Consider the following 203,720-nt stretch of genomic DNA (forward strand, 5'->3'; position numbering starts at 1 on the left):
AGGGGGGCAATAGAGTTTCCCTGGTGTTGGCCAGAGTGGCCACCAGGGAAAGCTGGGGAGGGCTAGCCTCCCACTAGTTCGAGTAAAGGGGCTACACACCCCTTAATTCGAACTAGTAAGTTCGAACTAGGCTTAATCCTCGTGGAATGAGGTTTACCTAGTTCGAACTAAGCGCTCCGCTAGTTCGAATTAAGTTCGAACTAGCAGAGCGCTTGTGTAGCGCCTATCAAAGTTAATTCGAACTAACGTCCGTTAGTTCGAATTAACTTTGTAGCGTAGACATACCCACAGAGACAAAATTCAGACACGGGGCCTAATCCACATGGACACTCTCCCTTTAAAACCAAGGGATTTGCCTGCCACCTGCCCACGGAGAAACAGAGGGCATTTCGGAGAGGGGAAAGAAATCTGTGAGCATCCTTCACCTTGTGTCTCAGAGCATTTCGTAATGGAAATTACCGAGCGGGTAATGAAGATAAAGCAGAAATACTGATTTGCTGCTTGGAAAACAAAAGAAACCGACAGTTGTATTCACAAATCAGGGCAAACGAGCAACATCCTTAGTAATAGTGTCCTTCCACAATCCCGGGACTGGAAGCCTCCTGCAACTAAGCAGTGGTTGGCTGATGGCAGGCAGTTTTTCTTCATCATTGCATACAAGGCTTCAGGTCAGGCCTGCAAGGGTTCTCTCTGTTTAAAATGCACCTCGAGCTGCTTCTGAAAATCCATGACAAAGAGCCCTTTGTGGAGACGTTGGCAAGTGACAAATGACTGTGGTGGCTTCTCATTCCAGTCCCGTGTGGCCCGCCTGTTGCAGAACTGCCATGTATTTGGGCTTTGGTTAAGCAGCCTCTCCTCAAGGCACTTACCCCTGCAGGTCTCAGTGCATTGGCAGAGGGATGGGAATGACCAGGATGGAAATGCTGGAGGGGATGTAGCCAAGATTTTGGTAAGTGGTCAAGGGCCACACTTTCCTATGAGGAGGTGCGAGGTCTGGAATGGAAGGTGGGTGCAGAAGGGAGCTTGGGGTAGGGGGCAGGGTGGCAGAAGGGGGTGTGGGTTCTGAGAGAGAGTGTGGGTGAAGGACTCAGTTATGACCTGGGGCAGAGGACTGGGGCGGCAGGGACAGGGAAGCGGATTCTGGTCTGGGGAGGAGCATAGGAGGTGGTGCAGGATCTGAGAGGGAGTTGTGAGCCGCGGGGGGGGAGGGGTTGCAGAATGTTTTGGTGGTGGCCTGGGGTAGGGAGTTGAGGTGTGAGAGGGGTGGGGTACCAGAGGAAGTCTCTGGAGGGGAGGTACTTACCAACATGGCTCCTGGCCAGCAGCCCAGATGGACTCTCAGGCAAGCGCCCTGCCTGCTTCAGCCCAAGGGCTCTGAGCGGGTGGCTGCTCCACATGCCTCTCTGCGGGGGGGAAGCTTCATGCACTGCCCCCATCCCTGGCACAATCTTTCAGGTCTCATTGTCCGGTTCTCATTAGCTGGCCTCTCCCTCAGCACAGTCTCTTAGCTCCCATTGTTCATTTCCCATTGGCTGCCCTCACCCTGCAGCACTATCTCAGTTCTCATTGTCCAGAACCAGCTAACGGAAACAGAGAGATTGTAATAGGGGTGGGGACAGCCAATGAGAACCAGACAATGACAGGTGAGACATTGTAATAGGGGTGTGGACAGCCAATGAGAACCAGACAACAACAGGTGAGAGATTGTAATAGGGGTGGGGACAGCCAATGAGAACCAGACAACAACAGGTGAGAGATTGTAATAGGGGTGGGGACAGCCAATAAGAACCAGACAACAACAGGTGAGAGATTGTGATGGGGGTGGGGACAGCCAATAAGAACCAGACAACAACAGGTGAGAGATTGTAATAGGGGTGGGGACAGCCAATAAGAACCAGACAACAACAGGTGAGAGATTGTAATAGGGGTGGGGACAGCCAATGAGACCCAGACAATAGGATCTGAGAGATTGTGCTCAGGATGGGGGCAGTGTGCAAACCTCCCTCCTCCCCCCCCAGTGCAGAAAGGCAGATGGAGCAGCTGACCACTCTGAGGTCTGATGCTGCTCCCTGCCTGAGGGGCTGGCAGGGCGGCCCTGGATTGGACTGAAAGGCTTAGGGTATTGTCTACACAGCAAAGTTATTTCGAAATAACAGCCCTCCTTTTGAAATAACTTTCCTAGCATCTACACAGCCAAACCACTATTTCAAAATATATTCGAAATAGCAGAGGGCTTATTTCGAATTTGGTAAACCTCGTTCTACAAGGAATAATGCCAAATTTGAAATAGCTATTTTGAAATAAATGGTGTGGAGACACTTATACTGAAATAGGGGGCCTCCAGCCCTTCCCAGGGTGCCCTGGTGGCCACTCCAGCCTCAATCAAGAACACTCAATCATTCCCCCCACCAGTTTTGTTAAATAAAGAGAATTTTTGTTTATGAAAATACATGTATTTTATTTGACATAAGGAAGGGGGTTTCAGGAGGGGTAAGGACGTGAAGGAGGAATGAGGCACAAGCCCCCAATGGGGCAGACCAGGGAGGCTGTTAGTGCTCCTCAGGGTGGAAGCTCTCCCGCAGGGCCTCCTGGATACTGACTGCTCCCCGATGGACCTCCCGGATGGCAGCCTGCAGAAAGTGCTGCCAGACTCGCAGCAACGTGTTCAAGAGAAGCACCAGAGTGCCCAGGAGTGGCTCTGCCTCCTTCTTGCAGAGTGCTGTGGTGTCTGTCCCGAGTGAGAGCGACCAGAGCACGCAGAGACAAAATGCTTTGCTGTCGCTCATCGAGATAAATAAGCAAGCAGGGAAACCTGAGAACTGGCTGTCCAGGGGGAGTCCCTTTAAGCACAGGCCTCAGATAGCCTCAGGCAGCAGCCCCACACAGTAAGTCCTGACCTGGCGCCCTGCTGGAACTGGTTCCAGCCGACCTTAAATGCGATTCAGAGTCCACTCAGTGTGGACGTGCTATTTCGGAATAGCAAAAAGCTATTTCGAAATGTGTTTTGTGTGTAGATGCATTATTTCAAAATAAGTTCTTTCAAAATAACACTGTAGTGTAGACATACCCTTAGCAGGCTGGATGCAGCTTGTGGAACGTCTTGTCCACCCCCAGGCTATCTCCTTCAATGGTCCATTACATTGCTGCATTTCAGAGCACCACACAAAAATTATTCACTGAATTATCTTTACAACCCCACAATGTAGAAGGGAAGCTTCCTCCTCCTCATTCATAGATGGGTCACTGGGGCTGCAAGAGATGAAGTGACTGGCCCAAGGCCACACAGGAAGTAGGTAGCAAAGCTGGTAAGGAATTCAATGCATCCTTGTCCAATGCCGCGGCTGCAAGAGCGTCCAAGACAAGGATAGCCACTGTTGGTGCACATCATAGCAAGGTTTCTTGGCAGACTTGGGAGAGGACGTTTGCACCTCACACTTAAGCATTCCACCTAGCTCAAGCCAGCGGGATGAACCCGAGACCTTCCTCAACACCAAACTCGTTCACATGCTGCAGGCTCCTCAAAGGACAGAGTCTTGATGGGCCAGGACCCAGGAGATCTCCCCAGGAGGTTATATCTACACAGTGAGACAGGGCAATGGGCTCCAGCCTGAGCCACGTCAACACAGCTACTGTTACTGTGGCAGTGTGAACCCAGCCACCTCCATCTGCCAACCTCAGCTCTGCGTCTCACTGTCACGGGACGTGTCGCCATACCCCACATTGCACGGTCGTCCTGCAGCCCTGCCTACAGTGCCGCTGAAATCTGAGCAGAGTTCAGAGAACGTTGCCTTCCAAACCTTGTTTGTGCTGCAAAAATGCCGAATTGGGTCGAGCGACATCTGTTACGAATTTGGGCAGAGTTCTCTGAATTGTATCCCTCCAAAGCAAACAGAATCCCCTCCCCCCGATCACAGGCGTAGCAGCGGCGAGAACTGAGTGCGGAGCTACCGGCACATTCGACAAGGCTGGAGAGGAGCAGCCTGCGGAGCTATTATACAGCTCTGGCTGGAATCTCTCATTGTAAAGACGCTTCTTTGAGCCCCTCATCCCTTCTCCCTCACCCAGCCTCATGACTCAGACAAACTTCTGGATGGCGAAGAAATCTCTTCCAGCCCAGTCGCTGGGCATTTCTCTTGAAAATGGCTCGGAGCTGGGAATTACAATGGGATGGAGCAATATCTTGTGCCTAGCAGAGCAGAAGGTAATTCAGCAGGAGGAGATGCGCTGTGGTTTTGGCTGGCTAGAAAAGAGGCTAGTTTAGGAGGAGGAGATGCATATAGATTTCTGGCTGGCAAAGAAACGGCTCATTTAGAGGGAGGTGATCCACTGAGGCTTTTGGCTGCTTGGGCACCAGGGGTATTTAGAGTAAGAACCTCACAGGCTGGTTCTCTTGTTTTCACTTCATAACAACTTTCTTTTTTAACCTCCGGGCTGCCTTCCTCAGCCAGCTCTGTCATTGCATGCTAGGGATGTCTGATTAAAGAGCAGCCCTGGGTGGGGCTCACATGGCTCAGGACAAGACCAGCAGAAGGCGCACAACACCCACATGCCAGTGGCTGAATCTAGCTCACTTTGGTGGTGACTTTTTTAGGTGCCCCACATGAAATGGCTCAGTGAGTCTCGGGCCAGCCCGTGGTGACTATACAAATCCCCAGCAGTAAGTGGCCCCCTTCCTGCTGGCAGTCTCAGTCTCAGTCTCAGTGGCTGGCCGGGCAATGGGCGATTCCATCTGGTCTCGTTGCCAAAGGTCGTCTCTCAATGTCCGCTTTGGGGCAGGGTCACTGCCACATCACTGCCGAGGAATCCATCCCTGGCTTCCTGATGGACCTATGCCCTGGGAGTCCGACAAGAGCATGCACCGGATTTCTTTGCACCACGACCAAAGGGCACAGCCTGGGCAGTGGGCTAGTAAGTCTGGATTCAGACCCACAGGTTTCAGTGTAGCTACTGGAGCACCAGGTTGGGACCAGGGTCCAACAATTCCTAACCCACGGTTGCAAGTGAGAGTAGGCACGAGGGTAGAATCATAGAACCATAGAGCTGGAAGAGATCTCAGAAGGTCAAGTCCAGCCCCCTGCTCTAGGCAGGACCAATCCCAACTAAATCAACCTGGCCAGGGCTCTGTCAAGTCGAGACTTAAACACCTCTAGGGATGGAGACTCCACTACCTCCCTAGGGAACCCATCCCAGTGCTTCACCACTCTCCTAGTGAAATAGTTTTTCCTAATATCCAACCTGGACCTCTCCCACCACAACTTGAGACCAGTAACATGCCCAGGGTGCGCTAACCGCTAACTCGCCTTCTGTTCATCCGGGTTTATGTTGCAGTGTAAGCGTTTTCTTCGGCACTATACAACAGCAAAGAAAACCCCCTGGCTGGCTTGTGCTCCGGCTGTGATGCTCCCGGACCCAGGACCCTGTCCTCGCCCAGAAGTCTGCACAGCAGTGGGACAACCCTGCAGCCTGAACACTGCAAGCCTGAGTCAGGTGGCTTGGGCAGGAGTCTAGTTGCTGTATAGACAGACCCTAGCTCACTTCAGAAAATGGGACTCGGGTGCTTTTGAAGATTTTACCCCATTGAGGGAGGCGCTGTGCCCCACCATAAGAGAGACAGCACCTGTCTGAACCCCACCCCCCATTCTGCATAAGCCAAATTCATTATACCCATAGGATGGCTGGAAACTGGGTGTAAAGATATTTAGTGAGGAACCTGTAGCCCAGCTGAAAACTGGGCCCATGTGTCCTGTGCCTTTCTTCTTATCCATCCACTGGGGTCACAGCACATGCAAGCCTCTGCATTGGGTCTAACCGAAGTGCCACGACCAGCCACTTCTTTGGTGCAATCCACCCCTGGCTTCCTTAGCATTGCTCAGGGCTAGTGCCTGCCATGCTGGCCTGCCAGGCTGTTGTCATCAGATCGCCTTCACTCGTCTGCTGCAGAGTCCAGACCTGTCAGTTCCTGGATTTTACCAGCCATGTCCCAGGCTTAACGACTTCATTGCAAAACGCTGTCTAACACCCTCCTGGTGTGTTGAATAACCGGTCGTGTTGAACCTGTCTTGTCACCACCCCCCCGCACCATGCAGCATGGGGGGCACACAGGCCCGTCTCCAGGGCCATAGATCATTCTTCCTCTTACGAACACCTGAAAATGTTGTTCATCCCTCCGATCCCTTGACCTCGCCTTCTTCAGTTCACTCCTCACATTTTCAGTTCAGTGGTAAAAATTCTCCTGCAGTTGCCGCAGAGGCACTGCACTGCCGCAGTGGTTCTCTCAAACGCAGTGAAATTAAACTAGTGCATGAGAACTCTAGGGAGGCTGATGTGATGGAGCTGGGTGCAATGCACAGAGGGAGCAGGGAGGGGAGCACCGTCTCTCTGATGATGTTTTATCATCTCAGGCCGGGATTCAGCCACTCCCATTTACACCGCACTGAAAGCTCACACCTTGCTTGGGGCCACTAGTGGCCTCACCCTCCCAGAATTAGTGAAACAAGATGAAATTAAACTCACTGCAGTGGAGCTTTCAGGGAGCAGCCTCCGGTTTGTGATTCCCTCTCTGCCACCTTAATGCGCAGACGTCTCCCTCTTCCTTCCTCTCCTCCCTCTCTGCAGAAAACCGCAGTGATTGGGTGTCCTGGCAGCAGGTTTCTAGAGTCTGCCCCATGCTGGAAAACTCTTCCTCAGGTGCATCTTTGCCCTCCTTGCAATCTCTCCTGTGCATCCCAGGGTCTGTTTCCATGACAGCTGGGAATGAGTTCACATGTTTTGTCCTGCTACATGTGGGTTAGGCAGTTGGGTGTGATGGGCGGCCGTGCCGTGTGGCTACACAGCCCAGGGGGCCTGCAGCAGCCTGTTAACGTGTCTCTAGGCGGAGTGGGAATTCTCCCTGCACATCTCCATGACGCTCTCAGATGGGAACTCTTTAATCCTTCTCACAAGGGTCTGGAGAGGCTGCCCTAGTCCATCCTCCATGGCAGGACACCTTCCCATGCCAAGCCAGCAGTAAGAGGTCGGCGTCATTGCAGCACAAGGCCCAGGTTTCTGGACACACTCAGTCAACATCTCCTCTGTGTCACTCTCCATGCTTCAGAGAAGACAGATAATCTCACGTGGCAGCCTGGATGAAGCAGGGGAAGCTCTTAGCTGATGTCTCTGTAGTCAACCTCCACGTGCTCATCCCCCGTGAAGCCTGGCTTGAGCCCCTGCCCTGCCCTGCCGCCACACTGGACCCCCTACTGCCTTCCTCCCACCCGCCTGCTCCTGTGGCAAGGGAAAGTTGCACTTTCCCGGCAAATAGGGGGAGTGCCAAATACACGGGCACCAAGCAAGCCCCTGCCCTACCACAGGCCTTTCCCACCCGCCTGTCCACTCGCTCAGTCCTGAGGCAATGGAAAGTTGCACTGTCCTGGCTGAACACACGGACACCATGTGAGCCATACCCAGACCCCTGCCCCCTCCCACCTACAGGCTCATGCCTTGGCCTGTCCCGTGCCATGCTTGCCACCAAACTGAGTCCAGCGGCACCTGTAAGAACTCTGAGGGACCTGCTGCAAAATGGCTGCCTAAAAGCATAACGGTGGCCTTGTACAGAACACATCCCTCGTGTCTTTAGACAGACCTTCTAACAGGTTAGGCTTTACACTCTGCAGTGTATCTCCTGTGAAGTCTGCCCTTCGCCTTTCGTTGCCGCGAGGACAGCGCACTCCCCTGCCCCACCAGCTGTCCGCCTGGCACAAACCTGCAGGTGAAAGCAGAGTAGGGAAGAGATGCTGAAGGAGCAAATGCAAACCAGCAGCTGGGACAGGGAGCGCATAAGTCAGTGGAGGAACACGCTGCTGGAGGAGATGTCCACGGAGCATCGGGATAGGAGAGCGTGGGCTTGTTGAGTTCGGAACAGAGAAGACTGAGAGGGGATGTGAGCGCAGCTTTCAAGTATCTACAAAGGAGAAACAATTGTTCTCCTTAACCTGATGAGAGGACAAGCAGCAATGGGCTTAAACTGCAGCAAGCGGGGGTCAGGTTGGACAACAGCAAAAACATCCTGCCTGTCGGGGGGGTTACACACTGGAATACGTTGCCTGGGGGGTTGTGGAATCGCCATCCTTGGAGACATTTAAGAGCAGGCTGGACAGACGCCTGTCAGGGAGGGTCTAAGACCATGTCTACACTGTCCAGTGGAAACCCAAGGTGCTTTTACTTACACACGCGCCCGTGCACACACAGCCTTGCCAAGCCCCTGGGCGGGGGAGGGGTGGTTTCACACTCCCAGACGGGAGAGAGCCTTGGATGGAAGGGTTGGGGCTAGGGGCAGCCAGCCCTCAGCATCGCCAAGCCTGGGGGGCGCCCCCAAGACCCAGCACTGCGGTGTGGAGCTCCAACAGCGCTGCAAAGGGCCCAGGGCTCGGGATCTGGGCACGGCCGCTGCCACAGATCGTCAGACCCCAGGGCAATTGCCCCACCCCCCTCAGCAGGCCTGCGTGCGCACTCTTCTCCCGCCCTATTGAGTGGAGAGACAAGAGGGAGGGAATATCTTTTATTAGTCCATCCTCTGCGGGCGAGAGCTGCCTCTTCAGCCCCGGGAAAACGTACGAACCAGCGAATGGTCCTGCAGCACCTCAGAGACTCACAACACGTGGCTGCGTCATGAGCTTTGCAGGCACAGCCCAAGGCGGGGCCATTGTTTCTGTAAGTCGTTAACACCCATTCCAGGGCCACTGCGGGCGCCTGGGCGGAGTGGAGAACGGGCCTGCCCTTGAGACACCCTTGCCTGTACTAGAGAAGCAAAATCCCAGTTCATCGGTTAACGGGGATCTCATGGCTCTAGCCCCCCAGCCTGTGGGGTTCCTGCTCCAAGCCCTGTGCTGTGGCTGGGGCTGGCTCTGCCGACTCCCAGCTCCCAGCCCCAGCCGCCAGCTGCACAGGGTGATGCTTACCAGGTAACCGGATCACTGGTTACCTTTTGACATCCCTAGCCTGCTCCATGGCAGAGAGACTCTCCCTCCCTCCCCCCCCCCGGGCTCTCCTGGACACATCCACAGGTACCAATGCATGACCCTCCCCAGCATGGCCAGGCAGCTTTCCTCTGCTCCACCACCAAGGCTCTGTCTGTGCGGCATGCGGAGGGGTGGCTGCTGCGGGGCTGGCCCTACGCTCACTTTAATCTACCAGGCTTGGCTCAGAACGGCAGCAAAGCCACGGCAGGGCTCAGCCTGGGCTAGTAACACAAGTACGCACCTGGCAGCCCTGGCCAGCCCTTCACAGAGTCTGACTGCAGGGTGGACACACCCGGAGAGTTTAGCAGCAGGAGTCTCCAGAGACCAGTAAGTACGTCTCAGAGGGGTCGCCCTGTTATTCCATAACTTCAAAAGCAACCGGCACCTTAGAGACTAACCAATGGATAGACAGTATCATGGTGGGCAAAACCCACTTCCTCAGATGAGCTTGAGCAGAGAAATTACGTGTCATTGTGAGCGCTCTACTCCCTGAGCCTGGGAATAAACATATTTGAGCTGCACAGCTTGGGGGATGGGTCTCTCTGATTGCCACAGGTTGCAATGGTGCATTGCACATGGTGCATTGAACAAGGGGCCGTGCAAAACAGCAAGGGATTCACTCTGCTGGTGTTTTGCAGTGCGTTCCTCTTGCTAGGCTTGAAGGCACCAGCATGCAAGTGCTCCCTGCTTCCCAGCTCAGCCTCCCCCTGCACTTCTGCCTGGGAGTCAGAGCCCCGGGTGTGACGGCGCAGCCTGTTGCTATAGAAATGTGCCGATGTCACCAATCCAGCAGGAGCCGAGGCTTGGTGCGGGTTGGAGCTCTGCGTGGGAGTGCCCAGTGTTTGTGTTTATTGGGCTTTGTGTTTTAAAAGGTTTCCAGGGAGCTCGTTAGGAGGCAGAACGAATTCAAGGAAGTTAATTATTAGTATGTGTAGTAGTCACTTATTATAATAATGATTGTTATTAAGCATTGATGTTCTGCTTGGCACTGAGGTCTGCTGAGCTCATGGCACTGCAGCTCCTGGGGAGCCAAAATACCATAAGGAGATGTGACTCCCACATAAGTTGCCCCAGGTGTGTGAGGTGGGGAAGAAAGAAGAGTCCATGAAAACCAGTCAGGGAACACAAAGGCTGAGGCCGTCCAGTGTCGTGGGTTTCCTATGCAAACCGAGCGCATGACACTATCCAACAGGACAGGGGAGGCGTGTGAAAATACAGGGTTGTTTCCTTAAATTGGTAACAGGCTGGCGGGAGGGCAGGTCTCGGTGTTAGGCAGAAATTTGATCCAGTGAAGCAAAGAGACAAAGTACTGTTAAGGGCAGTGTCAGATTTGCTCTATCAGTGCCCTCCACTGGACAGAATCGGCTCTGCTTATGTGTGTTTGCCAAGCCCGCTGATGTCTGGAGGTCGGTAGCTAGCTACTCATGCTAATTAATGGAGATTTTGCTTTAACTCAAGGGTTAAGAGGCCAGTATTTTTGGAGCACTGGTCTGCACCCTGTCAGTTGATACCAGGGGAAACTGAAACATAGTAAGTTTTAGCCAGAAAAAAAGGAAATATACTCCCCCCCACACACACATTGTTAAACTGTGGAACTCGTTGCCTCAAGGCATCATTGAGAAGGATTCCAAAAGTGACATTTCTGTAGCCAACATCCAAAAATAAAGCAGTAAATATTTAAAAAAAAAAACCTAGAGTTTTGGGAAGGACATTAGCTCTCACGCTGCAGGGCATGTTCCAACCTCTCGCTATTTGAGCTTAGGAGGAATCTTTCCTTGGGGGCAGGTTATCCCCAAACTGCACACTTTAGCGTCTACCTCTGATGCATTTGGCCATTGTCAGAAATAGGCTATTGAACTGACCCCACCGATGATCTGACCGAGACGGCCATTTCTATATTCACTTTTGGGTTTACTTTATATTTACTTTTTTATCTTAATAAAAGAATGACTTTGGACAATAGGACAATTTTCAGATCAGTTCGTATTTCTGCCCACGGCTTTGCCCAACCCTCCTACAGAGCGGTTGTGATAACTCCTGCAGGAATAAGGGCAATTGGGAAGTGTTTGCCGTACGGAGCCTGAATAAAACATTGCACACCCTCTTCAGCAGCTCATTTGGGGCTACTTTAGTTCCAGCAGTGCTTAACCGCTGAAGTACTATGAAGTCTTTACCGACAGCTGGAAGTTCTCAGCTCAGCCTCTGAAGCCCAGGGCTACATCTGGGAACTTTTGCTGTCCAAAATAATAAGGCAGGAAAACCAGCACTGGCTGTTCAGGGGCTCGGTAGACTCTCAAATTATAATTGCTGAAAGCAAACGCTTCCTGGAAAAGTTGAAGAAGATACTTGCAGCTTTTCAGCTAAAGATTGCATTTATTTATTTAGCTTGTTTTCATTTCTAACCATCTCACTGCTCTGTTGATGTACAATCCCAACAATGAATGTGGTTCAAAGTGAATGTTAAAGGGTATGGCTTGCTGTCAGGGGGTTCACACCCCAGTGCACCTCAGTGCCCCCTGACTGTCTTCATATAGCCCATCTCAGGGCAGAATACAGTCTGTATGGGTTGCTCATCATAGGCATTTGGGCTTATCTCCGTGGCCCCGCTTACCTAAGCCAGGCTGTTACCTGTCTCCACGCCCGGGCCTTTCCTCCGGCCCCTCATCAGGGTAGCCTTAGCTGGCCTTCTCCCAGCTCTAGCTGGCTAGCCCCAGCAGGTCTCCCTCCTGGGAGCTCCTGCTTCCTCCACAGCCAGCCCCTCACTGGCCTCTCTCCTCTCTTGAGCAACCTGGGCTTCTCTATATATATGAGCCAGCTGTGCTCCTACTCGCCCTAATGGGTTCAGCTGGCTTCTCCCAGCCACTCGTGCAGTCCTGGATCTTTGCCAGCTGGGCTCTCCCACGCCCTAATAGGTTCAGCTGGCTTCTACCAGCCATTCCTGCAGTCCTGGGTCTTTGCCAGCTGGGCCCTCTCTAGCCCTAACTAGCTCCCGCTGGCCTCCTGTCTGCTAGCCCCGGCTCCGGGCCGGAGTCCTGGTATTAAAGGGCCAGTGCAGGGCAGGCGCCCTGTCACACTTGCATTAAGCCACAAATGCAGCTAGAAATAAATTTTTACAAAACTTAACTTTCACAGAAACATGTGGACGTTGCTTTTCATTCTGAAGGCCATTTATTTCTCCATAAAATAAAAAATAAGGCACATTGGCTAGTGGTTAGTACTTGGCACTGGGACACAAAAGGCAGCAGTTCTGGGGTCAGCTTGCCTGTCTTTGCCTCAGTTTCTCCAACTGTCATATAAGGCTAATGATCTTTACAAGCTCTTTTGACAAGAGGCAATATTACGTGCTACATGTTATTGTTTAAACAATAGCGTTTTCCTTGCATTGTTCATAAACCAAATATTGCAGCACAATATGTGAGATGTGAGAACCTGTAAGTGCAATGCAACTAATTTAGGAAACAGTTCAAACTAGTTTCACTGACCAGGGTGAGTGAGGGGCAAAAAATAATCACACATCAACTCTTCCAAGTTTCGTTCCACTCCATGTGTGACACTATATAGAGTCATGGATCCCACAGCTAGAAAGGCTCAACTGGACGGAGTTCCTGTATCACACACTGAGGCTACAATTACACTATAGGCTTTTTGCACAAGACAGCTTTTTGTGGACGAGATCTTCCACAAAACTTCTTGCGCAAAAGCGCGTCCACAGTACAAAAGAGCATCACAAAAACGATGCACTTTTGCACAAGAGAGTGTCCACATTGCATAGCCACTCTTACGCAAGAAATCTCTGATGGCCATTCTGTGCTTTTTCTGATAGGCTCTTTCTGTGCAATAAACCCCTGTTGAGGGTCCGCACACATCTTTTTGTGCAAGAATGTTTGCGCAAAAAAGAGTTATTCCTCATAGAAGGAGGTATACCTATACCGCAAACAGCTCTCTGGTCTGGCATTCTACTGTAAATTTTCTTGCGCAAAAACAGGCTTGAGGTGTGGATGCTCCACGATTTTTTGTGCAAAACCAGTGGGTTTTGCACAAAAACCCTGTAGTGTAGACATAGCCTGAGAGAAGTTCCCCCCAAATACTCCCTGAACCAAGCTTTTAGAAACACATCCATCTGGTCGTCATTTAAAAATTGTCAGTGATGGCACATTGACAACATCCCCCTCCCCCCCGTAAATTGTTCCAATGTATAATTAACCTCACTGTTAAAAATGTATGTTTTATTTCCAATCTCATTGTGCACATCTAGATGTTAATTTACATGTTTGTAAACGCGCTGTATAGAACTGTGATGCTACAAATTGGTTAATGAACTAATCTGCAGATTTTCAAATAATTGAAAGGAGACCATGATGCGTCATAGGAGAAGTAGTTCAAGGAGGGGAGTCAGCCTACACAAGAGAATAGGACCAGGAGGCACTGGACCTACACCTCCCATGATCCTCTGTGTGCTAGCTGCTTGCCCTGCCCTGCCCAGCTGTTCCATGATAGTTGATTTCAGCCTTCAGCACTGTGAGGGCAAAGCTAATACAACCCATTATTAACCACCCCGAGTCGAGGACACGCTAAAGGCCAGTTCAGCTTCCTGCAGAAGTTTGTGAGGCTCCGTACAGAGAGAGGAGTGATAAAGTCACAGGATCATAGAACCCCAGGGCTGGAAGGGACATCAGGAGTCATTGAGTCCAGCCCCCTGCCCAAGGCAGGACCAACCCAACTCAATCATCCCAGCCAGGGCTGTGTCAAGCCAGGAATGAAAACTTCTAGGGATGGAGATTCCCCCACCTCCCTAGGGAACCAATCCCAGCACTTCACCATCCTCCTAGGGAAATAGCTTTTCCTAATATCCAACCTAGACCTCCCCCACTGCAACTTGAGACCGTTGCTCCTTGTTCTGCCATCTGTCACCACTGAGAACAGCCTCTTTCCATCCTCTTTGGAGCCCCCTTTCAGGTAGCTGAAGGCTGCTATGAAATCTCCCCCCCCCCCCCCCCCCGACACACACACTCTTCTCTTCTGCAGACTAAGGCTATGTCTACACTACAAAGAAAAGTTGGAAAAAGATACGCAACTTGCAAACTGCAATTTGTGCATCTGTTTCCGCTTTTCTTCCAAAAGAGGCTTTTCCAACATTTGGCCCATCTACATGGGGCCAAATGTCGGGGAAAAAAATCCTCTTTTGGACTATCCCTTCTTCTTCCCCACAAAACGAGGTTTACAGAGATGCTGAAAAAACGCATCTGCTTTTCTGAATTTTTTTTCATAAAAGCAGGTGCGTTCCTTGGACAAGGCAGAGCAGAGGTATCCCGGAAAAGCTCTGTAGTCTAGATGTACCCCAAATAAGTCCAGTTCCCTCAGCCTCTGCTAATAAATCCTGTGTCCCGGCCCCTCACTGCCCTCTGCTGGACCCTCTCTAACTTGTGCTCATCCTTTCTGTAATGGGGGGCCCAGAACCGGACACAATACTCCAGAAGTGACCTCACCAGAGCCAAAGAAAGGGCAATAGTCACTTCTCTAGATCTGCTGGCAATGCTCCTCCTAATGCGCCTTAATATGCCGGCTACAAGGGCACGCTGGTGACTCATCTCCAGCTTCTCATCCACTGTAACCCCCAGGTCCTTTTCTGCAGAACTACTACTTAGCTGGTTGGTCCCCAGCCTGTAACAATACTTGGGATTCTTCCGTCCCAAGTGCAGGACTCTGCATCTGTCCTTGTTGAACCTCATCAGATTTCTTTGGCCCAATCCTCCAATTTGTCTAGGTCACTCCTTGAATCTTTCAGCGTATCTACCTCTCCCCCTACCTTAGTGTCATCCGCAGACTTGCTGAGGGTGCAATCCAGCCCCTCATCCAGGTCATTAATGATGATGTTGAACAAAACCAGTTCTAGCACTGCCTCCTGCAGCACTCTGCTTGATGCAGCTGTCATCTGCCATTGACCCGTTGATCACTAGCCACTGAGGCAGACGATCTACCCAGCTTTCAACCCATTGTACAGTCCGTTCATCCAATCCAGACTTCCTTAACTTGCTGGCAAGAATTCTGTGGGAGACCATAGCAAAGCTTTGCTAAAGTCAAGGTATATCACAGCCACCGCTTTCCCCATGTCCACAGAGCCCATTACTGGCATTTAGGTTGGTCAGGCAGGACTTGCCCTTGGTGAATCCATGTTGATTTTTCCTGCTCACTTTCCTCTCCTCCAAGTGTTTCAAAATGGAATCCTTACAGACGTGCTCCATGATCTTTCCAGGTACTAAGGCGAAGCTGACCAGTCTGCTGTCATCAGGCTGCTGTTCTCTGAGTGTTACAGCAGCAGAGTATTGGAACTCTTCCATGGGAACGTGTCAAGTTGGAGAAAATTGGGTTTAGCCCTTATCTGAAGGGACTCTGAATGTTTTTGTTAGTTTCACAACAACTTACTCTTTTGAAATGTATTCTCCGTGAGCTCATAAATTATAATATAAGGTCAAAATCAGAACAAGCCACTTCAAGTTAGCTCAGTGAGATGTGTCGATTGACTCCCCTAATGAGAGTTTTCCAAAATTTCATTCTGCGAGAAATAGAGAAATGTTTGGCCCTGTTCCGATCTGGAGAGAAAAAAAAATCTGCAGAATGGCAGTTCTGTGTTTTAGCCTTGTCTGATTGGGGGGCCAGTCACCCCCCTGGGGCCCAGGCTCGGGTGTGGGGAATTGCCTTATGTGCCTAGCTTTATAGCTCAAGCTGTAGCAGCGCCTACACTAAGCTCCTGAGATCCCAGGTTCAAATCTGTCCCGTAAGCCCTGGTGGCACGTGGGCCTGCTCAAAGAGGAATACAGCGGTGCCAGGGGCTGCGCTGGGTCTCAAGTGGATGATGGGAGCCACGTGTCTGGCAGATGTTATTGCTACTTCAAGCCAGGGGTACAGCAGCATCCTGAGTTCCAGCCCCACTTGCAAAACAAACGTAAAATACACGTGGTCCTGTAGCACCGGAGGGCATGTCTATACTGCAGGCCTGTTTCGGAATAAGCTACTCCAAAACGTATACTCCGAAATAGCTTATTTCAAAATAGCGCGTCCATGCAGCAAATGCCCATTGAAATAGCGCTGAGCTACTTGGACATAGAGGCTCCGTACCCACTGGACGCTGCATCACATTTGAGGCCCTCCAGGCAGGGCATCAGGACAGCAGCAACTTCCTGGAGCTTCTGCCTGCGGCTAGCTGAGGCTCGAGCTTAAAGGAACTCTCCCTCCCCCCGCCCTCGTATGTCTCAGGTTCTTCTCCTTTGCCTACCTCCTTGAGGCACAGCAAAGCCTTCCCTTTGCCTGCTCTGGTTGCCCTTGCAGACATCTCAGCTCTCTAGCCATGGAGCCCGACCTGCCTCCGAGCAGTCAACGGCTCTTATCTGTCTTGGTGCACCTCCTGCTGCAGTTTCTGTGGGCTGCCTTCCAGGCCCTGCAGGAACAGGACCCCCAGCTCCTTGTGGGGCTTTTCCTCCCCTCCCTCCAGGCACTGCTCATGCAGTTCAACCCACCTGCCCTCCCCTGCCCACCACGCACCGCCGCTTCTGGCAACTGGACACCAGTTCCGACCGAATCGTCATGGAGCGGTGGGGTGACCAGCAGGGGCTCCAGAATTTCCGCATGCAGAAGGGCACCTTCCTGGAGCTGTGTGAGTGGCTCACCATGTCCTCTGGCAATGGGACACCCACATGCGACCCACCATCACCCTCCAGAAGCGTGATGCCATCTCCCTCTGGAAGCTCGCCACACGGCACAGCTACCGAGCCATCGGAAACAGTTTGGTGAGGGGAGATCGACCGTCGGGGCCCTGCTCATGCAGGTCTGGTGCTCTCATGTCATTGTCCTGGGGGGCAGTGAACAGAACTGCTGGAGCGGGGTTCCCTAGGGAAGGGTAGGGGCAGGCCTCTTCCCTGGGAGCTTTTTCAATCCCACCCTCACAAAGTCCTGACAGGGGATGAGGCAAGTTGGGATTGATCCTGGCATGGTAGGGAGGGGAGGGACTGAGGCACCTGCATTGGGTGATGTCACTGTGGCCAGTTCACTGTCATCTACGCCGGGTGGTGGGGGAAGGCGAACGATGCACGTGTCTTCCGAAGCTCCAGCCTGTTCCGGAAGCTGCACGCCGGCACTTTTTCCCCGGACTGCACCATCAGGGTTGGGGCTGTGGACATGCCAGTCTGTATTGTAGGGGACGCTACCCCCTGCTTGCCTGGCTGATCAAGCCCTACACCGGACACAGCTGGCCCTTTACTGCTGTGGAGGGCGCCTTCAGGCATCTCAAGGGGAGGTTCTGTTGCCTTCTCACCCGGTTGGGCCTCGGTGAGTGGAACATCCCCCAGGTGGTGGTGTCATGCTGTGTCCTTCACAACATTTGTGAAAGCAAGGGGGAGACGTTCCTGCCAGGGTGAGGGGCAAAGTCTGACTGGGTCAGCAGGGGCTTCGAGCACGCTGCTATCCGGCAGGCCTATCGGGGCAGCTACGCAAATCTGTGAGGCCCTAGGGGAGCGTTTCTCACAAAAACCCCAGTGATACTCTCCCCTGGGCCTCCCCACAAGGGACTTGTGCAGTGCCCCTCTTTTCCTTGAGGCGTGCGGGTTCTTTTGGAAAAGGGCGGGGGAAGGGGGGTTCGACTGCGGTTTCACTTTCAAATACCCTTTTTCAAAACAGCAATTGGACGCGAATATGCAAATGAAGCGTGGGATATTTAAATCCACACTCCTTTACATCTCTCTTTGGGAAGAGGGGTGTAGTCTAGACATGGCTTAGGGCTAGATTGCAGCACAAGGGTCCGCCCAGAAAAGCCAGAGGCTCCTTCGGCGAGGGGGTTTCATGGGCGCAACCCTGCTCAAGGGTTCATTGTGGCCAGAGATGCCGGTTAGCGTCAAGGGGGGAAAGGAGCCTTGGGGTTCTGTGGGATTCAAGGCCTGTGAATATCTGTGCTCAAGAAATAGTGTCACGCAGAGCGGGGGCGGCTGGTCTCGTGGCTCCTGCTGCTCCTCTCACACACGCGGTGTTGCTCTGTGCTTGTGCGAGTCCCTAATCAGGAGACAAAGGTGCAGGGTCACTACCAGGAGCAGGAGAAGGATGTTGGAGGGGGGGCACTGGTGCCTGAACCAGCCCCCCCCCCCCCACATGCTGTGCCTTCCCCTTGAGACCCTGCCTCCAGGACACTCTCTGCCCCATGCCCTCTCATCCCTCTTCTCCCCCCAGACTCGGTCCCCGGCTGCCCCCCATCCGAGTGCCCCTCTGCTGTCCTGCGCTTTGTGCAGGCGCGTCCGCCAAAGGGTGCATGTTGCCTTGGGTGTAGATGACAGCCCGAGGGGCAGGCCCGGGAGGTGGCATTTCCAGCTCAGCCCTTGGCTCAAGTGAGCAGCTCCCGCAAGGGGCCCAGTGCAATCCTGCCTGAGTCTGGGTCTGTACTCGGGCAGCGAGCCTGAGCCGCTGCCCCTGCCACTGGGCCGGGCCGCTGCGTCGGGTGCAATGCTCCTGCCCTGCCGAAAAGCGGGCAGCTCCTGGCTCCCCGTCAGAACATCAGAGCGGCCAGACTGGGTCAGGCCAGGGTCCTGTCTGCCGGCAGTGGCCAGTGCCAGGTGCCCCAGAGGGAGCGAGCGGAACAGGGAGTCATCCCGTCACCCCTCCCCTGTCGCCCATTCCCAGCCCCCGACACACAGAGGCCAGGGACCCCCTCCCTGCCCAGCCGGGCTAAGTGCCCAGCGCAACACTACACAGCGCAGGGTCTCCCGCCTCCCCCCGCCTGGCGAGCTCTCCCACCGGCCACTCCCCGCCGCGCACATGAGCCACGGGATGAGGGGAGCCCGAAGCTCCTTCTGGAGACGGGGGAGGTCCTACAGGCTGGGCTGGGGCAGCAGCCCACAGGCAGCGAAGGCCCTGCCCAGCCTGGGTGCTATTTAATCAATGGACGGTGATTCTCGCTCTCCAGTGACAGTGGGATGGGCCCATCCAGGGAAACACCCCGGGAACCTGCGAGCGTCGCCAGCACCAGCAGCCTTGAAACGCAGTTGGCATCAAATCTCAGCCAGGCCAGACGAACGCCCGGCTGGCACCGAAGCCAGACAGCGATGGGCACGTCTCCTCGGAGAACCCCAGCCTGGCCTGCTGCCCCCAAGCCAGGCCCAACACGGGCAGGCTCAGGCCAGTGAGCTCGCCAGCGGGGGAACTGTCTCTAGCCATGGGCCACATGCCAGCTCTGGGGGAAGAATGAAGGAACCATCAGCCCAACCTCCTGGCTTTTGCTGGCACGTGTCAGATGGGTCCCTGTCTACTCCCTGGCCCGGAGACCAGATCGTCTTCTCGCCAGACCCCTGCCAAGGCACCCAGGGCGGCTCCAGAAGGGCTGCACTTGCCATATTCAGCAGCCCTCCGGCCCCAGAGCACAGAGGGCCGTGGAGCCAGGCTGCTGTGGCAATCGCACAGTGACCCCAGTCTCAGTAACATGTGAGGTGCTCAGCTCCTGCGCTGATGGGCAGCGTTGTCTAGGGCATCCCCAAGGGAATCAGACCCCCTGGCCTCTCCTCCCAGCCCCATCCCTAACTCACTGTATGACCGAGAGTCCCGTTCTGCCTTGATTTCCCCGTCTGTAAGTACAGATGCTCAGGGTCAGCCTTATGACAGTGCTTTGAGCGCCCCAGATTACAATGTCTTTGGTTTGACTCAAGCCTAGGCCAGGACGTTCTCATATATTTCAGGCATAATTGTCTACGAGTGCCTGATGAGGTCATCACGGTGATACAAGCTCTGGATTCCTGTGAGCACTAAGCAGGATTAATAAAGAGCAATGGAAACACTAAACTGGTTTTGTTTGATTTTTATTTGATGGTTTTTCCAAACAGCCATAAAATACAAAGCTCTCCCATTGATTTCTGGGCACGTTAGGAGCCTGAACACCTGCGAGCAGCTGCGAAAATGTTACCCAGAGTGACCAGAGCAAGTCGCAGGGTTTCTGGGGCGGATTCATTTAGCATCCGTGTTATTATTTATATTGCTGCAGCATCCGGGAGGCAGAGCCCCACCGGGCCAGGATGTGCCGTACTATTCTGCTTCCCGTTCCTGAAGCAGGCGGCCGTTCCGGGCACACAGCGCTGCTTTCTGCAGGGAGCTCTGCCTTCCTGCTAGTGCACCTCCCAGGCTGCGGCGAGCTGGGCTGCCGAACCCGGCGCGGCTGTTGGAACGGCTCAGCCACAGAACTGCTGCTGGGGAGTTCCCCGCACCACTGCCAAAGGGAATAATTAGCGCCGGTTTCAAGGCTCCCGCCCTCAGCCCCACATCTAAGTTGTTCACTTGGCAGTTAATGGCAACAGCCCAAGTGCTGCTGCCAAGCCGCTGGGTAGCCTGCCTGCCGGCCTCTGGCACGAGGAGTGTTTGTCAGAGCACAGTCCGGAAAACTGAATGGGTGGCCCCGCTCACTGGCTTCGCCCTTTGTGCACCCAGCTAGAGCACGGCCCAGAGAGTCCAGCGCCGGCTGGGCCAATGGGCAGGGGCTGGAGCACATGACTTACGAGGCATGGCCGTGGGATTTGGGCTTGTTTAGTCTGCAGAAGAGAGGAATGAGGGGAGGGGACCGTCGACTACCAGAGAGGATGGAGAGAGGCTGTTTTCAGTGGCGGCAGATGGCAGAACAAGGAGCAATGGTCTCAAGTTACCGTGGGGGAGGTCTGGGTTGGATATTAGGAAAAACTATTTCCCTAGGAGGGTGGGGAAGCACTGGGATGGGTTCCCTAGTGTTACCTGGGGTTAAGAATACGGTATTTGATATGGGTATGGCTCACCTAATCTGACCAGACGGTTCTAGATTGCCCTCCTGCCTCAGTTACAGGGACTGAAAGCTGCGTAGCTCTGTGTCTGGAGGCAGATCCGGGAGCCTGCAGCCGTCAGCCTGAGAGCAGAGCCAAATTAAAACAATTCGTATTAGGATTGGTATCAAGATTGCAAACAAGACGAAACACGCAGCAAGGGTTACACAAATGGATTCAATCACCGTGGAGGGCAGCATAAGGCAAACCTGAGTATACACCTGTGATTTATCTAAGCATACAGGTACAATCCCCTAGTACAGTGCCGTGCTCACCTCCTCACCCTCCATGGAGGGACCAGCTCGCCTTCGCCCGGGCACCGTGGCTCTGGAGTATGAGTAGCAGTGTATGAGAGAATGAATAAAGGAAAGGGGCTGCGGCAGACAGGCCTCAAACAGAAAGTTCTTTGTGAGGAAATAAAATCCTGCCGGTCGACTACTGCCATAGGTTTTTATGTGTCCGCTTGACGTCATCAATGCCAGCACCTTAAGGCCAAAAACACCCGCAGCCTGAGATTTGGAGAGCACACGTATTTCATTGGATGAATAAACTGGGGCATCCTTTGAATACGTAGGAGTAAAACCACTTGATGCCCTTTTGGACCAGGTCTCTGAAGTGGGAAAATGGAAACCTGCGGTCAGGTTCTCATGTCTTCTGGTTCCTTGTCAGTTTGGCTGGGGCTTGCATTTCTGGGCCCTTTTTAGATCACTCGAGGTATTGACTCACATCTGCTCACGCCAGGCTGGCCGCTGCGGTGTTCTGACCCAGCTGAAAATGTCACCACAAACCCTTTCACAACTCTACAAATCTATACACAGGATTTTATATACTTAGCCCTGGATTATAGCACAACTGCCAAAGCTAACTGCTTCCAGGTCAGATCCCTGCATTCCTGCTAGACAGATGGATATCCGTGGAAAAAATATAAAGAAGCATAGGCTACAAATTATACAAACGCATAGGCTACACTGGGGGGGGGGGCTCTCCATCCCGAGGGGTTTTTAAGTCCCGGCTTGACAAGGCCCCGGCTGAGTTCGGGCTGGTCCTGATTTGAGTTGGGGGGAGGGGAGTGGCCACCTGACGTCCTGAGGGCTCTTCCAGCCGTAATGGCTGTGATTCTGGACCCCCGGGAGGCGGCGTAGGCTTAGCTAGTCCAGAGGCAGCTCCGGGCTAGGGCCAGTGTGCTGCTGCAGCAAAGGCTGGTTTGCTCAGGTGTGTGCCCAGGGTCCTGGGTGGCTTGTCCAGATCAGCGCTAGCTCAGGTGTGTCTCCAGAGGCTGCAGTCACAGCTGAGGGTTCCTGTGGGATGGGTGACTGACAGGATGACCTGGTCAACAGGCGCTCGCTGCCAGGAGAGACGCCCACGCCAGACAACTGGGCGGGGGCGGGGAGGCTCAGCACGCCCTGAAATAGCAGGCAGTGGCCACTGCTAGAGGCCGAACTGAGGTCTGGAGGCAGCAACGCTTCATCCCCAGCAGCCGCCAGGGAGGTATGGACCGAGCGGAGCCTGTGTCTGAGCCCGCGGGGCACCGGTGGGTCTATACATTTCACAGGGGAAAGGCTTTACTGCCCCTCCTCTATCACTGCAACGCCAGAGCGATTCCCAGCACCCAGCACAGCCCGGGGACACCAGGCTCCCAACACTGACACCGAGTTGGCTCCCTCCTCTGGCCGGCCCCCTGCGGCCCTCAGCAGCCAGCAGCCTCGCCTCAAGCTCCTGGTGCTGTGAACACACGGGGCCCCGGCCCTCTGAAGGCTCCACGGTGGGGGCCTGGGTCCCAGACCGGTGGGGAGCTGCCCGTCCGTCTTCTTTGCAAACTTCTTCACAGCACGTTTGCTGCCAAAGCTCGCGCCAGCATTAACCGCCAGGGATCACTCGGGGTTATTAGTGCGGCAAGTGCATGGCACCACCTCGCCCGTCCTCCCGCTGCCGTGGCAGGAATGTAGCCGGCTTGCCGCTGGCTAGCACAGGTGCTGGAGCCCTGCTGCAACTCTTTGGAAGGAGCCGGAAGGGCACCTCCCACGCTGCTGCTCTTGAGTGCACGGCTGGCTGATGAACGGCGCAAGCAGCCAAGAGGCTTTGCAAATGACAAGCAACGTGCTCCCCTTGCTCAAGACCTGTTCCCTCCCCCGCCCCACGCTGCCGCCTTTAAGCTCTCTGGATCCTTAGACAGTAGCTCAGGGTATGTCTACACTACAAAGTTAATTCGAACTAACAGACGTTAGTTCGAATTAACTTTCATAGGCGCTACACTAGCGCTCCGTTAGTTCGAATTTAAATCGAACTAGCGGAGCGCTTAGTTCGAACTAGGAAAACCTCATTTTACGAGGATTAAGCCTAGTTTGAACTAGCTAGTTCGAATTAAGGGGTGTGTAGCCCCTTAATTCGAACTAGTGGGAGGCTAGCCCTCCCCAGGTTTCCCTGGTGGCCACTCTAGCCAACACCAGGGAAACTCGTCTGCCCCCCTCCCGGCCCCAGACCCCTTAAAGGGGCACGGGCTGGCTACAGTGCCCGTGCCAGGTGCAAGCCTGCCAGCACCCAGCCAGCAGACCCTGCACCTGGCACGGCTCAAGCCAGCCACCCGATGCCCCCCAGCCCTCCCCCTCTTCCCGGGACCAGGCTGGCAGCTCCCAGGAGCTTGCCCGGGACCGCAAGAGGCGGGCACCCCCTGGGCTAGTGCGGACATCGTGGACCTCGTCCACGATCTCCGCACTAGGCACAGGAAAGTGGCCGTCTAGGGCAGGAGAGCTGCCAGCCTGGCCACCCAGGAGCAGGTGTGCATGAAAATCAAGGGGGTCCACTGAGACCCCCGACCCTGAGCCCTGAGCTTACAATGGCCGTCCTGGGTCAGACCAAAGGTCCATCTAGCCCAGTAGCCTGTCTGCCCTTTAAGCACAGCCCTCGGCTAGCCTGAGACAGCATCTCCACGCTCTAAGTCCTCCTCTGATGCCCTGCCGGCACTGCTTCCGGCCATCCTCAAGCCCGGTTCAGGGTCCATTTAATGTGGACATGCTAGTTCGAATTAGCAAAATGCTAATTCGAACTAGTTTTTCAGTCTGGATGCGTTAGTTCGAATTAGCTTAGTTCGAATTAACGTTGTAGCGTAGACGTACCCTCAGTGCTCACGGGAGGGTCCGTTAGATTCTGTAGCCCCTTCTCCCGATTGCAAGGAAGCGGCGTCCTTAGCACAGTGCATGGCCCTGAGCTGAGGCCCCCTCAGTTCTGACAAATTAGGAAGATTGTCCCGCTCCATACTGGACGGCAAAGGGGCAAGGAAATCCCAGGGCACTGCAGGAAGTGGGGCTGGCGTTGCTGGGGGCGTTTCGCTGACTACGTGCTGCTCGGTAACCGCCAGCTTCCTACTGAGTCCCAAAGCCAAGGCACCGAGCACTCGTGGTCTTCAAAATCAACTGCACTCGGACCAGCTGTCTCTCCTGCCACGCAGCAGGCCTGGCTACATTCCAACTCTGGCAACTGCATTATATTCCCACTGCACTTCCAGCAGGGGGCAGTCATCTCCACTTCCTGTTTACATGATTGTTAGTGTTACAGTGAGCCACAAAACAGCTGCCACGTTCCACCCCAGGGGTGGCCGCAGTCTGGTGGTATGTGAAGCGATCGCTATGTATGATTGTAACTGTATTGACAGCAGCCTTCAGTCCTTCCTAGACTCAGCTCCCGTAGCCAGGAGTTATGCTCTTCCCTTTTGTGCAAGATGAGCAAGGAATTGTGATGTGCTGAGCATAAAACTTAATTGGGTTACACTCTGCTAGGCCGTGTAGAGGGGAGCTGCTGTCATTCGAAGGTGGCTGAAGAGTTGCTATGGAAACCATTAATTAAACACAGCCTCTGCCTGATGCTATCTAACCAGAGCAGCTGGGATAACAAGCTCTATCTTTTTGTTTAGCCCTCCTCACATGTTGGCTCAACAAACACCCATGGACCAGAAAAAAGAAACAGAACACAAAGCGCCCAGCAATCAATGTTTAAATGATTTTATTTTTCCTTTATAAATGGGCACAGCACAGAAATTATTAAAAAAAATAGACAGTACCATTACAGTGCTAGATCCATTGGCAAAGATTATTTTTATAGTCTTTTTTATTGTTATTATTATTTTATTTTTTAAAGTTTTGGCCATTGAGTCAGAACAAAACAATTAACAAACATTTTTATTTATTTTATTTTATTTTTGTTTTTAACAGACACTATGAAGCAATTTAAGTACTAAACTCTAGAAGAGTTATGTACATACAAAAAAAGTTCGGTTTAAGATATGTTTCCTATTAAAAATATTTACATGCATTTTTCCTCCCCTAGTTGTTGAATAGTAAAACACTATAATTTCAACTGCCAAAGATTTTTCATTCTCCTAGTTGGGTTTTTTAATCAGCCCCAAAAAGGAAGTTGAAGAGGATTTATTATTTAAATCTTCTGGAAAGAGATGGGGTATTTTTGGATATATATCAATAGTTTTCTTTTTAAATGTGTACAAGTTCTTTGTCTTTATTTACAGAATAACCAATGGGTGGCATTTTATCCTGGAGATGGGGTGTTGAATGTGGTAGATAAGTATGTTGCTTCATAAGTGAGTTTTAAAAGCAGTTTTTACCAAACAGTGTGGAGAGATCTCTAGTCATCTTTTTTTGTTTTCATCTGGTTTGATTGTCAACTGGACTTTTTATGACTTAGACCTCTGGGAGCCAAAACAGACGTGGTTTATGCTCAGAAAGTCACTGGTATCCTTGAGTGAGACCTGGTAGCAGGTTCTTAAAAATTGTGGGCAACTCCCGCCAATCTTCTGTGTTGAGTTTTCCTAATGCAAAACTTCCAAACGGGGCCAATCCAGACTTTTCGGTAGATATTTAGGATATCGTCTGACCTGAAGGTTCAAGATGCTTGGGCTCAGAAGGGAATAACTGAGAGGAGAGGCCAATGAAAGCTCTCTCTACATTTATCTGACTGGTCTTCCACTATGTCTGCACTGGGGAAAGGGCATGGAGAAAAGGAGAAGCCAACAAAAGCAAAGCCCCTGAAAATGGCTCTGAATGGCCAAACACAGTCACTGGGCATTAGGTGTTGGGTTGCCTCTGGGTCCCTGGTACAAAACCCGCCCAAGTCAATGGGAGTCTTTCCACCAAGTCTCCAGGCTTTGGCTCCGGCCCTTGCTGAGAGAGACAAGACAGGAACCAGGGGCCAGACCCTCAGGTGATATGAACTGATTCCCGCAGATGAGGAGATGGTCCAAAGTCTCTACAGAATTTAGCATCTTCAATCTATGAAGCCACCCACAGCTGCCTCACTCTTAATTTACACAGAGAGCTTGGATTACAGCTGTGGGGCACCCAGACACACGTTGAATTGACATACACAGTTATCCCCACATACATATCTATGCATGGAGGGTAGGGCCAGTGTCCCTCCATGCTGCCGGGCAGCCCAGCTTCCCGGACGATTCATCAGCCCTGCCCAGTCAGTCAGCGCCTGCAGGGAGCCCTCAGCCTCTGACTGGCCAGTGCTGGTGGCCAGGGTGCAGGGACACTGGGCAGGTCCCTCAGTGGCCATGAGCCAGGGTGGGCAGGAATGGTGCCCCAGCCTCTGCTTGTCAGAATGGGCAAGAGGGGGGGTTGTTCGATGACTTCATGCTGCTCCCTCCCTCTGGGGCGCCTGGCATGGCCAGTCGGCAGACAGGAGCCTGGGCTAGCTGGACCTTTGGCCTGACCCAGCCTGGCCGCTCTTATGCACTTCCAAGAGTGTGGCCCTCCCGCCTGCTTGCTCTTCCCTCCACACAGTGGGACGGATTTTTATCTGCTCAGGACTGCAGAGCCGCTGGCTCTGTGCCTAACAAGACCCGGCTATTCTGATCAATGTTTCAGAGCCAAAAGCCTTGCAATGCCTGGCAGCCCAGAACGCGCTGCCGCCGATGGACCTTTATAATAATAGGAGGAAAAAATCCCTTTTCATTCTTACCCGTTCCATGTGACTGACCACTTGAAGTGGCGCAGAGGCTCCGTGTGCGAGGGGAGATTCCGGCTCGAGATTAGCTACCTTTGAATTATGCATCTTAGGAGCAAAAGCTCCCGGCTCACACTGAGCAAGGCTGGGAGAGACGGGGCCTTTGTCGTTCAGCAGAAGAGCAGAGCGTGGTGCTGTCAATGGCAAGGAAACTGCAGTTGGCAGCAGGGCCCATTAACAACTCTGGTCCAGATTCTGCTCGTTTACGCTGGTGTAAATCGCTTCAGACACGGGGGTCACTGAGATCAGTCTGCCCAGAGGGCGAGGCCAGCAAGACTAGTGAACACTGGACCGATCTCCATCACTTCCCGGCTGTCTCGGGGCTAGCGAAGGCTCAGACATTTGGGCCAAGCTCTCAGCTCACCTGAGCCCCGGTTCTCCCCGTGTTTCCCATGGGGCTTTGCCACCGCGTGAGGGAAGGGATGGGGAGGGGAGTGCAGGCAACATTTCCAAAGGAACGGGACCGTGCCAGACGCCCAGCCAGAGGCGGCGCAGAGGGTGCAACCGCAATGGAGCTGGGCCCACTGTCACCAGCGGCGCAGCTGGCCCCAGATGCTGCGGTGCCATCATCGGACGTTGCCTCCCTAGCTCGCGGCTCGTTACCAAAGCAGCGTGGGAAGGGCGGCCGATTCGGAGTGTCCCCAAGCCCAGGTGCGCGCCCTCGACTTGGGGCACTCACGGGCTCATCTGCTCAAGCGGATCCAGAATCAAAACCCCTGCAAAGTGGAGGGGTGTGAGTTGAGCCTGTCTCTGTATCAGCCCTTCTGCCCAGTCACCTCAGGCTCTGCTCACAGCCAGGCAGCAGACGGTCGGTGTGGAAAGTTACTCTGACGTACTAGATCAGGGCCACGTGATCGTCCGACGTGCTGCCCGCCTCGCGCGCCAGCAGGAGGCGAGGGGAGCTAGTGACACCGGCTCTGAGGGAGCCTTGGCTGAGCCAATACAGCTGCGGGGCAGGGAGAAGGATTCCTCTGTGGCTGGCGCCTTGTCAGCTCAGCTCCGATTCCAGCAGTTAAAGATTGAGCATCCCCTTAGCCTGTGGGCTCCCCAAAAAGGGATCCCTACCAGCCACTGCTCCTGCACCTGGGAAACGATTCTATGTCCCACCTGGCGGCCCATTGGTTAGCTGGAGTTAAGCCAAAAGCCAGAACAAATACCTGCACTGCCACCATGCACCAGCAGCAACCAGCCTTTGACTGACACCTGACAGAAGAAAATCCCCCAGGCAGGGTTCCTCTCAAACAGGATGACAGACAGGGGAAAGTGACCAGGAACAGTCAGCATGGATTCACCAAGGGCAAGTGCTGCCTGACTAACCTGATTGCCTCCTATGACGCGGTACCTGGCTCTGTGCACACGGGGAAGTCAGTGGCTTGGCTTTGGCAAAGTTACAATATAGTCTCGCATAGAATTCTTGCCAGCAAGTTACAGAAGGATGGATTAGATAAGTGGACTGTAGGGTGGATAGAAAGCTGGCTAGACTGTCCGGCCCAACGGGTAGTGATCAACAGCTGGATATCGGGTTCGCAGTCGGTGCCTCAAAGATCGGTCCTGGGGCCAGTTTAGTTCAACATCTTTATTAATGACCTGGGTGATGGGATGGATTGCACCCTCAGCAAGTTCGCAGATGACATTAACAGTACGTCTACACTGCAGAGCTATTTTGGGATACTGGAAGTATCTTGAAATAGCTATTCCACATCTATTGAAGCAGCTTATTCCTACATCCTGGTAACCCCCATTACACGAGGGTTAAGGGGAATTTTGGATTGGTGAGGTATTTCAAAATTTGGCATTGTGTAGACAGCATCAAATTCTGAAATAAGCTATTTCGAAATAGCATTGAAATAAGCTACTCCATTTGCATAGCACAAATTGTGTAGCTTATTTTGAATTAAGGGTGCTGTGTAGATGCACCCTAAGCTAGGGAGAGAGGTTGATATGTTGGAAGGTAGAAAGAGGGTCCAGAGTGAGCTAGACAAATTAGAGGATTGAGCCAAAAGGAATCTGATGAGGTTGAACAAGGACAAGTGCAGAGTCCTGCCCTTGGGAGGGAAGAATCCCAAGGATTGTTACAGGCTGGGGACCGACTGGCTAAGCAGCAGTTTGGCAGAGAAGGACCTGGGGTCACAGTGGATGAGAAGCTGGATATGAGTCACCAGTGTGCCCTGGTAGCCAAGAAGGCGAATGGCATATTGTGGTGCATTAGGAGGAGCATTGCCAGCAGATCTAGGGAAGTGATTATTCCCCTTGATTTGGCTCTGGTAAGGCCACAGCAGGAGTATTGGGTCAAGTTCTGGGTCCCCTACTACAGAAAGGATGTGGACGCATTGGAGAGGGTCCAGCAGAGGGCGACCAAAATGATGAGGGGGCTGGAGCGCATGACCTACGAGGAGAGGCTGAGGGATTTGGGTTTGTTTAGTCTGCAGAAGAGCGAGGGGGGATTTGAGAGCAGCCTTCAACTTCCTGAAGGGAGGTTCCAAAGAGGATGGAGAGAGGCTGCTCTCAGTGGCGGCAGACGAGAGACCCAGGAGCAATGGTCTCAAGTTACAGTGCGGGAGTCTAGGTTGAATATTAGGAAAAAACTATTTCCCAAGGAGGGGGGGGAGCACTGGGATGGGTCCTCTACGGAGGGGATGGAGTCTCCATCCCTAGAGGTTTTATGTCTCGGCTTGACACAGCCCTGGCTGGGATGGTTTAGTTGGGGTTTGGGCAGGGGCTGGACTCGACGACTCCTGAGGTCTCCTCCAGCCCTAGGGTCCCGTGACTCTCTGAATGAGCAAGGTTCACACCAGGAGTCCCAGCAAAGCCTGGGGAGCCCCAGGAAAAACTCTTGTTTCTTCGTGTGTTGAGAGCCGGGTTTTCAAAAGCACCAACAGAGTCAACTCCCCAGTTCTCCCTGACTTCCAATGGGGTTTGAGTCCACAAGCCTCCCCCCTCCCCCACTGAAATCAGCAGGAGTCGTTCCCGGGACTCTGACGGGCTGAGGGAGTATTTGATCATTGGCAGCGCTCTCCTCCAACAGGGAGCCCCAGTCAGGTATTGCTGTTTGCAGTCCTCTGGCCTATGCACAGAAGACAAGACAGCAGAGATCTGGGATGCGTCTTCCTGGCTGCTGATTGTCCCATCTAGCCTTTCGCTGCTGGGTCGCTGAGAGCTGGAGGGTGATCGGGGAATGGCTGGCTAAGAAACGGGGTGCTACAAAGCAAGATATAAAATCTCCTTGAGTTCCCATCTGCTTTCCAGTCCCGGAGCGACACAGAGCGCGGGGGCAGCGGCCACCGGACAATAAATCGAGACTCTGCGTTTTTTTCCTTTTTTCCTTTCCACTATTTTAGATTTCTCAGCCTGCTCCAACCGTCACATTTAGAGATTGCTACTCACTTCCGACCTGGACAAGATTTAAGTATTGGGATTACAACTTAATACCAGCGGAGGGCTCTAATCTTAAGTGGATAATAAGAAAAAAAAAGTTGTATTACAGCACTTCAGACTATTAAGGAAAACCAGAACGGAGCAGATTAATGAGGAAGCTGAGAAAAGCAAAATTTAAAAGACTAAGCGTGGAGGCTCCAATATAGACTCAAAAGCTTAGGACCGTGTCTTTCAAAGGGACTGATGCTGGTTGGTTGCCTCAGGTTTTGGGATGCCTGAAATTGAAACACTTTAAGGGCTTGGTTTTCAGACAGTGCTGCACGTCCACCCCTGAGAATCAGACCCCCTCGAAGGTCTCGATACTGCACCTGTAAATAAAGACACTCAAAGTCCAAGTCCCTTTGGAAATGGCTCAGCCTGAGACTGATGGGGGAAAACGGGCCTCCATCCAGACTGGCACCAAACTTTCAAACATTTGGCTGTGAGCTCCCAGCAGCCCTCGACGGGCCCTTTCCGGACTGGCAGCCTGGTTCTGCCATCAGTCGTGCCAGGACCCCTCAGGAGTAATTCTGCGGCCAGCCGTGCAAATGCGCTGGTGTGACATCACCACAGGCTCCTTCTTGTGCCTTTCACCAGACACCCACTGGTACTGCCGGACCTTCTCCTCTCCCACCTGCCCACAGAGCCGCTTTGCTCTCCGGGCTGGGCCGAAAGCTTTGCTGGCTCCATGAGCCGAACGCCCCCAGCGTTGCCCGCAGGTCCTTGGCCTCAGCCAGCTGTGAATGCCGGGCGCACCCTCTTCCCGATCACGTGTGTGCCCTCGCTGACCCCTGGGCGACACACCTTTGGGTTAGTTATTTACAGGGCTGACCTAAGCACGTCAGTGCCAATGCCCGTGTGAGCACAGAGCCACAAGCATCCTGGTACCCCCCACTCCCACGAGCCAGCCACTGGAAGGGCTGACGGCAGACGATGAGCCGGGGCAATGGCACAGGCACATCGACTGCTTTAAACTCACACAAGCAAAATCAGGGCCTCAGAGACGTGGCCAGGATCAAAACCAGCTTTTTACAAATCTCATTAGCAGCCTTCTCGATTCCCCAAGCCAGCCAGCTCAGTGTCTGGCCAAAGACACTGCCCGATCGGGCCCTCGTGCCACTAACTCCCTTCCCAGCTTAACCGCACCTCCGAGGATTACAAACCCGTGAGTCAGTTTCATGGCTGCTTTCAGTCCGTTTTCCTTTCTGGCTCCCACGCAAACCGGGTCCAAAACTCATTGGGAGTCCACCAGGCCCAGCACAGGGCTGCAAGGGCCAGACAGGAGTTTTAAAACGAAAAGATGGAAACACATCAATCGTGGATTGAACAAACGATGTGTCTTGGAGCAAGACTGACCTGCTGCAGCTCTCGAAAGCTACCATTGCTTCCTAGTGTTTCTTAATTTCCCAGGGACCCTGCAATTTGACAGGAGCCATCACCAACCAGCTTCTGAGGAGAAGGGCTATCACTCCTCCGGGAGCTTCAATTCTTCATTTTCACTTGATGAGGTTTGTGAAATATTATCACATTCAAAGGAACCCAGAAGAGCTCTTAGCCTTTTGTTCTTGGTTTTGTCAATCCCCCGCCCCCCCAAAAAAGGTCCCAATTCCCTTTAAAACATCAGTGTGGTTGTCTGCAAAGAGCAAGGAATACTGCGCAGGCCGAGTTTTATTTGTCACAGTGAAAACCCAGCAAAAGCGAGGTCCCTTTGAACCCAGCCCCTTGCTAGCCCCAGAACATGGTTACTAGACATTGCAGGTCTCTGGCTGTGCACAGCAATGCGATGACGTGAAGCGGTGTCAGAAGGGGAGCGCCACACGACTGCAAAACGCGGCTCCCCGCAGCGGCGAGGTGATCTCAAAGCTCAGCCCAGCCCTCCGGCCATTTTTCATTCCGAGAGCAAACTGGAGCATTGGATGGTTCAGCTCATTGTGCTTTTTCAAGGCTTGAAATTGTATTTGACAGTCACAACCTCTCCACACAGAGCGACGGAGCAGCAATTCCTGGTACGAAACCAACCCCCCACCCTGCCAACAGAGAAACTCATCCCGCCCCCCGCCCCCCATTCTGGTAACAGGTGTTTAGATCTCAGTCAGTCCTGTTGTTTGGTAAACCCAGGAAACTCCAGCCATCGTCAGCAGAATGACCACCCAAGCATCACACAGGCACTGAAAGGTGGCTGCCCATTGGCTCCTCACACTCGCTGTCCCCTGCAAACTCCATGTCCGCTGGAGAACGGTGACAGTCTTTGTTTCAAGTCGGTGACACTCTGATTTGTCTTTTTTTAACTGAAGATTTTGTTTCTTATTATCGTATTTGCTTGTTCGACTCCCAGTGCCTTGAGAAAGGGAGCGAGCGAGACTGGATGGGGAGGGGGAGGAGGAGGGATTGAACCAGAAACGGAGTGACACTGAGAGAGAGAGGCACTCTGGGCTCGTTTTATGCATAGAACTCCTCCTGCTTGTCGGGCTTTTGGTACGTGACGTTCGCCTGCTTTGGCTCCTCCAGCGTGTAGCTCCCCTCGTCCTTCTTCTTCATCCGGTAGATGAGCAGCATGACCAGAAAGGCGGCAAAGAGAGCCCCGACCACGCCACCCACGATGACGGCTGCAGCGGAGAGCACAGGAAGGCACCGTCAGAGACAGGGAGGGAATCGTGCAGTCGATTAACCGGGTACCCGATAAGCACAAGCCTGTAGGTTAATGCTCTAGACCACACGCATTTCCCTCCCCCTCCCCTGCCAGGGAATTTTTCAGCCCAGCTCGGTCCTGGCTCGCAACAGGTCCAGGACCTGGCCCCGCTATGGCTCTGCATTTGAAGTGTATTAGGAGCCGGGCGGGCAGGCAGCCCTCACCAGTTCCAGCCCTAGACAGGGGCTGCTGCCTCCCCGCGCGGCTGCTTCTTTATCAGAGGCAGCAGCGCCGGGTGACAGGCGGCTGGTCCGTGAGGGGAGCTGGTTTTTAAACTGGCTCCCCTCGTGGCCCAGCTCCCGCCTGGCGCCCCGCGCTGTACAGAGGCAGCAGGGCAGCTCGCTGGCTGCCGGCCCCCTCCCCGGGGACTATAGAACAGTCGACTAACCCATAAGAATTCATGGGATTCATCGCCTGTTTAATTAACTGATAGTTAACATCCCTGGTCAGAGAGCAGGACTGAATCCAGCAGGGGGGCCCACAGCACTGCGGCCCCCGGCCTCCAGCAATCACCCAGGAAACTCCCATCAGAGATGTAACAATAATAATTTGGCCTACCTCCCTTTGGGCCCCCCTCCTCCCAGTCACCTGCCTGGAGCTCATGGCGGGGAGGTGTCACTCGGGGAATTCTACAACTTCCACACTCCCAGGAGACTGCCCTGCAAGTCCCAGTGCCTTTCATTGCACCAGGGCCTCAAGGCCAGGAGCGCGGACAGGCGGGGGCGGGGGGCAGCTCCCTCGGAGCCTGGGGGGTTAAAAGAGCCTGGGGTTCCCAGCGGCTACGGGAGCCTCAGGCCCTTTGGGTCACCTCAGGGACCCGGCCACGCAGGCAAGCAGCACTGAATGGCTGACCGTGGAGACTAGCTACAGTCCCGCCCCTTCTGCCTCAGGGCCCGCCCTGTCCGCGGCCCCCCTCCACCCGGCTGGAGAAGTCCGTCCCCAGCCAGTTCAGGCCTCACCTATTAGCACTTCTTTCCTCTCCAGGATGTTTTTCTGGGGGAGCTGCGCAGCCGAGTTCCCGGAGTCTATCGTATTGTCTATGAGGCCGGGCTCGGCGTTCTTCCCCAGCCCCGGCCCTGCTGCCGGCGTGGCCGCGGGGATCACTTCGTTATTGAGCTCCGGCCGCGTCGTGTCTCCCTCCTCGCGGATTTCAAAGTCCCCGCTGGGCCCTCCGCTGACGGGAACCTCCAGCTCGTTGTCGAGGGCGGTGGGCATGATCCCGTCCAGCGGCTCTGTCTGGGGAGGGAACGAGGCAGAGGAGAAGAGAAGCCAGTCATCCAAAGGCCTGGGGAGAAGCAGTGAGGCAGGCCTGCTCTGAGCCTCCCTCTGTCTTCCCCAGCCAGAGCTCGAGTCCAACCCCATCCACGGCGGCGAGAGACCTGGGGCAGCCTGAGATGGGAGGGCTGGGGCTACAGGTGGGTAGCTTGGTCAGTCTGGCCCATCGTACAGCGCCCTGGAAACGTCCCGCCAGATCACAGGGAGCATTAGAACAACACGCACCCAGCCCTTCAAACCAGAGGGGCCTGAATCCAACCTCGCCCCTTGGAGCCCCCAGGCCCTGGACCGTTTTAGAGCTGCTCGAACCCCGGCCGACATCGGGCCCTGGATCCTGCCAACAGCTCATGGACCAGACTGAAATCTTGGCCCCGGCTCCTCCAGAACACTTGGAATTTCAGCACCTGACTTCCTGGCCTCTCCCCACTGAGGCCAAGAGCTGATCAAAAATGGAAAGACAATTTGGTGCAAAAGATCCGAAAGTGTTTCCTTATCCCGGGCTTCCAAATCAGCCATTTTTCTGGGTTAAACACAAAATATTTTTTTCTGAAACCCCCTATTTTCCTTGCTGCCACTGAGTACAACACAATGATTAATGCCCCTGGTTCCTTCCCTCCCCCTTTTTTTCCCCTGTAATTTTTTGCAGTTTCTCCAACTTGCCAAAGTAACTGAGTAACAAGGAGGAAAAAACGCTGAAACGCAGACACTGAGGGCAGGGCTGCACTATGGAACCACGTCAACCTAATTTACACAACTCCAGCGACGCGTCACTGTCCCTGGAGCTGACATACCTCACGCCGGGTTACCATGGGGTCTCCACTGCGGGAGAAACTCTCCCTTTGAATTCCCTTACGCGTCTCGTTCAGTGGAGATTCGGTGTTGACAAGGGAATGATAGGCAGGCCAGCCTGCCCGCCAGCTCCCTGTGGGCCCGATCCCTGCAGGCCAGCCTGCCCGCCAGCTCCCTGTGGGCCCGATCCCTGCAGGCCAGCCTGCCCGCCAGCTCCCTGTGGGCCCGATCCCTGCAGGCCAGCCTGCCCGCCAGCTCCCTGTGGGCCCGATCCCTGCAGGCCAGCCTGCCCGCCAGCTCCCCGTGGGCCCGATCCCTGCAGGCCAGCCTGCCCGCCAGCTCCCTGTGGGCCCGATCCCTGCAGGCCAGCCTGCCCGCCAGCTCCCTGTGGGCCTGATCCCTGCAGGCCAGCCTGCCCGCCAGCTCCCTGTGGGCCTGATCCCTGCAGGCCAGCCTGCCCGCCAGCTCCCGGGAGCAACTCCCTGTGATTGGAAGAGATCCCGCCCCCGCTCGGCGCTGGTTGGCTGAGAGGCGGGGCAGGCCGTGGCGAGAGCGGTGTACTCCAGCTCCCCGAACCACGGTGGCCCGGCAGCCAGGGGAAAGTTTGTGAATGGGTTTGCTGGTCCCTGGGGTTGAAAAGGTTGGGAACCACTGATCTAGGTGACGACTTGCACCCCCCTCCCACCCTATCCCCACCCTTGCTGCCTCTTCCACAGAGGGGAGGCAGGAGTCGGTGCTGGGGGGGAGCCAGCTTAAAAGCCAGTTCCCCCCAGAACTGGCTCTGTGGTGCCGCCTGCCCCCCCTCGCCCCGTCTCCCACCCGCAGGCCCTGCCGCCGGGGCCCCAGGAGCTCTGCACCCCCCGCCTGTGGCCCAGCCTGGCCCCACTCAGGGGTCTCTTGCATCCTGACCTTTGACCCTCCTGGTGTTTTGTGGCTCTTCTCCAAGCGGGAAATGAGCGGGACGAGTTCCCGAAGGAAGGGCCATCGGTGGCTAGTAGCCAGGCTGGGCAGGGATGGGGTCCCAGGCCTCTGGGACTGGGCAAGAGGGGAGGGAGCATGTGACGATTCCCTGCTGTGTTCACTCCCCCTGGCAGTGGCCCCTGTGGGCAGAGGGGACACTGGGCCGGATGGGCCTTTGGGCTGACCCTGTCTGGCTGTTCAGATGTTCGTAGGTTTCACCCTCCCCATCTGCTCCGCGCCCCCCCGCTTGCCTGGTGCTCAGAGCTGTGCGGACGCAGCCTGGGCTCCCCGGCCGGGGCAGGGCAGAGGGGCTCAGCCTGTCACTGACCCAGGCTAGAGAAGCCCCTGTCCATACCTGGAGTATGTCTGTGGGTGCCCTGGTAGCAACAGGCGGCAGCAGGATGGTGCTTTTCTCCGGCACATCCGCAGGCCTGGAGGTGCTCAACGTTGGCCTGGCTCTGGGCCTGGCAGTGCTGGGGGGGATGAGCCGGGTGGTGGCTGCCTCCGTGATGGTGCTGGCTTCCGTGGCGGCTGGGATGGGCACTTGCAGCGTGGTGGCCCGCGTGGTGGCCATCGTGGTGGCGGGGGAGGGCAGGCCCCTCCGGACGGTTGTTGGCGAGGCAGTGGGAGCCGTGGGGCTTGCAGCAGCCATGGAAGGGGGCGGCGTGTCGCTGGCCGTGGCCCGGCTGGTAGTTGCTTTCCAGTTGGGAATGGCTGGTGCCCCTGTCACCCTGGGCATAGGCAGGGCGCTGGTCACCAGCTCTGGCGTGGTTTCCTCTGCAGGCAACACTTCAAAGGGCGTGGCCACGGGCTGCACGGATGTGACGGGCAGCACGGCCGGGGTGCTGGGGAGCGTGACCGAGGCGTCCGTGCGGAGCCGCACCGCCGTCTCAATCCCGGACTCCTGCTCGAAATCTACAGCGGAGGCAAAAGCGAGGCCGTGAGCAGGCTGCTGCCGGGGGAGCGGGCAGGAGCGACAGACGTGGGCCAGGGGCGCGGCAGGCTCAGGCTTTGGGGCGGAGGGGCTGTGCGCAGAGAGGAGGGGGGAGCGCACTGTGACGCTGGCAGCCGGGTGTGGCCTGTGCCAAGGCTCCTAGGCCCGGCTGGCTCCTAAGCCAGGCTGCCCCCGCCCCCAGGCTGCTGCGATGGAGATTAGCTGGAGAGAGGTGCGGTGCTTCCTGTCTGGACTCGAGGACGGGCTTTAAGATTGTCGCCTGCCCTGTGCTCCGGGTCCCAGGCCACCAGGGAACGTCTGAGTGTTGAGCAAAGGAAAGTGACACCGTGTGCGACGGCAATGCACACGGAAGGTGTCACGTCCTGCCCATGGGAACCCAATGAGCCTTGTGGAACATCAGAGGACAAACGACTGTGCACGGCCCCCCCCCCCCCCATGAAGAGGAGGCAGCGGAGCCCTCGTCCCACCAGGGAGGACTCGGGGAAGGAATACGACTCCCAGAGGGGGAGGAACTGCACCCGTGTGCTGCTTGGACTCTGCCGCAAGGCGACTGGGTTAGCTCTTCGGGGGTATGTCTACACTACCCTCCTAGTTCGAACTAGCAGGGTAATGTATGCATACCGCACTTGCAAATGAAGCCCGGGATTTGAATTTCCCGGGCTTCATTTGCATAAGCGGGGAGCCGCCATTTTTAAAACCCCGCTGGTTCGAACCCCGTGCAGCGCGGCTACACGGGGCATGAACTAGGTAGTTCGAACTAGGCTTCCTAGTTCGAACTACCGTTACTCCTCATTCCACGAGGAGTAACGGTAGTTCGAACTAGGAGGGTAGTGAAGACATACCCGGGGGCACTTAGCTCTTGCTTATACCCCTCCCCCCCTTCTCGTCCTTTGAGACGCTCAGACTGGAGCCGTCTGTGTGCCGGTGTCCTGCTCAGCCCAGTTAGTAATGCTCATGTCATTTCTCAGGGTTGGCAGCAAGTGTTGCCTTGGTTTGAGATCGGAGGCACCAGGGACATGTGGTGAACGATGGGTCCTTTGGGACTGGGAGTAACCGGACAAAGGATGTAAAATGCCGTGTCGCTGGTTAACTGGTTAAAGGGGGAGCGGCTGGAGTGGCCCTACCACCGTGGGCAGGGCTGCTTCGGATGTTGAGAGCAGCCCCTGCCTGCGACGTGCCCGGGCCCGCCATGGGCAGGGGCTGTTCCAGCCAGGCTGGAGTGCCCCGTATCTATGGCAGGCCCTGCGGGACTGGAGCAGCCCTCTGCCCGCGCAACCAGGGAGCTGCTCCCGCCCCTGCTGGCTAACCAGAACTGGCAAGCAGCCCCCAGTGAGGATGGTGCTCACTAGTTAACCATTTACATCCCTTTTGGGAGAGGGCACGTGCCCCGCCGATGGGGGCTGGAGGCCAGGTATTCTCCACTGGGGGAAGGGAGGGCATGATTTAGGGGGGACTCTTGATTCTCTAGGCACTTTACAGGCAAATGGCAGAGCTTCCAGGATTCAGCCAGGCAGCTCCGGTCTGATCCCCTCCCTGGGGGGTTATACTTACACCCCGAGCCGGACCCCGAGTAGAGATCGTCGATTTCATCATCTGCAAAGGGGTCGTCATCCCCTGACCCTTCCAGGTCCACAGGCCTCTCGTAGTTTTCGTTACGCCAGCGCTGTGCCTGGAAGCGAGCGGAGAAGAGAGCCACGCAAGGAAATTAGTAATGACAGCCTCCTACTGGCTGAGACCAGGGCCCCACTGTGCCAGGTGCTGCACAAACCCAGAGTCACAGACAGGCCCCATGCCAAAAAGCGATGCGCCGCAACCAGCGATGGGTGGGAGGAGGAGCAGAATGAGCTGGAAATAGAGTCCAGGACTCCTGAGGCCATGTCCAGTGCCCTACCCATTGGGCTACACTGCCACTCTCCCATTCCCCCTATGTTCTGGGCACACACAACTCCTGAGATCCTTAGGAGCTGCTGGCTGCTGCCCGTAGGGGGCAGGGCTTGTAACGAGCTGTAAACATTTCCAAAGTATCCGACAATAGCATAAGCCCAGTCTTCAATTTGACATGTAGGATCCCAAATATTATTGAGAGTCAAGGGGATTTAGGCTCTTAAATGCCCAAGTCACGTAGACTCCAAAGTCACTTTTGAAAATGTGCCCCAAGGTCTCTGTTTGGGGCTAGACTCTCTGTCTCTGGCTATAGCAATACTTTGCATTGTTCTTATCTCAGTAGCCTCCAAAACCTGCCAGGCGCTTTCCAAGCGCAGAGGGAGACGCAGCCCTTGCTCCACAAATAACGGTGTTTAAACGCTGTGCTATTTTCCAAGAGGACTCGGTATTAGTCACTAAGCTTCGCCGCAGACCAGACTGAATTGCACAGATCCCTTGGGAAATGCCCCGGGAAAAGGAGCGTGAGGGTTTGCAGGGGAGGGAGCAGACGTGCTCTGCAATGTATTAACTGGGATTATTAGAGGCTCAGAGGTCAAGGTCCCAGGCCCCTCCCTCTTCCTGCCAGTGTAGGCAAGGGGGGGTGGGCACAGCAAAGGGAAACTCACCACAGCTGGTCAGTTCCCCTGTGAATCTGCCCTGGAGCTGCAGACGCAGAGCATGGGGGCGCCGAGGGGCCTTGCGACAGCCAAGTGAGGGCCGCAGGGCTTGCTGGCAGACAGGAGACCTGGTGGGGGACGCGGAGCCTGGCTGCTCCACTGAACAAGGCCCCTTCCGAGGGCTCAGGGGAGCAGAGCCACACAGGCATCATCCCCCAGGAAGGGCCCCTGAGCGAGAGGCAGCACCGGGGCCTCCCGAGCTCTTCTCTGCAGAGGCACAACCCAAAGGTCGGGTGGGAGGCCATGAGAGCGCAGCCCCCGCCCCCGAGCACAGCGCGGGCAGGGGGCTGTTCCGCGAGGCCTCTCCTTGACTGGGAACAGGAGCGCCCCGGGGCGCAGCGGCACATCCTTGGCCCAAGGACAGGGACCGGCGCAGCCCCTGCACACCTCCGCGCCTCTCGCTGGGCACCACTCTGAGCCCAGGCCTGGAGGAGCCGAGACCTGAGCCCCAGCAGCCAGGGGGCGACTCTCCCTCCGCACCTGGGGGCCAGGCGGGTCAGGTTTCCCGGCACGACGCACGGGAACCAGAAGCAGAGTTTAGTTTCCAGGAGCCAGCGGGGCTTTGCCCACAATGGGCTCATCGACTGACATGCCCCATCGCCATGGGCACCGGGTGAAAGGCCAGCTGGGGAAGACACGTCCCCACCCCGCCCCCTTCCACCCGAGGCCACGCCCACTCCCAGCCCAATTATTCCGGGCCATGTGGCGAGCTGCAGCGGCCATGCTGCTGCGCGGTGGCTCATTGCTCCCTGGCGGGCGGGTTGGGCCCCAGCCTTAGGCAGTCGGGCGAGGAGCAGTTTGGGGAAGGCTGTGCCTTCTCTTGCCTGCATTCCCGCCCGCCCGTGCCCGTCTCCGTTCCTGGCACTGGCTGTACCTGTCTGCCATGGTGCCAGGCCTAGTGGCATCCATCCTGCTGCGCACTGCAGGGGAAGGGGGAATGTGGCTAATGATCTCTGCAAGGGAATGGCCTGTCCGAATACAATGCCTGTTTTCTCCCACTGCCAGCATCCTTGTGCGGGAGCTAGAAACTCTCCTGTCCCTGGGCCCCAGCACATTCAAGCTGCTCACAATTGCCCTTGTCGTCGGAGGGTGTCCCACAGAGCCTGTGTGAATGGATCCCCTGAGGGCAGGGAAATGGGGCTGCAAGCAAGCACCCTGGGACATGGGTTGTCTGGCTGCTATTTGGAGCAGGGGGTGGCATGCTAGAACTGCTGGACTCTGTACCCCTTTGGACACTGACATGCCATGTGTCCTTGGGAAAGTCACTTAGCTTCTCCATGCCTCCGTTTCTCCCTTTGTATCATGCAAATAATATTTTAATGAACTGATAGTTCTCAAGAAATGCCTCTTAAAGCTCCCATGGGGATTGTAGGAATACAATTCAGTCAGCCTACTCTGTAAATACAGGCCCGATAGTTGGACTAAACAAGAATTGCCATCTGTTTGTAGCAGTACAGGGCTTATGGCACATAGCAGAGCCGCTCTACTTCCACCCAGTAGAGGGCAGTAGCACATACACTCACTAGTCGTGTGCTACAGGAGAAACCCGTTTCATGGTGTGTTGTAAGTCTTCATTACTTTAAACTAGGTTCGACGGGGGCAGGTGAGCAAAGCCCACAGGTAAGTGCTGCATGTGCGGGACTGGGAGATGGGTTGGAAATGGGGGGGACTATGGCCTATAATGGCAAGGAGAAAGGAAGGTCAGGGCACAACAGGGAGGCAAGATCAAATCAGTATCTTAGATGCCTATATACAAATGCGAGAAGTATGGGTAATAAGCAGGAAGAACTGGAATTGCTAACCAATAAATACAACTATGATATCATTGGTATTACAGAAACCTGGTGGGATGGGACGCATGATTGGAATGTTGGTATGGAAGGGTACGGCTTGCTCAGGAAGTACAGACAGGGAAAAAAGGGAGGAGGGGTTGCCTTGTATATTAAAAATGTACACACTTGGACTGAAGTGGAGATGAACGTAGGAGATAGCCGTGTAGAGAGTCTTTGGGTTAAGCTAAAAGGAGTAAAAAACGAGGGTGATATCATGCTAGGAGTCTACTACAGGCCACCTAGCCAGGTGGAAGAGGTGGATGAGGCCTTTTTTAAACAATTAACAAAACTATCCAAAGCCCAAGATTTGGTGGTGATGGGGGACTTCAACTATCCAGACATATGTTGGGAAACTAACACAGCAGGGCACAGGCTATCCAATAAGTTTCTGGACTGCATTGGAGACAACTTTCTGTTTCAGAAGGTTGAAAAAGCTACCAGAGGAGAAGCTGTTCTGGATTTGGTTTTAAGAAATAGGGAGGAACTAGTTGAGAACTTGAAAGTGGAAGACAGTATAGGGGACAGTGATCACGAAATAATAGAGTTCATGATCTTAAGGAAAGGTAGAAGGGAGACCAGCACAATTGAGCTAATGGATTTCAGGAAGGCAGATTTTGATAAGCTCAGAGAACTTGTAGGTAAGGTCCCATGGGAAGCAAGACTGAAGGGAAAAACAACTGAGGAGAGTTGGAAGTATTTCAAAGGGACGTTGTTAAGGGCCCAAAAGCAAACAATTCCGCTGTGTAGGAAAGATAGAAAATATGGCAAAAGACCAGCTTGGCTTAACAAGGAGATCTTGCATGATCTCAAAATAAAAAAGGAGTCATATAAAAAATGGAAACTAGAACAACTAACAAAGGATGAATATAAGCAAGCAACACGGGAATGCAGGGGCAAGATTAGAAAGGCAAAGGCACAAAATGAGATCAAACTAGCTACAGGCATAAAGGGAAACAAGAAGACCTTTTATAAATACATTAAAAGCAAGAGGAAGACCAAGGACAGGGTAGGCCCACTGCTTAGTGAGGAGGGAGAAACAGTAACAGGAAACTTGGAAATGGCGGAGATGCTCAATGACTTCTTTGTTTCGGTCTTTACCGAGAAGTCTGGAGGTGTGCCTAACGTAGTGAATACAAGCAGAGAGAGGGTAAGTTTAGAAGACAGGATACACAAAGAACAAGTTAAAAATCACTTAGGAAAGTTAGATGTCAGCAAGTCACCAGGTCCTGATGAAATGCATCCCAGGATACTCAAGGAGCTGATAGAGGAGGTATCTGAGCCTTTAGCTATGATCTTTGAAAAATCATGGCAGACAGGGGAGATTCCAGAAGACTGGAAAAGGGCAAATATTGTACCCATCTATAAAAAGGGGAATAAGAACAACCCAGGAAACTACAGACCGGTCAGTTTAACGTCTGTCCCAGGGAAGATAATGGAGCAGGTAATTAAGGAAATCATATGCAAACACTTGGAAGGTAATAAAGTGATAGGGAATAGCCAGCATGGGTTTATGAAGAACAAGTCATGCCAAACTAATTTGATAGCTTTCTTTGATAAGATAACGAGCCTTGTGGATAAGGGAGAAGCGGTGGATGTCATATACCTAGACTTTAGTAAGGCATTTGATACGGTCTCGCATGATATTCTTATTGATAAACTAGGCAAGTATAACTTAGATAGGGCCACAATAAGGTGGGTGCATAATTGGCTGGATAACCGTAGTCAGAGAGTTGTTGTTAACGGTTCTAAATCCTGCTGGAAAGGGATAACAAGTGGAGTTCCTCAAGGGTCTGTTTTGGGACCCGTACTGTTCAATATCTTCATCAATGATGTAGATATTGGGATAGAGAGTACGCTTATTAAGTTTGCAGATGATACCAAACTGGGTGGGGTTGCGACTTCTTTGGAGGATAGGGACATAATTCAAAATGACCTTAGCAAGTTAGAGAAATGGTCAGAGGTAAACAGGATGAGGTTTAATAAAGAGAAATGCAAAGTGCTCCACTTAGGAAGGAACAATCAGTTCCATACATACAAGATGGGAAGCGACTGTCTAGGAAGGAGCATGGCGGAAAGGGATCTAGGGGTCATAGTGGACCACAAGTTGAATATGAGTCAACAGTGTGATGCTGTTGCAAAAAAAGCAAATATGATTCTAGGTTGTATCAACAGGTGTGTTGTAAGCAAAACTCGTGAAGTCATTCTGCCGCTCTACTCTGCACTAGTTAGGCCTCAGCTGGAGTACTGTGTCCAGTTCTGGGCGCCACATTTCAAGAAAGAGGTGGAGAAATTGGAAAGGGTACAGAGAAGAGCGACAAGAATGATTAAAGGTTTAGAGAACATGACCTATGAAGCCAGGCTTCATGAACTGGGCTTGTTTAGTTTGGAAAAAAGAAGATTAAGGGGGGACATGATAGCGGTTTTCAAATATCTAAAAGGGTGTCACAAGGAGGAAGGAGAAAATTTGTTCCTCTTGGTTTCTGAGGACAGGACAAGGAGTAATGGGCTTAAAGTGCAGCAGGGGAGGTTTAGATTGGACATTAGGAAAAAATTCCTAACTGTCCGGGTGGTCAAATATTGGAATAAATTGCCAAGGGAGGTGGTGGAATCTCCCTCTCTGGAGATATTTAAGAACAGGTTAGATAGACATCTGTCAGGGATGGTGTAGACGGAGCTTGGTCCTGCCTTGAGGGCGGGGGGCTGGACTCGATGACCTCTCGAGGTCCCTTCCAGTCCTATTATTCTATGATTCTATGATTCTATGATTAATGTTGGACATCCTTTGAGCTCCAAGGATGGGAGATGCTCTGGAAATGACCACTAGTGCGGTGTCTACTGCTGCCCTCTAAGGGTGCGTCTACCCTGCACCCGGAGCTTGAAAAAACGCTGCAATTTGAGCTACACACTCTGCATCACTTATTTCGAGTCAATTTTGAAAAGGCTTATTTCGTAATTTGGCGGCGTCTACACAGCACTTATTTCAAACTAACCCGCCACTCCGAAACCTCCCTGCCGCCTCGTGGAACGTCGGAATAGCGAGCCCGGGATATTTCGAAGTGACGGGCTTGCTGTGACGAGGCGGGATGGTGACCTCGGGATACTCCGGGGCCCGAAATAGCGCTGCAGGGTAGACGGAGCCTCACGGTGAAAAGCCACAAGCCCAGCTGTGGCTTCCAGAACCTTTTGTTTCACTAGGCCGATTTCCCAGGCTTCCCTGGGCATGACTACAAGTGGACGGGTGAGATTCGGCCCTGTACGAAGGGCCAAGAGCAAGGTCCAGACACCAGCTCCCTCAGCGCCGGCCACTGCCCACTGCGCGCAGTTAAAGCTCCCACGCAGGCCCACAAACTTCAAGAGCTGAGCTGAAAGCCCCTGAGATTTGGATTTTTTCAGTGCTGCCTTGGGGGGTCTTTCCATGCTTCTGGTGCCCTCAGTCTCCAGGTGCAATCGGGTCACACGCCCAAGCGCCAGACCCCACCCTGACCGCCAGACACTTGCTGTCGTTTTTGAACGGAAAACTGGGATTCTTACCTCATCACAGGCCTCCCTGCGCAGGGACTATGGGAAACCGCAAGAGCTGCTGCAGGTGCCCGGCACGGAGGTGACTCCTGGCCTGGCTGGCTGGCTGGCAGAAGATCCGTTATTAGAGACTCTAGAGTTCCATAAGGCCTCGTTCTCTCTATTTGACCCTCCAGCCTCCTGATAACGATGGGCAGGCTCTTTGGGAATCTCATTCCCTGATCGCTGGAGCCAGCCCAGGCAACACCAGGCCTTGGCTCACTGGCTGCTTGTGCTTGGGATGGGGAAGCATGGCGGGGAGAGCGCAGTCCAGGCATTCCTGAGTGGCCCCGCAAAGGACAGGTGGGTGCCAACTGCCCCTTGTGTCCAGGATCCATTTCACTGGCAGAACAGAACCAATCCAGCCCCACAGCCTCAGCGTAGCAATGAGAGCGGCAGCAATCGCTCAGTGACACTTGTGCACTGTTATGTCTGATCTTTGTAAGCAAGTCGTTTTAAAGCGAGGCGAATTTTGGGGGACACAACACCCCCAAACAGCTGCCTCAAAAGGCGCCTCAAAAGTCTGGAAAGGCTGAGAGCCACTGACCTAGACCGTCCCTGACAGGTGTTTGTGAATAAGATCCTGCGGCCATGGTTTCCTCGCCCACACGTGGCTCGGAAGGATGAGATTTCCATCAGTAGCTGTCAGTAAACGTCAGATTCACTGGGTATCCACAAAGTGATGAAAAAATATTTCCACCCATAATAATCAAAATGTACAGACAGGGAAAGTCAGACAAGTGTGTCTTGAGAACACAGCACAGCAGGTTTATTTTGAGGAGATTTACAGTGTGTATTTGACATGAAATGCTGCCCATTGGTGTTTTCACAGTTATAAAGTTTTAACTTTTGGATTCTCATCTGTCATTAAACACAGTGTGGCCACCCCCGCATAATTTCCTGCAACTGTGAAAACTGAGAATCGATAAAAGTAATTTGAAAAAAGCTTAGAAATAAACATCGTTATCCGTCAAAATGATACCAACATAAAAATCACGTTCCGCCAAGCCTGCTTGTATGGCTGCCATCCCACCCCTCCCGCCTGTCCATGCAGCCAACAGCTCCTCAGAATCTGCACCACAGGGTTCAAAGAGCCTCTCTCATGAGACTTCAAGAGCTACCCCTTCTGGGGGAGTGCTACCGAAACAGCCTGGTGGAGATTGTCCTGCCTCTGGCCTGGCGCAGAACTTGGAGTGCAGAGACTGTGACAAGCAGGCCCACGGGTCATGGCCACTTTCAAGCCTGGCAGCGCATTGCTTTTAGGGTCAATTTCAGGTATGGACACACTCCCCTGCAAGCACCCCTTCCCAGACGCCCGAAGTCACAAGGACGTAAAGCAGAATTAGGAACCAAGGTGCTTTCCCAGTGGCAGCTTATGTCCACGTGAGAGCCAGCAGCGCTGCCCGGGTGAGGAGTCTGCCTGGCAGCTGAGACTCTGGCTGTGAAAGGTGGACGCCAACATTTTAACCGCTGGAACACGCTGGCAGCAGGAGGCTCGGGGTCTGGAAGGATTCGCTCTTTAGTGTGTGTATCCTCAACTTAGTCTGAGACAAAGAGCTGGCGCTGGGACGAGGCGCCTCAGGAACCCAGGCACGGTTACTAAGCAAATCACAGCAGCCCCGGGACGAGAAGCCAGGCTCTCCAGTGCTAACAACTCAGGCCTCTGCGCTCACATCTTGCGTGGCTTTAGGAAGGAGAAGCACAGGCTACAGGCGGAAGATTTGGAGGAGGCACTAGGAAGCCAGTCCGTGCACACGGCTGCAATTGCAACGTCCCTGCAATCAGTTCTAAGAAGCGGCCAGTTCTGTTTTCCAAGTGTGGATTCTTCTCACCTTATTATCCAGCACATGATCAATGGAACTTCTACCTCTTGGACGAAAGGAATAGCCGGCAGCAGCGGCGAGTCCTTTACCTCCTCTGCGGTTCTAGCAAACTAGTGTGGTTCCCAGAAATGGAGGGGTCTACAGGCTAGGCAGCAGCTCAACAGGGGTTCTCAGGCGTAGGCACCTAAAGTGGCAGTTGGGCACCTAAATCAAGAAGAGGCAGCCACAAAGCACAAGGAGCTCCTAGTTATTCACAGAGCACATGGCTGCAGCCTGTGCAGGGACACGGAAGGCAGGGAGGCTGATTCAGGAATGGGCTGCTGGCTGGTAAGTCTCCTGGCCAGAACCTGCCTCTGGCACCCCAGCCCCTCCCTTCCCCAACCCTTTGCCCCCCACTCCACATACCCAAATCCTCTGCCCCCTCCTGTACCCATACCCCCTCCCAGATCTGGCACCCCAATTCCCTGCCCCAGATCACAGTCCCCTCCTGCCCTAGCTCACAACCCAAACTCCTGCACCCCTTCTGTACCCCAATTCCCTGCCCTGGGTCGCAATCCAACCCCTGAACTCCAGTCCAGTGCCCCAGGTCACAACTGCCTCCTTCACCCAATCCCCTCTCTTACCCCAAACTCCCTTCTGCACCTCCTTGCTCCATTCCAGACCCCGCACTTCATCCATTAATATCATGGAAGAGTGCGGCCCTCAACCACTTTCCAAATTCTTGGAGTGGCCCCCCATCAAAAATTATTGCCCACCCCTGCTATAAACCTCATTGCATGAGAGTTAAGGGACATTTCTTAACAGGCCTTATTTCAAAATTTGGAAATGTGTAGACAGCACCACATTTCAAAAGAAGCTATTTCAAAATTAGCGATGCCATTTTTGTAGACACACCCATTCGGCCCTGAACTTAACCAGCCCAGAACCCACCTCAGGAATGTTTCTAATCCTCGCCCTCAGACTGCCGACCAAGAACTGCTCTTGTGTCTGCAGCTCCTTCTTGTCCCTGCACACTTGGCTTCAATTTACCCCCACGTTTGCTTAACCTCTTTTAACAGGACAGAGTCGATTAGACAGATAGGCAGATAATCCCAGCAGCCTGCTTGTGTTTGCAGTGACATTTTTTGATGAGCAAGGAAAATATAGTTTCTTTTCCCATTACCAGCTTTGCAAAGGTAAAGGGGGGACGGGACAGTATATTTTATACCTGTGTAATATTCAACCCTGGAAGCTAGCTGTTCACCATGTCGTCAGTGATATAGCGCAAAACCTAATGATACTTTACTTGATCAAAAAATAAACTCAATGTCTCCTCCCTGCGGGAGCCTGGGCTGAGCTGGTAGAGTTTGTGAGACATATGCTCTCGTACGTATCGAAATGCACACCCACTGAGTCCCGCAGCCTTGAAATTCCACTGGTCCTTGAGTGTTTTCCTGCCATGTCGGATAAATCCCAGGGCTCTGAGTTCATGCTGAAAATAAATAACCGCAGCCCCACCCCACTGGAGAGCAGGACTGTTCAAGCTCCGCTTTTCCCAGAAAGATAATGTAAAGACAGCAGGTAAATATATGGGTGTTGCTATCTCCAGGAGCCCTCGCTGCTAAAAACAGAGGTGTTAATTAAAACCGGCAGCAGTAATAAGTTCACAGAGGTGCGTAGATGTGATCTGCCAGGCGGAATAACGCTGTAGCCTCACGTTGGTTGGGCTGCTGTGAGCCCGTTGCGAAGACGGTAACCCTTTGAGCGCCGCGTTGTGGGAGACCCGTCCAGCGGTTCTACACAGGCTCACAGGCCCTACCGGAGACAATGCTGCTCACGGGAATGCAAGTCAGGGCTCCCTCGGCTCTTTGCGGTGTGACAGATCCCTGCTTCCACAAGAGACAAGCGACCACCTCTCCAGCCAACGTCCGTGGGTGGCGGCTCAGTGTCCTCCGGGCGTGCTGCCAGAGAGGGAGTCAGGGAGGAGGCTTGCTGGTGGCTCGGCTCAGTACACTGATGTTGGGCGGGTGCGTTGCGGTATTTGAATGGAAAGACAAAGCGTTTTCAGTGACTGCTGCATGAGGGGGAGAAGAAGGGAGGTCGAGCTTGGGGGAGAGGGGGCGGGAAGGCAGGAGGCTGGGTAAGAAGTGGGGGGACAGAGGGGAGGAGTCAAGGAGGTGTTCCCTGTTAGATGTGGCCACCCCAAGACCAAGCTGAGCCCCGCACTGAAGGGCCCCGTGTGAGACAGCCCTTGGTGCCCGGGGAAGGCGGGGAATGCCCACGGCTGTTGTGCAGACCACCTGGCAAGAAACCAGTCCTGCCCAAAGTCACTTCCCCCGCCCCACAGCTGCCAGGGTGCCGGCCGGCCGGGGGCAGCCGGTCTCTGAAGGATGGCACTTGGGTCTCTCTGTGTCTGGAGCTAACAAGAAATATCCCCCAAGAGCAGGGATGTGAATGGTTCACCGGTTACCAGATCTAATGCTCCAGCCCTGTGGGTCCATCACAGGCAGGGCTGCTCCGACCGGCCAGCCCTTAGCAACCCCTGTCTGTATCGGGGGGCAGGAGGGGCTGCTCCAGCTTGGCCATAGCTGGCGGGGGGCTGCTCCAGCACCACCCACCCTCCCTTTAATTGGTTAACTGGTTTATCAATTAAATGGGATTTGACTTCCTGTAAGGGGACTGTTAGCCCCTTACTTAAACTCTGTGGGAGTTTTTTGGCTTGCCAGCTCCCAGTATCAAAAGGGGAAGGGTCCATGAGCCTGACAGACCCCAGAGACAATGGAAAGCAGCCCACACTCCAGCTCTGCCTCATTGACAAGTTGGACAGGCCAGTGAGAAAAGCAAGAGGCCAGGACCCGTCCTCCCTGTGAGCTGGGATTGTTCAGGGTCTCTCTGAGCAAGGAGAGAGCTGAGAGACTGCTAAGAGGAGCAAGCTGTGCTGAGGGGCAGCTTTTGCAGCAGCAGAGCCAGACACACACAGCTCAAGGAGCGCAGACCCTGTGTTGAGCAGCAGACTGGCAGCGCTCAGAGAGCCGAAAGGAACAGAGAAGCAACGCAAGGAGCTAGAGACTGGCCAAGCAGCAGCCTGCAGCTGGATGTGGTGAGCAGCTGGGAACTGCAAAGTGTGGGGAGAGGCTCTGGACTGGGAGAGGGGTCTGGCCACTTAGAGCTTGAGGCGGTGTGGTCACTGCCAGAGCAAGTGTGTCCAGACTGCAGCACCCCCCCCCCCCCCCGCAGCACATCCAGGGCTCTAAGGAAGAGACTGTGAACTGTCCTTACACTCTGCAGACTGCTGTTTTGATGTCCCTGTGCTACAGAGCAGAGCTGTGTGTTCTCATTTAACCATTCTCATTTTTTTCTTATTCTTTTCTCTTTAATCAGTTGATGTTTAATAAATTGTATTTGCTTTGAACCTTATGAAGTGATCACTGGGCCAAGAAGGCCTGCAGTGTAAAGAGAGCACCTCGGAGTGGGGACACCCTAACTCCTGCCCCTAGTGACCACAAGGTCGGGGATTAAGCCCCAGGAAACCTGGGCCCAGCCTTGTTGGGGTTTCGAGGACTCTGCTACTCAGGAGAGTGGAGGGGGAGCCCTCAGGATCAGGGAGCCGTGGGGTAAAGGACGTGAGAGCGGGGACTCAGATCCTTTCGCTGGTCCATTTCTCCGGGGTGTATAGAAGCCAGGAAAGTTCCCCACAATAGCGGGACCATTCCCCCGCTTACATTCCCTACCCAAGAGCCATCTGGGAGGGACCACGGCGTGACCAGGCAAGCGCCCAGCCCGGCGTGTCACTATGCCCACCCCGGCACGCTGCTGGCATGGCCTCTATGGCCGGCTGCAGGGGGAGCTGAGGCTGAAGTGATCTGGCCTGGCAAGCTGGCAAAGCAATTCAGGGGACAGGTCCATAGCCTGGTGCTATCCCTGGCGGGGCTGTGAATGCTTAGCAGGTCACTTGCTGGTTCAGGGTCTCCCCCTAGCCTGCTGCAAAAGCCCGTCCCCCAGTCTCAGGCTGCCTGCTACCATCACGGGCCCTGTTCACAGAGGGGCTGGCAGGCACCGGAGCCGCTCTGAGACCAGATGCCCAGGGTTGAGGGGCTTAGCCGCCGTGGCACATCAGAGCACACACTCGGCACACCCGGGTCTCGCCCTGCGGTCGCTGGTAAGTAAGGCGAGCAAGGGGGCAAGCGGAGCGCAGAGGGGCTATTGCATTGCACCCTCTCAGCCTCCGAGGTTCTCAAGCTCTGGTCCCTGGCAGGGAAACAGCAACACAAGAGCTGGACGTAGGCTCTAGCCCTCGTCCTGCCCAGTGACAGCTGCCTTGCACATTTAACTGCACCACGCACCCCGGCTGCCTCTGAGCTGCCCCACTAGTCCTGTGCCATGGGGTGAGGCGCGCCCCGGCCCCCAGCTCTCCCGTGGTGCTGGCAGGCCGAAGGGAGAGCCGAGTGGCACAGGGGAGCCAATTAACCAGCTGGAGCTGTGGAGTCGAGGAAAAGCGACTCCCATTCATAAAACTGCATGTCACCCGCGAATGCCTCCTGGCAGAGGGTTTCATTAATGAGCATCGAGCTGCACAGGCAAGGGGTTTGTGAGACACACTGAATGCGGGGTCAATACAGTCGCAGGAGGGAGGGTTTCCGGGGGCTAGCTGGGCTGTAATGAAGGCTTGGAGATCATGCGAGTGGGCACCACAGGACCACTGCATGCTGAGCCAGCCTGCCAGGTGGGGGCCAGGGGTCGGGCTGCGTAGGGCATCATGATTCGTAAGGTCGCCTGTGTGGGGTACCTCATCCATTGCACCAAATGCTTCCACAACCAAGTGGGTGAAACCAGACAGCCACCCCTCTGCGATGAGCTCCTCCAGAAAAGCCAGCCAGCAGGAAATGGGATTTCAATTCCCGGGGCTTGCAAGGGGGCGCAGCGGGGAGCTGGTCACTGGTCTCCAGGGCAGCGGAGTTCAAAGCCTGACCAGAGCGATTGGCTGGGCATCGTGGGCCACTTCCTGGAGGCGGAGCCAGCGACAAAACGCCCCGAGGTGTTTACGCCGCGTTTGTCGACAACACGGGGACTGGGGCGGAAGGTTTTAGCCAATGAAAATGGCTGTTTTCCCCACCAAAAGTCATGCTGCAGTGTGAACACTCGTACGCTTTGCGGCCAAAAGGCACCGATCCGTGACACCACTTGCCGGTGCAGAGAAAGGTGAACAACGTCCTCCTGATCAAACCAGGAGTCCCCGGCAGAGCTGCAAAGAGAAGCCAGGCACGCTGAGTCCTGCTCTCATCACTGGGGCAGGGCTGGGGAACTTCTTTGGGTCGGGGGCCGCTGACCCACAGAAAATCGGCAAGGAGAAGGAGAAAGACCCTCCGCACATTCCCCTCGCACCCAGAGCCTGGGCTAGTAGATTTTGGGTGCTCCGGCCTGCAGGTGGATGGCCAGGGAGCTGGAGCACCAGCGCGAGCTCCCCAATGCTCAGCCTTGGGGGCTAGATCCAGGCAAGCCGGGGGCCACATCCAGCCGCCAGACCTGAGGTTCCCCACCCCTGCACTAGACAATGACTTCTCCCTGCCAAAGAGGCTGGGATTGAGAAAAGACTGCGAGTACGGAGCTAGCAGCCCAGCGAAAGCATCCTAGTGTCCTTCACGCCTTCTCCCCACAGCCACACTGGACACACACTCCCACGTCCGACACCCACACTCCGACAAAATCGTCCCAGTCCAACATCCTCCACACCGAGTCCTCCCCATTCCCACTGTTCCCCCACCCCTCACCTCCCATGGTCCCATCGCCGCAGCACAGAGACCCAGACCAACCCCACTCCACTTGCCCACCTCCATCGCGGGAAGAGCCATGTGAAAGGAAAAACGATTTTTGACCCATCCTACAGAACGTAACAGAGTTCTAGCCCTGCCCTCGAATCCTATGGGATGATTAAAAAAGGAGCATCCACCTACATGTGGAGGCAGGAAAAGGGAATAAGGGAATTATTCATACAGAAATATCCCCTTCTCTAAAAAACCCTATTGGTGACCCCAATACACTTAATAGGACTTTTCCATGCACTTTTCATTATAGTTACACGCACACACTCTGCACCCAGCCACTGGGACATTTAAGGGTCAGCTCTTTGGTTGGCGTAACAGCACGGATTTCCGTGGCCCGACGCTGACACATGGCTCAGGATCTGCCCAGACACTAGCAGCTCTCTGAAGCGGATGGAAGAGTTGGAGGGGGTATATTTTTTTGGCATCTCATTGGTCTGGTTCATCCCAGAGCTATTTCTTGATCATTCACCATCCTTTATTTTCCCCTTCAGAGTTTCTCAGTGCATTCAAAGAATGAAACCAGCCAATTCCCACCCCCCGGGGTTGGGTTAGGAATGAAATTTACTGCTGTTGCAAAGAGAATTTAAGCGCTGAGTATGTCAATTTAATACAGCGCTGTAAGCTAGGGGCAAAGAGAGACTTACAAATCAATCACTCAGTCTTTAAACACAGGTAGATGGGGGATGAATCATGCCTGAATGCTACTCGGCCCTCTTCCAGTAGCCATTGACATGACAACAGTAACCATGGTAACTACCTCTTCCATCCTAAAGACTGAGATGTGTAACTCTCCCCTACGCGCTGGGAAAGAGCGAATGTATCACGTTGATGTCAAGAGGTTTCCTCCAGCAGTTTCGTGTTCCCTTTCTCTTCTGCCTCCCAACAGTCACCAGACGTTTGGGCTTCGATTTCCCCTTTGTCAGCCCTTTCAGCCAGCCCTCCTGCCCCTCTTGCTGCTCTGGGTGGAATACGGATCACCTAAGCCAGGGCTATTCAACTGTGGAAGCCCCAGGGGCCACAATGATACTCACAGCACATGCTGAGGGCTGCAACTTAGGTGTGGTTGCCTGTACATGCAAATATAGATGCAATTAGTTTCTTTCACACTGACGGGCATGAATACAAAGATTAAGGCAAGACAACACAACATGCAGGCCCCATTTAAGTCAGTTCTGCTGATATTAATAAAATGCAACATTTACCCGATTTCCACTCATAGGACAGCACTTTTAATGAGCAATGACAGTCCAGGAATTTAACTTCTAAAACGCATCTCAACAGAAGACCATTCTAGTGACTGCTTTTTTGCTTTGGCTTCACAACAGTCCAGGAATTTAACTACATATCAACCCGAGCTGCACCGTAAACCCAAACTGCACCACAGGCCGCAAACAAATAGGCAGCCCAGGGCCGGACAGAGGGGTGGGCATGCCAGGCAGCTGCCCGGGACGCCAACCGATGGGGGGTGCCTGATGGCAGCTGTAAGGGGCGTGCAGCGCCTGCCAGCAGTGCCCGTGCCCCCACGGCCACAGGGCCCTGCACGGTAGCCCTGACCTAAGACAGCCTAATCAGCCAGGTCTGCTAAGGAATTGCTCCAGCCCAACCCAGCGGTATGGCACCAATGAGCAGAAAACACCTTTGGATTCCAAGCAGGCTGCTGAATCTAAACAGTTCGCTGTCCCATGGATGCCATAAGGAAGAGAGGGGAGTGGTTCTCCAGTTAAGCCACTGGCCTAGGGTTCAAGAGATCTAAGCTGATTTCCTGCCTCTACCACACTCACTGAGGTACCCCGGAAAAAATCCGCCGCATCCAGGGAATGCGTCTGCTCTTCCACTTTTTTTCATTCTACAAGGAATAAGGGCTCTGCCGAAAGAAGAGGCTTTTCCGCCATTTGGCCCCGTCTAGATGGGGCCAAATGGCAGAAAAGCCTCTTCCGGAAAAGCAATCGGAAAAAGCTACACAAATTGCCTTGCTTTTTCTGAGAAACGAGTGTGGTCTAGACCTAGCCTGAGTGACTTTGGACAAGTCAGCTGGAGTTGGTCTGGAGAGTGGGTACCTCAGGGTATGTCTACACTACCCCGCTAGTTCGAACTAGGAGGGTAATGTAGGCATACCGCACTTGCAAATGAAGCCCGGGATTTGAATTTCCCGGGCTTCATTTGCATAAGCAGGGAGCAGCCATTTTTAAAACCCCACGAGGTGTACCGGTAGTTCGGAATAGGAAGCCTAGTCCGAACTACCTAGTTCGAGCCCCGTGTAGCCGCGCTGCACGGGGTTCGAACCAGCGGGGTTTTAAAAATGGCGGCTCCCCGCTTATGCAAATGAAGCCCAGGAAATTCAAATCCCGGGCTTCATTTGCAAGTGCGGTATGCATACATTACCCCGCTAGTTCGAACTAGGAGGGTAGTGTAGACATACCCTCACACAGGTAACAATGGCCACATGGGTAGCAATCAGGCCCTGCAAGCTTGCATTGCCTTGCTGGTCCACAGGACTACAATTTTACCTGCAGACAGACTGACGGCAGACATGTGCGATCTCTATTGCGAGCCAGTTCCTAACTGACCACCATAAATCTCTCTACAGATAATATTTAAGGGATTCTGTATTTATACTGAAAGATATGCTCGTAACATCTTGCAATTAAGGCAGGTCACCAGGAGGTGACAAACCTGGGAGTCATTCCTTTCCAGCAGTAGGTAACTAATCTCCGTGTCTGGCCATGTGTGCACTGAGGGCCTCTGCACAGTCTGCCTCTTTGCATGCTGAGCCAGGTGTGACTGGAGAGATGAGGAAATGCACAAGTCAGGAAAGCTGGGGGGGGGAGCAAGCAGCAGGGGGTGCCCTACTTATGAATAAAGACAAAGAATCCTTGTGGCTTGGCTTGGAATGCAGAGACACTGAATCCTTTGTCTAGAAGGCAAACTGACAGCTGCTTGTCTCAGGACAAAAGAGTCACACCTAGGCTGGCTGTACAGTGCTGCAAAGAGGAGGGCTAGCAATACTTTCTGATTCAAATGTTTCAGAGGGGTAACACAGAAACCGGTTGGGGAAGATTTGAACTTGCCTGGGCACTCACTAATGGCTCTCCAAGTCAGATAGTTTCCCCAATTATCACCTCTAATACCATTAACTCACAAACATCCCACTCTCCCTACCTCTAATATCATCAATTCACAGACACTTACCTTCCTTCCTCCCCCCCCCCCCCCCGCATCCCCCTCCTGTTCTGCAATGTGATTTGTCCTTTTCATATTTGTTCATTTTTTTAAATTGTATCCTTTGGTATATATGGTTGTGACTACTTTCTTCCACTATTTGATCTGAGGAAGTGGGTCCTGTTAGTCTTTAAAGTGCTACATTGTCCTGCATTTTGCTTCAACTACCCCAGACTAACACGGCTACATTTCTATCACAAGTCAGCCTGTTAGTTCCAACCAATTTCGAAAGCCAGCGACAGGGAAACTACAGAACTTAGTTTCATTTACAAGTCTGATTCCTACAACAGACGTTGGCTGGATGGCCCGCTGCATTCCACATCCTAATGCTTGTGTTGCCCGTGGCCAGTAGAATTGGGGAGCTGACCCATAGCAGGCACAAGACTCCTCCCAGCCCTGGGTGTCCTGAGAAGCATCCCGCCCGATCTTTGTTGGGACATCCCGCTGCTGTGCTTGAGGGTGGCTGGTCTGGGCTGTAGACGAGAAGGAGCAATAAAAGCCAGGATGGAGTAGTGGCTGCCTGTCACCCCCAATAGGAAAAGCTGCTGCAGTGTTCACCAGAAGTGTCCTGACCCTGCAGCCTGCATGGAGCCCCCTGAGTCTAACTGCACGTGCACAGAGACAGAAGAGCTGACCACTGTCAGCCACACGTGGGAGCTGTGGCACTAGGGGCTCTTGCCCATTCAGGTGAGGATGGCTCCCTGCCCTAGAATGGCCCAGTGCTTCATTCACGCCAGGGCTTGCCCGGGCCCCTCTGCCTTGGCAGGTCACAGCTCTGGGCTCGCTGCATCCATTATTAATGCAAAACAATTGCTTGAGCCTCCCCACTTCTTCCCTTACAAAGAAAGCAGCGGCAAGGCAGCCAGGGCGGGGTAGCACAGGCCTTGTGCACATGGAGCACTGACGCTGCCCCACTCAGACGCTAGCAGGTGAGGAGAAATTATGGGGGGGGGGGTGAAATCAACAAGGAGCATCAAATAGATGGTGGGCCCTTTAATAACAAGAACAGGAGCTCCATGGGCTCTTCAGGGGGTACCATGGGCCTTGGCCATGGGATTCTCCACTCCCACTCCCTTCGTTGCCATGGGAGTTAACGAGGGACAAATTATTCATCAGCCCCTGAGATCCTGCACGGAACTCCCTGCCTCAGGTTGGAAATTCCAGAGGGGAGTTTCACTGTCAGCACATTCCTTGGGGGTTGCACCACAAAGAACAAGCCGGGGATGTTGCCCCAAGCCCCAACCACTCCCTCCCACAGGCCTGGCATAGGCCCCCTGTCTCCCCAGGGGCTCTCCCCCGGCCCACAGCTCCCAGCAGGACCCAGGCAAAGGGAGATGTGATGCCAGCAGGAGGGTGAACATCCCCCTAAGCAGCACCCAGCAGGGAATGACTCGGGGTTTGTCCCCTCAGCCAGCAGAGGCCTGGATGGATCATCTGACCGAAGAACCGAGCAAAGTTGGCCCAAGATTTAGGGTTTATCAAGTTTTTGCTAAAATGTTTCCTGGCAACTCCGCTGGAAAGGAATTGGGTCCCTTAAATGAACAAAGATGCCTCCGTCATTTATTCGCAACCCAAAGGCCATGGCCTTGTGCTAGGGCGTGAGAACTGGAGAGCAAAAGCATCACAAAGAGAGTGTGAACTGACCAGCGACTCAACTAGCTCCCCCACCCCGCTTGTTGCTTCTATCAGAGGCAGTGGGAGGGGGAGGGGGATAGGAGAGGTTGCGGCAAAGCAGCCCCTGTCCGCAGGAGTCCCAGTGGGGAGCTGGGCCCCCCTGCAGACAGAAGCTGCTGCTGCCAAGCCCCTGTTTGTGGCGACCAGGGCTGGACAGGCTGCTGGACTCAGCATAAGCCGTTCCGAGCTCGCCTCTTGGCTCGGGCTCCTGCTGGCCCGGCAGCTCTTCCTACATTTCAAATGCAGAGCCATGGTGCTCAGTCCTGGCTCCTGGAGCGGCTCCCTATCGACTGTACGACTAGCTAGTGCAAGGGGGTGTTTTTCTCACTGGAGGGTACTTGCGAGGGGAGAAGGTTTTGAATCCTGCTAAACAGGCTGGGAGGGCTGAGCCGACAGGAACCTGGTTTGCATCATCTGGGAAGATTCTGCAGCAGAGACACCTTCCCGTGGCCCGTCCCAGCACCCAGTGCCAGCCTGGGACGTATTGGGGCCCCTCTGCTAACCACCGCGCAAACAAGCGACTGGCTACAAGGCAGCCACCCCTGCTGGACCCTCCTCCCCCGGCAGCTGTGTGGGTGGATGGGCCCTCGCCAGCCACCCCGCTGTGCGCCGGAATGTAAACACCACAAGGACGTGGGAATGGGACACAGGGAGGCCCTGGGCAGCAGCAGTTAGGACAGTGATCCTGTAACTCAGGGCTAGATGAGACTGGACAGATGTTCCAAACAAGCCTGGGATTTAAACTCGGGGGAGGGAGGCATGCAGGTTCTTAAACCTTGCTGGGCGCAAACGTGGAGCTCAGCTTCACTCCCTGTTTCCCTGGCACAAATCCAGGGTCACTAACCCAGGCCTGGTCACTATATTACAAGCCATTCACTGCCACATAATTATCACAAGGCCATGGCTTTCAAACCGAAGGCCTTACACGATCTGTTTAAACCAGCACGGAAGCGGAGCAACCTCTGGGGTGAAGCTGTCTGCCAAAGCACAGCAACACCCAGCAAACCGCGAGTCCTGTGGCCTGTTAGAACTGCAGGAGAAATGCCAGACGGCAGCAGGCAGGAGGCGTCCAGAAAGTGGAAAGTGCAAGGTGATATTGGTTCATTGACTTTTGTCAGAAACTCAGTTTCATCTGTTATGGTCCAAGTTGCAAAGATCCAAAATTTCCCCAAACTGAGCTCAGGTTTGACTTCCCTTTTCATAGCAGCAGCACCTCACGCAGCCAGCTAATTAACACCCGGTGAGCACCCTGAGAGCCAGATGAAAACACCCAACAGGTTTCATGCAGGACTTGAGAAATGCAACACAAATTCAGGCAGATTCAGAATCAAATCTCTGAAAAAACAAGCCCTTTCTGGCATAAGTCCCTTGTTACTGCTCTAGTTACATTATCGTACAGAGTCCATCTCCACAGTATCTAAGTGCCAGTCACTGAAGTCCACAGAGATACCCCCAGGATGAATTTAGCCCAAGTTTGGGTCCTTTAAGTCTGTCACCCTGAAGGATCCAGTTTGCATGCTCCATACGTTCAGGTAACACCCTGGGTGTGGCTCAGATGCAGCCATCTCTGGGGTGGAACCCTGCTTTTATTGAACAGCACACAGGAGCACGTCACAACTGCTCAGGGCAGGAAGGGAAGAATATCACACGCAACTGAAAAAATAATTGTTGGGACTGGCATCAGGTCACAATACCCTTCCCCTCGTGAAAACTGCCACAGGACCCCTACTGACCGGGCGTGCTCACAAGCCATGTGTCGTCTCTGCTAAGCAGAGCTGTGGCATGCTCCCTGACTGACTTTGGAGAGGGCAGCTGACAGCACTGACCCCCTCCCCCTTCAAGGGTCTCTGGTCCAAGCACCCAGGTGTGTTTGGCTCAGCTGAGTCGCACAACCTGCCCAGGCCCCAGACTGGTGTATGGGAGCTGTGCCGACCCAGGCACACAATGGCTAACCGTGCAGGAGAAGAGGACACAAGCTTAGTGCCGGAGGGGGACGCGACACCCCGAGAGGGACAGGCTGAGCTGGACTCAGGTGAGAACAGGGTGAGCTGGGGGCAGGCGGGAGGCAGGGCTGACTCAGGACAGTGTGATGCCAAGAGGGGGGGTGGCAGGGTGAAGCTGTTCCCACGGACCCCCCCCACGTACAAGAGCGGGAAGTGGCGCGAGGGGGGGAGATGGACCTTGCAGGGGTAGGGCACAGTAAGCCAGTATGAAGGAGCTGGCCTGGGCAGGGGAATTGCAGCTAAGGCCAGGGCCCCAGGTTCATGCACAGGAGGGAGAGCTGGCAGGGGGAGTGGGAGGAGAGGGCACTGGTGCCAGGAGCCAGAGGTGAGGCTGGAATGGGCGGGGGTAGCGGGACTGGGAAGGGCAGGGATGCGCCAGAGGCAGCCTTTGGTGCAGTGGGGCAGCGGGCAGAGCTGCCCCCTTGGCGCTCGTTCAGGCTGTGGCAGAAAGATCCCCCTGGATCCCTCCACTCCGTTCACACTCCGGCCTCCAGCCCTTCCCTGGGGGCAGGGAGTGCGTTTACAAGGCAGCTTGAAACAGCCCTGTCCCCCTGTCATCCCTACTTACAATCCAGGCTCACCAAGGCCAGCGGCCAGGAGGCAGGTGCATGGGCAGCCGCTGCCAATCTGGCTCCCGAGAGCTGGAGGAGGAGGCTGTGGTTGGTCGAGGCTGCAGGCTGGATTCTGCCCAGAGCTCCAGCAGTGGGTATCCCCACAGGGCAGCCCAGCTTTGCTTCTGGAGCTTCCCACCTGCAGCAAGTGATATTCTCAGCCGGGATGGGGCCTCGCAGGTGGGCAGCCGATGGCGGGTGTCTGCCCCCGGAGGGTGGCAGGGTAGGCCGCACGGACCTGTCTGTTATACAGGGCTGTGAGCTGGGACTGATCTTGCCTTCCCCTCCAGAGAGAAAGCTCCCGGCACGTTACCCCCTCCTGCTGGGCATGCTGAAGGGTTAAATGGTGGGATTGTGGGGGGATGGACATGCCCACTACCAAGTGGGCTGACACCCAGGAGGGGAGTTGGAACAGTCGGTACCATGGAGGTGCTGAGAGCCACTGAGCAACTGTTAACCCTGAATGGGATGGAAATCACGTCAAAACAGGGGTGCAGCAGGCCCCTTGCTCCCCATAGCCCTGCACCTCTGCACCCCTGCAGCTAACTGCCTCTTTCAGCCAACAGGCCGGTGTGTAACGTGGTGAAAGGCTCCGTATCTCCGTGAGACACTTCTGGACACGGGCTCTGATTTGGGGTGCCCCACTGCAGCGGTTACATGGTTACTAAAATACTCCTAGGGCGGCAGCCAGTGCGCTCCCGGCTCCACGCCGCAGAGGCAGCAGTGCAGGGCAGCAGCAGCCCCCGTTCACAGACAGAGGCTGCACCGGCATCCTCTGTGGGAGGAATGGGGACGAGGGGGAAGCTTCACGTGCACCAGCTCCTGCCTCCCCACCCCTCTTGCTGCCTCTGTGGAGTGGAGCCGGTTGCGTGTAGTCATTTGGATTAACCGATAAGCCCAGGTTTCCCGGTTAATCGTTTAAAGGGCTATTCATGAATATCCCTAGTACTGACTGCGCTCTCTCGCAGGCCTGCTAGGACCCTGTGGGTGAAGCTGGGACGCCGGGGTGGCCTGCTCCGTCGGGGGCCGTGGGCCTGGACACTGCGCACCCCGCGGAGCAGCAGCTGGACCCTCCCGGGAGAGCTCAGTAGGACTCATGTTCTGATTGCTAAACTGGGGAGGGGGAGCAGGGCCCACGAGGTGCTTGTGCAGCCGGGAGGTGGGGGGGGGGGGGGGAGGAGCTGACCTCTACTGGCTTCCTCATGCTCAGGACCAGCCTCACGGCCCTGGGTACCCCCATTTCCAGCACTTCCTGCTGTCCTGCTCAACCAAACCCTGACCTTGCTTTAAATTAGGACGAGAAAGCCCCTACCAAATTTGCTGGCTCCAGCTCTTACCACTTAGGAGCGTTCTTGAACAAACAGACTCGCAGACAGACGGACGGGCTCCCACACAGACAGACACACTCCAGCATTGGCACAGCCGGCGGAGGAGGCAGCTATGACAAGACAGTAGTGCACAGACAGTGCTGGGGTCAGAGATCAGTCAGCAATGAGGCGCACTGGCCGAGCCAGGTGGGGGAAGTGTCTTGAACACGAGCTGAGTCGTTTAATCTAAATCTAGCTCATGCCAGCACCAGCAGCATCTTGTTGGGGTATTTTTTGACTGCACTGAAAAAACATAATCAATCACAGGAACAACAAGGCTCCATTTTGGCTTAATAGGCCAGTATTACGCAAGTGAAATAATTAACATTTGCTGAGTAACAGCAATTATGCTGCACTTGTATTTATTCCATAGCTGTTACTGCTCACAGAGACAGAGTGTGTGTGTGCGTCTGTGCTTTCTAACCCCTCTCCATGTAACTTTAACAATCAGAGCCAGGGCTTTACAAAAGGTTAAGGAAACAGTCCCAGGATATCTTCTTGCAGGCAGAGCTGGCTGGAAAGTTTTGACAGCCATTGTTTTGTCAAAAGTGCCATTTCATAAAAAAAAAATAAACGAAATGTAGGAAAATTGTTGATAAAATATTATTTTGAACAAAAAATGGAAAAAACACGTGGATTTGCCACTTCCAAACTACTTTTTTTAAATGTATTTTGAATAAAAAACAAATGAGGTCCCAATGAGAACATTAAGCTTTGGTTTTATCAAATTGGTTTGTTTCCATTGACCTCACTGATTTGGGGGGGGGGGGGGGGGTTGATTTGACATCACACTTCCAATTCTATATTTTCCCCCCATGCACTTCAAAATGGAACATTTCAAACCAACAAGATATCCCTCGACATGGAAAATGTGGTTCGGGCCTGGCTCTGCTCGTGGGGCTGTGAGCCTTGGTCTCAGGTCCCCATGCCCACACAAAGCACTGCCTGGCTCCAGGGAGCTGGACACATTATTAGAAGGGAAGCCCAGCAAACTCCAAAGCCTGCGAATGCCACTGTATGGCCGGCGATGGGAGTGAGGTGGGGAGAAACGTCAACGGCACAGTAAGATCAGACAGAGATGGACAGAAGATGCTCTAGCTGGATATTCATTTCACCTTCTCAGAGGATGATCTGAGAGATCTGCGAGGTGGCCACAACCCTCTGGGTTTTGCCATGGTGAGGGACCACTTGTTACAAAGGCGTGACTGTTAAATAGCAGCAATAGTAGGCTCTTATCCTCTGCTTGGGCCGTTCGCAAGCAAGGAAGAGAGAAACACCACATAAGGGTGTCACGTAGACAAGCAAACACACAATACATTGGTGCACATGCACACACACAGATTGTGAATGCTCCCACAGACACCCTCCCACCCCCCATGCTCAGGGATGTATGGTCAGACCCACACATAACTCAGTTAAGGCAGGAGAGAGGGGCCCACCTTTCCCCGAGTACTGCACCCCTTTCAGGAGGCTGATTTGTTTCACGTACCCCCAGATTCCACCTCTCACAAACCACTCGCTTTCGGACTCCAACATGAAATACAAAAGCGTCTGGTGGAGAGGCAGCAGCATGGGGCGGGGAGGCAGTACACAGTTGTCAAGCCAGCTCCCTGTATGTACTGGCTCCATGGACCTGCCTGCCCTTTCCCAACCCCCTGAACTGCTGCCTCTGTATCAGTGGCAGCAGGGGTTGGCAGGCGGGAGCCGGTTGGAAGACGGTTTAAAAGCCAGTTCCTCATGATCACTGGCTCCTGTCTCTCCCTCCCACCCCCCACATGTAAACATGAAACCGTGAAATAATTCAGCGGTTACACATTTATAAACATAAACATTTGCTAACATCCCTAGTCCTAACCCATAGCTTGAGAACCACTGATCAAACCTATGCCTCAATTTCCCCTCTTTAAAATGGGAGTGACAATTCCTTGGCTCACCACATGCCCATATAGACACAGGTGAGACAGGTTAATTCCACAGTATGTACCGTGGTTCCTTCTTGCAGCCTATACACATACAGTGTGGCAGGAAGAGAAGAGGCTCTCGCCTGGGACTGCCTGTCACCGTCGTCATATTTTACTCAGCTCCTTCAGTGGATTGGCGCCAGCATTTACCTGCTGCACAGTAACTATCACAAAACAAGGCTGCGTTGAGAAATAACAAGCCAACTGCCAAATACTGTTGATAACACCTTATCTGCAGTGCTGCTTGGTTTGCTACCTGAGGGGAACGGGAAAGAATGAGACGAACCCACTGCTGTACATAGAACACACAATAAAGAGTTACAAATGAGCACAGCACGGCAGCACTGATCATTGGCACAAATTGCATCAGACGCGCTCACAGATTTATTTTCAGCTCTGGAGCCGGAATGGAGGCTTGCCCCAAGCGCCAGGCCTCCCTGAGGAATTGCGTCTCTTTTTCCTTCCCCTTTTACTGTACTGACACCATTTTCCAAACACCCCCTCTTCCATCCACTGGGGCTTGTTTAATGGGGGATAATTGATTCGCTCAACTGCTTTGTCTGCAGCACAAAAAGCAGAAGCTGGATAGAGTTTTCCCACCAGCCTTTTGAGATCCCAAGTTCCTCAGAAACCTCGCATGTATGTCTATGACACAGCCCAGCCAACCCCTTCATCATTCTGGATACTCCACCTGATGGCAGAAAATCCACATGCAAATCACAATTAACCAATCAACACATTCTTGCTGCGACTCCATGGTGTGAGAACACCCAACGTTTAGTGCTTTGTATCCAAAGGCCTTGACAACGGTGGGGGTGTAGCATTAACTCTATTTCACAGGTGAAGAAATGGAGAAGCTCTGTTTTCCAGGTGGAGAAATGGATGGATCTAGCCATGGTCACACAATGAGTCACCAGCAAAAAATAGGACCCAACTTCCTGCCCGAATCCATCTGGCCATGCTCCCTCATAATCCATTGGCTTGGTTCGAGTGATTCCTAGTCAAACTCAGTTAGTTGAGATGGATCACATTGCAAAGTTCCCACTAATTTTTTCCATCCATGCATGGAATAAATTTTATGTGCACCAAAGCACATGCAGATGTGCACCACCAACACAAACACTTGCTGCAAGCTGCTGTGGGTGCTCTGCCAATCCACTGGACTGCACCTGAATCTCTCCTGGGCAGCCGCCCAAGCGCTCAGCTTACAGGGAACACTGACCACAAGGTACCGTTTCTACTCTCCGACTGGAGAAGCATGGATGCACGTCAGTGTGAGTCACTGGAAAGGAATAGCTGATGCTCTTCTCCCTGGAGGCGGGTGGAGGAATTGCAAAGGTGCTGTCTAGCTAGTCTCCCGCATCCCAGCCCGCAGCAGGCCTGGCAAGGGAGGTGTCCCAATCGCGGGACACGCTTAAGAGCCTGGGTCCACTGCCAGGCCCAGGAATGTGCTCCTGACACATGACTCTGCCCTTGCTATTGGAAGTCAGTCCAAGGACTTCGGGGGCAGCAGGCAGGATGTGGGGAGTGTGAGATGCTGGAGGGGATGGGGTCACTGGCGAAGTGCTCCACAGACGGGGACCCCCTTTGATTCTCTTCTCTCCACTCACCTGCTCTGCTCCTTCCCTACCCCCTGTCCTGTGCCCATCCCCGTCACACCCATCCATGTTCTGCAGGGGCGTTAGCTAGCGTGGAACCAAATAGTTGTGTAACCGCATGAAATCTCAGGGTTACACGACTATTCTATAGTCCGCAGGGGCGGGGGTGGGGCTGGCAGCCAGTGTGCTCCCAGGCCCACCCGGGGAGCCCCTGCCACCCCACGCTGCACACGGAGGCGGTGGAGCAGAGGGACAGGTGGATCCGGTGCTCGTGGGGAGCCTTCTTACAGGCAGCTCATCAGGGGCACAGGCAGCAAGAGGCGCAAGGGGTGAGCGTGCGTGGAGTCAACCAGATTAACCGATAAGCCAAGGCGCATGGGTTCATCGTGTAGCCGTCCACACACTGACATCCCTGCTGTTCTCCTTGCTCTCCTCCATCCCTCCCACTTCTCCACTCGGCCCCCCGCCTCTCAGCCCGTCCCTCTTCTCTTGCTCTTTCCCTCACTTGGTCCACGTCTTTCATTCCTAAGCCCCTCTTGCTCCACCTCCCCCTTTCCAGTCTCTTCTGCCTTTCCCACAGTCACTCCTTTGCCCTCTTCCCTCACGCTCCCTCGCTCCACCTGTCCTGTCCAATTGCTTTTCCGCTCCAAAGATTTACCGCTCGCTCCTGACTTTATTCATTCCCGTGGGACCATGCAGAGTGTATCACCATGGCAACGCAGACAGGCCTTGGAAAAACCTCTCCCCTCAGCTCCTGCAGCAAGTTCCCCCGGCCCAGCTCCCTGGGCATGCTGCCCACGCTGGCCTCATGCAGCCCCACAGCCGAGGGAGGACTCTTAGCAGCCAGCAGGTAGGCGGGACTGCACCCAGGGTCCTGGGATCTCTCTACACCCCCTCCCCAGACAGACCTAGCAGGGCCACAGGGAAATAACAGGGGTTGGAGGCTTTAATGACACAAACCCAAGCTACACAAGTCAAGGATCATCAACCCAAGAACGAGGCGCATTGGGTACCCCCCCAGCTCTGCACTGAGGGGCCAGGAGCACACAAAATGTGCTCTTCCCGCAGCACAATCCCACAGCCACAGTGAACACCCCCCCGCCCACACACACACACACACACACACACACACACACCACTGCAAAGCCATGGCAGAGCCATTTCTGTGACGTTGCCACCCAAGCCTTTCATTCCCGAGCTTTCTTCAGGCTCCAGGCCAGAGTCAGGTCTCAGGGGGGCAGAAGTCAATTGACGCTAGATCTACATTGGCACGTGCATACACCCCTCCTCTAGCTGCACGTACTATGACAGTGGAGATGCAGCCAGCCCAGGATGGATCAGGGTGCTGTCGAACAGTGCACAGCACCACCACCAGGAACTTACTTCCAAATGATATACACGGGCAGAGAGGCCACGAGCCAGAACTCGAACCCGGAACTGACCCAGATCATGTGACTAAATAGAACTCGGATCAGGCGTTTCTCGTCCCCCCTCTGCCCTCAGACCAGGTTGCTCTGCCGAGAGTTTGAGACAGGAAGTGGAAAACAGACTACAGAGGAGACCAGGACATCATTAGCAATGGCAACATGACATCGGGAACCTCTACTTTGCATCTCATTGGGCAAACAGCACCGCCTGCCTTCCGGCCCGGGATTCATTGGCTACTTGGCTAGAGCAGCGCCCCCTGCTGAGCTGCCGTGAGCACTTCCTGGACCACCCTCCATTTGGCAGTTTCTCTCAGCCGAGGGTTGGCTATTCCCAGCCCTGCTTGGCTTGTGAGTCCAGCAAGATCACAGCCCAGTCCCTGGCATACGACTATTTGCTTGCCCAGGAGGGCTCATTTTTGGAACCAGGCTTCCCTTCCTAGCTAGACATTGGCATGGCCTGGGTCTCTTACGCTGATTCAAGAGTAGGAGTCAGCTTCGGCCAGTTTTCCCCCCATTTGAATTTGCACAGGAACTCTCCAGGAGGAAAGGCAAAAACCAGGGCCTGAGCCCCACAGTCTGGATTCAGCATTTGCCAGAGGGAGGGCTCAGACTTGAGGGGACTGGGGGAGAGTAATGCTGTGACTAATTCAGGCCCATGACCAAGCGAGACCATTTGTATTCCTGTCTGCAAGGCCACCCTATGGAGATTTGCTTCTGTCTTTCCCAGCAATGAGGTCACTGGGCTTGGAATCCCTGATGCCAGCTCCTCAGCTGGTGTAAATCAGTGTCCGTCACTGACCAGTGCTGATTTACCCCAGCAGGGGAGCTGGCCTGTGGCAAATCAGTTTTGCTTCACTGGTTACATAGATTAAGACATTAAAATAAAGCCAACAATCAGCTCCTTCTCCCCACCCCCTGCTGCTGTAGCTGAACGAGGAGTGAGTCTCTTGCAAACCAAAGAGCAGTTCCCAAATGAGACCGCTGCTTTTGATATAGGACATGCCAAACCAAAACCTGAACCAGCTGTGCACCCTAAAAATTCCCACACGAGAGTGACGATACAATCTCTCAAGCTATAATGGAACCAATCAACTGACTAGTTTGCTAGAATGTTTTAGGTGCCTGGTTGTCCTCTAGACAATAGAATTGCTCACCTGTGTCATAAACCCTATACTACTACTAACAGTTAAGGTGATTCTCCTAAATTCTCTAAATGTAACTTTAGCCATCAGAGCTGGACCAGGAGACCATGAGTTCTATCCCTGCTGTTAGCCTCAAGTTCCTAGCAATTGCAAACCCCAAACTGGCCAGGGATTTGTTATCGGATAATGGAGCAGACCTGGGTTCTCACACAGGGAGTAGAGAGTGATGGAGGTATATACCAAGAGGTTGTGTTCTTATTTGGGTAGCCACAAGACTGAACCTCAAGCCATTTATGTGAGCTCTTAGGTGTCTACCTGGTGCTTTCCCTTAACATTTCTCACTGCTGATTTAGCAGTGGGGCTGGTTTAATGAAGCAACAGAATGAAGCATTATTGGGAATGGAACGTGGGACCAACAGCAGGAGCTAAAGGTTCAACTCCATCAGTGCTTCATAAAGCGCCCTTTTCGCTTTATAAACCTGGAGTCCACTGGTGTTACTACCTAGCAAGGCGAACATGAAACACAGTGGAGTGAAACCTAGCACCCAGGCACCCCACCCACGCTGCCGTCCTGTGGGTGCAGACCCCGTTCCCCTGCCAGGGGAGCAGATTTTATCAGCAGCTTAGTCATCCTGCTCTCCCCGGCTGAAGATTAGTAGGTGGCAGCCTGAGAGCAGAAGCTGGCTCCTGGGTTTCAGTTGCACAGCTGTGAAAGGCTCATGGCCTGGGGAGGGGAAGAGGGTCTGATGCACTTGTACAGTGTAACCCTATTGCAGCTCAAAGTGCAAAACTGGCCTGGGCTTTTCTCACCTTCCACAAAGGAATAAATACTTCATGGCTCTGGGTTCGGCGCCGCGCACCAGCTCTCCAGGCAGCCCAAAACAAAAGGCCCTTTTGGAGCAAGCTGCACGCGCCATGGGATCGTTGCTGTACCAGCATCCCCATTCCAGTGGGACCCGGCTGAGCTCAGCCTTTATAAATCGCACCATCTGCCTCTCCCTGCTCCCCAGTTTAAATAGCAGAGACAATTCCCTGGCCTGGGCTCTGGCAGGCTGGACTTGGGCTTTCCTACACTGGCTTGAACTGGTTCTTTATTAGGATTGTTGCTGGGGGTGGACTGGGGACTGGGGACTGGGGGGGGGGGGGGGGATAGTCCAGAGGTGCTATGAGAAACCATCTCATATACCTGGTTGCACCGTGCTGCTTTAAACAGGGATCCTTTCTGCGGTGCCTGTGGTCTAGCATGGCACCTGCTCTGCCATATGGCTTGGGTCAAGGAATTCAGAACCGTTTACTCTGCTTAAACATACTGTTCTTTCTATTCTCCTAGCACCTCGAGGCTCCAATTGCAACCCTCCTTCAACCAACATGCTGCAGCCAGGTACAGTAGATGGTTTCTTACAGGTCTCTGAACAGATCCCAACACCTGCTCACCCCCCAGCAACCAGCCTTCCCCGCAGAGCTAGCCCACTGTCAGCACACAAACGCCCTGCACTCAAGGGGCATGGTGCTTTGAACTCACTGGCGGCCCTCGGGGTACAGGCTCCAGCTCCAGTGAGCTCAGCTTGGCCGCAGTTAGCACAACACCCTGTGGAGATGCAGGCTAGCACCACCTGAGAACTGCTCGTCCTTCAGTCCCCGCCCCCTTCCCCGAAAGAACAGACAAGATCCCCACAGCTACCCGGGGAACAAACCCGCAGTGCTCAGAACACTGGGATGCCCCGGACGTTTTAGGGTAACTTGCCAGTCCGGGTGGGGGCGCAATGCCAGTGGGCACTGCAGGTCCAATGGTATTTCCCCATCTGCCCACTCCCACCGAGCGTGGTTCACTGCAGAGGTGGCACAGGGGTTAACTGTGGGGTGAAGCCAGATGCAAAGTGAGAGCCCCTCTCTGCCCCCAGTAGGCAAGGCAAGGGGGAGGAGACAAGTGCCATTGTCCCCATGGACCATGCAGCGCTGGGAGCCAGAGATCTGATCTGCCCAAGGCTATCACTGAAGCTTACAGCAAAGCCAGGAATGAAACCCAACTCCCCTGTATCCAGGCCCAGCTCCATGACACTGCCCTTCCCCACTATCCAGTGCCCGTGTGGAATGCAGCCACCTCTGGAGCAGAGCACAGCCACTATTTAACCTGCAGCAGCAATTTAGCACAGGAAGTAAAAAGAAGTACAGGTTAACCCTCTACACTCCGGGACTCTGGTCCAGCCGGACCACGGATATTGCTGGACCAGAGAGCCCTCGCTGGCCAGGTACAGGGGCTGGGCTGGCCGTGGGGAGTGCAGCCCCAGCAGCAGCGAGGCGGGCTTGGTGAGGAGCACAGCCCTGACTGGGGCTGGCGGCCAGCAGTGCAGACCCACTGGGACAAAAGCAGCAGGGCTGGGGCCCAGGAGCGCACCAGCCGGCAGGAGCTAGGAGCACAGGCCTAGCCAGGCAGGCACAGGGGGAAGTGCAGCCCCACCCAGGCTGAAAGCAATGGGGCCAGCACCCAGGAGTGCAGCACTGGCCAACCGGGGCAGGGAGCACAGCCCCACCTGGGCCAGCCCGGCTGGAGGCAGCAAGCCCAGAGGCCGGGAGAGCAGCTGGACGGTGCCCCCAATGGTGAGGAGTGGGAGCAGCTGGGCCAGCAGCAGGGAGCAGGGCCAGCGGGGAGCCTTGACCTCCCCTGGTCTGGCAAACTCTGGTTTGGGGTTCAGGCCACTCAGGTCCTGAGGGTGCTGGACCAGGGAGGTCCCAGCTACACGCTAGCCAACTGAAACTGCCTGGTGAGCGTCCAGGAAGGTAATTAATGCTCTGCCCAGGAATGTAGCCGGGACAGCGTCTGCCGCCTCATGAACAGACCTGAACCATGAGGCAGCAAGAGCCACGCGCCCTGGGAAAAGGTGCCCTTGCATGACAAAGGAGCCGTCGATGCTGGGCCTGCTCATGCTGTGGGAAGGTGAGGCCGAGATGAGGCACCGTAGTGTGCTCCAGAGGCAAGTGGGGCCAGCTGGGAAGAGACAAACCCGAGCCGGGAGGATCAAGAGCCCTGAGTTCCCCTGCAGTACAGAGAGCCACAGAGGCAGGGAGGGGAGGGGAGGCAGCTGCTGGCCACGGGGGCCCAGGCTGCACTGGGCCAGGTAGACAGGAGCCTCCCTGGCGAGCCTGTATGGACGCGGTCACTGCAGAGCGGGTCAATGCAGGGCGCTCTGACCTCAGGCTGAGGGAGTGGCCTGGCTCGGAGCTATGGGGCTGGCCCGAACTGAACCCGCTTCTCTGGGCGAGTCTGTGTCACCAGGGCTCCTGGGACAAGTTGCTAAATCTCTCCAGGTCCTTGCCTGCAGGTATGGCCCATTGCCTGCCTTGGAAATCCGGCTGCCAGCTGCATAGCCAAGACTTGGACCACTCCTGTTTCATCTCTGCAGCTGCCGCGGCCCTCCTTTCCCCAGGCTGCCAGCCCAGGCTCCGCGCATGGGGGGGGGGACTAGAGCCCCAGCTCCATGGGGGCTCTCCGGCAGAGACACCGACTTCTCAGGCCACAGCCGGTTCGCACTGGATTTATGTTCTGCCCGCAGGGCTGTTCCCAGGGCCAGGCTTCCCGTGAAGAGACAACCCCGAGAGAGGGGCCGAAGCGTCCTCAGGCAGACAGGAGGCCCCGCTGAGCTGTTCCTTTCAGGGAGTTTTGTTCCTTTCCTTGGCAAGGCAGAAGCAAGGACGCTCCGGTCAGACTTGGGTCTGGCTTGGACCCTTGTGCAGAGAGCAAACAGCACGCAGGGAGGCTGGTCCCAGGCCTGACTCTTGGATGGGAAGCATGCCTAGTGGTAGGAGCACCAGACTGACCTTCAGGACTCCTGGACTCTGCTCCTAGCACGACCGTTAACTTGCTTTGTGAGGCCCATAACACGGTTCGCCCTCGTTTCTCTGGGCCTGAGCGCTGGGACAACAGACGCTGGAGCGTTGGGTTAGGCTCTTGGCTCCATGTTGCGGGAAAGTTCTTCAGCCAAGGGATCTGGACCCGGAGTCCCTGAGTGACCTGGGGCAAGTCACTTCCCCTCCCTACTCTGGTTCCTCCGTCTGGGACTAGGCATGTGAACGGGTAACCGGTTAACTGGTTACCAGGCAAGCGTCCCCCTCAACGGGCAATGCTTCCTGGGCAAGGTTAGCAGTTACCCGGGAGGAGGGCTGCTCCAGCATCTTGCATGGGGGGAAAGGGGACGGAAGCCGCGGGGGGGCTGCCGACTCCCAGCCCACGAGCCCACCCAGGCTGGGAACTGGCAGCTCTTCCCCCAATGCTGCTTCCGCCCAGCGCAAGGCTGCTGACTCCCGGCCCGCAGGCTGGAGCAGCCCCTGGCATTTAATCAGCCGTCCCGTTTAACCAGTTAGCCGGCCAAACGTAACGTTTACCTGGTGAACTAACGAAACAGGGTTTGGCATCCCCGCCGGGCCCGGGCGCTAGGGGTCCTGAGCTCCACTTCTAAGCCATTTGAGCTCCTCCAGGAGCAGGGCAGTAGGGCAGGTTGGGGGAGCCCAGGCCAGGGTAGCAGACGGGTATGTCTGAGGACAGAGGGGCACTGCAGGGCTGGGTGGGGCTGGGCGCTGTAGCTCAGGCCTGGGGGCCCGGAGCTGAGCCAACGACCCGCACTCGGCCCTTCCAGTGAGAGCACAGAGGGTTCGCTTTGAAGAGCGCCCCAGAGTTGGGGCGGGGCGCAGCACACACCCACCAGCCCAAGCAGAGCCCCTTCCCTTGCCAGCCTCCGCCTCCGTGGGTCTGTCGGACGGAGCAACGGCCCTTCCCAGCCTGTCCTCGCTCTGACGCCACGAGCAGGATTACTCTGCCCACCGGCCCCCTGGCTGAGGGGGCAATTCAGGCCAAGAGGTGGGGGGTCCCTCAGGCCCCTCTCTCCCCTGTGGCCAGGCTGGACCTGTTCTTAAAGACCCCCCTTCCTGCACAAGCAGCGGTGGGGGGGGGGGCGTGTAGGGGAGGCTGCCGCAATCACAGGAGGGATTAGCCGGCCCAGTAAGAGCCACCGTGGCACCGCGCCCAGAGAACGCCCGTGGCCCTGCCCAACGCCGCGCCAACAGACAGCTCGGCAGGCCAGCTGCCAGCGCCCCCGCCTCACCGACGGACAGCAAACGGGAGAGAGAGCCAAGGGCCCACGGAGCAGAGACCCCAGACAGCCCCTGCTCCTCACAGCTCTCCAGGGGGACTCGGCCTGCCACGCGGCTGAAGGGAGGAGTGGAAATAGCCCCCTCCCCGAGGCAGAGCGTGGCCCAGTGGTCGAAGGCTTAGTGGAGACCTGGGTCCCCTGCCCTGCTCCTCCACAGACGCCTTTGGGTCCCCCTGGGCAAGCCATGGGGGTGGCGGCAGCACGTGCGACACATCGGAGCTCACTTTAACCCCACCGGCCTGGCCACTGCAGCAGGGGCAGCCCACCCGGCCACGGGCTGCTGCTCGTACTGTGACGTAGTGGGGGGCTGTCTGCTCTGTATCCCGGGGAAAGTGCCTTGCAACTCTAGGGCTTCCCGGGGAGTCCCGGCATTGATTGTACAGTGTGTCCCATCCAAACGGCGGCAACTGGCAGCCAGGTGAGGCGTGGGCCCAGAACTCAGAGACGGCTCCTGGGCAGTCCCTGATCCTGCTTTGTGAGGCAGACATGGGGACCCCCATCCCAGGCCTGACCTTAGCGCCAGGGACAGTAGCACTAATTGCAGCAGGAGGCTTTGGGCATGTGGTGAAGACCTCTCCGTGCACCCTGATTGTTCTCCACCCCACCCCTCTGGGCAGACACAGCCCGGCCGAGCAGGCTCCTTCCTCTGCACTGAAGAATGTAGCTGCCAGGAAGGAAACACGCCGACTTCCAGGCCCCGGGCCAGCCTCAGCCCTCTCCCCTGTGGCCAAGCTCTCCATCCTGGAGGGGCAGAGCGCTCCGGAACTCCACAGCCTGGTGTTGGCCTTCTGGGTCAGCGGGATGTTCCAGTGCCTCTGGGGCCATCTTTGACCTTGGGCAGGAGAAGCAGCTGGGCTCAGCAAGGCAAGAAGCAAAGCTTCCAAACAAGAGAGAGCAGAGGAGGTCAGAGAGGGGCCATGACATTGCTCCGAGACCTGCCGCCATGCACAGCTGGGCGAGACACGGCCAAGCCCTTCTCTACCCCCAATCCCAGCAAGAAAAAGCAGCACCAGGACATCTTGCAAATGTGTCTCTACCGACACCGCAGGCGTCAAAGCGCGGTGCTGGCAGCGTCCGGGCGATGTTCGGTGGTGGGCTGCTCAGCCCGGGCTTTGCTTAGATGTTGCCTGAAAGGTTTTTTAAAATGCAAAAGCCTAAAGAGAAGCTGCTCAACGTGAAACGTTCCCGTCGCGTTGGGACCCAAAGAAATGGGTTGGGGTTTGACAAAAATGCAGAAAAAATCATTTTCGGGCCAGTGAACCGACAGTGCCAGTTCTTCACCCCGTGGCAGGAGTCAAAGCACCCGCTGGCCAAGCTCCCCTGCATGAAGCCAGTGCACGGTAACCCACCACCCGGCCTGCTGTCTGAAGCCAGCCTGGGCCAGCCCTGCCCAGCGATGGGATAGGAACATGCCAGGCACAGCCACCATTGGGTTACCACTCACGCCCTGATTCCAGACTCCTGCCATCCAAAGGTGATGGTGCAGCTGGCAAGAGAGGACCGCTGGGTTCTCGATCCCAGGGAAGCCCGAGCTGTGGGCAGACACTGAGATCTCAGTCTGAGTGTGTGGCCCACGGAAGACGTGCCGAGAAAATAACTGTTGTCACGGGTGAACTGGCTAGAGCAGCAGCTCTCACAGAGCCGGGCGGGACAGTGAATCCCGCCTAGTGAGGGCTGGGAGGACAGGAAAGATCCTGGGGAGAGAGAGGAAGAATCCGATAAACAGCTGGAGAAGCACTGGGTGACAACTGGGATGGCGCGACGGGGTCCCTTCCATCCTGCAGCCCCGTAGCAGCAAGAACAGACTCCACCAGCCAGTAGAAGAGAGAGGGTTTATTGCTTCTCCAGGATACAGCACAGCATAGACGTGATGGCTGCGTCTAGGCTGGAAAGTTTTTCCGCAAAAGCAGCTGCAAGCTCTGGCCACTTGAATTTCCGCAAGAACACTGACTTCCTACTGTAAGAAATCAGAGCTTCTTGCGGAAATACTATGCTGCTCCCGTTCGGGCAAAAGCCCCTTTCCGGAAATGCTTTTGCGCAAAAGGGCCAGTGTAGACAGCTCACATTTGTTTTACGCAAAAAAGCCCCGATCGCGAAAATGGCAATCAGGGCTTTTTTGCGCAAAAGCGCGTCTAGATTGGCACGGACGCTTTTCCGCAAAACGTGCCAATCTAGACGCTCTTTTCCGCAAATGCTTTTAACGGAAAAACTTTTCCGTTAAAAGCATTTGCGGAAAATCCTGCCAGTCTAGACGCAGCCGATGTGTTACAGGAGACTGGGCCAGGATGACCCCTTGAGATGGGTCCCTGGGCCCCTAGATTCCAGCCCCCTCCTTAGTCTGTTTCCTTCATGGTTCCAGCCCAAGACTCCTCGCTCCCAGACCCTGCCCCCCAGCCAGTGTTCGTCTCCACCTCCCTTCCTTTGTCTCTCCCCTGGGGAAAGAGCCTTGTTATCTGGTCAGGCTGGTCCCAGTGTCTGGGCTAATACACATGTGGGTGAGTCAGTAGGAATCACACAGCCCAGCGCAGGGGGACCCCGGGTTACAGAGCAGACAGCCCCCCCACTACATCACACAGAGAATGCACCACTGCCCTCTGCTGGACAGAGTCACTATGCTCACCTGTGTCAGAAGCCCCATACAGCTAACAGAGATTTTCCTAATGTGATCCAGGGCAGCCTAAAGCGGGAAGTCTGGAGCAGCAGCAGAGCGGTTATCTTCCTTCTGTATTTGGCACTGGTGCAATGGCCGCTGGGATACTGTGTCCAGTTCTGCCATCCACAACTCAGGCAGGATGGTGATGAGTGGCAGAGGGTCAGAGAAGAGCCACGAGAATGATTAAAGCTCCTTGGGTCTATGATCTGAACACAGGGAAGGGGATCGCAGTATTTACACACCTGCCCAGGGAACAAATGTTTAATCATGGCTCTTCTGTCCAGCAGAGGAAGGTCTCACTACAAACTAGACAAATGCAGACTGGACACAAGTCATAAAGTTCTGACAGGGGGTGTCATTAGCCACTGGAACAATCTACCGAGGGCTCGGGCGGATTCTCCATCACTCGCTCACCATTTCAGAATTGACGGCCTTCCCTAGGCTCTGGGGGGACCAGGTGGGCTCGTCCTCTGGCCTGTGCAGTACGGGTGGGCCAACAAGATGATTGCGCTGCTCCTGCCTGGCCTAGGAATCGAAGAATCCTTCAGTGCCCAGGGCCTGTGCTGCAGAGCAGGCGGGTCCCAGCCCTGCTCCCCCAACGCTCTCGCTAGCCAGGAGTTCACTGCAGCCTCAGAACCCCAGATACGGTCCTCAACCGTGAACCACATCCAGACATTACCAGCCTCCCCCCTCTCAAGGGCTGCGGGGAGATTCATTCCTATTGCCTGTAAGACCCTGCTGGGCTGATCGGATTCGGGAGATGCAGCCGCTCTGCTCAGCCATTCTGGTCCCTGGTAAGTGTAGGCAGGTGCCCCGAGCACTGGGTAGGAGTTTCCTTGGTGCCACTAGTAGAAACCCGAGTAGCTCAGGGTATGTCTACACTACCCTCCTAGTTCGAACTAGGAGGGTAATGTAGGCATACCGCACTTGCAAATGAAGCCTGGGATTTGAATTTCCTGGGCTTCATTTGCATAAGCGGGGAGCCGCCATTTTTAAATCCCCGCTGGTTCGAACCCTGTGTAGCGCGGCTACACGGGGCTCGAACTAGGTAATTCGGACTAGGTTCCTATTCCGAACTACCGGTACACCTCGTGGAAATTCAAATCCCGGGCTTCATTTGCAAGTGCGGTATGCCTACATTACCCTCCTAGTTCGAACTAGGAGGGTAGTGTAGACATACCCTCAGTGACTAGCCCATAGCCCCCAGCCAAGCAACACAATCCAACTGAAAAGCAACAGCATCTGACCAAAGCCCCCCTGGATTCTGAACGCTGACAGAGCTTGGCAAGGGCACGAGATTTGTGTCTCCTCTTTGCGCCCCACCCCACCAGGAGAGAGCAGCCTCACCTCTGCTCCATGAAAGATGGGCCCAGCTCTGAGAGTTCGGATCCAGTCGTGTGCAGAGTTCAGTGGGGCTGGCGCAATGTCTAGTCTGTGTTGCTCTCTTGCGGGCCAGCATTAGTATGTGTGTGTGAGAGAGAAAGAGAGAGTGTGTGTGTGAGAGAGAGAGTGTGTGTGTGAGAGTGTGTGTGAGTGTGTGTGAGAGAAAGTGAGTGTGTGTGTGTGTGAGAGAGAGAGCGTGTGTGAGAAAGAGTGTGTGTGTGAGAGTGTGTGTGTGAGAAAGAGTGTGCGTGTGAGAGAGAGAGAGTGTGTGTGAGAGAGAGAGAGTGTGTGTGAGAGAAAGAGAGTGCGTGTGTGTGAGGCTATGTCTACACTACAGAGGTTTTTTTCGGAAAAGTGGCCGTTTTTCTGAAAAAACTTCAATTACGTCCACACTGCAATCACACTATTTCGAAAGAAAATCGAAAGACTAGAGCGGTTTTCCAGCATTGGTAATCCTCTTTCTATGAGGGAAAAGCCTTTTTCTGAAAGAGCTCTTTCTGAAAAAGGTGTTTGTGGACGAGGAAGAGGGAGTTCTTTTGGAGAGGAAAGAGAAAAAAGCACAGGTGCCCTGGGGACCACTCGGTCCATAGTAATCTCAGTTTAAATGTGAGATGGCTTTTTCGACGCACTTTGGCAGTGCGGACGCTCTCTTTCGGAAGAAGTTTTTGCAGAAGATCTCTTCCAGAAAAGCTTCTGCTGAAAGCAGCCTGCCGTCTAGACATAGCCTGAGAGAGAGAGAGACTGTCTGGGAGGACAATACATGGGTCATGGCCCTTTCAAGGGAGAATGCCAAAGCACATCCCTCAGGTCAGTGGCGTCTGGCAAAGATGGCGGGTAGTGTCCTGGTTCCGGGATGGTCCCTGGGCAAGGTGGCCAGCAACACCCCGGGGACAGCCAGCCTGGATGCAGGACTCCCAGGGAATCTCTCCAGGCGGGGTGAGCAAAGAGTTATTTCTGCTGCAAATTCCCCTTTCCGCTCCCCTCCCAGGGGACGGCAGTGCCAGGAAGGCGAAGGTAGAGCTGCACTGGGAGTCCGCACGAGCTCCAGGTGTGGCCTATGGTGCCACGTGGAACCAATGGCACCTCTCCCCACAGGCTGTGGCTGCTATGGAAACCACAGCCCAGGTGAGGCAAACAAGGCCTCTGCAGAGACCCCGTGGGGCCCAGCTGCCACAGGCTGGCTTGTTTCGGGAAGGGGAGTCTCACCTTCGATCAGGAGCCCTCGGGCGAGGCCGGCTCTGTCTCCCTGCTCTGCGGCTCGCGCACCCCTCCCTGTCTTTGGCCCACGGAGCAAAGGCAGCGAGAAGCCGGTTCCTTGGGCTGACGGCAGATCCCAACTCCCGGGGCGCTGGGAGGGTGCTCGGAGTTGAAGGGGACACGGGAATAAGAGCAGGGGGATCGAAGCGACCTTTTGCCAGGCCAATGTTGTCCTGGAGTCGGAGAAGGGGATGAACTGCCGGGACCAGCCCGGATGGGACCACGTGTGTGATGCTGCCTTTCCCGCCCGGCCAGAGCTGTCTGGGGCGCTCTCCATTCCTCTGGGCCCGGGCTGCCAACCAGGCATCCAACAGGAGGAGGAGTTCCCGGTCTCTGGCCCCTTAGCCAGCCCAGCTCCCAGGGTCTCCTCTTGCTCCACCAAGGGGATAGGAGCGAATCTCTGGAGCCCGGCTGTGCACCGGGGCCTGCAGAGCCCTGTACACGGAAGCTACCAGCGCCTCACCTAGCCTCCTGCACAGGCTCCGTGTGCCGGAGGGGAGCCAGGGGAGGGAAGGAGAAGCATTCCCTGCTCGGGGGAGGGGGTAACATGGAGCTGGGGTTGCCAGATGGTTTCAACAAAAATACCGGACACACTTGACATTCCATCACCATCCACATTCCATCGCATGTCGAAAATACCGGGCACTGATATTTTCTCATTTCTATTTTCTCAATTTGTTTCCTGAACATACTGGACTGTCCAGTTCAACACCGGACACCTGGCAACCCTACATGGAGACAAGGGAGGGGTACGATCAGCTAGTAAAATTCACAGATGCCTCCTCACAGCAGGCCCATCAAGGAGGCCCCTCCAGGGACCGCTGGGCAACAGGCCACACCTGCCCCCCACCCTTACTGAAAAAGGGTGAATGAGCAGTGGGTGGAGAGCCAGTTCGGTCCTTAACCACGCCTCTGTGCCTCAGTTTCCCCAGGCAGCAATGGGGATAATGATGCTGACCTGCCCTCAGTGGGTCTGGAGGGGAGGCCATGCCTGTCTGGAAAGCATTTTGAATGTGCACAGCCTACCGGTCACTAGCACAGCACTGCCAACGGGCAGGTCACTGCCGCACCATCTGCCCTGGCAATGGGGGTGCCGTTTCCCTGAGCCTGGGGTGCCATCGACACCAGCCCGCACTGCCCTGGGGCCAGTGGCACATGCAGAGCAGGGCAGTGGGGAATTCACCCAGGCTCAGCACAACCCAGACCTCCCACAGGCACCGAGTACACCCCACTGCAAGACTTGGCCCCCCCCACAGGCACCAAGTACACCCCGCCCCTGCACAACCCAGACCTCCCACAGGCACCAAGTACACCCCACCCCCGCACAACCCAAACCTCCCACAGGCACCAAGTACACCCCACCCCCGCACAACCCAAACCTCCCACAGGCACCAAGTACACCCCGCCCCTGCACAACCCAGACCTCCCACAGGCACCAAGTACACCCCACCCCCGCACAACCCAAACCTCCCACAGGCACCAAGTACACCCCACCCCCGCACAACCCAAACCTCCCACAGGCACCAAGTACACTCCACCCCTGCACAACCCAGACCTCCCACAGGCACCAAGTACACCCCCCTGCACGACTTGGCCCCCCCCACAGGCACCAAGTACACCCCACCCCTGCACAACCCAGGCCTTCACACCCCTCCCCCCAGGCACTTAGACCAACTCCTCCCATTCACTCCACCCCCACACACTGACTACAGCCTGCCACACACCCAGGCCTGTTCAACCTGCCCCAGACACAGCCCCCATCACAATTCAAGACAGCGGCACATGCACACTCCTCACCCCACTTCTGGCATCCCTACCCCATCGCACCAATGCCCAAGCAAACCCCTCTCCCACCCCACGTCTGCACAGACCCTAACAAAGGGTTTACCCCAGCCAATGGCTTCTGTAGAACTGAGCAGGATTTTCAGGAGTGCAGGGGAGTGTATTTATAGCTCAGCTGTAAAAATTCCCACCCATGAGGAGCTGAGACACAGCAGAGCCCAGCCTGGAGCCCCCCTCCCCATCGGTTTATTTGCTTTCAATTGGGGTGGGATGCTTTTAATGGGGAGCCCTTGGAAGAAAGCGAGTTGCCAGGAGGGCTGAGGGTCCCTGGCGTTCTACAAACGCGCCCTCGCTGCAGACGCCAGCCCAGGCGCTGGGCTTGGTATCCCTCTTAAAATAAGGGATAAGGGATCTTTCGGAAAAGGCTTTATTTTCCGAAAGATCCGCGTCTAGACTGGCGCTTTTTTCCGGTAAAGCGCCGAGCCGGAAAAAAAGCGGCAGCCATTTTTATGCTAATGAAGCAGGGGAGATTTAAATCCCCGCTTCATTTGCAATTGCGATAGGTCTAATTTGCATCCCTTTTGCGAAAAAGGGATGCAGTCTAGACACAGCCAGAGAGTAAACGCCAAAGAAAGGGACTGGTGAGCATAATGCAAGGAAGTATAAAGTAAGCCCACTGAGTGGAGGAGAACATAGGCAGTATTGCCTAGGGGATAGAGCACTGGGACACAGGAACCCTGGAGATCTATGCCTGGCTCTGCCACTGGCCTGCTGGGTAACCTTGGTCAAGTCACTTCTCTGCATGGAGCCACTCCGTCAGCTCAAATGGAAGAGACCCATGCTTTCAGCCCTGGGTTCAATCTCAGGGCATGAGGTGGTAGGTACAAAGAACCTCAGTCAGTTCCCCATTCCAGGCCGAAGCCGGCAGCTCGACAGAATATTCTCCGGTGCTTTGCCTTGTCTGCTTCCCAGTGTTCTAGGCCAGGGGCTTCCCCAGTACTGAAGAAACGGCCTGCAACTGCCTTCTGCTCCATCAGCAGCCGAGACCTGGGTGGGGCAGAGCACCCCCTGCTGGAGAGACGTGCCGAGAGCAGGAACCACGCCAGCTGCCAGCCTGGCCCAAAGCGAAAGGGGCTGCTGCTGCGTCCTGCACTTGCCCTTGGTGGGGAGGCGGGTCCTGCCGATGGGGAGGGGGGGACGCTAATGAGGGCTGCTCTGGGAAGTGGAGTGCGCAGGGAGAGCAGACTCCCTTACAGGGTGCCCAGAGGCAGGGGCGGCCCGTGAGCCTAGGCAAACTAGGCAGTTTCCTAGGGCGCCGCCAGTCCGGGCGCCTGATGATGACGTCACGGCCATTGACAGCCATGCAGGCGGGGGCGCCAATCGAGCCGTCCACCTAGGGCGCCAGCTGCCGCAGCCGGCCTCAAGCCACTCCTGCCCAGAGGAGCTGCTGCCCTGCAAGCTGGGTGTGGGATGGGAGGCTTTTTGCATTTCCCCAGAGTCTCTCTCCCTCCAGGCACAGAGCGGAGGAAATGGGCCTCTGCCATGCGCAGCACAAAGGCCTCCCTTGGCTGGGGGGCAGTCGGAGCTAGCTGGGGAGGAGCCTCCCCTCGCCGGCTTCATTCCCTCTGCCAGGCTTTTGGAGCAGCTAAACCAGGTGTTGGTTCTTCGCCGGCTGACGTGCCCGTTCCCCCATCCAGTGCAGCGTGTGACGATGAAGGGGGCTCCCGTGATCCCTACAGGCCTCGGGCTACAGTAGACCCTCTGCTGGCCCAGCCGACTGACCACAGTCGAGCTTCACCCATTCACACCTGCTCAGCACCCGGCCCAATGTCTGCAGCAGCACAGGGCTCGCTGACGCACCGTCCCCGCTAGGGGACACGTGGACAGTGAGCTGCAACTCCATAGAGAAAGCGCACGGACGCTCGCACTCTTGTCTGTTTCACGCCGGCAGTAAATCCAGCGCATCAAGGGAGGATCTCAGACTGCTGGATCCCTCAGACAGTCCCTGAGAAAGACTGAACTGGTCCACGGACGAGAGAAATCCTGGCTCAGGATTGCATCAGGCAAAGAACTAGTGTCTTGCATTGGTCAGGTGGATTTGCAACAGCGTTAACCCGTCAGATTGTATATGCAAATATCTGCATCCTGATTGGCACAGCAGAGGTCGGTTATGGTTTTTTGCTGAATCCTTAACTTCATCTCCCCTTTGGAGTTGTAGGGTCCTTGCACAGTCTTGAATAACGCCAGGGTCTGCCTCTGCTTCTGCAGTCACACCTGGCTCAGGGAGCCGTGGAGCAAACCAGATGGGATCCTTGTAGCTTTCAGCGCTGTCCTCAGGACCCTGGGCAGCAGCCCATTCGGCAGCAGCGTGAGCAGCACCAAGCACTCCGGAGCCATCCCTCCGCAGACTCGGGGAGGCAGCCCTACTGCTCCACGTCACGTTCACAAGCTGCCAGGCCAGACTTGGTTTGGTTTGTTCCTTACTGATGGGTTAGATGCCCACGGTCCTCCTGGCCCCAGATTTCCAACCCCCTTTCTAGAGCAAGGTTTTGCTGCTAGCAATTTAGATCCGGTGTAAATTCAAACCCCGCAAGTCAGAGGCTTTGCAGTTACATTCCCCTGGCCCCAAGCCACCACACAACTGCCCCATGACCATCTACAAGGATGGAGAAAACATTTACTCTCCAGCCACAGCTGTGAAGACTCTTCCTCCACACCCTCTTCAGGTAGCAAAGCAGCCGTTCGCGGTGCACTGCGCAGGCCTGGGGAGGAGCCCCCGTCAGCCTCTCTCGCACGTTAGACGGGTCACAGGCCTGGCATCCTTTGAGACCTTCCTCCAGACAGAGCGGAGGAGCTCAATGGCAGGCAAGCTTCCAGGAAGTGGCACCGAGCCCAGGCCCCGTAATCTGCAAACACGGACAAGCCGAAATTCACACATCCATGAAACAACCCAAACATTCTTCTCCGCGGCCGGCAGCAAGGCAAGTCCAGGACGCAGGAGGTGCAGCAGCAGAGACGAGGCCACGCTGTGTATCAAATGACAATGAGCCCAATTGAGGAAGCCCAATTCTGGTGGCTCCAAGAGGCAGTTTCTCTGTAGGTCTCCGAGGGCTGAAAGGGAAAGAAGAGCTGCTGGACGCAGCGAGACACTGGTGCTCTTGTTCCCAGCTGGGCGGGACAGCGGGTCTGAACAGACATGATCCAGCCCCTCCCCCGTGCCGCTGGGCCCTTCATTTAATTATTAATTAAAGCACCAGCAATGCCTCTGGCAGCTGATCAGAGCCAGCATGCCAGCCCCTGCCCCTGAGAGTGGGCCATCTAGGAGAGACATGGCAGCTCAGATGGAGGCGGGGTTCCTGGAAGTGGAGAATGGGGCAGGGTCTATCACAGGCAGCAATGGGTTTCTTCGGCAGTCAGGAGCAGACCTGGTTTGCTAGGCCAGGGCTACGCAGCCGGCTGCTCCTGGTGTCGCAGTGTCAGTCGAGGGCCCGCTTGGTTTGGCAACATTTCTGCACCAGCAAAAGCCCCAGGGTCACGTCTCACAGCAGGGGAGTGTCTGCCAGTGCAGATTGCTTTGCTTGCCGCACCCAGCTAAGCTAGAATGGCCAAACCCTGGGTCACTGAGAGCTGATTCTCTGCTGGGGCAGAGGAATCCCGCAAACCGTCGCTAGCCCAGCCCCGGCGGTGGTTTGGGCTCTCACTCACATCCGCTCCGTGCACTCAACATCACCCATCCACTTCAGCTAAGCTCTTGCATCCTGGTGAGCAAGGAGGAAAGTGACCAGGGAAGTGAAGGGCGTTTGCTCAGCAGCCGGTTGCCTTTTACGTGGGATTCCAGGGAGCGCGGCAGACACAAAGTATGTCTCCGCCTCATCCAAAACCGGAAAGGGGCGTGTGTGCTCTGTCCCTGGCTGCTTTCACCCTGTTTCCTACAGCTGTTCCGTACCGGCCCATTCAAAGCCTGGGGTTCGCCTGCTTGAGGACCGCGTTTTCCTTCCCTGTGACTATGGTGCTGACAAAGTCCTTTGTGCCACAAGGGATCTGGGCCTCATCCCCTGAGGCTGTGTGTGGGGCGTGCGTGGCCACACGCTGCGGCGGAAAGCAGGCTGCAGCCACACTGAGGAGATTTTCACAGCAGCGGGGAAAGGCTTCTGCAGCAGGACACGATGATGCTAAAAATACCAGCCCAGCTGTGGGAGGCGTTGTTGGGCGTGCTGAGCCGCACGGGGTCCACGCCCTAAGGGATCAGACCCTTCCTAACACGCCTAAGCCATGTCTCACCCTCTACACGGCGCTTTGTGCCTGTTGTACGCAGCAGATGTACTCGACATTCCACGGGAGGCGTGTGCAGTGATGTTTCCACAGCGGCTTTGCAAGGGTGGATAGATGTCAGCCTCACACCATGGCAAAGAGATGTGCCAGAGGCCACACAATGTGTCAGTGGCAGAAACAGGAATACACCCATGGAGTCCTGTCTCCGAGTGAAGGCCCCAGCTTACCCACAGAGGGGATAGCATCAGCACAGACAGCAGCTGGGCAAGCTTCTCCCACCGTGCAGTAAACCCCAAAGGGGGTGGTCTCTCGGGGCGAGGGCAGAGTTCAGCCATCCCAGCTCCTGCCAAAACCACCCAGTGCCAACCGCCAGGATGAACCCGTCCATCAGCAGCCATCTCATTTCATGTGCCACCGAACTAACATCAGAAAGGATCCTCCCCACCCCCACCCCCAGGCTCAGACTCAGCACAGCCCCAGCTCTGCCAGAACAGATGCGAGACCTGCAGCCACGTCTCCACTGCTACCGTGTCCAGCGCCCCCACCCCCACCCCCACCCCCACCCCCACCGCACCTTTCAGGGCTCCTGAGTCCCACACAAGGGTACCGCGACACGGTGGACTTCATGCCCCGGGGCAGGCGGGGGAACCAGGCAGTCCCCACCCTCGCAAATGAGCTCCCCAAAAACCTGAAAGGCAAAACCCTCGTGGCGTCTGGTGCACTTGAAAGACTGACAGGTCCATGCGGGTATTGGGCGACAAGCTCTCCTGAGCTGCACTCGCTTCCAGCTGTAGCTTAGGCCCTAATACCTGCATCAATTTGCTAGGCCAGGTCTATTCCAGACGGTGGACGTGCCTGAGCCAAATTCCTCCGGCGGCTCCACAGCAGGAGGTCGGCAGGAGAACGCTCCCGACTGACTTCCCTTGCTCTCCATGACCGCCAGGAGGAGTTCAGGAGTCCCTGGGGGCTCCCTCAGCATTCGATTTAGCGGGTCCTTCCTAGACCCACTAAATCGAACTCCGGGAGATCGACCTCTGCAGCATGGATCCTCCTGTTAGTACAGACATGGCCTTAAAAGTGCCACTGGGCTCCCATAGACTAACACGGCTACCCCTCTGAAACCCGACAGAGCAAAACTTCCCGTCACCTGTGGGAAAACAGGTGTTCTTCACAAAGCGACCAGCCCAGATCGGATCTCTCAGGGCTCGGCTGGAGTGGAAACCTGCCCCGCATCTTCACAAGGCAAGTCAATGGCCACCCTCATCGCTACATCCCTCGGCCACCCGCAGCCTTCTACAGCATAAGGGTTACAAAGCCCCTTCTCACCACGACGGAACTCGTGTGCTGCCTCAGAGAACACGGTACCCAGAGATCATTTTTCCCACCCCTGAAATGCAGCTGCCTCTTGGGAGCAACAAGGCGACTCTTGAACACAGTTACCTTGTATCACAGAGGTTGCCATTTCCTGCTGGCCTACTATGGTCTGACAGGCCACAGCCATAACTAACCTATCTCGGGGCAGGCCTCAGCAGTTAAACATGGGCTTTGTCTAGACTGCAGGCTGCTTTTGGAAGAAACTTTTCCGGAAGAGAGTTTCCAGAAAAAACTTCTTCCAAAAGAGAGCGTCCACACTGCCAAAGCGCATCGAAAAAGCCATCTGTTTTCTCAAAAGATAGCGTTCACACTGAATGGACACTGTCTCCCATGTCAGCTGTGATTGCTATGGGCGGAGTGGCCATCAGGGCACCTGTGATTTCTCCTGGAGGCCTCTTCTTTCGGAGGTAAGCGGTCTCTGCTTTCACTCCCGATAGTTCTTTCTTTGTCCTTCCTCTCTTGAAAGAAACTTTTTTTTTTTTTACTTTATGGGGAAAAGAGGGGGGAGAGGGAGGAAAAGGAAATTTTATATATAAAGGGAGAACTAGAAGCGGTCTAGTTCTGTGGAGTGAGGAACGCGGTTACAAGCGTCTGCAGCCTGAGGCGGTGAAGAGGAACTGGCGGAGGGGCCGGACCGCGCGACAGAAAGAGTGCGAAAGCCGCGAGCCCGCGGCACATGCGTGGTCCGGCCAGACACTGCTAACAACAAGTCTCCGTTTGCGGCGCCGGGGCAAGCCCAGCACCCATAGTGGAGCACCCGCGGGGACATCCCCGAAGAAGAACTCCCTCTTCCCCGTCCACACACGCCTTTTCCCGAAAGAGCTCTTCCGGAAAAAGGCTTCTTCCTCGTAGAAAGAGCTTTACCAATGTCGGAAAAACCCTCTGCGCTTTCGATTTTCTTTCAAAAGAATGCGATTGCAGTGTGGACGTAATTGACGTTTTTTCAGGAAAAATGGCTGTTTTTCCGAAAAAAACCTCTGTAGTGTAGACATACCTATGTCTACACTACACAATCACAATCACAACATATTGAAAATCATTCCTCCCTGCTTCTTGGAGCAAACTCTACACTACACAATCACAATCACAACATATTGAAAATCATTCCTCCCTGCTTCTTGGAGCAAACCTTAATGGCGCGACTCAACGGCCAGAGGCAACTGCCTCGTCTGCAGGCCAGCCGCTCCAAGCACGCCTCCCGCTGCCGGGCACGGCTCCCCATGGTTCCCCAGAGATGAAAGTCACGTGAACTGACCTCCTCCCAGACCAGGGTCACCCCAACGTCTCACGTGCCAGATCTGCCGCGCCCCCTCCCCCTCCCCCTCCCTTCAGTCCGGGGGGGGGGGGGTCAAGTCGCTTCCTAGGCTCCCAGCCATTCACTTCCTGGCCCCACCGCAGGGCGACCATCACAGGGGGCCACCTCCCCCCCTGCAGCTCTTTCCCCAGGGCTCCTCCGCCAGGGCTGAGGCTCCCTTCCACAGATGCTTCTCTCTGGTCCCCCCCTTTGCAGCCCCACTCTTAGACTCGCCCGCAGGGGCTGCCCCACCTGCTTAGTCACCAGAGGGGCTGGAATGACGTCACTTGCAGGCCGGGCAGCCGGCACACCGGGCCACCTGGCAAGAGACGAATGCCGGCCCCAGCTGTCCCCGCAAGGCAGAACGTAATTACCCCCTTTGGAATCTGGCCACGACGCAGGCCATGCCACTCACGTCCAGGGACTCCATGCCACACCCCACCCCCAAATGGCTCCCAGCCCCTCCTGCCAGGTCTAGGCCTAGGCCCCACCAGCATTTCCGCCCTGGGAGGAGGGGCTTGCAAGTGCCTCCCTTGAGCTCTAGTGCGGGGGCAGCAGACCCAACACAAGCCACGGACACCAGGGGCCTGAGTTCTGTCTCTGCCACTGATTTGCTCGTGGTGTTGGACATGTCCCTTTGCTTCCTGGCTCCCTGCTTGGCTGAATGCAGAAGGCGCCCCTCCTAGGATTGTTGTGCGAGCTAATTAGTCAGTAATGGAGCAGCACGTTGAATACATGCAAATGTGGAGTGTTGTTTGGTTGGCATCTAGATACCGGAGCCATTAGCACTTTAAAAATAGAGAGCTGGCTGGTTAGGGGGTAGCAGCGAGGTGCTAGGACTGCCAAGGAAGCGTAAAAACCAGTGGCTTCCCGTGAGAACGGCTGCGCTTTCTCTCCAGAAACTCACCAATGCCCTGTGCCTCCCTTGCTGCACCAGTTCTGAGTGCGGGGAGCAGGGGCCCCAGGGGCTGCTCGAATAGCGGCCCCCAGAGCTTCAGCCTAAACAGGCCAAGGGAGGGTCTCGCTTGCCCACAGCGGGTCAATAGCAGAGCTGGGCACAGAACGAGGGGCTGCTGCATGAGGGCCCCGTGCCTGGCCCCCTGGCCCATGCTGCCCTGAATCAGAGACACGACCCTGGGAATGGATTATTGTCCTTCCCCAGTTCTCCGCCCCATGCGCCGCCAAGATCCAGCCCCTCTCAGGCCTCGCTCCCCTGCGACCAATGGCCGATAGCGCCCCCAGACCCTGGGCGATCTGGACTGTGCCGAATGCACAGGGCAGGCACTGCGAATGGCGGGGGAGCCGTGGGAATGGGTTGGGTGCGGCGCCTGGCTCACTGACGAAGGGTTCAGGAATTCCTCCCTGCCTGACACTGGAGTGCCCAGCAGAATCCAGCGCAGGCCCATCACTGTTTGCATTTCCTCGTTCGACTTCTGGCGCAGAGACTCGTTAGTCTGGATTTCTCTGCCCTGGTTACCCCTTGGGAAACCGCAACCAAACCGAGTTTGGACCGTGCTGGACAAGCCAGAGCCGCGTTCTCATCGTCCCCCTCTTCTCTGTGCCATGCAGCTTATGTTGTTTGTGATGAAAGGAAGAAGGTCGGAAGTGCGGATAAAAACTGCCTAGAACTGCTGAGCCAGAAGTGGGAAGCGCCGTCCCAGAAGGAGCACACGGAATTCGGGCCTGCTCCATCCAAGCAGTGGGCGGATGAAGCATATTGCTACTTTTGCAGAAACAGCCGGCAAACTCTACCCTCTGCAGCCTCTGCTGGCCCGTCCCTGCGGGGGTCACACGAGAGCCTGGCTCCAAGCGAAGGGAGTGCACAACACTTTCACCACCTACAAGGGTGACTTGAAAAGCCGCCACCTGTGGGGTGGAACGCAGCCGCTGGCTAACAGCACAGAAGAACTTGGAGTGAGGGTTTAGGATCAGAAGCCCTGGAGACTGTATTTCCAAGGGATCGGTGCATTAGCCACGGCAGCAGTCGTACAGCTCCGGTGGCAATAAAGGAACTGTTGTGAGAGGACAAGAAAAACCAAGAATTCTCTAAAATCTGCCTGAGCCACAAGAGGTTAAGGGTGCACATCTGGCAGGAGGCAGTCACATATCTGGTTCCTGGTAGCTCAGAACGGCTTGGATGCCCACAGGGCTTACTTCATCAGTAAGCTGAAAGGGACTTTTGAAAAAGTTATAATCAAATAAACTTGGCATGAGAAAAATATCCAATATCCTCCCCCGATCTCAGCAGAATCCGCCCCGTTCATCAGGAGTTGTCACAAGCGCTTTAGTGTAGGATCACCAGAGCCCAGTATCCGGCCTTCTGACAAGGCTGAGAGCTTCGGCGGGAATGGATCAAACAGGGCAGTTAGCGAGTGACCTACCCCTTGGTGTCCAGTCGCAGCCTCCAGCAGTTGGAGGTTGGGGAACACTCAGAGAATAGGGGTGCATCCCTCACCACACTGGCCATTGATGGACGTGTCCTCCAGAAACTTACTGAACTCCTTTTTTAAACCCGGTTATACTTTTGGCCTTCACAACATCCCCAGGCAAGGAGTTCCACAGGTTGACTTGTGCACAATGTGAAGAAAAACTTCCTTGATTATTTTAAACCTGTTGCCTATTAATTTCATTGACTACACTCTGGGTCTAGCATTGCATGAAGGGGTAAATAGTCCCCTTTTCTGCACCACTCATGGCTTTATAGCCTCCATCACATCCCTCCTTAGGCATCTTTGCCAAGCTGAACGGTCCCAGTCTGTTTCATCTCTGCTCATATGGAAGCTACTCCAAACCCCGCATCATTTGTGTGTCTCTTCTCAGTACCTTTCCCATTTCTAAAATGCCTTTTTTGAGACGGGGAGACCAGAGGGAGCAAGTGAGAGGAGGGAAGTGTTTTATGGGGGAGGGCAGCGGTAAGGAACGCTGGAAAATTCTCTCCAAGTATTTACAGAGCAGTTCTGAGTATTTCCTGCCCCAGAATGACGTGACCCCTAATCAAATGTAACTAAACAAGCCATCAGCATCCTGCCTTTGCAGCCCCAATTACGGCTGCGAGCCAGACAACCAGGGTTCGGCTACTCTGGCAAACGGAGAAATACCCAGTGTCCTCAGGGCAACGTCTCGTCCTAATTGCCGGCTGGGCTCCAGGAGCTCGGGACTGGGGGCTGCAGGGAAGTGGCCCATTCAGGGGCAGGCGGAGAGGCTGCCGTGTGCCCTGTGTTACTGGGTCCGCTGCCCCCAGGCTCTCCGAGCAGCTAAGGTCTGGCCTGCAAAGCGGTGGCACCTCTCGCCTCGGCCCCGTCGGCATCCTGCTGACACTGCTAGCAGCCCAGACCCCGCTCCCTCAGCCGAGCGCTGGAGGGTTTGGGATCCCGTCCCAGCAACGCAGGCCTGGCCCTTTGGCCTCTGAGCGGAGAGCGGAGGGATCAACTGGCAGAGGGATCTGTGCAGACTCTGGGCCGGCTTGCGGCTCGCCTGAGCGAGTGCCCCAAGCCCCTAAGAAACACAAACCGGCCTGAGCCCTCGCAAAGGGAAAGCTGCACACTCGGCCTGGTCTAGGCTAGGCCACTGCAAGGAGGCGGAGGAGGGCACAGGACCCGAGGAGAGCACCAGGACTGCCACAGTCACCCCCACAGGCCCAGCGTCTACCTCTGCTTGCAGCCGTCCTCCCCCTCCCGTCCAGCCCCCTACCTGCCGGACCAGCCTTCATCTTCGGCAGCTCCTACGGCTTCCACCAGTCAGTGGAAGGGGAACAGCCTGGCCCCGGGGCCGGGGGAAGCCGAGCAGCAGATCCGGGAGGTGACTCGGAGCAGAAAGCAGAGCGCAGGTCAGGCGCCCGCTCTCCTGGCTCCCTGCTCCAACCACTAGATCCTCCTGCCACCTAGATTTGATATTTACAATCGTCTCTCCCTTTGCGCTGGGGTTCCCACGACCCCGGGAGCCGGACGCTGGGGCACCAGGGCCCTCTCTCCAGGAGAGCGCGGGAAATTCTGCTCAGGTTCAGAAGTGCTTCCACCGAGCGGCACACTCCTGCCGCAAGCCTCAGGCCTGAGCCGCCCACCCTCGAAAAGCTGCCAGGCCGCTGCAGCAGGGTCCCCGACGTGGCTTTTTCCAAAGGGGAAAGAGGACATATGGGTCATTGCAGCTCCATTACCCAGCCCCCTCAGCGTGGTATCTGACTGGGTAGGGCAGGCCTGTTATCTCCACTGCACAGGCAGGGAGCAGAGGAACAGGGAGATTAAGGGACTTGCCCAAGGTCACCCATGGAGCCGGTAGCAGAGGGAACTGAAGCCGGGCTAATGCCTTGACTTTTCCTTCTCTCTTCCGCCCGCCCGCAGCCCCCTGGAGAGGCAGGGCTCAGTGTGGGCACAGGACCGTGAGAGTGCAGCTTCTGAAATCTACTAGACACTCGCATCGCACATGACGGGCATGAGGGAGGTTCGCACAGGGCTTCGAAGCTGCGCAGCACCAAGCACTTTCGCTGGGCTCTCCCCAAACTGGAGTCCAGCCCATGTGGTGTTTGGATAACGCAGCGATCCCGGGTGCTGCTGGTGGAGGGTCAGGGGGGAGGTGCCCAAACACGGGGAGTCTGATTGCAAGAAAGGGGGCGGCCGATTCCACAGGGGTGCTCGGTGCTGACTCAGCAGATGCCGGGGGCAAATGACGGCCCTGGTCTCCATGGCCAAGAGGGATCCCCCCGTAGAGCAGGGACGTGAACGCAGGAGCCCAGCCCAAGTCCCGTCCTTGGGGGCAAAGGCCACTTTCCAAAGTCACTCAGCAGCCGCCCGCGCCCCCTGCTGGCCTGCCCCCTCCTAGCACGGCCCAGTGTGGCGGGAATACGCCCCTCATGCCTCACCCGCGCTCTGGGGCTAATAAATGAGCCCGTTTCGGTCTTGCATTAAAGAGCCCGCGCCCTCTGGCCTGGCCCCGACAAGAGCTCGCTGGACACCCCGGGGCCCCCCTTTTCCTGCCGCTGCACGGAGGAGCAGCACGCGCTCGGCGGGGCTTTCACTTCGCGGCGGGGTAAAGAGCTGGCGCAGAACAGCAGGGACCTCGCGGAGGAAGCAGGCTGGAGCTGTGTGGATTTCATATCGATCTGTGCGTGAGCACGAGCCGCACGGCGGCTGAAACAAGGCGCAGACTGACAGCCCAGCGGCCCGGAACCCCGTCTTTAGCCACACAAGGGAGGCAGAACTGGCAGCCGCAGAACAAGACGCACACTCACACACCGACACATGCACACACACACACCACACACCCACGCACATGCACACACACGCATGCGCACACACAAATGCACGCCTACATGCACACAACATGCCCCCACACTTACACACACACACACACCCATACATGCACGCGTGCACACACACACCCTGCACACCCACGCACACACATACATGCACACGCATGCACACACACAAATGCACACCTGCATGCACACAACATGCCCCCCCACACACACCCATACATGCACGCGTGCACACACACACACGCACACACCCACACATGCACACCCATGTGCACACACACCCACGCATGCCCACGCGCACACACCCATCTACACACACCCCTTTCTATGCCTCGTCTGTTGTTTTTTCTGGTTCTCCATTTCTACTTTTGCCCCCTGTGCGACAGCCGAAGCACGGCCTGCCTCCCGAGCGCTCAGACTGCACTTTCCACCCACTTGAGGAACAGGGTAACTGCCCCTTCCCGCCTCGCAGAGGGAGGCAGTGCGGCACGGAGAGCCTGCTCCACTAGCTGGATTTGATGTTTTCTCAGCCTAGACGTCCCAGCAGCGGCCTCCCCCAGAGGGCTGAGGGAAAGGGGGCCAGGGGCCCTCTCCTGCTACAAACGTCTTGGGTGATCTTGTGCAAATCCCTTTGCCGTCTCGGCCTGGGCTCCCCATCAGAGACCAGGGCTAACCCCAAGTCCCTAGCCCCCGGGGGGGCTGCGAGCCGAGTCCATTGCAGGCTGTCGAGTGCTCAGCCTGGCGATACGGAGACATGAGAGCCCCTGGGCTATGGGGGGGCCCCCGGCCGGAGCCCCCATCTTTCTGCGAGGGAAGTGGGGGCGTGGGGGTGCGGGGGCACGTTCCCTGCAGCAGGCCGCGGTTTCTTAGACACGGCTGCAGCCTTGTGAGACAAGGCCAGGGGGAAACTCCCCCCCCCCGCCGCCGCCTCTGGAGCCAGGAGATGGAACATGCAAAGCATGTCCAATGGGTCAGCTTGGTGCCAAGGAGGATTTACATTCATTTCACCCTCTAAAGAGCCTCCAAATTGTTTTGTGCGCTTGGCTGATCGGCGCGGGACCCGGGGCCATTGTGCTGCGGCGACCAGCCAGCGGGCAGGGCCGGGAGCTGCGGTTCCAACCTCAGAGCCAACTGGTCCCGGCAGCCGAGGGGTAACGGCCCAAGCCTGGCAGGGAGCGAATGCTGCAGAGACCAGGAGGAGGCAAAAACGCCACTTTCATTTCCCACCCAGACGCCTTTCCGGCTGGGGCTGCAGAAGCTGCCATTGGGAGCCTGCACTGCTCATTCAAGGTGCTGTCCTGTGGGTGGGAACCGGGTCAATGTCGCATTTAGTCACAGCAGCAGAACTGACTTAAACGGGGCCTGCGTGTTGAGTCGTCTCGCCTTAATCTTTGTATCCATGCCCGTCAGCTTCCCCAGCAGCACAGGGCTATAGGCCCGTCGGCGCCATGCTGCAGAGCCTGGGGTGGCAGGCGCGAGGGGGCGGCAGTCAGTCTGTGGCAGGGCCGGAGCATGCACCATGGACCAGGCGGGGCTCACGAACATGCCTTGCCCCCAGCTGGAAGAAGAGGCGCCGGCAGGAGCTGCCCGGCTCTCGGCCTGCACGCGTGGCCGTCCCAGGCTCGCCCGCGGCAGCTCTGCCTGCTGCAGGACACTGCTGCCCTGGGCAGCCTGCGCGCGACGTGCTGCAGCCAGGCATCCTCTGCCCCGGCTCTGCTGCACGTGCCCGAGGGTGCCGAGCCCGGCCAGGCTGCCTCGCCCACGTCGGCCGGGGCAGGGGAGGGGCTTGAGCTGCCCTGCGCAGGTACAGACCCCCATCACCCCCTCCCGTCTGAAGCGTTGGGCATGCCCCTTGGCATGGCAACGGCAGCAGCGCAGTCATGTGCACACACCAGCACGTGCACAGCCATGTGTCCAACCACATGCACACACAACCCATACACACTATCACAATTGTGCACACACGAGCATGTACACACACAGTTATGTGTCCAGCCACACAGTCAAGTGCACACACCAGGTTGCGCACAGCCATGTGTCCAACCACATGCACACACAAATCACACACGCTATCACGTATACACACAACCGTGCACACATACAGCCACACAGTCATAGGCTTACATCCATGCTATGTGCTTACACACGCAGAGGCTACTCTGTCACACACGCAGTGCAAGCACTCACACGCGCACATGCCCACATGTGCACACACACGTGCTCCGTCCCACGCACAGTGGCCACGTTTCCAGTTACCCCACGTGGCTTCCGTGCTTCCTGACCTGGCTTTGCAGAACTGATGCCCCCTCAGCCCAGTCTCCCAATGGGCCCCACCCTAAGCTCCCCCGACTTGCTGCACACGAGGGGGCCGGCACTTGCACGGGTGGCTGCGGAAGCCCCTCCCCGGGAGGGTTTCTAGAGCTGCCTGCCGTGGGCGGTTAGGCCACGGCTGGCCCAGATGTTTCCATCCCTAGTGTAGAATGTGCCGTTCCCCCCAGGCAGCGCCTTCCTAGCATCAGCTGCCTCTGCCCCAGCCAGGCCCCGGGCCACGCGGTGGGCACCACGGGCCGTGCCCTGCCTGGCAGCACCAGAGAGACCGGGGTGACTGTCTGCCTCATAACGGACTCCCTGTCTGTTCACCCGCGCCCGGTCCCGTCCCTCCCCTACCTGCAGGCCTCCTGGGTCCTAGCCTGGCTCCTGACTTCTGGGGGAGCTGTAACGTCTCCGTGCCTCGGTTTCCCCTCCACAGCACAGAAACACCGGCACTGGCAGGCTTCACCCACAGAGGGCCCAGGGCTGGGACCCTAGAGGGGACTGCTCTGCGCCTGGGCAGCCGCTTCCCCACCCAGCCTGTGCTGGAAGAAGCCGGGAGGGAGGCTGCCCCCGGACTTCCCAAAGGACGGAGCGACGTGCCAGCATCTCGTGGCTGCTTCGCCCATCGTCTGCTGTCACCCAGCAGGAACAGGAACGTGGCTGGTTCCCCGCCCCCTTGGCCAGCCCAGGGCCTTTGGGGCGTTACCCTCCCTGGCCCACGCCCAGGGTAAGGACACTGCCGGGAGGCTCCTCCCACAGCTGGGGAGCTGAGGGGCCCAGGAGGTTTGGGGGCGATGAATCACTCGGCTGCCTGGGCAAGCTGGACCCAGAGGAGGCCGGGCAGAGGGGGCGCTGGGAGGCGGCTCGGCGTAATTACGGATACTGGAAAGTGGCACACAGCAGAGCAGAGGCTGCTCCAGGCTTTCATACAAATACAGGCAGATACACAGACTGCTGCACCGTGCACACGCCGGCACGCACACCGCACAGGCATTGTGTGCACAGACACACCTACACAGCACACACCCGCACGCACAGCGCACAGGCATTGTGTGCACAGACACACCTACACAGCACACGCCGGCACGCACACCGCACAGGCATTGTGTGCACAGACACACCTACACAGCACACGCCGGCACGCACACCGCACAGGCATTGTGTGCACAGACACACCTACACAGCACACACCCACACGCACAGCGCACAGGCATTGTGTGCACAGACACACCTACACAGCACACGCCCGCACGCACAGCACACAGGCATTGTGTGCACAGACACACCTACACAGCACACGCCCGCACGCACAGCGCACAGGCATTGTGTGCACAGACACACCTACACAGCACACGCCCGCACGCACAGCACACAGGCATTGTGTGCACAGACACACCTACACAGCACACGCCCGCACGCACAGCGCACAGGCATTGTGTGCACAGACACACCTACACAGCACACGCCCGCACGCACAGCGCACAGGCATTGTGTGCACAGACACACCTACACAGCACACGCCCGCACGCACAGCGCACAGGCATTGTGTGCACAGACACACCTACACAGCACATGCCAGCACACACAGCGCACAGGCATTGTGTGCACAGACACACCTACACAGCACACGCCAGCACGCACAGCGCACAGGCATTGTGTGCACAGACACACCTACACAGCACACGCCAGCACGCACAGCGCACAGGCATTGTGTGCACAGCGCACAGGCATTGTGTGCACAGACACACCTACACAGCACACGCCAGCACGCACAGCGCACAGGCATTGTGTGCACAGACACACCTACACAGCACACACCAGCACGCACAGCGCACAGGCATTATGTGCACAGACACACACACACAGTACACATCCACACACACACCGCACAGGCATTATGTGCACAGACACACCTACACAGCACACACCAGCACGCACAGCGCACAGGCATTATGTGCACAGACACACCTACACAGCACAGGCACACAGCACACACCCACACACACACCGCACAGGCATTATGCGCACAGACACACATACACAGCAAACATCACCACGCACACCATACAGGCATTATGTACTCAGACACAGCAAACACCAGCACACACACTGCACAGGTATTATGTACACAAACACACATACACAGCACACACTGGCACATACACAGCACAGGCATAATGTACACAAACATACACACAGCATAGGCATTCTGTACCTCAACACACATACACAGCACACACCAGCCTGGCCTGTTTGGGACGCTGGGGACACTGTGTAGCTAGCCTGCCTTGAAGCTGGACTGAGCGAGCTGGTCCATGGCCACCCTGGGAGCGTTTACACGAGCCGCAGCGGCAGGCTAGGACTGCAGTGCAGACACCCACTGCTTACAAGTGGGTGGCCACGGCTCTGTCTGCCACTGTTGGTCTCGTGGCAGAAGAAGGGGCTTGCCGGCACGCTGTTTGTGAACACCTCTGTGCCAGGACTGGTGCAGGGTCAATACAGCCTATCGCCTAAGAAAACACCCAGACTCCATTGCAATGATTTCCCCTCCTGCCGGGCCCCCGATGTGCTGCTGCTCAGCTCTCACCCAGCTCTGCTTTGCCCTGAATAAATAAATACCCGCCCCCCGACCCACCTGATGGGTCTGCTTGGCTGGGTCAGTTCTTATGCCGAGCTGGTCGCTACCCATCACTGGGCACAGCACATGGCTCAGCCCAGAGGCAGGGCGACCCCCCTCCTGCCTCTACTGGCAGCAGACAGAAGCACGTTAATTAGCTCTCAGGTGTGGGCAGCCAAGGGAAATCTAGGCCACGTCCCAGAACTGGAAGGGACGGCGTAATCCGGATGGGGAGGAATCGCACACGTGGGCTGGCCCACGCTGCTAGGGGCAATGTGTCACTTGAAACTGACTCACAGCGCAGCTGCCAAGCCAGAACGTGATGGCATTAAGCAATACTGCCAGGTATCAATCCCATTAAGGAGGCTGAGCTTAACTATATCATCATGAATGGAGATTTCAGCTCCGCTGGGCCCGGCGCACGCCACACGCCTGACCCCCCCACGTCAATCCTCGGCGCTTTATAAATACCGATCCAGAGCGGCTTTCCTGCCCACAAGCTCGTTAATGAATATTACTTACAAGCTGCCTGGAGGCTCAGAGTCCCTCAAAGGCACCGATGTGCTGACGGGGCTTAAGAAGGTGAGTTAAAAGAAAAAGGGCCAGGAGAGCAGAGCTGGGCTGCGCGGGGGAGACCCTCTGGGGGTGTCACGGCAAAGGGCTGCTCTTCCTTCCCCCGGCCAGGCAAAATAAAGCAGATCAAAGGAGAGATGCAGAACCTGGGCCAGGGAGGCTTTCATGGGCAATGGGACTTAGTAGCCAGAGCACCAGTCAGGCACTAGGATTCCTGGGTTCAGGGGGCGTGTGGCTGAATGGTTAGAGCAGCAGACTCTTGTGTTCTGGGTTCTAGTCACTGCCGGGGAGGTGAGGCATCTCTCCTGCTCTCTCTGTGCCTCTGTTTAATGGGGCAGTGACACAGGTTTAATTGCTCCGGGGCTTTGCGACACTCCCGCACAGAAGCACGAACTGGCAGAGCTTGGGTGACAAGCAGATTCCTAGACAGCCAGAGCAGAGAGGGCAGAAAAGCGACTCTCGCGCTTTGCCAGCAGCTAGCGGCTGGTGCAGTCTGAGCAGCCCTGGGCTAATCCATGTAGGCAGGGAACAGCTGAGCCTGGAGCCTCAGCTACAGGGCAGGCCAATTCAGTCCAGCATCGCTGGCAGCGCCCAGTCCCGACCAGGAACCTGGAGAGGGAGGCCCAGGGGCCACGTGACACCGGCGAGGAGCGACTGCAGCTGACATGCCGGGATACAGCCGCAGTCGAGGTTGCCAAACTGGGCCCTAGGAAACCCACGGAGCCAGAGCCAGCTTGAGAGGGCTCAGACAGGGCTCTGCGGCATGTCTCCACGGAGCTAGGGGCTGGGCTAGAGCCCAGACTCCAGGACCCTGTGAGGTGTGGGGGGTCCCCGAGCCCAGGCTGCTGCCTGCAGGTAAACAGCCGGGTTGCCTGAGCCCCTTAGCTGGAGCGGGTGGGCCTAGGCCAGCCAGGGGGTCCAACCGCACTGTAGACCGGCCCTAAACGCTCTTCTGGGTGCGTGTGGAGGAAACAACCACAACTGGCAACAGCGCAGCCCCAGGGGCACGTGACAGGCCAAAGCAGCCGCCCAGTGGAACCCCGAGCTCCGGGCCGGACAGGACCAAGTGGGGGCAGGGTGGATGCCCCTCCCGGAGCCCCTGGAGAGGCGGCGTTCAGGCCCGGGGTGGGCGCGCGGGGGGATCCCCGAGGTACTAATGAGATTCGGATGCAGTCACCCGTCAGACACGCCGAGCCGAGCCGGAAGTCCCCCCCCACGGTGCACTGCTCCCCTCCCCTGCGCAGGACTGTCTGTTTGGCTCGCACATGCCACCCGGGTGAGTAGAGAGGCAGGGGCGGCAGCCCCCAGCGCGGGTCACCATGCCCCCATCACCAGCCTCTGCGCACCCCTAAGAGGGCTGAGAGACAGCCGCCCTCCGGCCAGCCTCCGAGCTGCATTCTTGGTGGGGAGCACTGCCGATCTGTGCCTGGCTCTGCCAGCTGGGGGATGGGCCCAGGGCCCGGCAGCTGCAGGAGTGAGGCACGCTGGGGACCTAGAGATGTAAGAGATCCTGCCAGATCCCAGGGCCGGGAGGAAACGAGCATCGCTCTGGGCACGGGGAGCTGAAAGCGCAATCCTGCCAGGAGCTGAGCACCCTCAACCCCCAGGGACTTTGACACCTGGTCCCAGAGAATTCTGATGGAGCCAGTGTCGCTCCAGGGTAATTGTCTTGACTTCTCTAGACTCGCTGTGGATTACCCCAGTGTAACTGAGCAGAGAGCCTGGCTGGCCATGGCTTTGCAGACCCGTCACCGTTTCCACCTGTGCTTTGGAAGCGCACGCATTACCAGACTGCTGTGAGTGTGCTTCACACTAGCTTGGCACGCCCAAGGAAAGGCAATGGGGAATCAGCCCCGCAGACTGAAGTGGAGTGACTCCAGAGTTTTGGTGTAACGAGGGACAGAATTGCCCCACCCCATATTAAGTAACACGACCTAGTTTTTATCATCTATAGATCTCAAAGCACCTCATAAAGGAGGCCTGCATCTTTGTTGCCCTTGAACAAATGGGGAAACTGAGGCACGGTGCTGTTACAGTGACTTGTCTATGGTCACTCAGCATGACAGAGCTGGGCCAGAGCTAAGCACTCTGGAGACCCAGTCCAGTTCCCCTACCCGTCAGGTCACACTCCCTCTCTACATACAATGCTTTTGGCCTGCTCTTTTGGAATCAAATGGAGTAAGGACAGTCTGCCGGGCATAACAGCTCCTTGCACCTGCTCTGCTGGCTACGTGGCAGCTAGGCAGGGGAAGGGAAAGATTAACGATGTTATTGAAGAGATTACACTTAGCCCTCCTAGCCACACAACGTCCAGCAGACTTTACGGGGGGGACATTAAAGGGGGGGTAACATTTTCTGGGTCTTTTGCATTTGATGGATTTTCTCGGTGCGTAATAAAGGGAGGATTTACCTGAGAAGGATTAAGTGCTACCATTCCCTCATTCTGGGGCAGCTGTGTAATACGTCTTTTATACAGCAAAATAAGCCTGCAGGATTCCAACTTGAGCAGATCGGCACATAGATAAAGGGACTAACTGTTACCCTGGGGATGGCAAAGATGGACAAGATGCTGACCAAGGACTCAGAAGATGTGGATTCAATTCCTGGCTGAGCCACTGGCCTGCTGGGGGAGTAACATGGCTCTCCGGGACCTCAGTTTCCCCATCTGTAAAATGGGCACAATGTGGGGGGACAGTGTTTTGTCAATCACTTGGTTCTCTGCTGCTAACAGTGCTGGGTGGTCTCATGATTTCTGCCTCTCACTGGGAAATGGAGGAGGGGCACTGCCACGTAACCTAGGGGCTCGTTATTCGAGGGCGCGGGAACCCCAGTCCGAGTGCACTTTTCAGTATGTGTTGCTGCCTTTTGAGCACACAAAGATGGGCCAGATTGTCAGAAGACTGGCACCCAGCCACTCCCACTGCACCACTGGGCAGCTGTGTGTCTAGGAGACCACGCCCTGGATTCTCTGTGCTTGTGACTCAGTTTTGGCTCGACCCAGCCCAAGCCAGCCCAAGCCAACCCAAACCAAGGGGGCAGAGTCATTTTCCAGCCCGGGCCAACCCCAACCCTTCTCCCAAACGCGTCAACGCCTCCGCCTCCTGCCCGTGGGGTCATCCCAGAGGCAGTTCCGTGCCCTGGCGGCTGAGCGCCCTGCACCTGCCCCTGCTGCACTGGGCCACTAGCCACATCCAAGTCAGGTTGCAGGACTCTGCTGGGCCTCAGTTGCCCCCTGCAAAATGAGGATGGGAATATTCCTGACCATTTCATATGCACAGAGACAGCTGAATGCAGAGCCAAGGGTTACTTCACACAACAGCGTAGAATCGACCTGCGGGACACCCCGCTGGGAGTAGGAGACGCCTATACTGTGTCTTCTGTGCCTGGAGGAGACTCACGTTGCAGGGGCTCACCGCTCTGGAACTGTATTTCACACTTGGAACTTCTGACACTAAGCCAGCCCCAGCCAGCCAGGGCCAGGACCGGATTAAGGCATGGACTAGCCGGGCAGCTGCCCGGGGCGCCAACCTATGAGGGGTGCCTGATGGCAGCAGTAAGGGGCACACAAAGCCCCTTATAGCTGCCATCAGGCACCATGCGCCCGGCTCCCGGATCGCGGTCTGCAGCAGCTCCCAGCAGCCACCCTGCTGTGGTCGCCCGGGGCGGGGGCTACGTTAACCCCCACAGAGCCGGCCAGCAGCACCCTTCCCCCCACAGCCGTGGGGCCCTGCACGGCCAGGCTCAGCCTGCCCCGGGCTGCGTGCCAGTGGCGGTAGCCGGGCTGGGCCAGGCTGGATACATGCGTCCTGCCACCGCCAGCTCCGTGCGCCCTCCCCCATGCGCCGGGCGGGGGCAGGGCTGCGCACGCGCCCTCCCCCAACCCAGGGCGCAATTAACCTGTCTGCCCGGGGCGCCGGAATGGCTCCTAAAAGTGCTCATCCCCGTCCCTCTCCCTGCCCTCTGTCTATTCCAGTTATAAACCGTTTGGGGCAGGGGCCGTCTCCTGGTTGGTGGCCCCCGAGATGCTACCATAATGCTAACAACAGGCTTCTGCGTTCCTCGGGGAGAAAGAACGGACGAGAACACGAGTCTATCCGGGCCCTTCCCTTCTTTTGCTAGATCCGCAGGCCAGTCGTGCTCAGCACCTCTTCCAACATGCCTTCACAGGCCTGCCATCCCAACGCATGGCCCTTGGGCCCCCCGCCCACGCCTCCCCCGCTCTCCCGGGGTGCAGTTAGCCAGACGTGCAGCCATGCTGAGAGAGGCCTTACAAGTCTGTGAGGTGGGGAATCGGGGCTATGGAGCGCAGGGAGCTCCCAGGGCAGCAGCCTGGCTGCTTTCAGAGCTTGTGTTTCATCCGGAGGCATGAGCATTAATCTACCCCACTGCCCCCGCCCTCCCCATTTACAGTGACGTGCTGCATTTCTGCAAAGCCCAAAGCTTCGACACGCGCAGCCCAGAAACAAACGGCGGCCGGGGCGAGGAAGCGCCAGGCTGCTGAATGTGCCGTCGCAGATCAAATAGAACCTCGGCTCCTAGCTGCTCCGGATCCCTGAACTCCCTGGGCTGCCCGTGGCCTAGTTCAACGGGGGGCCTGTTTGCGCCGACCTGGGCTCCCCGGGGTCTCACTGGCGAGAGTCTGCACCTGGCAAAACCAAGACGCAGAGTCCCAAGCCCGCGGCCACTGGCCGTGCCCAGGCAGGCCAGACCGAGCTGCCACCGCGCCGCCGTGCTGCTTGGCTTCTGGTGGCTTCCAGACACGGCGCAGCTCTAGCGGGCTCCCAAACGCTTTAACGGGGCACTGCCCGGTTCCTGCGCCTTCCCCTGTGCACAGCTCTGTCCCGGGCCTACCACTGCGCCCGGCTCTAGCAGCCCAGGGAGCGGGGAGAGGAAGGGGGTCTCCAGGACAAGCGGAGTGGCCTGAGCTCTCGCTGGGATCCAACGCCGTCGAGAGCAGAGTTCCATGGGAGCCCAGGACACGGGGGGGAGCAGCTTCGCCTGTGAGGGGATCCAGCTGTGGAACCATCTTCCCGAAGGGAACTGGCGAATCCAAACCCTCCCTCTTTGCACAGGCCCGCCATGACATTGCCCCCCCCCCCCGCCCAACAAACCACACAATAACACAACCGAGAACGCCCCCCAGGGTTGCCAGGTGTCCGGTATTCACCCCGACAGGCTGGTATTTTTGCCTCCTAACCGGTAAAAAAAATGCAGAGAATACCGGACACCTGAGAGGTTTGGTATTTTCGGAGTTTTTCCCCGGCCAGGAGGCGAACATGCCGGGCACCTGGCAACCCTCAGCGTCCAGCATCCCAACACCCCCAACCCTCTGACCCCAGCCCCCATGCTGACCTGGTTCTGCCAGCACAAAATAGCTCCCAGCCAAAAGACCTTGCACTAACTCTTAAAGGGGACATGCTGTTTTATTTTAATTTTTTTTTGATTACTTGGAGTTCTTTTTTTTTTTTTTCTCAACAACTTTGGTCTACCCTCCCCCTTTTTTGCCCCCTTCAACAGAATTTTTTTCCTGTTTTTTTCAGGGGGTGGGGGTCGGTAGTTTTGTTTCAACCATCTGGCAACCCTATCCCCAGCCCAGCCACCTGCCAGCGCAGGACTGTGCTTGTTTCTGATCACACACAGGCCCGGATACCACGGTGAGAGGCAGCACTATAGAGCTCTGGATGCACCCAGTGACTGCACGGCTCCAGGATGTCAGTGAGGGTCGGAGGGGGGAGATTTTATACCACGGTTGCTGCATCAGCACGTCCTTATGGTGGACACCGTTCTATTGATACTAAAGGGGCTGTAGCTTATCCCGCTTCCCTGAGGGGCTCTCTACGGTATAACTCAGCTGAGATCAATGTGCCCGTGGGTCTGGGCTTGTTTGGTGCCAAGTTTTGAGTCTTCACCAAAAATTCAAACTTTACCACAGAAAAGTTCCCACAGAAATTAATTTTATTTTCTTCATTTTTGTCAAAACCTTCTGTGAAAAGATGCCTGGAAGGGTGGGGGGAGCTGACACATTTGCCCCTTCAGGGTTTTATTACTAGTCACTGATAGCACTGGGACCCCCATCAGGACTGGGCACTTATGGCACGTCCCGCTTGACCTGCCTCTTCCCCCATATTCCCCACCCGTGGCTGCTGCATGCTGCAGGCCCAGAATTCAATCCAGACCCAGGTGGCTGTGTCCAGTCTTTGGCGCTCACCTCGAACTGTCACAAACCTGAACACCCACCCCCTGCTTGCTCCATACCTCCCTGCCCACCCTGGTCACTCACTCTCCCATAGCCTCACTTTCACCAGGCTAGAGCAGGGGGTTGGTGTGTGGGAGGGGTTGAGGGCTCCAGCTGGGGATGTGGGCTCTAGGTGCGGCCTGCAACCCCTACGTGCATGGGCAGCTGAGGGGAATCCATGTGCTGCCCCCACAGCTCCCATTGGTTGCAGTTCCTAGCCAATGGGAGCGAAGGAGTTGGGACTCAGGGCAGAGGCAGCACATGGAGTCCACCTGGAACTTAGCAGCCACTTTCATGAGCTGTGCAGGGCCAGGGTAGGTAGGGAGCCAACCTTAGCCCAGAGCCCTGCTGTGCCACCAACCAGACGTTTAAGGGCCTGGTTGGCCATGCCACCCAGAGCCACCAGGGTCCCTTTACCACTGGGCATTCTAGTCAGAAACCGGATGCCTGGCAACCCTAGGCTCACCGTAGGATGGTGAGCTTCTCCCCAGATCAAGGCAGGGAAGAGGCCCGAGTATGAGCATCTGTCCCTAGCTCAGACTCTCCTGCCCCACGGGAGTGGTATGCAAGGGCAGGGCAGAGCTCCGGACCCAGGTGATAGGGACACAGACCATCCCGCTGCGGCCATTTGGGCATGTGCAGATCTCAGGGGACTGATGTAACTCAGAGCCCCTCCAGAAGCCATTTCACCTTCTCCCACTGCGCCTCCTGGGGAGGCGTCTCATTCGAAGTGACATTCCAGGGGTGAAACAGGGCACATGTGGCAGAGCCAGGACTCAAACCCATCGCTTGTGACATCCAGGCCGATGCCGGAACTACAAGGCCCCATGAGCCCCCTAAGCAGCCTGGCCCCAGGGCTGTTAAGGTTCAGCAGCGATGGCAGGGAATGAAGCATCCTTTGCCCACTTTCAAAATTCAAGGCTCCCTGGGTCACGGAGAAGGCCTCAGACTTCAGTTCCATTTGCCAAGACACCTGAATGGCCCTGTCACCCCTTCTACCCACCCTCCTCCTCCTCAAGCCGACTCTTCCAGGGCCATTTATTCACTGTCCCATCCCCCCTACAATTGCTATTGATCCAGCGTCTGCCTGCCGGAGAGGTGCCGCAACCATTTAACCTCCTGTCCAGCTGACGGCTCGCCAACACCTAGGGGGAAGGGGCCGGCATTTTCCCAGCTGCCCCGGGAGCCTGCCTATAAGGATTAAAGGGAATTCCCACTCTCTTAACGGCCCTGTCAGCGACCAGCCAGCGCGTCGCTCCCAGGGCGGGGAGCAGGCTAAGAGTGGGCCGCGTGGCGAGGCGGGAGTTTAGCAGCGCGAGGGACTCACCCTGCCTGGCAGAAAGACTGCTGGGGAGCAGGGAGGGCTCCTTATTTCCCATCGCCCAGCTGTCTGCTGGCCCGGGCAGCTCTGCGCGCTCAAACAGGCCCGAGACGATCACTGAGGTCACATGAGTCTTTTCCACTAACTTCAATGGGCTTTGGATCAGGCCCATTCTCTGCCCCTCAAGGTTGGCGCTTGCAGCCGTTACTTAGCATCAGAATTTCCAAGTTGCCTCTGAGAAGGGTCCATCTAGCCCAGTACCCTGCCTTGGACAGCGCCACTTGAAGGCTGTGATGGGATGCCCCCCCCCCCCCACACTAGCACAGAAAGGGTTAAAGGGTAAGAGAGCAGGGGAGCCATTCCCCCCAACGTCTGAACCCCTGAATTTCATACTTCAGTTCAGCTGACAGTGCAGGCCCCAGAGGCGGCTCTGAACTGCAAGGGAGCTCGTGCTGCCTCCGCCTTTGCCTTTGGGGCAGGGAGTTTGTTCATAAACAGAGGGAGGCAGGAAAACTCCCAGAGGGGAGAGTCTGTAACTCCCCATGTGAGTCTGTAACTTCAAAAACGAGTGGTCCTGCGGCATGTCAGAGACCGACCAAAAGAGCATCACGAGCTTTCGTGGGCAAAACCCACTTCCTCAGAGGTACTGGAGCGCCACCGGACTGCTAGAGGGGGGCTGGGCGAGTGCGAGAACAAAGGGCTCGTCGTTCACGTGACTGACGGGGTCGGCATTGGCACCGCTGCTGGTCAACTTCTTTATACATGAACTTGAAAAGAGGCAAACAACGAGGTGGCAACATTTGGAGATGATATAAAATTACTGAACAGGGATCTCACAACACGGGTGACTGGGCAACACAAGGGCAGGTGGAATTCAGTGTTGACCAGTGCAAAGTAACGCACGTGGGAAAATACAATCCCGACCATCCATACAAAACGATGGAGTCTAAATTAGCTGCTACCCCTCAAGAACGAGATCTTGGAGCCATTGTGGACAGCTGCTAGCGATAGTGGCAATTCGACAAAACGAACCCAACACTGGGAATCATTAGGGAAGGAACAGAGAGCGAGACAGAAGATGTCAGCTTGTCTCTATGTAAAGTCATGGTGCCCACAGCTTGAATCCCACATGCAGATCGGGTCGCCATGTCTAAAAACAATAGATTGGGCTTGGAAACGTGGTTAAGCAGCCCGTTGGCCTGAGCCTAACACAGCAGGCCCAGCCCAGCAGTGGGTTTTCAGTGGCAGTGGAGCGGTACCCCGAGGGAGCCTGCTCTACTTAACCTCCAACACTCTGCCCTGCCCACGCGGCAGATCGAATGAGACGGGCTCCCAGCGATGGCAGGGGTGGCCATACAAGAGCTTGAGAGGCACCTGTGGCTTATCACACCAGATGGATCCTGGGTGGAGAGCTGGGGCCACGGAAGCAAAGCTGACCCCCCCCTCATCCATTCCATTCATTGGCAATTTCCCCACATTTATGCATTAAAAGCCCCCAGCTTTACCGTCCCTAATTAAGATCACAATGACGCTATTGCACCCAGGGGGCTCTGAACTCCCACGCATCATTACAACGCAGAGTGTGAAAGTACAGGCCACCTTAGCTATGATTAAGCAGCTGGCCAGCGTCCAGCAAAATGAGAGAAAACAAGGAAATGTGAAAGCATTGTCCCCAGGTGCCAGGGTCCGGAGATCCCCGAGGAAGGAGAACTTGTATAGCCACGGACCAGTGGTAAAGGCATTGCAGGCTCCCCTGCCCGCCTATAACCCGCCGGTGGTGACTCACGCCATGTTCCGCAGACCACATCAAGTGCTAACTGTGCTCATGTGGCCCATGTTTTCTGTATTTAGCCCAAGAACAAGGAACAGATGGATTCGCAAGAGACAAATGCCCCCACTTTTCACTGTGTTACATGCCCCATCTGTGCCTGGCCCACAGAAGACTCAGCTCTGCGACAGCTCCCAGCTATGGGATTTCTGTGGCAGCCAGGTATGATTTACATCGGGTAATAACAAACCAAGAAAACTAGGTAGGGGAAGGGAAGAGGAGGGTCCTTCGCATGGGGCATTAGAGGGGGACTGTACAACACGGATCCGTCCTGCGGTGGGCTGCAGGCTACAGGAAGTGTGAGACTTTCTCTAGCTACAGCACAGTGAAAAGGAAGGTGCCCATTAGAGCAGTGAGGGCTGTTCCTCACACTCTTCACAGCTGGAGCACGCTGTGAATATTCCTCGGACTGCAATAGCACATCGGCGCCCCAGTCGGAGCAGGAAGCCACTGTCCCAGGTGCCGCATGTGTTCTGAGTCCAGAAAATTCCTTCTTCAGCTTCAAATGGGCCCAGGATGCTTCTCCACTGGGTATCCAACATCAGTGAGTCCTAAACAGCTGCCACCCCCTCCCCCTGCATTGCCATGGTGAAGGAATGATCCGTGTACACAGCCTGGGACCCTACATCAGTTCTTCATAGTTCAGGCCGGGGAGTCACCTTTATATGCTCCCATTCTTCCTCAGCCGCGAGGGCACAGGACCCCTCAGCTGGCGTTCCGTATGCCTCCAAAAGAGGGTCCTCAGCTTCTGAGAGAGCTATGGGAAATGGGGCCTTAAGAAAAATGTGAAATTAAAGCTTTTGGTGGCTTTATTCTTGTACAGTTAGTGCACCTGGAGCACTAAAGTGAGACTAGAATTAACTGGTCAAACCCTGCACGTGCCAAACTCACCCGCATACACAGCCCCTCACTTCCTGAACAGGGAAAATGCGAGAGCAACAGAGATTTGCACTTTAAAAAGTAAGTCGAGCCTTTACCCCAGGGTGGGAGAGAGCGAGAGCTAAGAGCACTGGGTGTGGCACGAGATTTGAGGCCTGGGCCAGAGGCTGTGACCCAAAGTCACGTCATGCATGGAAGAAGATGCCTGCAAGTTCACTGGCCAGAGGTGTTGCTAGTGTAGCAGGCACACTAGAGACTGACCTAACTATATTCCAGCTAGTCCGGATACACCCCAATCTAGTACAAGAGAGTTTGACAAATGAATGTTTTGTCCAAGATCCCAGGAACAAGGGCAGGTGACATGAAGTACGTATGGTGGGATGCGAATCGTGCATGTTACTTATTTGTCTGTACATATCGGGCACTTCACCTTCATTCCGTGGGCCTCAGGTAAGTCAATGGAAGAAGCTACAGTAACTGGGGAGCTGCAAACTGAATCGGCCCTATTCGAACCAGTGAAACCAGCGCCTGCATCACAGGATTGGAGAGACTCTGGCAAAGTGCGTTTCGATCCCATCCCCTTCCCACCTCTCCTTAGGAAGTGGCTGGGAACTGAACAATCTCTGGCAGCCCCTGACACAGGAAAGGCCTTGTGCATTGTTCTCCCCCTCCCCGTTCCCTCCCTAACGACTTCCTTCCCCCGCCTGACACAAGAGCAGGGCACCTGGCTTTCAGCTCTCGTGCCTGCGCAGGCCGGCGCTGGGCCGGCATCTCCAAACAGGGCTCCAGGCAGGAGATGCACTGTTGGGTGGCTCTGCCTCTATGCACATTCCGCCCTCGCTGCCCGGGGACCGAGCCACAGCTGCTGGGAACCAGGCTGGCCGCAGGGAAATGACGAGGACGAGGCTCGTTCACCTCAGTGGAAGATCTGGCCCCACACACACATTCCAAACAAACACACAAGGAGAAAGGCCCGTCCCCGTCCGCTCGCCAGCCGCCTTCCTCTAACCCAGGTGAAAAACAAAAATCGCTCTGGCTTTCTCCCCACCCCCGCCCAATCACACGAGCAATCAGTTCCCAGCGATTACCGTTTCCATATTCCTCTTGCCGTCTTTTGATTGCTTTTAAATGACTGTAATTAAACCGATCCCAGAGAATGAAATGGCACGAAACCCCCACAACCTCCTATTGTGACTATTAATAGGCTTTCACTCCAGCGGTCACCTCTCCGGCAGGCCCAGCTAAGCGGCCCCTGGCAATCTGGCAGAGGGGGACTGCGGGTCCGTGCAGGCTGGCAGGCTCCTGCGGGGAGGCTGCTCTGCTTGGCTGGGCTGGGCTGGGAACCAGTGGGAGCCTTCCCCGGCTGAAAGAGCCCCAGTCCCTGGCCAGCTCCAGAGTTGGGTAATAGACGTGAGAGCTTCCGGCCGAGCACTAAGTCCAGGGGCGGGGGCTGGATGCTCAGCCAAAGGGCTGTCAGCTGCAGGGAGGGGCAGCGCTGTGTGCCAGGGGTTCTGCCCAGGGGGTGCGTTCTGATCCGCGCCAGTGCCAGTGGGGGGGAGGGAAGAGGGGGGTGAAGGCTAAAACAGGAAAGGGAGGGAGGTTCAGCTGCCAACACAGTGTGCAGCAGTGTCCTCGGCCTGGGGGGGCCCAGAGGGCTTCCATGCGCTGCCCCCTCCCCTGCTAGGCTGCAGCCACATTCCGTGGGAAGCTCGGTCCCCGTGCTGCCTTCCCCAGGAGACTCTGCCCCCCGCAGCTCCCATTGCCCCAGCCACGAGCCCCCTCCCAGACCCTGCACCCCACCCCCGTCCCAGCCACGAGCCCCCTCCCAGACCCTGCACCCCACCCCCATCCCAGCCACGAGCCCCCTCCCAGACCCTGCACCCCACCCCCGTCCCAGCCACGAGCCCCCTTCCAGACCCCGCACCCCACCCCCGTCCCAGCCACGAGCCCCCTCCCAGACCCCGCACCCCACCCCCGTCCCAGCCACGAGCCCCCTCCCAGACCCCGCACCCCACCCCCGTCCCAGCCACGAGCCCCCTCCCAGACCCCGCACCCCACCCCCGTCCCAGCCACGAGCCCCCTCCCAGACCCTGCACCCCACCCCGTCCCAGCCACGAGCCCCCTCCCAGACCCTGCACCCCACCCCCGTCCCAGCCACGAGCCCCCTTCCAGACCCTGCACCCCACCCCCGTCCCAGCCACGAGCCCCCTCCCAGACCCTGCACCCCACCCCCGTCCCAGCCACGAGCCCCCTTCCAGACCCTGCACCCCACCCCCGTCCCAGACATGAGCCCCCTCCCAGACCCTGCACCCCACCCCCGTCCCAGCCACGAGCCCCCTTCCAGACCCTGCACCCCACCACCGTCCCAGCCATGAGCCCCCTCCCACACGCTAAACACCTCATTTTGGACCCATCCCAGAGCCTAGTGGGCCCCACAAAATCCATGGAGAGTTAATATGGGGCCCTGACTGGCCAGGTGAGTTGAACGAGGTTTCTTTTGCTTTTTGCGGTTTTCCTGTGGGCCAAGGGCCCCTGACAGAAAAAGGTTTCCCCTCCTCTCCCCCCCCCCCCCCCCCCGCTGCAGCTAGACCTGCACCATTCACCAGCACTGAGGCCCCTCCCCCCTCCCAGCATCTTGGCCACCCTCCTGCTTATTCAAAAGCTACAGCCTGCTGCAGTGGCAGCAGCAAACTCCTCTCTAGCACGGGCTTTGCCAAACTGTCAAGCCCCCGCGCATCCCGGGGCAGAGGGACTGGCCGGAGGGAACCGGAAGCCTCACTGGCATGGGAAGGAGGCCAGATGCTCGTGGTCTTGCCTGGAGCCTTGGACTCCCCCGGCGAAGAATTTGCTCCAGCAGTGGATGGAGCTGTCCACCTGCCATCTCAAGGCTGAGAGGCAGCATGTGCCTGGGGCAGGAAGGAAGGTGAGGGGTAAGAACAGGGGGGCTGCTGAGGAGAGCGAGGGGCTCCTGACCCGGCTCATCCCAGGCACAGGATTGGGGTCAGGAAGCCTCCAGCGGGCTCCCCCAGGTCATGAGGCTGAAGGGACCCAGGATTCCCAAAGGACGGCGACGGCTCCCTGCCCAGCCGGCAGGGTTGGGGGAATCCAAGGGCTTCGTGTGGCACAGGGCCACAGCCTCCTGGCTAGATGCTGCTGCAACAGTTCGGCCTTCTCTTGGCATGTGCACTAACAGGTCTGTCTGTCTGCCCCTCCCCATTCCCAAGTCCGGCCCTGTTCCCCAAATCCCTCTGTGGACTCCAGAGAGAACAGACACCCCCCAAAATTGGTCACCGCCAGCCCCCACAGGAACGAATATTGTAAAACCTCAGGATTTTATGCTCTGGCTGGGCTGGGGCGTGCTCACCGTGTGTTTGTGCAGCACCTGGCACAAGTGGTGTCCATGTTGGTCAGGGCACTCATGTACGCAAGTCGTTACGAATAACGAGCCTCGTGCCTAGCTCAGGGTCCCACAGAGGTAGTCAGGGTCAAATAAGGCTGGCTGGCCTGGCTCGGCAAACCAGTGCTTTCCACGCTCCCTGGCTACAGCTCCGGCTCTACAATTCCAGCTCTAATTTAATAACAGAGGCCTTTGCCTTCCCCATGGCTATGCCCGGAGCCAAGGGCCATGTGTCCCCCCAAGGCCTGCCTGAGCCCGCAGAGATGCGAGGGTTGTGACCTGGCCCCATTCCTCTTCACAGAGTGTTCACCATGACGCCTGACGGCCACGAGGCCACCAGTGCGAGCGCCGCGGCCCGGACCCGAGTGGGAGAAGAGAGCCGGGGCTGCGTGGCGGAGAGCTGAGCCGCTTTTGTGTCAATGGGCGGAGCCTGACTTGTGGGTGGAGTCTGGGAGACTCTCTCCCTCCCCCCTGCCCGTTTGGCCTCTGATTAGCAGGGGCAGTTGCTGTTACCACATCGCAGGGCAGCAGTGGGATCTGCTCCTGGTGGCACCATGTGTTAGGGTTTTTTTTTGGGGGGGGGGGGTCAGTATTTTTGTTTCAGCCATCTGGCAACCCTAACCATGCTTCCTGTATCACACGTGTAACGCTTCCTCCTGCCCTGCCCTGCTGTGCAGCTGGCATTGGGACAGGCCGGCGCTACCAGGCAGAGCTCTGGATCTCCCTTGCTCCATGGTCAGGGCACTAGGAGACCTGGGCTGCAGAGTCCTCCCCGCCTTGTGCCTCTCTCCACTCACTCCCTAAGTGCATCTCCCTGTCTGCTGCCTCCGCCGCCACCCATCCCCTGTACATGCCCTGAGCTATTCCTGCCTCCCTCTGAAATGCATTTGGTTTCCTCCTGCAAGGAAGCTCATCGATTTGCTGTTAAAGGGACTGCAGCAAAGGTCTGGAGTCTGAAGATTAGGAATTGTTCAAGGGGGGTGGGGAAGTGTCAAAAATGCTGATTTATCAAAATGGAAATGTCATGGAACAGGGCCAGACTCAGCACATTTTCCCACTCAAAGAATACTGAGGAAAAGTTTTGAAGCTGCGGAAAGAAAGAATTCCAGGATTCTTGTTCGAAATTATTTCTATTTTTCAGAATTTAAGTGAAATAGACTGGAAAAGGCTAAAAAGGAAAACTGATCAAAAGCAAATCACAATGTTTTCACATTATCCCCGAAACAGGGAGGGGGAGGGGATCAGGTCACAACTATTTTTGAGTTTCTGAATATTTTTTTCTTTTTGGCTCAATTTGTGATGGGAAAAAATATTCAAACCCAGAAATATTCACAAGACAGAAAAACTGCCCATCCCCCACAGCACTGCTGCAATGCACTTCCCAGGAGCAATCCGGGAACACGTTCATCTGCAGGAGCATACTAGCAAAAAGACAACTGGGAATGTTCACAAAGGAAGCCATATCTCATGCACAACTGGTGTTATTGGACCTACAGAATCCAGGAACTGTGCAAATATTCTTGAGCACCATCTCCTGGCACCTTACCCTAAACACTGATCGAGAACCTTCACGGTGCATTTGTGGAAAGAAAGCCACTCAAATGACCACCAGTTGCCCTTTACCTGTCTGCTCAACTCTATTGCCAGTTCAACTGCTCCTGCCCCCAACAGCTCCTCTCTGCCACATGGTCAAGGACAATGCAAGCTACCTCTGTGTGTGGATCCCCCTCCATGGCTCATCCCCAACTTAACCTTTCTGCTGGGACTGGCACCAAAGAGTGATGGTCATTACAGCAGTCATTTCAGATGGAAACTAGGCACACACAACCCAAGTCATAGAACCATAGAGCTGGAAGAGACCTCAGGAGGTCATCAAGTCCAGCCCCCTGCTCTAGGCAGGACCAATCCCAACTAAATCAACCCAGCCAGGGCTTTGTCCAGCTGAGACTTAAACACCTCTAGGGATGGAGATTCCACCCCCTCCCTAGGTAACCCATCCCAGTGCTTCACCAACCTTCTAGATGAAACAAAAGACAGAACTATGTAGCACTTTAAAGTGTCTTTTGTTTCAGCTAGACCAGACTAATATGGCTGCATCTCTATCACCACCCTCCTAAGGAAATAGTTTTTCCTAATATCCAACCTAGACCTCTGCCACTATAACTTGAGATCATTGCTCCTTGTTCTGCCATCTGCCCCCACTGAGAACAGCCTCTCTCCATCCTCTTTGGAACCTCCCTTCAGGAAGTTGAAGGCTGCTCTCAAATCCCCCCTCACTCTTCTCTTCTGCAGACTAAACAAACCCAAATCCCTCAGTCTCTCCTCATAAGTCATATGCTCCAGCTTCCTAATCATTTTGGTTGCCCTCCGCTAGACCCTCTCCAATATCCTTTCTATAATGGGAGGCCCACTCTCCCCACTGGACACTCCGCTGGACCCTCTCTACATCCTTTCTATAGTGTGGGGCCCAGAACTGGACACAATACTCCAGGGGCTCGTCTACATTGGCCCCTTTTCCGGAAGGGGCATGGTAATTTTTGAGATCTCAATAGGGAAATGCGCGGGGGATTTAAATATCCCCCGCGGCATTTAAATAAAAATGTCCGACGTTTTTTTCCGGCTTTTAGAAAAGATGTGGCCTTACCAGAGCCGAATAAAGGGGAATAATCACTTCTCTGGATCTGCTGGCAACGCTCCTCCTAATGCACCCTAATATGCCATTAGCCCTCTTGGCTACAAGGGCGCACTGTTGACTCATATCCAGCTTCTCATCCACTGTAATCCCCAGGTTCTTTTCTGCCACACTAGAGCCACAAAGGAATACAATACAGTTGGTGGTAAGAACTTGCTGCCCTTTTATCTCAGGCCACAGAAAGCTTACACGAGAACACCCATACAGTACTGGGTCAGACCAAAGATCAATCCAGCCCTGTGTTATGTCCGCTGATAGTGGCCAATGCCAGGTGCCCCGGTAGGAATGAACAGAGCAGAGTAGGAATGAACAGAGCAGGGAATCGTAAAGTGATCCTTCCCCTGCCTCCCACTCCAGCCTCTGACAGAAGCTAGGGAGCTATCCGCCAGGAATGTATCTAGTTCTTTTTTGAACTCTGTTAGGGTACATTGACACTGTATGCTTATTTTGAAATAAACTATTCTGGAATAGTTATTCCAAAATAGTTTATTTCGAAATAGCATGTCTACACTGCAGTGCACTACATTCCTCAAAATTAGCCCAAGGCAGGCTTCCCTAATGTAGACGTGCTATCTCGATTTAGAGCCCCAGGAGGCACTAGGGAGGAATAACTTAGTATGGCCCTGGAGAAAGGCTACTTCGAAGTAGCAGAAGCACAGCATCTATACAAGCCTTATTTCAAAATAGCCATTTTGGAATAGGAGTTATTCCTTGTAGAATGAGGTTTACAGATCTCAGAATAAAACGTCGGTTATTTCAAAATTATTTCAAAATAATGGAATGGCTGTGTAGATGCTCACATTGTTATTTTGAAATAACACTAGTTATCTCAAAATAACGGTACAGTGTAGATGCACCCTTAAAGTCCTGGTCTTCACAACATCCCCTGGCAAGGAGTTCCACAGGTTGGCTATGTGTTGCACAAAGTATACTTCCTTTTGTTAGTTTTAAACCTGCGACTTATTAATTTCATGACCCCCTAGTTCTTATGTGATGGAAACAAGTAAATAACTTTTCCTTACTCCACGCCAGTCATGATTTTATAGAGCTCTATCATATCCCCCTTAGTCTCCTCCAAGATGAAAAGTCCCAGTCTTTTTAATCTCTCTTCATATAGCACCCATTACAAACCCCTAATCGCATTTCATTAACATTTGCTTATCACACACAAACCATTTATGGTGCATTGCTACTGCCACCGAAAAAAGGGGGAAAATGTACAAAATTATACGAATTAATGAGAATGAGCAAGACATAGAGGGAGGCTCAATTAGCAGCGTATTTAACAAACGTTAAAGGGAAAAGCTTTCACTCGTTTTGGCAAAAAAAGCAGCAATAACCATCTAATATCTGCTCCTAAAACTGTTGCGGTTCAATTATTTGAGGCCCTTTGCCCCTCCCAATCTGTTCTTGCACTGAGTGATAGATAATGAACCTCCTAATAATTATTAATCTGGAGTACATTAGCGGCTCCCAGATGTTTCTCTGCTGGCTGCAGATTAATACAGATTTCCCTTCCGCAGTGGCAGTTTCCCCAAAACTGCTGGTGGAAGGGGGAGCCCATTGCAGGAATGGCCTTTCCCTGCTCCTGTTGCGATTTAATTACAAGATTAGCCAAGACTGGAGCTCTGTGCACCTCTGTCCCTGACAGCCAGACACAGTTTGAAGCTCATGTATCACTGGATGGGAAAAGTTTCTTCCCCCACCCCCCCAAAGCTGTCAGGAAAATTTTAATGGATGTTGATTAAGATGCTGCACTTGCCAAATTCAAACATGTTAGCAGGCTGGAGCCTTCTGTTATTTTCAGAGGGACTCCAATATGAATTAGCTCTCTTGAATAATCCTGCTGTAATTTAAAGGGGCACCATCAACTTGAAAAACTAGTCAATTTCCAAGAATGAATTCAGATAACGCATCTGCCGCTGAGTGCCCCTGCCAAGTTCTGTGGTTTTACAACCCTGTTTTGTTTTGTTTTAAAAAGGTTTTCTCTTCCCTGTTGGCCAGGGGAGACCCACGCCAACCAAGAGGGAACCTGACTCTGGCTCTGCACCTGCCAAGAGCTCTGTGGAATCAGAATTGCCCCTCTGTGTTTCAGAGGAGAAGTCATTTGTCCGAAGTGTCACAAGTGTATTATTAGGCTATCAAGGTAGCCTGCCTAACACAAGCAGTGTGAAAATGAAGCAGCTTGTGCCCACGAAAGCTCATGCTACCATCTACAAATGTTGTTTGTCTCTAAGGTGCTGCAGGACTATTTGGTTTTTTTTTCAGTTTTTCCAGTTACAGACTAACTCAGCTACCCCTCGGAAACAGGCAGTATGAAAAGCAGAGGCAAGTTTGTCCTAATTCTTCCTGGCAGGAGGGAGATGGTGGTTGTCATGGCTCTTGGACATACTTCGAAGATGGAAAGGTTGATTGGGGCCATATAAGTATCTAAATAAGTCGGTAGAAAGTCCCATTCAGCTCAGAAAGTGGAAGTCCAGCTCTTGTAACCTCTCCCCAGCATTCCATCCCACGAGTGGTGTCTGTGGGGAGAGAAGTAGGCACCAGAGCTCCATGGTGAATCGAGAACTCAGAGCCTTCCAGCCCTCTGAAATTAGAGCCACACAAGGAATGGATTTTGTGGCTTGGGAGCAATTTTGAAAATGAAAAAAAAAATCAAAAAAGATTTTGTTGGGTGCTGTCCGGAAAAAGAAACTTTTCACCATTTTCAGCAAATAGACAAACTGAAAATAATTGTTTCAGATCAGGCGAAACTTTTTGTTTCGGCGTTGAGCTTTTTATTTCTCCATTGGATACCATGAGATGTAACCGCAAAACACAAATTCAAAACATTTCCTTTTTAAAGATATGGAGAAATTGGAGAAGGTCCAGAGAAGAGCAACATAAATGATGAAAGGTCTAGAAAACATGAGCGATGAGGGAAGACTGAAGGAACTGGGCTTGTTTAGTTTGGAAAAGAGAAGAGTGAGAGGGGACATGAGAGCACTTTTCAAGTATCTAAAAGGGTATTATAAGGAGGAGGGAGAAAAGATTGTTCTCCTTGGCCTCTGAGGATAGGACAAGCAGCAACAGGTTTAAATTGCAGCAAGGGAGGTTTGGTTGGATGTCAGGAAAAACCTCCTACTTGTGAGGGTGGTTAAACACTGGAATAAGTTGCCTGGGGGGGTTGTGGAATCTCCATCGCTGGAGATATTTAAGAGCAGGTTAGACAGACACCTGTCAGGGATGATTTAGATGGTGCTTGGTCCTGCCATGAGGGCAGGGGACTGGACTCAATGACTCTCGGGGTTCTTTCTAATTCTAGTGTTGTATGATTCTAAAATTCTAAAATGTTTAGACATTTGCAGTCGTTAGTAAGGACAGCTTTGTTTCCTCTTGTTTTTTAGACCGACACACTTTGCCAAATTGGCATATATTTGCAAATTGTTTTGTTCCCCCAAATTTGCATTTTTCTGCTAAAAAAGAATTTTCAGTCAAAACAATTTACCTGGCTCTTCTCTTCTGAGAGCTGCCTGAGATCACGCTGCGAGCAAATAGCACGACCACGCACAGTACCAGGAGTCCCAACTCCGGTCCCGAGCACTAATGATGCTTCCCAGGAACTGGTCACTAGTCAGAAGGGCTCACTTCCTTGGCTCTCCCTGCTTTACTGACAAGCGATGCGTATGTAACACCACCGCAGTGCCGTGTGTATTGCACGCCACACACACTACGCCTGGCTGCTGATGCTCTGACATGTATAACTGGGCCCTAGCAAATTGGGAGACTGATCGCACTGCACTGAAAAGCATGGGACCCACCCAGCCTGCGATGGGCAGAGAACAAGCCCCTGGCACCCGAAGATGGAACTAGGGAGCAGGCAGCATCTTGGAGAGAGACACCTGATCCTGCTCTCACACTGGTGACCATAAATAGACATGATTTACATATGTAGGACAAAGCCTGCCCACACGACCTACTTTCCCCAGCCTGCTTCACTGTGGAGCTGCAGGGGCTGCATTCACTGACCACATGCACTGTTCAAGGCTGCCCAGAGCCCCGAACAATCACTCATGGTGCTGCAGCGTCATTGCCCCATGCTGGCGGGCTGCAATTATTCCCTGTGACTGAAGCCCAGACATTCCCTACGTCAGGAGCCCATCTCCAGCCCAGGCACTAAAAGAAGGAGCTGGGCTTCCAGAGCGTCTCAGAAAGGTGGGTGCCTGGCAGGAGCTCAGCTCTGCTGGGAATCGAGCCTGCAGCGCCTGGTTCAAAGCGAATTTGATGCTCCGTTTGGAAAATACTCAAACGTCCCCAAATGCTTTCTCTGGGGTGGGAGGAAAGGGAGCTCCTTGCTGGCTAGAAATGGAACAAAATCTTGTGCAGGGGGAGGGAAAGAAATCCTTTCAACTGCAGAGAGAAGCTCCCACATTTGGCACAGTCGAGAGCTTAACGAGATCGGGACATTGAACCAAGTTCACAAACTCAAAGACATTTTATTTGCCTCTTGAAACCAAATTCCATGCAGCCAGGAGGCTGCAATCTGCAATTGACAAACATCCTCATTGTCAGATGTTAGGGTTGCCAGTTTTGGATAGATGTATTCCTGGAGGTTTCGTCATCTACTACATATCTGGGAGAATTTGTTTGTCTGCCAGTGAGCGAGTCTGTCTGTCCATCTGTTCAAGAACTACTCCTAAAGAACGACTCCTAAACCGTAAGAGCTAGGACCACAAAATGCGGGAGGCAGCTTCGTCGTATCATAGCTGAAAGCAAGGTCAGGGTTTGGTTGTGCCAGGACAATGGGATGTGCCTGGAATGGGATTGTTTTTATAACACGGAAAGGGAGGGGGCAGGGACAGTTATACTGTGGCATGACCACATGGGGGCAGCAAGGGTCAGAGATTGGGGACAGCTATAACCCCACTGGGGCAGCAGGAGCAAGAGTAGAAGATTCCCCACCAGTGTGGCCCCTGCCACAGCCAGCCCCGGGGAACCTCTGCCCAGGCAGCAAGGCTCCTTCCAGCTCCTGCATCCCCCACACCCCTAGCCACAAGCCCTCCTTACCCCCAACCCTGACTCCTGCATCCCCCACACCCCTAGCCACAAGCCCTCCTTACCCCCAACCCTGACTCCTGCACCCCACACCCCTAGCCACAAGCCCTCCTTACCCCCCAACCCTGACTCCTGCATCCCCCACACCCCTAGCCACAAGCCCTCCTTACCCCCAACCCTGACTCCTGCATCCCCCACACCCCTAGCCACAAGCCCTCCTTACCCCCAGCCCTGACTCCTGCATCCCCCACACCCCTAGCCACAAGCCCTCCTTACCCCCAACCCTGACTCCTGCACCCCACACCCCTAGCCACAAGCCCTCCTTACCCCCCAACCCTGACCCCTGCACCCCACACCCCTAGCCACAAACCCTCCTTACCCCCCAACCCTGACTCCTGCACCCCACACACCCCTAGCCACAAGCCCTCCTTACCCCCAACCCTGACTCCTGCACCCCACACACCTGCAGATCCCTGCCCTGAGTCCACCCCCAAACTCTGACTCTTGTACTCCCCACACACCCCTGAGCCCCTGCCCTGAGCCCCTCTTCACCCCCCAACCCTGACTCCCACCCCCTCCACATCCCAAGCCCCCTGCCCTGAAGGAGGCTAGCAATGCTGGGTAAATCTAGTATGATGTAATCTTTCATTAAAATTAACCTTTAATTCCTGGAGTCTCCAGGGCAATCCTGGAGGGTTGGCAACAACAGCTGCAGAGTCACCAGCCTGGGTAGAAAACTGAGGTTTCATTTCCCAATCTCTTGAGCCACTTAATGGCAACTTGAATGCCACTCACAGCCGAACCGCCCTTTCGGTCAGCCTGGAGCGGCAAATTCTGCTGCCTCTTCAGTGGAGCTGAGCTTCCATGCCGCTGGGTAAAACCTGCATCAGGCTTTGGAAAAGGCAGGTTCAGCGGGTGGATATTCTCCACCTCTGCCCCAGAGCTCCAAGGGAGCGGCTCCCGGCTTTCCTACCCACGAGGGGATGACACCCAGCCCCCTCTGCCCTCCCCTCTCCAGGCGCAAGGAGTAAATCCCCCTTTGCAAACACACACGGCTCCTCTTCCCTCTATTCCAGTTCTGGGCCGCCATAGGGCTACTCAACAGGTGGCCCACAGCCTGTTTGTTTGCAGCCCGCGGTGCGGTTTGGGTTTACATGGGGCTCAACACCTTTGAACATGGCCTCCACTGGGAACACGCTCCACAACGGCGAGGCGTCTCCCAGGGGGGTGAGCAGTGAAAGACGCAGGCGAACGGGCTGGCTGGCACAGACGGATACAGGGTGTTGGCGTTTCTAGCCCCAGGGAGGAGGTGCCGGGAGCGCAGGGGCACTGTGGGAAGGTTGCTTTGGATTCACGCCCGTCAGTGTGAAAGAAACTATTTGCATCTATATTTGCATGTACATGCAAACACACTTAAGACGCACCCTCGGCATGCGCTGTGAGTATCGTTGTGGCCCTTGAGGCTTCCAAAGTTGAGTAGCCCTGATCTAGAGCCCTGCTCTGAACCTGGCTGTCATCAGCCCCAGTGCCTAGCTGGTGGCCTGCGAGCAAAGAATCGGTACATGCCAATCCAGTCCCTCGCAGGACCTGGCCCTCATCACAAAGACGCCCGTCCAGGTCGGACATGCCCGCCTCACGCACAATAACCCCCAAGCTCACATCACCCAGACGGGCCTTCATGTCAGCAGCCTCACCAGGCCGTCCAGGACTGAATGGGCCACGGATAAGGCTACGACTCTCGCATGGAGGCCACGGATTCTGTGACTGTACGAGACCTTTGCGACTTCCTGAAAATTCCAGTCACACAATCCATGGGGTGGGGCTGGGGTGGGACGGGGGGTTCAGCCTCACATGGCAGTGCTCCAGCTGCCGTGATTTATTGGTTATTGTCCACGTCCTGCCCATCACTTAATAAAAACACCCCTGCCAAATCCTCGCCTCCCTCCAACACAGACGCGGGGCTCACTCCTGTGTGCCGGACTGTTTCTTTATGGGAAGGGCTTCCCAGACAGAAGGCCTGGGCAGGGTCCAGTGAAACTCGTTTCCAGATGCAGCCAGCCACTTAGCAGGGAAGGGAACCAGATAGAGAATTAAGCAGAGCTCTTGCAAGCTCCTTTGGCTGCGTGAACCAATGGCAGGGGCAATTTTGGCCTGCTGCTACCCAGGCTGTCTCTGTCCTGTGGCTAGAGACTGTCTGTCTCCAGGGCTGTCAGACCTTCCAACCAGTGGAAAAATTGCACAACCAATAATTAAACAGCTGTCCTCTTCCACACTCTGATCTGTGAGCATCAAGGTCCCTCCTCGGCTGGGATGAGTCTAGCGACAGCCGCCCCTTCCCCAGCTAGGTTAGGTTCGATACTTGGAAGGCTTAAAAGGACCAAAGCAAAATCTCACAGGGTGCGGTTTACAGCAGGGAAGCAGAGAGAGGAAGGATTATCTTGCTGTTAGGTACTAACTAGCCCAGCGCTCCCGACGCATCCACACTCCAAATGCCGCCCCAGTGCAGACAGAAAGCAGTGGAGCCTGGCAGCCCTGTGCGTGGGCCGCGGTAGACACAATGTCTCATGGACCACACACAGAACCCCAATGAGCCGCTTAATGGCTCACGGCCACAGGTTGGTCTAGGACAGGCCTGGGCAAAGTGCCCTCTGCAGGCTGGATCCAGACCATAGACTCCCTGCCTCCCCCGCACACTGCTGAGAAATGCAGCGGTTCCTAGCTGTATGAACAGCTGTGAGCCCCAGGAGAGGGAGGAAAGGGTTTGCGCGCTGCTCCCACCCCCAGCAAAATCCCATTGGCCAGTTTCTGCCAATAGGAGTGACCTGTTGTCAACAGGCAGCTTGCGAATCACCCTCTGCCCCCAGCTCCTAGCTGTTCACAAACCACAGCCAGTGTGTGCGTGGGGCAGGCAGGGAGTCTGCTTGAGAAGGCTGCTGGCCAGGAATCAAGCAGGTAAGTCTCCCAGCCAGAGCCTGCCTCTGGAACCCCAACCCTTTGACCCCAACCCTCTGCCCCCCTCCTGCATCCCAATTCCCTTCCCCAGGTCACAATCCCCTCCTGCCCTAGATCACAGCCCAAAACCGTGCATCCTCCTCCCCTAACCCAGGTCACAACTACCTCCTACACCCAAATTCCCTCCCAGACCCCACACCCACTCCAATACCCTAATACTTTACTGCAAGCATAACTGCCACCAGGCAGATTTGAACCTGGGATCTCTCGAGTTTAATGTAGGAGCCTCTACAGCTTGAGCTATAAAACCAGCTGGCTCGCAGCTTAGGCTGTAGAGCTCCCTTGTTCTTATCTCTTGGCAAATGGTCTAAGTGCCACTGCACGGAACAGTGAGCCACACTAGGTTTGTGGGTTACACAAGCTCCCTTCTGCACCCAAACACCATGCCAGACCCACACCTCCGCCATTAATACGGAAGAGGGCGGCCCTCAACCACTTTCCAAATTCTTGGAGTGACCCCCACATAAAAAATGATTGCCCACCTCTGGTCCAGGATAATCTGCCTTAGCATCACTTGTCTGGTTTACACTGTGACTTTACAGTGGCATAGCTACATCTCACAGGGGCAGGACAAGTCCACACTCCCAGAGCAGAAAGTGCAAGGGGGACAGGAGAATTCTTGCAGAACCCTGCTACCATCTCTTGGGGAGGTGGATTCCCTACGCTGACTGGAGAACCCCCGGTCTGGCACTGAGAGGCTGCTGCCCCATTGGGAACCTCACCGAGACCCACCAGCTCTCAGCTCACTCACAGCTGCTAGCCAGCCCATGGGGAACAAGGAAGTGGGGTCCAAGTGAGCGGCGGAGCGAGCTCCCAGCCTGCTGGGGCTGTATGTACAGAAGGAATGAAGAGCACCTCTAGCTGCCCCGGCTACATAGACCCACCAGGTTAGCCAACAGCCTAACATGGGGGAAGAGGGATGTTACCAGGGGTACATGCGGGAATGGACAGAGGTGTGTGTCATGGGGATGCTGGGCCCTCTTCCTCCGCAGGCTCCGTGGCAGGGCTGCTGGCTTCACTTGTCCCAGTAAGTAGCCTTGCCATACGAGGGCAGGGGAGGGGGACATCGCTGCACAATGGCAAGGCACGTAAGGGCCAGGATGGAAGCCGCAGTCATACGAGACCCCCCCTTGTTTCCCTCTCACCCACCGCAGTGAAATGTCTTGCAGGATTACCACAGCCTGTGGAAAATGTGTGGGCATTAGCGAGTATAGGGCCCCCCTGCAGTGCTGGCTCTCCCCAAGACACAGCTTCCCAGACTACCAGAAGGCCTTGTCCCAGTGAAATCCCCTGCCCTGGTGCTCAACTCACAATCTGGGGGTCTTGTGTCTTATGTGCACTTGCCCTGGGATAGTCAGCCAGATAGGTACGTGAACAGCGCTTATGTCTAGACTCTGTCTAGAGCACAAGGGTCCCCCTGTAAAATGTAGCATTTGGGCTTCCCTGATAGCGCCTGCCGAACGCCGGTGTCCTCGGAGAGGTACAGAAGACTTGAGTGCAGGGTCCCACCACAGGCTGGCGCTGAAAGGGAAGAACGGGAGCAGTGGAGGGACAGTGCAAGCAGGAAGGGAAGGAGGATGCTGAGCGCCGGTACGCAGTCATGCAGCGGCTCGTAAACATTATGGAGCGCTCAGCGGACACGCTGCAGGCACTGCTAGTGCTCAGAGGACTGTACTGGGAACCGGAAATACCAGACAGAGCAGCTCCATGAACACCCCTCTTCCCCAGTGTCTCAAAACTGTTTTCCATGCACCCCCCTCTCACCACCAACACATTTTGGCCACCATCCTGTCTCCAGCTGGCACACAATGCACCCTACCCCACGCGGGTTAGCCCTGCTGAATTGCAGCACACAGTACATCGGACAGCAGGGCGGCATATGCACAAATCTGTAAACGTGCTGCAGCCTCACCTCCTCCCTTCCCCTCCCCCGCAACTGCAGGCCTGTCATGCTGCTGCTGTGTGTAGTCTACCTGTGTTGCTTTTAATAAATGAAATTCTTGGGTTTGCAAGTATTCTTTATTCCAGTGCATGACTGCAAGCAAGCAAACACCAGAACAGCAACAGGCATCTTAATACAGACCAATCAGAGTCCCCCACTAGCATTTCAGCCACAGCACTCCTGAGCTTGGCAACACATATTTCAGCATCAAATTGCTACCTGCAGGCTTCCCTGATCTTTAGGGCCCCGCGCTGTGCTCCTCTAACAGCGCTGGCTGTTCACACTTAGCCTCCAGGCACTGAGCCTCATCAGTCCAGCTTTCACCCTTTCATTCACAAATATGGAGGGTACAGCATGTGACTATAAGCATAGGCATGTTGTCATCGGCCAGGTCCAGCTTCCCACACAAACATCGCCAACAAGCTTTTCAACAGCCAAAAGCACACTCCACAGTCATCCTGCACCTGCTCAGCCTGTGGTTGAACAGCTCCTGACCGCCGTCACGGTTCCCAGTATATGGCTTCATGAGAGCATCAAGGGGGAGGCAGGGTCTCCCAGAGTCATAATGGGCATTGCCACTCCCCCCCCCCCAGTGATCTTCTAGTCCAGGAAGACAGTCCCCGCTTGCATGCACCTTTCCAGACCAGCCTGTGTTAATGTCTACGAAATGCCCCCGGGGATCCACAAGCACCTGGAGAAGCATGGAGAAGTACCCTTCGGAGGCGAGGTGGGCTGGTACCAGAACTGAAATGTGCGTGCCATCTGTCGCCTCCCCTCCCGCAGTTAGGGAAGTCCATCTGTGCACAGCCAGCCACAAGCCCAGCAGGGCAGCTCTCAGTCGCTTATCTTTGCACCGCGGTGGCGGGGAGGTGAGCTCAGCTCACAGTCCCATGGCTTTCCTTGTCTGGAGGTTCTGCAGCCATTGCTTGTCATGCCAGGCTCGCAGGGCGCTGGGATCCCGCTGCTCAGAGCTTGTTCCCCAAGCCCAGGAGCAGCGTTCCGCTGTGGGCAGCAGCTGCCTGATGCCACAAGACACTTTGCATGATGTGCTCGATGCTTACGGCACAACCCGACTGCCACGCGTGGCAGGTCAGTGAGACCTCCGCACGCCCTTGGACAGTTCAGGGTCCCTTCCCGCAGGCCCAGGAGCACGAGCGCACAGCACAAAAGCCACAGAAAGATGGTGTCAAAAGCGGATGGAAGCACGGGGGTTGCTGGGATGCGAAGGGATGCACCACAGAGCACTGGGACAGGACCTAGGATGCCCCACGACTGCCCCAAGCCCCCACCTTCCCATAAGCCCCAGCAGCAGAACAGGAAGTGGTGCTCTGGAGGATTGCTGCCCAGAATGCATCACTCCGAATGCTGACACTGTGGACACACAACAGCGGTTTTACTGCTGAACTCCGTGAGCAGACAGCCCTTTCCAGCTGGAGACAAGCCCTTTAACATGCAGCTCGGGAGCAGAGACTAAACAGCGCACCCCGAACCTATCTCCCCCCTCGGCACCACCAGCATCCCCACAAGACACACGCACACCAGCTGGCTGATGCCTGAGGCCTCGTGAGGCCCTGAGGATTTTGGTAGTTTCTTGTTGGGCATCTCTTCCTGCTACCTGAGACCGGCCCCGAGCGAATCCATCCCACTGACCCCTGTGCGTGGTGGGAAGCCATGCAGATGCCCAGGCAGTGCCTATGTATTCAACGCAGATGCTAATTTATGCACCCCACTAAGGAGTTCGAAATAACATGTGTGCACACGCACACCTGGGAACACACACACGGGCACATTTGCAAAGGGAGGAGATGCTCCCAAATATTTAACTCAGCCTGAAAGCAGAGGGGCCTGGCTTTAGGGCAGGGACAGTGGGCGATCCCAAAGGAGCTAAGATTTGGAGGGGTGAGGGGGTGCATGCACACAGGGCAGGGCCTTCTCAGGCAGACTGAAAGGGGCTGACAGCAGCACGAACTGCCCCAGAGTGGAGGATCTGGGCAGTGACTGTGCTGCCCCGGCTCGCTGTCCCCGCCAGAGCCAGCATTTGACCAAGATTTACTCAAAAGCTCTCAGGCGTCTGGTCTGCCTGCAAACGCCTTCCTAAATTACAGTCCTCTGAGGCTGGCTGAGTCGGGGGCTTCTGCCGCTGCGTCCAAAGGGCACATTTCACTGCCTGCATTAGCACAATGGACAAGGAAGAAGAAAGTCTTTTCCTCCTCTGCGACGTGGCTTTGCCGTTTGAGGGGGGGCCAGATTCCTAGAGGGGGCAAACTCCAGAGCACGTGGGTGGCACCGAATTACAAGGGCTTAATACGACATCTGGCTTGTTGATGCAGCTGGAGAGCTGCATAAAATCCTGCTCTCCCTTTCTCACACAGCTCATTCCTCTGTGTCAACTGGTCCCCTCGAGCAAAGGGGCGATGCCATGGAGTGACTGGTCTTCCTTGTCTCAGAGCGTGTTAGTCTGTAACTTTAAAAAAAAAGTAGTCCTGTGGCACCTCAGGGTATGTCTACACTACAAAGTTAGTTCGAACTAACTTTAATAGGCGCTACACTAGCGCTCCGCTAGTTCGAATTTGAATCGAACTAGCGGAGCGCTTAGTTCGAACTAGGTAAACCTCATTTGATGAGGATTAAGCCTAGTTCGAACTAGCTAGTTCGAATTAAGGGGTGTGTAGACCCTTAATTCGAACTAGTGGGAGGCTAGCCCTCCCCAGGTTTCCCTGGTGGCCACTCTGGCCAACACCAGGGAAACTCTATGCCCCCCTCCCGGCCCCGGACCCCTTAAAGGGGCACAGGCTGGCTACGGTGCCCGTGCCAGGTGCAAGCCTGCCAGCACCCAGCCAGCAGACCCTGCACCTGGCACAGATCGAGCCACCCACCCGATGCCCCCCAGCCCACCCCCTCTTCCCGGGACCAGGCTGGCGGCTCCCGGGAGCTTGCCCTGGACCGCAAGAGGCAGGCACCTGCCTGAGCTAGTGCGGACATCGTGGACCTCGTCCACAATCTCCACTCTAGGCACAGGAAAGTGGCCGTCTAGGGCAGGAGAGCTGCCAGCCTGGCCACCCAGGAGCAGGTGTGCATGAAAATCAAGGGGGTCCACTGAGACCCCCGACCCTGAGCCCTGAGCTTACAATGGCCGTCCTGGGTCAGACCAAAGGTCCATCTAGCCCAGTAGCCTGTCTGCCGACAGCGGCCAACCCTAGGGACCCTGGAGGGGATGGACCGAAGACAGTGACCAAGCCATTTGTCTCGTGCCATCCCTCTCCAGCCTTCCACAAACTTTGGGCAGGGACACCACTCCTACCCCCTGGCTAAGACTACTCCATGGACCCAGCCTCCATGACTTGATCTCACTTCCCTTTCAACTCTGTTCTAGTTCCAGCCTTCACAGCCTCCTGCAGCAAGGAGTTCCGCAGGTTAACTATTTGCTTTGGGAAGAACAACAACTTTCTCTTACTAGTTTCAAGCCTGCTACCCATTCCTTTCCTTTGGTGTCCTCTAGTCCTTCTTTATGGGAAATCAGGAAGAACTTTTCTGAATGCACCCTCTCCACCCAACCCCTGCTTTTAGAGACCGCTATTCTGTCCCCGCTCCATCTCCTCTTTTCTAAGCTGAACAGTCCCAGTCTCTGTAGCCTCTCTGGGGAGGACTGGGCTGGCTCTGCGGGCTTCTGGGGGTGGAAGCTCTCCTGCAGTCCCCCGATTGCCCCCTCTCCCCAGATGGCAGTCTGCGGCAAGTGCAGCCGGGCTGATGGCCGAGTGCTGTGATGTGCCCAGTGTGGGTACTCTGGGCACTCCAAGCCAGAACTTCTTTGCAAGCGGGGCACCCCTTAGAACTGTGTGTCCGGGGTGGGGGTCGGGACCCTTTAAACGCAGCCCTCGGCTAGCCTGAGACAGCATCTCCACGCTCTAAGTCCTCCTCTGATGCCCTGCCGGCACAGCTTCCGGCCATCCTTAAGCCCTGTTCAGAGTCCACTCAATGTGGACTTGCTAGTTTGAATTAGCAAAACGCTAATTCGAACTAGTTTTTAGTTCTAGACGCATTAGTTCAAATTAGCTTAGTTCGAATTAACTAATTCAAACTAAGTTAGTTCGAACTAGCGCTGTAGTGTAGACGTACCCTCAGAGACTAACCAAAATATAGAGATAGTGTCTTGAGCTTTTGTGGGCAAAGCCCCGGGCAAGTTTTCCTTGGAAAGAATATAAAATACAGAAGTCACTCCCTTTTTTTAAAATAAGCATCTTGGTAAACAGAACAGTTAATGTCAGGGGAAGGGATTTTGGGAGCTTGATTTTCAAATTCCTCCCTGAAATCCAAAGTGGTCTCCCTGTTTTACCGTCTGTGCTGGGTTTCCAGGCAGAGTCAGGCCAAAGAGCTCTTGGTGCCACCTTCATGATTTTATGGCAAGTCTCACAATACTGTGGGGTTTTCATAAAGTCTTGCTTGCAGCATCATGGGCTGTCATGGGAGGATCTCGGCTTTCATGATATTAATGAAAGAAGTTTCTACTTCTCCAGGTTGGAGGGAAAAGCTTGAAAATGTGCCCCCTCCCCCACCTCCCTCCCCCAAAAGCTCAGAAACTAATGAGTTTTATCATTTCTTAAAGACTTTGCAGGACCTCACTGTAGACGTTTGAATGCCGCAACTTGGCAAGTCTGAAACAGTCACAAGCAAAATGGGGATAAAACTCAGGACCCTGACTTCTTTTCATTGTAACTTTGTGAAAATGGCCCAATGCGGCAAAAGCAACTGGAGTGTGTTTTCATTTGCTGGGTTCAACACCACACATTTTCAGATCAAAACATGCCCTCATAAATGGCCCTATTTTTCTAAATCTCCGTGAGACCAAGATCAATTTTCACCATAAAATTTCTCCACGTATCCCCATTACCGGTGTTCCCTGTAAGCCGAGCGCTCAGGCAGCCACCCAGGAGAAATTTAGCTGCCTCCCAGCTGATTGGCAGAGCACCCACTGCTTCTCACAGCCAGCAGCGTGTTTCTATTGGTAGTGCACTTCAGCACATGCCTTGGTGCACATAACAAAACTTATTCTGCCCATAGATGGGAAAAATTAGAGGGAACACTGTACGTTACCCATTTGTTTCAACAAAATATTAAAACTTTATTAAAACTTTACAGGTTCAAAATCTCCCTTGAAGCAAAAACTTCAAACATCACAAAAAAGTTTTCACTGTGTCACTCAGCTCTACCCATCAGTTTCCTCGCAGCTGTTTGCCTTCCCTTGCCACTTCCACTTTCAGAGCCAAGTGACATTTCATTATCTGAACCAAGCTTTCCTGCCTGGTTTACGCCAGACCAACATGTCACACATGACACTTAGAGCCCTGCAAATCCACTGACACCTGCCTTATAGCCACAGGAGTCCGCATCTGCAGATAGGGATGCAGATGTCTGCAGCTCCTTTTTATGGATATGAATGAAGATGCAGATACAAATTTTGCATCTGAGCTGGGCTCTACTCATGATGTGATCTTTTATAGAGCTAGACTTGTTCAGCATAGCTGGTCCTGAGCCTGGCCCCAACGGGAGCTCTGTTCTCCAGCTGGCTCCTGAACAAACGTGCAGGAACGTGGCATGGACAATATCATATACAGGGCTCGACAAATACTTGCCCGTGGCGAGTAGATTACACCCCGGAAGAGCCGGTGCAGAGCGATCTGCACATGCGCGAAACGATCTGTGCATGCACAGAGCGCAGAACCGAGCGACTGGCGAGTGGGGCTCACGGCTGCTTGGCGAGCCCTGATCATATATATAGTAGCCCAATGTCTGTGACTCTGTAACGCTGAAATGTTGGCTGTTCCCTCTGGGCAGTGCTGTTGCCTGAGTCACGTCCTAAGCCTCCCGCCGTGGCACTCGGCTGACTTCTGCGCCGCACAGCCTGGTCGCCACGTGGCAGCAAGCGGCACAAGCAGCCGTTTGGGCCCCGCACTCCCCATGAAGCCCTCCTGTGCTGCATCGCGAGTCCGGACCCCAAACAGCGGCTTGTGCCACTTGCTCCCATGCGGCAGCCTGGCTGAGCGGCACAGAAGTCAGCCAGGTGCCACGGCGGGAGGTGAAGGGGGGGTGGGGCGGTGACGTACACACCCAGGAAGCGGGGGCTAGATGAGCAGACAGAGAGTGAGAGGCAGGAGAGGGAGAAGAGAAAGAGAGAGACGGAGAGAGAGGCAGAAGGTGGAGGAGAGCTGAGAGAGAGAGAGAGGGAGGCAGTAGGAGGAGGGGAGAGCGAGAGAGAGAGCGAGAGACCAGAGGCTGAGGCGAGAAGACTGACGTGGAGGAGAGACCTGAAAATCCCGTCTTATGACAGGCTAAGTGGCTAGTGCAAAATATCTGGCCACCACTGGCTACCTCCAACCCCCTGAAGTCTTCAGAAAATACTGGCTTCCCCTCCAGCCACGGGGTGCCCGACCCCTCCCTCTACCCTAGGCTTCATGTCCAAATTCCCACCCCACCTCCGTCCATCCTTTTTCCGAACTCCCCGCCCCACCTCTTCCCCAGAGCCCGCCCCCCCACTTCCCAGAGCTTCCTGACTGCAGCAGATCAACTGTTCACCTTGCTCCGGAAGCACTGAGAGGGGGGGCAGGAGTAAATCAGCTGAGCTGCCAGCAGGTGGGAGGCTCTGGGCAGAGGGAGCTGGGGGGAAGTTTGGCTGCTGGAGGGGGCTCAGCACCCTGGGAGCTCCAGCCCCAGCGCAGCTGTGGAGTCAGCGCGTATGGCTGGAATCATGTTTGTTGCCTGTCCCCACCCACCCCTCATTCGCCATCCAGCTGTCAACTCCCAACTCCAGTGTCCACCAAAGCCACGTCCTTTGCCCACTTCAAACACCCCACACCCACCCGGCCTCTCCCTCGGGCTCAGGAGACTCCCTGGAAATCTCTGTAAAGCCACCTCTCTGCTCCTGCAAACGCTCCGGGCTGTGACGCCCTCCCCAAAACATGACACCAACCAGGCGGCGGCTGCACTGAGACCTGCCTGTCCTGCTGGCCAGGGTCTGTCCTCTTGGGCTCCCTGCCTGCCCATCTCCATCCACACGCATCAGGACAGGGACAGTCCCTCAGTCCAGGTACTGCATAACCTGCCAGCCCTGTGCTGCACAAGGGCCCTGGACTATTGCAGTAGCCAGGATCACAAGAGGAACCCTAAGTCGACTGGAGCTGGGGCAGAAGAGAGGAGGCATAGAATCCCAGAACCCTCAGGCAGGCAGAGACCTCAGGAGGCATCAAGTCCAACCCCCTGCCCAAAACGGAACCAGCCCCGACTCAATCACCCAAGATCAACAACGCCCTGGCTGGGATGATTGAGTCGGGGTTGGTCCTGGTTCGGGCAGGGGCTGGACTCGCTGCCTCCTAAGGTCTCTGCCAGCCCAAGGGCTTTGTGAGTCTATGATCCCAGCCAGGGCTGTGTCAAGCTGGGACTTAAAAACCTCTTGGGATGGAGATTCCACCCCCTCCCTAGGGAACCCAGCCCAGCGCTTCCCACCCGCCTAGGGGAATAGTTATTCCTAATATCCAACCAAGACCTCCCACACTGCAACTTGAGACCATTGCTCCTCATTCTGCCATCTGCCCCCACTGAGAACAGCCTCTCGCCAGCCTCTTTGGAACCTCCCTTCAGGAAGTTGAAGGCTGCTCTCAAATCCCCCCTCACTCTTCTCTTCTGCAGACTAAATAAGCCCAAATCCCTCAGCCTCTCATAGAATCATAGAGTGGAAGAGACATCAGACGGTCATCAAGTCCAGCCCCCTGCCCAAGACAGGACCAATCCCAAGTAAATCAACCCAGCCAGGGCTTTGTCAAGCTGCGACTTAAAAACCTCTAGGGATGGAGATGCCACCCCCTCCCTAGGTAACCCAGCCCAGCGCTTCCCCACCCTCCTAGTGAAATAGTTTTTCCTAATATCCAACCTGGACCTCCCCCACTGTAACTTGAGACCATTGCTCCTCATTCTGCCATCCGTCACCACTGAGAACAGCCTCTCTCCTTCCTCTTTGGAACCTCCCTTCAGGAAGTTGAAGGCTGCTCTCAAATCCCCCCTCACTCTTCTCTTCTGCAGACTAAACAAACCCAAATCCCTCAGTCTCTCCTCATAGGTCATACGCTCCAGCCCCCTAATCATTTTGGTTGCCCTCCGCTGGACCCTCTCCAATGCGTCCACATCCTTTCTATAGTGGGGGCCCAGAACTGGACACAATATTCCAGATGTGGCCTCACCAGAGTTGAATAAAGGGGAATAATCACTTCTCTGGATCTGCTGGCAACGCTCCTCCTAATGCTCCCTAATATGCCGTTAGCCCTCTTGGCTACAAGGGCGCACTGGTGACTCATCTCCAGCTTCTCCTCCACTGGAATCCCCAGGCCCTTTCCTGCAAAGTGCTGCTTAGCCAGTCACTCAGCAGGGCCACAAGCTCTGACCTTACAGAATTTGGAACAGGGACCAGACTAACCCCACTGCAGCAAACCCCACTCTCAGGTGGAGGCCTTGTTAACACCTGTGCTCCGGAGCCTGAAAGCAGAGGGGGCTTGTCACAGATCTTACGGCTGAAGAGACCATTACGATCCTCCCTCCTGAGCTCCTGCATGGCACAGCCGCTGTGCTCCACCCGCAGACGTCACATGCACGCACGTCTCCTGCAGAGCCAGACCAGCCATGCTGATCCCACTGAGCAGGTACTGGCCAGCTCCGGTTTTGCTTGCTGATCCTGGGCTTTTATGGTTTCGCAATGACCCTTCCTGGAGCCCTGTCATTTTAAACCCAGATTACATTGTGAAAGTGCTCACGCAATCCACCAAATTAATTTTCAAAGCAATTTGGGGGATTTGTAATGGCTGCTGCCTCTGGCCACAGCAGGCTTGGGTTTAGATACAGAATCCACTGTTCTCAATCATCCTGGAATTAAAAAATAAAAAAAGAATTCCGTGAATCCAGGCTGCATATGGAGAGTGCTCGTGGGGGGGTGGGCTGGGCATGTACACCAGAACAAGAGGGAAAAACCCATTTTTCTAGCTGCTCTTGCTATTTTTACAAGAGAGATCAGTGTCTCTGCTGACTCTCAACGGCTGTACATTTTTTATGTCTTTTTTTCAAACTCGTAGTAAATGTACTGATGGTGGCGAACCCAGAAGGAAAAGGCCAGGACTGAACAGCAAGAGTCTCTCCAGGTCATGCCTGAGCAGGGTTTAGATGGAGGGTTCCAACGCAGAATAGCAAGGGCAGGCCAGGACCAAGATGTGCAGATCACAAGCTTGTATGGGAGGGAGGCACAGGTCAGAATGGTGGAGGGGCTATGGCTCAGGTTGCAAGTGCAAGGTCAGACCCGTGGGCACGTGTCCAAGATCCCAGGGCCGGAATAGCAGGGGCGCTGCATGTCAGAACCTTGGTGCATTAGCAGAGACATTTGGAGCCGGCTGGGACTCGAGTGGCAGAGGGTGCTGCAGACGCTCAGCCACGTGCCGGACGCTCACATACTCAGCGTGAGTGGGCTGACAGTCACAAAGACGTGGAGCTGCAGGTGCGAGGCAGGGGTTCTCCATAATGCATCCTGCTAGCGAGATTCTGGGTGGAGTCTTGGGAGGCTGCTGTAAAGTGGAGCACCTATGGGGCTGCTCTAATTTATCCTGGAGGCTATTTCCACCCGGAGAGCAGCCCAGAATTCCACTGGTGAAGAGGGAAAACCACCTTGCTCTTCTGGGGTTTGCACAGCATCTCCACCCCATGGTGGTGCAGCCTTCCCCACACCTCTGGCCCTTCACTGAGGGGCTACCTGAGAGAGTCTTCTCCTCTGCAGCTCTGTCTGTAGGCAATGATTTTCCTGCACATCCCCCCTCCCTGCCTCTCCCGCTCTCCCCTCCTTTCTTCCTCCACCTTTTCCTTACCGGGGAAGCAGGGAGCAGCAAGACCCACCAGCAGTTCTCCGTGGCCCTCTCCATGGCCATGCCTTCATGCGGCAGAGACCTATATTTAGTGCCAAGCCCCTGGGAGATTTTGCTGCACTCCAAGATATTTATAGTTGCAGGCAGCTTCTGAAAACTGAACTTGTTCCTGTTGCCCGTGGTACCTGGCTAGGCAGACGCACCTAGGACCAGGGTTAGGGTCAGATGCTGCTGCAGGGATGAAAACCAAAGGGCGGTGCGTAAGGCGGGCTGGAGGGGCTCTACTGGCATAGACAGCACCCAGCAGCCACCCCGGCTCAGCGCAGGGAAATTAGCACAGGGCTACAGGCATCGCTCGGCCTCACACACAACGGCCACAGTCACTGCTGGGGGCACCACCGAGGCAAGAGCCTCTCACAAAGGCGACGGGCTCTTTGGGTAGCTACCAAGAGTTCAACCTCGGGAGCATTTTTAAAGGAATGAGATTCAGAGCAAGGAAACGTTCGGAAATCCCCTTTGCCGTTCTGCTCTGGAAGGAGAGGGAATGAGAAAGGCTCAAGGGTGGTGGGGGGGGTGAAATGATCAGATTAGGAGCTCTGGGAATTCACAGCCAAGCTCAGGGACCTCAGAGGTCAGAGGCCTGCCCAAACTGGCTAATACCCCCAATGATTCACTCAGACACTGGGCCTGCATCCTGTCCTTCTGCCTCATTTCTCTGTCTGGAAACCTGGCAGAAAAAGCAGGAACCTCACCAAAAGCAACCAGACATGCGAACTCAGTTTCCTGAGGGAAACAGAGCCCTGCAAATCTGTGGATATCTGCTTTATATTCCTGCGTATCCACATCCGCGGATGTGGATATCCACGGCTCATTTTGTGGATACAAGTGTGGATACAGAAATAACCACGCACACGCGCACGAATGTACACCTCTTGGCTCTGAATCAGGCTCCACAGAACTTTTCCTGGGGAAAAACACTGCGAATAACTAACCCCTTCCTCCAGGCCTACCAACCAAAACCTTGCATCATCCTCCATGTGCACCCCCTCCCACTCCTCCTCATTACCAATGACCAACTGTACCTCTCCCGCAGCCCTGGGAGAACAGAGCAGAGGTTCCGGGAGCTTGGCATTCGACTAAAAGCTGACAGCGTGTCCTCTTTACGAGACAAACGTATTATTATCCATCAGCGTCTCGGAACAGACGCTTCTGAGAGACAGGAGAGAAGGCAGGGATGGGGGAGGGGAAATGCCCATTTGCCTCAGAACCTACTTGCTTGGACAGAGCAGGCAGCCATTCTCCAGCCTTGGGGTTCAGACTCAATGGGGAGGAGCCTGGAATGACGCTCCCCGATGTGGTGACAGTCTCAGAATCATATAATGGAATCATGGAAGATTAGGGCTGGAAGAGACTTCGGGGGTTAGAGTCCAACCCCCTGCCCAAAGCAGGACCAACCCAACTCAGTCATTCTTCTTCTCTCTTCTACTAAGCCTGGTCCGCTCAGCCTCTCCTCGTAGGTCATGTGCTCCAGACCCCTGATCATTTTTCTTGCCTCCACTGGACCCTTTCCAATGTGTCCACATGGGGGGCCCAGAACTGGACACATTACTCCAGATGTGGCCTCACCAGCACCGAACAAAAGGGAATAATCACGTCTCTAGATCTGCTGGCAATGCTCCTCCTAATGCACCCTAATATGCCATTAGCCTTCGTGGCAACCAGAGCGCCCTGTTGTCTCTAGGGATGTCAAATCCCATGTTATTGGTTGATCAGTTAAACATGAAGTTTACTTCACATTTAACCAGTTAACTGGTTAAGGGGCACTGCTCTAGCCTCTCATATTCCTAGCTGACTCCTATCCAGCTTCTCATCCATTGCAATCCCCAGGTCTGTTTCTGCCGAACTGCTACCAAGCCAGTCAGTCCCAGCCTGTAACAATGCTTGGGATTCTTCCGTCCCAAGTGCAGGACTCTACACTTGTCCTTATTGAACCTCATCAGATTTCTTTTGACCCAGTCCTCTAATCTGTCTAAGTTACAGTGGACCCTATCCCTGCCCTCCAACATATCTACCTCTCCCCCTAGCTTAGCATCATCCAGGAACTTCCTGAGGGTACAAGCCATCCCCTCATCCACGTCATTAATAAATATGTCGAACAAAACCAGCCCCAGAACCCACCGTTGGGACTCCCCGCTTGATACCGACTGCCAGCCAGACATCGAGCTGTGGATCACCACCCATTGGGCTCGACTATCTAACCAGCTTTCGATCCACCTTACAGTCCACTTATCCAACCCAGACTTCCTTAACTTGCTGGCAAGAATGCTGAGGGAGACCGTATCAAAGCTTTGCTAAAGTCAGGGTATAATCCAAGCACAGGCAGTCATGGGAGGGACGGGCCACCCGTGTAAATCCAAGCACAGGCAGTCATGGGAGGGACGGGCCACCCGTGTAAATCCAAGCACAGGCAGTCATGGGAGGGACGGGCCACCCGTGTAAATCCAAGCACAGGCAGTCATGGGAGGGACGGGCCACCCGTGTAAATCCAAGCACAGGCAGTCATGGGAGGGACGGGCCACCCGTGTAAATCCAAGCACAGGCAGTCATGGGAGGGACGGGCCACCCGTGTAAATCCAAGCACAGGCAGTCATGGGAGAGACGGGCCATCCGCAGTGGGTGGCCACCTGTAGCCCCTGCTGTTTCACACCCAATCGTCTCTTCCACGGGAGAAGGCTGAGCCCACTCATTCAAATGGTGTCGTTGCCCCTCCCACCTATGGTGCTCCCAGCTCCCCTGTCACAGTAACAAGGCACGACAGCATGAAATTGGCACACACGCGTTCAGCAGCCCCTCGGATCTGTGGGGCTGCGGCACACGGATGCATGGCCCCAGGCTCCCTGTGCCAGTGCTACAGAGTCCCACCCGCCTGAGCAGACTGATTGTACAGCTGCCCACCTGCTCCCAGCTCCACCCACGCCCGGCACAGAGTTCTTGAGCTGGGGAGCGTGGGAGCCCAAAGGGAGGGCTACCATGCAGGTGTGGCCAAGAAAACAGCTGTGGTACCAGACCTACTCCTTATTCAACACTTCGGTGTGTCGGCCCTGGAGCTGTGGATGTGACCGGCACAAATATTTCTCTACGTAAGCCCCATGCATGGAGGCCACACCCCACATGCATGTCAGATAAATTGCAACTGCACAATAAAGATCATTTTAGCCCCAGAGCATCCTTTTGTCCAAGGGTTTCAATGGGGAATCATCATGGGCTGTTAGCATTATAGGGCTTCTGACACACACATGGGCTGTTAGCATTATAGGGCTTCTGACACACACACACAGTCCTGCTTCCATCGAATTGGAGGAGTTAGGGTGTATGCATGTACACCAGCTCTCGACAATGGCTCTCTGCCCGTGGGAGACAAACACCAACACAGGCTATAAAGGGCTCTCAGGAATTGGTGACAGCCAGGCTTAGAACCCTCCCTCCCCTGTAGCAGGCAGCTAAAGGGAATCAAGGCCATTCTGAGATGGGAGATGACCTGGCTCCTGGCCCAGGTTAAGTCTCCTACTGTCCCTTTAAGGGCATCTCTTCCCCTTAGTGTTAGTCCTGCACCAGGGCAGCCAACGCTCCATCTGCCTCTCAGCCACAGCTCACCCCACGCAGACGTGCTGACAGCAGCTAGTGGGCAGAGGGGGCTGCGTGGCAGCGGCCGGACATAGCCAGAAACCGAGCAAGGCGCCGCCAGGGAGTCAGGGGTGTGCGGAGGGCAGAGTCTGGAACGTCAGCCTCCACCCTAGGGGCTCCAGAGACCAGGCAGGCTCTGGAAGGATGGATCACGCTGCCTGGGACCACGTTACTGCTGCTGTGAAGCATTCGAGCAGCTAAGGCGATGGGCTGTAACAGGCACAGGACCCCAGCTGGGCAGGCGGCCGCTCCCCCCCCCCCCCCCCCGGAGGAGCACACCCGGGGTTGCCAACCTTCTAACCCCACAAAACCAAACACCGCCCCACCCGCTTGCCTCCACTGCTCACTCTGCCCCACCCCCACTCACTTTCACTGGGCTAGGCAGGGGGTTGGGGTGCGGGCGGCAGCGAGGACTGCGGCTGAGGGTGCGGGTGCTGGGCTTCGGCTGGGGATGAAGAGCTTGAGTGCAGGAAGGGGCTCGGGGCTGGAGCAGGGGGTGAGGGTTGCGGGCTCCTGGAGAGTGTTTGTGGGGGAAGTAGTCCAGGTTGGGAGGCAATGTGAGGTCCTGGCAGCACCACAGCCCCTGAGAAGCAGCCGTCAGGTCCCTGCAGCCCCTAGGTACATGGCGGGTGGCCAGGGAGGCTCCGCATCCTGCCCTTGCACCAAGGGGCACGGTCCCCTCAGCTCCCATTGGTCGTGGTTCCCAGCCAATGGGAGCTGCAGGGGCTCCGCCTGCAAGTGAGAGGGCAGTGCATGGAGCCTCCCTGGCCACTCCGAACCTAGGGGCTGCAGGGGCCTGGTGGCCCAGGATCCATGTGGATCCTGGGCAGGAGAACCTGCCTTAGCCCCAAGCCCGCACTGCGCTGCCGACCAGACTTTTAGGGCCCCTTTGGAGACATTTGAGTCAAAAACCAGATGCCTGACACCCCTAGCACAACGCGTCTGTGCAGAGAGACTCTCCTCCCCTAAACCCACACGGGCCGACACGCACGGATGCCCCAAGGTACCCTGCACCAGCCAGGGCCCACTTGGCTGTGTAGGCCAATGCAAGAGTACAGGCGGCCTCCGAGCAGCGACAAAGAGCTATCTAAACTCCCCTCCACAGCTAGGAGGGGCACCCTGAGGACACTGGGGCGCCAACCGGGAGGACAGCATGGGCTGCCCCATAGCAGCCAGCTCCTTCCCCTTCACTGTAGGTAACAAATAAAGAAAAATACCTTTGCTCTGGTTAGCTGCCATAAATGACGGTACTGCCAACCGACTCTGTCCCTGCCGAAACCTCGCTGCATAAATCCTGTTACTGCGATTCCCTCCCCCGTATCAAATTCCACCTTGTTGGGGGGCGGGGAGGACGGGGACTGCCCAGGCTTCCACACACAGGCCTTGTCTCCTTTTCTAAACGCACCGCCCTGGTCAGCCTCAGTGCCCCCTGGGCTGGGCCAGCTCTCTGCCCCAGCAACGTACACTGGAGACAGGGGTCATTAGGCCTGCTGGAAACTGGGCACATCCACGGAACCTTTCATCCCAAGGACCCCAAGCGCCTCATGAGACGTTACTGGAGGGCTATGTCTACACTGGCATGATTTTCCGGAAATGCTTTTAACGGAAAAGTTTTCCTTTAAAAGCATTTTTGGAAAAGCACGTCTAGATTGGCAGGACGCTTTTCCGCAAAAGCACTTTTTGCAGAAAAGCGTCCGTGGCCAATCTTGACGCGCTTTTCCGCAAAAAAGCCCCAATCGTTATTTTCACGATCGGGGCTTTTTTGCGGAAGACAAATCTGAGCTGTCTACACTGGCCCTTTTGCGCAAAAGTTTTTTGGAAAAAGACTTTTGCCCGAAAGGGAGCAGCATGGTATTTCCGCAAAAGCACTGATAATCTTACATGAGATTGTCAGTGCTTTTGCGGAAATTCAAGCGGCCAGTGTAGACAGCTGGCAAGTTTTTCCGCAAAAGCAGATGATTCCGCAAAAGCAGTGTAGACAGCTGCATGTTGCTCAGACTGCCTCTCTCTCAGCCCGGGAGGGGGGATCCCAGACAGGAGCTCAGCCCAGCACTGCCAGGAGGCAGCAACTTGCAGATGGCGCAGCTGAACTCAGCACTCAGAAAGGTCCAGATGAGATGGGAGCTGCTCAGCCCAGCTCCTAGCTCTGCCAGGGGGAGGGGACCCAGCTGGTACAAATAAGGCACGGAGGGAGGACAATCCTGCCTGGCCAAGCCAGCATCACTCCTATTGCTGCTGCTCCCCAAGGAAGGGGCAGACCTGCAGGTCCATACAGGCAGAGACAGACACACCCACAAGACGCAGCTGGAGCAACTCCACTCAAGTCAGCAAGAGCTGCACCTGCTTGCACCAGGGCGGAAGTGAGTCCTGGGTGTCTGCTCGGCCTGGTGACGTCCAAATGAATTTTAATGTTGATAAATGCAAAGTAATGCACATTGGAAAACATAATCCCAAGTATACATACAATAGGACGGGGACTAATTTAGCTAGAATAACCACTCAAGAGAGATCTTGGAGCCATCATGGATAGTTCTCTGAAAACATCCACTCAGTGTTCAGTGGCAGCCAAAAAAGCCAATAGCATGTTAGGAATCACTTAGAAAGGGATAGAGAATAAGACAGAAAATATCTTATTGCCTGTATATAAATCCATGCTACGTCCCCATCTTGAATACTGTGTACAGATGTGGTTGTCTCCTCTCAAAAAAGATATATTGGCTTTGGAAAAGATTTAGAAAAGAGCAACAAAAATAATTAGGGATTTGGAACAGGTCCCATATGAAGAGAGATTTAAAAGACTTGGACATTTCATCTTAGAAAAAAGGAAACTAAGGGGGGATATGATAGAGGTCTATAAAATCATGACAGGTATAGAGACAGTAAAAGTTATTTACTTGTTCCTATAACATAACTAGGGGTCACTAAATGAAATTAATAGGTAGGGGTATGTCTACACTACCACCCTAGTTCGAACTAGGGTGGTTAATGTAGGCAACCGAAGTTGCAAATGAAGCCCGGGATTTAAATATCCCGGGCTTCATTTGCATCTTGCCGGGCGCTGCCATTTTTAAAGCCCCGGTAGTTCGGACTCCGTGCCCGCGGCTACACACGGCACGGATTAGGTAGTTCGAATTAGGCTTCCTGTTCCGAACTACTGGTACACCTCGTTCCACGAGGAGTAACGGTAGTTCGGAATAGGAAGTCTAATCCGAACTACCTATTCCATGCCACGTGTAGCCGCGGGCATGGAGTCCGAACTACCGGGGCTTTAAAAATGGCGGCACCCAGCAAGATGCAAATGAAGCCCGGGATATTTAAATCCCAGGCTTCATTTGCAACTTCGGTTGCCTACATTAACCACCCTAGTTCGAACTACGGTGGTACTGTAGACATACCCTAGCAGGTTTAAAACAAATCAAAGGAAGATTTTTCTTAACGCAGTGCAACCTGTGGAACTCCTTGCCAAAGGAGGTAGGCTTGCCAGGTGTCCAGTTTTCACCCAGACAGTCCAGTAAAAAAAACAGAAAATACCGAACATGTAAAATGTCTGGTATTTTCTGTTTTTCTCGGACAGAAGGCTGGCTGGGACATTTTTCCCCTGCTACATCTTGTGGGGGTTGGAAGAGTGGGGGAATTTTTTGCGAAAGTATCTGGCAATCCTAAGAGGAGGTTGTGAAGACCAGGACTTTAACAGGGTTGAAAAAAGAGCTAGATAAATTCATGGAGGTTAGGCTGTTAGCCAGGGTGGGTAGGAATTGGTGTTCCTAGCCTCTGTTCGTCAGAAACTGGAAATAGATGACAGGAGAGGGATCACTTGATTATTCCCTGTTCTGTTCACTGCCTCTGGGGCATCTGGATTGGCCACTGTCAGCAGACAGGACAGGGGGCTAGATGGACCTTTGATCCGCTGTGGCCGTTCTTATGTTCATGCTGTGCAGGTGATCAGCCCTGTGTGGCCATTTACTGAGATGCATGGGGGGAGTTCAGGGTGACCATTTATAAATCAAGACTGGTCATCACAGTGGTGCCTTCTGGCCTTGAAGTCTGTGACTCTGGGAAGCGCCCTGGCAGCAGATGCTTCGCCGAACAGGCAGCCCTACAAGGGAACATGAGCGGCGGGGGGATGATTGCATGGGAGTCCAGTGAGAAATCTGCCTGCGAGGCTCGCAGGAAGCGTGGAGTGGGTAGGGCTGACAGATTTTTCCTTTTTGGATTAACATGGAAGCTGTGGCCCTAAATAGGCCACCAAGAAAGGGTTAATGCAGGTGGAAAAGGGGCATGGAGTACTGATCAGAGCACTGGACTGGGATCCAAGGACTCCGAGTCCTGGTCTTGAACAACAGCTGCCCCTCACAGCCCTGGGAGAAATCAATTCTTTCCTTATTTGTTTGACAATTGTGGCTACATGCCCTGACTAAACAGGGCCCCATCGTGGCAGACAATGAATCAACCTCTTGAGGGTTTTCAGTCTAAATGGGCATGTCAAAAGAAGGAGAAAGGAAGGCAAATCCCTAGTCTACAGAGGGGAAACTGAGGCACATAGCTTAAGTGACTTGCCCAAGGTCACCCCGGCAAGACTACGGATTTTTTTCCAGGCTACCGGAGGCATCCTGGAAAAACTCTGCCACGTCCAGGGAACTTTTTTTTGCGGGAGAGCAGATGAGCTCTTTCAGAAGCCCTGACTTCCTCCTTCCACGAGGAAGAAGGTCAAGAGGAGGTTTTTCAATTTGGCCCAGCGTAGACAGGCCAAATTTCAGAAAAGCCTCTTCCATCAAAACTATCGGAAAAAGGTACGCAAAGTGCAGAGTTCTAGTCCCAGTGTCCTTGCCACAAGCCTAAACTTCTATAAACATTCACACGTTCTGTGTGTCATTCCCCCCGATACCCCACCCACCTGGGAAGCTGGGTCTATGAACATACAGAGTGTAACAAGAGCTGTCACTCAGATCCAGAACAAAGCAGTTGACATGGCAACCTCAGGTTTTGCTTGCAGATTTCACACTTGTTGATTCTGACAGCCGCCACTGATTGGTCCAGCAAGCGGAAAAGCCAGAATCTCCCTCTTCCATGGCCACTGATTAGAACAGAAACACTCTATCCAAGGAACCACCCCAGCCACAAGAAACACAGGGATTTGGCACAGACCAGCAGCAGCGATATGTCTGTTGTGTAGTCCCTGGGATTATAGGGCACTGTGTCTTTAAGAGCTGGAGACATCCTTGTTGGGAGTCTGTAGGGGACCTAGCATCTCTTTGGGCCCCAGGCCAGCAATGGAAAGGAGACACTGAGGAATCTCTTGACCACTGTCATAGAGCACCCTGCACTCTTACTCCTCATGAAATGAGGTTTATCGCCGTCGGAAAATGCCCTCCATTAGTCCTGTTGAAATAACGCAATTGCAGTGTGGACGCTAGGACTGTTTTTCCAGAATAACAGCCACTATTCTGGGAAAACGGTGCAGTGTTGAGGCACCCTCAGGCTACGGCTACACTGCCACTTTTTTGCAGAAGAGGCTATGCAAATCACGCTTGCGTTTGCATACTTCTTCTGATTCTTTTTGTGGAAGAGGTTTTGCTGATAAAAAGCCCCGTGTAGATGGGGCCATTTGTTGGGAAAAACCCTCTTTCGCAAGATCCTGTAAACCTTGATATCTGAGGAATAAGGGATCTTGTGAAAGAGGGGGGTTTCTGACAAACGGCCCCGTCTACATGGGGCTTTTTATAGGCAAAACCTCTTCCGCAAAAAGAAGCGGAAGAAGATATGCAAATGCGAGTGTGATTTGCATAGCCTCTGCAAAAGCGAAGCAGCGTAGCTGTAGCCTCAGAGAGGTAACCTGGAGCTGCCAGATCTCCCAGCTAGGCCCAGCAGACAAGGGCTACCCCAGCCCAGGGCGAAGAACAGCTCATCTTTCACAGTCACTGACACATGGCCCCAAATGCTGAAAAAGGAGCGAGAAAAGCCCCATGTCGTTAAGGGGAAGTTTGTCCTCGGAGGAAGGCAGGTCAGATCCATGTGGAAGTCAAGGGGGCAAGTCATGGAGAACACTCTGAAGTACCCAGCTTACCGGGCAGCAGCGATGATTCACAATCGTTTCCCCAAAGCACACTCCAGCCTGACACTCAACCATCCCCAGGCAAACAGGTAGAGCGAGCTCCCAGCCCACCAGCAGTGCCAGGGATGGCTCACCACATGAAGCATGGGCTCAAAAGACAGTGGGTATGTCTACACTACCACCCTACTCCACGAGGAGTACCGGTAGTTCGGAATAGGAAGCCTAATCCGAACTACCTAGTCCGTGCCGCGTGTAGCCGCGGGCACGGAGTCCGTACTAGCGGACATTTAAAAATGACGGCACCCGGCAATATGCAATTGAAGCCCGGGAAATTCAAATCCTGGGCTTCATTTGCAACTCCGGTTGCCTACATTAACCACCCTAGTTCGAACTAGGGTGGTAGTGTAGACATACCCAGTGTGAAGAGTGTGAAGAGGGGAGGGGGTCCATGATGGTAAACAAAACCACACAAAATACACACGCCGTGCACAGACAGAATGCATGCAAAATATACACTATACACACGTGAGAGACCCACGTGCAACACACATGCTATATACACCCATAAGCCACACACCGAATGCACCCAAAAGACACAATGCACAGATGCATGAGACACAAAAAATGCTCATGCTGCACACTTAAAATACCCCATATACACAGGCTAGAGCCACACACGTAAGATACATCCCCCCCATAACATTTCATCCCAACGTTAGTTTTAGTCCCCGACAAAGTCCATGCATGATGGGCCCGCAGCTCCTTCAGAATATGGGAAAGGGATTCACCGAAGTGGCGTAGTGACTGAGAATGAGAGCTTGGCCGCTGAGAGCCAGGGGAGTGCACCTACAGGTATGAAGTCTGCTGCGTCCCAAAAAGGAAAAACAGCAAAGCAAGCAAAGCGTGGGCATGGGGAGGGGGGGAGGAAATAAGAGGGGGCCTAGAGCTGCCACGGTAGCAGGGCACGAGCTTTTCTCACAGCAGGGTACTGGTGGGGAACTGGTGCCTGGGACTGCTTGGTTCACATTGTGCAACCTCCCCAACTCCCGTGTCAGTGCCCTCCCGATTACTCAGGGGCGTGGTGTCAGAACCAGCCCCGCACGTGACCCAGGAGCGACTGAGAGAAAACAAGGGAACGGGGCCGAACGGAACGGAAACCGGGGCGCTGCCGGCTGGACGCAGCAAATTGTTTGCATCTCTGGACTTGGGTCTAACTGCTCTCGACTCCCACGAGAAGGCCCAGGGAAGCGGGAGGGTGAAGGGATAAGCCCTCTAACAGCCTCGTCCATGGCACAAGCTCCCCGTTTCACACCCCAGGTGCAGTGTTTCATGCTATTAGAGATGCCGGCTCCACCAGGCACCTGGGAATGTCACCAGGCATCTCTTGCATCACTGACACTGTTCCCATGGCAACAAGTGTAATTCAAAGGGGGAGCTGAGGGAGACGGAGGAAAGGCCAAGAGGCAGGGAAATGAAGGACAAGCAGGATGCACCAGGAGGAGGGGGCCGGACACACAGGGGGAACCTTACCTAGCTCCTCTACAGATGCCCCCTGGTCAGACCTGCCCCCAAACCCTCACACACAGCCACCTTGCACCCCAGCCCTTCAAGTCTCAGGCAGCAGCCTCCCCGGGAGATGGGTGGGGGCTGCCCAGTCAAGATGCTGTAGAGCGGCTTGAGATGCAATGCAGCGATCCCTCTGCAGAGCACGCTTAGCCCAGGCAGCCGCTGTGGCCCCAATCTCAACGGGGGCCTCTAGGAATTATCCCGTGTGGCTCTACTCCCCGCGGTGCCTCCTAGCCTCCCCAGGGCCGCCTTGCTGTGGCAAAGGGGACTGAGTCTTCCACTGCAGCCAGCCAGCTCTGCTGCGGGTTCAGCAGTAAGGCAAACCCGCCTCAGCTGCCCAGGGCTGGGCTCCCGTTTTCCCTTCTTCCAACACAGTGAGGCCATCGCCACCCCCGCCACTCCCCTCAAACCCCCCAGCCCGGGGGCAGTGAGCGAGCTAGGGCTGCTTACACCCCCACGGCAGCCCGTCCAGCCTGGCTCTCCTGCCTGCACGGGCGTTTGCACTGGTGGGAAATCTGGGGGAAGAATGGGTGATGTGCAGCCAGACAGAGGAGGAGTCTGCCACCAGCCTGCATGCAGCCCGCTCCCAGGCTCCTAATTGGTGCTTTGCGAGCAGCTCAACTACCGCTCTGCACCCAAACCAATTATCCTCCGATAACGGGAAGGCTCAGTTCCTTGCAGCTCCGTCACAAACAGAAACAACCAATTAAGGAGGCTGGGTGCCGAAAACAGCCTGTTGTTGTGCTTGTCAGCCCTGGGCACGGGTGCCAAATTACGCCAATAACTGGGGTTCTGAGTCTCGCTCATTCACACAAACACAGTCCCTCCCTCCCTCCCCCTGTAGCACTCCGCTGGGATTTCCCCTGGGCAGCAGAGATGTTGAATTTACTCCACTGGCTTCTCCTGGACTCAGAGGCTATGGCTACACTGCCGTTTTTTTTGCGCTCGCATTTGCATATCTTCCGATTCTTCTTGCGGAAGACGTTTTGCCGATAAAAAGCCCCATGTAGACGGGGCCATTTGTCGGGAAAAAAATCCTTCTCCACCAGACCCTGTAAAGCTCGATTTACAAGGGGCCTTGCGAAAGAGGGTTTTTTCCGACAAATGGCCCCGTCTACACCGGGCTTTTTATCGGCAAAACCTCTTCCGCAAAAAGAATCAGAAGAAGATATGCAAATGAGAGCGCAATTTACATATCCTCTCCTGCAAAAAAGCGGCAGTGTAGCCATAGCCAGAGCTCCTACCAGGATGAACGAAACAATTCAGCACCGATATGTTCCACCAGCCAATTCTCCTTCTGACCACGTGTCCTGAATTCACAGGACCTGGGCTACGTCCCAGCCTTTAAACAGTCTCCTGGGAGTAACCCGAAGCCCCAGGCTGTGTCTACACTGGCACCCTTTTCCGGAAAAGGGATGCTAATGAGACCAGTCGGAATTGCAAATGCCGCGGGGGATTTAAATATCCCCCGCGGCATTTGCATGAACATGGCTGCCGCTTTTTTCCGGCTCGGGGTTTTGCTGGAGAAAAGCGCCAGTCTAGACGGGATCTTGCAGAAAATAAGCCCTTTTCCGGAAGATCCCTTATTCCGGTTTTGCCGGAGAAAAGCGCCAGTCTAGACGGGATCTTGTGGAAAATAAGCCCTTTTCTGGAAGATCCCTTATTCCTACTTTCAAGTAGGAATAAGGGATCTTCCGGAAAAGGGCTTATTTTCCGCAAGATCCCGTCTAGACTGGCGCTTTTCTCCGGCAAAACCCCAAGCCGGAAAAAAGCGGCAGCCATTTTCATGCAAATGCCGCAGGGGATATTTAAATCCCCCACGGCATTTGCAATTCCGACTGGTCTCATTAGCATCCCTTTTCCGGAAAGGGGTGCCAATGTAGACACAGCCCCAGAGATCCACTCTGTTCCAAAAGGCAGACCCACAGCCTCAACAACCCCACAACTGGGCCTTCAAACACCAAGGACCCTGTTTCTCTCTGCAGCTCCCTGCAGTGAATCCAGCTGACGACTGATTGCTGGAAGAGACTTTCCCCTCACAGGGCACAATGCAGCTTGGTCAGCATTTGCAGCAATATGCAGCATCCTTCTCCAGGCAAGGTAACATTTATTAGTCCAAGAGCGAGTAGGTTAACGTGGGCCAGGTACTCTGGAAACATGATCTGTCTCTGTCCCTGCGTCTCCATTGTTCCAGCACCTGGCCTTAGGTACCATCTGTTCACACCTGTCTGTTTCCTTTGTTCCCTGTTCCAGCCATGTTGTGTTCACATGTTCAGCTGCCTGGGATGTTTGATATCTGCCCACTGAAGCTTCATTCAACCCTGTTGATTCCAACCCAAACAGAGCCAAATACCTTGCTTGTCCCTGACAGAGAATTAACCCTTTCCACCCAATGGGTAGTGATACCTAGTGGATATGTATAAGATCATACCTGACAAAAATCCCGCACACCACAGCCAGATCTGGCCAGCCGGGGATACAAGTCAGGCACATGCTGCATCCCAAGGGAGTGGAGCCTTCACACCCTCTGTTGACCTTCGAGCAGTCTCCGCGTGGCAGGAGCACAAGGGGTGGAACGAAAGCCAGTCAGCATCAAACAAAGTCACCCGATCTCATTTCGAGCAGCCAAGACCCTGAATGAACCTCCAGTTTCGTTTCACTAGCAGGCCAGTAAGGAAACACATGCAGATAAGACTGACCATGCGCTACAACCCCCAGCGTTCGATGCTGAGAGACAGGTGAGCATGGGAATGGATGTCAGGACTTCTGTACTCTATTCTAAGCTCTGCCACTGACTCACTTTGATTTTAACCACTCTGTGCCTCAGTTTCCCTATCAGAAATGGAGATGACATGCCCGACCTCTCTTCACATGCGGGCGCTGCAAAGGCCAGTTAATGTCTGGGGCGTGCTCTGCGCAGGTGCTAAGTGCTGTTGCTGAAGAGCTATGCACCCCGAGGATGGGTGCCACCTGCTATGAAGTGGGAACACATGAGGGAAAGAGCCAGCAGGTGGATTCTGAACAGCTGCACAGCACAGAGCAGCACCAGGAAACTCACTGGGGCATTTGGCTGCTCTCAGAAACCAGTCATCACTAATTAGGCCTCAATTAGCGCTCACCAGCGCCACCGGCAGAGAGCGATGACCCTGCTGAGGGATCGATTTTCCTGGAGGCAGCACTGCGGGTGGGTGCATGATGCACTGTGCTTCCGGTCTGTTAGGGTGCAGAGCCGATGTGATTTCATGCCCTGGACCAGTTCAGACGGACGACGGGATGGGAAGCAGAAGACACCTGGGTGCAACGGACATCCGGGGTTTCCTGCAGCCCTGGCTATGGCAGGCAAGTGGGGCTGGCTGCTCTTGCTGGAGCACTGCCAAGGTGATTCCAGACTGAAGCTAGGGTGAGGCCCTGGAACAAAAGCCGGGCTCGTCCCTCTAGAGAGCAGTTAGGCTGATGCCTGCTGGGGGCTGATGCTTTGTGCATCCGGATATTAAGGCCAGGCCCGGCACTGCCCCACCCTCCCTACTGCAGGAAGGCTCCCTGCTGGCCCTCCCACAATTTCTGCAAACAGCCTGGAACAACTTTCAGCCAGTATCAGAGGGAGGGGCCTGGCTGCTCCCACAGAGTTCCACAATGCTGCATCCTCTAAGTCAGCGGTTCCCAAACTTTTCATCATAACGCCTCCTTCTTGATTTTTGAGAAACCCTCATGCCCCCCCCCCAAAAAATAGCAGCAAAACTTGTTGAGCAAAAAAAAAAAAAAAAGGACTGACCGGGGCTGAAAAACAGTCGTGGCCCCTTTAATTCCCAGGACCAGTGTAAAAAAAGGTGCCAGTACTCGAGGGAAAACGCTGTTGATTTTAAGAGACGAGGAGGCATTGCCCTTTTAAGGTGGCCATTTTGAAGTCTGCCCAGGATGCTCCATCCTCCCCCTACCCTAGCCAGCTGGACCTGTGCCTGTTCCAGTGGATGCTCAAGCCAGGAAAAACAGAAAACACGGGACACTTCACATGCTACTTTCTGAATTTTTTTACTGGATGGACCAGGCTCTTTCTTGGGGAGGGGGGGCTGGGTCGCCTCGCACCCCCCCTGGATTTTCTTCACGCCTCCCCCCCAGTGGGGAATGGCCCCCCCCAGTTTGGGAACCTATGCAAGTCTAAGCACAGGCTGCACTGAGGGATTTTAAAAGGTGCTGGAGCGACAGCCCAAGAGACCTGTAATAACTAGTCAGTAATCTTTCATGTAGCAATTTTCCATCGGTGTCTCTCCAAGCACATTATGAAGGGGGTGTGTGGCAGGGTCATTATCTCTATTTTACAGATGGAGAAACTAAGGCACAGAGTAGCAAAGTGACTTGCTCAAGGTCATCCAAGAGGACAGTGGCAGGGCCAGGAACCCAGGCCTCAAGCATCGCATCCAGCACTCTATCTACTAGGAAACACTGCCTCGCCATACTCAGAGCAATTACAGCATGGGCAATGACAGTGGGGGTGCAGGAAGGAGCTCAGTCTTGAGTGGCTTAGCTAGCCCCAGCTACAATGGATGTGATTTCTCACAGGAACTGGTCTGAGGCCTGAGAAACTCAGTCCACGCCAGCTCCTCCCCGCTCCCGCATGCTCTGAGAGGGGTGGCACTCGCAGCCCCAGGCAACAGCCTGCACACACTGGGTTCACTCACCGTGCACAGCAGCAGCAGATGTCAGCAAACACCCCCCAACCCAGCTTGACCCCTCCCCCGTGACACAAAGCGCCTTTCATCTCCCAGCGGAGGAAATTCACAGTGCGGGGCCCGGGCCCTGGCGGCTAGACGGTTTGTGAAGCAGAGACGGCAAAAGTCCTGGGCTATGTCATCCACACCTCCTGCCCCCTTCCCTTCCTGCCCCTCCCTCTCCCTGCTTCCCCACCCCTTCCTGCCTGTGTGCATGGCCTGTGCTCACCAGCCCAGCCCCCCAACCTCCGCCAGGCTGAGGGCAGGAAGGCAAACTTCAAAGGGCGCTCCAGGGACCCAGCAAAGAAAGCCTCCCAGAGAGGCGCTGTGCCGACTGACGGCCAGGAGCCCACGTTGCCCCCTGCGACTGGCTCACGGTGCTTTGGGATCAAGGGCTGAGTCGGGGCAGTGCACTGAGACGGTCCAGAGAATCCGTAGTCTCGCATGCCCAGGGTCCCACTGACCCCCCTTTGGGGTCAGGAAGGAATTTCCCCCCAGATCAGATGGGGAGGACTCTCGAGGGGCAGTGGGGGAAGTTGCCTGCCTCTGAAGGACGGGGCATGGCTCACCACCGGGCCACAACGCACCTAACTGGCACCCAGGCGCTGCGGGCACCTGGGCTGTTGCTTGTGCAGACGGCAACTGAGTCTCTTGAGGGTGCAAAGGTCTAATGCACGTTACTGGGCTTGCACAGGGGAGTCTGGGGGATGCTGCCTGGCCTGTGCGGGGCAGGAGGCAGACTCGCCCCTTCGGGCCATAATCTCTCTGGAACCCATGGGCCAGCCCCCAGGGCTGCAGGATTGAGGGGATCCCGCAAGGATTCAGATGTGTGAACCCACACCAGGAACCCAGGCAGCACGTCTACTAGGAAACACTGCCTCGCCATACTCAGAGCAATTACAGCATGGGCAATGACAGTGGGGGTGCAGGAAGGAGCTCAGTCTAGAGTGGCTTAGCCAGCCCCACTTCAATGGATGTGATTTCCCACAGGAACTGGTCTGAGGCCTGAGAAACTCAGTCCACCCCAGCTCCTCCCCTGGAGGAAGGCGGGTGGTTCTGAGCCCCCCAGGCAGAGCAGGCCATACAGGGCCTGGGGGAGTCTTCTGAGCTGGGTCAGGAAACGGGGAGGGGTCCAGAAGCAGATGAGAACAGGGGCTGGTTTAGGGCACTCTTGGGAACTCTCTCCCAAGGCCCCTTTTCAGTGGCAGGGAGCCTGAGTGGGCAGGGCCTTGTGGGACCCTTGTCTAAGTCTCGGCTTGACAGAGCCCTGGCTGGGTTGATTTAGTTGGGATTGGTCCTGCCTAGAGCAGGGGGCTGGACTTGATGACGTCCTGAGGGCTCTTCCAGCTCTATGGTTCTATGATTCTATGACCCTCCCATCATGAGGTTGGTGGTAATGCCAAGGGAGCCCTGCCTCAGGGCGAGGTCGTGCACTGGAAACGGCCAGGAGGGTGGGGTCTTCCAGACGGAGATGCTGTGTCTAGGCAGTTCGAAGTAGCGGTTTCAGGCCAGCGGGAGGGGCGGGAGGGGGTGCCCGTGGGCTGCACTCCATTCTTCAGCTCAGGGTCAGCCCAGCAGCCTGGCTGGCGGTAATCAGCCAAGAGCACAAACCTGACGGGCCAGGCTCCGAGACCCAGCAGCTCAGAGACCCGGAGTACAACGTGCCACCCGCACTGCTGAGGCCATGCAGAGAGAGGTGGCTCCAGCAGCCGCAGAGCGGAGCTGTGAGTTCCCATCGCAGCCATAACGCCAGCTCCCCCTGGACAAGCTACTGCCGCTCCCCAGGTCTCAGCCGCCCCGTCTCGGAAACGGAGCGAACATTCAACTTCACAGTGGGCGAGAGGGTTAACGCTTGCACCATGGTTGGCCTCAGATTGCAAGGACATCACCTCTGCAATGGGCAGGCCAGCCCCCTCAGGCACAGATCATGGGCATGGACCACTCCCATTCCCATCGGACCAGACCTCTGGCTAGACACCTTCAGCAGCCGATTTCTGCCTGGAGCACAGTATTGAGCCACCCTGCCCCTCACAACCATGGCCAAGCGGCCAGTTTGGATTGAACTTGGGACCTCCAGAGCCATGAGGCTCTGCAGCGCTGGGCGACAAACCAGACACATCCCCTGCGCCTGGATTTCAAACCCTTCCATCACAAAGGATCATTTCCCAGGCCAAGGCCCCACTGCACTAGCAGCTGTACAGCCCCAAACAAAACGGCCCAAGCCCCCAAGAGCTTGCCCTCTGGTTCTAGGGCTGGGGGCCCAGCCGGCAGGCCAGGCGGGAAGAGATCTGCAAGGGGAGGAGGGAAAGCCTGGAACGTTTTCCACTGGAACATGGTTGAGACTCTGCCCTGAGTCATCTCTTTTGCCCCCAGCATGAAAATGGGCTGAGCCTTGCCCGCCCCCTGCAGAACGCCAGCCATGCCCAGGACCTGGCTGCCGGATGGGGCCGGGCGCCCGTTTTGAATGGAATATTGTTCTAAAGGGTCTCTCGCTGCAGGTTTATTTTACGACGTGTAAGGAAGGCGAGACAGAATCCTGATTGTGCCCGGGAAATTCCTCCCCTGCCCTCCCCTCACACACACCCCGCCCCCCCCCCCCCACCAGCGCCTCTGATCTGGGCTGTAGAGTGTGTTTGAATAAACATGGTTGAATTAGCTGAGCGCAGCCCAGGCAAATGCACACAACCCCCTCCCGCCCCCGGCTGTCCTGAGCAGCTAATGGTCCATGCAGCGCCCACGGGTCAGCGCCCAGACCAGAGGCACCTGGGCCGGGCAGCCTGACACCCCAAGAGTCAGGGGAAGGGTGGCCTCACATTCCAGAAGCAGCTGGTGGCTCAGAAGCACTCTTAGAAGAGACGGGGAAGGTGACGCTTGGCCAGCAAGAGAGCCACTAGTGCCCGGCGCCCTCCCAGCGGCCCCGTTGGCAAGAGCTGCAGGAGTTGGCCAAACCTGCAAGCCAGGCTCGAGCGTTTCCAATGCCCTGGGGGGGCTCACTGGAGGGGCGGCGGGCTGAGGAGGCCTGCACCACCGCTGGCCCTGCGCTCTGCTCGGCAAGGCTGTCAGCTCCCAGCAGTAACATCGCTTTTAAAGGGGCTGGGGATTGGAGACCCGTAGCCTCGCATCTCCACTCACACGCGAAGCAGGGCAAGCGGCCAACACCCTGTGCCCAGGCGGGAGCCATTTGTACCTGCCTGGGGCAAAGGGAGGGTAACACCACGTCGGGCCCAGTGGCCCTGAGCAGACAGCCATGCCCAAAGGGTGAGGCTCAGACTCAGCTGCAGCCATTCTGCCCCAGGACTGGGAAGGGCTGGAGGAGCAGGAGAGGAGACACCATGGGCCACAGAGACCCCTCCCAGAGCTTGTCATCACGGCAAAGTCAGCCTGAGTGTAAGTCAAGTGCTGCCCCTAACTCGCGTCCCGCCTGCCCCCAGAACCCTTCGCCTGAGTGTAGCCCGGCTTTTCCCTCTGCCCGCCTTGGGCACTGGCCACGGCTCCAGAGAGCCCAGCTAGCCAACTGCAGACGGGCTCACGCTGCCAGTGGACGCAGGCTAGTGCCACGTGCCCCCGGCACCCTCCCACAATTCCCCCGCGTGCCCGGAAAGACAAGTTCTCCACCTGACCCTGGGAATGAACTCAAAGAGCAGCTCAGCGAGCGGCGGCCCACGCCCCAGGCGGGCATGGGCCCCCAGGAGTCTGGGGTGGGGCGCCCAGGGGACACAGTAGCCTGAGTATTCCCTTAGGGTATGTCTACACTGCCACCCTACTTCCACGAGGAGTAATGGTCGTTCGAATTAGAAAGCCTAATCCGAACTACCTACTCTGTGCCACGTGTAGCCGCGGGCACGGAGTCCGAACTACCGGGGCTTTAAAAATGGCGGCGCCTGGCAAGATGCAAATGAAGCCCGGGAAATTCAAATCCCGGGTTTCATTTGCAACTTCGGTTGCCTACATTAACCACCCTAGTTCGAACTAGGGTGGTAGTGTAGACAGACCCTTAATCTGGCCGCTTTGGCTCAAAAGGCTCCAAACATGCAATAAAAACTCCATGGCCCCTCAACTCTCCTTCTGGGCTAGGTTGGGGGGAGCAAGCAGGCTGCTGCCTGGGCCTCCACGCCACAGGGAGCCCTGCAAAGCTAAGCTGCTCAGGCTTCAGCTTCAGCCCTGAGCCAGAGTGAGTCTAACTCCGGCCCTGCTCCCTGACCCCAGTGGGCCCCGTGCCCCGTACGGAGACCCGCAGCCCTAAGAGACTGGCCTCTGCTCTGCACGCCCAGCGGCTCCTCAGCCACGGCATCGATCACGTCTCGACAGGCCGTCAGGGGAGCGGGAAATCCTGTCCCTCAGGCTTCCAGACAGGGAAGGCACCACTCAGCCAGGCATGTGTGCAGGGAGGCCCAGTGGGCGAGTCTCTGAAACCTCCCAGCCCGGAGCGCGCCCTTCCCTCACCTGGGTCACGGCAGCTCAGGTAGACCAGAGCAGCGCCCGCCCTTGGGCCCAGGGGTGGGCAATAATTTTAGACAGGGGGCCACTTCAGAAAGGATGGGGCCGCAGGCGGAAGGGGCGGGGGCAGGACACTTCCCTGCTTCCCCACCCACAGACCCTGACTGGCTGGGGGGGGCGGGGCAGGAACACCGGAAGTCTTTGCCCCCGCCCCGCCCAGAGAGAACGTTCAGAACAGCTGGCAGTTCCCTTTAGACTCCTGCATGCTCCCCCACCCTCTGTCCCCAGGTAGGGTCTGGGGGCAGGGGGAGCACAGGAAATCTCTCGCTTCCTGCCCCCGCCCTGCACGGGGGCACTGCGCTTAGAGTCACTGTCCAGCTGAGCAGTGCAGGAGGAGACTTCACGCACTCCCCCGGGCCAACCAAGTCTCCTCCCGCCCTGCCCCCGCCCTACAAGGGGCATGTGGCGCTGGAGACTTTGCGTGCTCCCCCATCCCCAGGCCCTGATTGGCCTGGGGGCAGGGGAGCATCATAGCCTCCGCGGGCCGGATCAATCCACTTGGCCCACGGAGGCCCTTTGGCCCACCCTGCCTTAGCCCCTTGTGCTGCAGCCACAACCCTGTGCAATAAACTCCAGTCCAGCTCTACTTTAGCCAGCCTGCTTTGGCCCCACCACTAACCCCCTCAAATGTGCTACAAACAGCGCTCCCTGTACTGCCTCGCCGCGCTGCAGAGCCCCCAGCATCTGCCTCCACGACAAGGCAAATGCTAGACCAAGTCCCATTACGCTCACCCCGAGGGACCTCAGCCACCTGCTGGGCGAGGAGCTGGGCGTAGGGAGGGGTCCCTGCCCCGAAGAGCTTACAGACTGGGCAGGCCAAGAGGCAGGGTGCTGGATGAAGCATCATCTTCCCCGCGTTACAGAAACTGAAGCACGGAGCCGTTAAATGGCTTGGGCAGGGCCCCACAGGGAGTCTGTGGCAGAGCCACACATCGGGCCGTGGTCCCCAGGCCAGAGCCTCAGCCGCAAGACCTGCCTTCTTCACTGGCCAGAGATACAGAATAAACTGGGCTTGGGCATTGACTTTGCTGCAGTCCCAGCGCCCCGGCTGCCCGCTGCTTCCTGTGCTCAGCTTGGGCCCGCTCGCCTCACTCCAAAAAAGGGAACCGGTCGCTCTGATAAGACTCCCCGCAGCAGATTAAAGCTTTGCTGGAGACGTATAAAATAATCCTGTTTCATCAACAAATACCTGGCAACTCTGGATTTTTCCACTGGGCTGGAGCCAAGGCCTTGGATTCGTTTGCGCTTGGTTCAGAGGAGAGCTCCACCCGCCCTCCCTCGTCGCCAGCGAGGAACAGCAGAAAACCGAGGGAGATCCACAAGCTGCTAGTGCCTCAGTACAGCTAGCAGGCCCTGCCCAGCTCACCGGCTCCCTGGCCTGGACTCTGCCTGCCTCCCGCTCCCGGGAGGAAATGCAGCCTTCACCTCTTGGGGTACGTCTACACTAGCTCGTTAGTTCGAGCTAGGTAGGGTAATTAGGGCAACTGGAGTTGCAAATGAAGCCTGGGATTTAAATATCCCGGGCTTCATTTGCATGTTCCCGGGCGCTGCCATTTTTAAAGCCCCCTTAGTCCGAACTCTGTGCCCGCGGCTCCACGCGGCTCCACGCGGCACCGAGTAGGTAGTTGGAATTAGAGATCCTAATTCGAACGACCGTTACTCCTCGTGGAATGAGGACTCTGATTGGGGGAGCATGCGAAGTCTTTGCCCCGCCTCCCCCGAGAGCTTCTAAGCACCAACGCTCCCTGCAGGGTGGGAGGAGACTGCGCGCTCCCCCCGCCCCAAGCCCTGATTGGCCTGGGGGCGGAAGGAGCGTGCGAAGTCTCTCACTCCCTGCCCTCATGCGCGCACACTTAAGAGTCAATCGCCAGGGTCCCAATTGGCCCGGGGGTAGGGGAGCAGCAGGACCTCTGCAGGCTGGATGCGACCCACGGAGGCCTCTGTTCTAGCGCCATGGGACCTTGGTCTGCCCCAGGGCCCCTGATGCTACCACAGGGCAAACCAGTGACAGGACAAGCTCCAGGGCAGAGTGAGATCTTGCTTCTAGTCTTTCGATTTGCAACTGCCCAGTCACGCCACCCCTCCCCTCCCCCAGCCTTGCCAGCATCTGCTCTTGTAGCACACGACTCCCACTCCTGGTGGGTCTCCTTAAAGCCCCAGCTCCTGGAGTCATGTGATTATGTGAGACTCTCCGCTGCATTTAAACAAAATGGTTCCAGCCCTGGAGTTTGCAGAGAACAGCTGGAAAACATGATGGACCCTCTAAGGACTCAGCAGGAAGAGGGGAGAGAGGAGGGAGAGAGAGAGAGAGAGGATGGGGATGAAGGGAGAGAGAGAGAGGATGGGGATGGGGATGGAGGGAGAGAGAGAGAGAGAGGATGGGGATGAAGGGAGAGAGAGAGAGGATGGGGATGAAGGGAGAGAGAGAGAGGATGGGGATGGGGATGGGGATGGAGGGAGAGAGAGAGAGGATGGGGATAGGGATAGGGATGGAGGGAGAGAGAGATCTCATGATTTTTAAGCCAATGAGGATTGCTGGGGCCTGGTTCATGATGTTTGGAGGCTCAGAGTTGGCAGTGTGACTGGGCTCTCCTTCGTGCTGGAACTGTGAGCTCTCCATGTGACACTCTCTTGCCTTGGCTAGTTATCTGCCTTGGGAGCCACACAGCAGGCTGCAGATTGTTCTGATCGTTGCAGACCCCCCTGCCTCCTTCCCCCCTACCTGCCCCATTCAGCTTGTTTTGATTACTCTTTATGGCATGGAACCTGGACGGTTTCCTGTTGAGATCTCATTATAGAGCTAACAGCCTCAGGACAGACACCAGCTAAAAAGCCATCAGACGGTAATATCCCTTCAATGAGCTGGATGCAGGGACTGTCAAGTATTTATGGGCTGGCTTTAAAATGTAAAGCTATTTCCAGCTGCTGGGGGTGGGGTAGGGATGGGCTCCCCCCACTCCTGGCTGGGTGCAGCAGGGGGAGGGGACTTACAGGCCACAGCTTCTGGGATGGGATCTAGAGCGCACCCCCAGCTTCATGGCATCTGCCCCAGGACATTAACACCTCCCTGGCATCAGCCCTGGCTGCCAGAGACACCCCTCAGATCATGGCCACCCACAGCAGCTGGCCACCGATGGGGGCAGGTTTGTGTGTGAGGGAGGCAGGAGCAGACCTAGAGCATGGGCTTCGCTGCTAGACAGGAAGCCCTCGCCATTTGCAGCTGCTGGGAGCCACAGTGCGTTCCCCACGGCCCCCAGTCCCCAGCCCCCTCCCCAGGCCAGGACCCGGAACCACGAATCACAGCCCTCGCCGCACTCAGCATGCAGCTCTCTGTGTCCCTTGGCTTCCCCCCATTATTCCCTGGCACTGTCACTGCCCCTGTAAATGAACGGAGCCATTTCTCCTGCACGTTGGAAGGAGCGGCTGCAATTGTGACTTGTCTCCTTAAGCACCTGGCTCTGACACTGCGGGGACGGCCGTGATACACAGGTACAAACAGACCAAGCTGCTCTGCCAGAGGGAAAGATCTTGCATCATACAACACTGCCTTGGTGAGGGACCCCTGCAGGGCTTGTGACCCTCCACTTAGGGGTCAGAGCAGTCGTGGTCTGTTAACCAGCAGGGACAGGCAGGGGCAAGGCCGCTACACTAGGACATGGGAATCCTTGCTCTGGTGCAGGCTTCCTGTGTGATGTTGGCCCATGTGCCTCAGTTTCCCCTCAGTAAAGTGGAGATAACAGGCTTCCCCATCCTCAGATGGGGGATAAATGTAGAGAAACGTGAGACATTCAGATATAGGGTGATGGAGCCAACTAAGTACCACACCTAAGCAGGCAAAGAGAAGGCTCCTTGCTCCTTCACTGGACGTTTTTAAAGGGAGGCTGGATGAGGGTGTTTTCAATGGTTTAAACCAGGAGTGGACAAACTATGGCCCATGAGCCACATCTGGCCCATTGGACCTTTTAATCCGTCTCTCAAACTCCCACCTGGGACCAGGGTTGGGTACTTGCCCTTGCCCTGTCCAGTGCTCCAGCCAGGGAGCAGGGTCGGGGCTTGCTTTGCCCCGCTCCGCACATGCAGCAGCTCCCAGAAACAGGCCTACCAGGGAAGAATGAAAGAACTGGGTTTGCTTGGTCTGGGATAGAGACTGAGAGGGGACATGACTGCAGATTCCATGTAAAAGGGCATCACAAGGAGGAGGGAGAAAAATTGTTCTTCTTGACCTCTGATGACAGGACAAGCAGCAACGAGCTTAAATTGTGGCAAGGGAGGTTTAGGTTGGACATCAGGAAAAACTTCCTAACTGTCACTGTGGTTAAACACTGGAATAAATTGCCTGGGAGATTGTGGAATCTCCATCACTGGAGATATTTAAGAGCAAAGATCTCATCAAGATGATCTAGATGGTAGACCAGGTGAGCAATAATTTTTGGTGGGGGGGGGGGCACTCTAAGATTTTGTAAGTGGTCAAGGGCCGCACTTTTCTGTGGAGGGAGTGTGGGGTCTAGGATGGTACAGAAGGGGGCCTGGGGAACGGGACGGGGTGCAGGAGATAGTATGAGGTCTGAGAGGGAGTTTGGGTGAAGGAGGGAGTTGTGACCTGGGGCGGGGGCTGCAGGTTTGGAAGGTGACCTGGGGGAGGAAGTTGGGGTGTGGGAGGGGCAGGGTACCAGAGGTAGGCTCTGGCTGGGAGGCACTTCCCTAAGCATCTCCCAGCCAGTAGCCCTGCAGCATCCGAAGGCAGGCTGGGCTCCCTTTCTGCTGCAGCCCGAGACGCTTAAAACTGAAAGGCGGCTCCCTCCATGTGGTTCTCAGCTCCAGGAGGAGGGAGAGGCTTGCACGGCCCCCATTCCCCAGGCCAATCTCTCAGCTCCTATTGGCTGGTTGTTTCTGGCTGGGGTCAGTTCCTATTGGCCAGTTGTTTCCAACCAATAGGAGCTAAGGATTGGCCTGGGATCAGGGAGATCACACAAAGACTCCCCCTTCCTCCAGAGCAAAGAGCTGCACCTACTGGGCTGGGTGCCTGAGGGTCCCAGCAGGGTGGTCTGCAGGCCGGACCCGGTGGCTTCGTGGGCCAGATCTGGTCCTCAGGACGTATTTTGCCCAGCCCTGTGGTAGCCAGTGCCTGGTCCCGCCATGAGGGCAGGGGACTGCACTTTAAGACATCGCGAGGTCCCTTCCAGTTGTAGGATTCTGATTCTACAAGTCTAGATGACTCTCGTGGTCCCTTCTAACCTCATGATTCTAACGATCTCCAAGAAAGCAGATGCCTGGCGCAGGATCTGGTGCTGGTGACCCAGACCCAAGCTGGAGCGCGGAGCTGTCATATTGCCACAGCTGCTGTACGTCAGCCCTGAGCCACTGGTGCTAACAAACGGAGCTAGCCCAGTTGCCAGCATGAGGAACTCACTTAGCCACCCCCAATTGGCTGCTCTCTCTCTCTTGCACTTACAGCCGGGGACAGAACCCTTCTTCCTTTCCAGCCTGAATGCCTGTGGAGCATCTCTGTGTTGCTGACGCTTTCCGCTGGCTGATACAAAGGGCATGCTGCCTACATACGCTGTCCTGTGTGTGAGGCTGCCAAAGCACGCTGGATCTGTGCATGAGAGGCTCTATATAAATGTCAAATTAATTAACAGAGGAAGATCTATGTGTTGCCACAAAAGTGCTCTGTTTTCACTGCCTCTCCCTCCCCTCCCAGCCCAGCTTTCCCTAAAGAAGGGTCAATGACTCAAGAGTGCCAGGGTGAGATCTTCAAAGGAGTCCAAGGAAATTAAGCACCCTCATTGAACTAACACGGGGTGAGGGTCAGGCAGACAGTGACAGGAGGCTCTGTAACCACTAGAGAACACTCCCTTTGAGATGCAGGTGTAGAATGCTTTATTCCTGAGTCCCTACCTTCCTCTGCTGCCCACAAATAGCTGGGAAACTCACTGCCACAGTAGATCTCTCCATCCCATTCCAGGGGAAGGATGGTACAAAAGATAACAGCCTTCTACTGCTACAAGTAGCAGAGAACTGTGCTGTGTGTCTAAAGAGCCCAACCCCACTGCTGGCCCATGACAGGAGTTAGCATAGTTCCATTTCATTACATTTGGGGGGGAGGGTTCCAGTTTTAATGAGTTTTATTTAACTTGGGAAATTACATCTAAAACCCCATTAAAAGAGCATTAGGGTTGCAAAGTCACATACCCACAAGTTGGAAGATGCCAGTAGTAACATTACCCGTGCTGCCTGCATACAGCCCCCTTATGCATCTGCATCATGACACAGTCTCTCATCACGTGGTCACTTACTCCGGTTTTCCACAGGACACTGCGTGTTTGGTGCGCAGGACAAAGCGTCCTCTAGGAATGAATCAAGGTTGTGCAGTGCAGGGTATTGTCCGTAGGGCCCTGCCTCGGGTTTCATGGCTCAGATCTCTGAATACGGCCACAGTGTTCCCATTAGCTGCTCGCAAGTCAGTGAAGCCGTCCTTTCCCAGGAGACTTATCAGTTCCTCCTTCCCTGGGAACCCAACTTGAGGCACATGAGGGCCAATTTGCAGAAGTGCTGAGTACTCAGTTGCTCTGCTCCGAACACATTAAGTGCTATCAATGCTAAATACTCTGAAAAATCAGGTTGAACATCTCAAAAGCGGCACCCAAAGCTAATTAACACTTTTTGCTTTAATCTCTGGGCCTCAATTCCCTGTGTATAGAACATGGATAATAAAACCTCCTCACAGAGGTGCTGGGAAGATAAATGCATTTGTGTTTGTAAAGCGCGGAGATACTATGAAGAAAGCCCCTTAGAAAAGTCCAGGAGGACATTAATAATTCTGTCTTCAGAGAAGAGTTTGGACGAGATGCAATAGCCCACATCGGGGGGGGGGGGGGGGGAGATACTGATAGTTACCCCCTCAGGCTACGTCTAGACTGCAGGCTTCTTGCAGAAGAAGCTTTTCCAGAAGAGCTCTCCGGAAAAACATCTTTCAAAAGAGAGTGTCCACACTGCCAAAGTGCATTGAAAAAGGGACCTGCTTTTTCAAAAGAGAGCGTCCACATTAATTGGACGCTATCTCGCATTTAAGTTGTGATTACTATGGATGGAGCGGCCACCAGGGCACCTGTGCTTTTTCCTGGAGGCCTCGTCTTTCGAAAAAAAAACCCTCTTACCCATCCACACATGCTTTTTTCCAAAAGCGCTCTTTCGGAAAAAGGCTTCTTCCTTTTAGAGAGAGGTTTACCGCTGTCAGAAAAAATCCTGTCGAAAGAACACAATAGCAGTCTGGATGTAAGTATAGTTTTTCTGGAAAAATGGCCATAATTCCAGAAAAACTCTGCAGTGTAGACATACCCTCAGTCCAACACCCATTTGCTGTCCACCGTCCATCCACTGATCTGAACAAAAATGATTAGGGATTTGGAACGGGTCCCATATGAAGAGAGAGTAAAAAGACTTGGACTTTTCAGCTTAGAAAAGAGGAGACTAAGGGGGATATGATAGAGGTCTATAAAATGATGACTGGTGTGGAAAAAGTGAATAAGGAAAAGTTATTTACTTATTCCCACAATATAAGAACTAGGGGTCATCAAATGAAATTAATAGGCAGCAGGTTTAAAACAAAAAAAAGGAAGTTTTTCTTAACTAAGTACACAGTCAACCTGTGGAACTCCTTGCCAGAGGATGTGGTGAAGGCTAGAACTTTAACAGGGTTCAAAAAAGAGCTAGATAAATTCATGGAGTTTAAGTCCATCAAAAGCTGTTAGCCAGGATGGGTAGGAATGGTGTCCCTAGCCTCTGTTTGTCTGGAAGTGGGAGATAGGGGAGGGAACATGTGAGGATTACCTGTTGTGTTCCCTCCCTCTGGAGCATCTGGAATTGGCCATTGTCAGCAAACAGTTTACTGGGCTAGATGGACCATTGGTCTGACCCAGAATGGCCGTTTGTATGTTCTTATGAATGAGACAGGGTTCCAAGGAAAACAACTGTGTGATCTTATCATGAAAAACACGCGTGCTGTGTGTACCCACAGAGGGCAGAAGTTAGGTAACACCGGCAACATTAACAATGGCATTTCCTAACTTGTGAGCACTCCACATTGTAATCTTAACATTCTTTTAGCAGTTTTTTGGATGCAAATTTTAATTTACTAAACACAGAGTTCCGCAGACATCGCCCCTCCCTTTCCTCCTCCCTCCCCCGTCATCACCACCACCTGTCTGACAGTATAGGGTACATCTAGACTACAGGGTTTTGTCAACAGAAGTTTTGTCGACAGATACTGTCGACAAAGCTTCTGTCGACAAAGAGCGTCTAGACTACAAGCCGCTTTGTCGACATAACAGTGTGGACGCAAAGGACAGTGTAGATGCAATAATGCCTTCTATCGACAGAACTCTGTCAACAAAAGGTGCTGTTCCTCATAGAATGAGGTTTACATACGTCAACAAAACTGCTGAGTTTTGTCGACATTATGTCGACATAACTCAAAGGCAGTGTGGACGCAGGTATAGTTTAGTCGACAAAAGTCCACTTTTGTCGACAAAACCCTGTAGTCTAGACACACCCTAATAGGGTGTATGCTGTAAATGGGTGCAAATAGGGAGTCAATGGGAACTCCTGTATTTTAAACAGGAGCTCAGTGCTATTCGGTGGGATGCGCAAGGCAGAGGAGCTGCAATTTTCTAAGCTGCCTGGCTGCGTTACATTACGACAGCTTCTCTGATATGAGAGAGCAGAAATCTCATGCAACACTTCGAAACCACCCAAGGCCAGTGTGGTCTGGTCCAAAGGTCTTAGCTCTGATCCTGCACCTCTGAAATCAATATGAGCTCTGCCTGCAGTAAGCGAAGAATCAGACAGCAGGAAGATGGAGACAAGTTTTCCAGTATCACATTAGGAGACCACGCTGCCTCTCCAACCTATCCCCCACCCGCAAACCCCCACCTTTTTACATTGACGTTGGCTAAAATGTTAAAGCCAGATTACAAACCTAATGTCCTCAACTAAATGGAGTAGATTTGAAAGAATCAGCAGCCAGATAAACTAAATTACACTTAATCCACATTGTGAGCAGATGCTGCAGGAGCCCAGGCAGGGGAGAGGGAAGAAATGGATGGCTGTCAGAGGGCCCCGGCCCACTTGGGCTACATCTAGACTGCCGCTTTTTATCGGAAAAAGGTACGCAAATGGTGCACTGCAATTTGCGAACCTTTTTCCGATGGTGTTTTTGGAAGAGGGTTTTCTGAAATGTGGCCCATCTACACTGGGCCAAATTTCAGAAAAACCTCCTCTTTCGGAAGAGCCCTTCTTCCTTGTGGCACAAGGAATACAGGGCTTCCAAAAGAGCACGTTTGCTCTTCCGCAAAAAATGTCAGAAGAGCAGACGCATTCCCTTGATGCAGCCGAGTTTTTCCGGGACACCTCCAGAAAAACTCCGTAGTCTAGACATAGCCTTGGTGAGTGGCTCAGTGAGTCTATTGGGATTGTTTCCACCCCTGACTTTCTTTATGCCGCTTTCAAATCAGTGTGGCCTCAGGGCAGAGCCATGCTGGAGTGACACTGCAGACACAGGCTCCTCTGTGCATACCGGGCAGCCTTCCCCAGGGGCTCAGCTCAGCTCCGCCCTGGGGGGAAGAGATTCAGACTCCATGGCCAACCAGCTGCTGATGACTCTCAAGTCCAATAGGGAGGGCAGGGGAGGACAGTGTGTTGTGGTGGGGAATCTCCGTCTGTGAGGGCGTGGGCTGCAGCCTACCAAACCCATGCGCTTTGTGCTGTGTTCAGCCCCCCGGAGGAGTACAGCGGGCTGTGGGCTCCCACCTCCGTCGCTGATGAAGAGAGCATCCCCCTGCTCTCTGTGCGTGTCGGGAGGAAACGCAGCTGCCCGCTCACTGGAAGGACAGAGCCCGAGGAGCCTGTCTGCACGGAGGTGGCATGTGGAACAGGCAAACTGCTGAGATCAGCACACAACGCGAACCCCGACCGCTGAACAAGTCCCACTCTCCTGAGCAAGCAAATGACAGCTCAGTAATCCAGCCCCTGTCTGGAGCTGCAGGGGATGAGAGAAACCCCTCTCCCAGCCCCCCAGGGGTATCACCTTCGTTCCTACGCTGCCACGGTGCCGAAGGAACCATGCTCAGAGCCTGCCGGAGGTCTGGCTTCGGGTGACCAAGGGACAGTCTTCCATAGGGCAGCAGGCAGCAAAAGTTCCTTCTTAGTAGATGGACCTAGCACCCTGCCCGCCCCAGAGCCCCGCAACCCGGAGCCATGAGGACGCCGCTGGGCGGCCCCTTCTCGAGCTAAGAGAAACCCTGAGAACGCCACAGTCCTGCTCCCTTCGCTGGGCTGGAAGACCCTCCCCAGAAACCTTCCCCTCCCACATGAGAGAGGAGCCAGCTCCTCCCACCAGCCCGCACCCCGTGAAGGGAGGCCTGTGCTCTGGGTCTGTCCTCCAGCCTTGGCAGACGCGCACCTACAGCAGCGTTTCCAATGGCCCAGTCTGGACTGCAGCCAAGATGAATTTTAAACGACTGCGAGAGAAGCATGACTGGAAACCCATGTTCCGCTGCCTTCCTCCCCTGCTGCCGAGCCACGTCAGTGCTAGGACGTCTCCCTCCCTGAGCCCTGCTGTCGCGGGAGTGCGTTGGGCTCTCGTCAGAGCAGCCTCACATGGCTCCGGCGGGCCCAGAAAAGGAAGTGCAAAGCAGGTCCCAGCAGCCCCAGGATGGGCAAAGGCGGCTGCAGAGGACAAGAGAGCCAGGCCAGCTTGAGCAAGGCTGGCCAGTCCCAGTCCACTAATGAGTTTGCAGCCACAGAAGGAGGCCTGCTGGCTCGCCCTGGCCCTGTCCCAGAAACAGACCTGTCTCCATGGGTTTCCTGTGCATGGCTGTGGCCAGACAGACTTGCCCCAGCTCCCAGCAGGTCCTTGGGCTTCAAGCAGGAGCACCAGGCACCAAATTCTTGTTATCCCCTGGAGGTACCAAAGAACCTGCTGCTTGGAAAGACCCATCAGCAACACCGCCAATGCCACGGCAGCTGCAGGGCTGAGCTGGGAGGTCAGGCCCAGTGACCAATGCCCTCCATGCCGGGAGACGTGTGCTGAGCAGCCCTGCGGGTCTTGGCACAGGTGAGTCTGCTCCTCAGCAGAGGTGCCGGAATTAGCAGCCGTGTTCGGGAGTCACGGTTTACACACGCTGAAGCAGGCCCAACCGGTGCAGCCGGCAGTGAGACAGACACTTGTGGGAGGCAGGTGGGATGGCATGGGGTAGCTTGAGGGAGTTCAGCCTGCAGCTACTGTCCCTCTGCTCCCAGCCCCGCTGGTACATTGCCTCTCTGGGGGCTACACCCCTCTCTGTCTGCAGCCAAACGCTAATGCACACAGGTAACTGCGGAAACCTGCGGAGAGGTTACAGCTGATCTGTGCTCTTAGTAATTAAAGTGACAAGTTGATCCTTAAGCCCCTATCTGGCCCAGTCCGCAACGGATGCCAAACGGCAAGGGGAGAAATCCTGGCTGGGAGCCCTGGGAAGGGAGATGAAAACCTGCCTCCCATCGCCTCTGGTGAAGCCAGACTCAAGGGGGGCTGATTCCTGGCTTTCCAGGGCAGATCCCATTTTAGAAACACATCCCTCCCCCCGTGCCATCACCAGCCAACTCAGCCGCCAGCGATGGGCCAATTGGGAGGTTCGGTGCACATATACACCAGGGTTACGGGTTTCAAAGGAGCACAAGGTTCCCGGCCACTTCCAAATCTACTGCAAGAGGGTCGTTGGAATAAGCTCCACCGATGGGAGGCCCTCTCTCATCTGCATGCTCCCCCAATGTGAGGCCCTCTCTCATCTGCATGCTCCCCCAATGCGAGGCCTCTCTCATCTGCATGCTCCCCCAAAGCGAGGCCCTCTCTCATCTGCATGCCCCCCCAATGCGAGGCCCTCTCTCATCTGCATGCTCCCCCAATGCGAGGCCTCTCTCATCTGCATGCTCCCCCAATGCGAGGCCCTCTCTCATCTGCATGCTCCCCCAATGCGAGGCCCTCTCTCATCTGCATGCTCCCCCAATGCGAGGCCCTCTCTCATCTGCATGCTCCCCCAAAGCGAGGCCCTCTCTCATCTGCATGCTCCCCCAATGCGAGGCCCTCTCTCATCTGCATGCTCCCCCAATGCGAGGCCCTCTCTCATCTGCATGCTCCCCCAAAGCGAGGCCCTCTCTCATCTGCATGCTCCCCCAATGCGAGGCCCTCTCTCATCTGCATGCTCCCCCAATGCGAGGCCCTCTCTCAGCTGCATGCTTCCCCAATGCGAGGCCCTATTTCAGCTGCATGCTCAGTGTAAGAGCAGGGACTTCATCTCAGTGGCCTTGCCCACGGGGCAGAGACCAATTCTTTACATTTCAATAGGGCCCAGAGGGCCCCAGCCAAGTGGTGCTAGGTACGATAGCCACACAGTGCGAGTCCCTGCCCCACCGAGCACTGGCTCAAAGGGTGGGGACGGGTCGGGGGCCAAGGGGGGGGGGGTGACTGGCCCAAGGTCACAGCCAAGAGAGAACCCAACACACCCAATTTCCAAACCACTGCCCCACACTGATAATTGGGTCCATGAGAGTCAGTGTGAATTATAACCTGGACTGTACCTTTCAACACAAGCCTGCTTTGAGACCGGCCAAGCAGGAGTGACTCTATAGCAGACAGTGCAGCTACACAGTATAAAACTGGTCCAAGACGAGAACTAGGCCCAGTTAGCTATTAAATCTCACACACAGTTCCTAAGGGTGCGTCTACACAACTGTTTCTTAAACTTTTTAAGACCAAGGAACACCAAACAATAATTTTCTTTTATGAGGAACACCAAGGATTTTTTGTTGAGCAAAAAAAAAAGTCACCTGCCCCTTTAAGGGCAGCCATTTTTAATTCTGTTGTCCTCCGCGGCATACCTCCAACTGCCTTGCGGCACACCGGTGTGCCACAAAACACAGTTTAAGAAACACTGGTCTACATTGCATCCTTACCTCAAAATAAGCTATGTTATTTGCACTATGCAAATTTCAAGGTAATTTCGAAATAAAGCACTGTTCCAAAACGTCCCTTAACCCTTATGGAATGAGGGTTACCAGGACACTGAAATAGTGTGCCTGTTATATTATTTCAAAATCTATTTTGAAACAACGGGCTACTTTAAAGATGCAAAATAGCTAGTTTGGGATACTTCCGGTATCCTGAAATAGGTCCTCCGTGAAGACGTAGCCTAAGTTATTAAGGGGACACCCTTTGTATGGGGCTTGTCAGCTCTTTCATTCCAAGCTCCTTTTTCTGGGCGCTTCTAACTTTCGGGGGAAAGCCAAAGAGATTCTGCGAGGCAGAATTTCTCATTCCCAGTGCAAAGGCTCGTCTTTGGGGAAAAGCCACGAGAAGTTTTCTAACAGGCTGGAATTGCCCAAGTGTGAAGGAGAAGGAGGTGGGTCTTGGCTCTAAGTCTACAGAGATCTACATAAAAATATCACTGCCTCTTAAATAGTAATCCCCAGCCTGCTTCCTCGTGCCACGTAGAATGCCACGTATAATTCAAGACTCCTTAAAAAGCACCTAGTCAGACTTCAAGCCAGAATGAGCCCTGCAGCTCCCAGCTCACTGAGTTGGAAAAGATCATGTGGGTCTCCCCAGGGCCCTGCCACCAATAGCTTTGCAAGGGGACCTCATGGGCCTCCTCCTCCCCAGCCCCTGGTAGAACAGGGCAGGGGGCTTGGGGCTCTGTGCAGTGTACAGAAATGTTTTGTCTCCTGGGATGCAAGGAAGGAAACAGCGCCCCTGGGCAGACTGGGCCAGCACTGGTTATTCTAACAGTAGGGTGGAGGAGGATTTACCTTGCCTGCCTCATGGCAGGAGTGTGGAAGGGGCCTCGTGGTTAGAACAGAAGACGAGGACTCAGGACTCCTGGGTTCTGATCTGAGCTGGGCCTCTGGCATGGTTTGCCCCTGGAAAAAGGAACTAAACAGGGCAGCAAAACTTGATGGGGGGTGGAGACTGGGTGGCCTCGCGCCCCCCTCCCCCCCGGTGGAATTTCTTCATGCCTCCCAGTTTGGGAACCCATGAACTAGAGGGAGGCGTCCAAACAAGCTAATTCCCAGGACTGCCGGCTGGAGACGCTATGGTGGTGAGTCTGCCCCATGACACCCCGTGACACCCATTACAAGGCTGGGAGAGGTGGCAAGCGCTTCAGAGGACAGGGCATAATTCAAAGTGATCTGGACACACTGGAGAACTGGTCTGAGGCAAACATGCTGACGATCAATAAGAACAAATTCAAAGTGCTCCATGGAGGGACTGTCTAGGAAGGAGTATGGCTGAAAGGATCTAGAGGGCACAGTGAACAACAAAGTAAAATATGAGTCACCAATGAGACACCACTGTAAAAATAGCCCATATGATTCTGGGCTGCATTAACAGAGTGGTGTGAGCAAGTCATGAGAAGTTGTTCCTCTGCTCTGCTCCGGGCACGTCCACACTATACGGAAAATCAACGATGCTGCGGTCAAATCTTCCGGGGTTCAATTTCGCAGGCGTAATGTAGACCCGCTAGAGCGAACTCAAAGGGTGTTGGTGCTGGTACGCCTGCTTCTCACGAGGTCGGCGTGGAAATGCAACATAAGATACGTCGTAAATTATGCAGCTGGAGTTACGTATTTTCCTTTGACATTCCCATGTAGTATAGACCACACCTGGGGGCTACGTCTACACTGGCCCCTTTTCCGAAAGGGGCATGCTAATTTTCAACTTCAGAATAGGGAAATCCGCGGGGGATTTAAATATCCCCCGCGGGATTTAAATAAAGATGTCCGCCGCTTTTTTCCGGCTTGGGGAAAAGCCGGAAAAAAGCGTCTAGACTGGCCCGATCCTCCGGAATAAAGCCCTATTCTGGAGGATCTAGGAATAAGAGATCTTCCGGAATAGGGCTCTATTCCGGAGGATCGGGCCAGTCTAGACGCTTTTTTCCGGCTTTTCTCCAAGCCGGAAAAAAGCGGCGGACATCTTTATTTAAATCCCCCGCGGATTTCCCTATTCTGAAGTTGAAAATTAGCATGCCCCCTTCGGAAAAGGGGCCAGTGTAGACATAGCCCTGCTGATTAGGCCTCAGTTGGAGTGTTGTGTCCAGTTCTGGGCACACATTTCAAGAAGGATGTGGAGAAATTAGAGAAGGTCCAGAGAAGAGCAACAAAAACGACTGAAGTCCTAGTCCCCTGCAGGATTCTATGAATTCTTGGAGTGATCAATCCAGCAACTCTGAGCAGCACTAGAATCTTGGAATCCCAGGGCGGGCAGAGACCTCAGGAGTCACCGAGTCCAGCCCCCTGCCCAAAGCAGGACCAACCCCAACTCCATCATCCCAACTCCATCATCCCAGCCAGGGCTTGGTCAAGCCGAGACTTAAAAACCTCTAGGGAAGGAGATGCCACCCCCTCCCTAGGGAACCCATCCCAGTGCTTCCCCACCCAGTAGGGCTGGTTAACTACAGACCATAATCGCAGGCACAAAGCCCAGTGCCAAGCCACTTATACTGAATGTCCAGCCAAACGTGCACACACAAAATCTCTTGCAAGGCCCAGCAAGCTCTATGGTAAGAGTGGATGATACTTTTTGCAGGGGGGCCATTTAATGAATTTTGGTACATGGCCATGGGCCAGGTGCACCCCCAGAAGGGGCAGGGCCTGATGCAGAAGGGGCGGGGCTGGGGACTAGCCTCCTCCCAGAGTTGTCTGGGGCCAGAGGCTTTGAATTAAAAACCCAGTAAAGGGCTTGTTACTCTGCCACTACTGCACTGTCTGGCACCCGCCCAGGGTTGCTGCGTCTATTTAAAGGGCTCGCTGCTCCAGCCCCTGCCACGACTGTGAGCCATGACCCATCGAAATCGGATCCTACTACCTGGAAATGTGGTGGCCTGGGCAGCAGGCTATACATAGAGAGCAGCCAGATGCAGTTCGCAGGCCAGATCCAAGTGTTAGGTGGCCTGCATCTGGCCCCCGGGCTGGATCTGTGGGCTGGCCGCCGTTCATTCCCGCCAGCCCCCTCACTGCACAGGTCAGATGTCAGGAGGGGGGGCTCAGAATCCCAAGCACAGTCCAGCTCTGACCCGGAGTCAGTCAGCACCCCACAGCTCCGGAGCCCAGCTTTGAATGCCCCAAAGAATAGAGGCGGAGGGCTGGGAATTGGGTTTCCCAGGTTCTGCTCCCAGTTCCGTGAGGGCGGTGGGGGAGAGGTTAGCGCCCGGAGGGAGGACTCCAGGTTCTATTCCAGCTCTGATCTGCTGCAAGACCCTGCTCCCAACCCCCCTTTGCCCTGGCTCTGAGGTGATGGGGATTCCCAGCTTCCCGTCAACCAGCTGTTTACATTGCCGTGCGATGGGGCTTGGAAAGAAGAGAAAGGCATGAAATGGGATACAAATACGCCCCGGTCTCCCGCCATTGCAGCTCCTGGACAGCCACAGGCTGGCAGGAGCAGACGTCACACTGGGGGAAGGCAAAGGGACACTCGGAGGCTGCATCTTGAAGGTGATTCCTGAAAACTCTGAGCCCTGCTCTGGGCAGGGAAACCAGAGGAAAGATTAGCAGAGGGGCACCCAGCACCCCCGAGGAAATGTCATCACCAGACAGAGAGCTCAGTCGTTCCCACAGCCCCTTCTGCCAGAGGAACTCAAAGTCCTTTCCAAAGGAAGCATTATCCCTGTGGTGCACATGGGGAAACTGAGGCACAGAAGGGCAGGGACTTTTCCCCACAAGGTGGTGGCATTGGGAACAGAACCCAGGAATTCCACCCTGCTCAGCCCTTTAGGCTGCACTCTATTCCAGAGCCCTGCCTGGAGCTCAGAACTGCCAGCTCCCAGGCCTGGCCGATGCGCCTGCACAAGCCCAGGGCACTAACGGGCTCTCTCTCTGTTCACTAATAGTGTCGTTTACTGATGACATACATAGCAGTGACGGCGTGTTGTTTACTGCAATTCCTTCCCTCCAGCGCTTTGCCATGTGCCAGTGCAGCTCCCTGTGGTCAGCGAACTGGCACTGGCCTTTGTGAGAGCAGACGTTCCTCCTGTAGGTGTATAAATCCCCTCCCCCATCAGAAAAATGCAGCTCTCTCTGGGCTAGAAGAGGGCAGCTGTGTACCTGCACTCAGCAACATTACGTAATGGGTATTTTCAGGAAAGGGAAGTGAAGAATAAAATGTTTCCATTTTAAAGTGCAGGGGAAATTTCAGCAAAGAGAATGTAATTACTCATATTGGAATGTGGCCCACAGCCGGGAAGAGCGCCAGGGAAGATTTAATGCCTGAAAGTGGTCAGGACCTTGGTTTGAGATCTCACATAATCATTTAACATTCCCTCGAAGGTCTATCATCAACAGAGTCAGAGCAGAGACTCGAGTAGTTCAAGGACAGCTCCCCCAGCCGCCATCCCGGATCCAGGAAAGAGCTGGTGGACAAGGAAATTAACAATATCCAAAGCATCATTTTTCATGACAGACTGAAATTTTGATGCTGTCCCTACGTGGGTCTCACACTGCATTGCAGTTTTCAGCCCAGGAACAGGGGGCTTGTCACGTCCCATTTTGTCTCTGTGCATCTGATAGGTGGGGATGCTGAAGTTCTACAGCTGGAAGCAAGAGGCTTCAGACTAGTCTACAGGCAAACTTGCACTGAAATAAATAAGTGGTCTGTGGACACATGTCCAGAGCTGGATGGGAAACAGCTTTCCTGACCTGTGAACACTTGTAAACACAATGAGTTGTCCTGTGGCCCTGGTCTGTGGCCCTTATTCCAACATAACAAGCCGAGCATCCACACTACCAAGCTGGTTACAGGCAGTCCCCGGGTTACGTACAAGATAGGGACTGTAGGTTTGTTCTTAAGTTGAATCTGTATGTAAGTCGGAACTGGCGTCCAGATTCAGACACTGCTGAAACTGACCGCCAGTTCTGACTTACATACAGAATCAACTTAAGAACCCCAGGCGTCCCCAAGTCAGCTGCTGCTGAAACTGATCAGCAGCTGATTCCAGGAAGCACGGGGCAGAGCAACTCTGCCTGGGGCTTCCTGTAGTCAGCGCTGGTCAGTTTCAGCAGAAGCTGACTTGGGGACGCCTGGGGCAGAGCAGCTGGGGTGCTACTGGACCAACCCAGCAGCACCCCAGCTACTTTGCCCCAGACGTCCTGATTCAGCCGCTGCTGAAACTGACCAGCAGCGGCTGAATCAGGACCTGGGGCACAGCAGCTGGGGTGCTGCCGGGTTGGTCCAGTAGTGCCCACGGGCGCTGCAGGACCAATCGGCAGCGCCCCAGCTGCTCTGCCCCAGAGTCCAAAACAAAAGCCTGGTCTGCTGGGGGGGGGGGCACACTAGCTGCGCCCCCCCCCCCCAGCAGACCAGGGACACGGGGAGCAGAGCCGCAGCGGCAGCGGGGTGCCGCGCCTCTGAGGCTTTGCTCTGGCAAAGCCTCTGAGGTGCGGGACCCCCCGCGGCTGCGGCTTCAGTCAGGGTGCCTGTGGTCTGCTGGGGACCATCCCCAGCAGACCACAGGCACCCGGACTGAAGCCGCAGCCGCGGGGGGTCCCGCGCCTCTGAGGCTTTGCCAGAGCAAAGCCTCAGAGGCGCGGGGGAACCGCCGCTGCTGCCGCTCCAGTCTGGATGCCTGTGGTCTGCTGGGGACGGTCCCCAGCAGACCACAGGCACCCTGACTGAAGCCGCAGCCGCGGGGGGGTCCCGCGCCTCTGAGGCTTTGCCAGAGCAAAGCCTCAGAGGCGCGGGGAACCGCCGCTGCTGCCGCTTTGACTGAAGCGGCAGCAGCGGCGGTTCCCCGCGCCTCTGAGGCTTTGCTCTGGCAAAGCCTCAGAGGCGCGGGACCCCCCCGCGGCTGCGGCTTCAGTCCGGGTGCCTGTGGTCTGCTGGGGACCGTCCCCAGCAGACCACAGGCACCGGGTCTCATGCGGCAGCAGCGGGGGTTCCCGCGCTTCTGAGGCTTTGCTCTGGCAAAGCCTCAGAAGCGCAGGAACCCGCCCGCTGCTGCCGCTTGGGTCCCGGTGCCTGTGGTCTGCTGGGGACGGTCCCCAGCAGACCACAGGCACCGGCACCCAAGTGGCAGCAGCAGCGGTTCCCGCGCTTCCGAGGCTTTGCTCTGGCAAAGCCTCAGAAGCGCGGGAACCCGCCCGGTGCCCCTGGTCTGCTGGAGACGGTCTCCAGCAGACCAGGGGCACCGGAGCAGCTTACGAACGGGGCTTTCTCGTCCCGACTTCCGGGGCGAGAAAGCTCCGTTCGTAAGTGCAGATCCGACGTAAGTCGGATCCGCGTAAGTCGGGGACTGCCTGTATTTCGAAATAACCCCTGCTGTCCACGAGGAATAACGCTGATTTCAAACAGCAGCAGTGTGGACGCTCCACTGTTGCTATTTCAAAATAAGTCCCCCGAGTCATTCAAAGTAATTACTCCCCAGTGCTTCCTGGGGCTCTAAGTCCAGGTAGCCATCCACATGAACAGAGCCTGCCTCCGTCTCCCACATTGCAGGCAAATACCTTAGCCGCTGGGCTTTTGGCTATTCTGGGGTCTCTGTCTTCCTAAATTCCATCCCGGGGCAGAGGTACCGCCCCGTCAGCACAGAGCCTGGTGAAAGTGCTGGCACAGACTCACTCTACTTATGTCAGTGCAGAAGTGTCCCACTTTGGTGCAGCTTAGTTTTTTACTTGGCATAAACCAGCCTCTGGACAACTCTGGGACCAGAGGTGGGAGGGGTTCTGAGTTCAAATCACTGCCTTTGCATATTTAAATATTACTTTGCATATTTAAAGGAACAACACTGACTGTTCTACACAGTTCCCCGTCAAGGGGCCAATGCTTTTGATGATTCACCAAGGCCTCCTCCAGGGAAGCCTGGAAGAACACCAGAGTCCATCTACATATGCAGCAGGCAACATGAAACCATCCTCTTGAAAGGAGACAAGGGGCCTTGGAGGGAGGCCGGGAGAACCAAACTGAAATACACCAGCAATTCCCAAAATGCAGGTGAAGATGCGAAGCCTGCGAGGGAGAATTCGCTCTGCTTTAGGCAGAGGCTTCTCCGCGGAGCCATGTCCAGGAGAGGGCGAGATGAGAAGGGAGCCGCGGAGACAAGAGGCTATTGGCTCCCACGCTCTCCCCCCACCTGCCCTCAAGACACCAGCAGTGGCCCCAGAGCAGGGCTTCATTCAACTGGCTTCTGCAGGGTCAACATGCTGGAGCTGGAGCCTATTCAGGAGAGAATCATTTTCACTGGCTGTGGCCCAGGGGAGCCAGCCAGGGGAGCCTTTCCACTTCAATGTACTGAGGGCCTGTCCGACAAGGAGGGGTCAACCTCATACCCAATGGCTGAAGCCAGGAGGCTACTGCAGCACTGGGCCTCGGGAGCGAGGGGCAAAGGCCGGGGAGAGACCGACCGACTGCCCCGCGTGGATCCAGGAGCATTCGCTTCCCCTGCCTTAGCTGTCGGGGCACAGAGCTGGCTGCCTCCCCAGGACTCAATCCAGCCTTGCTGTGGCCCAGTTCTGATTCGGGTTTCTTTAGCGCTGGGACGCGAAGGGGGAACTCCCCGTGGTTCTAACCACGTGGCCCAGCCACCTCCCTGCCAGCAAGGACGGGGCTTCCCAGCCCCCGATCCATTCGAGGAGGTTTCAAAGCACAGCAGGAGAAATGGAGCATGTGTGTGGGCACACGCCCCTGCCCATCCCCCATTCTCACATCTGCCCCACCACACCCAGCCCTCATCTTGCCCCGTCAGCTCATTACCCCCGTGCCTCCCTCCAGCACGGCTGCCACTAGCCCGGTCCCCTCCAGACCAACGGGCAGACACACGCAGCAGTGCAGCCCAGGTGCTACATTCAGCGCCTTCTCAGCTGGCCAATAACTGAGCCCATTCGCCCTCAGATCTCTAGCAAGGCACTGGCCTCGCTGCAGTCGGCAATATGGCCTTCCCTGGGGAAGAGGAGGAAACCGAGGCGGGGGCAGTGATGGTAAGTCAGACACCACCCCACACCCACACGGGGTGCAGCTGATTGTCCTATGGACCTTCACGCTGCCCTGGATGGCATGGGAGAGGCATCTGGCCACCTGTGGGTACACCTCGCAGCTCATCTTATGCAGTGGCATAAGAAATTTGACATCGCAGAAACACTCCCGTTCCCAGCCCATGGAGGGAGCCTGGCAAAGTGCCTGGAAACAGAAGCATCTCAGCTGGCACGCCCCCTCTGCTCCCAGCGTCGCCAGACACCAGCCGGGGCACGGGAGGGCACCACCGCGGCCAGGAATGGATTAGCTACCCGCAGATATTTTCGCACGGGGAATACATGCTGATAAACACAACATGAGCATCCAAGTCACAGCCAGCCCGAGGGTGAGGAGGGGAAGAACCGTCCCAGGTTACTAACAATCCCTGGATTGCATTGTCCCCAGGGGATGAGGGGTTGGCCATTCCCATAGGCACCTTTCCCTGCCCCATGAAGAGGGAGATGCATCATAAACCCTTCCTCCCATCACATGTGCCCATGACCCCACAGCTCCTGACCTCCAGGCTGCTGGATCCTTTGCCCACCTTCCCATGGATTAATGGGCTCCCCACATCTTGTCTCTTCAGGGCCCCATTACCCAACCCAGGCTGGGTATCTCAGACTTCTTGCTGTAACCCCCAGCCCTGCACCCTCTGCAATGCGGGCTAGCGTGGTCAGAGGTTCGGGGGTCAGTGTCTATCCCAAGGAGGGACCTGGGCAAGGATATGCCAGGATATGGGGCTCATCTCGAGAGGGAAGACAACACAAAGGCTCTGCCAGGAGCGCTCACTCGCCTAGAGTTTTGAATGAGACTCCCTTGCTGCAGCCCGTTCTAGTGCCACACCAGCCCTTCCCAGCCAGCTCTACCCTGGTGCCCAGGAGGGGCTGGATTGGGGAGAGCTGTGGGGGGGGGGGGGCTGTTTGTAACCCCAGAGAAGATCCAAGGGGGGTGTCTCTCCCACACACCCAGACAGGCTGGATCTCCGCTCCCTGCCTACAGAAGTGATTCCAAAGTCTGCAGCAGCGAGCGGCAGGAGGCGTTTGGAACCCAGTACACTGGCACTTTGTTGGAGAGCCCCACACCGCCACCCACCCTGCACAGAGCAACTGCAGAGCGGCTGCACTCGACATTCCTGACCCGATGCCTGCAAACAATAGACACAAACAGAGGATCACATGCTAGCCGGGGGATCCGGCAGGAACACGCTGTGCCGGAGACACCCGCCTGCTATTACCGCACATGCTCAGCTCCCCAAATCTGCCTCAGAGCCAGAGTGATGCTGTCCCATCCCAACGCTGCATCACGACAGGGGGGCAATGTCTGGATTCAATTCAAGACAGCACCTCCCACCCCAGCCTCCTCAGTGGCATGAGAGCGTTGGATCTCACCCGATTGCCCCAGAGCAACAGTCCTCACTCAGTCGGAGAGCCCAGAGTCAGTAACAGGCCCCTGACAAGCAAGGCTCCAGGCCACAGGCAGCACGAGTCTCTTACTGAATTGGAATTTAAGGAAGATGCTCCCCCACCCCCAGTCTCCATTTAACCATTTCCCTGCCAGCCTGATCAACCTGGAGTGTTTATTAATAACCCAGTAATACATGTGCTAACTTTGCATTAATATCCTTTCTTGCATTTGCTGCAATTAGGCCAGAAAGTTTCCAATTTGAATTGGTTGATGTCAGCAAATGGCCATTTTGTCCTTCCGCTCAAAACCCCATCAGGAGAAACCGGTCACTGAAATTTACAGGTAGGGGAAATATCACTGGAAGGTGAAAAGCAGGAGCGATGCCAGCACTCCCTTCTATGACTGTGGAATCCAGGCCAGGATTTAGGGAGCCGCTGTGATTGGTCTCCGGATCCTGGCTTACGGGAATCCGCACCTCGACAGGTGGCTGTACCCATGCTGCACTTGTGAGTCAACAGCCACGTCTGGGGGGGCACATGTCCCGTGGCTCACTGAACTGCTCCAAACGGGGGTGCAAGCACGATTCCCTGGGAGCTATCCCATAATTCCTTCAAATCCAAACAATCTCCCAATTTCCCAATATACCCACTCAGGTGAGCAGCTTCCGTAGCAACTGATCCGTTCTGGCCCGGATCCACCCCGAGGAATTGCTGAGGTATCAGAGGCTGGAGAGAGCTGGTGAGGAGCATCCAGCATAACCAGCAGGGAAACTGCACCAACCACTTGGGCACGTGGGTCCGTGGCTGCAGCACACACCAGTGCCACTTCATTGTGCTAGCAGCCAGAGAGTCCCACAGGGTCTGTCTGTGTCCTGCAGCCTCCGGAAAGAATCTCCTTGATAGCCATTGCAGCCATGGGCAGCAGGTAATCGAGGCAAAGGAAGGCACTGCCTTCCCTAAAAGACTGGAGTGGACCTGCCCATCATGCTCCGGCCGGCTGGGGCGGGCAGGGGCTCTGACTGCAGTCTGGCTGCCTGAGTGACCAGTGCTCTGACCAGCCAGGAAGGCTGAGGCTGCAGTGCAACTGCCCAGTTGCTCCTGGAGCCAGAGCTGGGATTGGATCCATGGTGTGGCTGCCCAGCTGCTCCCAGGGCCGGCCTGGAACTGGGGTTGGGGCCATGGTGCCCGGCTGCCCCTGGAGCCGAAGGGGCGGGGGGAGGTAGTGCTGCTCGGCGCTGTGGGAGCCAGGAGGGGGGAAGCTGGTTTTACGCGCATGCTTGGTGCTTGGGGGGAGATGGATTATCCTTGGAGGGGGGACAGCAGCCATAACAGAAGTGCATGGGGGGGCTGGGCAGGGCCCAGGGGCCACCATGGGGTCTGGGCTGTGGCATGCCCAGAACGGGGGGCTGGGGCTTGCCTTCCAAGCCAGGCCTTCAGCCGCAGCCCATGATGGCAGTCATGCCCTGTCTCTTGTCAGCCATGAGAGCTGCTCCAAGCCCTGGCAAAGGGATCAGCACTGAAACATACTGTAAGAGGGGCAACAAGAGGGGCATGAAACAGCAAACGATGCGGCTGTATAAAGTGACAGTCATCAGACACGGAGCAAACAGCCTCCCGCGAGTGGCGAGCTTCATGCGGGTGAGACCGCACGTAAGAAGTTGGAGTTAAACATCAGCAACCATCGCAAGTCAGAGAGGCAGAGAGGGAGCTCAGGCAGCACCCGAGGGAACCAGGGGAACGGTTGTGATTCCTTTTACAACCAGACTCTGCGCTGACAAAATCCATCTTGAGATGGCCAAGCATGACCCAACACTTGATCCTGCTGTCACATGCAAGCACCCAAACATTGCTGGTCTCAGAACGGAGCCCACATTTCAGCTGTCTCTTCCCCCACCCCCACACAGAAATCCGGGGCTCCAGGAGCAAAACTAATTTCTTAGCCAGTGTATAAACAGTGGAATAATAGAGCTGTTAGTTTAACCAAGTCTGCCACAGATCAATAGCAAAATGTGCTGTTCAACTTAATAGATTAGTTATTGATACGCAGCATGAGCATCTGCTTGGCTTTACTGCTAGTAGGGTGGAGTGCCGCACAATATTTATAGGTTCCTCCAAATAGATCACGCCCATGATTGCATATTCAAGATCAGGTGCATCAGCCTCATTAGGGAAAAAAGTTTCATCTGTCTCTTAGGATACAAAACCAGGAGTCTCAAACTCAATTTACCTTAGGGCCAATGTCAGTCCTCAAATCTTCCTAATGGGCCAGTGGGCACCTCTCTCTGGCAGGGCTATGGGGGAGGTCTCTGTGCATTCTCCACCCCACACATCCCCAGGCACCACCTGCTTCCCCTGTTGCGGCCCCCCCTCGTGATTTAACCCCTCCCAGGGGGCCCCTGGTGCCAGCACTGGTAATGCAGCGGGGCTAGATTGGCTTCCCCCAACTCTGCCACAGCCGGCACGTCCCTGTGGCCTGGGGGAGGTGTGTGCAGAGCCATCGTGTCCACTGTACGGTTCGCCATGGCCGCCTGGGCCCTGCGGCAGCCGCCCCAACCGTCCTGTGGACAAGCTGTTCCCCCAGAGGGGCCCAGCCCCTGCTGCCAGCCTGCCCAGGCCCCCTGGAGTTCCCTCGGGGAAGGGGTGCGATGGGGGGAGAGGGCAAAGCAGGGGCGGGAAGAGGCAGGATGGGGCCAGAGTAGGGGTGAGGCTTGGGGGAGGGTATGGACACCCCGCCAGGGCCGCTGAACTCACAGGCCAGCAGCCAGGTGGGGGCCGGGTGGTAGAACTGCTGGGCCCGCAGCTGGGCGGCAGGTTGTGCGACCCCTGCACAGAATCGCTGCTGGGAACGGTTCCGCTCACACACCCCAGGACAGGCCAGGCCCATGGCCAGGGGGAGGGAGGAGTGACAAGGCAGCACTAGCTCTGCCCTCAGACGGGTGACGAGTCTGCTCCTGCCCAAGGGACGCCCCCTGGGAGCTGCCCCTGGCGTGACTCAGTGGCCCCTTGTCTCCTCCCGGCTGTGTCCCTGCGGATCAGCCCCCGCCCGGCCCTGCTGGGAAGCAGGATCAAAGGGCCTGGAAACAATCCCTGGCGGGGGAGGGGGCAGCCCGCAACTCGAGTGTCCTTCACGTCAAGGCGCCTCCTGCTGCAACGCTGCCCGCGAGCCCCGGGGCTGCACGAGCCGGGCTCCAGCCCCGCCGCTTCCCGACTCCACCTGCTGCTCCGGCGTCCCCCCGAGCGCGTCTGGCGGCAGCCCCCGGGGACCGCCCGTCCCTGCCCCAGCGCCTGTCAATCCGCCCTCTGCAAGGGCCCGCCCCGCGCTCCTGCACCAGCTCGGGGCGAATTCCGCCCCATCGTCCTGAGTCCCTGCGACCTTCCAGCGGCACCCGGATATCTCGGCCCCCCAGCGCCCCACTGCCCTGCGCAGAGCCCGCGTGCGGGACGAGCCAGGGAAGATCCCCCCCCCCCCCCACACGCCCACCCCTGGGGCTTCGCAGCTACCTGGCAGGCAGCAGCCCCCCCCCCCCCCCAGGCACCCGCCCACACCCAGCCGGGAAGCCTCTAGCTCCCGACAATGCGGCCCAGACCGGCTGCCCGGGGGCCATGCACCGCGGCCGACCAGCCAAGGCGCAACCAACCACCCTCAACTTTCTGGGGGCGGCTCCCCTGCGCGGCATCGACCCAGAGCCTCGGGGGGGGGGGGCATTTGTTGTCTTGCAACAATCGAAGCTGCCGTGGGAGGGGGGGTCCCCTCGGTGGGGAGGGGGCGCGCGGGGGGGCTGGAAATGACAGGGGGAAGGGGCTGGATTGGGGAGGGGGCGGTGCCCCTCTTGGGCGGGGGGGAGCTGGGGGGAGGGGAGGGGAACCCCCCGGTTGCTCTGCGGAGGGGGGGGCTGAAATGGCCCGGGTGTCACTTACCAGCGCAGCGTGGCCGGCCAGGAGCAGCAGCAGCCCGAGCGCCCGGGGCCCCGGCGCCAGCCAAGGCATCTTCATGCTGGGAGGGGCGGGCGGAGGGGGGCGACTTTCCTTTGTTCCCGACGCAACAAGGCAGCCCCGGCGGGGGGCGCGGGGCAGCTGCCGAGCCCGGGCTGGAGGCGGCGGGAGCGGGGCTGCGGCTGCGGGGCTGGGCGCAGGGTCCAGGCGGGCTGCCCGGCTCCCGGTCGCGCTGTGTCTCCTGCCTGCCTGCCGGCCCCCGGCTTTGCCTGCGAGCATCAGAGCCGTCCCTTGGCAGGAAGCGTGCGCTCCTGATCCGCCTCCATTCCCTCCCTGGCAGGGGCGGGGAGCGCGGGCGGCTGGAGGGATTGCAATGCCCCCTACCGTAGGCTGCGCGGGGCGCCCCTCCCGGCCAGCCCCCGTGTGGCGAGCCGGGCTCCAGGCGCCGCCGCCGGGCGGGCTGGCGAGTTAGAAGAGGCAGCGGAGAAGCTGCAAACTGGAGCCGGAAGGGAGCAGCCCAGGGGGCACCAAGTATCTCACCCTTCCCCGGCAAGTATACACGGGGTCCATCCTCCCACTCCCCTTCCCCGGCGAGAGCGGCTCCCAATAGCCCCAGCTCCTCCCGCCAAAGTGTGCGTGAAAATAGTGTAGTGCGGGTGCTGAGCAGTGTTCCCGGCAAGCTGAGCGCTTGGGCGGCCACCCACGAGAGATACAAATGGGTCCTGCTGGGGAGCAAAAGCCCACAGCCACTACCAACAGCGTGCATCTCTACTGGTGGTGCACAGAACAAAACTTATTCTGCACCTGGGTGGAAAAAGTTAGCAGGAACATTGGTGCTGGGCGCCACCCCTGGATATGATGGAAATCACTTCTGGCCAAGGGGTGACTGGCTAAGGTGACCAGATGTCCTGATTTTATGGGGGAAAGTCTCAATAGTTGGGGCTTTTACTTATATAGGAGCCAGTTATCTCCCTTCCCCTTTGGGAGCTAAATGATTTCTTTGCTTTACTCTTCACCACTGAGCATATTGGGGAGATTCCCAAACCTGAGCCATTCTTTTTAGGTAGCAAATCTGAGGAATTGCAAACTGTCCCAGATTGAGGTGTCATTAGAGGAGGCTTGGGAACAAATTGATAAACTGAACAGTAACAAGTCAGGGGGATCAGATGGCATTGGCCCAAGAGTGCTGAAAGAACTTAAATGGGAAATTGCAGAACTATTAACTGTGGTTTGTAACCTATCCTTTAAATCGGCATCTGTACCCAGTGACTGGAAGATAGCTAATTTAACACCAATATTTAAAAGGGGCTCTAGAGATGATCCTGGTAAGGATTGGTAAGTGTAATGTCAGTACCAGGCAAATTAGTTGAAACTATAGTAAAGAATAAAATTGTCAGATGCAGAGATGAACATAATTTGTTGGGGGAAAGTCAACATGGATTCTGTAAAGGGAAATCATGCCTTACTAATCCACTAGAGTTCTTTGAGGGGGTCAACAAGCATGGGGACAAACATCCAGTGGTATAGTGTACCTAGATTTCCAGAAAGCCTTTGACAAGGTCCCTCACCAAAGGCTCTAAAGTAAAGGAAGTTGTCCTGGGATAAGAGGGAAGGTCCTTTCATGGACTGATAACTGGTTACAAGACAGGAAACAAAGGGTAGGAATAAATGGTAAGTTTTCAGAGTGGAGAGAGGTAACTAGTGGGGTCTCACAAGGGTCTGTCCTGGCACCAATCCAATTCAACATATTTATAAATGATCTAGAGAAAGGGGTAAATGGTGAGGAAGCAAAATTTGCAGATGATATCAAATTGCTCAAGATAGTTAAGACCAAAGCAGACTGTGAAGAGCTTAAAAAAGATCTCCCCAAACTAAGTGATTGGGCAACAAAAGGGTGAATGAAATTTAATGTTGATAAATGCAAAGTAATGCACATTGAAAAAAATAATCCCAACTATACAATGAGGACTAATTTAACTACAACTACTCAAGAGAGAGATCTTGGAGTCATTCGGGTTTTCTGAAAACATCCGCTCAGTGTGCAGCGGCAGTCAAAAAAGCAAATAGAATGTTAGGAATCATTTAAAAAGGGATAGAGAATAAGACAGAAAATATCTTATTGCCTGTATATAAACCCATGCTACGTCCCCATCTTGAATACTGTGTACAGATGTGGTTGTCTCCTCTCAAAAAAGATATATTGGCTTTGGAAAAGATTTAGAAAAAAGCAACAAAAATGAGTATGGGTTTGAAATAGGTCCCATATGAAGAAAGATTAAAAAGATTTGGACTTTTCAGCTTAGAAAAGAGGAGACTAAGGGGGGAATATAACAGAGGTCTATAAAATCATGACTGGTGTGGAAAAAGTGAATAAGGAAAAGTTATTTACTTATTCCCACAATATAAGAACAAGGGATCACCAAATGAAATTAATAGGCAGCAGGTTTAAAAGAAACAAAAGAAAGTTTTTCTTCTCTCAGCGCACAATCAATCTGTGGAACTCCTTGCCAGAGGATGTAAATAATGTAAAAATGGACTGGAAACCGTAAGCGTTTAACAGTTTCTGTTTATTGCGCAATATCACTATTGTAAGAAAAAATTATTTAACTAAGAATATCAACGTTATTAATACTTTTGAATATGGAAACAACCAAGCACTCTTTAAAACATGTTGATTTACAACTAAATATAACCTGTATGCCAAATTTGGTGCTTCTGTTTACTAACCAGGAGAATACACTCAGTACAGCTACCAACTAAAGAAGTGCCCAAATAATTGTGTAACTTACATGTAATCAGATTCTTAATTTTTACATTTTTATTCTATTACAAAATGGTGTGTAATAGTAACACTTAAGAGACAGGTTTTTACCCCGTTTATTATTTGCTAAGTGGTGGCTACTTTTTTTAAAATGTATGATTTGTGTCTACTTCTGTCTGGACGGAAATTCTATTTAAAATAAACAAAACCAGCATTTAATTTTTGTATGAAACAAAACTATCTTAAATGTGAAAGACACATAACAAAAAAGTATCCAAACACATTTTGTATCTAAAATTCATTTATTAAACAAAAGAAATATCCATAGTGATTTTAACAGCTCGATTCTAGTCATCATGTTCTTCAAGACTAGCCAATTAGCTCATCATAACACAGGATTTTCAGGTCTCTCCTCCACCTCGGTCTTCTCTCCTGAGCCTCTGGTCTCTCACTCCGTCTCTCTCTCTCTCTTCCTCCTACTGCCTCCCCCCGCCCTCTCTCTCAGCTCTCCTCCCCCTCCTGCCTCTCACTCTCTCTCCGCTGTCCTCCGCCTCCTCTCTGACTCCTCCACTCTCCTCTGTCTCCGTCGGGGATGCACGCTCATCCAGGCCCCGCCCCCTGGCCATGTACGTCACCGCCCCGCCCCCCTTCTGCTCCCGCCGTGGCGCTCGGCTGACTCCTGTGCCGCTCAGCCGGGCCAACGCAGGGGAGCAAGCGGCACAAGCAGCCGTTTGGGCCCCGCACTCCCCATGCAGCACGGGCGCCCAGGTGGAACAGCCAGCATTTCAGCCAACAGCGCCCTCCAGAGGGATCAGCCAACATTTCAGCATTACAGACTCTCACACATTGGGCTACTATATACATGATGTTAGAACTCTCTCATAACCAGTTTTTTACTGAGAAAAGAGGAAAACAAGTTTTTCTGCTTTGTCCACTCTCAGTTTTGCAAGGGTGAATGAACTAATCATTGAATTGAACTAGCTGAATAAACAGAAGTGATAAAAACATTCTGTCTTCATCTGCAGAAGAAGCTACTGCTGATGTATACACTAGTTCTGGGTGCTTACCCAGCAACTTACACTAGTGAACTGGTAGAATTTCTTTAAAAGTTGACAGGAGACATGTTCTATTTATTATTTAAATTTAATTCATAAGTTATTTAAATAGGTTATGATAAATTTAGGCCATAACAATTTTTAATTGAATTTTAAAAGTATATTATTTAAAACAAAGCCTATTTCAAGGGGATCGCAATTCCAATTTTAATGACGCTCTCCTGCCCCAGACAGGAAGGGACTTGGGGACACGGGCGCTGGGACACCAGAGTTCCCCTTCCTCCGACAAAGGGGGAGGGAGAATCACCTGGGTCCCAGGCAGGGGTGAGGTTGTCAGGACACAGCACAAGGGGGCTGGGTTCCTGGGCAGGTGGGAGGGAGGGAAGGTTCAGGGACCAGAGAGTAGGGGGAGGGGGGATTGTTTAGAGAGCCAGACAGGAGATGGGAATCCAGGTGGGTGGCAGGGAGGTGGGGGGGGGGAGAAGAGGAGACGGGGTCCCAGCAGGGTTGCAGTGGGCCAGGAGGTGGGGGTGCGGTGTTGCTGGGCAGAGGCCGAGCCGGGGGAGGAGAGGAGGGGGGGGAGGTAGTGAGGGGAGGGTCGCGGGACAGTGGGCAGGGGCACACAGGCGGGGGGGCCGCTGGGCAAGGAGGGGTTCACAGACAGAGGAGTTGTGGGGGAGATAACACAGATGGAGGGGGTGGCCAGCTGGGAGGGCCCACGGGCGGGGGAGGGGGAGTTGCGGTGGGGGGGGGGGCCGCACTCAGCCAAAGAAGAGGCCACCCAGTACAAGCGCACCGTCCCGCAGCCAGTCGGGCGCTCTCCTCCCCCAGGACTGTGCCTCTGGACCTCCCAGGTGTGCTCCGCCGGGACCTCCAGGGTTACACCTGGACCTTCGGCTTCCTGCCTGGGGTGCTGCCCCTTTGGGCTCTCGGGCAGCCCCCTCGCCGGTCCATCCACCATGGGTGCTTCTCATCCCTGTTTGTCTGGGGCCCTGGCTCCCTCTGGCCTCCTGCGTCCTGGACAGGCTTGCTCAGTCACACCCCTCCTCCGCCAGCAGCCTCCAGACAATCCATCTCACGACGGCCCACCTGGAAATTTCCGGTGTCCTCCCAGGCCAGTCCGCCCTTGGCCAGGGCCTGCTCCAAGCAGGGCCGGGGGAGAGACCCAGCTTCAAATATTGGTGGAGCAGGGCCCCTGGCTCTGAATATTCCTGGTGCATGGGCACCACGAGTCCATATAAGTCGCCGCCTATGGGCACATTAGGACGCCTTTTGCTGGAGGTCTTGGGAGGCCCTGGAGAAATGCCTCCTCAGCATTCTCTCCTCCTAATCAAAGAGGCCTGGATGTGAATCTGTAACAAAGATCTTTCCCCGAAGTGCATTCCAGGGTTTGAGGTACGGATGGAGGCAAAGAACGTTCATTGGTCAAAGTAGAAAAGGCTTTTCCTCTCCTGCCCGTGAGTGTTGCTTCAGAGACACCTGCAAGGTGAGACCCCCCTGCCGGCAGGGGCGGATATAGGGGAGGGCGAATGGGGCAGCCGCCCCGGGCCCCGCGCTTCAAAAAGTCCCGCGCATGCGCCGTGGCAAAGGGGGGGCCCCGCGAAATTATGCTGCCCGGGGCCCCGCAAAACGGTCATCTGCCCCTGCCTGCCGGGTCTGTCCTCCCAAGATTCCCTGTCACCAGAACTCAGGAGAAAAGCTGCCTGGCACTTTTTTATTCAATACAAAGAGAAAAATGGTGAAGGGAATCCCATGTGTTTTCTTTCAGAGTCGGACACTAAGGGTATGTCTACACTACAGCGTTATTTCAAAATATCTTATTTCGAAATAGTTAATTCAAAATAAGTTATTTCGAAATAACGCGTCTCCTCCAAAATGCATTTCGAAATAGCATTTTGCTATGTCAAAATAGCACGTCCACACTGAGTGGATGCTGAATCGCATTTAAGGCCAACCAGAACCAAGTCCGGCAGGGTATCAGGTCAGGAGTTACTTTGTGTGGCTGCTGCCTGAGGCTGTCTGAGGCCTGTGCTTAAAGGGACCCCTCCCTCCCTGGACAGCCAGTTCTCAGGTTTCCCTGCTTGCTTGCCCACCTCGATGAGGGACAGCAAAGCATTTTGTCTCTGTGTGCCCTGGTTGCTCTCACTCGGGACACCACAGCACTCTGCAACATGGAGTCAGAGCTGCCCCTGGGCACGCTGGTGCTTCTCATGGACGCGTTGCTGCGAGCCTGGCTGCACTTTCTGCAGGCTGCCATCTGGGAGGTCCATCAGGGGCTGTCAGTATCCAGGAGGCCCTGCGGGAGAGCTTCCACCCTGAGGAGCACAAAGAGCCTCCCTGGTCTGCCCCACTGGGGGGCTTGTGCCTCATTCCTCCCTCATTCCACTTACCCCTCCCCAACCCCCTTTCCTGATGTCAAATAAAATACATGTATTTTCATGAACACACACTCTCTTTATTTAACAAAACTGGGTGAGGGGGAGATGAACCTCTGGTGAGACTGGGGAAAGGAGGTGGGAGAGGGGCGGAGAGAGGGTGGGAGAGGGGAGCGGGAAACCTGGGAGGCGGGAGCTGGAAGGGGGAAGCAACAAGAAGAAGGGGGAGGGGAAGCTCAGGGCTCAGGGTTGGGGGTCTCGCTGGACCAACTTGATTTTCATGCAAACCTGCTCCTGGGTTCGCATGTGGCCTTTAGTGGCCAGGCTGGCAGCTATCCTGCCCTAGACGGCCGCATTCCTCCGTCTAGTGCAGAGATCATGGACGTTGGGGGCATCCCCCCCAAACCTGAATAAAGTCCATGATCTCCACCCTAGACCAGGAAGGCGCCCACCTTCTCTGGGCCCTGGCAGGCTCCTGGGAGCTGGCAGACTGCTCCTGGGGAGCGGTGGAGGGCTGGCTGCCAGTGGCTTGCTGGCTCATGTTTTGGGGCCATTGGGTCAGGGGCAGTGACTGCTGGCTCTGGGCTGGCAGGCTTGGAGCTGGCACAGGCACTGTGGCCAGAGTCTACCCCTTTAGGGGCTCCGGGGAGGGGGGAGGGGAGTGGAGTGTTCTTGGTTGAATCTGGAGTGGCTACCAGGGCACCCTGGGAAGGCTGGAGGCCCCCGATTTCGATAGAAGTGTCTGCACTGCACTTATTTCAAAATAGCTATTTCGAATTTGGCGTTATTCCCGTGGAATGGGGTTTACCAAATTCGAAATAAGCGCTTCACTATTTTGAATTAATTTCGAAGTAGCCGTTTGGCTGTGTAGACGCTAGGACAGTTATTTCGAAATTACTTTGCTGTGTAGACCGACCCTAAGTTTCCCAGGCCCACTCCCCAGAAAACAGGCTTGTCTGAGGACAATGAAGCATGTAGGTGCACATGTCCCTCCCTTGCTTCAAGGCAGGAGTCACTGGCCCTCTCAGTGACACAGGACATGCATCCTCAGTGCCCCCTCTCTACACTCCTCCGGAGTTCCAGGGGAGACCCCACTTCCCAGAGGCAGCCCTGGTCACCCTGTTTAGCAAGTGCTTCAGCTGTTTCCTTGCAAGCAAGCAGCTGTCTAGGCTTGGCTCTGGCTGCAGCTCCAGCCTAGCCAGATGTTTTCCTTATACAAGCTGGATGGAGCTGCCTCCTGCTCACCACACATGGCCATGCTGCAGGGTCACATGCTGATTCACCACCAGAGCTGGGCCTAGGACCCTAAAACCCCAGCTCCTGCTCTAATCACTAGAATCTTGTCCCACTGCAGCACAGCTGGGCAAGTGTGAACCAGGGCTATTTCCCAGAAGGCTTTCCCCAGGGCCCACCACTGTGGTATCCAAGGGCTCATGCCTGGCGTGCAGGAAAAGGCTCTCTCCACACTGCAGATCCCTTCCCTTCCACATAGACTCTTCTGGTTCTGCGCACGACGGGCTCACCTGCACTGCAGCTGGGAGGCGGGATTCCCAGACCAGCTGCACAGACTCGTGCTCAGCTAGCTCACGCACAGCATGGAGCAGTGTGGCTGTCGTGCTGGGCGTGGCTCGTGCTGCCCTGCTGGCTTGAACTCCCTGCATGAGTCTCCCTCTCTGCCCTCTGTGTCTCCCCCCGGACAGCCGGGGAAGGGAGCGGACGTGTGGGAGTGAGTTTCCTTTCCCACTGTGATCGGGGCTGCATGTTGGCTTGCTGGCGGAGGCTGCACAGACAGAATGGAATTTAACTGGGACAAGGGGGTGCTCTGTCAGCGCCCCACATCTCCCCAGTCTCTGTTCCCATTGCAGGCGCTTGCCTGTTCACAGTGTTATCGCCTTTAAAAGGGAAACAAATGGAAACAGCAACTGGGCTGTGAGGTTCAAAGCTCTTTGGGTCCCCCCCACCCTCACTTCTGCAGCTAATACCATTGGTGCATGCCAACTACCACCCGGGCATTATTAGTGGCTGCTTGGCCATCCCCAGCTCCAATGCTCTGTGCTCTGATTGTCACAAGGAGAGCTCAGTGGATCCGGAAAGCTTTTCTCTCACCAGCTGGAGTTGGTCCCCGAAAAGATAGATCCTCCCCACCTTGTCTCAGAGGTGGGTCCTGACAGTCCCTGGCTGGGAAGGCAGCACGTTGGACACAGGGGAAAACCAAGGGCTCAGAGCTAGGCACAGAGCCACCAGAAGGGTCACGCGCCTTCCACAGGTGAAATCTTAACTGCCTTAGCTGTGCTTGTTTCCCTCCTGCTCGGGACCTTCCTACCAGAATTTCCCTCTTTCTCCTTTTTAAATCCAATTAGAAGTTTCTAGTGTGAAGCTAACCTCACCTTCTGTGCACATTGTGTGGAAGCTCTGTCGCTGCACACATCCCACTCTCAACACACACAACCCTGGGGGGAAAGAAAGATTATCCCTGTTTTATAGATGGGGAAACTGAGGCACGGAGTCATCATATGACTTGGCCTATGGTGGCAGAGCCAGGAATTGAACTTAACTCTCCCAAGGCCCAGTCTTACTACAAGATCAAAGGTGCCTCTGCCTCTCTCTTTTCCTATCCGTAAAATGGAGCTAATAGCTACGGGGTGGGAGAGCTGTGAGAACGCATTCACTTCTCCATGCACAGCCCTTGGAGACTGAGTGCCCAGTCTTAGCTCTGGTTAAAGCAAATTAAAATGGATGTGGCTTCTCCCGGTCCAGAAGGGAGGTGGCAATATGTGATAAGTTGGTAGCATAAGGCACAGGATATAAATGATATGTGTAAAAGAAACAGCTAATTCCTTCTAATGGATTTCACACACTTTCTGTGAAAAGCCTAAAAATATCCTTCAATTACCATCAAAAAGAAAACGGCATTTGAATGCAAAGCTTTGTTACACAAAGAGGTGAGCTGGTCACGGCAGGACCTGCTGGGGAGAAGCTGAGTGGGCACTTGAGGGTGCTGCACCTCGGTGCAGCCGGCGCTAGACAGTGTCCAACTAGAGATAAGGCACCAATGGGACAGTGAGTGCAACTAACCCCAGGATCAGCTCCCAGGGAGTCTCCATCATGTGACATCTTCAAAGCAACCCTGGGTGTCTGCCTAGAAGCTCCAGGCTCGCTCAGGCCAGAACCTGTGGACTCAATGCAGGAGCCAGCGGACGAGAGCCTCTGCTATGCCAGGGCTCAGCCCAGAGCATGGCAAAGGGCCCTTCCAGCCCTAACGATCTGTCCAGTCGCCTAAGGCCTGAAGTTAGGCTCCTAAAGCTACACCTGAGCATCAAGACAAATGCTTAGTTCCTAGGGGTTGCAACCCCAGCTCCTGCTGACGTCAGTGGGAGTTGCAGGTGCTCAGGCTCTGAAAATCTGACCAGCTCCAGGTAGGAGCCAAGCACCAGGAGCTGAGGTCTAAGAACCATCCGTAGCTCATGAAAGCGGGAAGCTAGAACAGGAGTTACAGACTGATGGAAATGTGGGGCACAGGGGTTCCCAGGAGGGGGTCCGGGCCACCCCCGTGCTGAGGCAGACTGTGCTCAAAGCAGGGACTCCCAAAACGCTGCCGAGAGCAGGGCAGGGCAGGGAACACTGAGCCAGTGGGGTCCAGGAGCAGCAAACCCTCAATTGTGCTTCAGGGCAGGGCTCCATCTATTCCAGCATCTGCCAGATCCCCTGCCTGCGCGCTCACGTAGCCATGGGACGGGGCACAGTCACTGGGATGGCAGAAGGTGCGACCCAGCTAACTGGGTTTACACTCCCCCATGGGCAGATGAGAACCCCAGAAGTGCAGCCCAGTGGGGACAAGCTGGGCCCCCCCTTCTCTCCAGGGTTACCAGGCGAGGGCAGAAGAGAGCTGGAAGCTGTCCCTGGCCTCTTCTCCGGCCCTGGAGCACAGAGCCAAAGCACAGTGCAGAGCAGGCTCCTGTTCTGGGGGGAAAGGGTTGCATGTTGTGATGGTGCGTCGGGTACCCCCGACCCTGCACCCCGTCTGCAGCAAGGTGAGACTCCACCAGCCTCATAGAACAGAGAGGGGTTATTGCTTCTCCAGCACACAGCACAGCCCAGGCGCGATGTGGATATAGGAGTCAGGGCCAGGCAGCCTTAGACCCCTTGGGGCAGGGAGACAAAGGCCCCTGAACCTCCAGGACTCGGCTCAGTCTCTTCTCTTCATCTTTTCCCAGCCAAGACTGCCCCTTCTCCAAAACCAGTGAACACACATCCCCCCCAGGTAGCCACACCTCTGCCTTTGTTTAACCCCGTCCCCTGGTCAGGTGAGAACCGGTTGGGCCATTGTCTTTGTGACATGAAGGCTGCAGGGGTGACCCTCCCCCCCACTGGGCAGACTTACAGACAGAGGCCAGTAGGGGTCACTCACAGCACACACAGCAACAGCGAATGCCCAGCAGAGCGGGCCCAGGGCCACTAGAGTAGACAGCCCCAACTACATCACACATGTCCATCTCCTTTTAGCAAAGCATGCTGGGAAGAGAGGGGCAGAGCCTGGAGTCTTTGCCCCGGCGACTGCGGTAAGAACCCTGAAGCGACGCAGCTCCCAGGGAAGGGGGGAGCTGAGCAGCCCAGCGAGCAGTAGCCTGTGTGCATTGATCCTGCTCAGGGCTTTATGCAAATGAAGCCCGGGAAATTCAAATCCCAGGCTTCATTTGCAACCCGTATGACTACATTACCCCCCCTAGTTCGAACTAGGGGGTTAGTGTAGACATACCCTTAGTTACTGCACTTTGCAGTCAAGGCCCTGGGCCGAGGCTTTCCTGGACCATGCCTGGGCACTGGCCCCATGCACTGTGGGTGGAAAGCTGCTGGCTTGGAGGAGCTGGACCACACTATGCAACCGGGCGGGGGAAGACCCTGGGCCACAGGTTTTCTCTCATAAAGACCCATCCAGATTCCAGCGGTGACTTTTCCTAAAACCCTTTAGCCTAGGCAGGCAGGTGTGTGGTTAACACAGAGCAAGGAGCAGAGGTGAAGCCGCACAGCCGAGCTGCCAGTCACAGCACACGTCAGAAGCGGGTCTCGAGCTCAGAAACCCCGAGGCTGCGGTGTCTGTGGGTAGCTGCACGCAGGACTCCCAGCTACTGCGAAGCTTGCTAAGAACCGAAGTGTCTCATTATGTAATAAGCATTAATGAAGTTTTCAGCGCTGGAGCCTTAATAGGCTGTGTTGCTCTTCTCCCCGGGGCTGTGGAAATGGTTCCCCCCACCTCCGCCTCCCTTCGTTGTGCAAACCTCTGCACGGATAACAATCTCTCTGCCTTAGCAGCACAGAGGCGAGCGTCCAGCCCAGGAGACTGCTAATGAGCAGCCCTCAGTAAGGTCTCACAAGGCACATGCCAACCTGAGATGGGGCAGGCATGAACCCTCCACTCTGCCTGTCCCCCAGCCGAGCGGATCCCGACCGTGTGGCTCACAGACCTGAGGCGCGGAGCAGTGAAACGTGCCAGTGACCAGTTACAGGGCACTGAAGCGTCAGCCGACTGGGGACAGGGCCTGGCTGACAGCCCCAGGGCACCAGTGGCTCTATGTTTGCTGCGCGCTGCCCCTCTGCATTTCTGAATGCAGCGTTCAGCAGCCATCTGGGTCCCAGAGCTGCAGCTGCCTGCTACAGAGAAGATGTGCGCACTGTGCTCCCTGTGCCGCCTACCCCCCGCAGCTTCCACGCGTCCTCCTCTTCCCCTTCAGCTACCGTACGTGGCAGGGCTGTGAGTGGAGGACACCCCACCCCATCCTGGGGGCTCCAGGGACTGCAAATGGCGGGGTGGTTTTTGAGGCATGGGCTTATGACCAACGGTCCCTTTGTTTATGAAGACGCAGGTGCTCGTCACCTTCACTTGGGAGCCGAGAGAGCAGAAGGCAGTGAGGGTGGGGGTAACGGGGGGGCAGTTTCCTAGATGGCTTCCCCTGGCTGAGTCGAGAGCAGGGGTCTTGGCATAACCAGGCTCTTGGGTGAGATCCTGAGGTGTCTAGATCTCTCGAGCCTGGGGCCTGAGCCTGGCATTTCCTCACCCCAAGCCACTTAGAAACCGGTGAGGTCTCTGTTCCCAGCTCTACCACGGCCTGCTGGGTCACCGTGGGCAGGTTACGGCTCCCTCTGTCCCCCAGTTAGGGTACGTCTAGACAGCGGGGCTGTATCGGGATACCCCAAACTAGCTACGCTGCGTCTTTGAAACGCGCCTGCTATTTCGAAATATTGTTTGAAATAACGGCCACACTATTCCAGCTTCCCTGTAACCCTGATTCCACCAGGATTAAGAGATGTCTTGAAATAGCGCATTATTTCAAAATTTGGTGCTGAGTAGATGCCCCAAACTTCAAAATAAGCTATTTCGAAATACAATCGAAATAAGAGATGCAATTTGCGCAATACGCAATAGATGCACCCTTAAGTATTAACAGTTCCCATTTTACTCATAGGGGAAACTGAGGCACAGACATTTTTATACCACCCCTCCCCACCTCATCCTGTATTCTATATGTTTTTCAGTAGTTTAGACAAGGCATTAAACCCTCTGCTATGAGGGTATGTCTACACTACAGCACTAATTCGAACTAACTTAATTGGAATTAGTTAATTTGAACTAAGCTAATTCGAACTAGTGCATCTAGACCTAAAAACTAGTTCGAATTAGCATTTTGCTAATTGGAACTAGCATGTCCACACTGAGTGGACCCTGAACCAAAGTTAAGGCTGGCCGGAAGCAGTGCCGGCAGGGCATCAGATTAGGAATTAGAGTGTGGAACTGCTATCTCAGGCTAGCCGAGGGCTGTGCTTAAAGGGACCCGACCCCCACCCCGGCCAGACAGTTCTCAGGGGTTCCCCGCTCGCTTGTCCCTCATCGAGGTAGACAGCAAAGCAGTCCTGTCTTGGAGTGCCCTGAGTGCCCACACTTGGCACATCACAGCACTCGGCCATCTGCCCGGCTGCACTTGCCGCAGGCTGCCATTTGGGGGTGGGGGGTGAATCGGGGGGCTGCAGGAGAGCTTCCACCCTGAGGAGCCCGCAGAGCCAGCCCAGTCCTCCCCATCGGGGGCTCATACCCCATTCCTCCCTCACCTCCTTCCATTTACCCCTCCCTAGCCCCCCTTCCTGATGTACAAAATAAAGGACACGTGTTCAAAAACAGAAACTCTCTTTATTTAACAAAACTGGAGGGGGGGATTAACCTCTGGGGAGACTGGGAAAAGGAAGTGGGAGAGGGGAAGAGAGAGGGGAGAGGGAAACCTGGGAGGAGGGAGCTGGAAGGGGGAAGAAGGAGGAGGGAAAGTATAAAACTATGGTACGCTATATCTTCAGTACTGGGTACAGATGTAGTCTCCTTACCCCAGAAAAGATGTTTTGGCCTTGGAAAAGGTTCAGAAAAGGGCAACTAAAATGATCAGGGGTTTGGAACAGGTCCCATATGAAGAGAGGCTAAAGAGACTGGGACTTTTCAGCTTAGAAAAGAGGAGCCTGAGGGGGGATATGATAGAGGTCTCTAAAAGCATGAGTGGTGTGGAGAGGGTGCATAAAGAAAAGTTCTTCATTAGTTCCCATAATAGAAGGACTAGAGGACACCAAATGAAATGAATGGGTAGCAGGCTTCAAACTAATAAAAGAAAGTTTTTCTTCACAAAGCAAATAGTCAACCTGTGGAACTCCTAGCCTTCACAGCCTCCTGCGACAAGAACTAAAACAGAGTTTAAAGAGAAGTTAGAAAAATTCATGGAGGTTGGGTCCATGGAGTGCTATTAGCCAGGGGGTAGGAACGTTGTCCCTGGCCTCTGTTTGTGGAAGGCTGGAGAGGGATGGCACGAGACAAATGGCTTGGTCACTGTCTTCGGTCCATCCCCTCCAGGGTACCTAGTGTTGGCTGCTGTCGGCAGACAGGCTACTGGGCTAGATGGAGCTTTGGTCTGACCCACTACGGCCGTTCTTATGTTCTTATGTTCTAAGCTTAGGGTCGGGGGTCTCACTGGACCATGCAAACCTGCTCCTGGGTGGCCAGGCTGGCAGCTCTCCTGCCCTAGACGGCCACTTTCCTGTGCCTAGTGCGGAGGTTGTGGATGAGGTCCACGATCTCCGCACTAGACCAGGCGGGCGCCCGCCTCTTGCGGCCCCAGGCAGGTTCCTGGGAGCCGCCAGCCTGGTCCCGGGAAGAGGCAGAGGGCTGGGTGGCAGCGGGTGACTGGTTCATGCCGTGCCAGGTGCAGGGTCTGCTGGCTGGGTGCTGGCAGGCTTGCACCTGGCAAGGGCACCGTAGCCAGCCCGTGACCCTTTAAGGGCTCCGGGGCTGGGAGGGGGGCAGACAAGTTTCCCTGGTGGTGGCCAGAGTGGCCACCAGCGCAAGCTGGGAAGGGCTAGCCTCCCACTAGTTCGAATTAAGTGTCTACACACCCCTTAATTCGAACTAGACGTTAGTCCTCGTAGAATGAGGTTTACCTAGTTCGAATTAAGCGCTCTGCTAGTTCGAATTAAGTTCAAACTAGCGGTTTGCATGTGTAGCGCCTATCAAAGTTAATTCGAACTAACGTCTGTTAGTTCGAATTAACTTTGTAGTGTAGACATACCCTAAGGGACTAGGCACCTTTGTGGCGTATTAAAAATGCAAGCCATATAACACAGGCCCAGATAAATCCAGCAGTGTCTCCAGAGCTGCGGGGGAGGCAGGACACACGGTTGTTGCAGAAGGACAAATCTTTCATAAATGTTGTTGAGGGTTTATAAGAAAAGTTTGATTTGGACTTTCCCCCCTCTCAGGGCTGTTCCCCACTCTGGCACTCAGTGCAGAAGGTGGGGGCCCGCAAAAGACCTTACAAATCTTGCCTCTATAGGCTCTGCTCACAAACCTCCCCAGTCACTGATTCGGGAGGCAGCTGCCACTCTCAAACCCAGAAAAACAGGCAGAAACACTTGAATTCCTTCCTCGGGGGCTTGAAAGAACAACCAACCAAAACCCCCAAAGAATACAAACTGTATCTCTGATAGCGGACGTGTCCGGCTAACAGGCACACACACACACAGACCTTCTGTTACATTCCAGGACACAAGAATCAAATCGCTGCCCTAAAAAGGGTGATTTTATTAACAAAACAAAGCTATCCCTAATCAAGCATACTTGGTTGCTAGGTGCTACAGAACGGGGAAAAACACAGAGCACTTAGTCTTTCTAGGTGCAGCTTAGATAGTGAAGGGGGGGGCACGTGGGTTTTGCACAGAGAAGATTAACCAAACAACCAAAACAAAGAAAAACACCCTGCTTGTGACTCAATCTACTTTTTTCCACCATCCCTTCATAGTCCAGTCTCCTCCCATGCCCAATATTCCTTGTAGGCCTGGTAAATCTGCTAACTGCATGTTGCGCCCTCCAGCCCTTAACTTAGAAGTCACACGACGGGGCTACGTCTAGACTACATGGCATACCAGAGCGGTCAACAAAGGCTTCCCTTGTCGACGCGCCGTGTCCAGACTGCCGCGCTGTGCCGGACCAGCTGATCATCGGCACAGTGCGGCGGCCATTTTTATTTTAATGAAACAGGGATTATTTAAATCCCCGCTTCTTGGACTATGCTGAATAAACTATTTTACGTGGCTCTGTCGATGGAGCCATGTTGTCTAGACATAGCCAGGAAGAGAAAACCGGGTATCTATTTACTATTCAGGTTTCAGCATTGTATCCCTTTGGCTCTTCTGGCCCCCTGCCAATACCCTTGCTAGTTACCTGAGTTTAACCCATTAGTCACCCTGTGCTGGCCAGCCCTCCTCCTCTCCATCACACCCCCTTAAATAGATCTTTGTCCATAACTGCAAATCCCTTGCTCCCCTGAAGTCCAATTATACGGGGCAATGGAAAAATATAACCAAAGCATTTTAGAAACCTCTAAAAATGAGGCGTAAAACAGAGCTTGTTCACGGAGAATCCTAGAGCTGGAAGAGACCTCAGGAGTCTTTGAAGCAGGACTAATCCCAACTGGTAGTTATTGTGCAGCAAGCCAGGGTGTGAAGCCACCGCATTTCAGCTCCCCTGCCTGTCTTGAATGTGCAGACAGCGTGGCGTGTAGCATGGCCAATGGTAGGACTGCTTGACACCGGAATATGTAATAGAGTCTCACCCCAGCTAGATGCACAGGAACTGGGGTACACAAGCCCCACTGGAATTGACTACCCGCACGCTCACATGGGTGCAAGAGCAGAGCAACGCTAGAGTCAAAGCCCAGTGTGAACAGCACAGGAGCTCAGTCATGCGGCTGTTGTAAAGTCGCTGCTTGAGCTATTCCAGGGCTAGACACGAGGGCAGAGCAGCCTGCTGAAGCCGAGAACATTGTAAACTTCCAGCAGGGCCTAGGCTGGCAGGGCCAAGTTGCTACAAGTCACACTAGCGGCACGCTGGCCAGGAAATGACCCTCGTTCATTAGGACTTAAACAGCTCTCCAGCTATCAGAGCCTGGGAGTGGGGGCACAGCTCACCCCACAGCTGCTACCCCTGAGTTCTTTTGAATTAAAGGAAGTGCAGGGAAATTAAACTAATAAATAACGAGAACAATACGGAGCCTACCGAGGACAAAAGCCACTTGACTAGGGAGGGAGCGGGGATCCGTGGGCAGAGCATCGGTGAGGCTGACAGAGGTGCACAATGGATGGGTTTGATCAGAGCAGGAGGAACGGGAAAGGGAGGGGAGGTTTGCTTGGAAGACTTTGGGTTTGGGTCAGTAGGTGGCGCTCTGCGCTGTGAGTCATTGCCAAACCAACCCAGCCCCCTGGAGTTGTTGGAGCTGGCGGGTGGCTGATGAGGCACAAAACCAAGGTGCTGACCACGCACAATTTCTTGCAACCCCAGTTTCCTGCTCGCTCTACATTTCCTCCAACTCTGAATTCCTGCGCCAGTGTCAAAGAGAGAACTTTCTTCCCCACTGGCTCCCAGGGGCGGGGCAGTGGTAAGCTGGTCTCGCAGCAGCCCAGAAGTGGCTGCATTTCAGTGTAACGAATGTGTTTGCAAAATGCGCTGTCACAAGGCGAGATGAGGGTATTGCTGCGTCGGAGACGTCCCAATTTCCTTGTTTCCCTTTGGGCCCTTAGTCCAGGGAGGTTGTTCACTGCCAGTGCTGACAATGCAGGAGGGTTTTCTGAAAGTCCCAGATCCTGGAGTCAGGTGATTGGGTGAGATGCTCCGCCATCATTTTAAGGTAAAAAATGAAGCTGCTAAGCGACTAATCTTTGCAGTTCAAGGGAAAAGCTGGAGAACACGATCTGCAAAAGGCTCCAAACCCAGATGGCCAACAACCAGACTCACGACTCAGTGCTATTGAAAAAGCCCCCACAAGCCCTCGCACAATTCTAAGCCATGTTGCTGGTTTTTTGAGACCTGGCCCATGGTGGTCAAAGGCTCGGGGGTGGCGTGTGTATGGGCTACATTTCAGAGAGATGCTTTCATGGACTCTGTTCATCTGTGGCCCTTTGACTCTTGTCCCCAGTTCTGTCTGCAGAGATCGTGCTGTGGAGCCAGGCTGACCTGCTACGTCTCATTTTCAGATGGGAGCCAGTGGCAGATTTTCCACTGACGTCAGTGATGGAGGACCAGCCCCGTTACTGGCGCTGGCTGGAAAAGACATGGGGGGTTTTCAGCCCCTTGCAGGAGGTGTTCGGCAACTGGTAGCTTATCACCTGCTCCCCAGGCGTGGCTGTAATGTCCTTCTATGTTAATAGGAGCAGAATTTAGTCCTGAGTTGAAAATCCTTCCTCTAGTAGAGGTGCCAAGCAGGAGGCCTTGACAGGCATCATGTAAGCCAGGATTCCCCCACAGCTTAGGAGGATGGACATTTCTCCCATTTTTCAGCTGGGGAAACTGAGGCACGGAGCAGGGTCATGCTATGGGCACAGTCACACAGCAGCTCAGTGGAGCTGGGAGGACTGGATGCTCACCGGCAGCTGCTCTGCATATTTTCCAAGTGAAAAGTTTTCCAAATGAAAAGCCATTTTTTCAAACCAAAAACTGCTATGGGAAAGTCTCTTTTTCTCAGTGTTTCATTGAGCAGAAGCAAGTCCAGTCAGGGCTTCCAGGCAAACCTTGTAAAAGAGGCTCAATGTGGCTCCTGACCGTGCTACTCTCCAGGCAGTGGGGGCGCTCACACCCGCGCCACTGCCCACAAGCCTTTCCCGGGACGGCCCTCGTGCTGCCAATGCAGGCGCAAGCCCCCTGGGTTTGGCATTTTGCTCTCTCACTATGTGAATCTCGGTCGTTCCTTCCTGGCGCTAGGCCTGGCCTGGGCAAAATACATCCCAAGGGCCAGATCCAGCCCGCCAAGCCACCAGATCCGGCCCACAGACGCTGCCTCGTCCCACCCACACGCCACTTAGAATCACGTCAAGATATTTCACATCTACCTCCCCCCCCCCCCCAGTGAGCTACCTTGTCAACAAGGGGTAGCAGGGTGGTTTGACATGACCCTTTCCTGACAGATCTACTTCTACAACGTTTCTTTTTTGTACTTAGACCTCGATGAAGGGTTGGACTCGGGGAGGCACCGCGGTCTGATTAGACGTGTGACAGAAATGTAGCCGTGTTAGTCTGATTAGACGTGAGCAGTGCTCTGTATCAGTGGGGCACAAGTGAAATAGATTTAAAAACTGGTTACCACTGGCAGATCTCACGAGGCAGCTGTCCATGGTCATTGCAGGGGTGTGTTCCTAGAGGGCTCTGCAGGGCGCTTGATGCTACTCTGCCTGTTCACAGTGACCGGAACTAACTCTCTGGGACTAGCAAATTGCTGCTTGTAAAATGCATGGCCGACCCAACGACCGACCACGCGATAACGGTGGGCACAGGGTGTCAGACGGGGCATCTGGATCCCTTGGCAAGTGGGGCCCGTACAGTCAAAATGCATTTTACTGTAGTCAAAGCAAAGTGCCCATGTAGGACCACGGGGCGCGGAGGGGACTGTGTCCTGCAAAGCAGTGACACAAGGATTTCGGGTCACGTGCACAGCAGCTCAATGGGCGCGTGTGGTGCAAAGCCCAGCTAGGAAAGGGCCAATGCCATCCGTGGCTGCGTATCCGGGAGGAGCGCGCAGGAGCACACACGCCCCAGCCCTGTGTTCAGACTCGTGAGACAGAGCCGGATTCTGCCCCTTTTGAACAGGGAGACACTTCATGCATTGTGGGGGGTGCGAAGAGGAGCCACAGAAATGGATGGAGGGAGGGAGGGACCAAGGAGCTCTGGCTGCCTACCTCTCTCCTCTCAAACACCTTCCTGGGGAGAAAAGCCTGGGCCCAAAAGCGCTCGTCAGCCTGGCAGAGAAAGGCAGACCAAGGTCCCTGGCTGGGTGCTGAAGCCAGACTCCAAGCAGGGAAGAAGGCGCAGGGTGATCGACCATCCGAACACGCTCCCCCCGGACTGGCGGATCCAGCATCTCCTGAGGTCGCTGAATCCAGCCTGGCCAGGGTGAAAGTCAGGGATGTTTCTTACAGGCACTGTCCTATCACTGCCCGCCCCCTCGGAGGGGCCTCGGGGCAGGGGTTAGGGTGGGGGGGCAGGAGGCTGGGGACGTGGGGAGTGCACAGGGGGGCCACGCTGCGAGTCTTCCCCAGGATCGGGGCCATGGCTGGGCAGCCACAGACGCGACTGGAAGGGCCGGTTTTGCTGCTTTCCCAGCGGCGGCAGGAGCGGGGTTGCCGGCAGATGGGGCCCGGCTGCAGCCCCAGCCAGAGGGGAGCCTGTTCCAGCCCGGAGTGAGGCCGCAGGGCAGCCACCAGCCCGTCCTGCAGCCAGAGCGCGGGGCCTGCCGCACAGGGGCTCTCCCGCCGCCCCCCCACAAGCGGGGCCAGCCGGCCGGAGCGCGCACCTCCCCCCCAGCCTCCCCCCGCTGCCCCCTTTACATTGCCTGGGCCGATCCAGCAGCCCGGCCGGCGCTTACCGGAGCGGCACACGGGGCCCCTCCGACTGTCCCCTCTGAGCCCGGCCCCCTTGCTGGGGGAGCGGGGAGCACTGCGCGGCCAGTGCCCCCCGGAGCGCAGGGGCCCGTCCAGCCTCGCGCTCCGGGCCGGGCTCCCCTGGACAGCGAACGAGCCCCCGGGGCCAAGACCTTGCAGCAGCCAGACGCCCCCCGGGGAGCGAGGAACACGCGGCGCAGCAGGAAGCGCCGGGCCGCGAGGTCCTTGCGCATCGCTGCTGCGGGGCTGGCCGAGCCGGGGCGTCCCGGGACCAAGCGCCTGGCGCGGCTGCGGGCGGCGGGACCAGGCGGCGCGTTGGTTGGGCGGCAGCGCCCCCCAGTGGCTGCAGCCGGGACGTGGGTTCAGATTCCGCCTGGGCAGCCAAGGACGCCCCGGAGCTGTTGGCCCGTTTCACCTGCTGGGCCTGCTCTGAACCTGCCTCCCTAACCCGCCCCAGCCGGGGACTCACCCCCCCAGCCCTGCCCGGGTGTCCTCGTGCTGGAGGCCGCCTCCCCCCCCAGCTCCAGGCCTTCCCAGCCCGTTCTCAGGACCCGCCTGTCACAGGCTCATGGTGCCAAGGAGCTGACAAGACTGGTCCGGTTCCCACCCGGTGCAGACCCTGCTTCAGATCCCCCCCCCCCGGCTAGTCCTTCAGCACAGCCCTGCCTGCACCAGGCTCCTCGTCCTTCAGCCAGAGAGCCAGCCCCGGCCCGCCTGCCCCTGCTCCCCGATCGGGAGTCTCCCCTCCAGGCCCGCAGCGATCCACCTGCTGGTGCTGCCTGGCTCCCCGGGCTCTTCAGCGGAGGGAGGGAGCCAGCGACTCATGGACTAGTCATGTAGCCACTTCAAATCTGGGCGGTTACACGACTACTCGGTAGGCCCCGGAGACGGGCCAGCAGCCAGTGTGTTCCCGGCCCCCGCGCTGCTGCCTCTGGACCTTGCTCGACTCACTGGGCCATGGGTTCCCCCACCATACGATGGGGAAGCCCAAAGCAGCTTCCCGTGCAAATAGCCCCATGAGGGGAGCTGCCCACACGCCTGTTGTGGGGCAGCTGCTGGACGGGGACGCCCCGAAGAGCAACAGCCCAGCCCAGCGGAAGCCGACAAAGGAGTCGCCTTGTGATCCGAGCAGAGCGGACGGTGTAGCCGCAGACAGGTCGGGCTGGTAGGACGCCTCTCCCTGCACGTGCATTCAGGGGCGCTCAGCTCCGAGCTCTCACCTGACAAGCCCAGTGATAGAAGGAGCCAGATGTTGTGCTGAGACTCCCTGGGCCTGAGCCCAGGCCTTGAAATCCTGCTGGTGTCAGAACCAGCTGAAAGCCAACGGAGGCGGAACGTCGGGGCAGCTCTCCTGGCTCAGCCCAGTGACGGCCCAGTCACCCGCGCCTGAGGGAGTGAACCAAGCTGGGCAGCTATGGAGCAGTCCCAGTTTCTGGCCACCAGACGTGCTGGGACACCCGGAGCGGGGGCTGCGTCGCTGATCACCTCGGCCAACAGCCAGTGATTGACCTTTCCTCCATCAACTTACCTCGGTCTTCCCTGGTCTCCCTCCTAGCTCTGGTTGTCTCAGCAGCTCCTGGCGCTGAGCGCCGCAGGGTTCCCTCACCTTTACTTTAAACCCGCAGGCTGTGGATTTCCCTGGGTGACTGTGTTATATGAAGGGGTAAATATTTCCCAATTCACTTCCTCCACACCACAGATGGTCCTGCATCTGGGACATTGGACCAAGACAACACAGATCTGTGATCCTGATAGAGATTTTCTGCAAGACCTTGGGCACGTCACCTAATCTCCCCATGCTTGTTCTCCCTCTTTAATGTAAAGACAGTACAGAAGCTTTTGGGGCTGGATCGTGAAGATTAGCTCCCAGAGGTGCTCCCACACTCTGAACCTGGCGCTGGGGTTACTGGAAGCATCCAGAGAGGCGCTGTAAAGCTTAAATCTCCATCTGATCTCCCACAACACTGAGCCTGGAGCTGGAACTTTGGAGCCACCATTAATGGGACTCTGATCGTTTTGGCCTGGAAAGCCCCTCTCCAAGCCCGGGTTCCAGGGGCCACGAAGTGATTTCACAAGGCCAGAAAAATCCCCTGCTGTCCTGCATGCCCTGCCCTTGCTCTGCGGGTGAAGTTAAGATTGAAGCTCTGCTGACTCCTTTAGTGGCTCCCACATTGACAGAAGCGGCAGGTGCTGTGCTGGGGCTGGGCGCTGCCCACCAGGGTTCTGTGAGGGGCTTGGCCACCTCTGGGTCAGAGAATCCTAGAGCTGGAAGAGACCTCAGGAGTCATCAAGTCCAGCCCCCTGCTCTAGGCAGGACCAACCCCAACTCCATCATCCCAGCCAGGGCTCTGTCAAGCCAAGACTTAAACACCTCTAGGGATTCCAGTGCTTCCCCACCCTCCCAGGGAAATAGTTTTTCCTTATGTCCAACCTAGACCTCCCCCACTGTAACTTGAGCCCATTGCTCCTTGTTCTGCCTCTGTCACTACTGAGAACAGCCTCTCTCCATCCTCTTTGGAACCCCCCTTCAGGAAGTTGAAGGCTGCTCTCAAATCCCCCCTCACTCTTCGCTTCTGCAGACTAAACAAACCCAAATCCCTCAGCCTCTCCTCATAGGTCATGCGCCCCAGCCCCGCATCATTTTGGTTGCCCTCCAATGTGGCCACAGCCTTTCTATAGTGGGGACCCCAGAACTAGACACAATACTCCAGATGTGGCCTCCCCAGAGCCAAATAAAGGGGAATAATCACTTCTCTAGATCTGCTGGCAATGCTCCTCCTAATGCACCACAATATGCCATTCGCCTTCTTGGCTACAGGGGCACCCTGGTGACTTGTATCCAGCTTCTCATCCACTGGAATCCTCAGGTCCTTTTCTGCAGAACTGCTACATAGTCAGTGGTCAGCCACTCTGCCCCACTACAGGCTCATTTTGTATCAATACATTTCAGCACTTCCTGACTTTAAAAACTGGTGAACGTGAAGGTTCACCTCATCCGACCTACTGTTCATCACAGGCCATCACATATCCATTACCCCAGCACTG

General features: G+C 55.4%; 1 protein-coding gene across 1 annotated transcript; it reads right to left on the reverse strand.

Annotated features, from left to right (window-relative positions):
- Positions 1-31,888: 31,888 nt before the first annotated feature.
- Positions 31,889-180,980, reverse strand: SDC3 (syndecan 3). The gene is made up of 5 exons (XM_075908989.2): positions 180,520-180,980; positions 38,458-38,575; positions 36,307-36,866; positions 33,887-34,163; positions 31,889-32,844 (listed from the first exon to the last, which is right to left on the reverse strand). The coding sequence occupies exons 1-5, from the start codon at positions 180,811-180,813 to the stop codon at positions 32,678-32,680; spliced, it is 1,416 nt and encodes a 471-aa protein (XP_075765104.2). The 5' UTR covers positions 180,814-180,980; the 3' UTR covers positions 31,889-32,677.
- Between the last annotated feature and the right edge of the window lie 22,740 nt (positions 180,981-203,720).

This window comes from Pelodiscus sinensis, chromosome 26, assembly GCF_052426305.1.
Source record: "Pelodiscus sinensis isolate ZL-2025 chromosome 26, ASM5242630v1, whole genome shotgun sequence".
In the NCBI taxonomy this organism is placed as follows: domain Eukaryota; kingdom Metazoa; phylum Chordata; order Testudines; family Trionychidae; genus Pelodiscus; species Pelodiscus sinensis.

What these genes read in the sequence shown, in the direction of transcription:
- SDC3 (XM_075908989.2), bottom strand. Translation starts at nt 180,813, where the DNA reads ATGCTCGCAGGCAAAGCCGGGGGCCGGCAGGCAGGCAGGAGACACAGC. An exon ending in CACCCACAGACATACTCCAG is followed by an intron (nt 34,164 to 36,306) that starts GTATGGACAGGG and finishes TTCCCTCCCCAG; the next exon opens with ACAGAGCCGCTGGACGGGAT. An exon ending in GAGGAAAGAAGTGCTAATAG is followed by an intron (nt 32,845 to 33,886) that starts GTGAGGCCTGAA and finishes TCTCCGCTGCAG; the next exon opens with CCGTCATCGTGGGTGGCGTG.